Raw genomic sequence first — 266639 nt, 5'->3', positions numbered from 1 at the left:
CTCCCACTCCTGCCTGCCAGAGAACAACCCCCCTTTGACTGTAATTTTCTTTTACCTACCCAAATCCTATCAAACAGCCCCACCCTTATCTCCCTTCGATGACTCTCTTTTCAGACTCAGCCCGCCCGCACCCAGGTGATTGAAAAGCTTTATTGCTCACACAAAGCCTGTTAGGTGGTCTCTTCACACGGACGTGCGTGACACCCTTCCCCAATGAAGATCGTGAATTTCACCACATCTACAAAGTCCCTTTTACCATATAAGGAAAGAGATGCATCAGTTCTAGGGATTAGGGCATGGACATTTTTGGGGTGGCAGGATTTAGCTCATTACATCCCCCTTTTCAGCCTCATGCATGCCTTCAGGTAAAGGGCATTTGGGAATGAGCTGATGTTGGATGCTAGCAAGAGTTTGAGGTGTTCTCTGGCCTTTGTTCTGATAATTATGTAACATATATCGAGTGCTTACTATGCACCAGGCACATATTTATTATGAAGTTTAATATGCAACCTTTGCCATTTTCTGACTTATGCTCATCTTGAAGACCAGATATGTTAACAGGGCCAGAGACCAGGTTCAAAAAGGAGAGCAGGCCAGGTGCAGTGGCTCATGCCTGTAATATTGGCACTTTGGGAGGCCAAAGCAGGAGGATCACTTGAGCCCAGGAGTTTGAGACCAGCCTGGGCAACATAGGAATACCCTGTCTGTACAAAACATAACAATTAGCCAGGCATGGAGACATGTTGGCCTCTACTGTCTCTTGATATCTAGCCTCCTGGGTCAGTCCCAGTTACTTCAGAAGCTGAGGTGGGGAGGATCACTTGAGCCTGGGGGTGGGTAGGGGTGGAGGTGGGAGGCAGGGAGGTGGGTGTTGAGGCTGCAGAGAGCTGTGATCACCCCCACTGCACTCCAGCATGGGCAACAGAGAAAGACCCTTTCTAAAAAAAAAACAAAAAACAAAAAACAAAACCAGCAAGCAGCATAGCTTCTTCTACCAGCAGTTCTTCTGTTCTATTTTGTAAACACGCCCACCTCACCCCCAAAAATAAGAGTAATTAGATCTTTCAAATCATCATAGATAAAGCACTTAGGAGAGGGAATAAAGTAAGGGGTAACCACGGTCTAGAACTCAAGATGGAAATTAAGCCTCCAGAGTCTTCTCACTACCGTATCGGGAACCTGGAAAATCAATCAAATGAATGGAAATAGCAAAGGGATTCCAGAAATATTTTGGACATCGGTGCTCACTGTCTAATAAACAAGAAGCAATGCAATGTTGAGAAGAAGCTGTGATTGTAATCACTAATAAATGCTATTAGACAAATGAATTATTACAGTGTGGAAAATAAATAACAGATTTCTACCTCACACTGTGCACTGCAAAGCATTCCAGAAGGGTAAAAGAGCTAAGATTTTAAAGTAAAACAAACAAGAAAACGGGAATAGCAATCTGTCCTAGCTCTAGGAAGCTAGAGTAGACAGCTTTTCAGTGTATCTGCCCAACTTGCAATGATTCCTTCTTCTTTGGAAACTTTGGAAACTTCTTTGTCTACCCCTTAAGCCACAGAGGTGAGTCTTGAGGAGCCATATTTATCCTCTAAGGCCTGGTCCCCTAGGCATAGCTGATTGGATCCAGCTCAGGCACTCTATTCGTTTCCTAGGGCTCCCATCACAAAGTACCACAAAATAGATCGCTTAAAACAACAGATATTTATTGTTTCACAGTTTTGGAGGCTGGAAGTCTGAAATCGAGGTGTTGACCAGGCCATGTGCCCCTGAAGCCTCCAGGGGAGGATCCTTCCTTGTCCTTTCCAGCTTCTGGTAGCTGGGTATTCCTTGGCTTGTGGCAGCGTAAATGCAGACTCTGCCTCCCTCTTCATCTTCCCCCTGTGTCTGTGTCCCAATTTTCCTCTTCTCATAAGGATACCAGTCTTATTGGATCAAGGCCCACTGTACTCCAGTATCCTTATCTTTTTTTTTTTTTTTTTTTTTTTTTTTTGGGATGAAGTCTTGCTCTGTCGCCCAGGCTGGAGTGCAGTATCACGATCTTGGTTCACTGCAACCTCTGCCTCCTGGGTTCAAGCGATTCTCCTGCCTCAGTCTCCCTAGTAGCTGGGATTACAGGCACACACTACCATGCCCAGCTAATTTTTGCATTTTTAGTAGAGTCAGGTTTTCACCATGTTTGTCAGGATGGTCTTGAACTCCTGACCTCGGGTGATCTGCCCATCTCGGCCTCCCAAAATGCGGGGATTACAGGTGGGAGCCACCATGCACCTGGCCTCTGTATCGTCATCTTAATTAATTACTGCTGCAATGATCCTATCTCTAAATAAAATCCCAATCTGAGGTGCAGGAGTCTAGGGCTTCAACATATCTTTTTTGAGAACACACAGTTCAACCCACAACAGGCACCTAACCCAAACAGTAACAAACAGAGTTATTTCCCTGGGACTTGGGAATTGAGAATGAGGTTCTAGTCACAGCCTGGGTTGGTCTCATAAAGAAAGAAAGCGAAGGGAGGCTGAGGTGCCAGCCCTCTTAGGCTCCGGGGACTGATTATGAAGAAAGTCTAGACCCAGAAAGAAGAAAAGGAAGGAGTGGGGTGGGGTGAGGAGGAAGAAGAGGAGTCCTGGAAGCGCCTTTCCTCTATGATCCCAGAACCTTTCTGCAGCAACACTGCTTTCCCTGTCTGCTTACAGTAAAGCCTGTTTTGTTTGCTTAGGGAAGCTCAGCTGGTTTCTCTTGCTTGCAAGCAAAGCTAATAGAAAAGCTAGAATCAGAGTAAGATGCTGTATTAGTTCTCTTTTGCTGCTGTAACAACTTTCCACAAACTAAGAGCTCAAAACAACACAAATTTGGCTAGGCATGGTGGCTCATGCCTGTAATCCTCACACTTTGGGAGGCCAAGGTGGGCAGCTTACTTGAGGTCAGGACATCAAGACCAGCCTGGCTAACATGGCGAAACCCGGTGGCACATGCCTCTAATCCCAACTACTTGGGAGGCTGAGGCAGAATCGCTTGAATGTGGGAGGCAGAGTTTGCAGTGAGCCAAGATCATGCCACTGCACTCCAGCCTGGGTGACAGAGTGAGACTCCATCTCAAAAAAAAAAAAAAAAAAAAAAAAAAAAAAACCAAGGCAACACAAATAACACAAATTTCTTATCTTACGTGCTATTGGTCAGAAGTCTGCTATGAGTCTCACTGGGTTGAAACCAAAGCATTAGCAGAGTTGCATTCCTTGCTGGAGATTCCAGGGACAATACATTTCTTTGTCTTTTCCTGCTTCTTGAGGATACCTGCTTTCCTTGGTCGGTGGCCCCTTCCTCCATCTTCCAAGTCAGCAAAGGCAGGGCAGGTACTTCTCACACTACTGTCTGTCTGCAGCCAGGAAAGATTCTTCACTCCTGTAATTAGGTTGGGCCCATCTGCATAATCCAAGATACTTTCCCCATCTCAAGGGATGTAACCTTAATCACACCATTTGTAAAGTCCCTTTTGCCATATGAGGTAATGTATTCACAGGTTCTGGGGATTAGGATATCGATATCTTTAGGGCCTATTATTTTGCCAACCACAGATGCACAATAGAATATATTATGACCATTTGTAGTAAGATAGATGACCAAGCATTTCTTTGTACTGTTTCTTTCTCTTTCTTTCTTTCTTTTTTTTTTTGAGACAGAATCTCACTCTGTTACCAGGCTAGAGTGCAGTAGCGCAATCTCCGCTCACTGCAACCACTGCCTCCTGGGTTCAGGTGATTCTCCTGCCTCAGCCTCCCAAGTAGCTGGGACTACAGGAACATGCCACCGCGACCCACTAATCTTTGTATTTTTAGTAGAGATGGGATTTCACCATGTTGGCCAAGATGGTCTCAATCTCTTGACCTCATGATCTGCCTGCCTCGGCCTCCCAAAGTGCTGGGATTACAGGTGTGAGCCACTGGTACTGTTTCTTTTTCTTACAAAATTGCTGCATTTCAACAATACAGTCTGAAGCTCTTTTTGAGGAATATAGGGTCAATTCTGTGACATTCAAGGACCTCTATTTAGCTGCCTTCTCATAGCAGAAGTTTTAACTCTCCCAGAAAGACATAAAATGAGTACATATTCCCAAAGGCCTCATTGGAGCCAGGGAAGAATAAACAGAATTGGGTGAAATATGTATTTCTCACTAAAGAATTTCATTTATGGCTGGGCACGGTAGGTCATACCTATAATCCCAGCAATTTAGGAGGCTGAAGTTGGAGGATCACTTGAGCCTGAGAGTTCAAGACTAGCTTGGGCAACACAGGGAGACTCCATCTCTACAAGAAAAAATAAAAAATTTAGCCAGGCATGATAGTGTGTACCTGTGGTCCCAGCCAGATGGGAGGCTGAGGTGGAAGGATCACTTGAGCCCAGGAGGTCAAGGAGGCTGCAGTGAGCCATGTTTGTGTGCCACTGCACTCCAGCCTAGGTGTCAGAGAAAGACTGTCTCAAAAAAAAAAAAAAAAAAGCATTTATGAAAATGTAATTACCAGCAAAAGGCTATTTGAAAAAAATGTGGCCAGGCACAGTGGCTCACACCTATAATCCCAGCACTTTAGGGAGCAAAATGGGAGGATGACTTGAGCCCTGGAGTTTGAAACCAGCCTGGGCAATATAGGAAGACCCCCTCTCTGCAAAAAATTTTTTAAAATTAGGTGAGCCTGGTGGCAAGCACCTATAGTCCTAGCTACTAGCTACTGAAGAGGCTGAGGAGAGAGGATTCCTCGAGCCCAGGAGATTGAGGCTGTGGTGAGTCGTGATTGCACCACTGCACTCCAGCCTGTGTGGCAGAGGAAGACCCTATCAAAAAAAAAAAAAAAAAAAAAAAAAAAAAGGAAGGAAAGAGGGAAGGGGAAGGGAGAGGAGGGGAGGGAAAGGGAAGGAAGGGGAGGGAAGGGGAGGAAAAAGGGAAAGAAGAAAGAAAGAAATGTGAAATCTCTGAACTGAGAGTCTGGGGTGAATACCTTAATAAAAGTTATGTCTCTGGCAGGGAGCTGTAAGGTCTAATTTCTGTATAGATACAATAAATGAAATGGACACCTGTAGGAAGCCAGGTACACCCACACATTCACTCAACAAATGCAGTGTGCCAGGTGCCATTCTAGCACCAGAGAGAGAACATAACAAATGCTTGCCCTCCTAAGTTTACATTCTACTGGAGGAGACAGATGTATGCAAATATATGTTATAGCTTATCCATTATATATAATATAAAGTCAGATATAGGCTATGAAGATATAGACTATGAAGAAAAATAAAGCAAGTTGAGAGGAAGGAGAGTGATGGAGGGAGAGCTATTTTTGATGAGACATTTTTTGTTTTTTTGTTTTTTTTAGAGACATGGTCCTGGTCTTGCTGTGTTTCTCAGGCTGGCTTCAAACTCCTGGGCTCAAGCAATCCTCCTGCCTCAGCTTCATGAGGTGCTGGGAAAAAAGGCACTTCTTAAAAAAAACTTTAATTTTTTTTTTGTTGTTGTTAAATTATTACAGACTCACAGGAGGTTGCAAAGAAATGCACAGGGAAGTCCCATGCCCTTTTTCCCAACCTCCCCCAATGTTAACATCTTATACAATTACAGTACAATACATTATCAGAACCAAGGAATTGACACTGGTACAATGTATAGAACTTATTTGGATTTCAGAAATCATACATGCACTTATTTGCATATGTGTGCATGGCTCTATGTAATTTTATCACATGTAACTTTGTGTAATCACCACTACAATCAAGGTATACTCAACTGTGTATGTGAATTACATCTCCATGAAACTGTTACAAAAAAATACTCAACTGTGCCATCATCACAAGACACACTGGTGTTACCCCTTCATAGCCACACCCATTCCTCCCCACCATCACTAACCTCTGGCAACCACCCATCTGTTCTCCACCCCTATAATTATGTTATTTCATAAATGTTACAGAAATGGAATCATGCAGTAGTTATCCTTTTGAGACTGGCTTTTTTCACTCAGCATAATTTCTTTGAGCGCCATCCAAGTTGTTGCACGTATCAATAGTTTGTTCCTTTTTATTTCAGAGTATTATTCCATGGTATGGATAAACTACAGTTTGTTTAATCACTCACCCATTAAAGGACACTTGGTTGGTTTCCAGTTTTGAGCTATTACAAATAAAACTGCTATGACCATTTGTGTACAAGTTCCTGCGTGAAAATAAGCCTTCATTTCTCTTGGAGACATGCCCAGGAATGTGATTACTGGGTTGTATGGTATATATGTTTTTTCCAGAAACTGACAAATTGTTTTCCAGAGTGGCTCATTTTATGCTCCCCAGCACTGTACGAGTGACTCAGTTTCTCTGCAGCCTTGCCAGCATTTGGTGTTCATCACTACTTCTTTGGGTTTTTTTGTTTGTTTATTTGTTTTTAAGACAGAGTCTCACACTGTCGCCCAGGCTGGAGTGCAGTAGTGTGATCTTGGTTCACTGCAACCTTCACCTCCTGGGTTCAAGCGATTCTCCTGCCTCAGCCTCCCGAGTATCTGGGACTATAGGCGTGTGTCACCACGCCTGGCTAATTTTTTGTATTATCAGTAGAGATGGGGTTTCATCATGTTAGCCAGGATGGTCTTGATCAATCACCTGGCCTTGTGATCTGCCCGCCTTGGCCTCCCAAAGTGCTGGGATTACAGGCATGAGCCACCGCACCCAGCCCAGAATGTTTTATTTTACTCGTTTTGATCAGTGTGTGGTAATATCTCATTATGGTTTAATTTGCATTTCTCTAATGGCTAATGATGCTCAACACCTTTTCATGTGTCTATTTGCCACCTATATATTCTCTTTGGTAAAATGCCTGTGCATGTCTTTTTCCCATTTTCTAATTGGATTGTTTGTTTTTTTAAGTACTGTTTTTAAGTTCTTTGCATGTTCTAGATACAAGACTTTTGTTGGACATGCAATTTACAAATATCTTCTCCCAGTATTTAATTTGTCTTTTTATTCTTTTTTTTTTTTTTTTTTTTTTTTTTTTTTTTTTTGAGACGGAGTCTTGCTCTGTAGCCCGGGCTGGAGTGCAGTGGCCGGATCTCAGCTCACTGCAAGCTCCGCCTCCCGGGTTTAGGCCATTCTCCTGCCTCAGCCTCCGGAGTAGCTGGGACTACAGGCGCCCACCACCTCGCCCGGCTAGTTTTTTGTATTTTTAGTAGAGACGGGGTTTCACGGTGTTAGCCAGGATGGTCTCGATCTCCTGACCTCGTGATCCGCCCGTCTCGGCCTCCCAAAGTGCTGGGATTACAGGCTTGAGCCACCGCGCCCGGCTGTCTTTTTATTCTTTTAACAGTGCCTTTTGCAGAGCAAAAGTTTTAAATTCTGATGAGGTCCAATTTGTCGATTTTTCCTCTTCTGGTTTTGCTTTTTATTTTTTATTTTACTTTTATTTAACTTCTTTAGAGATGAGGTCTCACTATGTTGCCCAGGCTGGAGTGCAGTGGCTGTTCACAGCTGCAATCATCGAGCACTGCAGCCTCAAACTCCTGAGCTCAAGTAATCCTCCTGCTTCAGCATTCTGAGTAGCTGGGACTACAGGTGTGCATCACTGTGCCTGGCTCTGGGTTGTGCTTTTGGTATCAAGTCTAAGAACTCTTTGCCTGGGCCGGGCGCGGTGGCTCAAGCATGTAATCCCAGCACTTTGGGAGGCCGAGACGGGCGGATCACAAGGTCAGGAGATCGAGACCATCCTGGCTAACACGGTGAAACCCCGTCTCTACTAAAAAACACACACAAAAAAAAAACTAGCCGGGCGTGGTGGTGGGCGCCTGTAGTCCCAGCTACTCGGGAGGCTGAGGCCAGAGAATGGCGTAAACCTGGGAGGCAGAGCTTGCAGTGAGCTGAGATCCGGCCACTGCACTCCAGCCCGGGCTACAGAGCGAGACTCCGTCTCAAAAAAAAAAAAAAAAAAAAAAAAAAAAACTCTTTGCCTGGTATAAGTCCTGAAGATTTTCTGTGTGTTTTCTAGAAGTTTTATAGTTTTATATTTATGTTTAAGTGCATGATTTGTTTTGAGTTAATTTTTGTTTAAAGTGTGTGAGGTTTACATAGAGTTTTATTTATTAATTTATTTTGCATATGGATATGTAATTGCTCTAGCACCATTTATTGAAAAAGTTCTCCTTCACCATTGAACTGCTTTTGCTACTTTGTCAAAAACTAATTGGCCATATATGTGGGCATGTTTCTGGGTTCTCTATTCTGCTCTATTGATCTATGTGTCTATCCTTCTACCAGTACCACATTGTCTTGATTACTGTAACTATATAGTCAACCTTAGTATCAGCCAGTGATTCCTCCCACTTTAATCTTTTTCAAAAATTGAGTAAGGCCTTTCACTTTCCATATTAGTTTTGGAATAAGCTTGTCTATGTCTACAGAGAAACTTGCTTTCTTTCTTTCTAAAAACTTGAGATTTTGATAGGAATTTTGTTAAACTTAGAGCCTTAGGGAATCAACTTAGGGGAAAGTGACATCTTTGCTATGTTTGATCTTTTGATTCATGAACATAGTATGCCTCTCCAAGGATTTAGGTTGCCTTTGATTTCTTTCATTACCATTTTATAATTTTCATCATATAGATTCTTTATAAGTTTTGTTAGATTTATACTTAAGTATTTCATTTTTATTCTTTTTCATTTCTTTTCTTTTTCTTTTTTTTTTTTTTTTTTTTGAGACGAGTTTCACTCTTTCACCCAAGCTGGAGTGCAATGGCACAATCTCGCCTCACTGCAACCTCTGCCTCCTGGGTTCAAGTGATTCTCCTACCTCAGCCTCCCCAGTAGCTGGGATTACAGGCACCTGCCATCATGCCCAGCTAATTTTTGTATTTTTGTAGAGATGGGGTTTCACCACATTAGCCAGGCTTGTCTTGAACTCCTGACCTCAGGTTATCTACCCACCTCAGCCTCCCAAAGTGTTGAGATTACAGGCGTGAGCCACTGTGCCCAGTCAAGTATTTCATTTTCTTTGGAGCAGTTTGTTAGGAATGCCTTCTTGAGAAAGGATATTCAAACGAACCTAAATGAGAACATAAGAGTAAGCCTGAGTGCCAAGATCCTGAGGCAAGTGCTTGCTTGGTGCGTGTAAGGACACACAGCAAAAACTGTACCCATTAATCAGTAAAAAGGACAGCATGTTCAAGGTGGTGTGAGCTAGAAAAAGAGTGGCAGCAGATGAGATCCAGGCGGTTGCCAGGGGTTAGCGGGACCTTGGTGAAGTCCTGATGAGAAATTGAAATTTTACTCTAAGTGTGATGGAATGCCATCAAAGTGTTGAACACAAGAATGATATAATCAGACATATTTTAGAAGGATGACCCTGGCACTTGAATGCAGAATAGGTTGTAGGAGGGTAAGGGGAAACAGGAAAGCTATTAGCTCTAGGAGTGGCCCAGAGGACAAGTGACAGTAGCTCAGATGAGGGTGGCAGTGTGAAGGGGACAAGGAGTAGTTGGAGTCTAGATATATTTTGAAGGTGTAGCTGTCAGGATTGGCTGATGACTCAGTGTGAGTTGTTAGAGAAAGAGAAGAGGCGGCCGGGCGCGGTGGCTCAAGCCTGTAATCCCAGTACTTTGGGAGGCCGAGGCGGGTGGATCACGAAGTCAGGAGATCGAGACCATCCTGGCTAACATGGTGAAACCCCGTCTCTACTAAAAATACAAAAAACTAGCCGGGCGTGGTGGCGGGCGCCTGTAGTCCCAGCTACTCGGAGGCTGAGGCAGGAGAATGGCGTAAACCCGGGAGGCGGAGCTTGCAGTGAGCCGAGATCGGGCCACTGCACTCCAGCCTGGGTGACACAGCGAGACTCCGTCTCAAAAAAAAAAAAAAAAAAAAAAAAAAAAAAAAAGAAAGAGAAGAGGCATGTATGGCTCCAAGGATCTTGGCCCGTGCAGCTGGGTGAACAGTGGTGCCATTTACTAAGAAGAGAACTACATTCTTCAATATAAAAACAGAACTGTCAGCCAGCACAGTGACCTTGCTCCTATAGACCTAGCGATTTGGAAGGTTGAGGTGCTGAGGGGTTATCATTTGAGCCAAAGAGTTTGAGGCCAGCCTGGGCAATATACGACCCCATTTTAAAAAAAAAACAAAAAATAACAAAAAAAAAACAAAAAACTGTCACTACCCAGAAAAGATCTGAAACCTAATATCTCAGTGTGCAGTCACACACTGGCATAGGATAAGATTACCTTTCCCAAACCAGCCACATTTCTACAATGTTGGCAACTAGTTGGAATTCCAGAAACCACTGAGATGGTACCATAAGATGGATGTTGGAGATGAAAGAAAAGGTAAGGGAAACCAGTAGTTCTCAAGCACGTAAGAACCAAGCTTTTTCATGTTACTTCACACTAATCTTCATTAGACTCCTTATAGCTAAGTAAAAATACACTTGTTTTTCCCTTTTTTTCTTTCTTTTTTTGTATTTTTTTTGTATTTTTCTTTTTTTGCAAATTTTTGTATTTTTAGTAGAGATGGGGTTTGACCACATTGGCCAGGCTGGTCTCAAACTTCTGACCTCAGGTGATCCACCCGCCTTGGCCTCCCAAAGTGCTGGGATTACAGGCATGAGCCACTGTGCCCGGCTTCCGTATTTATTATTGTAACTATTTGTAAATTTACAATTCACTGGCATTAAATATATTCACAATGTTGCATAACCATCACCATCGATAACCAAAAGTCTTTCATCATCATCAACAAAAACTCTGTACCTGTTAAACAATAAACTCCCTTTTACCACTTTCCCCAGCCCCTGGAAACTTCTATTATTTTCTATTTCTATGAATTTGCCTGTTCTGGGCACCTGAAATCAGTGAAATCACACAATATTTATTCTTTTGTGTCTGGCTTATTTCACTAAACATATTGTTTTCAAGGTGCATCCATGTTATCCATATATCAAAATTTCATTCTTTTTATGGCTTAGTAATATTCTATTATTATGGATATACCACATTTTGTTTATCCATTCATCCACTGATAGACACTTGGGCTACTCCCACCCTTTAGCTATTGTAATACTGCTGTGAACATTGATGTACAAATATCTCTTCAAGTCTCTGCTTTCAATTCTTTCAGATTACATACACCTAGGGGTGGAATTGCTGGATAACATGTTAGTTCTATGTTTAGCCTTTTGATAAACCACCAAACTGTCCTCCACAGCAGATGCACCATTTTTCATTCCCACCAGTAATGCATGAGGGTTCCAGTTTATCCACATCTTCACCAAGACTTGGTATTTTCTCTGCTTCTTTAAATGTGTGTGGGTTTTTTGTTTTTTGTTTTTTGTTTTTGAGACGGAGTTTGGCTCTGTCACCCAGGCTGGAGTGCAGTGGTGCGATCTCGGCTCACTGCAACCTCCGCCTCCCTGGTTCAAGTGATTCTCCTGCCTCAGCCTCCCGAGTAGTTGGAATTACAGGCGCCCGCAACCACGCCCAGCTAATTTTTTGTATTTTTAGTAAAGACGGTGTTTCACCGTGTTAGCCAGGATGGTCTCGATCTCCCGACCTCGTGATCCACCCGCCTCGGCCTCCCAAGGTGCTGGGATCACAGGCGTGAGCCGCGACGCCCCGCCTGCTTGTTTTAATAATAATCATCCTGGCTGGGCGTGGTGGCTCACGCCTGTAATCTCAACACTTTCGAAGACCAAGGTGGGCGGATCACTTGAGGTCAGGAGTTCAAGAGCAGCCTGGCCAACATGGTGAAACCCCACCTCTAAAAAAAAAAAAAAAAAAAAAAAAAGCGAAAATTAGCCCAGCATGGTGGCACGCACCTGGAATCCCAGCTACTCAGGAGGCTGAGGTAAGAGAATTGCTTGAACCTGGGAGGCAGAGGGTGCAGTGAGCCAAGATCACGCCACTGCACTCCAACCTGGGGGCAGAGCGAGACTCCGTTTCAAAAAAAAAAAAAAAAATTTATAATCATTCTAATAAATGTGAAGTGGTATCTCACTGTGGTTTTGATTTGCATTTTCCTTATGGCCAATGATGTTGAGCATTTTTTCATGTGTTTATTAACTATTGGTGTATCTTCTTTGGAAAGATATCTACTCAAGTCTTTGCTCCCTTTTTAGTTGGGTTATTTCTCTTTTTATTGTTACTGAGTTTCAGGAGTTCTTTATATATTCTGGATATGATGCCTTATCAGACATATGTTTCATAAATATTTTCTCCCATTCTAAAGGTTGTCTTTTTGCCTTCTTGACAGTATCCTTTGATGCACAAAAGTTCTTAATTTTGGTGAAGTCCGATTTCTCTAGTTTTTCTTTTATATAGTCTCTCTCTTTTTTTTTTTTTTTTTTTTTTTTGAGATGGAGTCTCTGTTGCCCAAGCTGGAGTGCAGTGGCGCAATCTCAGCTCACTGTAACCTCTGCCTCCTCGGTTCAAGTAATTCTTCTGCCTCAGTCTCCCAAGTAGCTGGAACTACAGGTGTGTGCCACCATGCCTGGCTAATTTTTGTATTTCTAGTAGACACAGGATTTCACCATGTTGGCTAGGCTGCTATCGATCTCCTGACCTCAAGTGATTCACCCGCCCCGGCCTCCCAAAGTGCTGGGATTACAAGTGTGAGCCACTGCGCCCAGCTGCTCAATTTAACTAATTTTTTCTTTTATTGCCTGTGCTTTTGGTATCATATCCATAAAATCATTGTCAAATTCAATGTCGTGCAGATTTTCCCCAATGCTTTCTTTTAGGAGTTGCATAATTTCATTTTTAAATTTAGGCCTTTGATTAATTTTGAGTTAATTTTTGAATATCGTGTAAGGTAAGGGTCCAACTTCATTCTTTTGCATGTGTATATGCAGTTTCCCCAGTTCTACTTGTTGAAAAGACTGTCCTTTTTTCATTGGTCTTGGCACCCTTGTTGAAAGTCAATTGGCCACATATGTGAGGGTTTACTTCTAGGCTCTCTATTCTCTTCTATTGACTTGTATTTCTGCCTGTACGCAAGTGGTATAGGTGGCATAGTGTTGTTCTGTTTTGTTTTGAGACAGAGTCTCACTCTGTTGCCCAGGCTGGAGTGCAGTGGGGCAATCTCAGCTCACTGCAACCTCTGCCTCCCAGGTTCAAGCGATTCTCCTGACTCAACCTCCTGAGTAGCTAGGATTACAGACATGCAGCACAATGCCTGGCTTTTTTTTTTTTTTTTTTTTTTTTTTTGAGACGGAGTCTCGCTCAGTCGCTCAGGCTGGAGTGCAGTGGCGCGATTTCGGCTCACCACAAGCTCCACCCCCGGGTTCACATCATTCTCCTGCCTCAGCCTCCCAAGTAGCTGGGACTACAGGCGCCCGCCACCAAGCCCGGCTATTTTTTGCATTTTTAGTAGAGATGGGGTTTCACCCTGTTAGCCAGGATGGTCTCAATCTCCTGACCTCATGATCCACCCGCCTCGGCCTCCCAAAGTGCTGGGATTACAGGCGTGAGCCACCGTGCCCAGCTTTTTTTGTATTTTTTAGTAGAGACAAGTTGTCCATGTTGGCCAGGCTGGTCTCCAACTCCTGACCTCAAGTGATCCACCCGCCTCAGTCTCCAAAAGTGCTGGGATTACAGGCGTGAGCTACTGCATCTGGCCATGGTATTTTAATTACTGTAGCTTCACAGTATATTTTGAAGTTGGGAAAAAGTGTGAGTCCTTTTTTGAAGATTGTTTTGGCTATTCAGAGCTCCTTGCAATTTCATATAAACTTGAGGACTGGCTTTTCCATTTCTGAAAAAGAGGCTATTGGAATTTTGACAGGGATTGTGCTAAATCTGTAGATCAATTTGAATTATATTGACTAACACTATTAAATCTTCCTATCCTTGAATACAAAATGTCCTTTCACTTATTTAGGACTTCTTTAATTTCTTTAAGCAACATTTTGTACTTTCCAGTATCTGAGTCTTTCACCTCCTTGGTTAGATTTATTCACAAGTATTTAATTCTTTTTTTTTTTTCTCCTGAGATGGACTCTTGCTCTGTCGCCCAGGCTGGAGTGTAGTGTCACAATCTTGGCTCACTGCAACATCTGGCTCCTGGGTTCAAGCAATTCTCCTGCCTCAGCCTCCCAAGTAGCTGGGATTACAGGCACCCGCCACCACGCCCAGCTAATTTTATATTTTTAGTAGAGACAGGGTTTCACCATGTTGGCTAGGCTGGTCTCAAACTCCTGACCTTGTGATCCACCCATCTTGGCCTCCCAAAGTGCTGGGATTACAGGCGTGAGCCACCGTACCTGGCCGTATTTAATTGTTTTAGATGTTATTGTAAATGGTATTACTGTTTTACTTTCCGTTTCAGGTTGATCATCACTAGTATATAGAAACACAACTGATAATTTTCTCATTTTGGGGAAGGAAGACATTGAGGCTCAGAATAAGTTGCTCAACAGTGCATGGCTAGTAAGGCCCAACTCAGGGCTCCAATTCTGAATCTATTGTGCTGTCTCTCTGAAGAGGTTGCTTACTGGGCCCCTTTACCATTTTGCCCTTTCCCTTTGACTCAATGCTCTTAGTTGCAAAATAGGAAGCACTGGGAAAAGAAAGAACTGGAGCACAGCCGGGTGTGGTGGTTCACACCTGTAATCCCAGCACTTTGGGAGGCCGAGGTGGGCAGATCACCTGAGGTCGGGAGTTGGAGAGGAGCCTGGCCAACATGGTGAAACCCCGTCTCTACTGAAAATACAAAAATTAGCTGGGCATGGTGGCAGAAGCCTGTAATCCCAGCTATTCCAGAGGCTGAGGCAAGAGAATTGCTTGAACTCGGGAGGCAGAGGTTGCAGTGAGCTGAGATTGCACCACTGCACTCCAGCTTGGGCAACAGAGCGAGAATCCATCTAAAAAAAAAAAAAAAAAAAAAAAAAAAAAAAAAAAAACTGGAGCACTGCAACAGTTATGTTCTGAATTTCGCCAGTGTAACAACTGAACCATAGGAGGCAGCCACAGTCTCAGGGATACCTATGAATACGTTCACATCAACCCTCTTCGACTGGAGGGCCCACAGGCAAATAACAGTCAACATTGAATGTGTGATCTAAAAATGCCAAAATACTTGATGAGAATGACTCAGAAATCAAGAAGCTACTTGTAACAAATCAAGTACTGAAATGCATTGTCAACACCGGACAGCCTCTCATCCCTGACAAAAGGATTGTGTTAGGACATGTAGTTGGGGCTAAGACTCTTGAGGAACAGTGTGGCGCGTGGCTCAGGCTTGGGAGAGAAGCACTTTGCAGCCTGCCACCAGGCTGGAGACCTGAGTGTGCCAAGTCACGCTGAGGAGTCTAACAGACACTGGCAGTCTTGCTATGTCTACAGGAGGGGATGCATGGGCTTTCTCCAGGAACCTGAATACCATTCACGAACCACAGGGAAATTCCCTCTCCCAAGTACCCACTGAACACTTTCATTCTCTCAAATGACAGGATTCCTGAATCTCTTTCTACTTCCTTCTGTATCTAAGAGATAGCACATCACTGCAGCTGTCACTAATGGGAACCTGGCCTGGTAGCTGTGGACAGTACTAGAAGCATTTTGCAGTCTGCCTTCCTGCTACCCTTTGCTAGGCCAGCAGGATTCCCACAAAGGAATACTGAAGTCTGGTAAATAGTAGCACATGTGTGCATGAGTGTACACACACACACACATACACACACACATACACACAGAGAGAGAATTGAGAACTCAGCATATATTCTCCTCCCAAGAAGGGAAGAGCATTCTGGCTGGAAAATAGTGTCTTAGGATAGCCTCAGTTTGCCTCTGCTGTCTCCAATGTGAAGGTATTATATTCCCACAATGCAAATCTTCCTCATACTTCCTGAGAAACCTTATGCAATAAATGAGAGAGCCTATATCCTTGAAGAATTACCTACTGACATTTGGGGTAGAGAAGTAACGGCCTGCCTGAGCACATGTGTAAGTTCTTCCCTAATACATGAAATATTAAGAAAATCCCACAAGGCTTCAAGACTGCCACAATAGGGCCAGGTGCAGTGGCTCACGCCTGTAATATCAGCACTTTGGGAGGCCAAGGCAGGCAGATCACGAGGTCAGGAGATCAAGACCATCCTGGCTAACACGGTGAAACCCCGTCTGTACTAAAAACACACAAAAAAGAACTAGCCGGGCGTGGTGGCGGGCACCTGTAGTCCCAGCTACTCTGGAGGCTGAGGCAGGAGAATGGTGTGAACCCGGGAGGTGGAGCTTGCAGTAAGCCAAGATTGCGCCACTACACTCTAGCCTGGGTGACATAGCGAGACTCCGTCTCAAAAAAAAAAAAAAAAAAAAAAGACTGCCACAATAACAACCGGATATTTTACTCTTGCTCACTCAGGAAGGTAAAGAGAAAAGCAAAGACAAACAAAAAGAAAAAAAAAAACCACACAATCAAATAGAAAACGAGTGCAGATAGTTTACAAAGCAAAGCATCAAGTGTGCTATCAGGCTCCAAGGAGGCTTTCTCTATGGCTTGGACTTGGACATGTTATAACAGCCATTTTATTATATCATGGAAAGAAATAACTGAAGTAGGTCATAACATTTCAAATTATTTTTCCAGTAGGAATATTATGCCCTGATGACATGGTCTATTTTCACTTCTTCCATAAATCACCAGTGACTTCCCTTAAAATGGTCCCTTGTCTCCAACCTCTTGCACTTCATGCCATCCTCATGTTGCCTTATGTATTAGTCTGTTCTCACATTGCTGTAAAGAAATTTCTGAGACTGGTCAGGCGCAGTGGCTCACACCTGTAATCACAGCACTTTGGAAAGCTGAGGTGGGTGGATCACTTGAGGTCAGGAATTTGAGATCAGCTGGGGCAACATGATGAAACCTCGTCTCTACTAAAAATACAAAAATTAGCCTGGCGTGGTGTCGTGTGCCTGTAATCCCAGCTACTCAGGAGGCTGAGGCAGGAGAATCATTTGAACCTGGGAGGTGGAGGTTGTGGTGAGCCGAGATCACACCATTGTGCTCCAGCCTGGGTGACAGAGAGTGACTCTGTCTGAAAAAAAAAAAAAAAAAAAAAAAAGAAATACCTGAGACTGGGTAATTTGTATAGAAAAGAAATTTAATTGGGTCACAGTTCAGCAGGCTCTACAGGAATCATAGCGGCTTCTGCTTCTGGAGAGCCTCAGGAAACTTCTAATCATGGTGGAAGGCAAAGGGGGAGCGAGACATCTTTCATGGCAGGAGCAGGAGGAAGAAGGGGGGAGGTGCCATACCCTTTAAACAATCCTTGTGAGAACTCACTCACTATGGTGAGAACAGCACCAGGAGGATGGTGCTAAACCATTCATGAGAAACTGCCTCCGTGATCCAGTCACCTCCCACCAGGCCTCACCTCCAACACTGAGGATTACAGTTCAACATGAGAGTTGGTGGGGATGCAGATCCAAACCATATCACCTTATTAACGATTAAAGATTAGCATTATTCCCCTAGTCAAAACTTTGTTGTTTCCTTACTATCGAGAGAATTGACCCTTAATTCTGTGTGTTATTTGAGCCTTCTTACCAATCAGTTTCCCTACTTATCTATGTCCTGATTCTTTTTTTTTTTTTTTTTTTTTTTTGAGATGGAGTTTCGCTCTTGTTGCCCAGGCTGGAGTGCAATGGCGAGATCTCAGCTCATCGCAACCTCCACCTCCCAGGTTCAAACGATTCTCCTGCCTCAGCCTCCTGAGTAGCTGGGACTACAGGCGCCCGCCACAATGTCCGGATAATTTTTGTAGTTTTAGTAGAGACGGGGTTTCACCATATTGGCCAGGCTGGTCTTAAACTCCTAACCTCAGATGATCCACCCACCTTGGCCTCTCAAAGTGCTGGGATTACAGGTATGAGCCACAGTGCCCAGCCTCTATGTCCTGATTCTAACTCCTCCTACTCATACTTTAGTCCTGGATTCAAAACCCACCTCCTCTACTTCTATCCACGCTGACCTCTCTCCCCTATTACTATAGCATACTCATGGTACATCTCATTTTGGCAGCTTCTTTATCAAGTGATTAATGTGTATGCTCAAGTGAACTAGATGTTTTGTGAACACAGAGAATGAGATAAGATCCCTTGCCTGGAGGAGGAAACGTTGCTGTTTTGTCATGCTATGTTTCCTGAGAGCAAGCCATGTATCCACAGGAAAATGGAAGTCTTCAGGTTCTTCCCGGATGTCTCTGTGCTATGAACATGCTGGAATTTCAGAAAGCCTCGCTAAATTGAATTAAATTCTCTCTCTCTCTCGCTCGCTCACTTTCCAATCGATTTAGTTGAAGTGCAATAGCTAATATGCACTTAAACTGTCCAAAGTAACAGAACTAGTCCACTACCGCTAGGCCGTGAACGACTCTTCCAGGCGTAAGAAAGGAAAACGCACCCTGGTGTGCTGCCCGATTAGCAACAAGGAAAAAGTTGCTCAATGCAAGTCTACTCTCCTGGTGGGAGCCTTGTGGTTATGCTGGGTTATACTTGGTTGTGCAGGTGTAAACTGCTGCAGTGGGAAATTAAGTGTGGTGACCAAAGGCGTGATGCGCAAAGGAGTGAGGAAAGGCAAAATGAGCAGAGTGGGGAAGAGGAGTAGCAGAAACCTCCCAGAGCAGATGAGCGGCAGGGCCATCAAAGAAGGACTGGCTTCCTTCTCACATCACCAAGGCCAGTCCCTGGGAACCACAGTTCAGACTTCACATATTTGTAGCAGTAAAGGCTTGATGTTGGCAAGTTTATTTCCCAGACACCTGTTCCCGCAGGTAACAGCAGCCGGAGCAGCTGCTGTGAGTGACTCTGAGGTCATCTCTTTCAAAGGTACCGAGCTGGAAGGATTTGGAGAAGCACAAACCCCAAACCCAGGTTCTTCTCCATGGGGCCCCGGGATCAGTCGGAAAATCTAACCAAAGCAGGAAAAACTGGCGAGCCTGGAGAACGGGGCAGAGTTGGAATAGAAGTCCCCGTTGACTTCAGGCATCCCTGTCTCTCCCACCCTAAGCCAGGAGAAAAGTCCGCTTCCTGCAGACGACCTCAGACCAACCAAGGTGCCCGCCGAGTCTCTACTTGCAGGTCCGGCCCACGATTTCCACCCATCTCTTTCCCCCTGGCGCGGGGCGGCGGCAGGCGGGGTCACCAGATCCCCCTAGCCCGGGCCCCTCCGGGCGCCGGGGACGCTGACGCTTGCGCTCCTCCTCTCTCGCCTCCCCTCCCCATCTCTCCCCTCCTTCTTCGTCCAGTCCCTCCCCCAGCCTCGGCGCAGGGGGGCCGGGCTTGGCTCCGCGAGGCCCGTGCATTCCAGAGAGCCCAGCGAGCTAGAGCAACAAAGGAGCCGAGTTGTCGGCGAGGAGAGCTCGGGGGGCTGCGGCGCGCTGGGGTGAAGGTGGCTCCCGGGCCGCGGGCTGGCGCGGGGGCGGAGCCGGAGCTGCACTCGCACCCCTGGCCCGCGCCTGGCCTCCCTCGCAGGGCTGGGAGTTGGCTTTAATGGTGGGAGAGGGAATGGGGCTGGGGATTGGGGGCCCAGGGGGCTCCCAGGGCTGAAGACAACTTGGATTGCGAGGCAAGAGCTTTGGGAGTCGTGCATCCCGGTCCGGGCCTCCGCAGCCCAACATGGGCCCCAGGTTCCAAAGTTTGCGAAGTTGGGCGCCGAGGGGCCGGGGCGCGTGGAGCGTCCGGAGGGGCCCGGGCCCGGTTTCTCTGGGCGCACAGGTCGCATGAGCCGCCTCCGCGCCCGCAAGGGTCGTGCGTGTGGCCGGTGGGCTCCGAGGAGCGGGCGGGGGCGCCGGGGTTTTTGCTGAGTTGGCGGGGTTGGCCATGGCCGCTGCCCGCCCCGCGCGGGGGCCGGAGCTCCCGCTCCTGGGGCTGCTGCTGCTGCTGCTGGGGGGCCCGAGCCGGGGGGCGTCCTCGAGCGGGAACGCGACCGGGCCTGGGCCGCGGAGCGCGGGCGGGAGCGCTAGGAGGAGCGCGGCGGTGACCGGCCCTCCGCCGCCACTGAGCCACTGCGGCCGGGCTGCCCCCTGCGAGCCGCTGCGCTACAACGTGTGCCTGGGCTCCGTGCTGCCCTACGGGGCCACCTCCACACTGCTGGCCGGGGACTCGGACTCCCAGGAGGAAGCGCACGGCAAGCTCGTGCTCTGGTCGGGTAAGTACTCCGGAGCCGGGTTTGGGGGGCGGGAGGTGCTACGGTAAGACGGGGGCACCCTTGGAAAGAACAGGCTCAGGCCTGAGCCTCGGAGAGGGCGGGGACAGCACCCAGGAGAGTTGGAGGGACAGAGTCCGAAACTTTGGGGGCGGGTTACGTGCAGGATGGGACCCTCGGTCATGGGAAAGGGAGGGCAAGAAAGTTGACGAAGCGGGTCACAAAGGTCCCGAGCTGGTGGGTGAGCAAAGGATGGCGGGGATGAGGGGCCCGTGAGGAGGGGGCTCTAAGCCACGGGAAAAGACATTTTGTAAGAAGAGGAGATGCTCCACCTACTCTGGAAGCAGGGTGCCAGGGGATTCAAGGAGGTGTTCAAGACCCTGGGGAAATTGGAGTTGGAGAGGAAAAGGGGAGGGATGACGGTGGAAGAGGTTTAGGCATTTGGAGGGAAGGGTAGGGGGACATGATCAAGTGAAGTTTTGAAGGAAATGAAACCTCCTTAACGATGAGTTATTAGAAGGTGACCAGAAAGTCCTGGAAATCTTGATTTGGGAGACAGGAAAGAAGCCTGGAGAACTGTGATCTTGTCTGACTTTCACAGGAGATTTCATTCAGTTTGTGCATCTGAAAAACGGGCACTCTGACGCATGCAGGAGGTTATGAAGGAATAAGACCTTTCTAACGATTATTTGTGTGTTCTTTGGAAATTTGGTTACCCAGGCTGGTCAGGGCTGTGGAAGGACGCTTAAGTCTGGAGTGTTGAGAGCCTGTGGACACTTCCATGGTGGTTTGAAGTCCCAGAGCCCCCTCACTGGAGTGGCAGAGTCTGAAAAACTGCACACTGAACCCAAATGTCCTTCCTTAGCAGTGTAGAGTATACGCTCTCCCCACCTGTCACTTTTCTAGATGAGGCCTGGAGGGTGCTGGGGAAGGGAAGTGGCCTTATCAGCCCTCACTTCTAGCCAGTGTGATTCTAAAACCGTTCTTGAAAAAGAAAAGAAAACCAGGAGCCAGGAGCAGAACTGGGAGCCTCCCTCTTTTGACAGGGCTGGGGTACCCCATGTCTTAGCTCTGCCCAGGGGGCTGGTGAGGACCGTAATGTAGGGAGTGTATGTAGGCCGCCTGTCATTGACAAGTTCTCAGCCTTTGTCAGATGTTGGACAAGTCCATAAGGTTCCTGGCTTGGTTCAGATGCTGGAGGAGGAACTTGGAGGATGGTATCCATGGTACCCATAAGGTGGAGCTGCATCCTTTGTGGGGATCAGGTTCTAAAGTCAGCACAGCACGTTAGACAGAAACCATGTGTAATCAACAGTGGTTTTGAAAACTCTGCAGATTACTGTAGTGTAAGGTTGATGTCGTTTTGCATATACACTCCTTTTACGACGTTTGCATAAATGTGTTACATGTATACTCATACATAACAATGGGTATACATAGAAGATAATAATTGTAATTTTAAAGTTACGTTCATGCAAAAGACTGAAAGAATAATAGTAATAAAAAGAACACCAAAGTAAGATTAAGCAAGGTTGCTTTGAGCACCACTTGAGTTTAGGAGCGAGCTGAATGGAAAGTTCAAATCTCTCAGCACTAGAATCTTACCCAGTTCTGAGTTGCTCATGCTGTCAAAGGATAATCTTTCTGTCCCTCTCTTTATTGATTTTGCAGGGACCCATGGTTTAATTTTCCCAAGTTAAATGCATGTTTGATGTTGCCTCCTTGCAGTTACCATCAGATCAAGGAGGAAGGGTATGAACCTCTTTCCAGCCCATACTCTTGAGAGCAGCTGCTGAGCAGATAGAAGTAGTTTAAGCTGGAACATGTATGAGTTAGTACCATCTGCTGGTTGTGCAGGTTGAAATCTCACTGTCTGTGCCTTTTGGCAGGGTAGGGTCCTGCAGAGACGCCAGCACTGAGCCCAGCACCATTAGTTCCATTAGTTCACTATGAGTTCTCTGCCACCAACCACCATCACTCAGCTCATTCCTGTTTCCATGTGCGTTCTGATTGCGCTCTTTCTGCTTGGGTCTTGCAAGTGGAGCAGAAACAGGTGTTAGCTTGAGCTGGGTAATGAGTAGGTAGAGTGAACCCGAGCCTTGAGCCTGGTGTGAGAATCACAGCCAGGTCAGCTGGTAGCCTCTGGCAAGTTATTTATTGTGTCCTGAGTTAATCATCTTGATTTTGCATTAGACATGATCAGTGTTACCTGGCTCTTAGGGGTGTTTTTGTGGGTGAAGGATGAAGATGATCTAGGTTGTCTTCATCAGTAAACTCTTGAAGGTAGAGACTGGGTCTTCACTTTTTTCAAAGCCTTTGAGTACACATCCATGCTTCCATTCATGCGTTCAGTTATGTATTGAATGTTTGCCGTATGTCACATTCTGGGCATGTAAGGATGAAGAACATAGACATGATCCTCTGTCATCAAGAGGAAGACAGGTTGGGCATGGTGCTCACACCTGTAATCTCAGCACTTTGGGAGGCCGAGGTGGGAAGATTGCGCAATCCCAGGAATTTGAGACCAGTCTGAGATCTTGTCTCTAAAAAAAAGAGGAAGACAGACCATTCAACAAGCTTTAGAAATACCTGTGAAAGGGCCGGGCATGGTGGCTCATGCCTGTAATCCCAGCACTTTGGGAGGCCGAGGCGGGTGTATCATGAGGTCAGGAGATTGAGACCATTCTGGCTAACAAGGTGAAACCCCGTCTCTACTAAAAAATACAAAAAAAAAAATTAGCCAGGCATGGTGGTGGGCTCCTGTAGTCCCAACTACTTGAGAGGCTGAGCCAGGAGAATGGTGTGAACTCAGGAGGTGGAGATTGCAGTGAGCTGAGATAGCACCACTGCACTCCAGCCTGGATGACAGAGCGAGACTCCATCTCAAAAAAAAAAAAAGTAAAGTAAAAAAGAAATATTTGTGAAAGATACTGTAGCATTTTAGGGTGCTGAAAAAGCACAAAGGACCCAAAGAACATCCCCAGAAGAATTGACATTTAACCTATAACTTGACACATAAGCAGGAATTGCCTGGCTGAGGGAGAGTTGAGGTGTGAAAATCCAGATAGGAAGAGGAAATAGCATGTACAAAGATGTAGAGGTAGGAGGGCTTGGTGCTTTTAAAGAAAGTATAAGAGTTGCAGTAGAGGGCTGGGCGCGGTGGCTCAAGCCTGTAATCCCAGCACTTTGGGAGGCCGAGACGGGCGGATCACGAGGTCAGGAGATCGAGACCATCCTGGCTAACCCGGTGAAACCCCGTCTCTACTAAAAAATACAAAAAATTAGCCGGGCGAGGTGGTGGGCGCCTGTAGTCCCAGCTACTCGGGAGGCTGAGCCAGGAGAATGGCGTAAACCTGGGGGGCGGAGCTTGCAGTGAGCTGACATCCGGCCACTGCACTCCAGCCTGGGCAACAGAGCGAGACTCCGTCTCAAAAAAAAAAAAAAAAGTTGCAGTAGAACTGGATCAAAGCGTGTAAGGGGTGGAATTGTAAGAGATCAGACCTAAAGAATTAGAAAATAAAGAGATGTATACCTCATATTAAGTTTGGATGTTATCCAGGGGATGATAAGGAGCCATTGAAAGATTTTAAGGGAGAGAGATGTAATTGTCTTCGCATTTTAGCTGGATCTCTTTAGGTGTGGTGTGAAGAAGCCATAGGAGCAGGGAAAGCCTGGAGCCTGACTTCTTGACCAGGGGATGTCGAAGTAGCCCAAGTAAGAGACGATGGTGGTTGGGACTTGGTAACAGGACAGAGGGAGTAGGCAGATTCCACTAACTTTCAGAGGTAGTGCTCAGAGGGCACTGATGAGTTAGGTGTGGAGCCTCAATGAGCGGGAGGCCTCAGGTTTCAGGCTTGGATGGAAGGTGGTGCCATTCCCTTTCACTAAGATAGAGAATGCTAGAGGAGGAAGAAGTTTAGGCAGGAGGTGTGGCTTTGATTTTGGCCATGTGAATTAGAGATGCTCATTGGACATCTATGTGGAGATTCTTGGCAGATCTGGAAACAGGAATTGCTGGAGAGAGGTGGCTACTGTGTGCTTCCTTGGCCCTGACTACTGGGGCTTTGGAAGGATGCCATTGACTGAGGAAGTTTATAGCTCAGGTTGGTCCAATTTCTAGGTCTGTATAGACCTCAGGTCTTTCCTCTGTCTTTCATCTCTCTGGCCTCAGGCTTCTTCAGTCACTTAGCATCTCTCCCCTTTACAGCTGGAAATGCCTCCTCCCAGGCATTCCAAGCTGACCAGACAAACATAATGTCCAGGCCGTGGTCCACCTTAGGCCAAACCTGGTTTAGTAAGTGGGGCAAAAAAGCAGAGAGGCCTGCAGCTGGCAGTGATGATGGGTCCCTGAGAGCCAGCACGTAGCCTCCTTAACCACTGCTGTGCTCTGTGTGGTACGTAAGTGTGTGGCCCTGTCACCTTGCCCAGGTGCAGGTAAGTAGGAGAGAGACAAAGGCTAGGAGGAATTTCTTGTTTGCCTGTCACACGTTGAATTGAAGGGTGACAGGAAGAATGTTTTTGGTGATGATGGATTATTTTCAGGGACAGATCAGAAAGAATTTCCTTAGAGCTTGTCCCAAACTTGGATGATGATCAGAGTCAGTTAAAAAGATATATATGGCCAGGTGTGGTGGCTGATGCCTGTAATTCCAACACTTTGGGAGGCCGAGGCGGGTGGATCACAAGGTCAGGAGATTGAGACCATCCTGGCTAACACGGTGAAAAACCCCATCTCTACTAAAAATACAAAAAATTAGCCGGGCGTGGTGGTGGGCGCCTGTAGTCCCAGCTACTCGAGAGGCTGAGGCAGGAGAATGGCGTGAACCCGGGAGGCAGAGCTTGCACCACTGCACTCCAGCCTGGGTGACAGAGCAAGACTCCATCTCAAAAAAAAAAAAAAAAAAGGTGTGCATATATATATATGTATGTATGTATGTATGTATGTGTAGGCTGGATGCAGTGGCTCACACCTGTAATCTCAGCACTTTGGGAAATTGAGGCGGGAGATTGCTTGAAGCCAGGACTTCGAGACCAGCCTGAGCAACAAAGTGAGACCCGATCTCTAAAAAAAAAAAAAATTAGCCAGGCATGTTGGCACACACCTGTGGTTCCAGCTACACTGGAGGCTGAGGCAAAAGGATTGCCTGAACCCAGGAGGTTGAGGCTGCAGTGAGACATGATCACACCAGTGCACTCCAGACTGGGCAACAGAGCACGACCCTGTCTTAGAAATACATATGTTTATATGTATGTATGTATACACACACACACACACACGTATAGGGAAAGTATAAAATACAGAAAAACATACATGGGCCTAAGTGTTTTTAAAAAACTTTTTAAAAAATTAATTATTTGAGAAATGGGGTCTTGCTGTGTTGCCCAGGCTGGAGTGCAGTGGCTATTCAGAGGCTAACTGATTGTCTGCATGGTACTTATGGTGCCTGGAATAGCTGGGACTACAGGCATGTGTTCTGTGCCAGCCCAAGTCTTCAATTTTGCTTCAGATCTTTAACTTTTTAAGTGTGAAATATAACATGTATGTAGAAAATTGCATAAAACACAGAGGTACTAAATAACAAATAATTATAAAGTGGCATCTGGGTCAATAACTAGAACATGGTCAGACCCCAGAAGCTCCCTCTGTGTCTTGCTAGTCACATCCTCCTCCGCTTGCTCACATCCTCTCCACTTTTCAGTAATCACTTCTTTTTTTTCTCTATGGTTTTACCTCTTAGTTTTGGAATCCATAAGCAGTATATTTCAGCTTTGCATGTTTTTGAACTCTATTCAAATGGAATTTGTATAAAATAATATGCTGTGCATATTATTTCTTGCTTCTTTTACTCTACATTATTATGTAAGATTCATCCATGTTATTGCAGGTTATTTCTTTTTTGTTTGTTCATTTGTTTGTTTTTCTTTTTTTGAGACGGTCTCGCTCTGTCACCTAGGCTAGAGTGTGGTGGTGCGATCTCGGCTCACTACAACCTCCACCTCCTGGGTTCAAACGATTCTCCTGCCTCTGCCTCCCAAGTAGCTGAGACCATACGTGTGCACCACCATGCCTGGCTAATTTTTGTATTTTTTAGTAGATATGGGGTTTTGCCATGTTGGTCAGGCTGGCCTCAAACTCCTGACTTCAGGTGAGCCACCCCCCTCATACTGCAGCTTATTTCTTCATTGCTGAATAATATTCCATTATATGAGTATACCACCAATTGTTTACCTCTTTTATTGTCATCTCAAGTTTTTGCCCTCTGTGAATAACATTGCTGTGAGTAGTCTTTTATATATATCCTAGTACAACTGGCACAAGTTTCTCCAGGTATATGCTGAAGGAGAATTGCTAGCTAATAATGCACATGCACACTTTAGGCTTTTGCCAAACCATTTTTCAAAGTGGTTGTACCAACTTATACTCCCACTAGGTAGTAGAAAGTCAACATTGGTTCACATGATTCCCAACACTTGGTATTATCAGCCTTTTACATTTTTGCCAATCTACTGGCTATGTTGTGGCATATATTTGTGGTTTTAATTTGAACTTCCCTGATTACTAGTAAAGTTAAATGCCTTTTCAAATGCTTACTGGCCATTAGGAGTTCTGCTTTTGGGAAGTGTCTGTTCAAATCTTTGATGTATTTTGCTATAGGGACTATCTGTCATTTTTGTAAGATTTGTAGGAGTTCTTTATATATGCTAGATATGAGTATATAGGATTACAAAGAAAATAAATTATATTGACATAGTTATCAAATATAAAAATGCAAGTAGGTGGGCTTATTTATACAATAAATAAGATCTGGTGCAGGTGTAATAACCACTATAATATCAAAGTGATTATTGACATTATTTCGAGATATCTGCAACAAAATATCTGGTTTCCACTTGTGACAAAGCCACAGGTACTATTAACATTATGTGCTGTGGGCCAGGCGTGGTGGCTCATGCCTGTAACCCCAGCACTTTGGTGTGGGAAAAGAAAGAGAGATCAGACTGTTACTGTGTCTATGAAGAACGAAGTAGACATAAGAGACTCCATTTTGTTCTTCTGATGGCAGACTTTACCGTGACAGTGGAAGTGGTATTGTATGTCCAGGCACCGCCGGCCACTATCTTCATGCAGGAACCACAGTGCCCAAAAAAAAAAAAAAAAAAAAAAAAAAAAAAAAAAAAAATTACACACTGTGATGTGTTGCTTACATTCATAATTGGAGGAAGAGCCAAATTTTGGTTAGGTGTAATTTTTTTCCTATTGAAATTCATGGACCTCAATTTTTCCAAGAATCCTTTGTGAACCATAGGGTAAGAATGTTACTTACAGAATATCAGTATCTAGTAGAGAGTCTGAGCTATTCTTGATCGCATGTGTGTGTGTGTGTGCACACGTGTGTGTGTTTTAATAGAGACAGGGTCTGACCGTATTGTCCAGGCTGGTCTTGAACTCCTGGGCTCAAGCGATCCTCCTGCCTTGGCCTCCCAAAATGCTCCTTTGTGTTTTAATATACAAATACTTGGTGATTTTTTACTGGGATTGCATTGACTATATAGATTAACTTGGAAAAAAAAGAGACATCTTTACAATAGTGAGTCTTCCAAACATTGAACGTTTTTATATTTCTATCTATTTAGATCTTTCATTTTCTCAATATTCTGCACAGATTTAAATACTTATTATTTGTTAGACATTCCTAGGTACTTGATATTTTTGATGCTGTTGTAAATGATGCCTTTAACATTTATTTCACTTTGTTTGTTGCTGAAATATAGAAATAAAATTGATGCCTTTAACATTTATTTCACTTTGTTGCTGATATATAGAAATAAAATTGATTGTGAATTCAATAAACTTGCTAAATTTATTCTATACACATAGTCATATAATTTGTGAGTAATGAGTTTTGTTTCTTCTTTTCCAAGTCTTATATCTTTATTGCTTTACTCAAGGCTTCCAGTACGTTGTTAAATAGACACAACGTCTTAATTCTTGATTTTTCTGGATCCTAAAAAGAAAGCTTTTCTACCCTTCACCATTAAATTTGATGTTTGATATAGGTTTTTTATAGTTAATTACAGTTTATCAGATTAAGAAAGTTTTCTCCTATTTCTAATTTGCCAATTATTCTTTTGATCATAGATGGATGTTGAATTTTATCAACTTTTTTTTTTTGGAGATGGAGTGTCACTCTGTCACCCAGGCTGGAGTGCAGTGATGCAATCTCAGCTCACTGCAAGCTCTGCCTCCTGGGTTCAAGCAATTCTCCTGCCTCAGTCTCCCAAGTAGCTGGGACTACAGGCGTGTGCCACCACGCCCAGCTAATTTTTTGTATTTTTAGTAGAGATGGGATTTCACCATGTTAGCCAGGATGGTCTCAATCTCCTGACCTCGTGATCCACCCGCCTTGGCCTCCCAAAGTGCTGGGATTACAGGTGGGAGCCACCGCGCCTGGCCGAATTTTATCAACTTTTTTTTGCACCCATTGAGATGATAATAAGATTTTTTTTCTCCTTTAACCTGTTAATGTAGTAAATTGCATTGATTGAACTTTCTAATATTAAACCAGCCTTAGAACAGTGGTACTCAACTTGATTCATCATCAGAATCACACAAATAAAAAGTCTTTTTAAAAGTCTATATCAGCCGGGCATGGTAGCACCTGTATTCCTGTTTCTCTTTTTGTTTCATATTTTATTAAAAGAAATAAAATAATACAGATAAAGCTGATATCCCCTTTCTTTCTCTTTTCAGTTTCATATCCTTCTTTTCTCTTTGGAAAGCTTCCCCATCCTAGTAATTTGTGTATTTCTTTATTTTGTTTTTAAGCTCAAGTTTTGTTTGTTTTTTCCTTTGTTTGTTTTGTTTTGTTTTTGTAGAGATGGGGTGTGGCCATATTGCCCAGGTTGGTCTCGAACTCCTGAGCTTAAGTGATCCACCCACCTTGGGCCTCCCAAAAATGCTAGGATTATAGGCGTGAGCCACCATGTTCTGCCTTAAGCTTAATTACTTTTAAAAAATAGGTTATACATATACATGGCACAGAATTCAAAAGGAACAAGTTAAGTCCTATTTCTGCATCCAGCTACCCATTTTTCCTCTGCAGAAGAAACCACCAACACTGGTTTGTGTGTCCTTTTGGAAATATCTGACATCTGTCTAGATGTAGATGTGCTCTTAGTCTCTCCTCTACCGCCCAACCAGTACCATGCTCTACAGACTGTTCTCCACTCAACTGAGTCCATGTAACATTACAACATTGGACATCATTCCATTTCAATGCACATCCTGTCATGTACCCCATAAGGAGACTTTGGTTAACAATGAACCACATGTGATGGTGTTCCCTTAAGATTATAATACCACATTTTTACTGTAGCCTTTCAATGTTTAGATATGTTTAGATACAGGGATACTCACCGTTGTGTTACAGTTGCCTGCAGTATTCAGTATAGCAACATGCTGTACAGGTTTGCAGCCTGGGAGCCGTAGGTTATACCGTATCACCTAGGTGTGCAGTAGGCTCTACCATCCAGGTTTGTGTAAGTGCACTCTATGATGTTCACACAAAGATGACATTGCCTGGTGACACATTTCTTAGAAGATATCCTCATTGTTAAGCAACACGTGACTATAGTTCTACCCTGAAAAGTGTTCTATTATAATGGTGTACGTTATTTTACTTGGTTGGTCTCCTATTGATGGGTATGAATTCAAGCTGTTTCTACTCTTTTGCTATTACAAACAGTGCTGCAATGAATAATCTATATTATCTTTGGGAACATGTGAAGTAGAAGTACTAGTATAAAATTTTGGGACCGGGGGCGGTGGCTCACGCCTGTTATCCCAGCACTTTGGGAGGCCGAGGCAGGCGGATCACCTGAGGTCTGGAGCTCGAGACCAGCCTGACCAACATGGAGAAACCCCGTCTCTACTAAAAATACAAAAAAATTAGCCGGGCATGGTGGCGCATGCCTGTGATCTCAGCTACTCGGGAGGCTGAGGCAGGAGAATCACTTGAACCTGGGAGGCGGAGGTTGCAATGAGCCGAGATCATCGCGCCATTGCCCTCCAGCCTGGGCAACAAGAGTGAAACTCAGTATCAAAAAAAAAAAAAAAAAGGTAGATAATGCCAAAGTGATCTCCACAAGTGTTTACTAATTTTCATTCCTACCAGCAAATATAAAAGTGCCAGTTTCCCCTCATACTCTTTATAGTACAGTCTTTGCTTTGCTTTCTTTCTTTCTTTTTTCTTTTTTTTTTTTTAGATAGAGTCTTGTTCTGTCACCCAGGCTGGAGTGCAACGGCGATCTTGCCTCACTGCAACGTCCACCTCCTGGATTCAAGCAATTCTCCTGCCTCAGCCTCCCAAGTAGTTGGGATTGCAGGTGCCTGCCACCACACCTAGCTAGTGTCTATAATTTTTTAGTAGAGACAGGTTTTCACCATGTTAGCCAGACTTGTCTCGAACTCCTGACCTCAGGTGATCGACCCGTCTCGGCCTCCCAAACTGTTGGGATTATAGGCACGAGCCACCACGCCCAGCCCTCTTTATGTTTTTAAAGGCCATTAAATGGCCTTGAGCCCAGGAGTTCAAGACCATCCTCAGCAACATGGTGAAACCTTGTCTCTACAGAAAAATACAAAAATTCACCAGGTGTGGTGGTGTGAACTGGTAGTCTCTGCTACTCAGGAATTTGAGGTGGGAGGATTAACTGAGCCTGGGGAGCTCAAGGCTGCAGTGAGCTGTAATTATGCCACTGCACTCCAGCCTGGGCAACAATGTGAGACCCCGTCTCAAAAAAATAAAAAAATAAAAAATAAATAAAAACGTAAAGAGATGTTCGACCTCACTCTTTTTTTTTTTTTCTTTTTTTTTTTGAGACGGAGTCTCGCTGTGTTGCCCAGGCTGGAGTGCAGTGGCCAGATCTCAGCTCACTGCAAGCTCCGCCTCCTGGGTTTACGCCATTCTCCTGCCTCAGCCTCCCGAGTAGCTGGGACTACAGGCACCTGCCACCTCGCCCGGCTAGTTTTTTTGTATTTTTTAGGAGAGACGGGGTTTCACCATGTTAGCCAGGATGGTCTCGATCTCCTGACCTCGTGATCCGCCCGTCTCGGCCTCCCAAAGTGCCGAGATTACAGGCTTGAGCCACTGTGCCCGGCCGACCTCACTCTTAATAATACAAATGTGGAATAAACTACAATGAAATACACTTTTTTAAAACTTTTATACTTTTTATCACTTAGTGATAAAGATCAAAACATTTGCAAATGTGATCCGTTATTTGTCTTTTGCCTATGTTTCTATAGAATTATGCAATTTTTACTGATTTGGAGGAGCTCTGTGCATATAAGGAAATTAGCTCTTGTGATAAGCATTGAAAATATATTTTTTGAGTGTCTTTTCTTATGATTTTGTATTGATTTTTCTGAAGTCTTTTGTTTAAATCTTTTATCTCATGGTGTGTAGGTTTTGTGTCATTTCAGAAGGCCTTCTCCACTCCAAGGTTTAAAAAATCATTTCCATCTTTTCTTCTAAAACTTTAATTTTTAGAAAAACAATGTAGTTATTTTTTATCCATCTACACTTTTATGTAAGAAATGGGCTAAAGATCCACCTTATTTTTTCCCTAGATAATTTCTCAGTTGTCCTTAAAGATTTATTTAATAATTTCTCTTTTTCCTGGGGAGTTTTATTTTTAAGGTATGAAACCATATTCACGATGAGAGGGGAAAAAAAAACAATCAAATTACACATTTTTAAAACCTGATTGTTATCACAGATATAAAAAGATTGAGAAAAATTACAGTTTTTTGTTTTTTGTTTGTTTGTTATGAGATGGAGTTTTGTTCTGTTGCCCAGGCTGGAGTGCAGTGGTGCCATCTTGGCTCACTGCAACCTCTGCCTCCCGGGTTCAAGCGGTTCTCCTGCCTCAGCCTCCTGAGTAGCTGGGATTACAGGTGCCCTCCACTACACCCGGCTTATTTTTGTACTTTTAGTAGAGACGGAGTTTCACCATGTTGGCCAGACTGGTCTTGAACTCCTGACCTCATGATCCACCCACCTCGGCCTCCCAAAGTGCTGGGATTACAGACTTGAGCCACCACGCCCGCCGACACAACCTTTTTATTAACTGCCTTATGTTTCTCTAAAGCATTTTACTCCAGAGAGCTCCCCCCATTTTAAATATACTGTGCAATAAAAGTATCCAGTAAAATTCACTTTTTCTTTGTTGAACAGTTCTAAGTTTAGACAAATGCATAGACTTCTGTAACCAGCCACCACATTCAAGATAGAGAACAGTCCTTTCACCCCCATATATTCTCTCATGCTACTATTTTGTAGGCAAACCCTGCCCTCACCCCAATCCCTGGCACCTACTTCTCTGTTTTCTACAAGTACCCATGTGCTGAGAATTTCTGGTGACTGTTTTTAGGGTTTTGTTTTGTTTTGTTTTGTTTTTGAGGCAGAGTCTCATTCTGTTGGCCAGGCTGGAGTGCAGTGGCACCATCTCAGCCCACTGCAACCTCCGCCTCCTAGGTTCAAGTGATTCTCTTGCCCCAGCCTCCCGAGTAGCTGGGATTACAGGCATGTACCACCAGGACTGACTAATTTTTGGATTTTTAGTAGAGACGGGGTTTCACCATGTTGGCCAGGCTGGTGTTGAACTCCTGACCTCAGGTGATCTGCCCGCCTCGGCCTCCCAAAGTGCTGGGATTACAGGTGTGAGCCACCGCGCCTGGCCAACTGGTAACTGAATTGAGTCAAGTGGGAACTGTTGCCTGAGGACATTGCTGCCATTTTTTTTTTTTTTTTTTTTTTTTTTTTTTTTGCGACAGAGTCTCGCTCTGTTGCCCAGGCCGGAGTGCAGTGGCGTGATCTCGGCTCACTGCAAGCTCTGCCTCCCAGGTTCATGCCATTCTCTTGCCTCAGACTCCCAAGTAGCTGGGACTACAGGCATCCGCCACCACGCCCGGCTAATTTTTTGTATTTTTAGTAGAGACGGGGTTTCACTGTGTTAGCTAGGATGGTCTCAATCTCATGACCTCGTGATCCACCCACCTCGGCCTCCCAAAGTGCTGGGATTACAGGCATGAGCCACCACGCCCGGCCGGAGGAGGACATTGCTTCTTAACTGGCAGAAACTTGCTCTGCACCCTGGAATATATTCTGAAAGCTGGGAGCAGTCAGAGGCCTCAAACAAATAATCATAAGAGCTAACATCTCCTGAGCGCTTACTACATAACAGGTACTGCCAAGGGCATTTAAAGTGTTATCTCACTTTTCACAGCAGTTCCATAAGGTAAATCTATCATCCCCATTTTACAGATGAGGCCACTGAGGCTAAAGATAAAGTACTTTGCGCAAGATCATAGAGCCAGGAAAGAGTGGAGCCAAGATTTGGACCCAGGCTGGCCAATTGCTGTGCGCATGCTCCTTACCCCTCTACTATATTGCCTTCCCTCCAAAGGAGAGGTTACCTGTCTCTGCCACCCCCAGCCTGGAAATGCGACCAGCACCCACATTGGCTCTCACATCGTCATATTCTCTCCTAATGCAACTTCTTGTTTGGGAAATAGATATTGCTGAAGCCAGGATGATTCAGGAGGGGCTTCTGTGATGGGCAGGGTGGAGGACTATGCTGGGGAGGGGTGCTGGGAGATCGCCATCTGTTTCTGTCTTGCTGACAGCATTTTTCCCCTCTCCGCACTGGACAGAGCCTCCTCTGTTCCTCTCCATCTGACTTCCTGCTTCCTCCTCTGGCTTTGGAGTGCCTGGCTCCTCTGACTACCTCTTCTTAAGCCCCCATCTCTTCTCTCTCTCACTCCGCTTGGTAAGAGGAACAAGGGTTCTGGGGTCTGGGCAAAGGGAAACATCTCCTGGCTCTAGCAAATGGGCCCCGTGAGGGTTGGGTGCACCCCTGAAAAGGTAAATCCACCCCGGGGAGCTCTACCAGAGGCATTACCACTCCCTAGCAGGGCATCTGGAAGCGGCAGTTATTTTCTTAAAACTCAAATTATAGTAAGCATACAGAATAGCACCCAGATCATGAACTTGATTCCCACAGGGTGAATACACTCCTGTAACCAGTATCAGATCAGGAGATAGAATATTCCCAGCATCCCGTGTAACCAGTACCAGATTAAGAAATAAAACATTCCCAGCAACCCAGAGGTTCCTCTCCAGGCTCTCTTCTAGTCACCGTCCCTAGAGTAGAGGGCTGGGGTGTTTTTGTTTGTCATAATCACTGCTGGGTTCTACTGGCATTGAGTTGGCAGAGTCTAGGAATCCTAAGTGTCTGCAATGCATGGGACAGTCCTACCGTATAAAGAACTGTCCTGCCCAGATGCACTGTTGAGAAACACTGTACCTGCCAGGTCTGACCAGTGATGGGCTGCAGTGTGGCAAAGGCCTGGGGAACAGGGGTGCAGCTGTGTCTGTGGGTCAGAGTGAGGAAGGGCCTTCACTGCGATTCTGTTGCCACCCTCAGGCCTCCGGAATGCTCCCCGCTGCTGGGCAGTGATCCAGCCCCTGCTGTGTGCCGTATACATGCCCAAGTGTGAGAATGACCGGGTGGAGCTGCCCAGCCGTACCCTCTGCCAGGCCACCAGAGGCCCCTGTGCCATCGTGGAGAGGGAGCGGGGCTGGCCTGACTTCCTGCGCTGCACTCCTGACCGCTTCCCTGAAGGCTGCACGGTGAGTGCTCTGTGAGACAAGGTCCAGGCTCTCTGGGCTGGGCAGGACCGGGTATAGGGCAGGGTCCAGTGGGGAGCAGGGGAGCCCAGAGCTTTGTCTCCTGGAGACCCTGAGCCTACAGCCATGAGGTCAGCAAGCCACAAACTCAAACTGCAGTTCACTGGCTGGACCCATCTATTAGGGATTCTCTATTTATTTATCAGTGATCACATGTTCAGCAAAATGTTTTGAGCACTGGCTGTGTTGGGTATTGTGGTATTATGGGCATCACAGATGACGGGAGCCTATCAGGAAGTTTCTCATCTATGTTGGGAGTCAAGGCATGAGCATGTGAAACAGCTAGAGCCACCAAGACAGGGGACGTGAGCTAGTTCTGAGTGGTGCAGGAGAGATCTTCAATGAAAATAATAACAGTAATAATTATAGTAATAATACCAATTAGTCCTGTTTACTATATGCCAAATACCATTATAATAAGATCACGCCTGTAATCCCAGCACTTTGGGAGGCCGAGGCGGGCAGATCACCTGAAGTCAGGAGTTCCAGACCAGCCTGGCCAACATGGCGAAACCCCGTCTCTACTAAAAATACAAACATAAGTCTGATGTCGTGGCGCCTGTAGTCCCAGCTACTCGGGAGGCTGAGACACAAGAATCGCTTGAACCTGGGAGGTGGAAGTTGCAGTGAGCTGAGATCGTGCCACTGAACTCCAGCCTGGGCTGCAGAGTGAGACTCTGTCTCAAAACAAACAAACAAATAAACAAACTGGCCGGACACAGTGGCTCACACCTGTAATGCCATGACTTTGGAAGGCCGAGGCAGGTGGATCACTTGATGAGGTCAGAAGTTCAAGACCAGCCTGACCAACAGGGTGAAACTCCATCTCTACTAAAAATACAAAAAATTAGCCGGATGTGGTGGTGGGCACCTGTAATCCCAGCTACTTGGGAGGCTGAGGCAGGAGCATTACTTGAACCCGGGAGGCAGAGGTTGCAGTGAGCTGAGATTGTGCCATTGCACTCCAGCCTGGGCGACAGAGCCAGACTCTGTCTCTCTCTCTCTCTCTCTCTCTCAAAAATACATGTTTATTCTTTTAACCCTTAAACCATACCATGAGGTAAGTACTACCATCTTAGAAATGGGGAAACTGGCTGGGCGCCGTGGCTCACGCCTGTAATCCCAGCACTTTGGGAGGCCGAGGCGGGTGGATCATGAGGTCAGGAGTTCAAGACCAGCCTGGCCAACCTGGTGAAACCCCGTCTCTACTAAAAATACAAAAATTAGCCAGGTGTGGTGTGGGTGCCTGTAGTCCCAGCTACTCGGGAGGCTGAGGCAGGAGAATTGCTTGAACCCGGGAGGCAGAGGTTGCAGTGAGCCGAGATTACGCCACTGCCCTCCAGGCTGGGTGACAGAGCGAGACTGTCTCAAAAAAAACAAAAAAAAAAAGAGAAAGAAGTGGGGAAACTGAGGTACAGAGAGGCCAAATAATTTGCCAAGCCAGTCCTGGGATTCAGGTCCCAGAAGTGTATCTCCAGCCACCCTGCCATGCTACCTGGATACCTTTCCCTAAACGAGAGGCTCGCTCCTGAGCTGCCTTGACACCATCTTTTCCCATCCCTGGTGCCAGAATGAGGTGCAGAACATCAAGTTCAACAGTTCAGGCCAGTGCGAAGTGCCCTTGGTTCGGACAGACAACCCCAAGAGCTGGTACGAGGACGTGGAGGGCTGCGGCATCCAGTGCCAGAACCCGCTCTTCACCGAGGCTGAGCACCAGGACATGCACAGCTACATCGCGGCCTTTGGGGCCGTCACAGGCCTCTGCACGCTCTTCACCCTGGTCAGCCGCGGGAGGGCATGCCCGGGATGCACTCTGCCTGGAACACGGGAAGAGAGCCAGAGGGAAGGGGGGCAAAGAGGTCTTGGTGGGGGTCCCCAGGGAAGGGTCATGCTCAGAAGGGTCCGGGGCTCAGTTAAGGGTGTCTGTGTCAGCGGAATAACCCTAACCTTGCAGAATGGCCCACTTCTCTCTTCTAGGCCACATTCGTGGCTGACTGGCGGAACTCAAATCGCTACCCTGCTGTTATTCTCTTCTACGTCAATGCGTGCTTCTTTGTGGGCAGCATTGGCTGGCTGGCCCAGTTCATGGATGGTGCCCGCCAGGAGATCGTCTGCCGTGCAGATGGCACCATGAGGCTTGGGGAGCCCACGTAGGTGTCTTGGGGACCCAGGGGTGAAGGTGCAGGGAGGAAGGCTGAAGTGTGCGTTTACTCCAAAAGGGGCAGGTGCATGTAAACCCGAGATCCAGAGCAGGATCTGGCTCTGCCTTACTGCATACTGCATGCAAGGTGTCCAGTGTTAGGATCTTAGTTTCAGAACCAGGACCTTCGTGGTTTGCATCTGCTCAAAGGGGTGGCTCCTAGAGCCTCCTCAGATCTGATCTGGGTCCTGTCTGCAAGCCCTGACTTCTGGGAACCTCCAGACCTCAGCAGCTGAGGGTCTGGGCACAGGGTGGGGAGACCAGGTGGAGGGAGTACGGAGTGACCACCTCAAGTGACACCTCACCTCTCTGCACAGCTCCAATGAGACTCTGTCCTGCGTCATCATCTTTGTCATCGTGTACTATGCCCTGATGGCTGGCGTGGTTTGGTTTGTGGTTCTCACCTATGCCTGGCACACTTCCTTCAAAGCCCTAGGCACCACCTACCAGCCTCTCTCGGGCAAGACCTCCTACTTCCACCTGCTCACTTGGTCACTCCCCTTTGTCCTCACTGTGGCAATCCTTGCTGTGGCGCAGGTATAGTGACTGGTAGGGACGGGAGTTCTGGATAGGGTGAGTTTGAGGGAGGGGGCCAGTAACCCACCTTCCCTCCCACCCCTTCCTGCCGCAGGTGGATGGGGACTCTGTGAGTGGCATCTGTTTTGTGGGCTACAAGAACTACCGATACCGTGCGGGCTTCGTGCTGGCCCCAATCGGCCTGGTGCTCATCGTGGGAGGCTATTTCCTCATCCGAGGTGAGTGAAGACCAGACCAGGACCAGCTGGGTAACAAGATGTGCTGGGCACTTGCTGTGTGTGATCGGGAGCCAGGAGCTGCCAACACAGCTGCCCCCATGCTGAGACCCCAGCTAGTTGCTACAGGGCCTTTGCACAGAGTAGAAGGTGACCCTCTAGGCAGACGAAACACTGTGGGCACTTCTTGCGGGACACCTTTGTGCTGGCCAGAAAAATCCATCCCTCTCTCCAGGGCCTTGGCCCAGGGCTCACAGCTTGTTTTTTTTGTTGTTGTTGTTTATTTTTGTTTTTGAGATAGAGTCTGGCTCTGTTGCCCAGGCTGGAGTGCAGTGGCACAATCTTGGCTCACTGCAAACTTGCCTCCTGGGTTCAAGCTATTCTCCTGCCTCAGCCTCCCCCATAGCCGAAATTACAGGCATGCACCACCATATCTGGTTTTTGTATTTTTAGTAGAGACGGGGTTTCACCATGTTGGCCAAGCTGGTCTTGAACTCCTGACCTAAAGTGATCCACCCACCTCGGCCTCCCAAAGTGCCGGGATTATAGGCGTGAGTCACCGTGCCCAGCCTCACAGCTTGTTAGGTGGAGATGGGCCAGGATCCAGCCCCAGTCAGCTCCTGGCCAGTGCACTTGTGTGATGAACACCCTGAGTAATCTACTCTGCCCACTTGGCCCAACCTGGGTCCTTTGGTTATCCGTGTGCACATTATTAAATTAATGATATGTACTGTCAATCTTCTGGAGCTTGGTTTTCATCTTCTTTCTGCCCCCAGCACACACAGCTCTCAGCATGCATGGAATTAGTGGTCCCTGACTTTCCTGTCTCGGGCTGCCGTCCCACAGTAAGCCTCAGCATCTATTTAGCTCATTGTTGTTGGGTTTCCTTTGTGAACCTCAGTTTCCTCACCCTGAACTGCCAGCCTTCTGTTCAGTCTCCTCTTTCCCCTCTTTTTAGCATAGTGTCTGGGCCTCTGATTTGTGCTTCGTTATCATGCTGTCCTGGTGTGGTAATCACTAGCCACATGTGTTGAAACTAGTCCAGGCTGAGTGCGGCAGCTCACTCCTGTAATCCCAGTACTTTGGGAGGCTGAGACGGACGGATCACTTGAGCTCAGGAGTTCAAGACCAGCCTGAACAACATAGTGAGACCCCATTTCTACAAAAAATACAAAAGTTGCCTGGGCAGGGTGGCACAGGCCTGTGGTCCCAGCTATGTGAGAGGCTGAGGTGAGAGGCTTGCTTGAGCCCAGAAGGTGGAGGCTGCAGTAAGTCATGATCATGCCACTGCACTCTAGCCTGGGCAATAGAGTGAGACCCTGTCTCAAAGAAAACAAGACAACAACTAAAAGAAACGAGTCCAAATTGAGGTGTATTGTAAAATGTGAAATACACATTGTATTTTAAAAAAAACTTAGCAGGAAAAAAATGTAAAATATCTCATTAATAATGTGTTACATGGATTATGTGTTGAAATGATTTTTATTTTGAATATATTGGGTTTGTAAAATATATTGATACTAGTTTTGCTTGTTTCTTCTAACTTTTTTTAAGTGGCCACTAGAAAATTGTCATATGTATGTGGATCACATATTTCTATGGGAAGGCCGGCATGGTGGCTCACACCTGTAATCCCAGCACTTTGGGAGGCCGAGGTGGGCAGATCACCTGAGTTCAGGAGTTCAAGACCATCCTGGCCAACATGGTGAAACCCCACCTTTACAAAAATACAAAAATTAGCCAGCATGATGGCGGGTGCCTGTGATTCCAGGTGCTTGGGAGGCTGAGGCAGGAGAATTGCTTGAACCTGGGAGGCGGAGTTTGCAATGAGCTGAGATCGCACCATTGCACTCCAGCCTGGGAGACAGGGTTCCGTCTAAAAAAAAAACAACTACTATATTGGATAGCGCTGTTCTTGAGTTTGTTTTATGCCTTTTCCATCAGAACAGCTTTGATCTGCCCCCTTCCTCAGGGGCAGCTAGGCCACGACCGAGGTTTCCTCTTCTCGTGTCTGTCTAGGCTCTGCCCTTGTCTTCGCAGTCCCTGGTAGACCTGCCACCAACTTCTCACCATTTCTCCAGTGTCTCTAGCTCCCCAGGCTTTCAGTCAGCACAGGGGTAATCAGACTTGGGACTCCAGAGCCTTAGGACCCTCCTCCCACTCACCCATCCTTCCCAGCAGGGCAGCCTCACCCCTGCTAATGTCTGAGGTCCCCCTTCTGTTCAGGAGTCATGACTCTGTTCTCCATCAAGAGCAACCACCCGGGTCTGCTGAGTGAGAAGGCTGCCAGCAAGATCAATGAGACCATGCTGCGCCTAGGTGAGTGGCCCCAGGACTTCGGTCTGAGGTCCTGGCCAGTCCAACACTGCACCCTCCTGGGGCTATGTGACCAGCAGGGTGCAGTAAGTCAGTGGGACAAGTTAGCCATGGGGACAAGGACAAGGGGTGTGTGTAGGTAGTAGTGGTAGTGGCAGCTCAGAAGAAGGGGGCCTACTCGGGGGGAAGAATTCAAGTTCATGCCGGGACTGGTTCCTCCTGCCCACTACATCCCACGTGGGCCCTCCCACGGCTGCCTCAAGTGCCCTTCTTTATTTTAGAGGAAGCAGTTCTTGAACTGAGCCCAGGATGAGTTCACCCCAGCCCGAGCGAGCGGTCTTTGAGGCTTCAGTGGGGCAGACTCCCTCCTCCCCACTGCTGCTGCGGGACTGGGCTTGGTAACGTCCTGTCCTGCCCCTGTCCTCCACAGGCATTTTTGGCTTCCTGGCCTTTGGCTTTGTGCTCATTACCTTCAGCTGCCACTTCTACGACTTCTTCAACCAGGCTGAGTGGGAGCGCAGCTTCCGGGACTATGTGCTGTGAGTGAGGGGCATGGAGGCGGCAGTGTTGGGAGCCGGAGCCAAGGCCATAGGACACCCACTGGGCAGCAGGGATTTGCCAAGTCCCTGCTGCATCCAGCAGATTCAACTGATGGTGTCTGGGTGCATAAGGCATCAGTCTCTGCAGTTTCAAACATGGCAAACAACCTTTGCATCCTTTCTCACCCCTGCCCTTCCCTCTCCACCCCCTTGGTTGCCCCGCTGGTGCATGTGTGACTGTTAAGCAGCCAGTTCAGCTTTGTGACTGACACGAAGTTGCCCTCTAATTCTGCGTGCTCTCCCGCAGAGCCTGCTGTAGATCCCGGCACAGGACTAGTTACCTCTCTATGATCGGTTAATGACCTGTCAGTGTCGGCTAGTTTTGCCTGTGCTTTTTTGTCATAATGAGGATGGATTGGAGAGAGTAAGACATCTCTACTTCGGAGAGAAGCGCAGTGCCCACTGTTACAAGGACAGCCACTAAAATGGATGCTAGTCCAAGTCCTGACTGTGTCAGGCTCTTCCTTAAAGGTTCTGGCCTCCAGTCTGGGATACTTTAAACCACAATGATGCCTCAGTCTCTGCCCCAGAGATTTGATTTAATTGTCTGGGGCGGGACCCAGACGTCAGTAGCTATTAAAAGCTCCCCAGTTGATTCTAATGAGCACCCAGGGTTGAGATCAGCGCTGTGGGGCTTAGCCCTTTCTAAAGTTTTTGGGTTGATTGTCTGAGTCTACCCAGTAGACTCAGAAAACCCCACCTGTAGTTCCAGCTACTTGGGAGGCTGAAGCAGGAGATTGCCTGAGCCCAGGAATTGCAAGCTGCAGTGGGCTGTGATCGTGCCACCACACTCTAGCCTGGGTGACAGAGCAAGACCCTGTCTCAAAAAAAGAGAGAGAGAAAAAAGGAAAGCCTCACCTGTCTACATCCCCTCACTGTAGGTGTCAGGCCAATGTGACCATCGGACTGCCCACCAAGAAGCCCATCCCTGACTGTGAGATCAAGAATCGCCCGAGCCTTCTGGTGGAGAAGATCAACCTGTTTGCCATGTTTGGAACTGGCATCGCCATGAGCACCTGGGTCTGGACCAAGGCCACGCTGCTCATCTGGAGGCGCACCTGGTGCAGGTGGGCGCGGCAGCCAGCCCCTCCTGCCCTGCCCACCTCACCCTCAGCCTTGGGACCCCGTCTTTCGGTTTTGTCGGGTCCTGCTTCTAGCGCAGCCTTGGTCAGTGGTTCACCACTGCCCCCTGGTGGCACCTCCTGTCCTTGAGTGGCCCAATGCCTGGGCCTGGGCCAAGTGCAGAGCCAGCTGTCATCATCTCTTAAGAGTGGAGTGATGGGAGGGCTGGGCACACAGGAGCTCTGCATTCTGGCCGCACTTCTTTGCAGAGAAGGCCTCTACTCCTGAGTCTTTGAAGGACTTGAGGCCCTTGGGAGCCTCCTTCTCTGGAAAGAATGGCATCGCTGGCCCTTCCCAAGATTTGATGGGAAGCGGCTGTTTCTTCACGCTCCTTCCCTATCCCTTCTACTCTCAGGTTGACTGGGCAGAGTGACGATGAGCCCAAGCGGATCAAGAAGAGCAAGATGATTGCCAAGGCCTTCTCCAAGCGGCACGAGCTCCTGCAGAACCCAGGCCAGGAGCTGTCCTTCAGCATGCACACTGTGTCCCACGATGGGCCTGTGGGTGAGCCTCGCCCCTCCTCCACCGGAGCCTCCTGGCCCCGCGCTGCCCATGTGCTATTCTCTCCCAGCCTGCTGGGGGCACACAGATTACTTGGAAGACTGACTGTGTGGAGCAAGGCACTCTCTCTGTCACTCACACACCCATTCTTCCCCAGGCCCCTCCCACCCTCTGGGGGGCTTCCCGTCTCTGTTTCTGCCCCTGGGTCTGCTTGCCAGTGCTTGGGTTCCAAGAAGACTCCCCTTCTCCTAAATTCTGCAGTCGCTATCCCTGGGCAAGAGTAAGTCAGGGTTCCAAGAACTGGATTTCTGGCCTCCAGTTAGGCCCTTTGGGGACCTGAGGCCCTTCTCTTCAGATTCTGAAGGGTAGAGATCACCGTGGTTACAGGGTGAGCGTTCTCTGGTGAGCAGGAGGGACTGGCTGTGGGAAGATGAATGGCACTGAGTATGGGAGGCACTGCCAGGGACTGGGGAGTCACTATTCCTTCTCCTTTCCTTCCTTCTATTCCCACAGCGGGCTTGGCCTTTGATCTCAATGAGCCCTCAGCTGATGTCTCCTCTGCCTGGGCCCAGCATGTCACCAAGATGGTGGCTCGGAGAGGAGCCATACTGCCCCAGGATATTTCTGTCACCCCTGTGGCAACTCCAGGTATGAGGGTTCAGGCTGCTGGAGGAAGATGGAGGGGCACAGAGGCTGGGGGGTTCTGGGACTGGAGTATAGGGGCTGTCAAAGGAGGAGGAAGAGGAAGGAAAGGCGCCAGAGGATCTGAAAGGTGGGGCTGAGGCTCTAAGAGTCTAGAGGCCTGGGCCCCAGAACTAACAGGGTAAGGGCTCCCAGGAGAGTGGGGGTGGCATGGACAGAGCCAGGGCCCCAGGCTCATGTTTTCTCTCCTCCTGTCAGTGCCCCCAGAGGAACAAGCCAACCTGTGGCTGGTTGAGGCAGAGATCTCCCCAGAACTGCAGAAGCGCCTGGGCCGGAAGAAGAAGAGGAGGAAGAGGAAGAAGGAGGTGTGCCCGCTGGCGCCGCCCCCTGAGCTTCACCCCCCTGCCCCTGCGCCCAGTACCATTCCTCGACTGCCTCAGCTGCCCCGGCAGAAATGCCTGGTGGCTGCAGGTGCCTGGGGAGCTGGGGACTCTTGCCGACAGGGAGCGTGGACCCTGGTCTCCAACCCATTCTGCCCAGAGCCCAGTCCCCCTCAGGATCCATTTCTGCCTAGTGCACCAGCCCCCACGGCCTGGGCTCACGGCCGCCGACAGGGCCTGGGGCCCATTCACTCCCGCACCAACCTGATGGAGGCAGAACTCATGGATGCAGACTCGGACTTCTGAGCCTGCAGAGCAGGACCTAGGACAGGAGAGAGAGGAATCAATACCTTCAAGGCTCTTCTTCCTCACCGAGCGTGCTTCCCTAGGATCCCGTCTTCCAGAGAACCTGTGGGCTGACTGCCCTCCCAGGAGAGTTCTGGATGTCTGGCTCAAAGCAGCAGGACTGTGGTAAAGAGCCTAACATCTCCACGGGGAGGCCTCACCCCATGGACAGGGCCTGGAGCTCAGGGTCCTTGTTTCTGCCCCACCAGCTGCAGCCTGGTTGGCAGCATCTGCTCCATCGGGGCAGGGGGTATGCAGAGCTTGTGGTGGGGCAGGAATGGTGGAGGCAGAGGTGACAGTTCCCAGAGTGGGCTGTGGTGGCCAGGGAGGCAGCCTAGCCCACGTCTGGCCGATGAGGGCTGGCTGCCGTTTTCTGGGCTGATGGGTGCCCTTTCCTGGCAATCTCAGTCCAAAAGTGTTAATTTTTTCATTAGTCCTTTGTCTAAGTAGGGCCAGGGCTCCCTCTTCCTCTCGCAGGTGTTTGTGGGGCTGGAAGGACCTGCTCCCATAGGGGCCATGTCGCCTCTTAATAGTTGGCCCTACCCCAAACCCATCTTTTGTTCTCCTGTATCCTCCTTCCCTTGTTCCATTTCAGTTCAATTTCAGAGCTGCCAACCTCTTCGCATTTCTTTTTTTTTGATGAGGACCCAGAGCTGCTGCACACACTCACCTCCAACCCCCTCCCCTCACTGCTGGGCCCCATCGCCACGGGAGAGACTGGTTCAGCTCTAGGGCCTCAGCCTGGAGTGGGATAGGAGAGGAGAGTAATGGGGCCTCCGAAAGATGTGTCATCTCTTCCTCACACCCATTCAGTGGGGGATGGGTCCTCTAGACTTGAGGGGCTGCCCTGGGAAGCTGCTGTAGCTTCAGCCAGGCAAGAAAGCTTCCTTCAACCTGCATAGCCGGTGGGTGAGATTCCCACCTTCCATAGCCTCCAACCATGTTCCCAAGGCCCCACTTTCAAGAATCAGACAGCAGGAAGCCATAGATGCTGGCTGGGTTCCAGGTTATGGGGAGAAGAAATACAGTCAATAAAAGGTTTTTGTATAAACTCTTTGTGTGTTTTTTGTTTTGTTTGTTTTTTGTTTTTGAGACAGAGTCTTGCTCTGTCGCCCAGGCTGGAGTGCAGTGGTGCATCTCGGCTCACTGCAAGCTCCGTCTCCCGGGTTCACGCCATTCTCCTGCCTCAGCCTCCCAAGTAGCTGGGACTACAGGTGCCTGCCACTGGCTGATTTTTTGTATTTTTTTTTAGTAGAGACGGGGTTTCACCATGTTAGCCAGGATGGTCTTGATCTCCTGACCTCGTGATCTGCCCGCCTCAGTTTCCCAAAGTGCTGGGATTACAGGTGTGAGCCACCGCGCCCGGCCTTTTTTTTTTTTTGAGATAAAAGTCTTACTCTACCCCCAGGCTAGAGTACAGTGGTGTGATATTGGCTCGCTGCAACCTGTCTCCTGGGTTGAAGCAATTCTCCTGCCTCAGCCTCCTGAGTAGCTGGGATTACAGGTGCCTGCCACCACACCCAACTAATTTTCTTATTTTTAGTAGAGAAGGGGTTTCACCATGTTGGCCAGGCTGGTCTCGAACTCCTGACCTCAAGTGATCTGCCCTCCTCGGGCTCCAAAGGGCCGGAATTACAGGCGTGAGCCACCGCGCCCAGCTAGTGCGTTCTTTCTTCTGTGGCTCCCGGTCCTGGCCTCCTTACCTTGTCTTGGTCCTGATCTTTTGTGTCTTCCACATCTTCCCAAGGCTGTTCAGAAAGGCCAAGAGCTTGTTGCTAATGTGGCCACGGCTGATAGTCAGATGTCCGGCTGATGGCGGCCTCATGTGCTGGCTGCCCGCCTGAGCCAGTTGGCTGTGTATGAACAAAAGCTCTTCTGTGGTCACAGCTGCCTCGCTGAGCACTGATCACAAGATATTTGAGCACAGGCGTGCAGCTTCCCCTGGGGTGATGGTGTCTTGGAGTCGAAATGGGCAGGGCTCCTTGAGGCATTCCTGGACCCCATTTCTGGGGGCCTCTTTCTTCTGCTGGGGATGTCCATCAGGCCGGGCGCATTCTGATCCACAGCTTCCTCCCCTGGCCAGTCAGGGAAGCCTGTTAGCCCCATTTCCTCCAACAAGATAATGCGTAGAAGACTGGGATCTGGGGTGCAAGGGCTCAGGATTATGAGAAGAGATCTGTGGAGCAAAGGGGCTGGTGCCCACAGACTTGGCAGGTATTGTGGAGTACAGACCAGGCTTGTTTGGGGAGTACTCTTTTTTATTGTTGAAGTGGAGTCTCACTTTATCGCGCAGGTTGGAGTACAGTGGCACAATCTCAGCTCACTGTAATCTCCGCCTCCTGGGTTCAAGTGTTTCTCCTGTCTCAGCCTCCTGAGTAGCTGAGATTATAGATGTGCGCCACCATGCCCAGCTAATTTTTGTGGGTTTTGTGTGTTTTTTTATTTTATTATTTATTTATTTATTATTATTATTATTATTGAGAATGAGTCTTGCTCTGTCACCCAGGCTGGAGTGCAGTGGCGCGATCTTGGCTTGCTGAAACCTCTGCCTCCCTGGTTCAAGCAATTCTCCTGCTTCAGCCCCCCAGGTAGCTGGGATTACAGGCGTGCACCACCACACCCCGTTAGGTTTTGTATTTTTAGTAGATACAAGGTTTCTCCATGTTGGCCAGGCTGGTCTCGAACTCCTGACCTCAGGTGATATGCCTGCCTTGGCCTCCTAAAGTGCTGGGATTACAGGTGTGAGCCACTGCACCCAGCCTAATTTTTGTATTTTTAGTAGAGATGCGGTTTCACCATGTTGTCTAGACTGGTCTCGAACTCTTCACCTCACGTGATCCACCCACCTCGGTCTCTCAAAGTGCTGGGATTACAGGTGTGAGCCACTGCACCCAGCCAGGCGTACCCTTCGAATGCTGCTCATGTGATGAAGATACCGCATTTTGACCATGGCCAGATTCCAGGAGACGGGGAAAGGGAATACTAACTCATGGATTGTATTCTAGTCACTTTACACGTGTATTAATAATAGCTAACTCTTGGCTGGGCACAGTGGCTCACGCCTGAAATCCCAGCACTTTGGGAGGCCGAGACAGGAGGGCTGCTTGAGCCCAGAGTTTGAGACCAGCCTGGGCAACAAAGTGAGACCCCCATCTCTACAAAAAATTTAAAAATTAGTGGGGTGTGGTGGTGTGCCTGTAGTCCCAGCTCCTTGGGAGTCTGAGGTGGATCGCTTGAGCCCAGGAGCTGGAGGCTGCCGTGAGTTGTGATCGCATCACTCTACTCTAGCCTGGGCAACACAGCAAGACTGTGTCTCAGAAAAAAAAAAAAAAAAAAAAAAAAAAAAAGTCAACTCTTAGTAGATCCTTGCTGGGTACTTCTCTAAGCACTTTGTGTACATTAATTCATCAAATCTCACAGGTTCAGACCTGTGAGGCTCTGTTAACACCCCTCAAGATACGGAGGCACAGAGAGGTTTAGTAGCTTGCCCAAGACCACACAGTAAGTGGAAATGCTGGCATTTCGTTGGGCCCCCTGGCTCCAGTGGGCACTTAGCCATGGTGCTCCGCTATCTCTTGTTTAATTCAGAGAATAACAAACCAATCAAAGGAGCTCATTTTATGTGTTAGGTTGGTGCAAAAGTAACTGCAGTATTTTCTATTTTTATTTTATTTTAATTGAGACAGAGTTTTGCTCTTGTTGCCCAGGCTGGAGTGCAATGACGTGATCTCGGTTCACCGCAAGCTCCACCTCCAGGGTTCAAGTGATTCTCCTGCCTCAGCCTTTCGAGTAGCTGGGATTACAGGCATGTGCCACCACACTTGGCTAATTTTGTATTTTTAGTAGAGAGAGGAGTTCTCCATGTTGGTCAGGCTGGTCTCGAACTCCCGACCTCAGGTGATCCACCCACCTCGGCCTCCCAAAGTGCTGGGATTACAGGCGTGAGCCACCGCGCCTGGCCAGTTTTTGCCATTTTAATTGGAAAATATAAGCTCAGTGAAGCAAAATGACTTGCTTGCAACCTCACAGCTAGTGAGTGACAGACACTAGGTCCAGGCTCTTCCTGATTTCAGTGCCCAGAGTCTTTCCACTCTTAATCCTGCCTTTGATTTTTCTCTCTATCCAGGTTTCCCAGTTTGTGTTCCCTCTGGCCATGCCACATCCTCTTACACCTGCTCTTCTTGTTCATCCTGGCCGTTACTGCTTCCCTCAGCATTATTACAGCTATTTTTTAGCCTTTATCAACAACAGTATTTAAAATAATGAAAGTTATCAGTGCTGTTTAAGGATCTTTTCTGAAACAAGGGAGAGTGTTACAATATTCTTCTTTTCATCTCCAAAGACAGTTGACTACTAGTTTTCCTCCCTCCTTCTATCCTTTCTTTCTTTGGTGGGATTACTTGTGTAAAGGATGGGAGATGGGGTGAAAGGGGAGTTCAGTGTGGGCCTTAAAAGCTGAGAAATAGGCCAGGCACCGTGGTTCCCGTCTGTAATCCAGCATTTTGGGAGGCTGAGGCGAGAGAATCACTTGAGTCCAGGGGTTTGAGACCAGGCTGGCCAACATGGTGAAACTGTGTCTCTACAAAAAATAAATTAGCCAGACGTGGCGGTGCGTGCCTATAGTCCCAGCTACTCGGGAGGCTGAGGTAGGAGGACTGCTTGAGCCTGTGAGGGTCCAGGCTGGCCGAGAACATACCACTGCGCTCCAGCCTGGGTGCTGTACTACAGCACCACCCTATCTCCAAAGAAAAAAAAAAACTTGAGAAATGTGACCTTTGTGCAGAGACTCTGTGACCACTAGGGGGCAATGTGAGCCCACCTTTGTGAATGCAGATGTCCAGCACCATGGACACTCCCACAACCAAGAAATCTTCCAGTAGTATCCCTATGGGAGCACGAGATCTCAGGACTGACTGAACAACAGTAACCACCCTTCTACCAAAAGCTCCTGAATGAGATCCCCAAAGAAATCCCTCAGGATCCAAGGGGAGCCTGGTTTGGGGGACTCCCAGTTTGGGGGACTCCCAGTTTGGGGGACTCCCTGCTAAGCTGTCACCCTGAGAACAGAGCTCTCCATGCATGCCCCTCATCACAGGCTCTGCCCTTAGCTGCCTCACTGGGCCTCTTACCATTCTTTCAAATTCAGCTGGCTTTACCTCTGTTGGTTCCAGCTTCCTTAAAAGCAGTCTGTCCACTGCCCCTCTTTGTTCCTCTGTCTGCTTTTTTTTTTTTTTTTTTTTTTTTTTTTGAGACAGGGTCTCACTCTGTTGCCCAGGCTGGAGTGCAGTGATGCAAGATGCAATCTCGGCTCAACTTCCTGGGCTCAGGCAATGCTCCTGCCTCAGCGTCCCGAGGAGCTGGGACTACAGGTGCACATCACCATGCCAGGCTAGTTTTATTTTTTGTAGAGATGGGGTCTCACTATGTTGTCCAGGCTGGTCTCAAACTTGGTCTCTGCCCAAGCGATCCTCCTGCCTTGGCCTCCCAAGGTGCTGAAATTGCAGGCATCAGCCACCATGTTCAGCCTCTGCCTGCTTTTTTATTTTTATTTTTAGAGACAGATCTTGCTCTGCTGCCCAGGTTGGAGTGCAGTGGTGCAATCATAGCTCACTACAGCCTCAAACTCCTGGGCTCAAAGGATGCTCCAGCCTCAGCCTCCCAAGTAGCTACAACTACAGGCATGTACCATCATGCTAGACACATTTTATTAAAAACAAATTGTTTTTAGAGACAGGGTCTGGCCATGTTGCCTATGCTGGTCTTGAACTCCTGGCATCAAAGTCATCCTTTTGCCTTGGGCTCCCAAAGTGTGGAGATTGTAGGCATGAGCCACTGTGCCCAGCCTACTTTTGTTATAAGAAATTGAAACGATATAGAAAAGTACAAAGAACAATCTAATAAACACTCGTATTCCCACCACTCAGAATTATCAACTTTTTATCATTTTATCATATTTGCTTCAGATCTTTTTTTTTTTTTAAAGAAAAGTATAACAGATTTAGCTAAAGTACCCTTTGACCAATACCCCATCCCACTCTCCCCACTGCTCAAAAGGAAAACAAGTCTTGGTGCAGTGGCTAGCACCTGTAATCACAGCACTTTGGGAGGCCGAGGTGGGTGAATTGCTTGAGGTCAGGGGTTTGAGACCAACCTGGCCAACATGGTGAAACCCCATCTCTCCCCAAAATACAAAAATTCGCTGGATGTGGTGGCCCACACCTGTAATCCCAGCTACTCAGGAGAATTGCTTGAGCCCAGGAGGCGGAGGTTGCAGTGAGCCGAGATCCCGCCATTGCACTCCAGCCCGGGCAACAGTGTGAGACTCTGTCTCAAAATAAAATAAAATAAAATAAAATAAAATAAAATAAAATAAAATAAAATAAAATAAAATAAAACAAAACACGAAAAAACAGGCTGGGCACAGTGGCTCATGCCTGTAATCCTAGCACTTTGGGAGGCTGAGGCAGGCGGATGGCCTGAGCTCAGAAGTTTGAGACCAGCCTGGGCAACATGGTAAAACTCCATCTCTAGTAAAATACAAAAATAGCTGGGTATGGTGGCGGGTGCCTTTGGTCCCAGCTACTTGGGAGGCTGAGGTAGGAGAATTCCTTGAACCCAGGAGGCAGAGGTTGCAGTGAGCTGAGATTGTGCCACTACACTCCAGCCTGAGCAACAAAAGTGAAACTCCATCTCCAAAAAAAAAAAAAAAAAAAAACCAACCAGAAGTTCGAGACCAGCCTGGGCAACATAGCAAGAGTCCTTCTCTACCAAAAACAATTTTTTTAAAAGTAGCCAGGTGTGGTGGTGCAAGCCTGTAGTTCCAGTTACTTGGGAGGCTGAGGTGGGAAGATTGCTTGAGCCCAGGAGGCAGAGGTTGCAGTCAACTATGATTATGCCACTGCACTCTGGCCTGGGCAGCAAAAGTGAGACTCTGCCTTGAAACAAAAAAACCAAAGTTTTCTAAGTTTTCTTCATATGTCTGGTGACTTTGGTTGTCTGTTCATACTTAAGAGTGTGACACTAAATGGTTCACGGAAGCTCTGTGAACATTAGTATGGTCTTCAGGGCAGGTGATCTGGCTGGCTTATTTCCTTTGGAAACTCTCAATGTTAGTATCTTTGTTTTCTCTCTTGGATTGGTCAGATACCTTAGAGAAATTCTTCTTTATTGGTTGGGCGTGGTGGCTTAGGCTTGTAATCCCAGCAGTTTGGGAGGCCGAGGAGGGTGGATCACGAGGTCAGGAGATCGAGACCATCCTGGCTAACATGGTGAAACTCTGTCTCTACTAAAAATACGAAAATTAGCCGGGCATGGTGGCGGGCGCCTGTAGTCCTAGCTACTCGGGAGGCTGAGGCAGGAGAATTGCTTGAACCTGGGAGGCAGAGGTTGCAGGGAGCCGAGATCATGCCACTGCACTCTAGCCTGAGTGATGGAGCGAGACTCCATCTCAAAAAAAAAAAAAAAAAAAAAAAGGAAATTCTTCTTTATACCAGTGTCCTGCATGGAAGTTACGTTCCTGCTTGCCAGCGTTCTGGAAGCTGAATGAGTCGGATGAAAGAAGACCTATAGTCCAAATATTTCATTAACTAGTTCATAAACTGGAGCTTAAGTGCTCTGTTTCTAGTATGCAATTTGATATTCAACTGTACCTGGTGTCCCTCAGCTACAAGGATGGCAGAAGCAGCAGGTATGTAGGGATGGAGTTGAGAACAGGTTGAAGAGTGTGTCCTGATAGTTGGCCCCAATCAGTCGTGGTGACTGGAATAAAACAGGGTATCAGTTTCATTCCAGTGTTCTAACTCCTTATATTTTATAACCACATCACACTGAAGAATTAATTCATCCCCTCAGTAATCAATTCTAGTGGCAGGTAGGCAGCTGCTGTCTATGAGCTCCAACACATGCCAGGTGGCTGTACCGCAGCTCCCTTGAGCATTAGGGGGAAGAATGAAATCAGTTACAGAGCTGCTAATCTCTGCCCCGACAGCTGGAGGATGAAGCTCTGGGCTGGTTTCTTTTTAACAGGAAGGAAATTCTGAAAGCCAGAATGTGAAGAAAAAGCTTAAGAATCTCTTGTGTCTTGTGAGCTCTGTGGAAATGGCAGTGCTCAGACGCCTTCCAACACATAGTGTGAGGCACAAATTTGGAGATCAGGAAATGAGAGCCTCCATTCAAGGCAGGACAGCTTCACAGAGTGAACAGATTTCCAAAATAGTAGCACAGGAAAGAAGAAGATCGAGGCAGGTGATTTCTCCCTCCTCCTTCTTTTTTTTCTTTTTTTTTCTTTTTTTGAGACAGAGTCTCACTCTGTTCCCCAGGCTGGAGTATAGTGGTGTAATCTTGGCTTACTGCAACCTCCACCTCCTGGGTTCAAACGATTCTCCTGCCTCAGCCTCCTGAGTAGCTGGAACTACAGGCAGAAGCCACCATGCCGGGCTAATTTCTGTATTTTTATTAGAGATGGGGTTTCACCATGTTGGCCAGGTTGGTCTTGAACTCCTGACCTCAAGTCATCCACCCGCCTCGGCCTCCCAAAGTGTTGGGATTACAGGTGTGAGCCACCATGCCCGGCCTCCTTCCTTCTCCTTGTCAAGCAAAACATAGTGACACCAAAGACTAGATGTCTAAAGAGTAGCTGTCCAGTGGCTGCCTGGGTTGTTAGGGCTGTAAGTCTCTGAAACAGCTGTAAACTGTATGAACACCTTTGCTCCTGTTTCTCTGAGAATAGAGAAGAAACTCCCCTCCATAAGTTGTCGCGAGTCAACTGCATTTTCTTTTTATAAAGTTTTCTTTACATAAAATCTTATGGAACGTGTAATTTTGTCTCTTGCTTCTTAGCTTAATATTTTTGTCATAAACATTTATTCTGAAAGCCAGACTGCCTTGATCTTCTTTCCTGTGCTATTACGATTTTAGAAATCTTCACTTTGTGAAGTTGTCCTGCCTTGGAGTCTCTCATTTCCTGATCACCAAATTTGTGCCTCACACTATGTGTCGGAAGGCGTCTTAGCACGGCCATTTCTATAGAGTCACAAGTGTACCAGACACAAGAGCTTCTTAGCTTTCTCTTCACATTTTGGCTTTCAGAGTAAAGAATGATAAAGGGAAACCCTTATTATTAAAAATGTATTGGCAAACAATTTTCTTTCTTTCTTCCTTTTCTTTTTCTGGGACAGCGTCTTACTCTTGCCCAGGCTAGAGTGCCATGGCATGGTCTTGGCTCACTGCAGCCTTTGCCACCCAGGTTCAAGCGATTCTCCTGTCTCAGCCTGCCAAGCAGCTGGGATTTCAAGTGCCCGCCACCACGCCTGGCTAATTTCTGTGTTTTTAGTAGAGACGGGGTTTCACCATGTTGGCCAGGCTGGTCTTGAACTCCTGACCTCAAGTGATCTGCCGGCCTTGGCCTCCCAAAGTGCTGGGATTACAGACGTCAACCACTATGCCCAGCCGGCAAACAATTTTCAAAGGCTGTAACAATTTCTCTATTTGTTGGACATTAGTTTAAGATAGCTTTTTGTTATTAAAAAGGACGCCGCCGTGCATGTCTTTGTGCTTACATCCTCTAAATGTAAAATTTAAAAATAATACATCAAAGTACAAAGTAAAAATCACCTTAAATCCCATCACTTAGGAAATTAACTATTCATATTCCTCTATGCTGATATATGTATCTGAATTTCAGATCATTGCCCTAGTAGAATTATAGGTCAAACGATTTGGCCTCGTTTAAGGCAACGTGTAATACCTCAGCCTTGAATTTTGATCTAGTGATACCTAACTTCTTTGGGGAATGATCTTAGCTTCTAAACCCAGAATGTGCCAGAAAGCGCCACAGCAAGCAAGGTCCTACTTTATGCCTTCTAAAAACAAAGCCACTAAAGTTTGGAAGGGTGTTGGATTCTCTATTTCACAAAGAAAAATCAAGCCACTTCCATCCTGGAGCCGCCACTTCTCCTTTAAATGCCCACCCACGTGATCGCAGACGTGCACACGCGGAGGAACTTCACGCTGTCAGGGCAACGAGCCATTCCTCTCCCACTTCGCCTCCCCTAAGGCTTCTTGGCATTCCCTCCCCGGAAGTCACAACTCCTCTGGAGACTTTCTCTTCCTCATCCCCTCCGTCGAGTCACCTATCCTCACTCCTTTCTGTTAGTTGCCGGCCCTAGCGCTCCCGCTCCTCGCCCGAATCCCACTTTCCAGAGAAAAGGCTGAAAGGGACTACAACTCCCAGGGGGCGCTGCGGGCCCCCCCCCCCCCCCCCCGGGGCGCGCACTGTAGGTCGGGGCCTGAGGTCCCACGGTCTTCTCGCCGCGTGCAGCCGGGAGCAAACGCACTACAGGTTCCGTGGCGCCTCGCGCGAGGCCAGACTGGGCCGGGGTGGGGCGGGGCGGGGCTGGAGGGGCCGGGGCTGGCGGGCGGAGGAAGGGGGTGGGAGCGGAGGCGATGGAGGGGAGGAGTGGGGGTATGGGGGAGGGAAGAGGAAGGGAGGCGGGAGGCGGGGCCGACCAAGAGCTGGGGCTGGAGTCTGAGCCGGCGGTTGCAGCGGAGGCGGTGATGTCGGTGCAGGTGGTGTCTGCGGCTGCCGCCAAGGTGCCTGAGGTGGAGCTGAAGGACCTGAGCCCCTCCGAGGCGGAGTCGCAACTAGGACTGAGCACGGCCGCCGTGGGCGCCATGACCCCCCCGGCGGGCGGTGGAGACCCTGAGGCTCCAGCTCCCGCCGCGGAGCGGCCCCCGGCCCCTGGCCCGGGCTCTGGGCCCGCCGCCGCTCTCAGCCCCGCCGCCGGGAAGGTGCCTCAGGCGTCGGCCATGAAGCGGAGCGACCCACATCACCAGCACCAGCGGCACCGCGACGGCGGCGAGGCCCTGGTCAGCCCCGACGGCACCGTCACCGAGGCGCCGCGCACAGTCAAGAAGGTACTGGGGCCGGGCTACCTCTCTAGGAGAGGAAGGGAGGGGAGGGGAACTGCAGATCCTCTTGGCACGGCGGCACCACCCTCCACACCCTCCTTTCTGATCGCAGGACCAGAGATACCCCTTGTCCCCTCAAACCCACTCTCTCAGAGATGCCCCCCAGCCGGCCCGTAGTGCTGGGAGCGGAGACTCCAGGAGGCACGGCCGTACTTCGCTCTGAATAACATGGAGGTAGCGCTCTCCCCTACTACTTGGAATAGGCAGCGGGAGGAGAGACGTCTAATAGTACGTCCCGCGCCCCCAACACGCTCCCGGGTGTGATTTTCCAACCTGTCGTGGAGGAGACCTCGATAGTATAGAAAAACCTTACGGCTCACGGGAGTTCACCCAGCAATAAGGATGAAAAGATAATACTTGGAGAACGAGTAAGGTGTAGTCACCTTGCATAGAAATCGTCAGAGTTGTCTGGTTTCCGTACAATTGATGACTTTCCGCCTTTCTGTGGCCAACCGTGTCCATACAGCAACACGACGCTGTGCGCTTCATTTCCAGCGACTGCAATATTCTCTCTTCCCTGAATATGTAAAAGCGTAATGAAGAGATTCTCCTCACTCTTTCATCTTAAGAGCTTTGTCCTCCCTGCTCAGTATAGTTGGTCACCAGGATTATTAGGCTGTGTATGAAGAGAATGAATGTCTTATTGGTTCCTTTATTATAATCTGAAAATGATAGGAAGAAATGCTGCTACTTTTGGGAAAGACGATCTTTGTGGGGTTTTCGGTCTTAGGCGTCAGCAGCTTCTTTCAGACAGTTTTGAGAAGGTCTCAGAATACCAAGAAGTAACTGCCTAGATGGATGATAGCCCGGTATTACCGTACATTGTCTATCCATACTTGTCATTCTCTCTCAAAGCTTCTCTCTCTTTCTCTCTTAAAGCTAAATCAGCACAGAAAAACAGGGCAAGTATTGGAAAAGACAGAAGTGTGGATCGTATAAAAAGGACTTACAGCTCCAATTTCCTAGACACAGTATGGACACAGGGATTAATTTTTTTTTTAATTGTTGTGAGTCGTTTTTAATTGCTTTATCAGAACAGCAACAAAGAGACGGGAAGTGTGCATTGGGTTTTACTGTGTGGGACTCAGCTGAATTGGAATCTCGGATCCACCATAACTTTTTCTTGTCATAGTCTCATGATTAAGGTATAGCAGATAATCCTTTCATCCTAACTATAGAAATTTAGATGATAAGTCAGAGGCAAGACTGAAGGAATTTCTATAATGCTTTAGACAATGTCTTTGTCGTTTGCAGTATGAAACTCCTCTGGGAAGAGTTACAGTAGAAAGAGGCAGCATCCTGCAGAAATGAGTTTAAAGAAAAAAAGTAAAGTAAAAAAGAGAGGCAGCAGCAGCACCAGTGCTAGGAGTACCTAGATATGAGTCTGGAAATCCAAAACATACTTCTGACTTGTTGTGATACTTTGTAACTTTGGTCAAGTCATTTTCTTGTGATTAAGACTGTTTATGTTTAAAATTTGTAATTTGGTTAGATCTCTTTAGGCTAAAAGTGTTTAACAAATTGCTTTTAGAGCATGAGGTTTACAGTCAGGCAGACCTGGATTTGAAGCCGAGTACCCCCATTACTACCTTTTAGGTAATTTTCAAATTACACAAATCGGTTTCCTCTTCTATAAAATGAAAGTACTAAGTATGATTGAGGATTAGAAATATTTGTAAAAGGTTTAGCATTGAGCTTGGCACATAGTCTTAAATGATATTATTAGTGCTTTTATTATGAATAATTGATTTTATTTTATTTCTCCCATCATGGCTTAAGTGCAAGCCACCAGGACCGCCTCTGAAAGGTTCACACAGTTCAATATATTCTATATAAAGAAGTTAAAAAATCATGGCTCACATCTGTAATCCCAGCACTTTGGGAGACCAAGGCTGGCGGATTGCTTGAGCCCAGGAGTTGGAGACCAGGCAACATGGTGAAAACTTATCCCTCCAAACAGAAAAAAAAAAACCCAAAAAATACAGAGCTGGGCGTGGTGGTGTGTGCCTATAGTCCCAGCTATTCAGGGGGCTGGGGTGGCAAAAACAAAAAATAAAAAACAAAACAAAAACGGTTCGAGACCAGCCTGGCCAACATGGTGAAACCCCGTCTCTACTAAAAATACAAAACTAAGCCAGGCATGGTGGCAGGCACCTGTAATCCCAGTTACTCGGGAGGCTGAGGCAGGAGAATTGCTTGAGCCCAGGAGGTGGAGGTTGCAGTGAACTGAGATCACGCCACTGTACTCCAGCCTCACCGACAGAGTGAGACTCTGTCTCAAAAACAAAAAATAAAAAACAAAAAAAAAACAGGAGGCTGGGTTGGGAGGATCACCTGAGCCCAGGAAGTTGAGGCTGCAATAAGCACTCTAGCCTGGGTGCTGGAGTGAGACCTTGTCTCAGAAAAAAAAAAAAGAAAAGTTAAAAAATCAAAGACCAGCATACTGGAGTCTGTTTTTCTTAATTCTAGATGTGCTTCTTGACAATTTTCCTTGTCGTTGAACCATCTTCCTGTTTTTTCAGCATCAAATCTATGTTCCATGATTCTAGATTTTACTCAGCAGCCTCAAGGCTATTGGAAGGCAGGGCTGAGCTTGCCTTACAATGTTAATTGCACCAAAAAAACAACTTCTCTGCTGAAAGTTAAGCAGGTGAAGCTCTGGGCAAGGATACAGCTGGGTGATGAAATTTAGGGCATTGCTGAGCTGCTTTTCAGGTGCCCAATCTTTAACCTTGTTATTGAATTGGCTAAATCAAAATAAGTGCCCAAGACTGCCCTTCTTTCCCTACGTTGAAAGTCATCTCACGAAGGGACTGCAGTGTGACATTTTGATTTGTTGGGTCTTTGTTGATTCTTAGATTGTCTATGTAAATAACCACTCTGACCTTGACTCCTCGCTGTTTTTCTTACAGCATACGAAGGGACTGAGGATACTAGTACTGAAATAGCTGCCTTTGGCTGTGGAGCTGGTGACTGTTGCATTTGTTTTGTAACTGTCATGTACAAACATTTATTTTAAGTCACATTTCCGTAGATGATTTCCCTTACTTCATTCGCGTATCATCAGTTTTCTTAGTTTTGTTACTCTGCTCAGCCACACAAGGGAAATAAACTTTTTACAAGAGCCAGAATTCCCAAGTGAAGTAGTTAATAAGAAGGAACATATGGTGTGCAGTTTACTCAGTCACATCTTATCTCTGGCACCTGCCTCCATCCTGTAACTTGTGGTACTCTGGGGGCCAGATCATGTCATTTGGCTATGATATATTTAAATATAATGTCCTTTTTCATAAACTGACATCAAGTAAACCCAGCAAGCCAAAAATCTCTGTAAGAAGTAATTTGGGAAATGGGAAGATAAGTTTCACGGGAATGAGGTAGTAGTAGTTGAAAGGGATTTCTTCCTTGTGTTTTTGAAAATGAGTGATAGGAGTGTTGGAGCACAGCAGGGAAAACAAGGCAGGAGAGGATTTATTTCAGAAATATTAAAACTTTCTGACAATAAGGCTGCAAGTCCAAGAACCTCAACTAGATTGTGCTTACATCAGTATCAGTAATGACCATGTTCAAACAGACTCTTTATTGCTTTTGGCAAACGTATCCACCTTCCACTGGCTTTGTTGCTGTCAGGAGAGAATGAGTTGAGCCATGTTAGCACTTCTTGTCCTGAATTGTTTAAGCTCTTGATTTGGTTAATTATAGAGTACAAAAATGGAATGTTTTGGATAAAGACATGGGTATCTGGGAACGTGGGAGCAGTATGACTCCTTTTGCCTGTTACAAAAGTACTGCTTTGAAAAGTGTTCAGTAAGGCAATTGACAGTTGGGCTGTAATAACAGTTACCAATAATTAGCCTTTTTTTTTTTTTTTTTTTTTTTTTTTTTTTTGAGACAGAGTTTCACTCTTGGTGCCCAGGCTGGAGTGCAATGGCGTGATCTCAGCTCACCGCAACCTCCGCCTCCCAGGTTCAAGCGATTCTCCCACCTCAGCCTCCCAAGTAGCTAGGATTACAGGCATGTACCACCATGCCTGGCTGATTTTCTGTTTTCAGTAGAGATGAAGTTTCTCCATGTTGGTCAGGCTGCTTTCAAACTCCCGACCTCAGGTGACCTGCCCGCCTTGGCTTCCCAAAGTGCTGGGATTACAGATGTGAGCCTTTAGCCTTTTATGTGCCTGGAGTTGTCATAGGGGTTCTGTAATCCTCACAACAATACTATGAGATATGGGTGGCATTATCTCCATTTTACAGATGCAGAAATGAGATCCTGGGAGGTTAAGTGCCTGGCCCAAGGTTATATATCTAGAAACCCAGGGCTGTCCGTTTCCAAAGCCCATGTCCTTTTCTTTATGCCACACTGATTCTGACTTCTTATATGCTGAGTTCTTGCTTTCTTCCAGAGGTCTTTTAGAATACTAAGTGAACTCTAAGGCGTGTCTGTCTGGCTAAGGCTTAGGTCATCCCAAGACCAGAGTAGGGCAGGTCTGAGTCAGAGCTTTAGGAAGAGGATGGTACAAATGTAGAACTTGTACATTTTTGTACAAATGTAGAACCTGAAAGAATTGTAAATTTAGAAGAGGAGAATAAAAACATCTTATACAGAAAAGCATTTCAAGATCAGTAATGCAGCTTTACACTAGTAATTTACTGATAATCTGAGAAATTTATCCATATTTTTAAAGTTATAAATAAATCTGGAGTACCTGCAGAGTATACCCTTTCTTCCTGTTCAGCTAACACTTCTTCCCTATTCTTTAAGCCTCACCATCTCTCTGAGTCAATCTTTGATGAGAGCTTTTGAAAATTACAAAGGGAAGAATATTCCTACTGTATACCAGGCATTGTACTTAGATCTTTACATATGCTGTTTTATGTAATTCTTTTAAGAGGTCTTGAAGATAGCTAGTGTTCTTCTTGTTTTATTGAAGAAACTGAGGGTTGAAGAGATTAAGGAATTTGTCTCAAGGTTACACAGTAATGTGATGGAGCTAACAGAGCCCTAAACTGTTGTTTTCCAATTCAAATAGTACTCTGTTCGAAACTCAGGATGAACCTTCTAAGTCCTTTTTTTTTTTTTTTTTTTTTTTTTGAGATGGAGTCTTGCTTTGTCACCCAGGCTGGAGTGCAGTGGTACAGTCTTGGCTCACTGCAAATTCTGCCTCCCGGGTTCAAGTAATTCTTCTGCCTCAGTCTCCCAAGTAGCTGGGACTACAGGTGCACGCTACCACACCTGGCTAATTTTTGTATTTTTAGTAGAGACAAGGTTTCACCATATTGTCCAGGCTGGTCGCAAACTTCTGACCTCGTGATCCGCCCGCCTCGGCCTCCCAAAGTGCTGGGATAACAGGTGTGAGTCACTGCACCTGGCCCTAAATCTTAATCTGTATTTTTTGGGTAGATTTTTTTTTGGTATTTACAGCTTCTTTTTATTTATTGCGTGGTTGAAGGTCTTACCATATGTTTTTGTGAGCATTTATTAATTTTCTGAGAAAGCAGCCTGAGGCAGGCAGATCATGAGGTCAAGAGATCAAGACCATCCTGGCCAGTGTCTCTACTAAAAATACAAAAAATTAGCTGGGCAGGTGCGCTCCTGTAGTCCCAGCTACTCAGGAGGCTGAGGCAGGAGAATCTCTTGAATGTGGAAAGTGGATGTTGCAGTGAGCCGAGATCATGCATCTGCACTCCAGCCTGGCGACAGAATGAGACTCTGTCTCAAAAAAAAAAAAAAAAAAACTGCTTTAGAAGCTGAAGTTGCAGTTGTGTGTTTGACGTCTTGAGGAAGACGATTACTACTACCACTACTACTACTTACATTCTCAGTGTTCAGTTACTTGAAGAAATGGATGGTTCATTAAAAAGGGAGAGTGAGTTTATTATATCATTTCCTTGAAAATGATTCCCTCCCCCACAATGAGGAAAAAGTTTATTGTAATCTTTATTCAGACCCTTTGTCAAGTTTATAAAGAATATGCAGTTTCTTTCATGGTGGTTTTTGTTTAAATAATTCAGAGAGGTACAACTGAGGCAGATGGGAAGAGAACAATCTTGGCAGTTGCCCTGATCTACTGCCCTGCTGTCATGTTCAGGTGGTAGACACAATTAGAGGAGCTAAAATTCTATTCACCCAACAAGAGGTTTAGTAAGCATGATCAGGTTTCTGTGGAATTTGTGGGAGCTTTTTATAGTCTGAATGACCTATGGCCTGCGATTTGGTGAGAGCCTAGCAGAAAGCAGCAGTGAATTGACGTTTCTTCCATAACAGTTCCCAAGTCTAAAATTACTTTGATTAAATTAGATGATTATTTGTGTGGGTGTCAGTCTCCCTTTTCCCCAGCTATATCGTGCAACAGTTCAGTTAGCTATTTCCCTCTTGGACACTTGCACTAATAGCTGGTGATTTTCTTTTCTTTCTTTTCAAGGGTCTATCAGTAGAAATCTATTGGTTTGTGGCACCTAGTTCTTAGCTTAGAACCTATATAAAGGAAAGGTATTTGGCCCAGGCGCGGTGGCTCATCCCTGTAATCCCAGCACTTTGGGAGGCCAAGGTGGGCGGATCACAAGGTCAGGAGATTGAGACCATCCTGGCTAACATGGTGAAACCCCGTCTCTACTAAAAAAATACAAAAAAAAAAAAAAAAAAATTAGCCCAGCTTGATGGTGGGCGCCTATAGTCCCAGCTACTCAGGAGGCTGAGGCAGGAGAATGGCGTGAACCCAGGAGGCGGAGCTTGCAGTGAGCTGAGATCGCACCACTGCACTCCAGCCTGGGTGACAGAGCAAGACTCTGTCTCAAAAAAAAAAAAAAAAAAAAAAAAAAAAAAAAAAAAAAATTAAATAAATAAAAGGAAGGGTATTTGAACTGCTGATTGAGTTTCTCTGAGTATGGGGCTTTAGCCTTTCCTAATGTTGCAAACCTGAGGCTAAAACTGGCTTCGTCTTCCCTACACACACTTACCTTCTACAGTGCTCCAAGGTGAAACTTTATCTATTGGCTGCCTTTTCTTGGAAACTCTTCTTTTGGCTTCAATGGCACTTGTAATCGCTACCATTTACTGAATACTCTGTGTCAGGAATCTCTCTCTTCGCATTTAATCCTCATGACAACTTTATCAGATGAGTAGTACTATCTTTATATTATAGATAAGAGAATATAGGCTCAAAGAGAGTAATTAATTTGCCCAAGGCTTTGTCGATGAAATGCTGGCCATAGCAATATTGGGCAGCTTTACCTCCATGCCAACACCCCTGCTGCTCTGACCAAACTCCCACTGAAGTCTGCTTAAGCTGCTGCTAAGACCACTTTGGATCTCACGATCTACCCTCTTTCGAGGGGAGGCCTAAACAGCATGCCTCACATCCCTGTTTGTTTAGTCATTACCTGCCATTCGCCATCCTTTATCTTCCTAATACTAATTCCTTTACCATTCTTTTCATCCTCTCAGCTAATTCAATCCCTCAGGCTGTTCCACCATGTTCTTTACAATATCCCCCTCCTTTATCAGCAAATTCACATTTAGTATCAGTCTCTAGCAGCAAGATCAAGTTACAAGGGCAACAGTGACAAGTGTTAGCACTTAGTATCCAGAACTGTAATGGTACAAACCAAGCTGCAGCATCTCCTGCTTGGCATTAGTAATCACATCTTTGCCAACCTAGTTCTGTAATTTTGAGTAGTGTTTTAGCTGTGTAGCGCTGAAGTTCTTCACTGAAAATTTACAGACCTCCTTTCTGTAAATTCTTTTTCTGTTTAATTCAGCCAGAGTTGACTTCTGCTGCTTGTAGAACTCGGAGTGATGTACAGATTGAACCTAACCATCTACCTTCTTAGTTGTTGGTACTCATGGAGCTGAGAGTTGCTAGAGAAAATCAGCAAATCAGACAGATCAGTATCACTAAAAATTTATAATCATCTGTTTCATATGCATAATCAGCATTACCTAGCAATGTTATACATTTCTCTAGTTCACTTTCCAGCTCACTGCAAATTATTTCTTCATATTGTCTCTCTTTCTTTCTTCTTTTTTACTGAGACAGGGTCTCCCTCTCTCACTCAGGCTGGAGTGCAGTGGTACAGTTATAGCTCACTGTAGCCTCAAATTCCCTGGTTCAAGCAATCCTCCTGTCTCAGCCTCTTGAGTAGCCGGAACTACAGGTGTGCTACCACGCCTGGCTAATTTTTAATTTTTTTGTAGAGACGATATCTTGCCATGTTGCTGGTCTCCAATTCCCAGGCTCAAGTGATCCTCTTGTCTCACCCTTCCAAAGTGCTGGGATAATAGGCATTAGCCGCTGCGCCTGGCCTACTGTCTCTATTTCTTTTTCTTTTTTTTTGAGATGGAATCTTGCTCTGTCCCCAGGCTGGAATGCAGTGGCGCGATCTCCGCTCACTGCAACCTCTGCTCCCAGGTTCAAGCAATTCTCCTGCCTCAGCCTCCTGAGTAGCTGGGACTACAGGCACTACCACGCCCAGCTAATTTTTGTATTTTTAGTAGAGACGAGGTTTCACCGTGTTCGCCAGGATGGTCTCAATCTTCTGACCTCGTGATCCGGCCGCGTCAGCCTCCCAGAGTGCTGAGATTACAGGCGTGAGCCACCGTGCCTGGCTCTTATTTCTAATCTCTCATATTTTCTTCTTTTTTAACCAGTCACAGGCTTTATGCTTCATTATAAAAACTGAAGCCACTGAATGGGAATTCCTTCATCCTTGTACTTCCCAAGTCTACAAACCTACCTGCATCTGGGACTCATCTTTTTCTCCTTCATTCTGTCAAGACCAGTCCCTTCACAGGTGCTGTAATCATTCCCTTTTCCCCCTCCCCCTCTTCCTCCTCCGTTCTTTTTCTTTTTTTCTTTCTTCTTTCTCTCTCTCTCTCTTTGTTTTCTTTCTTTTTTCTTCAAGAGATGAAGTCTGACTGTGTAACCCAGGCAGGAGTGCAGTGGTGTGGTCATAGCTCATTGCAGCCTCAATCTCCTGAGCTCAATAGGTCCTCCCTTCTCAGCCCCCTGAGTAGCTGGGACTACAGGTATGTGCCACCATACCTGGCTAATTTTTTAAAAGCTTTCTTGTAGTGATGAGGGTCTCTCTTTTTTTTTGCTTTCCCCAAGGCGGAGTCTTACTCTGTCACCCAGGCTGGACTGCAATGGCACTATCTCGGCTCACTGCAACCTCCGCCTCCCTGGGTTCAAGCAATTCTGCTGCCTCGGCCTCTCGAGTAGCTGGGATTACAGGCGTCTGCCACTGCGCGTGGCTAATTTTTATATTTTTAGTAGAGATGGGGTTTCACCATGTTGGCCAGGCTGGTCTGGAACTCCTGACCTTGTGATCCGCCCGCCTTGGCCTCCCAAAGTGCTGGGATTACAGGCATGAGCCCGCACCTGGCCAAGATGAGGTCTCTTGTTATGTTGCCTAGGCTGGTCTTGAACTCCCAGCCTCAAGTGATACTTCCTTGAAAGTACTGGGATTATAAGCGTGAGCCGCTGAACCCAGCCACATTTAAAAAACTTTTTGTAGAGATGGTGTCTCACTTTGTTGCTCAGGCTGGTCTGGAATTCTTGGCTTCAAGCCGTCCTTCTGCCTCACCCTCCCAAAGTGCTGGGATTGCAGGTGTGAGCCACTGTGCCTGGCCTCTCCTGTCTTAAAGAATTTCTTCGTTTGGTTTATTTCATCTTTCTACTAGGTCTTTTCCTTCAGAATTCACACTTGCCCTACTGTCTCCCATTTTGAAAACGCTGTCCTTTGACCTGCATATTTTCTATTGCTGTCATGTTTTTCTATTCTCTTTCACAGACCTGCTTCTTAAAGGAGTTTTCTGTACACACTATATATGCTTTTTCCCTCTCATGAACTCCTTAACCCACTCCTGCTATAGTAATCTGTTTAACCAAAACAGAACCCTCTTGCTAAAGTTGTTAATATCCATTAGATTGGGAAACATGGGGGTCTTTTTTTTCAGTCCTCATCTTCTTGGACCTCTTAGCAGCATTTGATATCGACTCTTTATGAAACACTCTTTTCCCTTGGCTTCTGTGACACTGCTCTTTACTAGCTTCCATCTTATTTCTCTAGCTGCTGCTTCTCATTCTTATTCTTTTTCTGTTTTTTTTTTGAGACGGGTCTCACTGTGTTGCTCAGGCTAGAGTGCAATAGTACGATCACTGTAAAGTTGAACTCCTGGGCTCAAGAGAGCCTGCCACCTCTGACCCTGAAGGGCTAGGATTACAGACATGTGCCACCTCATCCAGCCTACTTCTCATTCTTCTTCTTCTTCTTCTTCTTTTTGAGACGGGGTGTCACTCTGTCACCCAGGCTGGAGTGCAATGGTACCATCATGGCTCACTGCAGCCTCAACTTCCCAGGCTCAAGCAGTCCTCCCACCTCACCCTCTGGAGGAGCTGGGACTACAAGCACATGCCACCATGCCCAACTGATTTTTGTATTTTTTGTAGAGATGGGGTTTCGCCATATTGCCCAGGTGGGTCATGAACTCCTGGGCTCAAGTGATCTGTTCACCTCAGCCTTCCAAAGTGAGTTTTATAATAACTTGTACATGAATAAAAGTATACTGTCTATACATTGTTTTGCAGGTTCCTTTTTTACTCAATAGCATGTCTTAGAGCTCTTTCTGTACCAATACCTATAGATCTATCTCATATTTTTTAACTGTTCAATTAATTTCCTAAGTCTATATTGTTACTTCTTAAACCATTCTTCCATTGATGCACATTTACCTTAACTTGTTTTTTCTTTCTTTATACATGGTGCTGCAGTAACTATCCGTATGTATTTTTGTGTGTGTACATGTAGAAGTGTTTCTCTAGGATAGATATCTAAAATTTTAATTTTGGGATCAAAGATAGCCTTTTTTTGTTTGTTTTTTGAGACTCTGTCATGTAAGCTGGAGTGCAGTGGCACGATCTTAGCTCACTGCAACCTCTACTTCCTGGGCTCAAGCAATACTCCCATCTCAGCCTCCTGAGTTAGCTGGGACTACAGGCACACACCACCACGCCCAGCTAATTTTTTTTTTAATTTAAATTTTTATTATTTATTTATTTATTTATTTTTTTGAGACAGGCTCTTGTTCTGTCGCCCAGGCTGGAGTGCAGAGGCCTGATCTTGGCTAACTGCAACCTCTGTCTCCCAGGTTCAAGCAATTCTCCTTCCTCAGCCTCCCAAGTAGCTGGGATTACAGGCGTGCACCACCATGCCTGGCTAATTTTTGTATTTTTAGTAGAGACGGGGTTTCATCATGTTGGTCAGGCTGGTCTTGAACTCCTGACCTTGTGATCCACCCACCTCGACCTCCCAAAGTGCTGGGATTACAGGCGTGAGCCACCGCACCTGGCTAAATTTTTATTTTTTTTGAGACAGTCTTGCTCTGTTGCCCAGGCTGGAGTGCAGTGGTGCGCTCTCAGCTCACTGCAACCTCTGTCTTTCAGGTTCAAGCGATTCTCTTGCCTCAGCCTCCCGAGTAGCTGGGATTACAGGTGTGTGCTAATTTTTTTTTTTTTTTTTTTTTTTTTTGAGACGGAGTCTCGCTCTGTCGCCCAGGCTGGAGTGCAGTGGCCGGATCTCAGCTCACTGCAAGCTCCACCTCCCGGGTTTACGCCATTCTCCTGCTTCAGCCTCCCGAGTAGCTGGGACTACAGGCGCCCGTCACCTCGCCCGGCTAAGTTTTCGTATTTTTTAGTAGAGATGGGGTTTCACCGTGTCAGCCAGGATGGTCTCGATCTCCTGACCTCGTGATCCGCCCGTCTCGGCCTCCCAAAGTGCTGGGATTACAGGCTTGAGCCACCGTGCCCGGCCACTAATTTTTATATTTTTCATAGAAACGAGGTTTCACGGTGTTGCCCAGGATGGTCTTGAACTTCTGACCTCAAGTGATCCGCCTGCCTTGGCCTCCCAAAGTGCTGGGATTACAGGTGTGAGCCATTGTACCTGGGCTGGCTAAATTTTGTGTTTTTTGTAGAGATGGGGTTTTACCATGTTGCCCATGTGGGTCTCAAACTCCTAGGCTCAAGCAATCTGCCCGCCTCAGCCTCCCAAAGAGGCAGGAGCCACAGTGCTTGGCCATATTTTAAACTAAATGCAAAATGCCATGTTGTCTTTAAAAACGTAGTACCATTTTACATATCAGCTAACTATACACGAAACAGTCTTTCACCATACATTTACCAATACTGGTAAATTTTTTTTTTTTTTTTTTTTTACATCTTTGGGGGAAAGTCTTTTACTGGTCTTTTTATAATATCTGCATTCTTCTGACAGAATGAGGCTGAGAGTATTTTCATGCATATATTGGCAATTTATGTTCTTTTTCTTGTAATTCCCTGTTCATATTCATTAACAAATTATTTATTGATTGACTACTGTGTGCCAAGTGCTGGGGATACAGCAGTGAGCAAAACAGATAAAAATCTCTACCTTCATATTGCATTTTTTTTTCATGTTTGTTTTAGGAATTCTTTATATATTCTGGACATTAATTCTTTGTGTATATGTTGCAAGTATTTTTTCCTACTCCATTTCTTGTTTCTTGTAACATCGTTTATGATTTTCAAAGTTTGTATAAACTTGGACTTACTATTCTTTTTCCTTTTTGGCTTAAATATTTTGTGTCTTAGAATTGCCTTTCCAACCCCAAATTTATAAACATCTATATTTTCTTCATCTGTTTATATGGTTGTATTTATTATATTTTAGTCTTCATCTGGAATTTATTTTTGTTTGTAATGTAAAATAGGGACTATTTGTAATATAAGATAGCTCTATTTGTTTCCAAATAAAATATATTTTACCTTTTTCTGGTTTGTTCTCTGATTGTTTCTTTCTCTTTAACTTGTCCTTCTTAACTATTTTTTTTCTTAACTCTTAGTTTACATGTAGAAGAAACTTGTGATTGAAGACTGTGCCTATTTATTAACTCAAATATGACCCTAAAAATTAGTGTCCTGGTACTGCTGATTTAGTGTTTATGGTGAATTATTCATAGAAATACTTGCTATTTTAGCGAATTTTTCTTTTGTTTAGTTGATACAGATTAGTTTATGTTTTGACAGAAATTGGAGCCCCAATAATATCTCAGATACATATCCTATGCAGTGGTAGCTTACAGAGAAACTCATCTTCTGCGTTATACTAAATTAGAAAAATGTGTGGTCCTTTTCCAAAATGACACTTTATTATTATTATTATTATTATTATTATTTTGAGACAGAGTGTTGCTCTGTTGCCCAGGCTAGAGTGCAGTGGCACCAATGGGTCACTGCAACCTCCATCTCCCAGATTCAAGTGACCCCAATCTCCCAAATGACTGGGATTACAGGTGCCTGCCACCGTGCCCAGCTAATTTTTTTCGTAGTTTTTAGTAGAGACAGGGTTTCACCATCTTGACCAGGCTGGTCTCGAACTCCTGACCTCGTGATCCACCTGCCTCAGCCTCCCAAAGTGCTGGGATTACAGATGTGAGCCACTGCACCTGGCCAATTATTATTTTTTTAAGGCCTTGTCAGGAATTGAGTATGTGTGATGAGGCTGTAGGATGAAAAATTTTTGCCCTGGTTGGGTAGGTGTGGTCATCTATCTTTCCAAGTTGACATAAAGTGCGTTAGCTTAAAGAGGAAATTATTTTCCTAGAAGGCAAATAAAGATTCTTCTTCAACAAAACTTTATTTGATAACAGCTCGACTGAGTCTAGTCTTGGGTCACTGAGCTCAGGGAGTTAGAAATGGAATAGGAATTGTACTACATTAATTCATGTCTTTCATTTCTGTAAGGGAGAAAAGATGATTGGCCTAATGCTATTTTTTTTATGACCGATGCTGGACTGTATTAGAGAAGTAACTTGACTGCTTCTGGATATTTGCCTAATAATCTCCCTAATACATTGTGAGCTGCTTTTGTGAAAAAACCATTTAATTGTTGGGTGTCAAACACTGCTAAGTGCTAGAGTTATAAGTTAGCAAGATACCATTCTTGCCCTCCAGGAGAGGGTAGGGAATGTAGATACAGAAATAACTAAATACGCCGGGCGCGGTGGCTCAAGCCTGTAATCCCAGCACTTTGGGAGGCCGAGACGGGCGGATCACAAGGTCAGGAGATCGAGACCATCCTGGCTAACACGGTGAAACCCCGTCTCTACTAAAAAATACAAAAAACTAGCCGGGCGAGGTGGCGGGCGCCTGTGGTCCCAGCTACTCCGGAGGCTGAGGCAGGAGAATGGCGTAAACCCGGGAGGCGGAGCTTGCAGTGAGCTGAGATCCGGCCACTGCACTCCAGCCTGGGCGACAGAGCCAGACTCAGTCTCAAAAAAAAAAAAAAAAAAAAAAAAAAAAAAAAAAAGAAATAACTAAATACGGTGTAGTCTGATATAAGCAATATTGGAAACAAAAATTGTAGTTTGAAGAGGTCAGCACTGAAATTGAAACCCAAGCGGTTTCACCATGTATCAGAACTTTGTGGCTGGGTGTGGTGGCTCACGTTTGTAATCCCAGCACTTTGGGAGGCCGAAGCAGGCGATCCCTTGAGCTCAGGAGTTTGAAACTAGCTTGACCAACACAGTGAAACCCTGTTCCTACTACAAATACAGAAGTTAGTCAGGCGTGGTGGGGCGGGTGCCTGTAATCCCAGCTGCTTGGGAGACTAAGGCAGGAGAATCACTTGAACCCGGTGGGTGGAGGTGGCAGTGAGCTGAGATCACACCATTGCACTCCAGTCTGGGCAACAGAGCAAAACTCCATCTCAAAAAAAAGAATCTTTGTGAGGTTTCCTTGTTCCAGCTTTACAAGTCTAGAAATTCACATTTTTGTACAATCAGAGGTCATTTACCTGTTAGGACTGGCTCAAACTAACCAAGATCATGGGAGACTCATATTTAAAATAAAATGATAACTCCTAATTTACAGTCATGTATAACACTCAAAGCTAATCTGATAAACATGTAAATCAGAGGATACTCTGGAAAATCTATATGGGAGGTCTAATTATAATTAGAGACAGTTTATTAAGTTTGGAATCATTTAGATCCTTGCTACTCAAACCAGAAGCATTGGTTATCACCTGGGTGCTTGTGAGATATGAACAATATCAGGTAACTCTGGCTCTGTACTAGCATATACCTGTCAGAACCTCAATTTTGTATTCGTTGTCGAGTAGATGTTGGCTTAGCAATTAGTCTCATTTCATGTTTCTCATTTTTATTAATTTTTTTCTTTTTCTTTTTTTTTTTTTTTAGAGATGGGGGTCTTGCTTTGATACCCAGGCTGGAGTGCAGTGGGGCTGGAGTGCAATGGTGTGATCATAGTTCACTGCAGCCTCAAAATCCTGGGCTCAAGCAGTTGTCCCGCCTCAGCCTCCTGAGTAGCCTGGGATTACAGGCACAAGCCACTGTGCCCAGCTTCATGTTTCTCTTTTATGAAACCTTAGAGTAGAGAAGCAAGAAAATAATTTTAGGGTTTTATAAAAAGGTGGAAACTTACAATAAAATCTGTTATAATAATTCATAACCAAATATTCAGTAGACACAAAGATACAGAAAAATAAACAGGCCCAGATATATAGAGACAGACACGCCAAGACCCAGAGAGAGAGATACACACAGACTCCCTACACATAGAGACACTTCCCCCATATACACATAACAGAACCCCTGCCCCACCATGCCCAAGCCTCTACCTAGTCCCTTCCCACGCACAGAGACCCCACACCCACAGAACCCCACGGCCAACTCCACAGAGAGTCTTGTCCGTGTTCTCACAGAGACGCCCCACACAGACCATACACACCCTGAGACCCACCCACACACAAAAACACGGGCTCCCACAGAGAGAAATACATACACAGACACACACACACTGACATCCAACAGGTAATGCTTAAAACTAAGGTTTTCATGGAGCTTGAATAGTGTTCTCCACAGTTACTTTGAGGAGAAGGAGCAAGTGTTCTTTCAAAGGTACTTTGAGCCAGAAAATGAAGCAAAAACAGACAGGCTGCCATTGGGTCTGCAAGAACAGCGAACGATACAAAGCCAGTTTGATTTGGATTCCTGTTTCTGGAACTGCTTGTTCCTGGGCATTGTTTTCAGTTTGATGTACTCAGCATGCTTGGGTGGAAAGTCATTCTCTTTTTTTCTCTCAGGAGCTTGCATCCTAGATTGCTGGTTAAGCAGAGTTTTATGCTCAGTCTCCTTTGATACTAATTAACACACTCCCTTGGTGCTCCCTGAGTCATATAAGTCTGCCCAGGATTGGAAGATCCAGAAACACTGCGCCCATGTGGAGGAACTCATACTGAGTCCTCTGTGGGCGCGTGGGACTGAGGAATGTAGGGGGAAGATTATGTTAGAAATAGAAAGAGATGTAATTTTCATTTTTTTTTTTTTTAACCTGTAGGTCATCCATGGTATAGGTTTGCATAGAGAGCTTGATGGAACTTAACGAATGACTCAGGAATTATTTAGTTGTAAATTAAATGATTTTTAAGCTACATTGATATGGGCAAGGGGTGGCACATTGGATTATTTTGGTTGAGAGATGTCACTGAAACTATGTAGCCAGATTTCTTAGGGACTCGGGCAGCATCTTCCGAGAAGTATCTTGTTGGGAAAAAGGAGACTTGACACATACAGCATGTTTGTGTGTGTAAATACTTGAAAGTTTCTATCACACCAAGGGAGCCAGACACCAGAGACATCAGAATAGTTTTATAAACATTAAGTTCCAAAAAGAACTATTTTCTCTTGTTGCCTGGTACGTGTATATGTATTCCTTTGACTAAACCTGTTTAAAAAGTTTAATTTCAAACAGGCTAGGCGCGGTGGCTCACGCCTGTCATCCCAGCACTTTGGGAGGCTGAGGTGGGCGGATCACCTGAGGTCAGGAGTTCGAGACCAGCCTGGCCAACGTGGTGAAACCTCATCTCTACAAAAAATATAAAAATTAGCCAGGTGTGGTGGTTGGCACCTGTAGTCCCAGCTACTCGGGAGGCTGAAGCAGGAGAATCACTTGAACTCAGGAGGCAGAGGTTGCAGTGAGCTGAGATTGGCCAATGTACTTCCAGCCTGGGTGACAGAGTGAGACTCCATCTCAAAAAAAAAAAAAAAAAAAAAAAGGTTTCATTTCAAACAGAGGGAAGAGTACTGAGAAAAGTGTACTCATTATCCAGTTTAGCAAATGTTTTCATTTTGCAAAATTTATTTATTTTTTAAAGATACAAAACACTGGATAAAATTGAAGACCCAGCTGGGCACAGTGGCTCATGCCTGTAATCCCTTTGAGAGGCCAAGGTGGGAGAATCAGTTGAGGCCAGAAGTTCAAGACCAGTTCAAGACCAGCTTGGGCAACATCGTGAGACCCTATCTCTGTTTTTTTTTAAAAAAGGGAGACAAAAAAAAAAAAAGAACCCTGTGTATTCTTTCTTGATTCATTCTCTTTTATCCCTTCTCTCCTTCCCATGAGGCCCAAACAATAACTGTGTTTGTAACTCCCCTTCATGTTTTAGTACTTTTGCTATATATTCTTTGTCAATATCAATTGTATGTCAGTAGATAATATATAGCATTGTTTTGTTTATAAACTTTACATAAATGATATTTATGTATTCTGCAGCCCCCTTTTTTGCTTAACTTTAGAGTTTTAGCCAGTTTAATACATGTAGATTTTCTAATTGATTTATCTTAACTACTTTGTGGTATTTCACATGTATGAATATACTACAGTCTACACATTCATCTCACTGTGTTGCCTATGCTGGTCTCAAACTCCTCCTGGACTCAAGCAATCCCTCCTGCTTTGGCTTCCCAAAGTGTTGGGATTCCAGGCAGGAGCCACCAAGCCCAGGTTGTTTTTTTTTTTTTTTTTTTTAACTGAAATGAACAACCTTACTCATGTTTCCTTATGCACATGTGTGAGAGTTTCTCTAGGATGTATCTCTAGAAGCAAAATTGCTTATGGTGGCCGAGTACAGTGGCTCACGCCTGTAATCCCAGCACTTTTGGAGGCCGAGGGGCATGGATCACGAGGTCAGAAGTTTCAGACCAGTCTGGCCAACATAGTGAAACCCCATCTCTACTAAAAATGCAAAAAATTAGCCGGGTGTGGTGGCGTGCGCCTGTAATCCCAGCTACTTGGGAGGCTGAGGCAGGAGAATCATGTGAACCCAGGAGGCGGAGATTGCAGTGAGCTGAGATCATGCCATTGCAGTCCAGCCTGGGTGACAGTGCGAGACTCTGTCTCAAAAAAAAAAAAAAAATTGCCTATGGTGTGTTAACTTATATCAGCTTGATGAGATATTTCCATATTGCTTTCCGAAGTGGCTTTATTAATTCCTGTTTTCAAATCCTTACTAATATGTGGTATTGTCAGACATTAAACTTATGCCAGATAGTATCTCTGTTGTTTTAATTTGCATTTCCTTGGATATTAGTGAGGTTGAGTTTCTTCTAGTATGTTTGTAGTTCATTTGGATTTCCTTTTTTCATTTCCTTTCCCATTTTTCTGTTGAGATCCCAGTGGTGTTTTCTTATCGACTGTATTGTTTCTAATTCCTTATCAGATATGTGTGTGTGTTGAAAATATCTTTTGGTCGGTGGCTTGTGGCTTTACTTATGACTTTTATTAAAAAGTTAAAAATTGTAATATAAAATTGATTGTTTAAAATCATTTGTCCTTTTTCAGGTGTGTTTTAGAAACTTGTACCTATCTTGGGGTCATATTTTCAATATAGTCTTCTAAAATGTTTAGTTTTGTGTTTTCACAGTTATGTCTTTTTTTTTTTTTTGAGATGGAATCTTGCTCTGTTGCCCAGGCTAGAGTGCAGTGGCACCATCTTGGCTCACTGCAAGCTCCACCTCCCGGGTTCATGCCATTCTCCTGCCTCAGCCTCCCCAGTAGCTGGGACTACAGGCGTCTGCCACCACGCCGGGCTAATTTTTTTATTTTTAGTAGAGATGGGGTTTCCCTGTGTTAGCCAGGATGATCTCGATATCCTGACCTCATGATCCGCCTGCCTCGGCCTCCCAAAGTGCTGGAATTACATGCATGAGCCACTGTGCCTGGCCTTCACAGTTTTGTCTTTAATCCATGTGAAATTAATATTTTATATGGTGTGAGATAGTGATCTAATTTTATTTTATTTTATTTATTTATTTTTCTTTTTGTGTGCTTTCTTTTGATGGCAGGAGGACAGTATCTCGCTGTGTTGCCCAGGCTGGAGTGCAGTGATGCAGTCATGGTTCACTGCAGCCTTGAATTCCTGGACTCAAGTCATTCTTCAGCCTCAGCCTTCCCTGTAGCTGGGACTACAGGTGTGTGGGCCACCATGCCTGACTCATTTTTTTTTTTGTAGAGACAGGGTCTTGCTATGTTGTCCAGGCTGGTCATGAACTCTTGGACTCGAGCAATCCTTCAACCTTGGTCTCTCAAAATGCTGGAATTACAGGCATGAGCCACTGCACCTGGCCTTATTCTATTTTTCCACATGGATAACCAATTGTCCTAGCCTTATTTGTCAACTGAGTATATCTTTTCTCTGTTGTATGTGTCATAGTCCACTTAGGTTGCTGTAACAAAAATACCATAGATAGGGAGGCTTATAAACAACAAAACTTACTTTCTCATGGTTCTGGAGTCTGGGAGTCTGAGATCAAGCACCAGATTCAATGTCTGGTGAGGCCTAGCTTCCTGGTTCATAGATGACAGTCTTTTTGCTGTGTCCTCACTTGAGGGAAGAGGGAAGGGAATTCTCTGGGACCCTCTTTTATGAGGGTACTAATCTCATTTATGAGGGCTCCACGGTCATGACCTAATCATCTCCCAAAGGCCTCACCACCAAATACCATCACACTGGGGATTAGATTTCAACATACGAATCTTTTGGGGGGACACAAACATTCAGTCTAGGGCGATATATAATGCTGCTTTCTGATATTCAGATCCTTTCTGTTTCTGGATTCTCCCTTTTGTTTCACTGGTGTCTTTGTTGATGTCTTTACCAATTGCATACTTTTTAAATTGTTAGAACTTTATAACAACTCTTGATATTTTTGTTGAGCAGGTTCTTCCTAATGTATTCCTTATTTTAAACAGCAAGAGGTAAAATTTACATAGTATAAAATCCACCCATTATAAATTAAATTCAGTGATATATATTTGTAGAATATTATTATTATTATTATTTTAGACGGAGTCTTGCTGTGTTGTCCAGGCTGGAGTGCAGTGGCGCAATCTTGGCTCACTGCAGTCTCCGCCTCCTGGGCTCAAGTGATTCTCTTACCTCAGCCTCTTGAGTAGCTGGGATTATAGACGTGTACCACCATGCCCAGCTAATTTTTGTATTTTTAGTAGAGATGGGGTTTCACCATGTTGGTCAGGCTGGTCTCAAACTCCTGACCTCAGGTAATCCGCCTGCCTCAGCCTCCCAAAGTGCTGGGATTACAGGCATAAGCCACTGCACCCGGCCAGAATATTCTTATTATGGTAAAATATATATAACATACAATTTATCATTTTATACGTTTTTAAGTGCATAGTTCATTGGCATTAAGTACATTCACACTGTTGTGCAACCATCACTACTACTCGTCTCTTGAAGTTTTTTCATCTTCCCAAACCAAAACTCTATACCCGTTAAACAGTAACTCTCCATTCCTTCCTCCGCCGGCCCCTGGAAATCACCATTCTACTTTGTCTTTTATGAATTCGACTTCTCTAGGTACCTTATATAAGTAGACTCATACAGGATTTTTCCTTATGTCTGGCTTATTTCACTTAGCATAATATCTTCAAGGTTCATCCATGTTGTATCACATGCCAGAATTTCATTCATTTTTAAGGGTGAATAATATTCCATTTTACATATATACCACATTTTGTTTATTCATTTGTTGATGAACAGTTGGGTTGTTTCTACCTTTTGGCTGTTGTGAATAATGCTTCTATGAACATTGGCATACAAATATCTGTTGAAGTCAATACTTCAGTATTGTTCTGTTGGTCGTATACCCAGAAATGGAGTTCTGTTGGTTGTATACCCAGAAATGGAATTGCTGGCATATGTGGTCATTTTATTTCTGATGTTTTGTGAAACTGTCACATCGTTTTCCATAGCAACTGCACCATTTTACATTTCTACCATCAGTGTACAAGGATTCTAATTTTTGTACGTCAACAACTTATTTTGTTTTCGAGGGTTCTAATTTTTATACATCAACAACTTACTTTGTTTTTTGATAATAGCCATCCTAATAGGTGTGAAGTGTGTAGAATTTTTTTTTTTTTTTTTTTTTTTTTTTTTTGAGATGGAGTTTCACTCTTGTTGCCCAGGCTGAGTGCAGTGACGCAATCTTGGCCAACTGCAACCTCTGCCTCCCAGGTTCAAGCGATTCTCCTGCCTCAGCCTCCTGAGTGGCTGGGATTATAGGCATGCACCACCATGCCCAGCTAATTTTGTGTTTTTAGTAGAGACAGGGTGTCTCCATGTTGGTCAGGCTGGTCTCGAACTCCCGACCTCAGGTGATCCACCCGCGTTGGCCTCCCAAAGTGCTGGGCTTACAGGTGTGAGCTACCGCTCCCTGCCAAGTATGTAGAATTTTAAAATCACCTCCACAATCCAGTTTTAGAACATTTTCATTTCCCCCAAAAGTCCCTTTTGCCCATTTTTGATCAGTCCCTGGTCCCACCCTCTGCCCCAGGTAATCACTGATCAGCTTTCTTTCTGTTTATTTTTATTTTTTTTGAGACAGGATCTCGCTCTGTCACTCTGGCTGCAGTGCCGTGCTGCGAACTCGGCTCACTGTGGTCTTGATCTCCTGCACTCACTCAGTCGATCCTCTCATCTCACCTCCCAAGTAACTGGGGCTATGGGTGTGTGCCACCATGGCTGGCTAATTTTTGTATTTTTTGTAGAGATGGGATCTCATCATGTTGCCCAGGCAAGTCTCAAACTCCTGGGCTCAAGTGACCCACCTGCCTCAGCTTCCTAAAGTGCTGGGACTACAGGCGTGAGCCACCATGCCCAGCCTGCTTTCTTTCTCTTTAGAGTTGCCTTTTCTGGAAATTTCATATAAATTGAATTATACAATATAGGGTCTTTTGTGTGTGGCTTTTCCACTTGATGTAATGTTTTTGAGGTTCATTCATGTAGTAAGTTCATTCAGTAGTTCCTTTTTATTGCTGAGTAATATTTCATTGTATGGCTATACCACATTTTATCAGTTTAGTAGTTGATGGACATTTAGATTATATCCACCTTTTGGCTCTTTTGAATAATGCAGTTATGATCAATTATGGATAAATCTTTTGGCAGACATATATTTTCATTTCTCTTGGGTAGATATCTAGGAGTGGAATTGCTGGGTTGTGGGTTACATTTATGTGTAATTATTTCATATAAATGTAACTGGCAAACTGTTTTCCAAAGTGATTGTATGATGTTAGATTCCCACCAGCAATGCATGAAGGTTTCATTTTCTCTACATCCTTGCCAATACTTGGCATTGTCAGTCTTTTTGATGATAACCATTGAAGCATTTGTATAGTGCTATGTCATTATGGTTTTAATTTGTGTTTCCTCATGACTAATGATATTGAGCATGTGCTTATTAGCTATTTGTCTATCTTTTTTGGTAAAATGACTATTTAAATCATTTTCCCATTTTTAATTGGGTTGTTTTATTACTGAGTTGTAAGAATTCGTTATACAGCATGTTCTGAATACAAAAGATTTTTCAGATACGTGATTTGCAAATACTTTCTCCTAGTCTGTATTTGTATTTTCTTTCTCCTAGTCTGTATTGCTTGTCTTTTTATTTTCCTGATGATGTATTTTAAAGAGCTAATCTTCTTAATTTTGAAAAAGTCCAATTTACTACTTTTTAAATAGATTGTACTTTTCTTCCCCCCAAAGACAAGGTCTCACTCTGTTGCCCAGTTTGGAGTGCAGTAGCGTGATCATGGCTCACTGTAGCCTTGACTTCCCTAGGCTCAGATGATTCTCCTCACTCAGTCTCCTGAGTAGCTGGGAGTACAGGTGTGTGCCACCATGCCCTGCTAATTTTTCTACTTTTTGTAGAGAAGGGGTTTTGCCATGTTGCCCAGGCTGGTTTTGAATTCCTGGGTTCAATCAATCTGCCAGCTTCTGCCTCCCAAAGTGCTGGGACTACAAGCATGAGCCACTGCACCTAGCCTTAGATTCTACTTTTGGTGGAATAACTTAGAAATCTTTGTGTAACTCAAGGTCACAAATTTTTTCTCCTTTGTTTTCTTCTAATGGTTTTATAGTTTAGGTTTTGCATTTAGATTTTTGGGCTTGAGGTGAAATAAAGTCCCCATTTTTTCCCCTCATATGGATATCCAGTTATCGCAGCACCATTAGTTGAAAGGACTGTCCTTTCCTCGTTGAATTGCTCTGATACTTTTGTTGAAAATCAGCTGTCTACAGTTGTGGAGGTATGTTTCTAGACTTTCTTCTGTTCCATTGATCAGCCTGTCTATCTTGATGTCAATACAACACTCCCCTGATTTTGATAGCTTTATTGTAAGTACAGTCATCCCTTGGTTTCCTTGGGGAATTAGTTCCAGGACCCTCATGGATACAGAAATCCTGGGATGCTCGAGTCCCTTATATAAAATGGCATAGTATTTGCATATAACCTGTGCATATCTTCCTGTCTACTTAAACCATTTCTAGATTACTTACACCTAATATAATGTAAATGCTATGTAAACAGTTGTTATACTGTATTTTTTATTTGTATTACTTTTTATTGTTGTTACTATTTTTTCTTTTTCTTCTTTCTTTTTGAATATTTTTGATCTGAGGTTGGTTGAACCTGTGGATGCAGAACCCATGGATATAAGTGCTGACTATTGGAACTGGGTGATATAAATCCTGGGTACTATTTTTTTGTTGTTTCAAAATTATTTTGGGTATCCTAAGTCCTTTGAATTTCCATATAGATTTTAGGATAAGCTTGTCATTGTCTACAGAAAAAGCTTGCTGGGATTTTGATAGGGATTTCATTGAATCTATAGGTCAATTCGGGAGAATTCCCATCTTAATGATACTGAAGCTTCTCATACATGAATGTGGAACTTCTCTCCATTTATTTAGATCTTCTCTAGTTGCTCTTTAGCTGTATTTTGTACTTATACTGTATAGGCTATTGTAAATGAAATTGTTTTCTTGATTTTACTTTCAGATTGTTTATTGCTAGCATAAACAATTGTAGAAATACAATGTTTTTAAATTGTGGTAAAGTTTACATAACAATAAACCTTTTTTTTTTTTTATTTGGAGACATGGTCTCACTTCCTCACCCAGGCTGGAGTCCAGTGGCGCGATCTTGGCTCACTGCAGCCTCAACCTCCTGGGCTCAGGTGATCCTCCTACCTCAACCTCCCGAATAGCTGGGACTACAGGCAGGCACCACTGTGTCTGGCTAATTTTCGTATTTTTTGTAGAGACAGGATCTTGCCACGTGGTCCAGGCTGGTCTTGAACTCCTAGACTCAAGCAACCCTCCTGTCCTGGCCTCCCAAAGTGCTGGGATTACAAGCATGAGCTGCTGCACCCAGCCCATTTTAACCATTTTAAAGTGTGCAGTTCATTGGCATTAAGTACGTTCACAATATTCCATGACCATTACCACTATCTATACCCAAAACTTTTTCATTGTCTCTAACAAAAACTATGTATTAAACGTTAACTTCTTTTCCCCGCTCCCCCAGCCCTTGGAAACCTCTATTCTATTTTCTGTCTCTATGAATTTGCCTATTCTGGGTAACTTCTCTTTTTCCTTTGGTGTCTGGCTTATTTTACTTAGTATAATGTTTTCAAGGTCCCTTCATATTGTAGCATGTATTAGAATTTCATTCTTTTTAAGGCTGAGTAATATCTATTGTTTATCCATTCATCTCTTGATGGATATTTGGGTTGTCTTCATATTCTTTTGGCTATTGTGAATAATGCTGTTATGATTATTGGTGTACAAGGCTGGATGCAGTGGCCCACACCTGTAATCCCAACTTCTGGGAGGCCAATGTGGGAGTATTGCTTGAGGCCAGAGGTTGAGACCAGCCTGGGCAACTTAGCGAGAATCCATCCCTTCCAAAAAAAAAAAAAAAGTTAGTTGTGCATGGTGGTGTGCAACTGTAGTCCTACTTACCGAGGAGACTGAGTTCGAGACTACAGTCAGCTATTATTGCACCACTGCACTCCAGCTGGGATGACAGAGTGAGACCCTGTCTCAAAAACAAACAGACCAAAAAATTGGTGTGCAATTATCTGTTTGAGTTCCTGCTTTCAATTATTTTGGATATATACCTAGGAGTGGAATTGCTTGATTACAGATGATTATTGTGTTGATCTTGTATTCTGCAATTTTAATAAACTTGTTTATTCGTTTTTTGAAGATTCTTTAGGATTTTCTTTGTACAGCATCATGTTATCTACAAATTATCATTTTACTTCTTCTTGTCCAATGTATGTGCCTTTAATTTCTTTTCTTTTCATATTGCACTGTCTAGAACCTCCAGTACAATGTTGAATAGAAGTGGCAACAGTGGACATATTTGCCTTGTTTCTGATTTTAGAGGAAAAGTATTCAGTCTTTCATTATTAAGTGTAATGTTCACTGATAGTTGGTAGGGCAAATTTCTCCTAATATATCCTTTATAATGTCTTAGTTTTGACTGACTAAGGGACTGAATAAATTGGCATGTGTTAGTGAATATCACCTCTTGACATTTATATGTCTTTTAGCTATAAGATTAAAAATCCCTTTCTGTCTTGTAGAATGGAGCAACCCTTATGACACCCTGTAAGTTTCTACTTTGAGTCCTTCAGTTTTTGAATTAGTGAAATTACTTATCTAAATTAGCAGTTCATAGTCTGCCTGTCCATATTAAAGTCTAGGGTGTCTAGATTGTGACCAGAACCAGTGAAGCCTTTGTGTTCTCTGATGCTGTTTTAAAGTTTATTATAATTTTCCCTTCTATGGGGAAAGATTCTGTGCTGTTTTCTCTTAAAGTAAAATATATGTGGTTGTGTTTTTAAATAGTTGTAGTTTATTTTACAGTCCAAACCTGTTGTTTCATCTATTCCCATAAGATCCACAGGCAGCATCCTTCTCCATTTGGATGGGGACAGTTTATATACCTTGATTGGTAAGCCTGTGTCTGTGCCTTATCCTTAAATTGTAAACTCCACAAGGACTTAGACCATGTCTTTCTTGTTCACTGTATTGTTAACAGCTGGCAGATAGTAAGTTTTTTTTTTTTTTTTTTAAATGAAAGAGTGATTAAATCAGTCTGTTTTGTGATGCTTGTGTGAAGAGGAGTGATTAGTGTAAACTGGCTTTGCTTTAGGGTTTTCATTCTCTAAATTCTCGAAGCATTCTAGAGTAGGGATTATTGTCTATTTAAACAGGACTTTTTTCCAGTTCCTTCTTAGTAATTAAGCTATTACCAAGTTTATTATTCTCTTACATACGTGCATTTTAAAAATTTGAAGCACATCTCACCTCCTTTACAGTTTGGTAAAGGCTGCCTTGGCCTCCCAAAGTGATGAGATTACAGGTGTGCGCCAGTGTGCCTGACCAGCTGAAGTTTTTGATTCCCAGCCTTATTCTCTGTCTTTGCACCTCAGTGATGCTCCAATAAGCATCATCTGTTTTTCTCAAACTGCTTGGTATAATGGTAACTCATATAGTTTGATAATGAGGATATCTAAAAATGATTATTTCCAGTTCGAATACATCCATTAATCTGCACACTTAATCCTCAATTTTTTCTTGTCACACTGCCTTCTGAGTTATTATAGTGACTTATACATTTTGTGGTTTCTAGAGTCTTTTTGAGTGAGAATCATCGAGAATATTTGTGTTTTTAATCTCTTCTGTTTATCAAGCTGATCTGCTTTTTGTTAATTACTTGGCTGGATTTCAGTGGATCTTGCACAATTTAATGCTGGCACATAATAAGTTCGTAATAAATGTTTTTGATTATCGAACTGAGCCCCAGTCATGAACCATTGGTTTCTAACATATTCTTTCCCTTTAGCAACCCAGTTACCTCTGCCCTTAAATGAACATAATTGATGCCGTGACATACATGGAGACTTTAGTATTAATTTTTCAGTTCTTATACGTAACACTCTTAGGTAGAGTCTCTGTCAGATGGCACTGATAATTCATCCTTTGGAAAGATCCCAAGGACTTTCAGGCTCTCTGGCTAGATGTTAACAACAGGAACAGTGAGTAGTATATAGCAACATGATAATACTTGACAGTTTTAAAGCAACACTGGTTTTATTTAAGATCATCAGGTTAAACCAACTAATACTCCTTTGGCTTAAAACCTACTTTGTAGTTTTTGCTGTTTAGTATACTCTTTTTCTCCAGAATTGTTCTTTATATATGTAGCAGAGGCTGCACGTGATGGCTAACCCCTGTAATCCCAGCACTTTGGGAGGGTGATGCAGGAGGATTGCTTGAGCACAGGAGTTTGAGACCAGCCTAAGCGACACAGTGAGACCCTACTTTTCCAAAAAATTAAAATATTGTCTGGGCGTGGTGGCACGTGCCTGTAGTCCCAGCCACTTGGGAAGTTTAAGTGGGAGCATCACTTGAGCAAAGGGGTTTGAGGCTGCAGTGACTGCACTCCAGCACGGGTGACAGAGCGGGACCTTGTCTCTGATTGATAAGTAGGTAGGTAGGTACGTAGATAGATGATTGATTGATAAATAGATAGCAGAGATCATAACAAGTCTGTATCCCACTTGAAGATTAGGAGACTCAGCAGGAGGGCTCTTGGCTTAAAAAGAAGGCAAAGGTGGCCAGGCGCGGTGGATCATGCCTGTAATCCCAGCGCTTTGGGAGGCCGAGGTGGGTGGATCACGAGGTCAGGATTCAAGACCAGCCTGGCCAAGATGGTGAAACCCCGTCTCTACTAAAAATACAAAAAATTAGCCGGGCGTGGTGGCGGGCACCTGTAATCCAAGCTATTGGGAGGCTGAGACAGAGAATTGCTTGAACCCAGGAGGCAGAGGTTGCAGTGAGCCAAGATCGCACCATTGCACTCTAGCCTGGGCGACAGGGCAAGACTCTGTCTCAAAAAAAAAGAAGGCAAAGGTGATAGGTATTTTGGGACTCACAGTCAGACTCATGAAGCCGTTGTCCCAATCTTGAGAAGGAGAAGGGACCCTTAGGAAGATTGGGACCTTGCCAAGATGAAGCATGTAGCAGAGTATCAAAGAATACTCTTTTTAGAGCACTTACAAATATGAATTAATTCTTTTTTTTTTTTTTTTTTTTTGAGACGGAGTCTCGCTCTGTCGCCCAGGCTGGAGTGCAGTGGCACCATCTCGGCTCACTGCAAGCTCCACCTCCTGGGTTCACACCATTCTCCTGCCTCAGCCTCCTGAGTAGCTGGGACTACAGGCGCCCACCCCCTCGCCTGGCTAGTTTTTTGTATTTTTTAGTAGAGACGGGGTTTCACCGTGTTAGCCAGGATGGTCTCGATCTCCTGACCTCGTGATCCGCCTGTCTCGGCCTCCCAAAGTGCTGGGATTACAGGCTTAAGCCACCGCGCCCGGCCATGAATTAATTCTTATGGTAGCACTGTGACAGGCAATTATAGTTTACTAATGGCGAGACCAAATAAAGTGAAATTCAATTAATGTTTGTTAAATGACATTAAGCATACTTAGTGCTTGTCCAAGGCTTCAGAGCTATAAATGCAAATGGTAAACATTGTATTTTGCTAAGACAGCACCTCAGTTTCTCTATCTGTAAATATAATCCCAGAGTTACAAGGTTGTAATTAAGAAATTTTTTTTTTATTTTTATTTTATTTATTTATTTATTTTTTTTTTTGAGACGGAGTCTCGCTCTGTCGCCCAGACTGGAGTGCAGTGGCGCGATCTCGGCTCACTGCAAGCTCCGCCTCCCGGGTTCACGCCATTCTCCTGCCTCAGCCTCCGGAGTAGCTGGGACTACAGGCGCCCGCCACCACGCCCGGCTAATTTCTTTTTGTATTTTTAGTAGAGACGGGGTTTCACCGTGTTAGCCAGGATGGTCTCGATCTCCTGACCTCGTGATCCGCCCGCCTCGGCCTCCCAAAGTGCTGGGATTACAGGCTTGAGCCACCGCGCCCGGCTATTTTTTTTATTTTTGAGACAGGATCTCACTCTGTTGCCTTGGTTGGGGTGCAGTGGTTCAGATACAGCTCACTACAGCCTTGACCTTCTGGGACCGAGTGATTCTTCTGCCTCAGCCTTCCAAAGTGCTGGGATTACAGGCATAAGCTGCTCTACCTGGTCAAAAAATATTCTTCTTGAATATTTAGAGATTAGAATGCAAATGTTTCAAAATATACTTGTTTAGGTTTTCATGTTTCATGCATTTTCAAAGGAGTAAAGAGAATTACAGAAAAAAGAAACAAATGTAGTTTATAGTTGTATCTTTTCTGCTTAAGTATTATGATTTAGTTAATCAAACACAAGGTAAAAAGCTGAACTTGAATTCTTGTTCTGTAGTACTTTAACCAAGTGTTTATTTCACAAAATCAAAATATGACCACTTGGTTTAAGAATTACAGAATAAGAATTCAAGTTCAGTTTTTTACCTGTCTTTGAAATGTTAGTGTAACATCAAAATGAAGATATCTTGCAGATAGTTAGAACTGGATTCATAGTGGAAGTTGGGAAGAAAGGATCAATAAAAGCTTTGGAAGGTATCAGAAAGGTCCCAATCATAATGGTAGCTACACTTTGATTGGTATGGAAGACAAAGATGGCTAATGAGAGTACCTTAGGCGCAAAGCACCATTAATGGACAGAAAGAAGAAAAAGTATTAGCAAAATTACATTGTTATCCTACAACAACATAATTTTACCTTTGTGTAACTCCTTATACCTTTCAAACCAGTAAAATCCATTATCTTACTTGATACTGAAATAGTTTGAAATAAAGCAGGTGACTTAGTGCAACATGTTAATTTTAGAGAAATTAGCTAGTACTGTTTTTTCTAGAGACTCTGATTATATTATAAAGACAAAACCTGGATACTTTACATTGAATTATTTTGTACTTGATTGGCACATTGTTAATATTTTTCTAAGAAACAGCAATTTCGTTGAACTAGAGCCATGTCTCAATTTTCTGTCTAGCTTTCTTTGTAGCACCATACTCCTGTAAAACCATCAATGTTCATTTAACTGTGGATCACTTTGGCTTTTCTTAACTGGCTAAAGCAGTGTTATCCACAAGTTTTTATTTCAGAGAAGATAGAACGTTGTAAATAACCTGAAGGTGCCTTTATAGCTACCCTTTTATTGTCTCTGAGGGTAGGTCACAGGCTGTGATGGGGAAGAAGAAAAGGGTTCCAAGGTTTGAGAAAAAGGGGTGAAAATTTGAATAATTTTTTGTGGATAGTGAGCAACTGAATTAATCAGAAATGCAGTAGGATTTCTGGATTAATTAGAAAGTAAAGAATTACATTTTCTACTAGTGGCTACATTAAAAGTAAAAAGGGCCAGGCACGGTGTCTCCCAGCACTTTGGGAGGCCAAGGCGGGCGGATCATGAGGTCAGGAGTTCGAGACCAGCCTGACCAACATGGTGAAACCCCGTCTCTACTAAAAATACAAAAATTAGCTGGGCGTGATGGAACGTGCTTATAATCCCAGCTACTTGGGAGGTTGAGGCAGGAGAATCACTTGAACCTGGAAGGTGGAGGTTGCAGTGAGCCGAGATTGCGCCATTGCACTCCAGCCTGGGGTGACAGAGCAAGAGTCTGTCTCAAAAAAAAAAAGTAAAAAGAAACAAGTGAAATTGATTTTAATATCTTCTACTTAACCCAATAAATTAAAAGGTTATTATTTTAACATATCAATATAAAAATTTTAACATATCAATATAAAAATTAAGATATCTTGCTTTTTAATTTTGTACTTGAGTCTTTGAAATCTGGTGTATATTGTGTGTCTGAATTTGACTAGCTACATTTCAAATGTTCAACGGCCATATGTAGTTAGTAACTATTGGACAGTGTAGGTTGAAAGTAATTAAAAATAAATTTTGAACTGCATAGACACTGTCATCTCTTACATGAGTGTGTGTGTGTGCGCGCGCGTGCGTGTTTAGCAATTCTTAGGGTTAAGACAATTCATCTGATAGACCTGGGTTGATGAACTCAACGGAAGTTGATGTGAATAAAAATGAAAATGAGGGCTTGGTGTGGTGGTCCACACCTGTAATCCCAGCACTTTGGGAGGCCAAGGCAGGCAGATCACCCGAGTTTGGGAGTTCAAGACCAGCCTGGCCAACATGGTGAAACCCTGTCTCTACTAAAAAAAAAAAATTAGCTGGGCCCGGTGGGAGGCACCTGTAATCCCAGCTACTTGGGAGGCTGAGGCAGGAGAATTGCTTGGGCCTGGGAGCCGAGATTGCACCACTACACTCCAGCCTGGGTAACAAAGCAAGACTCTGTCTCAAAAAAAAAAAAAAAAAGAAAGTGAGATCGAGTTCAAAGTGAAGTAATTGCAAGAAGGCAGTGCCAGTACTAAACGAAATACCTCCGTCCTGTATAGACACATCCACTTTGTTGAATGGAAAGCTGGCTTCTTACTACCCTTCAACTACTTTATTTTTTCTATTGACTTGTAATAAATACTGTCTACCTGGAAGTCAACATGTTACAATTAGAATGTGAGGATTAGAAGAAACGAATATAGGTAGGACTAGGAAAAAATAATAGATTACAGTGATAAAGTACGAATTTTAAGAATACATGCAATAGTATGAAAATCAAAAGATATAAAAAGATTGTATATCAAATATAAAGCTCTTATCCTCTACCATCTGATTCCCTTCCTTGGGAGTAACCAAAATAGTTTCTTATGTCTTACGTATCTTTTAGGAGTAGCCTATGCATTTACAAGTGTATACATTCTTTTTTGTTTTTCCTTCAATAAACCAATAAAATATTTATATCCTTTTGAAAATATACAAAAGGTAGCATACAGCACACACCATTTTACATCTTGCTTCCCCCCTTGCCCCGCCTTAATCTGTCTTGGATCTGCTTTGTTGTTTTTAAAGTCTATATAATATTTCACTGTATGAATGTACCATAATTTATGTAACCAGTTTGTTATTGATGGTTATTTAAATTGTTTTCAATATTTTACCCTTGCAATCAATACTGTAATGAATATCTTTGTGTGTATGTATTGAACACATATGTGAGTTACGTGGAATAAATTCTTATAAGTAGAATTTCTTGTTCATAAGTTTTTTTTTTAATTGTATAAATATATCCAAATGCAATAGAGGTTTTACCAGTTAACACTTCCAACTAGTACTGTGTGAATAAACTTTTTCTTAAATAAAACTGATTCTACAAACTGAGTCTTAGGAGAAAACAAAATTTATAAATAATAAAATTTTTATTGTGCTGTTGAAGAGGCATAGATAACCCCCTTTTGTCTTGACATGATCATTTTGAGCAACCTCAGAGGAGCCCCTAGAGTTGCAGAGGCATAGACTGAAAACATCGATAACCAGCTCCCTTTATTTTATGTATGAAGAAGAGAGCTCTACAGAGATGAAGCTGTTCCTCCAAGGCCACCCAAAAAACAGAAAAACATGAACTATAGAACCCTCAGATAGGAACAGGAATGGCTTGGAAATTTATTCAGAAGTGTTTTGTGTAACAGTTAACCCCCAATTAATTACTTTTTGAGAATGAAACCTTTTTAAAATAATATTTGCTGTTTGATTTTGTTTTAGTAAGCTTCATGGTTAGTGGAGCCTTGGCAGCCTAAGGGATTCTTGGAGTAGAAGAGGGAACTTGGTGGTCAGAGACAAGTAAGGGAAAAAGTCCTGCCTTCATGTTTCTGACATAGTGACGACTGATATGAAGAGCAAAAGGGGCAAAGACTAGCAGAAGAGAATGAGGAGGTGGGGGGCAAAAGGATCTCAAGTACCTACCCAGTGCCTGGTGCATGGTGACTGCTCAGTAATGCCAGTTCCTTACTGGTGGAAGTATGGACTGGTCTAACCATTTTGAAGGATGGTACTAAATCGTATTATGCATTATGTATACCCTGTAACCCAGCAACTTTTTTCCTGTATATATATATATGAAAGAAGTTCTCACACAGGTTTATAAGGGGTCATTCATTTCAGTGTATTTGTTCTTGTGGAAAGTAATTTGTTGTCCATACCCTTTCCACAGTGATGGGTAAAATGTGATGATAGATTTATACCTCAGTTTGAAGTAATGGTCTAGATATGCACCTGGCAGTCTAAGGATCTTAAAGACATAGTGCTGAGTAATAACAGAAAGAAAAGGAATGAGATATGTACAATAGCATTTATATACATTTAAAAATGTATGTAAGTAAACCATATTACATACTTTACAAGAAAACATGTTAACACGTTAAACACATTATAGTGATTGCCTGTGTTGGGATGATAGGAGTGGAATAAAAGAGAATAAGCAAATAAGAGTAAAAATACACAAATGTGAAACTTCATTTCTGTATTGAGGTGATCTTTAAAGCATCTGTTGGATAATTAGGAGGACACCTACAGATCAGAACCCCTGTTGTCTCCCGTTCTCCCATTGTGGTTACCTTTGGGAGTAAAATTTCTGATAATGAATTACCACTGGAATATTTTTTGTTGTTAATTTAACTGAAAGTAAATCAGATTCACGGTTCTGAATTTTTATTTTTATTTTTTGCCTTTAAAAGGCCAAAAAAAAGAATCCCCCATCCTTCACTTTTTCTGTCACTGTGTGTTCTGTTTGATTGTTGCTTAAATACAAAATATACTAACCTTATGCCTAATTTAGGTACTATGTGTATACCAGCACTACATGATACCATTCTTAGAAGATAATACTTAGTGACATTAATAATTCATTGGGAGACTTCTCCATGTTCTTTTAGATAATTGCCTTTTCTGATTAAAGCTTGGAATATCAATAGTTGGAATAAAGCTGTCACTTCTTTGATCTGTTACCCATTATAAAATTTATGTCATTTATCTTGCTTTTTTACAAGAATCTCTGCTTATGGCAGATAAAAGTACTGACAGACTCCCAGAGAGTTCCCTGAGATACCAGGTAAGATCTTGGGTAGAATGGAGTGTAGGAAACAAACAGTTCCTATCGTAAGCAATTTTTGTTGCTAGAACAGTGTCCTTTTGTAGGTCATGAACTTTTGAGTAGCCTGAGTTTTGAGTTAGCCTCAATTAAGGTTTTTGGTTGTTTTACCACCCAGGCTCCAGATTAGCAACTGGAGACAGGAGCTGTGATGGAATTAAAGTAACTGTGGCAACCATTATAATGTAAATGAGTCTTCTTGGGAAGGAAGTTGAGAGCGTGGGCACTTGTTAGAGCATTACTTTATTACATCTACAACTAGGACTGAGTAGCATTTTGCTATTTTAAAATCCTGCTCCTTGGACACCATCAAGTCCTGTGTTATTCCAACCTTCTTTTAGTTTTCTGAGAAACTAACACCAAACTAATATGTATATAAAATAGAAAATGAATCTCTGGTGTGCTTATCCTCTTTCATTCACATTAAGACCTCTTCTTTCTTTAATAACATTACCTTTTTCCCACTGCTTCTGGCAATAACACTCAGCACCAAGTCTCTGATAAATAAAGAAGGCCACTTAGGTTTCTGAGAGATGTGGTGTGTACCTAGTATACTCTGATGGCCAAGATTTGGCTTATGGTGGGACAAGTGGTGCCAGGGCCACTTCTCAAGCAGCACAAGAGCCACAAATCTTTGGTCTCAAATCTTAATTTTTTTATATTAGTCTTAAAAATTTTTAATTATTTTAAAATTTTTTTCAATAAGTCTTTTGTACTCCTAACCTTTGAGTTTCAAATCATAAAATTGTCTGTAAGTTTTAGAGTATTAATGTAGGCTTACTCTTTGTGGATTTAGAGATTAGATGACTGGAAGAGAATAATAAAAGTGAAACTGAAGTAATTACCAAACTGAGGTTGAGTTCTAAGTACTGTACTTGTTTACTACCCCACAATGAGTCCAGTGATTTTAACAACAGGCTTGTAAGCAAGAAGCTTAAGGTTCCTATTGTTATGATGTTGGTGCTAGGCAAATAGCTTCCCTCAACGTCAGTTTTTCTCTTTGTAAAGGAAGAGTAAAAACAACGACTCACTCTGTTGTGGGGAAATATTTACAAAAAGAAATAAAATTTAACTGGTAGTATGGTCAAGAATGTCAGCTGAGGTCGACCAGGTGAGATAGCTCACATCTGTAATCCCAGTGCTTTGGAAGGTCAAGGCGGGCAGATCATCTGAGGTCAGGACTTCGAGACCAGGCTGGCCAACATGGTGAAACCCCATCTTTGCTAAAAATGCAAAACTAGCTGGGCGTGGTGGCACGTGCCTGTAATCCCAGCTACTTGGGAGGCTGAGGCAGGAGAATCGCTTGCACCCGGGAGGCGGATGTTGCAGTGAGCTGAGATCACGCCTTTGCCCTCCAGCCTGGGCAACATGAGGGAAACTCCGTCTCAGAAAAAAAGTCAGCTGATATAAGACAAATTCTGAATTTTAATGTAATGTGCCTTAGTTATGCCTGGTTAGCCTGTGCCAGTTAAGGCTTTTTACTTTGATTTTAAGTTTCCTTCCTCCTACTTCATCCTTTTGTTGAGTTGTCATTCAGATCACAACAGATACTCCTGTGTAACTGTCTTTGTTGGCTTAGTCTTCAGAAGGTGGGTTGATCTTGAATGTCAAATATTTGAGTATTTATTATATGCAAAGCTTGGAACTGAGTGCATAGGGAATAAATATAAAATGTATAAAAGTGTGATTCCTGCCCTTCAATATACAATCATTCAAATACGTGTAGACAGCTTTGCTCTTACTTTTCCTATCCCAGATAGTCTCTTCTCCATGGAAATCATTCCTGCTTCTCTTTGTCGTTCTTCATATGATGTAGTCGGCCAGGCCATTACTACCATCCTGGCTATCAGCATCATTTGTAAGAGGTCATATTTCAAATTATAATTCTCAGGGAGTTGCTTGACCTGCTTCAGTTTTCTTCCTTGTTCAGGTCACTGTACTGTTACTTTATTACCTATGAATTTGTATTAACTTTTAAGCTGTCAATTCAGGACAAAGGCCCACCTTAAGCTTATAGTCAACTGAACTCTCATCAACACATGCTAAAATTGATTTCAATTTTTTTTTTTTTGAGACGGAGTCTTGCCCTGTCACCCAGGTTGGAGTGCAGTGGTGTGATCTCGGCTTACCACAACCTTCACCTCCTGGGTTCAGGCAATTCTCCTGCCTCAGCCTCCCCAGTAGCTGGGATTACAGGCATGCGCCACCACCCCTGGCTAATTTTTTGTATCTTTAGTAGAGACAGTGTTTCACCATGTTGTCCAGGCTGGTCTCGAACTCCTGACCTTAAGTGATCTGCCCACCTCAGCCTTCCAAAGTGCTGGGATTACAGGCATGAGCCACAGTACCTGGCCTGAAATGGATTTCTTATTCGCTGTGTACTTCTAGAAAATAAGTGCATGTATATTTACCCTTGATAAATTTTATTTTGTATTTTCAGCACATTGTTTCTATATGTTCAGATATTTGATCTTTTATAATTTTTAATGATATCTTTTATATCTTTAATGATATTATTTAATTTTTATAGATAAGTTTAGATCACCAGAAAATTTATAAGCTGCCATTTAAAGCTTCACAGTATTGATAAACATCTACTAAGATAAGGCCAAATAGAGAGTTCTGTGGCAACTATTAGTTACTTCTGTCCAGATTTATGTTAACCATTGGTTAATAATCTGAGAATGGTTGTTCAACCAGTTATAAATCTATCACTTAACTAGAATAAGAAAGTTAATCTTGATTTCAGCGATATGTTTTGGACCTACTTTATGTTATTTCTCTGATCTTTTAGTCTAATAATTTTGTCAAAAGTAAAATGAGGTTAGCATGATTGTTTTTCTTCTTGGTGAACCCCATTCTGACTTACCGTGTTCTCTGTACCCCTTCCCTACCCCACCATAGGCTAACATAGGAAATCTTTGTTAAACCTTTAATCTATGATTTCAAGAATCTAGTCTCTTTTTTTCCTTTGAAATTGAGAAAATTAAAATTGAACTTTATTGTCTCTAGTCTTCTGGCTTCTCTTCCATTTTTCATGAGAGATCATGGAGATCTTAGGCTGTAATTTAACTGGTCCTAGATATTTGCATTTACTAAAAGCTACTGGGTGCTCTTTTATTATCTTTTCTCCTATTTCAGGTTTCAGTTTCCTCTTAACCATTTGCATTCTCTTTTCAGTATGGAAAATTACTCTGGATAAAGAAAATGCAAGCAAAATAAGAGTTGAATAGATTCGATTTTCTGTATTACTTTTTAACATGGTAGAAGGGCCTGTCTCATGTTTTTGCATATAACATCACTGAAAAAAGACTATATGTTTGCACTTTTTGTAAGCTTATATTGATATTCTGTTATGTGCCAGGCACTGCATTAGATTCTTGGGCTCCAAATATAAATAAGATATGGTCTCTGTTCTCGAGGAGGTCACAATATAATTGGAGAGATACGTATTTATGTAAATATTTACCATATAGCAAGAGCTGCTGGCCAGGATCAGAAAATACACTTTGAGGGTTAGAAAAATAAGACAGGGATTTATGCTGAATGAGGTGGCGAAATGTACATATTCAATATGCTATAGGAGGAGTCATGAATATTTATGAAAGGAGAAACATGTACATGCACAGTTGAGCTTCTTACCCCTTTATGAGTTGCATGTACAGAGAAAAGGCAGCATTAGCATCATTCAATGGTGGAGTTTTTGAGCCTCTGGCCTCAAAAGGTGAAGCAGAGGACATGAAAAGCCTCACTGCGCATCCTCTGTAGACTGGCCAGAACCACTCCGTGGTTGGTGGTCTCCTGTTAGGAAGGAATGCTGGTTGGTGGTTGTGAGGAAACCACAAAAGGGAGGGGCAGTGTCAGGAGGCTGGTTTATATTAGCAGTTGAGCAAGTAAAAAGGCTGGTTTCTGTTTAACCCTTAGGAAAGAAGCCTAATGGTGGGCAGCGAGGGATGGGTATAATGAGGCATGTCTGACCTTTCACCTGGTCATGACTGGGAACTCAGATTTCAGGGTTTCTCTGGGGTCTCCTTGGCCAAGAGATGGTCACTTCAGTCAGTTGAGGGGCTTAGAATTTTATTTCTCAGGAGGAACAACATTCCTTTTCTTGAAGAATAGCATGTAATAAGTTGACATGAAAATGGAGGGTAAAGGCTGTCCTGATGTGTTTAGAAATCTTAAAATAATCCAGGATGGTTGGAATATGGAATAGGAGTCCCAAGAAATGAGGTTGGAAGTGGGACCATATCAGAAAGGGCCTTATATTCTTTGCTAGAATTTGGACTCCAGGAGGCACAGGAGTGTCACTGAAGGGTTTTAAGCTGGGGATGTGATCAAAACCAAGCCTGTCTAGTCCTTCCTTGTGACATACTATATAATTAAGTTTAGTCTAAGTTATGTTGTGGTAACAAACAGTCCCCATATTTCAGTGGCTTATAATAACAAGGATATATTTTTTGCTCATACTACATGTCCATTGTGTAGCTTTGTTCCAAGACTTAGGCTAAATGCTCCTATCTGAGACATTGTCTCTTGTAGTAGAGAGAAATGGGCATTGGAAGAACCACTTGCTCTGAAAGTTTCTGTTCAGAAGTGGGATATGCCATTTCCTCTTACTTCCTAACATCATTGGCTAAAGCAAGTAATGTGGCCAAACTTGATATCAACTGGACAGGTTGTCTAATTCTCCACCAGGAAGGAGCAGTGATTTTTGAATAATAATGGCATCTATGTACGTGTATCAAATTTTATTTCTTTGCTTTCTGGGATTACCTGGGAGCATCTGGTGGCTGTGTTCCCAGTGATTTGAAGTAGCTTGAGGGAATAAAGCTAGTTGTAGGCAGAGAAATGAGATACCAGAAAATATCGTGGCAGCTTTAGTTTGTTTCTCTTCTCCCTGGGGCTGTCCTGGTTCCTGAAACTTTCCTTTGTGTCTGTGAACTAATAGGAGAGTGCCATGATCAGATGTGCATTTTAGCAAGATTATGTCGGATGCAATATGGAGAATAGGGAGAATGCATTAGAGTAAAAGCAGGAATAACAGTTAGTGCCTTGTGTAGAAAGAATGATTAATAATCTGTTTCAGATACAGAAGGACAAACTAAGGGCCTGGCAATGGAAATGGAAAAATGTAGGATTCTTTTAGAGTTACCTGAGAGCCTGGCTATTGTGGGGAGAAATAGAAGGAAGAGAGTTATGTCCAGGGAGGGCATTTGAGTGGATGGTGGTGCCTTCACCAACATAAGGGGTAAAACAGGTCAGAGGAGAAGATATTTTAGACGTTGAGTTTGAGGTGTCTTAGGAACATCTAAGTGGAGATGATTAGTAGGCAAATTGGATAAACTGGTATCGAGCTCACAGGATGTAAAGAGTGTTATTAAAATGATGGTTCATGGAATGTAAGGGTAAGAAATCATGGGTAAGAAGGAAGGGAAAAAAGGAGATGACCGAGAGACTGAAAGTAAAAGAATTAGTAAGCTAAGTCTGTGAAATTATATTAGAGAAAATTAAACAAGCAAGCTAAAAAGCCAGAGAACAGGATACCTAAATTAGCCATTATGGAGGTGGAACAGTTTCTAGTGGTGATAAGGTCTGGAGAAACCTTGGTTGTGCTTAGCTGAGTTAGAATGGAGCAGAACGTCATTGGAGATGACATTAAGGAACTCAAAGGCTAAGGTCTTTTTGGGACACCCATGTGGATTGTTGCTTGTTCAGTGTGACAGAGACTCCTAATTGTCTACTCAATATCCAGTTTCTACTTCTTCCTTATTAGCAGAACACTAAGCAGTATGCATTGGAAAAACTATACATAGAATTAAATTCAACTGCATATAACAGTAACCCCCAATAACAATGCCTTATATTGTATATGGGTTTATTTTTGTTAAAAAATCAGCTTAGTTGCACATCTTTTACAGAATTTATGGTATTTATTAGATTCTAACTTGAGTAAATTATATACATGATTTATTAAATCTGGTCAGTTATAACCCAGAATATATGTATTGTGTTTTATTTATAAAGAAATATATAGATAAACGTTTACAAGATTGTTATGATGGCTCCTCCACAGGAATTAGAGACCGAGACTCCTGTCATTTTTCTCTCCATTGTTCTTAGTATGTTGCTTCTATCATTAGGGATGCTTTCATGGCTTAAGATGACTGCTGGAGCTCAGGGCATTATTTCAACATTATATGAAGCAAGGAGGAAGGGGGAAAAGGCAAAAAGGGCATCCCAGAAGCCCCACCCAACAACTTCTGCTTACATTTCATCTGATAAACTGAGGTTGATGGTGGAATTTAGGATGACTAGAATCTGAGAGAGGAATCTGATAGATGGCAGTAACTAGGGAAAGAGATGAGAGAGTTGAATGGCATGACCTTGAAGGAGCTGCTTTTTTATAAGAGAGTGAAGAAGTAGTATTCTGGCAGAGTGTGGCAGGTGCAGAGGTTCTGAGGGGTGTGTGTGGGTGAGGGAAGTTTATCAGACATTTTTCAGGAATTAACAAGGAGGCAGGTGTGGCTGGAATAGAGTAAGGATGGGGGAGGGTTGTGGAGATAAGGCTGGCAGGTAACGAGCCAGTGTCATATATGGTGTTAAAGGTCATATTCAGGATTATGCTTTAGCTTTTGCTTTAAATGAGATAGAAAACCATTGGAAGGTTTTGAGCAAAGAATGACAGGATCATATTTAAGTTTTGAAAAGATCGCTCTGGCTGTAGGGTTGAGAATAGAATGAAGGGGTCAGGAGACCAGTTAGGAGGTTACTGCAATAACTAGCGAAGAGATGATAGTAGTTTGGAGCAGATAATAGCAGTGAAGATGAGAGAAGTGGCCAGATTCTGCATATATCTTAGTAGAGCAAAAAAGATATGCTAATGTATTTGATGAGCGTTTGAAAGAGAAAAGTTTTAGATGACTTCGAAGTCTTTGTCCAGAACAGTTGTAAGCATAAAAGCAATAGGGAGAAACTGTCCAAAATGAGGACAATTGCATTGGTACAGTGACCTTCTGTAGGTGTAGTCAGTGCCTTCCTGTTTTAGTATATTCTTGTTTCTTGTCTCTTTTTCTTTTTTCTCAGTGCACATTTAACTAGTTTTCAATACATTCGCTATTTTGCTCAGTCAGCAAATGACTGTTAACAATTACAAAGTTGATTCAGCCTTTATTGGTTAGGCTTCTTTGGTTGCAAAACAAACCAAAATTGACTTTGTTCAATTGACTTAAGCAAAAAAGGTGGTAGATGGATGAGAAGGAAGGAGGGGAAAGGATAATGGAGGTAAGTCACAGAGTAAGGAAATGCTAAAGAATTACACGTTGGGGCTGGGTGTGGTGGCTCACGCCTGTAATCCCAGTTACTCTGGAGGCTGAGTCAGGAGAATGACTTGAACCCGGGAGGCAGAGGTTGCAGTGAGCCGAGATCTCGCAATTGCACTCCAGCCTGGGCAACAAGAGTGAAACTCCATCTCCCGCCAAAAAAAAAAAAAAGAAAAAAAAATTACACCTTGGGAGAACCCTGAACTAAAGTATCTCACTGAGATCTAAGTAGCATAATGGACATAATGGTTTTTACCAGGGTAACGTCATCTGGACAAATCACTCATATCATTGAGTATCTAATTTAATAATGGTACTGAGCTAGATACTGGGGGCAGGGAGTAGGAGGGGGGCAGTCCAAAGCTGAATAAAATATAGTACATACCTTTGGAGGGTTGTAATAGAGTAGAATTCATAAATCATGGCTATCACTTATTCAAATTAGAATGTAATAAATACCATAAATGCTACAAAAGATATTAAAGACGATTAGATGATTTTGTATGACTAACCATAGCAATATTTAACATTTTAGACATAAATAGATTTTAAAGGAAAGATAAATGTAAGAAAATGTCAGATAAATTATTTTTTGCCCACTAAAACAATGCAAAATATTTACGTTGTGGAGACATAGTAAATTATGGTACATTCATAGAGCATAATACTAAGCAGCCATCAGAAATGATGTTGCACAGATATGCCTAATGAGAAGGGGAAATGATCATTTTCTTTTAAATTAAAAACAAAAAACAGATTATGAAATCTCACAAATAGAAAATCTGAAATTGAACATGAGTGGGGTGTGTGTGTATGTATGAGAGAGAGTAGTACACCCTCCAATTTATTGAGTTCACTCAAGGAGTGTTTTTTTTTTGTGTGTGTGTGTGTGTGTGTGTATGTGTATACACCCTCCAATTTATTGAGTTCACTCAAGCCTTATTAGATATTTTTTTTTGAGACAGAGTTTCACTCTTGTTGCCCAGGCTGGAGTGCAGTGGCACCATCTCGGCTCACTGCAAACCCCACCTCCCAGGTTCAAGCGATTCTCCTGCCTCAGCGTCCCTAGTAGCTGGGATTACAGGTGCCTGCCACCATGCCTGGCTAATTTTTGTATTTTAGTAGAGACAGGGTTTCTCCATGTTGTCCAAGCTGGTCTCGAACTCCTGATCTCAGGTAATCCGTCCACTTTGGCCTCTCAGGGTGCTGAGATTACAAGCATGAGCCACCGTGCCTGGCCCCAAGCCTTATTAGATTTGAATGTTAGTGTGAATAGTATATTTGAGGTGGAGGTGAGGCTAGTATGGAAGGTGAAGAGAATAGTCAGGCTATTGTAATTATCTAAGTAAGAGAGGATAAGGGCCTGACCCTAAGATAGGAAGTAGAAAAGAGGGAATCTTATGGGAGAGATGTTAAGATGATGGAATTGATAGAATTTGGTGACTGACTTCTGTATGTGTGTGTGGGAGTGGATGCTCTGTGTGATAACAGAGAAAGATGAGTTTCTAGTCTTATATGATTGGATAAATGGTCATACTCCCTCCTATTTATTTAACAGTACCTATAACATGGGAGTAGAAAGCTCTGAAAATGTCATATGATCTGTTTTAAGAAAAAAGAGGATGAGGGGAAATACTGAGAGAGAGGAAAGTGAGGAATTTCTTTTGAAGACTTTTTGGACAAACTTGCTATTTCAATTCATTCCCCTTTTACTCCTAGTTGTACTAGGAGTAAACATAGTAGTTTAAACTAGTAATTAGTAATTTACTAAATTTAAACTAATAGTTTCCAAGTCTGAATTTTAACAGTCTCGACTGATTTTTAAGCCTCTATGTTATTTTGAGGATCTTGTTTTTATCAGCTATACCTTAAAGAAGCTCAGCTTTGAAAGAGCTTTGTGACATAACCAGGTTTTGGAAAGATCAAGGTATGAAAATACTATAACTTTGAAGGCAGCATTAGGGAGTTTGCTTGTGCTTTCTTTTTGTGTTTTTGGTTTTGGTTTTTTTTTTTTTTTTTTTTTTTTTTTTTTTTTTTTTTTTGAGACGGAGTCTCGCTCTGTCGCCCAGGCTGGAGTGCAGTGGCATGATCTCGGCTCACCACAACCTCTGCCTCCCAGGTTCAAGTGATTCTCCTGCCTCAGCCTCGTGAGTAGCTGGGACTACAGGCATGTGCCACCATACCCGGCTAATTTTTGTATTTTTTTTAGTAGAGATGAGGTTTCACTATGTTGGCCAGGCCGGTCTTGAACTCCTGACCTTAGGATCCACCCACTTCGGCTTCCCAAAGTGTTGGGATTACAGGCATGAGCCACTGCACCCAGCCACTTGTGCTTTCTTGGAAACAACATTAATGCTGTGGTTGAATCCTTCCTTTGTTTAAACAAACCAAAAGTAAGATTTGAAGGCTGCTTGGTGGGCTGAATTTCTCTTTTGGTAGAATGTTTTAGCTTTTTGAAAATAAATAGACCTCTTTACTTTTTAAAAATAGCTTTATTGAGATATAATTTCATACTACAAAGTTCACTCATTTAAAGCATACAATTCAGTGAGTGATTTTTTTTCATATTTACAGAGTGTATAACCATTACTGTAATTTAATTTTGGAACATTTTCATCATCCCAGAAAGAAACCTTGTGCTAATCATTCCCTAGGCAACCACGAATCTATTTTCTCTCTCTGGACATTTCATATAATTTGCCTATTCTGGACATTTCATATAAATGGGATCATAACCATATGTGTAGACCTTTTGGCTTTCAAAGTTTCTTTTTTTTTTCTTTTTTTCCTAAATGATTCCTGTGTTTATTTTTTTTACTTACTCTGTTGCCCAGTCTGAAGTGTGGTGGCACGATGATTGCCCAGTGTAGCCTCAACCTCCCTGGCTCAAGCCATCCTCCCACATCAGCCTACTGTGTCCTACTGGGACCACCATGCTGTGCACCACCATGCCTAATTTTTTTTTTTTTTTTTTGAGACAGAGTCTTCTCTATTGGCCAGACTGGAGCGTAGTGGCGCAATTTCAGCTCACTGCAACCTCTGCCTCCTGGGTTCAAGTGATTCTCCTGCCTCAGCCTCCCAGGTAGCTGGGATTACAGGCATGCATCACCATGCCTGGCTAATTTTTTTTTTTTTTTTATTTTGAGTAGGGACAGGGTTTCACCATGCTGACCAGGCTGGTCTTGAACTCCTGACCTCGTGATCCACCCACCTTGACCTCCCAAAGTGTTGAGATTATAAGTGTGAGCCACCGTGCCTGGCTTTTTTTTTTTTTTTTTTTTTTTTTTTGAATAGAGATGGGGGTCTCACTATGTTGCCAAGGCTTGTCTTGAACTCCTAGACTCAGGCGGCCCTCTTGCCTCAGCCTCTTAAAGTGTAGCCACCACGTCCAGCCCTAAATGAGTTCTTTTTGTGTTCCATAATTTTTAGAGTTCACCCTAAATTTTACAGTGTCTATAGCTTGATAAATTTGCTTGATACTTAAGTCATGCTTATATCCTTCTTATTAAATGCATAATATATGTCACATAAATAATTTGTAATGCATTTTTATAGACATTAAAAGATATTCCTTATTGATATTGTTCCAATGTCTTTCATTTATAATTTCTTATTACCATTTTTGCTTCTATCTACTACTCACTTTCTAGCTAAAGTGTTTATACTTACAGTGATGGAAAGTTTTTGACTCAGACCTTCCTTATTGCTGCACATTATTTAATTTTACAGTGTTTGGTAGAAGCAAGGTCAAGAGTTTACTGAAAAGAAAATGAAGCCCATTAGGAGACTATTAGGTATATCTTAATATTTCCTTTCTCAGTTCCTTTAGACCCTTCCTCATTGTATTATCTGGGTCACACTGGTTGAGGGATTCTACCTTCCTAGTGTAATGTCAGTTGTGTTTAGAACTGCCTTGACATACATACCTGCTTTGTTGGTGTCCTCTTCCATTAGTCACCAGAGTACAGAGATATTCAGTTCCAATGGTAAAAATAGTATACATTCCTTTAGTTAGAATCTTCTTAGTGCAAATAACCTTTGACCTATGAGTCCTGTCCATGCTAAAAGGCAGAACATTTTTCACTTTTTTCTTTGAGTTTCTCTTCCTGTGACCTCCCCCTCCTTGTTATATGTTTACATTTGACAAAAGGGGAAAGAACACTCAAGATTCCTAGTCACATGCCAGATAAATATATAATAGACATTATTTTAAATCTATAGCTGAGCTTGTGAAAAAGTAAGGAAAACCCTTAGGGGAAAAAAATGATGAGGGCATTGAAAATCAGTGTTAACTACATAAGCTAAAGCTACGGCTGCTCTGGGTGGCTAAGAGACTTTAGTTTTAACAAATGGTAATAAGAGACTTTTTTACTCCTCTGCAGAAAGCTAAGTTCCTCAAAGGGCTACCACATTATTGAAAAGATGATCTAGAAAAAACATTTGCCCTGTGGTATAGAGAGATGTCAAGGAAGTTCGTCCACTCTGTGTGGGCTTTAGGTGAGAAAGGTTTCCCTGAGAATTTGTTACCTGGGCTTGTCTTCACATAGGTTTGGTTTAGGATGTTCCTCTTTCTGTGCGGTCCAGGAAACCCAAAGCCTAGAAATTAACATATAAAGTAGTCTTGAATCTGCAACAGTTCTATGGCATCAGGCTGAAGCAAATGCAAAACTTCTCTATAGGGATATCCTCAATCTAGGCCACACCAAATCTCACAGCTAAAGGTGCTCTTTTTTTTTTTTTTTTAATTTATTTATTATTATTATACTTTAAGTTGTAGGGTACATGTGCATAATGTGCAGGTTTGTTACATATGTATACTTGTGCCATGTTGCTGTGCTGCACCCATCAACTCGTCATTTACATCAGGTATAACTCCCAATGCAATCCCTCCCCCCTCCCCCTAAAGGTGCTCTTAAAAAAAATTTTTTTTTTTAAATAGACCTTCAAAAAATATAGTCACTGAAACTTAAAATTTGGTGGACAACATCAATGGTAGAATGGATACATTATGGTATATTCATACAACAGAATACTATTAAGCAATGGAAATGAATAAACTGCTGCTATGCACAAGATCATGGCTGAATAACGATAATGTTGAAGGAAGGAAGCCAGATGTAAAATAATATGTACTATGTAATTTTATTTATGTAAAGCTAAAAACCCAACATATGATGTTAGGGGTCAGTATAGTAATTTTTGAGGAAGAGGGAAGGGATAGTGATTAGGAGGTGGGATGAGGGAAGTTTCTAGGGTGCTGGTAACCTTGGATTTTTGTCCTGGGTGATAGTTACATGGCTGTTTCACTCTGTTATAATTCATTGAATTTATCATTTGTATACTTCCTCCATTTAATAGAAAGCAGATAAGGAAAATGTAATAAATATCATAGAAAAGATAGGATAAATAGAACACATAATAAAAGATGGTAGAGATAAATCCAAATGCATCAGTAATCATACTGAATGTAAATGAATTACACTTACTGAAACAAAGACAGATTGTCTGTTGTAGCATGTTTTCAAGATGGCTGATGTTAGTTCCTTCCCTCCACATGTGCACCACCCCCATCTAGTGGTGGAGTTTATTCCTCTGCTCATACCAAATCTAGGCTGGCCTTAGTAACTTGTTTGACTGGTGAAATGTGGCAGAGATAACATTCTGGGACTTTCAAGGCCAGTTCATGAAAAGTTTTGCAGCTTCCATCTAGGCCTCTTTGAACATTCTCTTTTGGATTGCTGTACTATGGAACATTCAGTCTGGGAACCTAGCTGCCATGCTGTGAGAAGTCCAAGCCAGATGGAGAGGCTCAGCTGAGCTCCTAGCCAACAGCCAACATCACCTTTCAGCTGTGTGAGTGAATAAAGGAATCATCTTGGACATTCCAGTTCCAATAGGCATCATATGGAGAAAAGCCCAGGCCCTAGGCATATGGCTCCCAGTCTAGTCATCCTAAATCAATGGAGCCACCGTATCTGAGGCCCCAGATGTTGTAGAGCGGACACAGGCTGTTCCTGCTATACCCTGTCTGAATCAGAATTGTGAGTATAATAAAATGGTTGTAGTTTTATGCCACTAAGCTTTAGGGTAGTTTGTAGTGGTAGATAACTGAAACCAAATTTGGTACCTTGAAATGAGGTGCCGCCAAAACCTACAATTTGCATTGGCTTTGGAATTTGGTGAGGGTTGAAGATAGAGGGACCTTGAGAAGACAGTGAGGGCTTGAAACACAGTGAGAAAAGTGTTATTGGAGGCTGGGAAAAGAGTGAACCTTTGTTATATAGTGATACAAGGTTTATTGGTACTGCCACGTGTGGTTACATAGACCACAGAAAATATATCTAATGACTTCAATATATCTAAGGAGATTTCTAGGCAGAATGTTGAAAAAATGTTACCTAGTTTTTTCTAAGTATGATAAGGTACAAATAGATAAATGAACTAAAAAGTGAACAACTAAGTTTTAAAACAGAACTTAGAGGAAATATTTCTAACCCAGGAATGGTTGTGTTACTATAGAAAATAAAACTTTCTCATCTCTAGTTGCTTCAAATGGCCAATAACTTTTATTATTATTATTATTATTATTATTTTGAGACAGAGGTTTTCTTTATTGCTCAGGCTGGAGTGCAATGGTGTGATCTCGGCTCACTGCAACCTCTGTCTCCCGGTTTCAAGCGATTCTCCTGCCTCAGCCTCCCTAGTAGCTGGGATTACAGGCATGCACCACCACGCCTGGCTAATTTTGTATTTTTAGTAGAGATGAGGTTTCTCCATGAAGAACTCCCGACCTTAGGTAATCCGCCCACGTCAGCCTCCCAAAGTGCTGGGATTACAGGCATGAGCCACTGTGCCTGCCTGACTTCAGAAAGATTTAAGACAGTGCCTCATAAAACCTTTCAATTAGATAAAGGGATATCTAGAAGTCTTAAGGGAATACTTCTTAGGCTCACCTGTTAAACAGTAGGGCTTCTAGGGATCTTAAGAGTGTTTTCTTACAGTAGCCTCACGTAAGACTTGAGATAGAAAGGGTGGATGTGGCTTTTGTCTGCTGGAGTGAATCCCAATAAGATTCATAGGAAACCCACAAGATTTTAAAGAAATCGTAATAATAAAAGAGCATTCAGCTTGGATTAAAAGGAACAGAGACAGTAGAAAGTGAAAATAGGCCTTTAGATTTCCAATCATCTATAGGCAGGAAACAAGCTAATAAGGCCACTCCATTGCAAAAATTAACCCATCTCTTAGGTAAAAAGAAGGATAACTCAGAAACTGGGAGGGTAGAGCCAAGGGTTGTAGAGAGTCATTCTCAAGGTGTAGGACTTGGCTGTAATAGAGGAACTGGTGATGTGTGTCTGATTAGATTTCAGAATTGTTATGGGCCAGTAACTGTTATGTGTCTCCTGTTCCTTCTCCCTTTTTCCTCACATTTTGAATGAGAGTGTCTATTGTGGTTATCCTAAGTCAGTCTCACTATTGTATGTTTGTATGTTGGGTGTGTGGGAGCAGATAATTTGTTTCTTTAATTCAGATCAGGAGGAACTATACTGCAGTAGCTGTACCTGAGGAACTGCATCTGAGGAGCCTCAACCACATCTGGACCTGATTTAGATATCGAGATTCTGGACATCAAGCTGATGCCATAATGAAATGAGACTTTTGAAGGTCTTAGAAGAGGGTGAGTGTATTTTGCATGTGGGAGGGACTTGTTGGGGCCAGAGGGTGGTCTGTGGTAGCTTGTCTCCAAAGTGGCCATCACCAATTTCTTCCCTTCTTGCCATTCAGAAGTGGAGTCTATTTCCCTTGTCCCCTTGAATCTGGGCTGGCTTTAGCAACTTGCTTAACCCATAGAATGTAACTTTCTGGGACTGCAGAGGCTAGGTCATAAAAAGCCTTGTATCTTCTGCCTATATTCCTTGGAATCCTCTCTCTTGGACTGCTTGCGCACGGAACCCAGCCACCATGCTGTGAAAATCCCAAGCCAGATGGAGAGGACACATGTAAGCACTGGTTGATAGCCACATTGAGCTACCAGCAAACAGCCAGTATCAACTGTCAGCCTTATGAGTGAGTGAAGGAACCATGTTTAATAATCCAGCCCTAGCAGACACCACCTGGAGAAGAGCCAAGGTTTCAGACTTATGGCCCATGTTGACATCTCAGCCATCTTCATCCTTTCAGGGCACCCCACCTGAGTTCCCAGACATTGTCATTCAGAGACAAGCTGTCTCTGCTGTGCCCTGCCAGAATTTCTGGCCCACAGAATCATGAGAATAATAAAATGATTATTGTTTAACACTACTAAGATTTAGAATAGTTTTTAAATTTAGCCATAGATAACTGGAACATGGCCAGGTGCAGTGGCTCACACCTCTAATTTCAGAACTTTGGGAGGCTGAGACAGGCGGATCACCTGAGGTTAGGAGTTCGAGACCAGCCTGGCCAACATGGTGAAACCCCGTCTCTACTAAAAATACAAAAATTAGTCAGGTATGGTGGTGCACGCTTGTAATGGTGGCAGGCACCTATAATCCCAGCTGCTTGGGAGGCTGAGGCAGGAGAATCTCATGAACCTGGGAGGTAGAGGTTGCAGTGAGCTAAGATTGTGCCACTGCACTCCAGCCTGGGCGACAGAGCAAGACCTTGTCTCCAAAAAAAAAAAAGATAACTGGAACATTGCCAAACTGAATAGAAAATAATCCAAGTCTATGCAGTTTATAAGAAATACATCCAAGACATCAAGAATGAGAGAGATTGGAAATAAAGATATGAAAAAAACCTATTCCAGAAGAAAGCTGGTATAGCAGGTTAATAGTAGACAAAACTGATTTGAAGGCAAAAATAATTATTTGTATTAAAAATTATCAGAAAAAAATTGTAAAAGGAAGAATTAAGCTTCTTTCCAAATCAGTATGCATCCTATAGCGTGGCCTTAAAATATATAGATAGAATACAAAATATGTAGATAGAATATAGGAAGAAAATACATAGATACAAATATGAATAAATTTATAAATCTATAAAATGGGGAAATTTAACATGTCTTTTTGAGTAATTGATGGTCAGACAAAAAAACTTGAGAAAATAACAAGATTTGAACAAACAACCAACAGGCTTCATTTGTTGGATATGTACCAAGCCCCACACCTAATAGATAAGAATATACATTCTTTTTAGGGAGTTTTTAAAAAATTGAACACACACTGAATTCATAAATCCAGTCGCAACAAAACCAATGAATGGATATTATGCAGACTATTCTCATACTCAATTCAGTTAAGATTGAAATTGAGCAAAAAGATAACCAAAATAATTTCATATATTTGGAAATTTAAAAGCATACTTCTAAGTAGCTAATAGAGCAAAGAAAAAATAATAATGGAAATTATAAGTAAAGCTGAATGATAATATAAATACTGTGCATCAGAATTATGGGTTACAACTAAAGCAGCATTTAGAGGGAAATTTATATCATCACAAAGAAGATGAGGGTAAGAAAAACTAATTAAGAACTTTAAAAAAGCCAGAGGGAAATTTACAGCCTTACATGCTTATATTAGAAAACAACAGAGCTCTTTATTTATCAGTCTTAGTATTTGACTGAAAAGTTATTTTTAAAAAGAAATGAATAAAAACCAAGGAAAGTAGAAGGGAAGAATAATAAAAATAACGGCAGAACCGAATGAAATTGAAAACAGCCTGGGCACTGCGGCTCATGCCTATAATCCCAGCAGTTTGGGAGGCTGAGGCAGGAGGATCACTTGAGGTTAGGAGTTCAAGACCAGCCTGGGCAACATAGTGAAATCCCGTCTCTACTAGAAGTGTAAAAATTAGCTGTGCATGGTGGTGGGCACCTGTAATCCCAGCTACTCGGGAGGCTGAGGCATGAGAATTGCTTGAACCTGGAAGGCAGAAGTTGCAATAAGCTGATATGCCACTGCACTCCAGCCTGGGCAACAGAGCAAGACTCTGTCTCAAAAAAAAAAATAAAGAAAAAACCCATAAAGATATAAAAGAATTAACAGAACAAAAGTTGGTTTTCTAAAAAAATGATTAAAATAAGACTAAGCCCTGCAAAGATTAATCAGCAAGACAGAGTGAAGATACAGATACTGCTAAGATTGAACAAGAAGACATATCTACAAATACAGCATAGATTATGAAATAACAAATGTATTATTAACAAATCTATGGTGCTAAATTGTACAACTTAGATAAAAGGAACAACGTTGTGAAAAATATATATAATTTACCAAAATTGACTCAAGGAGGAATACAAACCTGAAGAGACCTATAATCATTAAATATTTTGAATTAATAAGTAAAATACTACCTAATTGAAAAGAGGCACAGATGCAATTTTTACAGTAGTTTTATAAAGGGGTATAATTGACATACAAAAAACTGCAGATATTTAAATGTTACAATTTGGAAAGTTTTGACACATGTCTAAAACCATGAAACTATTGTTACAATGAAGATAAAGAACATATTTATTACCTCTAAAGTCTCTCTCTTTTTTTTTTTTTTTGAGATAGAGTCTCTCTCTGTTGCCCAGGCTAGATGCAGTGGTGCGATCTTGGCTCACTGCAACCTCCACCTCCTGGGTTCAAGCAATTCTCCTGCCTCAGCCTTCTGAGTAGCTGGAATTACAGGCGTGCACCACCACACCCAGTTAATTTTTTTGTATTTTTAGTAGAGACAGGGTTTTGCCACATCGCCCAAGCTAGTCTCGAACTCCTGGGTTCAGGCAATCTGCCCGCCTCGGCCTCCCAAAGTGCTAGGATTACAGGCGTGAGCCACCGCGCCTGGCCTCTCCTGTCTCTATCACCCAGTTTCATCCCTAGGCAATCACTGATCTGCTTCATGTTGTAATAGAGTCTGTATTTTCTAGGCTTTTAAGTGGAATCACACAGTATGTACTCTTTGGGGAGAGGGGAGCGGGGTAGTTCTGGCTTCTTCCACTTAGCATCATTATTTTGAGATTTATTTATGGTGTTGATTGATCAAAGGTCCATCTTTTTCATTGCTTAGTAGTACGATCATATGGTTAGACCACATTTGATTTATTCGTTCACCTGTTGACAGACACTTGGATTATTTCCAGTTTGAGGCTATTATAAATAATGCTTCTGTGAACATTTATAGAGATATGTTTTTGTTCATCATTGTTAAATATCTGGAAGTGTAATGGTTGGATTATATAAGTATATGGTTTAATTCTTAAGAAACTGCCAAACTGTTTTCCAAAGAGGTTTTGCCATTTTACATTCCCACCAGGTTTGAATTCCTCCACATCCTCATCAACATTTGGTATGGTCAGTCAGTATTTTTAGCCATACATTTGGTGTGGTCAGTCTTTATTTTTAGCCATTCTGATTAGCATAAAATAGTATTATTTCACTGTGTCTTTAATGTACTTAAATGACTAATGCTGAGAATCTTTTCATGTACTTTTTGTCATTTGTATGTCTCTTGTGGTAAAATACCTATTTAAATCTTTTGACCATTTTTATTTTATTTTTTATTTTTTTAGAGATGGGGTCTCCCTGTGTTGCCCAGGCTGGTCTCGAACTCCTGGGTTCAAGTGATCCTCCTACATCAGTCTCCCAGTGTGTTGGGATTACAGGCATGAGTCACCACATCCAGCCTCTTTTTACCATTTTTAATTAATTGGGTTATTTTCCAGTTATTGAGTTTTGAGAGTTCTTTATATATTCTAGATATAAGTCCTTTATCAGATAGATGATTTGCAAATATTTCCTCCCAGTCTGTGGCTTATTTTTTTTATTCTCTTTACAATGCCTTTCGAAGAGCACAATCTTTGTATTTTCATGAAGCCCAATTTATCAATTTGCTCTTTTATGGCTTGTAGTTTTGGTGTCATATCTAAGAAATCTTTGTCCAATCCAAGATTAGAAGAATTTTCTCTTATGTTTTCTTCTAGAAGCTTTATAATTCTGGTTTAACATTTTGTGCCAATGGCCCATTTTGAGTAATTTTTGTATATGGTACAAAGTTTGTATTGAAGCTTTTTTTTTTTTTTTTTTTGCGTATGAATATCTAATTGTTGCAGCATCATTTGTTGGTAAGACTGTCTTTTCTCCACTGAATTGCTCTTGCACCTTTGTTGAAAATCAGTTGTCTGTAGATGTGTGGGTATATTTTTGGACTTTCTTCTGTTCCATTGATCTGTTTGTCTAACGACAGAACTACCACATTATATAGCTATAGTTTTTATAAGTCTTAAAAACTGATAGAGGTAGTCCTCCAACTTTGTTTTTCTTTTTCAAAGTTGTTTTGACTCTTCTGTGTCCTTTACATTTCCATATGAATTTTAGAATGTTTGTCAGATTCTACAACAAAGCATCTGGGATTTTTATTGGAATTGTATTGAATCTGCATTTGGGGAGAATTGATAGCTTAACAATTGAATCTTTTGGCTGTGAATGGCATATCTATACCATCTTGTGGACATCTTTTATTTCTCTCAGAAGTGTTTGATAGTTTTTTTTTTTCCTGCCTCAGCCTCCCGAGTAGCTGAGATTACAGACGCACACCACCAGACCTGGCTAATTTTTGTATTTTTAGTAGAGATGAGGTTCACCAGGTTGGCCAGGCTAGTCTTTCACTCCCAACCTCAGGTGATCCTCCCGCCCTGGCCTCCCAGCCAGTGTTTAATAGTTTTCAATAGGTCTTGCACATCTTTTGTCCAGTGTATCGATGTTTCATGTTCCATGTTTCATGTTTTTGTTATTACCCTGGAAAGGGGTCCTGATCTAGACCCCAAGAGAGGATGCTTGGATCTCATGCAAGAAAGAATTTGTGGTGAGTCCACAGAGTAACGTGAATGCAAGTTTAAGAAAGTAAAGGAATAAAAGAATGGCTACTTCATAAGCAGAGCAGCCTGAGTGCAGCTGGTTGGCTATTTTTGTACTTATTTCTTGATGCTCAACAAGGGGTAGATTATTCATTCATGAGTTTTGCAGGAAAAGGGGAGGCATTTCCCACAACTAAGGGGTCCCCTTCCTTTTAAGGTAACTTCTGATGTTGCCATGGTGTTTGTAAACTGTCTTGGCACTGGTGGGAGTGTCTTTTAGCATACTAATGCACTGTCGTTAGCATATAACAGTGAGGACAACCAGAGGCACCTCTTGGTTTTGGTTGGCTTCTTTACCGCATCCTGTTTTATCAGCGGTGTCTTTGTTACCTGTGTTTTGTGCCAACCTCCTATCTCATCCTGTGACTAAGAATGCCTAGCTTCCTGGGAATGCAGCCCAGCAGGTCTCATTTTACCCAGCCTCTATTTAAGATGGAGTCGCTTTGGTTCTAATGCATCTGACAGTATGGTTGCTCTTTGCTAATATACAGAAATATCAATTGACTTTTATAAATTGATCTTATAGTCTTTAAGTTTGCTACATTCTTTTTATTTATTTATTTTTTTGAGACAGAGTCTCGCTCTGTTGCCCAGGCTAGAGTGCAGTAGCACGATCTCAGCTCACTGCAACCTCTGCCTCCTTTGTTCAAGCAGTTCTGCCTCAGCTTCCCTAGTAGCTGGGATTGCAGGTGCCCACCACCATGCCCAGCTGATTTTTGTATTTTAGTAGAGATGAGGTTTCACCACGTTGGCCAGGCTTATCTGGAACTCCTGACCTGAAGTAATCCACCCGCCTCGGCCTCCCAAAATGTTGGGATTACAGGCGTGAGCTACCATGCTCGGCCCTAAATTTGCTAAATTCTTGTTTTAGTTCTAGTAGCTTTTTTGTAGATTCCATCAGATTTTCAACTGAGGCAGTTTTTTGTCAACTGTGAGTAAAGACAGTACGACTTGCTTTCTAGTCTAGATATTTTTTAAGTTCTTATTTTATTGTACTTTCAGATCATCCCATGCAATGTCGAATGGAAGTGGTGAGAGTAGACACCAATAAGTAGGATATTAGCTGTATTTTTTTTTTCTAGATCCCTTTTATCATGTTGACAAAGTTTCCTTGTATTCCTAGTTTTCTGACAGTTTTTATCAGGAATGTCTGGTAGATTTTGTCTAATGCATTTTCTGTATCTACTGAAATGAATGATTACATGCTCTTTTTAATTTTGTTAACATGGTGAGTTACATTGATTTTTTTTTTTTGAGACAGAGTCTCTCTGTGTTGCCCAGGCTAGAGTGCAGTGGTGCCATCTCGGCTCACTGCAACCTCTGCCTCCTGGGTCTAAGTGATTCTCCTACCTAGCCTCCCGAGTAGCTGGGACTACAGGTGCATGCCACCACGCCTGGCTAATTTTTTGTATTTTTAGTAGAGATGAGGTTTCACGGTGTTAGCCAGGATGGTCTTGATCTCCTGACCCCATGATCCGCCCACCTTGGCCTCCCAAAGTGCTGGAATTACAGGCGTGAGCCACCACACCCAGCCCATTGATTCATTTTTAAATGTTAAACTCACCTTGTATTCTTAGGATACATTTCACTTGATTGTGATGTATTCTTTCTATATGTTGCTGGGCTTTGTTTGCTGAAATTTTAAAAATATTTTTTCATCTATGTTCATGAGAGTTATTAGTATGCAATTTTCTTTAGGTCTTTGCAAGGCTTTGGTATTAGGAGAATGCTGACATCATAAAATGGGGTAGGAAATATTTCTTCTTTTCAGTGTTCTAGAAGAGTTGTTATAGATTTCCTTCTGATCTTTATTTTCTTTCTTCTGATTGTTTTGTGTTTTATTAGTTCTTCTGTTTCTAGATTTTTTTTTTTTTAGACAGGGTCTCCCTCTGTCACCCAGGCTAGAGTGCAATGACGTGATCTCGGCTCACTGCAAACTCCGCATCCTGGGCTCAAACGATCTTTCTGCCTCAGTCTCTCAAATAGCTGGGACTACATGCCTGGCATCACCATCCCTGGCTAATTTTTGTATTTTTTCTAGAGATGGGGTTTTGCCATGTTGCCCAGGCTGGTCTCGAACTCCTGTACTCGAGTGATCCACCTGTCTCGGCCTCCCAAAGTGCTGGGATTACAGTCGTGAGCCACTGTGCCTGATCATGTTTCTTGATTCTTGAAATGGAAGCTGGAGTTTTTTATTTGAGACCTTCTTTTATTAATAGGAGTGTTTAGTGTTATACATTTCCTTTAGTGCTGCTATAGCATCATTCCACAAATTTTGATATATTTTCATTTTCATTCAGTTCAAAACACTTTCTAATTTCCCTTTTGATTTATTCTTTGACCCACCAGTTACTTAGGTGTGTATTACTTTACTTCCTAATATTTGGGAGTTTTGCAGATATTTTCCTTTGTTGATTCCTAATGTAATTCCATTATGGTTGGAGAACATAACTTTGTATGACTCTAATTCTTTTATATTTATTGAGGATTGATTTATGGCCTCAAATATGGCTTATCTTGGTAAATTTTTTATATGCACTAGAAAAAAATATTTTTCTTTTATTGGTGCATTTTTCTTGTGTTTTTTGTTCTTATGATTCATTTAGCATCTTAGATCAATGAGTTTGTTGTCAATATCAAATTTGAAAGAATTTGGCCACTATTTCTTTAAATATCCCTATCTTTCCTCTCTTTCCTTCTGGGAACTCTAGTTACATGTATGTTAAACTGCTTCAAGTGTTTCCAGAATTCACTCATGGTATTTTTATTCTTTTTCCACTCTGGTTTATTTTGGATAGTTTTTATTATGTGTCTTCTAGTTCACTCATCTCTTATGTTTTGTCTGATCTGCCGTCAGTCTTATCCAATGCATTTTTCATATTAGACATTATTCTTTTTATCTGTAGAAGTTGAATTTAGGCCTTGTTTTCTTTCTCCCATGTTTCTACTTAGCTTTTTGAATATGGGATAACTTTTTAAATTCCCTTGTCTGCTAATTCTAACATATATGTCAATTCTGTTAGCTTCAGTTGATTGATTTTTTTTCTTCTTCATGGGTCATATTTTCTTCTTTCCACGTTTGATAGATTTTTGTGGATTCTAAACATTGTGAATTTTACCTTTTTTAGGTACTGGATTTTTAAAAATTTGTTCTGTGTCACAGTTAATTTATTAGTACAGTTGAATCCTTAAGATTTGTTTTAAAAACAGAGAAGAAGAGGGGGAGGAAAAAAAAAAAAGATTTGTTAGGTGGGGCCAGAGCAGTTTTCCATCTAGGATAGTTATTCCTCAAGACCCTGCCTCGTGCCCTGTTAATTATGGAGTTTTCCAGTTTGCCTGGTGGGAACAGGCATTGTTCTTGTTCTGTTTGAGTGCCAGTTAGTGTTCCCTCTAGTTTCTGAGTAGTTCCTACATGCACTCACTGGTCAGTACCCCACTGAGTACTTAAGAGGAGCCCACTGCAGAGCTCCAGGTGCTCCCAACGTGCAGCCCCTTTTCTAGCACTCCATCCTGCACACTCTCTCTGCCTTGGCCTTCCCAGACTCTCAGCTCCATCTCTTCAACTAAGGTAGCCCCTGAGCTCTACTTGGGTTCCTTCTTCATTAAACAGCACCTTGGAAATATTCTCAAGGCAGTGAGTGGAAGCATTCACAGAACTTACTTCACTTGTTTTCTGTCTCTCAGGGATCGCTGTTCTTCATTGCCTAATGTGCAGTGTCTTTGAAACCATCATTTCATGTATTTTCTCTGCTTTTTTTGTTTGTTTCAGGCAGGTAGGTAAATCTTATACTTGTTATTCCATATTGACTAGAAATGGAAATCCATTATTTTAAATACTTCTTAGGTGCTTGAAATGTTTCAGGATAAACATATACACTAAATAGATATGTTTGCCAAAGATGAGGTACTGATAGAAATTTTCTGGACTTTAAAATTAAGTTTCACCTTCTTCTCTTCCATCATTTTGAGAGACTAAAGTTTTATATTTTAGGTGTTTTTTGGTAATTGCTTGTGTTTTGCTTTTTATCTATTAAAAAAAAAGAAGTTTAATATGTTCTATGATTGTGTGAATAAAACAGTATAGTACTTTTTGTACCGCAGGCCCTGAAGTCTGAACTCAGCATCACTGTCTCTTTTCATATTAGCTTCCAAATAGCATCAGGTGGTCATTTTTAAAATTTAAAACCAGTCTACCTATCTTGTTTGATTTGATCTGTGACCTTAGGGAAGAAACCCATCCAGGAATAGAATAAAGAAACTTTTTATATCCTAAGGCTTTAAAAAACAAAATCAAAATCCAGCTATTTAAAAAATTTTAATATCTTTAAATCTTTCTACAATGGAGTCATTTTTTAAAAAGAAAGCACTGTCCTTTTGCCTGGTTAATGAATAATGTGAGTACTCTTTTATTATAAATAATTGATTTCCAGGACTTCCTGGGGTAGGAGGAATGTATCCTAGCTGAATTCTGTTAGTGGAAGTAATAAAGGAAAGAAAGGTATGAGGCTGGGGTTGATTGTGAGCAGAGAGTAATTCTGTAGTTAAGATGAAGGGATTTGCTTGTCTTCTCAGAGAGGAAGGACAAGCGTGAGGAATAGGGAAATTTCACCTGTAGGTGGGATGGAAAAAGCTTGGAATAGTTGGCCAGGCATGGTGGCTCACGCCTGTAATCCCAGCACTTTGGAAGGCTGAGGTGGGCGGATCACCTAAGGTCAGGAGTTCAAGACCAGCCTGGCCAACATGGTGAAACCCCCTTCTCTACTAAAAATAAAAAAATTAGCCGGGCATGGTGGCGTGTGCCTATAATCCCAGCTACTTGGGAGGCTGAGGCAGGAGAATTGCTGGAACCCAGGAGGCAGAGGTTGCAGTGAGCCAAGATTGTACTGCTGCACTCCAACCTGGATGACAGAGTTGAGACTCTGTCTCAAAAAAAAAAAAAAAAAAAAAAAAAAAAAAAAAAAGCTTGGAATAGTTTTTTGGGGGCCGTCCTGAGACAATGTGATTCTCACATATGGGAGTATGAAGATGAGGAATCCCTTGGAGAATTCTAGCTTGTGACTTTCACTCCTGCTTTCTCTTTATTCTCTATGTTCAGTATGCAATTGTTGATTAATTAAAAAGGAGTGGAAATGAAAAAAATTTTAAATTTTTTTTCAAACTAGAAAAATGTATTAAGAAATTGAAAATGAAATATTAGTTTCTAGAGCTTTATTTTTGGCACACTAGAATAATCCAGGTTTTATTGTACTAATTTATAGAATTATAGCCCTAGAAAGGTAAGCGAATTTCTGTTTTCTGCTACAATATTTTTGTAAAGGTGAAATCTAGTTAAAATATCTTGGAGTATAAAAAATTAGAAGACATGGTACAGAAGAGCCCAGTGCTGCTCAGGAGTTAATAACGCTGGGACAGCAAGCTCTAGCTGTTAGCATATGTAGGTATTACATATGCTAAAGGCTGTGGGCTACAGCCTTTGCTTTCTCTCCCATCTGTGGCCTCCCTCGTGTATTTATGTATGTAGCCTCTCTGATGTGTGGATGTATGGATGTATTTACAGCTAGCATCAGCTATGGTTAGGGCTGCATTCTTTTCTTTCTCTCCCATCTGAGGCCTCCTGGAGTCATTCTTGCAAGAGTTCACACAAGTTTGTTGAATTGAATTAAACTTCAAGTTTTTGTTAGAAGAATTAGGCAGGGATCAGAGTGTAGAGATTCCCGATGGAGAATCCATCAGGCAAGGAAATGAACAGCTCTTTGTGTCCTGAGATGACCAGCTTCTCCTACCCAGACCAGGAATGATTGTTTTGCCAGTCTTCCCATGGTGTCAGGGAACCAGGATTGAGGAGTCTAAATTTCAGTTTTGGCAAGTTGGAAAAGAAAAAAAGATACAAAAAAAGGAACTTAGGTTGAACTTACTGCCAGTCTTCCCCCGGAGGGAAATGTTCTTACTGACCTTGTTAAAGTTCTTCATGTCCTTTTTAGAGTTATGAGCAGTAATCCTCTCTTTTCTCGTCTCTTCTCTTCTCTTCTCTTCTCTTCTCTTCTTTCTTTCTTTCTTTTCTTTCTTTCTTTCTCTTTCTTTCTTTCTCTTTCTTTCTTTCTTTCTTTTTCTTTCTTTTTTCTTTCTTTCTTTTTTCTTTCTCTCCTCCCTCCCTCCCTCCCTCCCTCCCTCCCTCCCTCCCTCCCTCCCTCCCTCCCTCCCTCCCTCCCTTCCTTCCTTCCTTCCTTCCTTCCTTCCTTCCTTCCTTCCTTCCTTCCTTCCTTCCTTCCTTCCTTCCTTCCTTCCTTCCTTCCTTCCTTCCTTCCTTCCTTCCTGTCCTTTCCTGTCCTTTCCTGTCCTTTCCTAGGGTCTGGCTCTGTCACTCAGGCTGGAGTGCAGTGGCATGATCTCAACCTCCACCTTGCTAACTGCAACCTTCACCTCCCAGGCTCAAGCGATCCTACCCGCTTAGTCTCTTGTGTAGCTGGGACTACAGGCCTGTGCCACCCCACCCAGCTGATTTTTGTGTTTTATATAGAGACAGGGGTCTCTCTTTGTTGCCCAAGCTGGTCTCAAACTCCTAAGCTCAATTAATCTGCCCACCTTGGCCTCCCAAGTGCTGGGATTAGGGGCATGAACCACTACACCTGGCCTAAATCCTGTATTTAAACCAGGACCACCTCCCTATCCCCAACCTCCACCAAAAAGAAATTTTAGTTATATCAAACCAACTAGTTTTAGGTCACAATGTCTCTCTTTGGAGGGTGAAAATCAAAGAATTGAGGCCACACAATATAAAATGAAATGGTAATGTGAGCATTAATTAGAATTATAGGTATTTTAGAGCGGTAGTTCTCAAGCTTTTTGGTCTGAGGGCCCTTTACACTCTTTATTTTTTTATTTTTTAATTTTTGTGTGTGAGATATGGAGTCTTGCTCTGTTGCCCAGGCTGGAATACAGTGGCGCAGTCTTGGCTCACTGCAACCTCTGCCTCCCGGGTTCAAACTTCTCCCCATGAGACTTGCCCTGGCCTTTTCCTTTTTTCCCTTTACCTGGCTTTCAAAGACAAATATAAATATGAGAGGAGGAAAGGTAGTTGGTTTTTGTTTTTTTTTTTTGAGACAGGGTTTCACTCTCATCACCCAGGCTGGAGTGCGGTGGCATACTCTCAGCTCACTACAACCTCCACCTCCTGGGCTCAAGTGATCCTCCTGCCTCAGTCTCCCGAGTAGCTGGGACCACAGGCACACACCACGTGCCCAGTTAATTGTTTGTATTTTTTAGTAGAAATGGGTTTCACCATGTTGGCCAGACTGGTCTTGGACTCCTGACCTCAAGTGATCCACCTGCCTTGACCTCCCAGAGTGCTGGGATTACAGGGGTGAGCCACCACTTCTGGCTCCTTCACACTCTTAAAAATTAAGGATCCCAAAGAGTTTTTGTCTCTGTGGGTTATATCTATATCAATACTTACAATGTTATGAATTAAACCTGATAATTTAAAAATATTGAATGGCTGATTGATTTAAAATAACTGTAAACCCACCATGTGTTATTTATTTAAAATTGAGACATTTAAAAATATTTAAATATTAATAAATTGAAAATAATCCCACTATATGTTAACATAAATAATATTTTCATGAAAAATAATGATATTTTCTAAAACAAAACATTTAATGGGAAGAAAAGCATTGTTTTATATTCCTGCAAATCTCTTTGATGGCCAAATTCGTAAAAAACTGTTGGATTCTCGTATCTGCTTTTGCCATATCTGGTATGTTGCCACACGTCTTGTATCCTCTGGAAAACTCCACTGTACACTTATAAAATAATAAGAGTGAAAAGAACAAATATAATCTTACTGTTATCATGAAAATACTTTTAACCTCAAGCACCCCCTCCAGGGATACCTCCAGTATTTTCTGGACCATATTTTGAGACCACTGTTCCCAAACTTTATATGTGAGAAAAGGGAAACACAAGAGTTATCACCATTAGGTCTACAGCAGATTTTTCCATGTGTTTAATCAGTACTGGCTGTTTAAGCTAATTAAGCAGTATAACATCCAGACTCCAGAATTGAAGTGGGTGGTATAGCTGAAAACTCCAAGCACTGTACTGGGAGTAAGTCCCAGTTTAATGTGCTTTTTAAAAGTTCAGTGTTTTTGTAGGCTATTGCTAACCAGTGGGAGAGGAAAGTTAAGGCAGCTCTCTGGGAAAGAAAAACCAAAGAGTTTTAGAGATTAAAAATGACCTTTAAAGATAATCTAGTCATCGAATTTTAGACTATTGGATTTGTAAGTCAGATGCTGAGAGGTCATCTAATCCAACCCTTAAGCTTTTTAGTGATTATAATTAGTACTTGTGATATACAGGCTAAGTTCTTTATGTAGAGCTCCTTTTCTCCACCCCACGTCATTTTGATGTTTACTGTTTCTTTTGAGTGTTTTTTATAATAAAAAATGTCGATCATGTACTCCGTTACTCACCTTCAACAATTGTGAATTCATGGCCACTTATTTCACGTATAGCCCTATCCACACCATCCACTCCCCGGATTATTGGATGCAAATTGAAGAATTTTATAACTTCATCTGTAAACGTATCACTATATCTCTAAAGATAAAGACTTTAAATAACTTCAATTCCATTATCATGCTAAAAAATTAACAGTAATTCTTTAATAGCATAAAAACCCAGTGTTCACATTACCCTCATTGTGTTATTCATAAATGTATATTTTTTCAGTATGTTTGAATCAGGATGCAAATGAATATCATATAGTGCAGTTTGTTGATTTGTCTCTTAACATTAGTCCTCTCTTTTCCCGTGTTTTTTGTTTTGCAGTTTTTTGTTATAGAAATCAAGTCATTTGTGTTGCAGAATTTCCCTGAGTCTGAATTTTGCCAATTACATCTCTGTAGTGTCTTTTAACATGTTCCTTTGTCTTCTGAAACTCCTGTAAATTGGTATTTATATTTATATTTAATTTAATTTAATTTTTATTTTATTTTATTTTATTGAGACAGAGTCTCGCTATTGCTCAGGCTGGAGTGCAGTGGTGTGATCTCGGCTCACTGCAACCTCCACCTTCCAGGTTCAAGCGATTCTCCTCAGCCTCCTGAATAGCTGGGATTACAGGGGCCCACCACCACACCTGGCTAATTCTTATATTTGTAGTAGAGACAGGGTTTCATCATATTGGCCAGGCTGGTCTCGAACTCCTGACCTCAAGTGATCTGCCTGCCCCAGTCTCCCAAAGTACTGGGATTACAGGCGTGAGCCACTGCGCCGGCAGTACTTATATTTAGAAGAGTGCTCAGACTTCTTCATGAGTGGTGTTAAGTACTTCCATCAGAAGGTACATAAATGTCTGCTTGTCTTTTTTGTTTTAAAATTTTATTTATTTGTTATTATTATTATTAAGACAAGGCCTTGTTCTGTCACCCAGGCTGGAGGTGCAGTAGCATGATCACAGCTCACTGCAGCTTCAACCTCCTGGGCTCAATTGATCTTCCCACCTCAGCTTCCTGAGTAGCTGCGACTGCAGGCATGCACCACCATGCCTGGCTAATTTTCGTTTGTTTGTTTGTTTTGTAGAGAGAGTTTCGCCGTGTTGCCCAGGCTGGCCCTGAACTCCTGGGCTCATGCCATTTGCTGGCCTTGGCCTTCCAAAGTGCTGGGATTACAGGTATAAGCCACCACACTTGGCCTATTTTTATTTTTATTTTACTTTTTTGAGTCTGGGTCTTGCTCTGTTGCCCACGCTGGAGTGCAGTGGCACAATACAGCTCACTGCAGCCTCAAACTCTTGGGCTCAAGTGATTCCCCTGCATCAGCCTGCCTAGTAGCTAGGAGCACAGGTGTGTGCCACCATGCCTAGCTAATTTTTACAGTTTTTTTGGTAGAGATAGGGGTCTCACTATGTTGCCTAGGCTCGTCTTGAACTCCTGGATTCAAGCAGTCTTCTTGCCTTGGCCTCTCAAAGTGTTGAGATTGAGGGCGTGAGCCACCTCGCCCAACCTGTCTCTTTTTGTGTGATGTTAGTAACTATTGATTTTTACCTAGATCCATTAAATCATTAAGAGGCTTACAATGATGATATTCCAATTCTATTATTCTTTTTTTTTTTTCTATTATTCTTTAATTTATTAGCTGGAATACTTCTATAAAGAGAAACCTCCCCTTTTCTAATCTTTGATTTACCCAGTGGTATAATACTTATAGGAAGGTCAGGATGAATATTTTGTTCTTTCCCCTTATTTACCAATTTTCAGAGTACTGTATTGGTTCACTAGCATTCTCCAATTAGGCATTGGTTTTGGTAGGTTTTTTTTTTTGGTATCACAAACTCTTGGGTTTAAACATTTTTTAATATGTTTCAATTCATTGCATTTTATTCCTTTTCTAGTGATTTTACTTATATATTTCTTTCTTTTTTTGTTTTTTGAGACAGAGTTTCAAAAAACTCCTGTTGCCCAGGCTGGAGTGCAGTGGCGCCATCTCAGCTCACTGCAACCTCCGCCTCTCAGGTTCAAGCGATTCTCCTGCCTCAGCCTCCTGAGTAGCTGGGATTACAGGCATATACCACCACACCCAGCTAATTTTGTATTTTTAGTAGAGATGGGGTTTCTCCATGTTGGTCAGGCTGCTCTCGAACTCCTGGCCTCAGGTGATCCTCCCGCATCGGCCTCCCAAAGTGCTGAGATTACAGGCACCGTGCTCAGTCACATATATATTTCTTCTAATAAACTCAGCTTGATGATGAGGATGTGTCATAGACACCTTTCTGTCCCTCGTGCCTAGTGCATGACTTTCAATAAATGTCAAATGAATCAGTTGATATTCTGAGCAGCATTTAAAAATATGAGTTACTTTCGGAGGCATGACAGAGGAGCAAAGTCCAGTATGACTTTCCTGTGTCATCTGAAGAAAGGGCAATATAACAGTGAAAAATAATACGGTTGTAGGTGAAAGAAAAACATGTTTTTTAAAAAGTGAATGTGGCTGGTGTGGTGGCTCACGCCTATAATCCCAGCACTGTGGGAGTTTGAGGCAGGTCTATCATGAGGTCAGGAGGTCGAGACCAGCCTGGCCAAGATGGTGAAACCCCGTCTCTACTAAAAAATACAAAAATTAATTGGGCGCAGTGGTGGGCGCCTGTAATCCCAGCTACTGAGAGGCTGAGGCGGGAGAATCACTTGAACCTGGGAGGTGGAGTTTGCAATGAGCCGAGATCACGCCACTGCACTCTAACCTGGGAGACAGAACAAGACTGTGTCTCAAAAAAAAAAAAAAAAAAAAGGTTAATGTTATTTAATTGCCATTTGTTAACAGACGTGGCATTGTTTACACCATTGTTTCCAGTGGATCTTTTAATTATATTTTTGTCCAAAGGAGTAAGTCAGAGTCCTTGTCTTTACTTCTCTTGCTGTAAGATAAGTAACATTTAAAAGCCTCCTTTCCTCCCCTCAGGTTCTTTTCTCTTTTAATATGAATGGCAAAGAACATACATGTTTATGACAGACATGTTCCCCATAAGTTTATTCATTTATTCTACAAACCCCCCCAAAATTTTACAGGGAAGTAAAACAAAACTAGTTTAAGTACCCACAATATGTGAGGCACTGTTCTGAACATTTTTGCATGGATTGTACATGGAATATATTTATTCTTACCACAACCCTGTAAAGTTGGTAGGATTATTATCATTGTCTCCTTTTTATAGATTAAGTAATTGAAGCACAGACATTAAGTAACTTACTGAGGTTGTACAACTAGTGAATATTCGCACTAGGATTCAAATCATGCATTCTTTTACCAGAGCCTCTGCTGTAATGACTTTACCTGAGACCTTTTTTTTTTTTTTTTTTTTTGCAGGATGGGGTACTATTCCTAAAAGGATTTTATAGTCATGTGAATAATAAAAGTCTTTTTTTTTTTTTTTTTTTTTTTTGAGACGGAGTCTCGCACTGTCAGCCAGGCTGGAGTTCAGTGGCGTGTCTCAGCTCACTGCAAGCTCCGCCTCCTGGGTTCACGCCATTCTCCTGCCTCAGCCTTCTGAGTAGCTGGGGCGACAGGTGCCCACCACTACGCCTGGAAAATTTTTTTTTTGTATTTTTAGTAGAGACAGGGTTTCACCGTGTTAGCCAGGATGGTCTTGATCTTCTGACCTCATGATCCGCCCGCCTCAGCCTCCCAAAGTGCTGGGATTACAGGCGTGAGCCACTGCGCCTGGCCTGAAGTCTGTCATTTTATAATGACAAATATGGCTAAGTTTTTTTTTAATGGAACTTTATTCCTCAAAAAATGACTTTTAATTTTTCCCAGGCCATCATTTCATGGGTGGTATTAAGACAATTATGAAGTATTGAATAATTAAGTTCCTGTTATTACTGTATTACCTATTAAAAAGGTAAAAAATTAGAATTAATAGAATTTGCAAATCTTGAACATTTTTAGTAGGACTACTGCTTGTAACATAATTTGCTTACTATCACTTTCCCTTTGATTAGATAATTATAACTTGTTTTGTGTGGTTATAAACAGGTTCATAACATTCTCATACATGAGTCCTAAAGAGGCAGCCATCCTAGTTTCTTCATCTGTCTTTGCTTCATTATCATGAATTTATGCATGGATAAAGATAAAATAAGTCACAAGTACTATAATAATCAGCAGTTGTCACAGCTGTGAGTATAGCATATGTAATAGAGCCCACTAGTTGTCTAAAATTCCTTGCTGACTAGGGCTATATATCATTCTTTTCTCTCCCACTCAGTAAAGTTAAATGTGACACAAGAATGAAAATGGTGTTAAGGCTGGGCACGGTGGCTCATGCCTGTAATCCTAGCACTCTGAGAGTCTGAGACAGGCAGATCACCTGAGGTCAGGAGTTCAAGACCAGCCAGGCCAACATGGTGAAACCCCATCTCTACTAAAAATACAAAAATTACCTGGGCATGGTGGCATACACCTGTAATCCCAGCTACGTGGGAGGCTGAGGCAGGAGAATTGCTGGAACCCAGGAGGCAGAGGTTGCAATGAGCTGAGATCATGCCACTGTACTCCAGCCTGGGTGACAGAGTGAGACTCTGTCTCAAAGAAAGTTATGTTAATAGGGAAAACTTTGAATTTACTTTAACTTATTCATTAGAAAGGAACTTAAATATTATTAGGAATAAATTATTTGGGACACAGTTTTACAGCTTCTAGACTGAGAAACATTACTCTTAAAAGCATATTGCTTTGGGAATGATAGTAAGAGGAGTAAAAAATAAAAGTGTATTGCTTATCCTCTTTTAAAATTATTTATTTATTTATTAGAGATGGGGTCTCACTGTGTTGCCCAGGCTGGTCTCAAACTACCAGGCCCAAGCACTACTCCCACCTCTGCCTCCTGAGTAGCTGTGATTATAGGCGCTTGCCTCTGTGCCTGGCTTTCTCAAGTTGATCAGCGAATACAGAGTTTTTGGGGTTTTTTTGGTATCTTTCGAAGTATGGCATTGGGAAACTCATTTGTAAGGTTGCAGAAAAGGAATTTTTAAAAAAGGAAACTAAGAAATAATAAATGCTAAACTTACTGTAATAAGTTATAGTTTGCTGGTTTTCCAAGACTAAGAGGTTAAAAATACTCTTAAAGCACATAAAAGTTATATGCAAACATATGTATACCCCTTCAACTAATAACCAGAGTCTGGCCTTGAAAATGTTCTAGTAGAAGCCGTAGATTGATTGTAACGGAATAAAACTGGCTGGACATGGGAGGCCAAGACCAGTGGATCACTTGAGCCCAAGAGTTTGAGACCAGCCTGGGCAACATGGCAAAACCCCATCTCTACAAAAAATACAAAAAAATTAGCTGGGCATGGTGGCACATGCCTATAGTCCCAGTTACTAGCGGGGTGGGAGGCTGCTTGAATCTAGCCTGGGCAACAGAGTGAGCCCTTGCCTCAAAAAAATTCTCCCCCCTCCCCAAAAAAATACCCCAAAAACTGATTTGAGGAAACCCAGTACACACATAACATTTTTTCAAACAAAAATGATAAAAATAGCAACAGTGAATTTAAGTTCTTAGAGGTCAGGGATCTAACATGTTCAAACTTTTCAAATATTCATAGCAGTAATCTCTTAACTGTCTTTTGGAATATAGTATAATTCCAGGAGAGAGATGGCTTAGTATGAATTTGTATATAGTATTGAGATTAAGACTTGGATGTGATTTGTTCCAAACTAATTTAGAGATTGTTAATTCACTTTTAGGAACTAATTTCACAGTTAACGTGATTTTTTACTTATTGGTTGTGAAAGTGCTTTATCTTATTTGGCTTGTTTGGTAGTAATGGAGAAAGATTATTTAGATCAATGTTTATATTATTTCACTTTGGATCTAACCAGTTATTTTGTAGGAAAAGAAATATTCTTCTCTTCTTTTTTGGGAGACTGAATGGTGTATTCTAGCTGGCATTTAAATATATGTTTAGTTGGTAGAACAATTACTTTGTGTACCTATGATGAATGTTATTTATTTGGACACATTTGCCTTTTCCTATTTTTTTCTTAATTGATTTGACTGCATCTCTAAAAGCTGTCTTTAAACTGATGCCAAAAAATCCCACATGTCTGAGGGAAGTGCCAGGAAAGTGTTAATGCTTCAATGTCGCTGATTCTTATCCCTTAATTTTTAGGGGTCATTGAAATCAGAAGGGTTAGACTCTCTAGAGGCTGTTGGTCTGTTCAAGGACTATTCTAGGGAAGGAAATTAACACTTACATGCCTGTTAGTATTAGGAACATGGTGTGTTAACTCATTTAATTCTTAGAATTCTGTGAGGTAGATGGTATATCAATTTTTCTGATACAGCAATTGAAGCCAGTTATCAATTTACCATAAGTCACACACCTTAAGTGGCAAGAGTGTAATCTGAATCCATCTCGGTCTCTAAATATCCCTCTTTCTACTACACCATGTTAATTTTTATCTACCACAACACTATAGCTGTTCATCTGAACAGGAAATCTTCTATTAGCAAATATTTTAATAAGATGGGGCAGATATTGAGATTAGTAGATATACTAAGGAATATTGCAAAGATACGTGATGTATAGAAAATCCTGGGACTATAACTTCATAAATTAGAATTTTAGATCCACTATTAACATGTGTACCCTGGACAAGTCATACATTGCCTTTGTTGTAGTTTTCCAGTCTCTAAAAATGAAGATATTAATAATATCTATTCTGCCTTCCCAATGGGATGTGTTGAATGTGTTTGCTGGCTTTGAAAATGATAAAACTTTACCAATGTAAAGTATTAAGTAATGTAGTTATGGGGAGTCCTGTGGCTTGATGGATTGGTACCATTCTTTTAACCAAGAAACAATTAGTTGATCTTGGCAGTAGGCCATTGGAACTCAAAGGAATAGCATCTGTCAATCACAGTCATTTCTTGGAAGGAAGAATTGAAAAATGGCATAGCAGTTATTCTCCTTGACCTCTTTCTCTGAAAGGGAATTTGATTAGGCAAGCTGGTTTCATAATAGAGTAGAACTTCTCTCTTCTCTCTGGGGAATTGAAGCTGAGCAGCCAGACTGGTTCTGTGAAGCCAGAGCAATCTGGTTTTAAAGGATTTAACTAAATTCTCTATGATTAAGGTTTTATGTTCAGCATTGCTGAACAGCAGCTTTAAAAATGTTACATATGAGTCAGTCTGTGTCCCTAGACTGAGAACAGAGTAGTGGAACTGGTTTAAGTTCAGGGAATAGTCTTGAACAAGTTTATAGCATCTTAAAGAGAAGCCTAGACTCCGAAAGCTGAAAAAATACGCAGTAGGAGACCATTGTATAGACTATAGAACTGAGACCCCATGTAGTAATTATTTGGTATTTCTCCAGACCTTTGTTAGTGAGCTGACTCAAGTACTTTATAATATTAAAAAAAAGGCCGGGCACGGTGGCTCAAGCCTGTAATCCCAGCACTTTGGGAGGCTGAGGTGGCTGGATCACGAGGTCAGGAGATCAAGACCATCCTGGCTAACATGGTGAAACCCCGTCTCTACTAAAAATACAAAAAACTAGCCAGGCGTGGTGGTGGGCGCCTGTAGTTCCCAGCTACTCCGGAGGCTGAGGCAGGAGAATGGCGTGAACTCGGGAGGCGGAGCTTGCAGTGAGCCGAGATCGCGCTACTGCACTCCTGCCTGGGCGACAGAGCGAGACTCCGTCTCAAAAAAAAAAAAAAAAAATTTTATATATATATATATATATATATGAAACTAAAGGTCAACAATCAACATATAGTAGGTGTGCAGTAAGGATATGAATATGTAATAAAAATGATTGTAAAATTAGGCCTAATTATTGCCTTATGGTGAAGGCCATGAATGGGCAGAGAAACTACTTAAAACATTTGAGTTTCTGTAACTACAGGCATCCTCAGAGGGTTACTGCATGCTGTAGTGGAACTCAAATGTCTCTAATTAGGAAGATCTTAATCCTTTACTCTTCCAACAGTTGCTGGCTTTGCTGGGGGGTTGTTCGTATATATGCAGAATTAAAACCACTGGTTTAAGTAATTTGGCCAAAGTCAGCATAAAAATAGATTAATTTCTCCAAAGGCTCTCTGCATTTATACTGTTAACCTTTATTTGCTAAATAGATTTTGGATAAATGTATAGCTGCTTTTAGATCTTGGAATCTTAGTACTTTGGACAGCCACTTGGCTTCGCTGCTTCAATCCCCATTCCAGTATGTGTTATTCCAACTCACTGGAGACTTTAGAAATGTGATTAGATGAGTCTCATTTTGGAGGAATCATGTAGGATTACCCCATGATAGTTACTTAAAATTCTTATCACTATGTTTAGGAGAAAACACATTTAGTTGGAAGTAAAAAATCAAGGAAATAATAGGAAGAGTAGAAGAGAGGTTGCATAAAGGGAGCCAGTGAGTAACCTCTGTACACCTTAATATACCATCAGCCATAGACTTTTCTTCCAATTAAGTACTTTCCCAAATAATCACAAACATCAAGGGAAGACAAAATGATTTTCTGGTGTTATGTTGGTTTTCATTGGATTTAAATATTTTGGGGCCAGGTACGGTGGCTCACGCCTATAATCACAGCACCTTGGGAGGCTAAGGTGGGAGGATCACTCAAGCTAAGGGGTTCAAGACCAGCCTGGGCAACATACTGAGACCCCATCTCTACTGAAAAAATTAAAAAATTAGTTGGGCATGGTAACATACGCCTGTAGTCCCAGCTACTTGGGAGGCTGAGGTAGGAGGATCCCTTCAGCCCAGGAGTTCAAGGCTACAGTGAGCTATGATCATGTCACTGCACTCTAATCCTGGGTGACAGAGTGAGACCCTGTCTCTAAAAAATAATAAAAAAAAAATTTTGGCTTCCTAGAATGGTCCATGCAGTTGATAGAGAGTAAATGCCTGGGGTTTATTAAAATATAAAGGTTAGTATGCTTATACCTATTTTTCACATAATCTGGAAGGTAAAATAAGTAAAAATTTCAGGACATTCTGATACTAGGTAGTTTAAAACAGTACTCAAATGGTTTCTGAAAATAGCCTTATAAAGGAGAATTAAACTAAATTGGCTAAGTTAGAGTCCTTACCCTTGCTTGGCGAGTTAGAGTCTTTAGAAGCTTAAAGTTTATATTCTTTTTGAGATTTAATATATGTCAGCCTTTCTGAAGTGGGTAGTCAATTTGTGAAGACTATGTATACACATACCCACTGACCTATTGCCTCTGTGCCTGGCTTTCTCAAGTTGATCAGCGAAGACAGAGTTTTTGGGGTTTTTTTTTGGTATCTTTCGAAGTATGGCATTGGGAAACTATTGTAGCCTTGGCATATTGTGTGACTTTAAGTAGGGTGATTTGGGGATGTGAAAGGTAAAAGGATCGTAGAGAGGTGGCTGCTCCAAAGAGGAGGAATTTCTGAAAACATCACTGTTTATTCCGATTACAAATTTTTTGTAGTGCTATGTCCCCTGGTTAGTGATGGTGTCAGTGGTTACCTGTGAGTCCTTTGCACTCTAGCATGCTTTGCTTTGAAGTAAACTTCATCTTAGGACTGGGCTGAGTTGTGCATACTGCTGAAATTAAAGGTACTGAAAAAGCATAGGGTAGACAGGACCCAAGCGAGAAGCGCCGGTTGGGAGCTTTGGAAAGCTAGCAAACAGCTCCAGAGCACTGGTGCTTGGGGAGCAGAAGTATCACATGTTGAGACAGGAAATTTAGAATGCCTTTGCTTGAGGCCCAGTTGGTCTCCTTCCTCCTACAGACCGCTAGAAATTGCCAGGTAGCTCTGGACTACGGGTCCCGAAGTTGGAACCACCATTCTATTCCTGTCATTTGTAGAATGGAAAAGTAACTTTTTTCTTGTTTATAAAATGAGAAAAAAATTTGGAAAGTTTTTTTTTTTTTTTAAATGAGTGAAAGTCGATGGTGTTTGATAAGGTAATTTAGAGCTATAATCAGAATCATTACCTGGCCAGATGCAATGGCTCATGCTTGTAATCCCAGCACTTTGGGAGGCCAAGGCATGGGAAGATCCTTTGAACCCAGGAGTTTGAGACCAGCCTAGACAACATAAGGAGAACCAGTCTCTAAAAAAACTAAAAAATTAGCCTGATGTGGTGGTGGACTAATCCAGTAATAGTCTCAGCTACTCAGGAGTCTTAGGTAGGAGGATTGCTTGAGCTGGGGAGGTTGAGGCTGCAGTGAGCCATGATCCTGCCCCTGCACTCCAGCTTGGGTGACAGCAAGATCCTGTCTCCAAATAAACAAATCATTACCTGCTGAAATAGTCATTTCCAGGTTAGATAATAAGATAGCTAGAGGGTCACCATAGACAAGAAGGCCTGTGGTTTAATTTGATAGGAAAGATGCTAACCTCATTGAGAGAAAATGATGAGAAAATATTCCTTTTCTAATGGCAAGAGAGGAAAAACTTGATTTATTTAAACATATAAATTAGGCTTATATTACCTAGGGAATGGGGTATTCACCAGCCATTCCTTAGTGAAATCTGATTTAGGAAGTACAAGGCAGCCTGGTTTTATTGTTGAACTAGGGAAGGAAAAAATCACTTTGTCCTATCTAGTTAACTAAATATTTCAAGGTAAGGATATGAAGGTAGTTTAAATTTCCATTACAACTGGTATCAAATTTTGCTTCTCTGCTTTGATTAGAAACTGTCTCCACCTACTGGCGGCAATTCACCTGACATTTCATGAGGACACCTGGTTTTTTGTTTTGTTTTCTTGAAACATATAACAGCTATGGAAAGTACTTAGGCAGGGTTGTAGTGACTAAAATACCTCTATGTAGCTTTTCCTAAAATTCCCAGAATGATTTTGGAATTTTTTTTTCCTAGACTTTGCTTGGGGGATAATGGAAGAGAAGCAATGTAAGGCCTTACAAGAGCCAAACCAAAACAGCACATTTGCAGTGTTTACTTGATATTTGTCATTCTACCAAGTGAATTGTCTATTTTATGTATTATATTAAACTGTTTAAGCTTTGTTATTTATAATTAAGGTCATTATTTTCCAAATTGCTGTTGGTATCACCTCTTTTGCCTATTTGGAAATAATTATCACAGTCATTACTGAATTATACAATAAAATAAAACTTTTCTTGGTCCAAAGATAAGCAAGCTTTTTCTGTAAAGTGTTAGATAGTAGTAAGTATCTTAGGCTTTGCAGGCGGTATGTTTTTTGTTGTAACTACTCAAACCTCTTATTGTAGCAAAAAAAGTAGTCATAGGCAATACATAAATGAACTCCAAAAAAACTTAATGGAAACCAAAAATTTGAATTTGATACAATTTCCATGTGCCGTGATATATTGTTCTTTTTAAAAATTTTTGACCTTTTTTGGGGGGAGATTCAGGGACAGACTGGAAATTTTTCAACTGCTTAAAAATGTAGAAACTGTCAGGCATGGTAGCTCATGTCTGTAATCTTAGCGACTCGAGAGGCTTAGGTGGGAAGATCACTTGAGGCCAAGAGTTTGAGAGCAGCCCGGACACTGTAGCAAGTCCCCTTCTCTACAAACAACAACAACAACAACAACAACAACAACAAATTATCCGGGCATAGTGGGTCACCTGTAGTTCCAACTATTCAGGGGGCTGAGATGGGAGATTCCAACTTTTAGGAGTGCTTCCATAACAAGGAAAGCTTGTCAGAAGGGTGTTGTACCTGTTCCGTCTCATCACCAACCACATGGTATAGAAGTACAGAACTTTGTATATGTGGAAGATGATTCTTTACCCACACATGTAGGATCTGACCTGTTGTGGTTTGATTATATATCCATGGTTTAGATAATTTAAATTCAAAACACCTAAATAATTTTTTAAAGGAGATGATTCTTTACCCACACATGTAGGATCTGACCTGTTGTGGTTTGATTATATATCCATGGTTTAGATAATTTAAATTCAAAACACCTAAATAATTTTTTAAAAGAGTCTCTTTAAAATTTTTGAGACCAGCCTGGAAATTTTATACATACAGGAGAAAACTTTTTAAGATTTTTTATTTATTAAAAATTTTTAATTTTTATGGGTACATAGTAGGTGCATATATTTATGGGGTTTATGGAATATTTTGATACAGGCATACAATGTGCAATAATTACATCAAGGTAAATGAGGGTATCTATCACCTCAAACATATATTGTATTACAATCTTATTATACTCTTTTAGTTATTTTAAAATGTACAATTAAATTATTATTCACTGTAGTTACCCTGTTGTGCTATCAGATACCAGATCTTATTCATTCTTTCTGTTTTTTTTTGTACCCATTAGCCATCCCCACTTCCCCGCCAACCTCCTCACTACCCTTCCCAACCTTTGGTAACCATCATTCTACTCTCTATCTCCATGAGTTCAATTCTTTTAATTTTTATCTCCCAGAAATAGGTGAGAACATGCAAAATTTGTCTTTCTTTGCCTGGCTTGTTTCACTTAACATAAAGATATCTACTTTGATTCATGTTGTTGCAAATGACAGGATCTCATTCTTTTTTATGGCTGAATAGTACTCCATTGTTTATATGTACCACATTTAAAAATTTTTTCGTCTGTTGATGGATGCTTAGGTTGCTTCCAAATCTTGGCTATTGTGAACAGTGCTACAACAAACATGGGAGTGCAGATATCTCTTCAATGTACTGACTTCCTTTCTTTTGAATATATACCCAACAGTGGGATTGCTGGATTATATGGTGGTTCTATTTTTAATTTTTTGAGGAATCTCTAAATTGTTCTTGATAGTGTATGAGGGTTTCCTTTTCTCCGTATCCTCACCAGCATTTGTTATTGCCTGTCTTTTGGATATATACCATTTCAACTGTGGCAAGATATCTCATTGTAGTTTTTCTATGTGTTTTTGAGATGGAGTCTCACTCTGTCACCCAGGGTAGAGTGCAGTGGCACAGTCTCAGCTCACTGCAACCTCCACCTCCTGGGTAAGGGATTCTCCTGCCTCGGCCTGCCAAGTAGTTGGGATTACAGGCCCGCGCCACCACACCTGATTAATTTTTGTATTTTTAGTAGAGATGGAGTTTAACCATGTTGGCCAGGCTGGTCTTGAACTCCTGACCTCAAATGATCTGCCCACCTCAGCCTCCCTAAGTGCTGGGATTATAGGCGTGAGCCACTGCACCCGGCCTTGAGCACCTTTTCATACACCTGTTTGCCATTTGTATGTCTTCTTTTGAGAAACGTCTATTCAGATCTTTTGCCCATTTTTTAATTGGATTATTAGATTTTGTTTCCATAGGGTTGTTTGAGCTCCTTATATATTATGGTTATTAATCCTGTGTCAGATGGATAGTTTGCAAATACTTTCTCCCATTCTGTGGGTAGTGTCTTCACTTTGTTGGTTGTTTCCTTTGCTGTGCAGAAGCTTTTTAACTTGATATGATCTGATTTGTCCATTTTTGCTTTGGTTCCTACACTCGTGAGGTATTTACTCAAGAAATCTTTGCCCACTCCGATGTCCTGGAGAGTTTCCCCAATGTTTTCTTTTGGTAGCTTCATAGTTTGAAGTCTTAGATTTAAATCTTTAATCTATTTTTATTTGACTTTTGTATATGTGAGAGATAGAGGTCTAGTTTTATTCTTCTGCATATGGATATCCAGTTTTCCCAGCACCATTTATCGAAGAGACTGTTCTTTCCCCAATGTATATTTTTGGCGTGTTTGTCGAAAATGAGTTCACTGTAGATGTAGGGATTTGTTTCTGGGTTCTCTATTCTGTTCCATTGGTCTATGTGTCTGTTTTTATGCCAGTACCATGCTGTTTTGGTTACTATAGCTCCGCAGTATAATTTGAAGTCAGGTCATGTCATTCCTCCAGTTTTGTTCTTTTTGCCTAGGATAGCTTTGACTATTCTGTCACTTTTGTAGTTCTATATAAATTTTAGGATTTGTTTTTTCTATTTCTGTGAAGAATGTTATTGGTATTTGGAATCTATAGATTTAGTACAATCCCTACTACTACACAGATTCTGCTTTAGGTAGGATGGACATTTTTACAATATTGATTGTTCCAATCCATGGACATGGACTTTTTTTTTTTTTTTTTTTTTGGTATTCTTTTCAGTTTCTTGCATCAGTGTTTTATAGTTTTCATTGTAGATATATTTCACTTATTTGGTTAAATTAATTCCTAGGTATTTAATTTTATCTGTAGTTATTATAAATGGGGTTACTTCCTTGATTTCTTTTTCAGATTGCTTCCTGTTGGTATGTAGAAATGCTAGTGACTTTTGTAAGTTGATTTTACTGAATTTGCTTATCAGTTCTAATAGTTTTTTGGTTGAGTCTTTAGGTTTTTCCAAATACAAGATCATATAATCTACAAACAAGGATAATTTGACTCCTTCCTTTCCGGTTTGAGTGCCCTTTATTTCTTTCTCTTGACTCATTGCTCTAACTAGGACTTCTAGTACTATATTGGATAACAGTAGTGAACGTGGGCATTGTTGTCATGTTCTAAATCTTAGAAGAAGGGCTTTCAGTTTTTCCCCATTCAGTATGATACTAGCTGTGGGTTGTTGTATATATTTTATTATGTTGAGGTATGTTTCTTCTATACTCAGTTATTTTTAGGGTTTTTATCATGAAGGGATGTTGAATTTTATCAAATGCCTTTTCAGCATCAGTGGAAATGATCATATGGTTCTTGTCCTTCATTCTGATGATAGGCTGTATCACGTTGATTGGTGTATGTTGAACCATTCTTGTATCCTTGGGATACATCCCACTTGATCGTGATGAATGATCTTTTTAATGTGTTGTTGAATTTGATTTGTTAGTATTTTGTTGAGGATTTTTGCATAAATGTTCATCAGAGCCTGTAGTTTTTTGTTTTGTTTTGTTTTGTTTTGTTTTAATGTGCCTTTCTCTGGTTTTGGTATCAGGGTAATACTGGTCTCATAGAATGAGTTCGGAAGTATTCCTTTCACCTCCATTTTTTGGAATTGTTTGCGTAAGATTGGTGTTAGTTCTTTAAATGTTTGGTAAAATTCAGCAGTGGAGCCTTGGGTCCCAGGCTTTTCTTTGCTGCTGGGATACTTTTTTTGTTTTGAGATGGAGTTTCACTCTTGTTGCCCAGGCTGGAGGGCAATGGCATGATCTTGGCTCACTGCAACCTCCGCCTCCTGGGTTCAAGTGATTCTCCTGCTTCAGCCTCCCAAGTAGCTGGGATTATAGGCATGCGCCACCACACCCGGCTAATTTTGTAGTTTTAGTAGAGACGGGTTTCTCCATGTTGGTCAGGCTGGTCTCAAACTCCTGACCTCAGGTGATCCGCCCACCTTGGCCTCCCAAAGTGCTGGGATTACAGGCGTAAGCCACCATGCCCTGCCGACTGAGAGACTTTTCACTTTGACTTTGACCTTGCTACTTGTTATTGGTCTGTTTAGGTTTTGGATTTCTTCATGATTCAATCTTGGGAGGTTGTATGTGTCAAAAAACGTATCCACTTTTTCTAGGTTTTCCAATTTATTGGCATATAATTGCTCAGAGTAGCCTCAAATGGTCCTTTGAGTTTCTGCAGTATCAGACATAATGTCTCCTTTTTCATCTCTGATTTTATTTATTTTGGTCTTCTCTCTTTTTTTCTTAGTCTGGCTAAAGGTTTGTCAATTTTGTTTATTTTTTCAAAGAAACAATTTTTTATTTTGTTGATCTTTTCTTTTTCAAAGAAACAATTGAATTATTTTCTTCATTTCAATTTCATTTATATCTGCTCTGATCTTTATTTCTTTTCTACTAACTTGGGGTTTGGTTTGGTCTTGCTTTTCTATTTATTTAAGATGTATTGTTAGGCTATTTATTTGATGCTTTTCTACTTTTTTGATATAGGAACTTATAGCTATAAACTTCCCTCTTTGGGCGCAGTGGCTCACACCTGTAATCCTAGCACTTTGGGAGGCTGAGGCGGGCAAATTGCCTGAGTTCAGGAATTCCAGACCAACCTGGGCAACATGGTGAAACCCTGTCTCTACTAAACATACAAAAAATTAGTTGGGCATTGGTGGTGCACGCCTGTAATTCCAGCTACTCGGGAGGCTAAGGCACAAGACTCACTTGAAGCCGGGAGGCGGAGGTTGCATTGAGCTGAGATTGCACCACTGCACTCCAGCCTGGGCAACAGAGCAAGACTCTGTCTCAAAATCAATCAATCAATCAATCAATAAACAAACTAATTTCCCTCTTAGTACTGCTTTAGCTGTATCCTATAGGTTTGGGTATGTTATGTTTCCATTATCATTTGTTTCAAGAAATTCCTTCATGTTTGTACTATTTCCAAAATTCTTGTTATTGATTTCTAGTTTTATTCCACTGTGGTCAGAAAATGCTTGATATTACTTCAATCCTTTGAGTGTTTTAAGACTTGTCTTGTGACCTAACGTATAATCTGTCCTTGAGAATGATCCATGTACTGAGGAGAAGAATGTGTATTCCACAGCCATTGGATGAAATGTTCTGTAAATATCTATTAGATCCATTTGGTTTGTAGTGCAGATTAAGTCCAGTGTTTCTTTGTTGATTTTTCTGTCTGGATGATTTGTCCAATGCTGAAAATGGGGTATTGAAGTCTCTAACTATTATTGTTTTGGAGTCTTATCTATTTAGCTCTAATAATACTTCCATTATATATCTGGGTGCTCCAGTGTTGGGTGCATATATATTTAAAATGCCTTCATCCTCTTGCTAAATTAACCCCTTTATCATTATATAATGACATTACTTTGTCTCTTTTTGTAGTTTTTGTCTTGAAATCTATTTTGTCTTATACAAATATAGTTAGTCTTGTTCTTTTTTCGTTTCCATTGATATAGAATATCTTTTTTCATCCTTTCATTTTCATTCTATATGTTTCTTTAAAGGAGAAGTGTGTTTCTTGTAGGCAACAGATCATTTAATCTTTCTTGCTTTTTTATCCATTTAGCCACTCTGTGTCTTTTGATTGGAGAATTTAGTCCATTTACATTCAGTGTTATTATTAATAAATAAGGACTTACTCCTGCCATTTTGTTATTTGTTTTCTGGTTATTTTTTGGTCTTCTCTTTCTTCTTTTCTTCTTTCCTATTTTCCTTTTAGTGGAGGTGATTTTCTCTGGTGGTATGTTTTAATTTCTCCCTTTTTATTTTTTGTGTATCCACTGTATGTTTTTAGATTTGTGGTTACCATGAAGTTTGCAAATAATATAGCACATTATTTTAAACTGATGACAACACCGATTGTATAAACAAACAAGCAAAAAAAACTAATAAAAGCTTTATACTTAGGCTGGGCACAGTGGCTCATGCCTATAATCCCAGCACTTTGGGAGGCCGAGGTGGGCGGATCATGAGGTCAAGAGATTGAGACCATCTTGGTCAACAAGGTGAAACCCCGTCTCTACTAAAAATACAAAAATTGGCCAGGCGTGGTGGCGTGTGCCTGTAGTCCCACTACTCAAGAGGCTGAGGCAGGAAAATTGCTTGAACCCGGGAGGTGGAGGTTGCAGTGAGCCGAGATCACGCCACTACACTCCAGTCTGGGTGACAGCGATACTCCGTCTCAAAAACAAACAAACAAAAAAAACTTTATACTTTAACTTCTTACCACCCACTTTCTAATTTTTTGTTGTTTCTATGTATATCTTATTGTACTGTATCTTGAAAAGTTGTAGTTTTATTTTTGATCAGTTCATCTTTCTGCTTGAAATACGAGTTTACACACTACAATTACTTGAATCTGTGTTTTTCTGTGTACTTACTATTACCAGTGAGTTTTATACCTTCAGATGATTTCTTATTGATCATTAGCATCCTCTTCTTTCTGATTGAAGAACTCACTTTATTGTTTCTTATAAGACAGGTCTGGTGTTGATGAAATCCTTTAGCTTTTGTATGTCTGGGAAAGTCTTTATTTCTCTTTCATGTTTGAAGGATATTTTCACCGGATATAGTGTTCTAGGGTAAAAGATTTTTCCTTTAACACTTTAAATATGTCATGCCACCCTCTCTCGGCCTGTAAGGTTTCCACTGAGAGGTCTGCTGGCAGATGTATTTGGAGCTCCATTGTATGTTGTTTCTTGCTGCTTTTAGGATCCTTTCTCTATCCTTGACCTTTGGGAGTTCGGATATTAAATGCTTTGAGGTAGTCGTCTTTGGGTTAAATCTTCTTGGTGTTCTATAACCTTCTTGTACTTGAATACTGATGTCTTTCTCTAGGCTTGGGAAGTTCTCTATTGTTATCCCTTTGAATAACCTTTCTATGTCTGTCTCTAGCTTCTCTTTAAGGCCAATAACTCTTATATTTGCCCTTTTGAGGCTATGTTCTAGATCTTGTAGGTGTGCTTTATTCTTTTGTATTCTTTTTTCTTTTGTCTCCTCTGGGTATGTGTTTTCAAATAGCCTGTCTTCAGACTCACAGTTCTTTCTTCTGCTTTAGCAATTCTGCTATTAGGAGACTCTGGTGCATTCTTCAGTGTGTCAATTGCATTTTTCCACTACAGAATATCTGCTTTATTCTTTTTTTAATTATTTCAATTTCATTGTTAAGTTTATCGATAAAATTCTGAATTCTTTCTTATGTTATCTCGAATTTCTTTGAGTTTCCTCAAAACAGCTATTTCGAATTCTGTCTGAAAGGTCACATATCTCTGTCTCTCTGAGATTGGCCTCTGATGCCTTACTTAGTTTGGTCAGATCATGTTTTCCTCCTGGTCTTGATGCTTGTGGATGTTTGTCAGTGTCTGGGCGTTGAAGAGTTGGGTATTTGTTGACTTCTTAGCAATCTGGGCTTATTTGTACCTGTCCTTCTTGGGAAGGCTTTCCAGATATTCGAAGGGACTTGGGTGTTGAGATCTAAGTTTTTGGTCACTGCAGCCATATCTGCATTAGGTAGCACCCCACACTCAGTAATGCTGTAGTTCTTACAGACTTGTAGAGGTATCACCCTTATGGTCTTGGGTAAGATCCAGATGAATTATCTGGACTGTGAGGCAGAGACTCTTGTTCTCTTCCCTTACTTTCTTCCAAACAAACGGAGTCTCTCTCTGTCTCTGTGCTGAACTGCCTGGACCTAGAGGTGAGGTGACACAAGCAACCCTGTGGCCACCAACACTGGGACTCACTGGGTCAGTCCTGAAGCCAGTACAGCATTGAGTCTTGTCCAAGGGGTGCTGTGACCACAACCTGGCTACTGCGTATGTTCTCTCAAGACTCTAGGGCTCTACAGTCAGCAGGTAGTGAAGCCAGCTAGTCTTGTGCCCTTCCCTTCAGGGTGGCAAGTTCCCCTGGACCCTGGGCAAGTCCAGAGATGCTGTTCAGGAGCCAGGGCTTGGAGTTGGAAACCTTAGAGAGAAATCTATCTGGTGCCCTATTCCATTGCAGCTATGCTGGCAGTGAAACCACAAGACAAATCCTTCCTACTCTTTCGTCCTCCCCTTCCCGCAGGCAGAGGAGTCTCTTCCCATGTCCACCACCACCACGGGCCCACGAGTACCAGGGCACCACTGATGTTCACTTAAGGCCCAAGGGCTCTTAAGTCAGCTTGTGGTGAATGCTGCCAGGCCTAGAACTCACCCTTCAGGGCAGTGGGCTCCCCTCTGGCTCACGGTAGGTCTAGAAATGCCATGCAAGAGCCAAGGTCTGGAATCAGGGACCCCAAGAGCCTGTTTGGTACTGTTCCCCATTTTGACTGAGCTGGTACCTAAGCTGCAAGACAAAGTCTCCTTTATTCTTCCCTCTCCATTTCTCAAGCAGAAGGATTCTCTCCTCATAGCCAACACAGTTGGGAATTTGCTGGGACACACCTGAAGTCAGCATGTCTCAGAGTCTTACCTAAGATCCATGGCATGTACTAGCTGGTTACTGCTGCTGATTATTTAGAGTCCAAGGGCTGTTTAGTCAGCAGGTGATGAATCCTGCCAGGACTGGTTCCCTTCTGGCCCAAGATATGTCTAGAAATGTCCGGGAGCTAGGGCCTGGAATGGGGCCTTATGATCCTGCCTGGTGCTCTTTCCTACTGTGGCTGAGCTAGTATCTAAGCTGCAAAACAACATCCTCTTTACTCTTCCCTCAAGCGGAAGAAAGGGGTCTCTTTTGAAGCTGGGAGCTTCAAGCTGCACTGCCTTGGGTTGGAGGAGGGGTGGCGTAAGCACTCCCTTAGCCAGCCTGGCTGACGTCTCACTAGGTCATGTGCCCCTCAAGTCCCTTGGCTCCAAGCCCAGCACATCACTAGGACTTGCCCAGGAGTTGTAGTCTTTGTGGCCTAGACAGCCTTTCAAGTTTATTTAGAACCCCAGAGCACTTTAGCCCATGGTGGCAGGGCTTACCGAAATTACAGATATGAACGCTGGGTTGGGTGATTCCTCTCTGGCTAGGGCTCTTCTGAATGCTCCCTCTGTGGGTACCTGCTGAATCCTGTCTGGTGTTACCAGCACTGAGTTCCAATGCAAAGTTCCACAATCACTGAGCTCTGCCTGCCCCAAGCATACAGATTGCCCATGTGGCTGCTGCCAGGGGATGAGAGAGGGGTGTTGTATTTCAAGACTGTTTTTCCTGCCTTCTTCAGTGCCTCTTTCAGTGATATATAGTTAAAACCAGGTACTGTGATTGCTCACATGGTTTTCATTCTTATTGAAGGTGCTTTTTTGTGTGTAGATAGTTGTTAAATTTGGTGTTCCTGCAGGAAGGATGATCAGTGGAGGCTTCTATTCGGCTTATTCCCTGTCCTCCCAGGAGAAGATTCTTTATGTTCATTTAAAAAACAGAAACATTCAGATAGTAGAAATATTCTAAGACAGTTTCAAAAAAGAAACTATCATTACAACTGAAGAATAATTTGCTATAGTGAGGAGCATGTGGGGTTGGTATTGGGTGCCGTGGGCCACATGATCTGGGCAGCATGCTGTAGATCATTCATTACAATTTCAGTGTGATGTCACTGTGGTCATGTAGTGGTTCTTAGTCTATTTTGGAAGATAACTATTTTAAAACATTGAATTAAAAATATTTATGGTTATGGGCTGGGCATAGTGGCTGATGCCTGTAATCCCAGCACTTTGGGAGGCTGAGACCAGGTGGATCACCTGAAGTCAGGAGTTCGAGACCAGCCTGGCCAACATGGTGAAACCACGTCTCTACTAAAAATACAAAAATTAGCCGGGCGTGGTGGCGGGCACCTGTAATCCCAGCTGCTTGGGAGGCTGAGGCAGGAGAATCGCTTGAACCCAGGAGGTGGAGGTTGCAGTGAGCTGAGATCATGCCACTGTACTCTAGCCTGGGCGACAGAGCAAGACTTTGTCTCAGAACAAAAAAAAAATTATGGTTATGGTCAGGTGCAGTGGCTCACACCTGTAATCCCAGCACTTTGGGAGGCCGAGATGGGAGGATCACTTGAGGCTAAGAATTTGAGATCAGTCTAGAAAACATAGTGAGATCCCATCTCTACAAAAAGTTTAAAAATTAGCTGGGTGTGGTGGTACATGCCTGTAGTCCCAGCTACGTGGGAGGCTGAGGTGAGAGGATCACTTGAGCCTAGGAGTTTGAGGCTACAGTGAGCTGTGATCACACCACTGCACTCCAGCCTGGGCAACAGAGCAAGACCTTGTCTCAAATAAATGAAAGAAAAGAAAATTTATGGTTATAAATGGTTCATCATTTTCATTTGTCACATATAAATATCTTCTGTTCGCTTGGTTCTTGTCCGCTGCCAGCTCCCACATTCCTGGATCAATCCTACAGTCTGCCTTCTCTGTTTCTGCCTATGCCTTAAAAACCGAGTGCTGTAAAGTTATGGAATTGCTGCCTCTCTAAGCTCAAGTCTCTAAACTCCAATCTTATTTGAGTTCTCTTTACCAGTCACCTTTTTTTTTTTTTAATTTTACATTGGTTAGTTGCCTTTGCCTTTTTCTTCAGCAGCTGTTACAGACTTCTACTCATCTCAGACCCCTTCCTAATCTCTGTCTCATTGTCATCCAACCCACCTTGGATCTGGGACACCAAAAAGTTTAGGCTTTCTCTTGTGAACTGTTTCAACTTCCTTCTGACTTTCTCATTACATGTCTCTGTTTGACCTCATTTTTACTTTTTTCCTTTCTGTCCCAGAGGAAGAGGTTTAGCTCTTCCCATTTTAGATAGTTGTGACATCTGTCTAAATATATGATTCTTGATACCATCTCATCCACCTCCTCGGTGACTTAACAACATCATTTATATCCTTGATCTTCAGTCTTTCCATCTCCATTAACTTCATTCCCTTAAAAAAAAAAATGACAAAATAGATCCCGTAAATCTCTAATCCTATCTATACATGCTCTTTTAGATTTATCATTTCATTTTCTGTTTGATAATAGAGCATTTATCCTCACCTTTTCTCTGAAACCATGCTTGCTAAGATCACCAAGGATCTCCTGTCAAATCATTCATTCTTTCAGTGGAATCACCAGGGAGTTTATATGAAGTGATGGAGACAAGACTGAGAATGGACCCCAATGGACATCAACAGTTAAGGGAATTGCTGAAGGAAAAGATAATGAAGGAAATTAGAAGCCAGGGTTGAAGGAGAAAGCCAGGAGAGTGTGGTGTTCCAAAAAGAAGAGAGTTTTTAAGAAGGAGGGGAGTTAGGTGTTAAATGCTATACAGATGTAAAATAAAATCAGTTTTGAAAATAATTCACTGACTTTAGCAGCAAAGCAGTTTTTTAAGTGTTAGGGTAGATGGTAAGGTTAAATTGGACTGGTTAGAGACATTATTTGTAGGGAAGCAAAACAAGCTGGGGTAGAAAACGGTTTTGAAAATATTGACTGTGAAGAATAAGGGAGTTAGAGTTGCCGGAGAGGATTGCAAGCTCTAGGGAAAATGTTTTTTCAAACAATATATAACAGACTTGATGGGCCAGGCGCGGTGGCTCATGCTTGTAATTCTAGCACTTTGGGAGGCTGAGGTGGGCATATCACTTTGAGCTCAGGAGTTTGAGTCCAGCCTGGGCAACATGGTGAAACCCTGTTTCTACAAAAAATACAAAAATTAGCCAGGTATGGTGGCTTACACCTGTAGTCCCAGCTACTCAGGAGGCTGAGGCTAGAGAATTGTTTGAGCCCAGGAAGCGGAGGTTGTAGCGAGCCAAGATCATACCACTGCACTCCAGCTTGGGCAAGAGTGAGACCCTGTCTCCAAAAAAAAAAAAAAAAAAGTATGACAGACTTGAATATGTTTAGGTGCCTATGGAAAAGAGTTTGGAGAGGAAGAAAGCAAGATTGGAAAAAGGGAATAAAAATGGACTGAAGTCCTTGAAAAGAAAGGAAGGAATATGATTCAAAGCATGAATAGGAAGATTGGCCTTATTTACATAGAAACGGGATATTTTACACAGTAAGAGACCTATTAATATGGGATGCCCTGGGGCCAGTCCTTGAATAAGCTCATCTCTTTTCTGTCATGGTGATTGTACCTATTCCCATGGTTTTAAATACCATCTAATCTAAATGCTGACAAGTCCCAAACTCTCCTGAATTCCAGACTTGCATCTCTAACTGCCATCTTTATATCTTCTCTCAGGTGTCGATTCTATAGACATTTCAAAACTTAGCATGTCAAAACTGAATTCCTCTGAAACTTATTTCTTCTGCAGTCTTGCCTTACCTCCCAGCAACTTGGGCAGAAAGTCTTGTTGTCATTGTTGACTCCTCTCTCTAATACTAATTATCAGCAAATCCTTTTGGCTCTACTTTCAATATATTCATAGTCTAACCACTTCTCACTACTTTAGTCTAAGCCACATTGTCACATCTTACGTGGATTATTGCATAGCCTTCCAAATGGTCTCTGCTTCTGTTGTTGCTGTTTCCATCATCTGTTTTCAGTTTATAGCCAGAGGGAACTTGTTAAAACCTATGTCAGATCATGTCACTCTTAGGTTCCGGCTCTTGCAGTGGCTTCTCATGTCACGGGGTAATGAAAGCCGAAGTCCTTAAAATTGACTACAATTATATTAAACTATGAATTCTTATTTGTATTTCTCCTTGTTCATTCTGCTACATTCTTTTGTCTTGTTTTAGAGACAAGGTTTCGCTCTTGTCATTGCCCCAGGCTGGAGTGCAGTGGTGTAATCACAGCTCACTGTAGCCTCAACCTCTTGGGCTCAGGCAATCCTCCCACCTCAGCCTCCTGAGTAGCTGGGACCAGGCTGGAGTGCAGTGGCGTAATCACGGCTCACTGTAGTCTCTACCTGTTGGGCTCAAGTGATTCTCTCACCTCAACTTCCTGAGTAGCTGGGACCACAAGCGTGCACCACCATGCTTGGCTAATTCTGAAATTTTTTGTAGAGACAGGGTCTCCCTGTGTTGCCTAGGCTAGTCTTCAACCACTGGGTTCAAGTGATCCTCCTGCTTCAGCCTCCCAAAGTGCTGGGATTACAGGCATGAGCCATTGCACCCAGCCTCCTCCTTTTTCTTTTCTTTGTTTCTTTTTCTTTTTCTTTTCCTTTTTGTTATTTTTTAGAGATGGAGTTTTGCTCTGTTGCTCAGGCTGGAGTGCACTGGTGCCATCATAGCTCACTGCAGCCTTGAATTTCTGGGCTCAGGCCATCCTCCTGCCTTAGGCTCCCAAGTAGCTGTGATTACCGATGTGAGCCACTGTGCCCAGCTCTGCTACACTCCTTCAGATCTCTAGTTCTTAATCATTTTTAGTCAGAAGGTCAATATACAGGATTACCTTTTTGCTATAGTTACCTATAACTATGTAGTCTTTTTTTTTTTTTAAATTGAGGTGTAAAATACACAAAGTCTACAGCACATACAACACCATCCACATCGAGATATTGAACGTTCTCATCTCTGTAGAACATTCTCTTATACTCTTTCCCTGTTGGAAGCTCCCTGCCTCTCACCCCTGCCCCTATGTAACCACTATTCAGACTTATATCACCCCATAAATTAGCTTGTCTGTTTCTGAACTTGAGCTCTACTTATTTAATACTGTTAGCTGTAATACTGTAGCCTGACCCTCCACACCAACACCAGCTTCTGCACTTTGTTTTTTACCCTGTAGTACTTTTTCTTTCTTCTGTCTCTCTTACCACTTTCTAACATATAATTTATTATGTTTGATATTTATTGTCTCTCTCCTGGAATCTAAGCTGTACAAGGGCAGGGATTTTTGTTCTGTAACCACCCAAAACAGTCCCTAATACACAGTAAGTGTTTGATAAATATTAGTGAAATGAATGAATGAGAGGACTGATGAATGGATGTAAATTTGTAGGCAATCCAGATGGGAGGATTCAGAAATTGAAGAAAATCCTATGTTGTATTTTTATGTTTTTAGAGAATAAGGGATAAAGTTGTCTTTTGGGAGTGCAGAGGAGGTGATGGGATTGGGGTTTTGAAGACAGTGAAGAAAGTTTGAAATGTTAGGAGCATGGGAGATTGAGGATTTGGGCAACATAGATTTATTGCTTATTGTTGGATCCTCAGTGTTCTGGCTGTGTATAATACCAGCCAATGTGGTTGAATGAGTTACTTCAGCAGAACTTAGCTCAGGTGTAGAAACAGAGAAAGCTGACAGTGTTTTTTGCTGTGTAGGTTCAGTGGAAGGCCAGAGAGATAAAGGAGTTAGCCAGATACTGACTGAAGTGATAAGACTTTGAGTTTTGGCTAGCCTGAGAAGGAAGTGATAGGCAAGAAAAACAGATTGGGATAGTATAAAAGGATCGTTTCCAGAGGTGTGGTTGAGTTCAAGCTATTTCCAAATAGACATAATGAAAAAAATAGAATGAGATATTGATAAAAGGATTAGCAGTTGTCATAAAAGTTAAGATACCATAGTTGATTGGTTTTAAGGAATACTTTCTTTTCCGTTTTAACGTTTCTAAAGTTGAGATGCCAGTTTAATTGGTAACACTTTCTTCTTACTATTATGTGAAATGATGGCAAGTCTTCCAATTAGTGGCAGATTTGATGAAATACAGTATGTGAATGTTAGATTCCAGAAGTGTAGCAGTTATAAGTACTGACAACATTACCAGGGTATGGCCACTAGAGAATGTAACTAAAAAGGAGTCGAGATCAAGTATCTGATTAGATCAATTATGCCCATGGACTTCAAAGACGCAGAGTCATGAGCTAGTTGTAAGAGTTTTCAGCAAATGACATGGAGTGACTAGAGGTAGCAGATGACAGCATAGAAATAGGTAGATAGGAAAATTCACCTTCAAGTCATCCCTTCAAATCTCATGTGTCACTTTCTCAGAGATCTTCCCATAAATCTCCTCTCCTCAAGTCTAACTATGGTTTTCTTCTATACTGTCTCATAATATCTTATACTTTTTCTTGTATAATTCTTTAATCATTTCTAATTGCATATTTTGTTATGTAATTATATTATGTTTCTCTTTCACCAGATTGTAAACTCATTGACTGTAGTAATTGTTTTTATACAGTGCCTAGCACATTGTCTTAGCCCATTCAGGCTGTTACACAAACTACCATAGACTGGGTGACTTAAAAACAACAGTTTTTTTTTTTTTTTTTTTTTTTGAGACAGAGTCTTGCTCTGTCGCCCAAGCTAGAGTGCAGTGGCACCATCTCGGCTCACTGCAAGCTCCGCCTCCAGGGTTCACACCATTCTCCTGCCTCAGACTCCCGAGTAGCTGGGACTACAGGCGCACACCACCATGCCCGGCTAACTTTTTGTATTTTAAATAGAGACGGGGTTTCATCGTGTTTGCCAGGATGGTCTTGATCTCCTCGTGATCCGCCCGCCTCGGCCTCCCAAAGTGCGGGAATTACAGGCGTGAGCCACCGCGCCTGGCCAAAAACAACAGTTTATCTCTCATAGTTCTGGAGGCCAGGAAGTTCAAGAACAAGGCACCAACAGATTCGGTTTCTGGTTAGGGCCCACTTCCTGGTTCATAGAGAGCCATCTTCTTGCTATGTCCTCGCATAGTAGAAGGGATGAGAGAGCTCTCAGCTCTCTTTTATAAGGGCACTGATCCCATTCAGTCCTCATGACCTAATCGTTTCCCAAAGGCCTCACTTCCAAATACTAGCACATTGGAGATTAGGTTTCAACATATGAATTTGGGCCAGGGGTGGGGTGGGGACACATAGGACACATTCTAGGCACTGAATAAATGAATTGAAGTAGAGATTGTGAGCTGTCTGTAACTAGATTAAAGATATATTACTCTGGAATAAGGTTCTAGAAGCCACAGTGACAGTACAGAGGACATTTTACTAAATTTGATTGTTTCAGTGGTTGGCTTATTTGCTGCATTTTTTAGCTTTATCTGTTTTCTCTGAGCCTCAGTTTCCTCCTGTTAGATTAAGATACTAATGCCTGTCTGACAGGGTTATGGTAACCATTAAATGAGTTTAGTATGGAAAGCACGTCATACAGCACCTACCATGTAGTTGGTGCTCTGTAAGTGATCGGCTGAATGGCCATCTTCATTTTTTTTCCTTCTGAAAAAAACCCTGTCTCACCTGGATCATTGCAGCTGACACCTGACTGATAGTCTTGCTTTTGTCCCTCCTCCCTTTCTTTTCTTCTCTACACTTATGCTGAATGATTCTTCTCAAACCCGGATCATGTCATCTTCCTTTTTTATATTTCTTTAACCTCTGCTCATTGTTACATGATCAAGTTCAGACCCCTTAGCTTGGAATTCAAAGCAGTTCAGGGTCCAGTGCCTTGGTTCTTTCCTAATCCCCTACTGTCCTGTGCTGCCATTTCTCTCCTGCCTTTCCTGTTACACTCCAGCAACATCATGTCATTTGTTTCCCATGCATCCCACATGTTCAGCACTCTTTACCTTTGCTCTGGAATTTCTCTCTGACTGAAATGTCCTTCTCCTTCTAGGTCTGATGGAGTCCTATTCGTTGTTAAAGTTACCACCTTTCCCAACCTTTATATATTTTCCTATAATTGCATGATTACACTGTTATAAATATAAATTTACATGTCTTTCTTTAAACAAGACTGAATTGCTTGAGGACAAAAGCTATGTATTTACCTTTATCCACAACACCTGTATCTAGTGGGTGATTAGTAAAAGTTGATTGAACCAAAGGGACTGTGGAGAATTTACAACCTGTTTGTTTTACCTAAAACATTTACTAGAAGGAGATAGCTTTTGAGTATAGGTTTAACAAGGGAAAAATCTTAGGTGGGAATCCAATAGAGAGGGGAGAAAATGGTCAGTTATGAAAATTAGCAGTCAGCCATTTTAGTACTAATGTCAGGCCAAAATATGAACAATATTCATTTATCTAGGAAATTAACAATAGGACACAATTCTACTCTTGTTTCAGAGGCTGAAGAGGAGATACAAGAGATCTGACAGAAAAAACAAAATGAAACCCCAGAGGGCCAGAGAGACTTGACAGAAATGGCAGATAACAAACTTGGTTTGGGCCTGAAATGTGATCTGGCAGTCAAAGGAAAGCCAGTGCTATTCTGGGCAGCTAACAAAGAAGGGTTGTGCCACAGCATAGGGAGTTGGCAAGAGCCCACTGGGAGTATTACATTTAGCACAGTGTCAGCATGATAGAAACAGAAGGTGGTGAGCTCTGAGAGCAACTGTAGTGCTGAGGGGGATAAATACCTGAATTTATGAAGATCAGTTAACAAATTCAAGCATGCAGAGTTGACTGAATTCCAACTACAAGATCCAGGAGAGACACTCCCAAATATTTGAAGGGTGTTAACATTGGAAGAATAGTGGAATTATTTAGCCTGGACTACTGAACTTTGTAAGAAGGTGAAACCAAGGGCAGGGCAAATGTATACCTCTCTAAAAGAAATACCCTGATGTAGTTTTTGGGTGAGTCGGGTGCCTTCATCCCCCAGGACTTTTTGTAGTATGAAGCTGTAAGACCAAAATGAAAGATTTGAGAGTTCTTTCTCTGGAGAAATGGTTGAGGAATATTTTGATCTTGTGAATAAAGAGTTTTTGTCCCAGAGACAGATTATGAAGGGTTGATTTAATATTTATTAGCCATGCACAGTATATTAAGCACTGTATACAACACAGTACATAGTTCTTGAGGTTCTAAAATAAAACTACTGGCCATTATACGCTTTATGCATTCTCGGTGTGTTTCAATAGTTTAGAAACTTTGGCAAATTTCCTAAGACTTTCCCTTTGGAATAGAATGATGGAGGAAATAGGCCAAATGTAAATGTAAAACAAGAAGAGATGAAATCCTATTGAAACGAATGTTTCCTTTCACAAGCTGGCAAAACATATATCCTTGAGTCGAGAGTTTCCTCGGTGATGGGGATGAAGAAGCCTTGAGCTGATACATGATAGCATGTTTGTTCTTCAGGATATTTTAAATACCAGATAGAGGTGCTATATTGCCTTCATTACTGGCCAGGTCTCTTATTTCTCAGTTCAAGATAGGTCAAGGGAAAATTCGTTGATTCACTTAGAGACAGTTCTGTTTCCTGAGGCAGATGTACTTGAATTTTCAAGTGAAATGGTCAAAAAGCCCAGAGTATACTTAGATTTTTTAAAAAAAACTTATATCTCTTCTTTTACATCTGGGCTTCATGACTTCCATCTGCTTGTCTACAGAAGCCATCATGCAATTTTAAAGATAATGTTAGGGATGAAGAATGTGGAGTCAGGTTCTATTTAAATAGGCAATGGAGTCTTTCATCAATTAACTAAATTATCTTATGCTCCCTGTGTCAGTGTAGATCCTCCAAGATAGTCTTAAAGGCATAAGATTTATTGAACCACAAACAATCAGTTGGGAGGGAGCCGGGAGTAGTCAGGGAGAGCTTTTCAAATATAATGCAAGGCTAATACCTGTGAAGGAAGACTAGGAAGAAAAAGGTTGGGTAGAAAATCTTGCAGACCACAGCATAGTTGAGAAAATCCCAGCCATGCAAATGTAGAGTCCCCACGCAAAAGTTGCCTGTAAGCAGAATCCCATATGGGGCAGGTGGGCAGGCACTACTACCCCTGCCTTGCTCAGTCACTGACTGGGAGCAGCTTAGGCAAAGAGTGCTTTCAGTGTTCATGGGGCTGGTGGCTAGAGGCTAAACTGTGGTCCATACAATAGGTTCTCTTGAAGCAGATCTGAGCAACACATCTTGGCCACCACACTTCCCTAGCAAGCTTATTTATTTCATGACAAAGTTCACAAAGTTTTAAGGTGTCTTGCCATATAACATTTACAATAGCATAATAAATACTAGGGAAGATAGAAATAAAAGTAGAGGGCTGGGCGCAGTGGCTCACACCTGTAATCCCAGCACTTTGGGAGGCCAAGGCAGGCAGATCACAAGGTCAAGAGATCGAGACCATCCTGGCTAACACGATGAAACCCTGTCTCTATTAAAAATACAAAAAGTTAGCCGGGCGTGGTGGTGTGCGCCTGTAGTCCCAGCTACTCGGGAGGCTGAGGCAGGAGTAGGGTGTGACCCGGGAGGTGGAACTTGCAGTGAGCTGAGATCGCGCCACTGCACTCCAGCCTGGGCAACAGAGCAAGACTCCGTTTCAAAAAAAAAAAAAAAAAGAAAAAGAAAAGTAGAAACTCAAAGAACTTACTTTAATGTTCCTCTGGATAAACAAAAGTTTTCTGGGATATTTTTCAAGGAAGATTCACACTGAAAACTGAGGGATAATGACTTCATTGTCTACAATACTCGTGCAATAAATATATTCAGTTTTATTTTCTAATGTCTCTTTTATGTAGTGCATTTTGAGAAAACCCAAGGGTTTCACATTATAACACAACTCATTGATGATAAGTATGTGGAAGCTAAGATTATATAGAAGAGTCAGATAGCTGACAATGTGTATGGTTGGAATAGAGAATAGAACTCTGAATTTTCAGAGAAGGAAATGGACTGAACAGCATTTAAATAATCTTGCATAAATATGACTTCTGTCAAACAAATTTTGTGTTATTCTTTTTTTAAGAGACAGGTCTTGCTCTTTTGCCATGGCTAGACTTAAACTTCTGGGCTCAAGTGATCCTTCCGCCTCAGGCTCTTGAGTAGCTAGGACTACAGGCATGTGCCACTGTGCCCATATTATAAAACAAACTTTTGGTTAAAAGTTTGAAACAATAGACTATTCAAAAGTATATTCCTTAAAATAGAAAGTCTATTAACAGACCCAAAAGATATGTAATATAAGATAAAGGTGGCATTTTAAATCAATGGTGGCGGGTAGGACTGTGGAAGAGAATGGATTATTTAGTAAATGGTGTAGAGAAAGTTGGGTAGCCAATATGGAAAATAAACTTGTATTCATACCTCACATTTTATATCAGGATAAATTCCAAATGGATCAAATATTAAATGTAAGAAATGGAACTATGGTACTAAAAGAAACTATGGGAGAATTAAAAAACATAATTTTGTGTAGTATATACTGTGTGATAAAATATTGCAGAAGCCATGAAAGAATAGACTGTAATTTTTTTTTTTTTTAATTTCAGTGAGTTTTGGGGGAACAGGTGGTGTTTGGTTACATGGGTAAGTTCTTTAGTGGTGATTTCTGAGATTTTGGTACACCCATCACCTGAGCCAGACTATAAATTTGACTACATATATATATATTTTTTAATTTGAGGGTAGGGGAGGATGGCATGGCAAAAACTACTATAAGCAAAGTTAAAAGACGAGTGAGAAGCTGGGGAAAATATTGGCAACTCACAAAGGGCTGATTTCCCTAATATATAAAGAACTCTAAAAATCTGTGAGAAAAAGAAGAATAATCCAATAGAAATAATGGGCAAAGAATATGAACAGATAGTTCAGAAGAAGTGAAATACAATGTCACTTAAACTTATGAAAATAAACACAGGCCGGACACAGTGGCTCACACCTGTAATCCCAGCACTTTGGGAGGCCAAGGCAGGCGGATCACTTGAGGTCAGGAGTTCAAGACCAGCCTGGGCAACATGGTGAAACCTGTCTCTACTAAAAGTATAAAAATTAGCCAGACCTGGTGGTGCCCACCTGTAATCCTAACTACTTAGGAGGCTGAGGCAATCGCTTGAACCCAGGAGGCAGAGGTTGCAGTGAGCCAAGATCACACCACTGCACTCCAGCCTGGGCAATAGAGTGAGACTCCGTCTCAAAAAAAAAAAAAAAAAAAAAGAATCACAGTCTCACTCTTGATTAGGGGAATGCAAATAAAAACTACTCAGAGATACTGTTTTGATGTCTCAGATTGGCAAGTACCTGGAAATTTGGTAATAAACTCTATTAGAGAATATGTGGGGAAGCAGACGCACATTGGCAATTACTATCTGCTGTCTTATCACATTAGATTTGTTTGCATTTTCTAGAATCTTAAACATATAATATGAACTCTTACCTGGCTTCTTTCACTCAGCAAAATTATTTTGAGATTCATTCACGTTACAGCATGTATAAATAGTTCGTTCCTTTATAATTGAATAGATACACTACAATTTGTTATCAGATTTACTATTGATGGACATTTGGGTGGTTTTCAATATGGGGCTATTACACATAAAGCTGTTGTAAACATCCGTGAACAAGTCTTTGTCTGTACATATGCTTTCATTTTTTTAGGTAAATACAAAGGAGTGTAATAGCTAGGTCTTATGGCAGATTTATGCTTAGCTTTTATTAAAAACTGCAAACTGGTTTTTAAATTGGTTGTATTGTTTTACATTCATGCCAATAGTATGTGAGAATTCCCGTTTCTCCACATTTTAGTCGTTCTAATGGGTGTGTAGTGGTCTTTGTGTTTAATTTGCAATTCCATAATGTCTGATGATAAATCCATGTGCTTTTATTTTTCTTTATCTTTGTAAAAATGTGGGTGTCTTTTTGCCTCATTTTTAATTGGGTTGTTTGTCTTTTTGTTGTAAGTGTTCTTTATATGTTCTAAATATAAATACATTGCCACATAATCTATTTTGTAAATATTTTCTACCAGTCTGTTTGGCACAGTGTCTTTTTATCATCGTTTGTTTGTTTGTTTATTTGAGATAGAGTCTCCTTCTGTTGCCTAGGCTGGAGTGCAATGGCACGGTCTCAGTTTACTGCAACCTCTGCCTTCCAGGTTCAAGCGATTCTCCTGCATCAGCCTCCTAAGTAGCTGGGATTACAAAGGTGCATGTCACCATGCATGACTAATTTTTGTATTTTTAGTAGAGATGTGGTTTCACCATGTTAGCCAGGTTGGTCTCGAACTCCTGACCTCAAGTGATCCACCGCCCATCCCAAAGTCCTGGGATTACAGTCATGAGCCACCACATCTGACCTTATCACAGTTTTTAAAATTTTGAGATATAAATAATATGCCATAAAATCTTCCTTTTTGAAGTTCAGTGGTTTGTAGTGTATTCACAAGGTTGTACAACTATCAGCATCACTGATTCCAGAACATTTTTACCATCCCCTAAATAAATTCCCCTACCTATTAGTGGTGGTATTTTCCTCTCCCCAACCTCTGGCAACCACTAACCTACTTTCTGTGTCTCGATTTGCTGATTCTGGGCATTCATATAAATGGAATCATACAACGTATGATCTTTTGTGTCTGGCTTCTTTGACTTAGCACATATCATTACTTCATTCCTTTTTATTGCCAAGTAATGTTACATTGTATGGATACGCATTTTGTTTATCCAGTTATCAATTGATGCACATTTGTAAAATACAATGAATGTCTGTATCTTAACCTTGAATCCTACAACCAAGCTAGACTCATATTAGCTCTAGTACAGTTTTTTTGTAAATTCCATAGGTTTTCTGCATAGGTAATTGTTTCACCTGTAAATAAAGACAGTTTTACTTTTTTCTTTCCAATTTGATTCCTTTTATTTCCTTTTTTATTGTGCTGATTAGAACTTGCCATACAGTGTTGAATAGAAATACACAGAAGATTCTTGTTCTCACTGTTAAGAAGAAAACATTCAGTTTTTCATCCTTAAGTATAATGTTAACTGTAATTTTTGCGGATGTTCTTTATCAAGTAAAGGCGTTCTGTTCTAGTCTTAGTTTTCCAACAATTTTTATTAGGAATAGATCGTGGATTTTGGAAATACTTTTTCTGCACCCATTGAGATGACCTTACGGTTTTTCTTTTTTGGTTTGTTGATATAGTAAGTCATACTGATTGATTTTCATATGCCAAACCAGTCTTGCATTATGAGATAAACCCCACTTGGTTGTGATATTATTCTTTTCATATATTGCTGAAATAGATTTTCTAAAAATTTGTTAAGAACTTTTACATCTGTGTTAGTGAGAAACACTAGTCTGTGGTTTTCTTCTCTTACTGTGTCTTTCTAGGGTTTTGGTATCTGGGTAATGCAAACCTTGTAGGATGGGTTAGAAAGTATTTCTCCTTCAGTTTTCTGGGAGGGTTTGTATGGAATTTCTATTCTTTCTTTGTTTTTTTGTTTGTTTGTTTTGTTTTTGAGATAGAGTCTTACTCTGTTGCCCAGGCTGGAGGGCAGTGGCATGATCTCGTGATCTCGGCTCACCTTAACGTCCACCTCCCAGGTTCAAGCGATCCTCCTGCCTCAGCCCTGCTAGTAGCTGGGATTACAAGCATGCGCCACCATGCCCACCTAATTTTTGTATTTTTAGTAGAGATGGGGTTTCTCCTTGGCCAAGCTGGTCTTGAACTCCTGACCTCAGGTGATCCGCCCGCTTTGGCCCCCCAGAGTGCTGGGATTACAGGCTATTTCTTCTTTAAACATTTGGAATTTACCAAGTAAGCCATCTGGGCTATGTTTTTGTTTTTTTTTTTTTTTTTTTTTTTTGTGTGTGTGTGTGTGTGTGTGTGTGTGTAGGAAGGTAAGGTGTTTTTTTTTTTTTTTTTTTAGATGGAATCTTACCCTGTTACCCAGGCTGGTGTCCAGTGGCATGATGTTGGCTCACTGCAACCTCTTCCTCCTGCGTTCAAGCGATTCTCCTGTCTCAGCCTCCCAAGTAGCTGGGATTACAGGCACCCGCCACCACATCTGGCTAATTTTTGTATTTTTAGTGGAGACGTGGTTTTGCCATGTTGGCCAGGCTGGTCTCGAACTCCTGACCTCAGGTGATCTTCCCGCCTCGGCCTCCCAAAGTGCTGGGATTACAGGCGTGAGCCACTGCGCCCAGCCAAGTAAGGTTTTATAAACCACAAATTTAATATCTTTAGTAAATATAGAGCTATTTAGATTTACTCTTGAATGACCTTTGTGCCTTTCAAAGTATTTGTTGAATGTCTTAGCAAAAAGCTGTTCATAATTTTTCTTTTTTCTTTTTTTTGTTTGAGACAGGGTCTCACTCTGTTGCCCAGGCTGGCATGCAGTGGCATGATCTCTGCTTACTGCAGCCTCTGCCTCCTGGGCTCAAGCCATCCTCCCACTTCACCCTCCCAAGTAGCTGGGGCTATAGGCATGCATCACCATGCCTGGCTAATTTTTGTATTTTTTTAGGGGTGGGGTTTTGCCAGGTTGCTCAGGCTGATCTCAAACTTCTGAGCTTGAGCTCAAGTGATCCACCTGCTTCAGCCTCCCAAAGTGCTGGGATTACAGGTGTGAGCTACCATGCCTGGCCTATTTTCTTATTTTTATTTTAAAATTGTAGAATTCTAGTGAGGTCACCTCTGTCATTCTTGATATTATTCATTTGGATCTTCTCTCTTTTTCTCCTGATCAGTCTGGCTAAATGTTTATGTATTTCATTGATCTCAAAGAACACCGTTTGGTTCCATTGATTTTCTCTATTGCTTTTCTCTTTTTTATTTTAAAATTTCTGCTGTGGAAAAAAATCTTCTGTTTGCTTGTGGTTTGTTGATTCTTTTTCCAGTTTCTTAAGGTGGAAACTGAGGTTTTTTATCTGAGACTTTTCTTCTTTTCTTTTTCTTTCTTTCTTTTTTTTTGAGATGGAGTCTCGCTCTGTCCCCCAGGCTGGAGTGCAGTGGCGCGATCTTGGCTCACTGCAAGCTCCGCCGCCTCCCGGGTTCACGCCATTCTCCTGCCTCAGCCTCCTGAGAAGCTGGGACTACAGGCGCCCGCCACCACGCCCAGCAAATTTTTTTGTATTTTTAGTAGAGACGGGGTTTCACCGTGTTCGCCAGGATGGTCTCGATCTCCTGGCCTCGTGATCCGCCCACCTCAGCCTCCCAAAGTGCTGGGATTACAGGCGTGAGCCACAGTGCCCGTCTTCTTTTTTAATAGAGGTATTTTGTACTATAAATTTCCCTCTAAGTGCTCCTTTAGGTGCATTCCACAGATTGTGATTTGCTGTGTTTTTAGTCTGTTCAAAATACTTTAAAATTCTCTTGTTTGTTCCTTTTACTCCTGGGTAATATAGAAGTGTTATATATAATTTCAAAATATTTGAGGCATTTTCCAGACATGTTTCTGTTTTCTAATTTAATTTCATTGTGTTCAGAGAACATACTTTGTATGACTTGAATTCTTTTAAATTTATTTAGATTCATTTTATGCCCCAGAATATATTTTATATTGTTAAATGTTCTGTATACCCTCAAAAAGAATATGTTTTCTGCTCTTGTTGGGTTGAGTGTTCTATAAATGTCAATTAGGTCAAGTTGGTTGTTAGTATTGTTAAAGTCTTCTGTATCTTTCCTGCTTTTTCTATTTGTCCTATCAATTAATAAGAGAAAGGTGTTGAAATTTGTAGCTAGAATTGTGGGTTTGTCTATTTCTCTTGGCAGTTTTGTCAGTGTTTGCTTCATGTGTTTGAAACTTAGTTACCAGATACAACACATTTAGGATTATGCCCTTTTGATGAATTGACTTCTTCATGATTATGAAAGGATATCCTTTAGTCCTGGTAATATTCTTTGTTCTGAAATATACTTTACTTGATATTAATATAGCCCTTTTAGCTGGTTTTTTTTTTTTTTTTTTTTTTTTTTTTTGACAGAGTCTAGCTCTTTCACCTAGGTTGGAGTGCAATGGCGCGATCTCAGCCCACTGCAACCTCTGCCTCCCAGGTTCAATGATTCTCCTGCCTCAGAGTCTCAAGTAGCTGGCATTACAGGCACCTGCCATTATGCCTGGCTAATTTTTGTATTTTGTAGAGTCGGGGTTTCACCATGTTGGCCGGGCTGGTCTTGAACTCCCAACTTTAGATGATCCGCCCGCCTTGGCCTCCCGAAGTGCTGGGATTACAGGCATGAGCCACCGTGCCCGGCCCAGCTTTCTTTTGATTAGTATTAGCATAGTATATCTTTTTCCATTCTTTTTCTTTCAGAATGATTTTATCTTTATATTTAAAGTACATTTCTTATAGGCAGCATATAGGTAGGTCTTGCTTTTATCCAGTCTGACAATCTCTACCTTTTAATTGGGATGTTTAGACCATTTACATTTGATGTGATTATTCATATGGATGAGTGTAAATCTACCATCTTGCTGTTTGTTTTCTATTTGTCCCACCTCTTCTTTGTTCTCCTTTTCTTCTTCTGTTTCTTTTGGATTAAGCATATTGTAATCATTCAGTTTTACCTCCATATTGGCTTATTACTTTTTTTTTTTTTTTTTTGAGATGGAATTTTGCTCTGTCACCCAGGCTGGAGTGCAGTGGTACAATCTCGGCTCACTGCAAGCTCTGCCTCCCAGGTTCACACCATTCTCCTGTATCAGCCTCCTGAGTCGCTGGGACTACAGGCACCTGCCACCATGCCCGGCTAATTTTTTGTATTTTCAGTAGAGAAGGGGTTTCACCATGTTAGCCAGGATGGTCTCGATCTCCTGACCTCATGATCCACCTGCCTTGGCCTCCCAAAGTGCTGGGATTACAGGTATGAGCCACTGCGCCCGGCCTGGCTTATTACTTCTGTTTCCTTTTTTGTAGTTGTTTTAGGGTTTATGGTGTAAATGGTGTACATCTTTAACTTATCAGACACTCCCTTCATGTGATATTACGGCACTTCACATATAGTATGTCAATCTTATAATAGTATATTTCCATTTCTCCCCACTCAGCCTTCACATTATTATTGTCATACATTTTAGTTCTGCATATAACTCTGCAGTACCTTTTTATTTATTTTTCTATACAAACTTTCAAGGATATCTAAATAATTGTAAAAAATGTTTGTATTTACCATTTTTGGTACTTTTCATTCTTTTGTGTAGATCTCTTTCCATGTAGTATAATTTTCCTTGTGCCTGAGGGACTTCCTTTAACATTTCTTATACTGCACGCCTGGTAGTGATGCTTTTTTTTAGCTTTTATACATCTGGAAAAGTCTGTATTTTGCCTTTGTTTTTGAAGGATATTTTTACTGGATATACAATATTAGGTTTACAGGGATTTTTGTTTCAGTTTTTAAAGATGTTTCATTGCTGTATTGTCACTTGCATGGTTTCCTATGAGAAGTCTCTTGTTAACCATACTCTTTTTCATTTGCACATAATGTGGGGTTTTTTCCCTCCCAATGCTTTTAAGTTTTCTTCTTTATCATTAGTTTTGAGCAATTTGATTGTGATGTTCCTTGGTGTAATTTTGTTTGTACCTTTTGTGCTTGGGGTTTGTTGAGCCTTTTGGATTAATGTATAGTTTTCATGAAATTTAGAAAACTTCAGCCGTTATTCTATTTTCTATACCCCTTTTCTTTCCTTTCCTTTGGAGATTCCATTTATATGTAATTAGACCAGTTGAAGTTGCCCTCCAGCTCATGAATGTTCTGGGTTTGTTTTGTTTTGTTTTGTTTTGTTTATTTTTTTTGAGACTGAGTCTCGCTCTCTTCCCCAGGCTGGAGTGTAGTTAGTGGCTTAATCTCAGCTCACTGCAGCCTCCACCTCCTGGGTTCAAGCGATTCTCCTGCCTCAGCCTCCCAAGTAGCTGGGACTACAGGCACGTGCCACCATGCCTGGCTAATTTTGTATTTTTAGTAGAGGTGGGATTTCACCATATTGGCCAGGCTGGCCTCAAACTCTTGTCTTCAAGTGATCTGCCCATCTTGGCCTCACAAAGTGCTGGGATTACAGGCGTGAGCCACCTTGCTTGGCTTAAATTTTTTTAATGTGATTTTTAAATGACTCTATAATGTGTTCCACTTGGCTGAATGTCTAAGATTTTCTTCCTTTTTTCCATTAATCAAAATAATAGTGTGATGAACATTTGTATACAAAAATATTTGTATACATCTGTGATCATTTTCTTAGAATAAATTTCTCCTTAAGACTTTTAATATATGTTGCAAAATGCTGTCCATGTATTTTTGTATCACATAAAAAACAAAACAAAAAACTCCTGGCTGGGATTACTGATACCTGTAATCCCAGCACTTTGGGAGGCTGAGGTGGGTGGATCACCTGAGGTCAGGAGTTCGAGACCAGCGTGGCCAACATAGTAAAACCCCATCTCTGCTAAAAATAAAAAAATTAGCCAGGCATGGTGGTGGGCACCTGTAATCCCAGCTACTTGGGAGACTGAGGCAGAAGAATTGCTTGAACCAGGGGCGGATGTTGCAGTGAGCTGAGATCATGCCACTACACTCCAACCTGGGTGAAAGAGCGAGACTCCAACTCAAAAAAAAAAAACAAACAAAAACAAACAAACAAAAAAACACACACAAAAAAACAAAAAAACCTCCTATGAAAACTGCTAGTTTTAATGGCAGGGGAACATTCAACTACTTGAACTCCTATTCTTTAGGAAGGGCCAGGATTGCTTGCTTGACACCAATATGTCAGAATTTTAAAGTGAAACTTTAAGACTAAGAAGAAACTAACCATATGAAGAATAGGGGAAAAAGAATTACAAGTAGAATGAACTTCAGTGCAAAGCCTCAAGATCCAAGGGATATTAGAAGAATGGAGAGAAACCAAGGGTAGCTAAAGTATAGTGAGAAAGAGAGTCTTTTCTAAAAGGAGATTGCAGAGAGGCGAGGACTGGATCATGTAGGACCCAGAGGGCCAAGGCAGCTGTGCTTTGGACTTTATTCTAAGTGCTGTGATAAGCTGTTGAAAGGCTGTAAGCTGGAGAATTTATGGTGTTGTGTAGAGGAAGATGGTTTAGAGAGTGGCAAGAGTGGAAGCAGGATGACCAGCTAGAAGATATGATTCTTCACTATTTCTTGATCACTTTATCATATATCTTAACATATGTTACTGCTATGGACTGAATGTCTGTGTTCCTCCCAAATTCGTATGTTGAAGCCCTAATGCCCAGTGTTATGGTATTAGGAGGTGGGGCCTTTGGGAGGTAGTTAGGTTTAAATGAGGTCATAAGTGTGAAGTCTCCATGATGGGATTGGTACCCTTATAAGAAGAGGAAGAAACACCAGAGCTTCCCTTCTCCACCATATGAGGATACAGCAAAACAGTGGCTAGTTGTCTGCAAGCCAAGAAGCAGGATCTTGCTGAGAACTAGATTTGTCGCACGTTGATCTTGGCCTTCCTAGCCTCTAGAACTGTGAGGAATAAATGTCTGTTGGTTAATCCACCTAGTCTGTGGTATTTTGTTGTAGCAGGTCAAGCAGACTAAAACATCAAGGAAGTGATAAATAAGAAAATATAATTTGAGACCGAGTCCTGCTCTGTCGCCCAGGCTGGAGTGCAGTGGCGCGATCTTGGCTCACTGCATCCTCTGCCTCCTAGGTTCAAGCAGTTCTCTGCCTCAGCCTCCTGAGTAGCTGGGATTACAGGTGCCCACCACCACACCTGGCTAATGTTTGTATTTTTAGTAGAGACGGGGTTTTACCATCTTGACCAGGCTGGTCTTGCACTCCTGACCTTGTGATCCACCCACCTCGGCCTCCCAAAGTGCTGGAATTACAGGCATGAGCCACCACGCCCGGCCAAGAAGAAAGATATTTTCATATTTTAGTTTATTATTTTTATTATTATTTCAGACAGAGTCTTACTCTGTCACCCAGGCTGTAGTGCAGTGATGTGATCATGACTCACTGCAGCCTCAAACTCCCAGGCTCAAGTGATCCTCCTGACTCAGCCTTCCCAGTAGCTGGTACTACGGGTGTGCACCACCACGCCTGGCTAATTTTTTAATTTTTCTTTTGTAGAGATGAGGTCTCACTATGTGGATTAGCCTGGTTTTGAACTCTTGGTCTCAAGTAATCTTCCTATGTCTGCCTCCCAAAGGGCTGCATTGCAGGCATGAGCCACCATGCTCAGCTGAGAAAACTATTTTAAAAGTAGTGGAAAGCAGGCCGGGCGCGGTGGCTCAAGCCTGTAATCCCAGCACTTTGGGAGGCCGAGACGGGCGGATCACGAGGTCAGAAGATCGAGACCATCCTGGCTAACACGGTGAAAACCCGTGTCTACTAAAAATACAAAAAAAATAAGCCGGGCGAGGTGGCGGGCGCCTGTAGTCCCAGCTGCTCGGGAGGCTGAGGCAGGAGAATTGCGCGAACCCGGGAGGCGGAGCTTGCAGTGAGCAGAGATCTGGCCACTGCACTCCAGCCTGGGCGACAGAGCGAGACTCCGTCTCAAAAAAAAAAAAAAAAAAAAAGTAGTGGGAAACTATCACATTATTCCCTTTGGCTAGTTATGCTGCATTTCCTGATTTGGCTTTTTTGTTTTGTTTTGTTTTGTTTTTGAGACAGAGTCTCACTCTGTTGTCCAGGCTGGAAGGCAGTGGCACAATCTTGGCTTATTGCAACCTCTGCCTCTTGGGTTCAAGTGATTCTCCTGTCTCAGCCTCGCAAGTAGCTGGGATTACAGGCACTGGCCACCACGCCTGGCTAATTTTTGTCTTTTTGTATTTTGTTTTGTTTTGTTTTTTTGTTTTGAGACGGAGTCTCGCTCTGTCATCCAGGCTGGAGTGCAGTGGCGCGATCTCAGCTCACTGCAACCTCCGCCTCCCGGGTTCAAGTGATTCTCCTGCCTCAGACTCCCGAGTAGCTGGGATTACAGGTGCATGCTGCCACGCCTGGCTAATTGTATTTTTAGTAGAGATGGGGTTTCGCCATATTGGTCAGGCTGATCTCGAACTTCTGACTTCGTGATCTGCCCGCCTCTGCCTCCCAAAGTCCTGGGATTACAGGCATGAGCCACTGCGCCCGGCCCTGGCTAATTTTTGTACTTTTAGTAGAGATGGGGTTTCGCCATGCTGACCAGACTGGTCTTGAACTCCTGACCTCATGATCCGCCCGTCTCGGCCTCCCAAAGCACTGGGATTACAGGTTTGAGCCACTGTGCTCAGCCTTTTTTATTTTTATTTTTTGAGACAGGGTCTCACTTTGTCACCCAGACTGGAGTGCAGTGGCACAATCTCAGCTCACCGCAACCTCTGCCTCCCAGGCTCAAGTGATTCTTCTGCCTCAGCCTCCCGAGTAGCTGGTATTACAGGCGCGTGCCACTACCACTCAACTAATTTTTGTATTTTTAGTAGAGATGGGGTTTCACCATGTTGGCCAGGCTGCTCTTGAACTCCTGACCTCAAATGATCCACCCGCCTCGGCCTCCCAAAGTTCTGGGATTATAGGCATGAGCCACCATGCCCGGCCTGATTTGACTTTCTAATGCTATTGCTGCATACCTAACATTTTTCTTCTATTTTATGACATCCCTAATCAGTATTTAAGCTTTGAATGTTTATTCTCCTATTTTGCCTAATTTGTTTTTCTCCTTTATTTTTTTAAATACATAGAGTCTTTTATTATGCTTCTAATATAGTGTTCTCAAACTGATTTGAGTGTGGATTTTAAATTTTTTAAAATGAAATATCTGCCTGGGACACCCTTTGAAAAGCTAGGCCAGAGGATTGGGTGCCAGTGATTACCAAAAGCTTATGGTCAACCCAGTGAGAGAATGCAGTAAAAGAATTACAACGAAATACAACCAAAGCAATGAGAGAATACCTTGCAGGAGCTGGTCCTGGACCTGCTATTAATGTTTTTTATTTTGTTTTGTTTGAGATAGGGTCTCACTCTGTTGCTTGGGCTGGAGTACAGTGGCGTGATCACAGCTCACTGTAGCTTCCACCTCCTGGGCTGAAGTGATCTTCCCACCTCAGCCTCTCAAGTAGCTAGGACTGCAGGGCAAGTACCACCACGCCTGGCTAATTTTTTTTGTTTTTTGCACAAATAAGGTCTGCCTGTGTTGCCCAGACTGGTCTCAAACTCCTGAGCTCAGGCAGTCCTCTACCTTGGCCTCCCAAAATGCTGGGATTACAGGCATGAATCATGAGCCACCATGCCTGGTCTATTAATGTCTGTAGATTGATTTCTTAGATAATGATGTAGAGATTATGTTAATCATGAATATGGATGTGATATTACACCAGGGCAGGAATGAAGGCAATTTTGTGAGAGGGGAATGGGGCTTTGGAATCTGTGAATCAGGTTAAAATCTTAGTTTTAGCCTTTGCTAGGCTGAGTAGCCTTTGCTAGGCTGAGTAGCCTTTGGCAAGTTGCCTAATTTCTTTGTCTTCAGTGTCTTCATTTGTAAAATGAATAGGATGACACCTACCTTGTGTGGTTTTTGTGAAGAGCAGATAAGATGTGTAAGGTATAAATTTCTTTATCCAGTTTTATTGTTCTGTACCATCGTGGAAGATGGGGATAGAATCTGTTATAATGTTAATAAATTGGAGAAGGGGCAAAGCAAACAAGGAAATTTAGTGAGAATAGTTCTGAATAAATATGAATATAGCATGTAGGATCAACAAGGTATAAGGGTTTTTTACTTGGATGTTTGGAATCTTGGGAATAGAAAACCTTTTTAAAAATTTTAATTTTTTAAAAGACAGATGGGATCTCACTCTGTTTCCCAGGCTGGAGTACAGAGGCACAATCATAGGTGAGCTTGAGCTCACCTCCTGGGCTGAAGGAATTTGCCTACCTTAGCCTCCTGAGTAGCTGGGACAACAGGAATGCACCAGCATGCCTGGCTAATTTATTTTCTTTGTACAAGTGGGTTTTCACTATGTTGCCTGGGCTGGTTTCAAATTCCTGGCCTCAAGTGATCCTCTCACCTTGGCCTCCGAAAGTGCTGGGATTATAGATGTGAGCCACCGCACCCTGCTCAAAAGCTATTCTTAAACAAGACTCCAAACATCAAGTAAAAAACATTTATACAAAAAAGAATACCATAAACAATGTTGAAAATTAAGCTATATACTGGGAGGAAATGTTTGTAATGTATATGTCTACAAATCAATAAGAAATAGACACATGAACCAATAGAAATATGGGAAAAGATACAAACTAGAATTACAAAGATGAGATACTACAAATGAATATGTCCACCTTCACTAGTAATTAAAAATACAAATTAAAGTGAGATACCATTTCTGTACATTATATTAGAAAAATTTTAAAAGTTAATATTGGGTATTGACAAGGGTATAAAAATGAGTACATTCATACATGGTTGATAGAAGAATGAGTTTCTACATCCTTTTGGAAGACTGTTTGGCAGTAGTTATCAAAATAAAAAGTGCTCATGTTCTTTGACTCTCCAATTCCATTTTGTAGTACTTACCCTGAAGAAATATTCACACAATCCATAAAGGCACTGGTACAAGAACATTTTTACTGCAGCAGTGTTTGTAATAGTGAAAAATGGAAACAATAAAGTAACAAAAGAATGATTAAATGAACCATATGTAGTACACTCATGCAATGAAATATTTTCCAGTCTTTCAAAAGAATGATACAGATCTATATATTTGGACATGGAATGGTTTCCAGGATACTTTGGTACATTTTTTAAAAAAGGAAATTAATAAACCACTTTTGTAGTAGGATGGTGTATGACCATATTTGTATTTAAAAAATTATGAACATGTCTATGAATTCATAGATAAAGGTCTGGAAGGGTGAACTTCAAATTGTTAGTCAGCATAAACAACTTCTGTACTTTAGGCTTCTATAAATAAAAATGAGACTGAAAAGGTACTGTAAGAAGCCATCAGAGATTGTTTTCTAAATATGACATAAAACCCATGATTCACAAGAGCAATACATTTAATGACATAAAAATTAACCTCCACATATGGCAAACTTCCAGCATTTCTGAAGTGATGGGGTTTTCTATTAGAATCCTATAGTTTTTCATTCTAAAACATAGATTATTCAAAGATTTGCATATTTTTAATGTAGAAAACTCTATGTGGATGAAGGGGTGAGGAAATGAACATTTTTATACACCCTAATAGAAATATAAATCGGTGCTTTTCTGGCGGGTACTTTGGCAATAGAGAACATGTTATCTCTTTTGACGTAGAGTTCTACTTACAGGAATTTATTTAACGAAAAACAATCACAGACATAAATGTTTAGATTTAGCATTTATTGCATTGTTATTTATAATATTATAAATTTAGAAACAATATCTGACAATAAAAGATTTTTAATGAAGTAGGCTACATTTATTCAGTAGAATACTAGCCACATAATATATTGTAGAAGTGTAAAATTGATGCAGTGTATGTTGTTGAGTGCTTACTACATACCAGATTTGTTCTAAGTACATTATTAATATTATTTAATCCTGGCTGGGCACAGTGGCTCCACGCCTATAATCCCAGCGCTTTGGGAGGCCAAGGCGGGCAGATCACGAGCTGAGGAGTTCAAGACCAGCCTGGCCAAAATAGTGAAACCCCGTCTCTACTAAAACTACAAAAATTAGCCAGGTGAGGTAGCATGCACCTGTAGTCCCAGCTAGTCGGGAGGCTGAGGCAGGAGAACCTCTCGAACCCGGGAGGTGGAGGTTGCAGTGAGCCGAGACTGCACCATTGCACTCCAGCCTGGGCAGCAGAGTGAGACTCCATCTCAAAAAAATAATTTAGTTTAAAAATATGTATATAAAATTTAATCCTTAGAATTAGTAAGTGAGATAATCATTTCTTATTTCCATTTTACATATGAAGTAACTTGGGCACTGAGAGAAGTTAAATAACTTGTCTAAAATCACATAGTGGGAAAGCTGGGACTCAACTTTTATCTGTCTGACTTTAAAATTCATACTGTCAATTACTATATTTAATGATTTTATAGATATAAAAATATGGCATGATGCATAAAAAAGGTTATAAGATGATATCATTTTTTTGAAGAAGGATTTATTCTAAAATGTCAGCAATGGTAATAGTTGAGTATTGGGAAAATGGTTGATTTTTGTCTCTTCTTTTATTATTGTTTTCCACAGTGAATATGAATGACTTTCATAACTACAGTTTTTAAGAGATACTGATTTCATAGCAGAAGGGTGGAGTGTATTAAAAAAATAATTATTCCTTCTTCCCCTCTGTTTCTGGATGTATTTCTGAGATATATTTCTGAGTCTGGGTGTGTTCACTCCTGATATTGCCTGTAATTGCCTCTTGGCACTAGTTTATAAAAACTAGAAAGTTGAAACAGTGATGTTATTCTGAGATCTGAAGATATAGGCAGATGAAATATGTTTATATAATGACATTTTAACCATTATTCAGTTCCCTAGATCTGGGACCAGGGCCACTGGTAACAGGATTCAGAAGCACAGTACCACACAGTGAGCAGTTCCCCAGACTTGTCTCTTTGAGGTTTTGACTAGAAAATCCTTCTTCACCTCTCCTTTCTCCTAATTCCTTTTTAATTAGAGTCTTTTAACCTGGAGGAACATAATTTGAGCCGATCATAAACAAATAGCTCTCTTTTGTGCTTGACTTTATGCATTTCTGTTGCCATGTAAACCAAATAAAGCTAGTTGTGAGCAAACCAGCTGCTGCCTGCAGCCTCCTTCCCTAGAGGAAGGGGGAAAGGGTGGTGAAGGTATTTGGGAAGGACTATAAGAAGGGTAGAAATTGAGGGAAGAGAGTATTCTGTTTACATTTCTGGTCCTGATTCTCACTCTGTTTATTCAGCTATTTAGAATATGATGACTATAGTTAACTTAGTCATTCTTCCCAGCAACTGAGAGATCTAGGTGACTAATAATTTTTTCTCCATTTGTTTGCATGTTGGAAATGGTTACTATTGAGGGGTGGAATTAATAGAGTCTAAGCTATCTTTCAGGACTGGAAAACTTGGAAAATGAATGGTTGTAGGGAATAGCATGGGGTCTAGGATTTTTTGTTTCAAAGAGTTATACTTTGGGTACTGGCATTAAAAAGTAGTTCCAGGGACCAGGCATGGTGGCTCATGCCTGTAATCTCAGCACCTTAAGAGGCTGAGTCCAGAGGATTGCTTGAGGCCAGGAGTTCAAGATCAGCCCTGGCAACTTAGCGAGATCTCATCTCTACCAAAAAAAGTTCCAGAGTGTCTAATTGAATGCGCCCTAGAAGCACTGTGCAAAGACTACATATAGCTAGTTAGTGACTGTCAGGCATTTACACTCAATTGAAAGGACATGACAGCTGAGGCCTAAAACACATGACATAGCAACTAGGTAAGTACTTGGAATCATTAATGAAAAGACAGTAAGGTGTTTGCTTAAATTATAAATATTGATTGGGGCAGTAGAGGTAATACATTATTGTGAGAAGAGAAGAGTGTGGCAGTTACTCATTTAGTTCAGATATAGGGGAAAAAAGTCATCTCTTCTCTGAGCTCAGGAAACTTTAGAAGTCAATTAGCATCAGATACACCAATCCTCAGACGCTATAGTGCCATCCAAAGCTAAATATTGTCATTCAGATGATCCAGTTCATCCTTAAGCTAGGAAAGAGCAAAAATTAAATAAGAAGAAACACTGTAATAATCTTAAGTTTCTCACTGGGCCATAAGGTTGATAGTGAACTTATGTATAAATATCCAAAAACATTTTTTTCATGGCCCAGTCCTCGTTTCTTATTATTTAAAATACAAATATGAATAATGCATTTATTTATTCCTATCCCCTTTCTCTTACACAATAGCGTAGTATCATATGAACCTTGCTTTTTTCCCCATATGAGTACAAAGAAAGTTTCTTCTTTTAAAGCTGTATAATATTTTGTTGTTGGATGTACCTCAGTTTATGCAATCAGAACCCTGTTGATGGATAGTTGAGTTGTTTCGAATCATTTTAAGCTGCAATTTTACTGACTTTAAGTCTCTTTTATTAGCATTCCCACTTTGAGGCCAGGCTACAGAAGTTAGTATATAGAAAACAAATGAATATAAATAAAAACCTACAAATCCAACTTTAGTTCTAATCTGGGCTGTGGGAAGATGGCTGCCTAGCTTCAAAGTTATGCTACCTTCATGCAGTCTCTCTCTATTTTGTTTTTCTTTGCTGCCATCTATGTATCTGGTGATGTTTGGTTTGTTTTTGGTCTTCTAATTTTTCTTTCATGGTTAATTCCTGATCCTATATAATACACCAGTCTTCCTATGTCCTAGTTAGAGCTTTGTTGGAAAATTGTTAGACATGCAGATCTTTGCATTTTACTGTCGACAAAGGATAGCAGTTTTCAGTCTAGATGATGATGGGATTCCTCCTGTCTACCTTGCTGGAAGCTCTGTGAAAATCTTAATACTTGGATAATGCACTTCTACTATCACTGTTTCCCTGCTAACAAAGTACACTTGGTAACAAATTTGTATTCTATTAGTGATACTTAACTGCCCCAGGAGGCTGGTACCTGCTACTGCTGGTGGGATGTCAAAATTTCTTCCTGCTCAGTAGGTGTAGAGACAAGCAGAATTGAGAAATGCTATTTAAATCTGTGAATTTTAAGTCTGGGTTCTTTGGAGGATAAAGGGGTGATTGATTAATATCATTTTGGCTGCTCTTCTGCCATAAGGAATAAGAGTAGAAGAAAGAAAGAAAGAAGTAGATACAAAGAACTTCAGATTAGAGAAGAAACACTACATTGAGAATCAAGAAGCATGGATTTTGATTTGTATTCTATTACTAATTTGGTCTGTGATTTCACTTCTCTGGTCCTAAGTTTGTGACCTATGAAATTAGTGGTTTGGAATTTTAAAAAAATTGTCTGAAATTCTAAGGCAGAAAAGAGAAGTAAAGCAGCAGGCCGGGCATGGTGGCTCATGCCTGTAATCCCAGCACTTTGGGAGGCCATGGTGGAGGATTGTTTGAGCCCACGAGTTCAAGCCTAGCCTGGGCAACATGGTGAGACTCTGTCTCTACAAAAAATAAAAATAAAAAAATTAGCCTGGCCTGGTGGCACATGCCTGTAGTCCCAGCTACTGGGGAGGCTGAGGCAGGAAACTCTCTTGAGCTCAGGAGTTCGAGACCACAATGAGCTATATGATCACACACCTGCACTTTGGCCTGGGTAACAGAGTGAGACCCTGTCTAAAAAAAAAAAAAATTCCATATTGTTATTAAATAATATAAAGGGGAGAGCTTGTCTATTAAAGTAAAATACCTGTTACAGTTAATGTTGTTGCATAGCACATTATTCCCAGGATTTAGGGGCTTAAAGTAAGCGTTTTCCTTTGCTTCTGATTTTGTGGGTCAGGATTGTGGGAATGGCTCAGCTGGGTAATTCTCATTTGGGGTTTCTCATGAGGCTGATGTCAGATGGGGCTACAGTCATCTGAAAGCTCAGTTGGGCTAGATGTCCAAGGTGGCTCATTCACATGGCTGGCAGTTGATTTTGGCCATCAGTCAGTGTCTGCATGTAGCCTTTCCAGCATGATGGTCTCAAGATTGTCAGGTTTTTTACATGGTGGCTGTCTTCTACCAGAGGGTCCCAAAGAAGACCAGATAGAAGCTGTGTGACTTTTCTGACCTTGTCTTGAAAGTCACATAGCATTACTTCCCCTGTACTATGTTGGTTGAAGCAGATACAAGCATGCCCAGATTCAAGAGGACAGGTCCTAAATCCCACCTCCGTGAGAAGAATGTCAGAGAATTTGGGGGCCAAGTGTTTAAAACTGCCACACTTTCTCTTCATAGAGTAGACAGCTTCTATTGAGAATAGCACATAAATACTGAAGTTTATTCTTTCTTTTTTTTTTTTTTTGAGATGAAGTCTCACTCTGTCACCCAGGCTGGAGTGCAGTGGCACGATCTTGGCTCACTGCAACCTCTACTCCCAGGTTCAAACAGTTCTCCTGCCTCAGCCTCCCAAGTAACTAGGATTACAGGCACCTGCCACCATGCCCGGCTAATTTTTGTATTTTTGGTAGAGACAGGGTTTCGCCATGTTGGCCAGGCTGGTCTCAAACTCTTGACCTCGAGTGATCCGCCTGCTTTGGCCTCCCAAAGTGCTGGGATTATAGGCTTGAGCCACCCACCCAGCCTGAAGTTTATTCTTTCTTTTTGCTTAGTTGAAGCACAACCAAGCAAAAGAAATGTGTTTAAAATTATGATCACAGAATAAGTGTTACAGATTTCTCAGTGGTAGCTTAATCCAGATAGTAATAACCTGAACATTAATTTCTTGCCTTTCTCTTGTATGGAGATTATGCACAGGAGTTTGGACATTATTCTGTAGACAGTTGGGAATCACTTGAGGCAGGAAGTATAGAAGTTGATTAGAAATAGGTAAGACTGGAGGCAAAAAGAATAGCACCAAATCTTTTCTTCCCCAAGCAGTGCAGGTGAGCAGTGAGATCCAGAACTGGGGCAGTGGCAGTTGGAATAGAGAGGAGATGTTTAATTCAAGACATAGTAAAATATTAATAAAACGTAATTTTTTTTTTTTTTTGAGACAGGGTCTCACTGTCGCCCAGGCTGGAGTGCAGTGGCACAATCACAGCTCATTGTAGTCTCAATCCCCTGAGCTCAAGCAGTCCTCCCACCTCAGCCTCCTGAGTAGCTGGGACTGTAAGCGCAAGCCACCATGCCTGGCTAATTTTTAATTTTTTGTAAAGACGGTATCTCATTGTGTTGCCTAGGCTAGTGTCGAGCTCCTGGACTCAAGTGATCCTTCTGCCTTGGCCTCCCAAAATGTTGGGATTACAAGTGTGAACCACTACATGTGGCCTAACGTATTTGTAGAGAAATTTTTCGAATAGGTGGTAAACAAATGTACAAAATTCAAAATGTACAAAAGGATAGATAATAAAAATAACTTTTTTACCATCTCTTCTCTCCTATTTGCCTGGTTTTCCCCTAAGGCTATCACTATTACTATTTTTTTATGTGTATTTCCAGAATTTCTATGCATATACAAACTTACTTTATCGTACTGTATTCACTATTCTGTACCTTGCTTTTTTCACTTAAAATATATCTTGGAGATAGTTTATATCAAAACATATATAGCTGCCTTGTTGTCTTAACTGTAGAGGATTCCATTGTATAAATAGGCCGTAATTTATTTATTTATTTTTATTTTTTACTTTTTTGGAGACGGAGTCTTGCTCTGTCTCCCAGGCTGGAGTACAGTGACGCGATCTCGACTCAGTACAACCTCCACCTCCCGGGTTAAAACAATCTCCTGGTTCAGGCTCCTGAGTAGTTAGGATTACAGGTGCACACCACCACGCCCGGCTAATTTTTGTATTTTAGCAGAGACAGAGTTTCACCATGTTGGCCAGGCTGCTCTTGAAAACCTCAGGTGATCCACCTGCCTCAACCTCCCAAAGTGCTGGGTTTACAGGTGTGAGCCACTGCGCCCAGCCATGCCATAATTTAAGTCAGTCTCCTGTAAAGATTTAAATTGTTTTCAGTCTTTCTTTTTTTTTTTTTGAGACGGAGTTTCGCTCTTGTTGCCCAGGCTGGAGTGCAATGGTGCGATCTCGGCTCACCGCAACCTCTGCCTCCCGGGTTCGAGTGATTCCTGTGCCTCAGCCTCCCGAGTAGCTGGAATTACAGGCATGTACTGCCATGTCTGGCTAATTTTGTATTTTTAGTAGAGATAGGGTTTCTCCATGTTGGTCAGGCTGGCCTCGAACTCCCGACCTCAGGTGATCCGCCCGCCTCGGCCTCCCAAAGTGCTGAGATTACAGGTGTGAGCCACTGCCCCTGGCCAGTCTTTCTTTACAAGAAAAAATGCTTTAATGAATATCTTCATTATTATTATTATTATTTTTTTTTTTTTTTGAGACGGAGTCTCGCTCTGTTGCCCAGGCTGGAGTGCAGTGGCGCGATCTCAGCTTACTGCAAGCTCTGCCTCCTGGGTTTACGCCATTCTCCTGCCTCAGCCTCCCGAGTAGCTGGGACTACAGGCGCCCGCCACCTCGCCCGGCTAGTTTTTTGTATTTTTTAGTAGAGACGGGGTTTCACCGTGTTAGCCAGGATGGTCTCGATCTTCTGACCTCGTGATCCGCCCGTCTCGGCCTCCCAAAGTGCTGGGATTACAGGCTTGAGCCACCGCGCCCGGCCTATCTTCATTATTTCATACATGGGGAAGTATATCTGTGGGACAGATTGCTAGAGGTGGAATTGCTGATTCCAAGGATGTATGCATTGTACTTTTTTTTTTTTTTTTAAGAGTCAGGGTCTTGCTCTGTCACTCAGGCTGGAGTTCAGCTTACTATAACCTAGAACTCCTAGGCTCAAGCAATCCTCCTGCCTCAGCCTTCTGAGTAGCTAGGACTAAAGCATGTACCACCATGCCTGGCTAATTTGTAGATTTTTTTTTTTTCTGTAGAGACTAGAGGTCTTGCTGTTTCCCAGGCATGTCTCAAACTCCTGGCCTCAAGTGATCCTCCTGCCTTGGCTTCCCAGAGAGCTAGGATTACAGGAGTGAACTGCTGTGCCTGGCCTACATTATAAATTTTGATAGATATTACTAAATGGCTTTTTATGGAGAATAGAAACCAGCAGTGTATGTGAGTAGCTGTTTCCTGCAACTTCATTAGCACTATGTTACCAGACTTTCGGATCTTTCCTATTCTGATGGATGAAAGGTGGTATGTCATTGAAGTTTCAATTTACATTTCTCTTTAAGGCCATTTGTATTTATTTCCCTTTCTATGTAAACTGGTGATATGCTCTGCGTACTTGCCTGTTGGATTGTTGGTCTTTTTAAAAATCAATTTGTTGGAGCTTTTTGTATATTGAAGAAAAAGGTCCTTTGTAATATGAATTGCGAATATTTCCCCCAATTTGTCATTTGTCTTTTGATTTTAATGTAGTTTAATACAGCTTAATTTCTTAATAGTGTCTAATGTAGTTTGTGTCACATTAGACACAAAGTTTCCACTTTATGATTATTTTAAGTGATGGGTCTATTTCAAATCTTCTGCACATCCTTTGTGTTCAGATCTCACTTCCTACTTTAATGGGAAAATAGAAGCTATTAAGACTTTCAACTTGCTCCTTTCCTTTTATTTGGAAAGGCATCCTGTTTCCTAAGTTGATGTTGATTTGTTATCTAATTCTCATTGCCCTTATTATATTTCAGGGATGTTGCCACATTGGTTCTTTAACTTCTTCCTTGGTTCTAACTTCACATTAGCCATTTAGGTTCTTGTATCTTATATTTGCTTATTTGTTTGTTTTAAAGAACCAGTTCTAGGTGTAAACAGACACTCATACATTCATGGTGGAAGTGCAGTCTTGGTGCGGTCAATTTGGAGGGTAGTTTGAAAGTTAATATCTCTCAAACCTAAAAATGTATGTAGTCTTTGACCAAATTATTTCACTTTTTAGAAATGTACCCTATTGATATACCTAACATATATGAAAAGTATATACAAAGATATAAGTTACTGCAGTATTTGTGAGCCGAGATCGTACCATTGCACTCCAGCCTGGGCAACAAGAGCGAAACTCCGTCTCAAAAAAAAGAAAGACTGAAAACAATTTAAATCTTTATAGGAGACTGACTTAAATTATGGCATGGCTGGGCGCAGTGGCTCACACCTGTAATCCCAGCACTTTGGGAGGTTGAGGCAGGTGGATCACCTGAGGTTTTCAAGAGCAGCCTGGCCAACATGGTGATACTCTGTCTCTGCTAAAATACAAAAATTAGCCGGGCGTGGTGGTGTGCACCCGTAATCCTAGCTACTCAGGAGCCTGAACCAGGAGATTGTTTTAACCCGGGAGGTGGAGGTTGTACTGAGCCGAGATCATGTCACTGTGATAGAAGAAGACTGGTAACTATCTTTGTTGTATTTTTCAGTAGTTATGTATCCATCTATGTTTCCATGCCTTTAATGCAGCCACTAAAATTCACACCATTCTGGAGACTATTTTTTGCCATTTTTCTTTTCATTTTTAGAGGCAAGATCTCCCACTGTTGCCCACGCTGGCTTGCTGCAGCCTGCAACTACTGGGCTCAAGCAGTCCTCCCACTTCAGCCTCCCTGGCAGCTAGGACTACAGGTGCATGCTGCCATGCCTTGCTAATTATTTATTTTTTTTAGAGACAAGATTTTGCTATGTTGGCCAGGTTGGTCTTAAAATCCTGGCTTCAAGTGATCCTTCCACCTCAGCCTACAGGCGTGAGCCATCTTGCCTGGCCACTAATTACTTTTCTTTTAGAATTTTGAAGCAGTACACTGTTATCCAGTGTTGCTCTTTTCCCTTTTCCTCTGTTCTTTTCTTTTTCTTTTTTTTTGAGGCAGAGTCTCTGTCACCCAGGTTGGAGTGCAGTGGCGCAATCTTGGCTCACACAAGCTCCACCTCTTGGGTTCACGCCATTCTGCCTCAGCCTCCCCAGCAGCTGGGACTGCAGGCGTCTGCTGCCACGCCCAGCTAATTTTTTGTATTTTTTTTTTTTTTTTAGTAGAGGCGGGTTTTCACCGTGTTAGCCAGGATGGTCTCGATCTCCTGACCTTGTCATCCGCCCGCCTTGGCCTCCCAAAGTGCTGGGATTACAGGCATGAGCCACCGTGCCTGGCCCCTTTTCCTCTGTTCTTTTTGACTTTCTGTCCCGATCTGCCAGTTTAAAAAATATTTTTTCTCCTCTTTGTTGTTTTATCTACTGTTTGTGAAGTTGTTTTAACTTCCTCTTCCAATTCTTCGCTTGAATTTTAAAATTCCTATTATTATTTTTAATTTCTAAGAACTGCTTTTACCCATTTGTTAAGAATTTTTAAAAATTTATGAATTGTTGAATTTTATCAAAAGCTTTTCCTGTATCTATTGAGATCATATGATATTTTCTCCATTAATCCATTATGGTGGTAATTCTACAAAGTAGTTTTTTAAGTGTTTAATCACTCTTGAATACTTTGGATAAGCTTACGTGATCATGCTTTTTTTACATTGCTGTGTTAGTTTGCTATTTTGTTCATGAGCTCATATTTTGTGTATGTCTATGTCTATGATTAAAATCAGTATGTAATTTTCCTTTGTTGTACTGCCCTTGTCTGGTTTTGGAATCAAGGTTATGCTGGTTTCATCAAAAGTTGGCTGGGGCTGCAAATTATACTGACAAAAGACAAATTAACAAGAGAAAAACAAACTTATTAATATATGCGTGGCACATACATAAGGAGAGCTCAGCGATGAGTAACTCAAAGAGGTAATTAGAACTTGGGGTTACATAGCATCTTAGCGAAGAATAGTAATTTTTTAGAGAAGTGACAAGACAAAGGAAAAGGACATTGAGCTTCTAGGGGTAGCAAGTGTGGGAACACAAATATATGGGAAAACTAGGTAGATAAAGGCTAGTTAGCAACGTTTGTTTGTGTTGACTCTCAGTGCCATGCTTTCTCCAGTGATGAGGCTTTTTATCTCCTTGTAAGGGAAGTGTGGTTGGGGGACACTTTTCACAAAGGTAGAGGAAAGCTGGATGTGGGGAGGGAGGCAGAGAACTTCTCTTGTGTCTGCTTTTTCTCAGTTGGCTTCAGTGCAAAATAATTCTTATGCCAGGGTAGCATACTCTGAACCCCTTCGTTAGAATTAACTGAGAGCATAGCATATAATTATTTGGTACCACTTACCAGAGAAAGAAAGGGAAAGTATAGGAATGAAGAGATCTGGCGGCAGCAGTGGCTGGCAGGGTGGTGATGGAGGTGGGAGGCAGATGAAGATGGGAATGGAGGACTGAGTATGTGTAAGTCATTGATAGCAGTAAAAGTGACTATTGTCCCCAAAACTTTGTTGTCGAATGCCTGTGAATTTCAAGGGTGGGAATAACACACTCATGGTTATCATATGAAACCTATTTGGGGCAAGATAGTAGAAATGAAACGAACTGTGTAATCTGTCCATAATCTTGAGAACTTACCAACACTTGGGAAGAATTAGCAAGGGCTTATAGAGAAGAGTATCAGTGTAAAGGAGCATGGACTACAAGTCTGTTAAGTGGTACAGGCAGTAATTATAACCATTAAACCACTCAGAGAATGGTTTATCTCCAGGGATATAAAGGTAAAGCTTTATGTGGGAATCAGCATGTACTTTGACATTAAAAGAAGAGAAGGGAAGGAGAAGAAAGTAAATAGAAAGAGTTTAATAAGAAGGGGACCGAGCAGGCATTTTAAATTGAGGAAATTATATGCAAAAGTCCAGGGGTGGAGCTGGGAAGGGACACCAGTGTTGAAGTATTCCTGTTACTCGTTGGTATCATCATTCACCTATCAGCTGGTAGGAGAGCACCAGAAACCCAAGTCTTCTTAGACTCCTCCTCCCCATTACTCAAAGGTAATATTCGGAAGAAACAAAGGACATTTTTGGAAAGAGTAAGAGTCATGACTCAGTTTTGAACCTAAGTGACCAGAATAATAGATTTTAAAATTATATAGGTAGGGAAGTAGTTTGAAGGAGACCCCTTCCTTTAAAATAGGAATAAAGAGGCAAAAGGTAGGTGAATATACCAAGAACTTCCAGTTAAAAGATGAGGGAACTTATAGTCATCTCCTTTCTGTGTGTTAGAGAATGCGGCTATGTAGCTTTGTACCTTGAGGGACTTAACAAGGGTTAATTATAATCAACCTTTGGAACACACTGTTCTAAACACAGTATTATTCACTTGCCACCTATTTTGGGAGTTCATGTGTAAGCATATAAAATTACCATTAGACTGTTTCAAAGTGGTAGACCTACATTTTAAAGTAAGAGCATTTATTTTACATGTTTAAAATAAGGGATATGTGAATCTTCCCTTTCTCCCAACTCACCCCTGCTCCGCACAGGCAGTCATTGTTGACATCATCTTGTGCTTCATTCTAGAAAAATTTGGTGTATATGTATATAATATTACACATTATGTGTTATATACAAGTATATATTAACATATATATCTTGATAATGTATTTATACTATGTATCTTGAAACAATTTTATTTACATCTTTTAATTATGTAAAATCTTTTCTCTTTTCCTTTGGCCTCTGGCCCCATTTCCTTTATATAGGGAAGTATACTATGGGGATATAAATTCCAAATACCTGTTTTGTTTGTCTATCCAATTTTCTGTTTCATTGCATTCACGTTGGATTAAAGTTGCTTAGAAAAGCAAAACGTTTTCCTTTTGTATTTAAAAATGTTTGTCTTAAAAAGCATGAGGAGAATGCATGGAGATATTAGTCACATTTCTTGGTATTCGATATCCCTGTAAGTAGTGTGTATTAGCTCATCTTTCTTGCTTGGCATATCATTACCGTTTCCTCCCACTAGAGGGCACTAGGATATTGTTGTTTTTAGTGGTCTGTTCATGATGAACTTAGCATTAATTTTCATATGTTTTCTTATTTGTCCTGCATTATAATAGGAATTAAATCTTCATGCTGATGTCACTTTGTTAGAGATATATGAACAATTAAGCCACCTTCCCTGCTATCAGTTATGACTTTGAAGACTATTCTGTGCTTAATACTTAAGAAGAAAAGGGGAAGGGGAGCTTAGAGCAATGGGAAATTGCAGAAATAGACCTCTACCTATAAAATGAACTGGATTTTGAAAACCCAAGATAATTATGTGGGGAAAAATTTTTCTTTTCAACAAATGGTGCTGGAACAATTAGATATCTGTTTGGGGGGAAAGTGAACTTCGTTTCTGATCTCATTCCAAGTATAGAAATTAACTCAAAATGGATCATAGACTATAGAAGAAAACAAAGGAGAAAATCTTCATGACCTTGGGGTAGGCAAAACTTTCTTTGCACACAAAAAAATACTCTAAAAGAAAATGTTTTGATAGAGTTCTCCAAAATTAGAAACTTCTATTCAAAAGACACAGGTAAGTAAATAAAAAGGCAAGCCACAGGCTGGGAGAAAATATTCACAATACATATACAGAAAAATGGTATTTAGAATTCATATAAAGAAATCTTACAACTCAGTAATAGGACAATCTAGTTTTTTAAATGGACAAATGATTTGAACAGACATAGCACAGTAGATACTATATGAATGCCAATAAGCACATAAGATACTCAACACCATGAGAGAAGTGCAAAGTAAAACCACAGTGAGAATGGCTAAAATTAAAAAGAATGACAATAGCTACTACTGATGAGGATGTGGGACAATTGTAATGATCATGCATTGCTGGTGGGAAACAGTCTATTATAAATTTAATATGCTCTTACCAGGTGACCCAGCAATTTCACCCTCATGTATGCATTTACCCAAGAAAATGAAGCCCATTGTTCACTTGAAGACCTGTACACAAGTGTCCATGGCAGTTTGATTCATAGTGGCCCCAAAGTGGAAACACCACCATATGTCCAATAAGTGAATGGATAAATAAAGTATGGTACACCCATGTAATATGCTACTCAGCAATAAAAAAGAATGAACTACACATGTAACAGTGTGGATGAATCTCAAAAACGTTAAACGAAAGAAGCTAGATATAAAAGATTATTTTGTGATTCCATGTGATTTGTATGACATTCCATAAAAGGCAAATCTATCTATAGTAACAGAACAGATCAGTGGTTGTCTTCGGTTGTGATAGTAGTGAGATGAGTCAGCAACAAAAGAGAAAACAAACTGAAGTAACCAAAAATTGTAAGTGTTATGAAGGAAACAAAGCAGGTGGCAGTATGTATAAAGGCCCTAAGCTGGAAAAGAAGACTGTTGATGGAGTATAGTGAGCAGAGGAATGAGTGGTGGGAGATGGGGTTGGAGAGATAAGTAAGGGACCAGGTCATGTGGAAAGAGTCCTTAAGAGGGGCAGGAAGCAGGGAGGAAAAAAAGTTCTTAAGAACTTGACAGGGAGGCCGGGCGCGGTGGCTCAAGCCTGTAATCCCAGCACTTTGGGAGGCCGAGACGGGCGGATCACGAGGTCAGGAGATCGAGACCATCCTGGCTAACACGGTGAAACCCCGTCTCTACTAAAAAATACAAAAAACTAGCCGGGCGAAGTGGCAGGTGCCTGTAGTCCCAGCTACTCGGGAGGCTGAGGCAGGAGAATGGCGTGAACCCGAAAGGAGGAGCTTGCAGTGAGCTGAGATCCGGCCACTGCACTCCAGCCTGGGTGACAGAGCAAGACTCCATCTCAAAAAAAAAAAAAGAACTTGACAGGGAACAGACTAGAGCACAGATAGAAGTCCTTCCTTAATCCGGGCATGGTGGCTCACACCTGTAATCCCAGCACTTTGGGAGGCCGAGGCAGGTGGATCACCTGAGGTCAGGAGTTTGAGACCAACCTGGCCAACATGGTGAAACCCCATCTCTACTAAAAATACAAAAATTAGCCAGCATGGTGACAGGTGCCTGTAATCCCAACTACTCGGGAGGCTGAGGCAGGAGAATCACTTGAACCCAGGAGGCAGAGGTTGCAGTGAGCCTAGATCATGCCACTGCGCTCCAGCCTGGGCCACAGAGCAAGACTCCATCTCAAAAAAAATAAAAAGAAAAAAGAGAAAAATTCTTCTTCAGTGAGAGAGGGTAAGAAGGAAGCTGTGCAAATGAAGTTTGAGGTTTGCCTGGTGATTGGAAAGGGAGAGCGTTTACATCAGACATTTTTCTGTTTTCTTACATTTATTTATTTATTTATTTATTTATTTATTTTTATTTTTTATTTTTATTTTTTTTTTGAGACAGAGTCTCACTCTGTCGCCCAGGCTGGAGTGCAGTGGCTGCATCTCAGCTCACTGCAAGCTCTGCCTCCCAGGGTTCACACCATTCTCCTGCCTCAGCCTCCCGAGTAGCTGGGACTACAGGCGCCTGCCACCTCGCCCGGCTAGTTTTTTGTATTTTTTAGTAGAGACGGGGTTTCACCGTGTTAGCCAGGATGGTCTCGATCTTCTGACCTCATGATCCACGCGTCTCGGCCTCCCAAAGTGCTGGGATTACAGGCTTCAGCCACCGCGCCCGGCCTATTTATTTATTTATTATATATAAAGTAAGTCTGCCACCTGAAAGCAAAGGTGAAGAAGTTGAGGGGACAAACATACAATATTCTTTTTGGGAGAGGATAGGGGAGTATATGCCTACTAAAGAAACTTTGTAAGATAACTGAAGAACTATTGATGCTCATTAGATGTTTGGGAAGGTGATTTTAATATGAAACCTGTCAGCTTAGTCACACATGGTTTTTCTCTTGCAACATGTAGCTGCTTGGGCCCAAACATGGAATTAATAGATTGGTATGTGTCATCAGAATTTAGGTTTTGCCTGGCAAAAATAATGAAGGGAGTGAAGGTGGTGGTGGTGTTGGCTTGCTTTTGTCTAGACCATTGATCACTGAGTGAAAGTGTTTCTAGGAGTCATTATCAAGATGGACAGGAAGTCTAGGCTAGAAAAGGAGGAATATGAAACTAGGAAAGGGTTCATAAATAGGAAGAAAATGATAGGATCATTGGATGGAGAGCACAGAATTATATATTGGGGCCATTTCTGCAAATGAAATGGTAGGATAGGAGGAAGTAATCTCAGGGTGACTTCCAGGTTTCCAAAATAGAGGCTCACTTATTGACATAGGTAATCCTAGAGGAGGAAGAGCAGGTTTAGGGGGTAAGATGATGAGTTCAGTTTTGGACAGGCTGTATTTGAGGAACCTGTGGGATGTTTAAGTGGAGATGTCCAGTGGGCAATTAAGTATATAGATCTGAGAGATCTGGGCTCTAAGTAGAGATTTAGCGTTATCAGCATATAGATAACTGAAACATGGTAACAGAAAAGATTATCAGAGAGGATTTGTGGGATAAGAGAAAGTGAGGGTGTGCAGTTTCCTTTTTCCACAACCAGAGTGGTTGTGGTGGTGGTTGGTACTTGGTTTTGTTTCTTTTCCCTCAGTATTATGTCTCCTTTTTCAAATAAATCCTAGGAAATACAACATGGAATGATAGTAAGAACAGAGTTAAAGTCCTATCTTTGCTATTTCCTACTGTGTGCCTTGAGTAGTTAAACTTCTCAGAGTCTCAATTTTCTCAACTGTTACAAACAGTGGTATCAAAAGAATGAGAAGATAAACCACAGACGGAGAGAAAATACTTGCACAAGACCTATGTGATAAAGGACTGTTATCCAAACTATGAAAAGAACTCTTAATAAGAACACAAACAACCTGATTAAAAAGTGGGCAAAAGACATGAATAGACAACTCACCAAAAAAGATATATAGATGTCAAATAACCATTTAAAAAGATGCTCAACATCATATGTCATTAGGAAAGTGCAAATTAAAACCATTTGAGATACCATTACTCATCTATTAAAATGCCAAAATTCAGAACACTGATATCACCAAATGCTAATGAGAATGTGGAGCAAAGGAAACTGATTCATTTTGGTAGGAATGCAATATTGTACAGCTACTTAGAAGACAGTTTGGTAGTTTCTTAGAAAACTAAACATATTCTTACCATACAATCCAGCAATTCCACTCCTTGGTATTTACCTAAAGGAATTGAAAACTTACATCCACACAAAAACCTGCACACAGGTGTTTACAGCAGCTTTATTTATAATTGCCGAAATTTGGAAGCAATTTTAAAAATGTTCTTCAGTAGGTGAGTGGGTAAATAAACTGTGGTACATCCAGACAATGGAATATTATTCAGTGCTAAAAAGAAATTAGTGATCAAGCCATGAAAACGTGTGATAGAAGCTGAAATGCATATTACTAAGTGAAATAAGCCAACCTGAAAAGGCTACGTACTGTATGATTCCAAATATATGACCTTCTGGTAGAGGAAAAATATGGAGACAGTGAAACGATCAGTGGTTGCCAGGGGCTGGGAGAAGGGAGGGATAAATAGGCAAACCACAGAAGATTTTTAGGGCCGTGAAATCATCCTGTATGATGCTACAATGATGGATACGTATCATTATACATTTGTCTAAACTCATAGAATGTGTAACACCAAGAGGGAACCCAAATGTAAACTATGGACTTTGGGTGGCAAAGATGTGTCAGTGTAGGCTTACTGATTGACTATAACAGATGTACCACTCTGGTGAAGGTTGTCGATAGTGGGGGAAGCTGTGTCTGTGAGGGGGCAGAGGGTATATGGGAACTCTCTGACTTTCTACTGAATTTTGCTGTGAACCTAAAACTGCTCTTTAAAAGTCTACTTTTAAAAACAACAGCTTTGATAAGAAACTGCATGGAGACAGGTCAAATAACTAAGGACTACTGGTCTAAATTCAAAATCACCCTCAGCTGTATAGGTATTGATGCATTCACTTGTGGCTTAGCTTACTGCTGCTTAACGGGAAAGTTTTGCTTCCCTTCCTCACCTCTGTGTTTTTTTTTTTTTTTTTTTTTTTGGACAGTGATAGTGAACAATTACAGTCCTTGGAAAGATTGAATTATAGCCTAATGAATGTACAGATACAAATGTCTAGATTTTTTTATATTGCCAGGGGTAGAAATGACGAGGGAAAACACGCAACCCCCACAATTAAAAGACATTTATTTCACTATTCTAAGGAATATTTGACTCTCCTTTCATTGTTTACTTTACCTATCCTTGTTTACTTTACACCCAAGTAGCATTTCATACTTGAAAGCTTTTCAAATAGGTATTACAGTATCAATCTACTTTGGGTACCAGGACCTCCTTCCCTTGTGGATTCCAAAACAATTTCTGAAAATATGGGAGAAGGATCTTCAGTTACCACGTATACAAAAAAGCGTATGTCTGGATGAAAGATACGTCTAGAAATTCATCCTACAGATATTCTCACACACGTAGAATATTCACTACAGCATTATACATTCATATGTAGAATGCATTACATTCACATGTAGAAGGATATTCACTACAGCATTATATCATGGTGATAAACAAATAGAACAAGGTAGGAGCAATCTAAATGTCCATTGGCAGGAACTGGTTAAATAAATATTGGTATATCTATAAAACAGAACAATGTGCAGAAGTTAAGAAGAGTAAGGCAACTCTGTATACTGATAGTGAAAGTCTTCAAGATAATGTTGAGGGGGAAAACTGGATGCAGAACTATATGTATGATGTGCTGCCATCTGTGTAGAAAAAGAAACAATACCCCCCCCAACACACACACACATACATGCTTTTATGAAAAGAATGTCTGTAGAAGAATGTACAAGTAAGATTTCTCTCTAGAGAGGATATTCAGGTGCTGAAGGAAAAGGGTAGAGACTTTTCACCATATACTTTTTTTTTTTTTTGAGACAGAGTCTTGCTCTGTTGCCCAGGCTGGAGTGCAGTGGATGGATCTCGGCTCACTGCAAGCTCCACCTCCCGGATTCACGCCATGCTCCTGCCTCAGCCTCCCGAGTAGCTGGGACTACAGGCGCCCGCCACTTCGCCCGGCTAGTTTTTTTTTTATATATTTTTTAGTAGAGACGGGGTTTCACCGTGTTAGCCAGGATGGTCTCAATCTCCTGACCTCGTGATCCGCCCGTCTGGGCCTCCCAAAGTGCTAGGATTACAGGCTTGAGCCACCGCGCCCGGCCCACCATATACTTTTTATATCTCTTGAACTTTGTGCCATAGTTAAAAACAAATGAAGAAATAAAATTCAGATTTTAATAACCTATCTTATAGGATTGTCACGAGGATTAAATGAGTCATGTATATGATCTAATGCATTGCCTGGCATCTAGTTAAGTATATAATACTTACTAAATATGATACTTATTAGCCTTTGTTTCTGTCCCTGCCCCTCCAGTTCCATAATTGCTGTTTGGAGGGTTTGCAGGATTTATTTTCTTCACCTAGGCCAAGGATTGTTAACCTGAATGGATCAATGAACCTTTGAAATTGTATACCAAATTTTGTGTAAGCATATGCTTATTCCAGACTTTCTAGATTCTAGAGAAGAGGGTCTGTAACTTTAATCAGATTTTCTAAGGAAGGGAAGGTCTCATGGCCCTAAAAAGTTAAAACATACTAACCTAAACTGTTTTGCTATTTTATGTTTCTTTCCACCTGAAAATACTCTGCTGTCAGATCTTTTTCTCTTTATAGCTAGGAAGAGCCTCTGGCTGACTTTTTTTCCTCATAACTTTTATCTTTTCTAAATATATCATGTCTGGGCAAGTAATTTAAACTTTCTAGGTCTCAACTTCTTAACTGTAAAAAGAAGTGATTGATCTGGACAAATTCAAAGGCTCCCTTCATCTTGAAAATGTTTTGATTCTATCTAGGTTTACTATGTATGGGCTTTAAAAATTAGAAATACTGTCATAAACCAAGAAAAACCCTTATGCTAAGAATAATCTTTAGGTAGAGACCTAAATCTTGACTAAGAGATAAAATTGGAGGTTTGTATATACAAATATGAGAGCATATGCCAGGCCGGGCACGGTGGCTCACGCCTGTAATTCCAGCACTTTGGTAGGCTGAGGTGAGAAAATCACCTGAGGTCAGGAGTGCAAGACTAGCCTGGCCATTATGGTGAAACCCCATCTCTACCAAAAAAAAAAAAACAAACCACAAAAATTAGCCAGGCGTGGTGGCACATGCCTGTAATCCCAGCTACTCAGGAGGCTGAGTAAGGCAGGAGAATCGCTTGAATCCGGGAAGTGGAGGTTGTAGTGAGCTGAGATGGCACCGTTGCATTCCATCCTGGGTAACAATGCAAGACTGTGTTTCAAAAAAAAAAAAAAAAAAAAAAAAAAGCATATGCCAACCTGATTCCATATGGAACAGCCATAGTTTATTTTCATACTAGCAATAAAGCTACCTTACTAATGAGATAGAGCTATGTAAGATGCCCTAGTGGCCCTGTTGACATCTCTATAAAACCTCTTCCATCTCAAGGTCTTTTCTCTGCTTTGTTTTAGGAAAAGGGGAGAACAGTAGAACCAGTGAGTTGTAGTTCTACACTAATAAAAAAATGCCTCTATCAATATTGATCATTATCTGTTACTTGATTAAAGTCCAGATCATAGTTCTTATTTATGAAAAATCAATCTGCATACTTTAACTCAGATATACATTTGGTTATTCATATTATTGCACAACTCAATTACTCAGAAACATTTGTTCCAAATTTATACTGTGGTCATTTTTGACTCTTGCTTCAAAAGGTTTTATAGAAGATGGGATTCTTGACCTACAAGGCAGTTCAGGGTTAATATATTCAACAAGCATATGAAGATAAGGGCATTTCAGATAAAGCATACAGAGGTACCTGGATTCAGGTCTTAGCTGTGTCTTATGAGCTCTGATCTTGGGTCAATCACTTATCCTGTCCATACTTATTTCCTCAGTTGTGAAATGGTGATAATAAAAGCACCTACTGTATAGCATTATTATAAGGATTAAATGAGATAATACATGCCAAAACAAGGTAGTATTCGGAATGTAGAAAGCATTCAATAAATGTAGCCTTTTTTTTTAAGATGGAGTCTCACTTTTGTCACTGAGGCTGGAATGCAATGGCGTGGTCTCGGCTCACTGCAACCTCTGCCTCCTGGGTTCAAGGGATTCTCTCACCTCAGCCTCTCGAGTAGCTGGGACTACAGGTGCGTGCCACCACACCTGACTAATTTTTGTATTTTTAGTAGAGACAAGGTTTCACTATGTTGGCCAGGCTGGTCTCGAACTCCTGACCTTGTGATCCTCCTGCCTCAACTTCCCAAAGTGCTAGGATTACAGGTGTGAGCCATTGCACCCAGGCTCCTCCATTTTTTTTCCGTTATCTTTTAGAGATGGAGTTTTGCTCTGTTACTCAGGCTCTCAGCTCACTGCAACCTTTGTCTCCCAGGTTCAAGTGATTCTCCTGCCTCAGCCTCCCAAGTAGCTGGGATTACAGGCTCCCGCCACATGCCTGGCTAATTTTTGTATATTTAGTAGAGACGGGGTTTCACCATGTTGACCAGGTGGTCTTGAATTTCTGACCTCAGGTAATCCACCCTCCTGGGCCTCCCAAAGTGCTGGGATTACAGGCATGAGCCACTGCACCCGGCCCTGGCCTAATTTCTTTTTTAAAAGCAAACAATTCATCTTTAAGTATTAGAAATAGCATAACTTTTATTTTATTCTAGAATATTATTAAATTCTAAAATAGCAGTTTTAAATAACAATTTTAAATTTATGAAAGTTGAAAAAAGTTTTGAATTTTATTTTAAAACAAGTCAAAAATATATACTTATTTTTGGTGTTTCCACATAGGCATAAGGAACACTTTTGGATTTAAAAAATAACAATTTATTGGATGATAGTGAAGTTACAGAGATTATAGTAGGTATAGCTGGGGATACCAGCAGGAACATAGTAGAAATAATAAGCCAAAAACACTTTTATTTATACTGTAACCAATCTCCTTGGAAAACTTTAGAAAACACAAAAATATACAAGCACACGTTCCATTTATTCAGCCTGATGACATCATCACACATATAGCCCCTGGAAAACCCCACTCTACACTCATGAGAGAATGAAAAGTGAAAAAGACAAATGACATTTTAGTAGTATTATGAAAATGCTTTTGACCTCAAAAGCCCCTGAGTCAAAGGGGAAGGTGAAAGGAAATCCCCATTGGCAATGGTAGAGGCTATGGAAGATTGGGTATTGCAAACTTTATCAGAAGACGTTTCTGAAGAGAAGACATTCTGAGGCACCCCTTTGCAGGTAAAAAAACATTCATGTCCTCTTTCTCCACAAAGCTTTTGTTAATCACCAGACTTCGCAGTGGTCTCCCAGCACCTGTTAAAGCAGTGGTTCTCCAAATGTGGTCCATGGACTCCCAGGAGTCCCTGATATTCTTTTTCAGGGTCTGTGAGGTCAGAGCTGTTTTCATAATAATACTAAGGTGTTTGCCTTTTCTATTGTGTTGACATTTTGCACTAATGTTACATAAGCAATGATAGGTAAGTAATTAATAACCATTAGTTATCATTGTATTTGTCATTGGTGTGCACTTGCAGATAACATCTTTTTTCCAGTTTCGCTTAGAATGTTTTTGATGAAGCCATTAAAATGATTAGTTTTATTGAATATCAATCCCGGAGTATAATTGTTTTTAATGAAATGGGAAGTACACATAAAGTACTTTGGCCGCATGCTGAAATATAATGTTTGTCTTGAGGGAAAACATTCCTGATTGTTTGAGTTACAAAGTGCGCTAGCCTCCTTTTTTTAATCATATATTGCTTTTACTTGACAGAGAGACCATGGTTATTCAGGTTTGGGCATCTGGCAGATATTTTCTTGAAAATGAACGAAGTGAGCCTGTCTCAAGGAAATTGACAGTATTTGTTGTCAGTGATAAAATTCAAGCTTTCAAGTGAAAATTAGAATTTTGGAAAACCCAAACCCACCACCGTGAGCTTGACAGCTTCCAGTCAAGCTGTCCCCAATGCAGACCTCGTATTTGAGCTCCAGACTCTCACGTCTACCTATCTATATAGATACTGTGTCCACATAAATGTTTCATATTCTAAATTTAACACGTCTACAATGGAATTTTTTATTTCTCCCACAAAACTTTCTCTCTTTAACCCTGCCCCAATTTTTCTCATCTTAGTAAATCACCTCCAACCCAGTTGTTCAGACTAGAATTGAAGTCATTATTTCTTTTTCCTCACCTCCTACTTCCAATCCGTTAGCAAGTCTTGTGAGTTCTGCTGTCAAGATTACCTCAGCTCTGCCTGCTTTTCTCCACCTTTGCTATCAGCCTATTCCAGGTTACCATCATCTTGCATTGATCTACTGCATCAGGTTTCTGATTGGTCTTCCCTTCTTGCCTGTCTCTAATCCATTTTCCACACAGCAGCAGATGTAAATAGAAATTGTTTCATGTCACTCCATTGCTTAAAATCCTTTAATAATACCCGTTATACATAGAATAAAATTCAAATTCCTTAGCTTATAAGGCCTTTCATGTTTAGGCCTTTACCTCCTCATTCTTTTTTTTTTTTTTTTTTTTTTTTTGAGACGGAGTTTCTCTCTTGTTGCCCAGGCTGGGGTGCAATGATGTGATCTCGGCTCACTGCAACCTCTGCCTCCCGAGTTCAAGCGATTCTCCTGCCTCAGCCTCCTGGGTAGCTGGGATTACAGGTGCCTGCCACCACACCTGGCTAATTTTTGTATATTTTTAGTAGAGACGGGGTTTCACTGTGTTGGCCAGGCTGGTCTCGAACTCCTCACCTTATGTGATCCGCCTGCCTCGGCCTCCCAAAGTGCTAGGATTACAGGGGTGAGCCACCATGCCCGGCCATTCTTTACATTCTTTACAACCTCATTCTCCCTTTCATTCACTAAATTCCAGCCACACAAGTCATCTTTCTATTCCTTAAACATGCCAAGTTCTTTCTTACATCAGGGGTTTTGCAATTACTATTTTCTTTCTTTCATATAGCAAGCTTTCTCTCATCCCTTTGGTCCTAGTTCAAATGTTATCACCTTAAAACTGCCTTTCTTGATTATTCTGTCTAAGGTAGTTTCTTCCTTTTATACCTTATTTAGCCTCTTGGTCATTTCCTGTATAACACTTAACATAAATTTAATTATTTCATCTATTTACTTAATTTTTTAATCTGTCTCGCTTATTAGATAAAAATCAGCAAATAACTTTAGATGTGTTAAGATGGAGGTGCCTATAGGAATATTATAGAGTGATGCCATCGAGTAGGCCACGGTCTAGAACTTAAGCTCAGAGGGAGATGTTATTAATAGATACAGAGTTTTAGAAATTACCTATACATTAATAGTAAATGAAGCCATGGATACAGGTAAGAGGAAGATTTGATGGAAGAGGACACAGAGACTAAAATAGAATCTTCAAGAATTCCCACATTTGAGGGACCAAAAAAAGAAGCCCAGAGGAAACTGAGAATGAAGATATCTTGGAGATCAAAGGAAATATGAGTATAATATCAGAAAAGCCAAAGGAAGAGAGTCTTTCAAGGAAGAAATATTAATAACTATGTCAGAATCCTGAAAAGTATCCAATAGGTATAGCAACGAGGACACAGTAACCATGGCATGAATAATTTCTGTGGATTGGCAAGACAAGACAGACCATAATAGATTGAGGACTGAATGGAAGGTGAAGAGTTGTGGATATACTGTAGTAAGTTTAGAAAGCCAAGGAGTTTGGCATTGAAGGCAGTCCCCAAGAAGGTGAAAAAAGAATTTGATCCAGAGCACTGGTGTAAGGATAGATTTTGATGAGAAGAGAGAATCTTCCATTAAAACAGGAGGGAGATAGGAGAAGATGGATGTGGGGAAGTTTATAGGTTTGAGTATCATCAAGAAGTTAGAAAATAAATTGTTTCCATTTAATGATTTTAGTTTTTTCTGTAAAATAAGAGTAGAAGTAATATACTGCGAGTAAGGGATGTTATAGCTGGACATTTAAGAAAAGTATAGAACATTATGACAGCTGGTATGAAGACAAGAAGAAAGGGCTGAGTAAGGAAATGTAACAGGATTACTAGGTTGTATTGACCTGTCTGTGTATCTGGGTTGTTTTCAGCAGCAGAACAGTCCAGGCATAGGCATGACCATTTGGTAATGGTAGTCTGCCTATTTATGGTCCCTTGCAGGTCTTCACTGTGGATGACATTGAGTAAGACTTGCTCTTGCAACCGAACATAGACTCTGGTTAACACTACAGTGTCAGCATTGCATTAAGAAGATAGATTGAATTCCCTTCCACTTTCTCTGTCACTGCTAGACTTGGCAGAAGATTTTGACTAGAGAATCTTTACCTTGCAGAGAACTGCACTTAGAAGCAAAGTTGAAGTGATTTATGGACCTCACAGAAGGGATTTGTAGCTCCTGTAGGAAAGAATTGGCTCATGACCTTTAATATTAGAGGAAATTTGCCTTGGAATCATCCAGAGTGAGTGAACACAGCAGCACAGTCAATCCTCATTATTTTCAGATTCCATATTTGCAAATTTGCCTAGTCAGTAAAATTTATTTGTAACCCCAAATGAATACCCCTGATCCTTTTGGGGTCATAGACATGCACAGAATGGTGAAAAATTTGTGTCACCTGACATGCATTAAGAAGCAAAAATTGTCCTGGAATACAAACCTTCAAGAAGACCTACAGAGCTGAGGTCAAACATGACAATGGTCTGCCTTCCTGTTTCACCCCTCATACTGTAAACAAGTCTCCTGTTCGTAATCTGTTTAGTGCCATATATTTTTGAATTTTTGTACTTTGTTTTATTGATTGCACTGGGTAAAATGGTCCCCAGGTGTCATGGTAAAGTGTTGTCTAGTGTTCTCAAGCCCAAAAAGGCTGTGATGTGTCTTACTGAGAAAATGTGTGTTAGATCAGCTTAGTTCAGACATGAGTTATAGTGCTGTTGGCTCTGGGTTCAATGATAAGGTATCAAAAATATATTAAATAAGATGTCTTTAAACAGAAATACACATAAAACAGGATCATCTATTGACACAAATGCTGAGAATCGCATGCACCTAACCCTATATTTTTCCTAGGAGCAATGGTTCAGTGTTGGCAAATTTAGTGTTCACGGCAACTTTATAGAATGTAACTACCTCAAATAATAAGAATCAATGTATTTTATATATTTATTTCGGAGGACCTTAAAGTATTTCACAGATATTAGCTCATTAATCAACACAACTTCCAGAAATTGGCTGCTAGAGAATTAGTTGTTATTTGGAGGACAGGTCTCCCTTAAGGTTTGTATTCTAGGACAATTTTTGCCTCTTAAGTAGACAGTATTTTACCCTTGGATGTAAAAAGATCTGCTTGCTAATTATGGTTAAGTTTGATTGATTTGCTTTGGAACTAATTGGAATATTCCCTATTTGACTTCAATGGGGAAAGGTTAAAAGGTAAAGTATTTTGGAAAGCAGTCAGAACTTTCTGGCAGAAAAGTACCAGGTAGAGAGAAATAATCATAGTGGTTTTTATAACAAATGTAAAAAAGGTAATGATATACATTGCTGGATACATGAAATTTGAATGTGTTATGTTGAAAGTGGCTACTCACATATATATTATAGGAACTTTCCTCTCCTTCAACTCGGCATTCAAACCTTTGTCTAGATCCTGCTAATTCTTCCTTTATATGATTTCTCAAGTTTGTTCCCTCTTTTTCATTCATATAGTGATAATCTGAAAATCCAGACTTTAACCATTTTCAAGGTTAAAGTTGAGAAAACCCAGACCAACAATTTAGGAACTGTGTAGGCCCTGTTGATCTCCCAATGGAAACAGAGATCCTTAGTTCATGTTGATTAAGAAGGGAGGGTCTCTGAATACTTAAGGCCTTTAAGATACTCCAAAAGTTTGTCAAAAGTCACGGAGAAGAAGAGTATCACCTTCCACATAAAATCCACGGAAAAAAAGAGTACTGTAAGACTCTTGGCAAGGTATTTCATTTCTCTAGGTCTTGGCTTCTTTATCCTTGAAATGAGAAATTGAATTAGCTGATTTTAAAAATTGTTGTCTTTTAATATATAAAGGCTGGTACCTATACTCTACTAAAAATCGAAAGAGATGAATAGATAACAAACATAGGTTTGCTAGTTTTTTAAATCAATGCATAGTGTTATTTCGGGATTCAGTCATTTGTATTTTCACAGTCATGAAAGACAAGGAAAGACTGAGAAGCTATCACAGATTGGAGGATACCAAGGAGGACAGCCAAAAGCAATGTGGGATCCTGGATGGGATATTGGAACTGAAAAGGGATTTTAGTGGAAAAACTGGTGAAATCCAACTAAAGCCTTCAGTTTAGTTAATAGTTAACAGTATTATTAGGTAATAGTATTGCACCAATGTGAATGTCTTAGTTTTGATAATTGCTGTGATTTTACAAGAAGTTAACCTTAGAGGAGGCTAGGTGAAGTACATATGGAAACTCTCTGTACTATTTTTACAAGGTGTTTCTAAGTCTAAAATTATTTCAAAAGAAAATGTTTTTTATTAATAAGAGTGGGAAAGCAAGCCACAAAGGGAGAGAAGTTGTTTGCAAGATTTATAACTGCAAAGAACTAAAATCAGAATATATAAATAACTCATACAAATCAGTAAAGGTAAGACTGACAACCCAATAGAAAAACAGGCAAAAGACTTAAAAGACTCTTCACATAAGAGGATGTCCAAATAGCCAATAAGCATATAAAAATGTGCTTGGTGGGCCAGGCGCAATGGCTCACGCCTGTAATCCCAGCACTTTGGGAGGCCGAGGCAGGTGGATCACGAGGTCAGGAGATCAAGACCATCCTGGCTAACATGGTGAAACCCCGTCTCTACTAAAAATACAAAAAATTAGCTGAGCATTGTGGCGGGCGCCTGTAGTCCCAGCTACTTGGGAGGCTGAGGCAGGAGAATGGCATGAACCTGGGAGGCTGAGCTTGAGGTGAGCCGAGATCGTGCCACAGCACTCCAGCCTGGGGCGACAGAGCAAGACTCTGTCTCAAAAAAAAAAAAGAAAAGAAAAGAAAAAAAAAGAATTGAAAGCGGGGCCTCAAATAGATATTTGCACATCACTGTTGATACCAGCACTGTTCACAATAGCCAAAAGCTGGAAACGACACAAATGTCCATCAACAGATGAATGGATAAACAAAATGTGGTATAGACATAAAATGGAATATTATTCAGCTTTAAAAAGGAATGAAATTCTGACATATGCTACGACATGGAGGATCCTTGAGAACATTATGCTAAGTGAAATGTCAGTCACAAAAGGACAGATAGATTGTATGGTTCCACCTATAAGAGTTAGAAAAATTGACCAAGTATGTGAACAGCTCAGAAGAAGCTTAACTCCAAAAACAGCTCAAAATCCTCTGTGCCAGTTGTATTCCCACAAGTGATGACTCGATAGTATCATCATCAATGAGGGCATGAGGGCATACGGCCTGCCGGATGATCTGAAGTCAGTGAGTGTGTGCTTAGGGCCAAAGAGGAAGGGACAAAAAGTTAATCTTTTCAGAGCTCAAAGCTAAAACACAACCAGGCAGTAAAGATGTTACTACAATGGCAGAACAGTTTTAATCAAAAGGTGATGAATCTGCAACCTAGAGATAAGGCATAGGGCAAGGAATGCAAGAATGTGACCCTGTCTTCTTTTCCTGGCTTTGTTTTATTGGACTTTGGCAAATCACCTAATTACCCTTCTTCAGTCTCCTTATCATAAAAGGAGAGGAGGTAAGGAAGAGTGAACTATGGATGGTTAGAACTGGTTCCTTCCAGTTCTGACATTGAATATTTCCAATCCATTTGGTTTCTCTGAGACCAAAACAAAACAAAAAAACCAATAACTATTCCTTAGTCACTTAAGTTTCAGTTTATCATGGAGGCTAAAGTTCCTAACCACCTGAGTTCAAAGCTCAATGTGGTCAAGTATGAGACTGACTGGAATTGCTGGACCTTAAATCTCCCTTACTCCTTCAAACTCAAAATGCCAGTGCTACCACAGACACTGGCATTGTTGAGCCCTTCTCCCTATCTCACAACCTAAATGATGTTAGGTATCTTACTTCTCAGTTCCTCAGTAATCTAAAATTCATACCTCACAGGTATTTTTTTGACTCAGCATGGAAGCATCATCATTACAGGTAAAGACTATAGGCTTCTAAAGTTGAATAGACTTGGGTTTGAAGGCCAGTTTCATCACTTACTAGCTGTGTATCCTCAGGCTACACAACCTTTTTGAACCTTTGTTTCTTTGTCTGTAAATCAGAATAATAGTATCTTCTACACATTGTTTTTATAAAGATTAAATAACTAATACATATAAAACACTAAGCACCAGGAAGCTATTTTGTCCAAAACTAGATACAGCAGAGCAGTACTCAACTGCCTGGTTTGAATCTCACTTCTTACAATAACATAACCTTAGGCAAATTACTTATCCTTTTTGTGCTTCAGTTTTCTCATCTGTAAAATAGGGATATTGAGTATCTATCCTATAGGATTACTGGGATAATCAAATAAATTAATATGGATAAAGCACTTACTACCTGGAACTTATTAGTGCTATGTAAAATTTACTATTATTCAGTCTGAGCAACATAGCAAAACCCCATCTCTTAAAAAAAAAAAATTAGCCCGACATAGTAGTGTGCGCCTGTAGTCCTGGCTACCGGGGAGGCTGAGATGGGAGGATTGAGCCCAGGAGTTTGAAGTTATAGTGATCTATGATCATGCCACTGCACTCTGTCTGAGAGATAGAAGAAGACTGGGTGTCCAAAAATAAATAAATAAACACACACACATATATAAAATAACTACTATTGTTAACAATTACAGCATGTACATCCTTCTCTCCAACATACCCAAATCCATTTTCTCCTCTTATACGTGATGAATTCATTTATTTAAATCCATTTTTTATTCTTATACATGATGAATTTATTCATTTAATCAAATCACAAATATTTATTGGGTGCCTACCATGTGCCAAGTACCACAGAAATATGACCTTTGTCTTTGTGGTGCTTACGGTACAAGGAAAGAGGCAATTAAATAAGTACATAAAAGTGTGAGAAATGATAATATAAGCACATGGGATTATATGGCAAGGGCACCAATTATGTGTATTGGGGCTGTGGCATCATAGAAGCTCCATTTAAGGAGAAAGGTAAAGGATAAGCAGGAGTTACCTGGTATGTGTTGGAGGGGAATTGAGAAGAGTATTCCAAATAGAGGGAAGAACATGTACTCCGTAGTATCTCTTGCAATCTGTCGTATCTTCTTCAGACCAGCTGTATAAAGCCTGACCATCATCATCATCTGTCTAAATCAGTGCTTTTCAAATTTGAATGTGCATATAAATCATGTGAAGATCTTGTTAAAATGCCCATTCTGATTTAGAAAGTCTGGAGTAGGTCCCAAAATTCTACATTTTGAACAGCTCTCAGATGATGACAGTACGGCTGGGACACCACTTTGAGAAGTAAAAGTCTACCTAGATAATTCCATTTATACATGCGATATCACTTCCTTGTTTATATCACCCCAGTTACTCCTTACTGTCCTCAAAATAAAATCCAAACTCCTTAGCATGATGATGTACAAGACCTTTCATGACTTGGCCTCTGCATATCTCTGGAGCCTTGGCTCTCTACATTCCCTTACCTTCCCACTCTAAACGAAAGCACACATAGGCATATGCATGCACACACAGACACACACACACACGTCTTTCAAAATTTATAGATTAGCTGTAATTTCCTTCAATAGACATTTCTAGTTCCTGGTCTAGGTTAAGAATCAATTACACGAATTACTGAATAATCTCCAGACTGATCTCTATCACAGTACATGTCAGCATTGATACTATAATTGATCATTTGTCTCTTTCCACACTAGTACTGCAGGCAATCTAAGGACAGAAGTTATATGTCTTATTTTTGTATTCCAAGTCCCTAACACAGTAAACAACCCATGAATATGTGCTAGATGAATATATGATTTAAAGAATAGTGACTGGGCGTGGTGGCTCTTGCCTATAATCCCAGCACTTTGGGAAGCTGAGGTGGGCAGATCACCTGAGGTCGGGAGTTCAAGACCAGCCTGACCAAAATAGAGAAACTCCGTCTCTACTAAAAATATAAAATTAGCCAAGCATGGTGGTACATGCCTGTAATCCCAGCTACTCAGGAAGGCTGAGGCAGGAGAATCACTTGAACCCAGGAGGCAGAGGTTGCGGTGAGCCAAGATCATGCTATTGCACTCCAACCTGGGCAACAAGAGCAAAACTCCTTCTCAAAAAAAAAAAAAAAGAATAGCTAGCTAGCTCAGGGCAAAGCCTAAAATGAATTAAATATAGAACAGTTTACTCTTCTTTACCTGAAGAGTAAAAGGAAGGAAAAGATAACAGGGTATGAGTAAAAATTAACAAAACTATAAATAGAAACATCACTATAACAAAATTATGCTTAGTATAAACTAAATGTACCTCCTTGCCACTGACTAATCCAGTGTTTCTCAAATAAACAATTAAGTAATTCAAAGATTACAGTATTCTAAAGCAGTCACCAAGCTACCTTCTCTACTCCCTGTTAAGACCTATAGAATCCAGGAGTGGAGTATGGACTTAAATTCTCAATTTCCCTGTCCCAGCTAATTAGAGCTCCACTTAGGTCAAGGTTCAGTTTGCTGCATAGTTAGCACCTCTAGCTAAAGCTGTTGTCAAAGAGAAGTCAAACTTAAAGTTGAAAACTTGTTTTTAAACTTCAAAACAACAAGAATAAGAGTGGGAAGGAATTTGCATTCCGGGCCCTCAGTTTTATCATTGACCTGGAGGTGGGGGTTAAATAATGAAACATAACGCCATTAAATGAATGTAGAATGTGTACTCTCGCTATATTCTTTTTTAAAATAAACTTTTTATTGAAGCATAACTTAGTTACAAAAGTACACAAATAAAAAAGTTACAGCTTGATAAAATTTCAAAAGTTAACAAACCTATGCAACCACTACACAGACAAGAAACTAGAACATTCCCAGTACCCTAGAGCCTTCTCATAGGTGGCCTATCAGTTGTTACCCTCACTCCTCCCCAAAGGTAATCTCTGTCCTGACTCTTATCACCACTGATCAGTTCTGCCTATTTTTGAAACCAGTATAATCATAAAATATTTATTCTTAAGTGTCTTTTTTTTCTACTTAATGTATTTTTAAGAATTGTCCAAGTTTGTTGCACTTACTAGAAGTTTTATTTGTATTGTGGGAAAGTATCCCATTGCATGAACGGCCACAATTTATTGAATCCATTTTTTCTGTTTATGGACTTTTTGGTTGTTTTCAGCTTGGGGACTATAAAAATTAACGTTGCTATGATCATTCTTGTATGTCTTTCGGTACCCATATGAAAATATTTCTCCTGGATATATATCTAGGTGTGGAACTGCTAGGTTATGGGGTATGCATATGTTCAGCTAGATAATGTCAAACAATTTTCCAAAATACTTGTTCTAGTTTATATTCCTACCAGCAAGATATCAGTATTCCAGTTGCTTCACATCCTTCGGTCTCTGTCATTTTAGCCTTTCTAGATAATGGTGTCACATTGTGGTTTTCATCTATATCTTACCACCACCACTACCATTACCAATACAACCACTTAAAAAAAATTGTGGTAAATGTACATAAGATTTACCACTTTAACCATTTTTAAGTAAATAGTTCAGTGGCATTAAGTGCATTCACATTGTTGTGCAACCATCACCACCATCCATCTCCAAAACTTTTTCATTATCTCAAACTGCGACTCTATACCCATTAAACAACAATTCCTGATTCTCCCTTCCCTCCAGCCCCTGGTAACCACTGCTCTACCTTCTGTCTCTATGAATTTGACTACAACAGAGAGCTGCAGGAGCTGATACAGTTTGCATAACTTTTCTTTTGAAGTTGCCAATTCCTCACCTACATGTTAAGGGTAATATAATCATATGCAGTGGTCTCACTCCTGCTCTGGCTATAGGTGTGTCTTCTAAGGCACATTATGGTAAAGTGGAATTATATTGGAAACAAATTTATAACTAGTACTTATACCTATTCCTTATGCCTTACACAGTCCTTGTCAGTTAATAGGCCTTCAGTTCTCAAATGTAATAGCTACTATTTTATTTCCATTTCAGAATTGTTGCAGAAAGATGTAGTGAGGTTGCAGTGTTCAAATAGTCTATTTTAGTTAAAACCTACAGTAAGGAAACAAAAAAAGTCATAACTAAAAACAACACTTAGTTTAGCCTGCCAAAGTGATATATTTTACTTGTGTTTATTCTTTTATTTATTTATTGGAGATGGAGTCTTTGCTGTGTTGCCCAGGCTGGAGAGCAGTGGCACAATGTCCACTCACCGCAACCTCTGCCTCCCGGGTTCAAGCAATTCTCCCTGCCTCAGCCTCCTGAGTAGCTGGGATTAGAGACACCCGCCACCACGCCCAGCTAATTTTTGTATTTTTAGTAGAGACAGGTTTCACCGTGTTGGCCAGGCTGTTCTCAAACTCCTGGCCTTAGGTGATCCACCCACCTCGGCCTCCGAGGCTGGGATTACAGGCATGAGCTGCCATGCCTGGCCTATTCTTTTATTTTTAATCTTGTTTCTCTAAAAGTCATTTTCTTCTATGGTTTAACACTACCATGAAGGTCGTCATCTTCTATTTATTTAATAAATCATTACATAGAGAAAATAGGCTGGGCACGGTAGCTCATTTCTGTAATCCCAGCACTTTGGGAGGCCAAGGCGGGAGGATCACTTGAGATGAACTCCTGGGAGTTCAAGACAAGCCTGGGAAACATAGTGAGACCCCTATCTCTACTAAAAATTTAAAAATTTGCCAGGTGTGGTGTTGCACACCTGTAGTCTCAGCTACTCGGGAGATTGAGGTGGCAGGATCACTTGAGCCTAGGAAGTCAAGCAATGATCATATCACTGCACCTCAGCCTGGGTGACACAGTGAGACCCTGTTATGTTAGAATAGAATAGAATAGAATATTAATTTTTTTCTCTTTTTAAAAATTAATAGAAAAATTAATAGAATATTAATTTAAAAAAAATTTTTTTTTAACTTTAAAAAATTGTTTTATTTTTGAGATGGAGTCTCACTCTGTCACCCAGGCTGGAGTGCAGTGGCACGATCTCGGCTCACTGTAACCTCTTCCTCCCAAGTTCAAGTGATTCTCCTGCCTCAGCCTCCTGAGTGACTGGGATTTTAGGCACGGGACACTGTACCTGGCTAATTTTTGTGTTTTTAGTAGAGACGGGGTTTCACCACGTTGACCAGGCTGGTCTCGATCTCCTGACTTTAGGCGATCTGCCCGCCTCGGCCTCCCAAAGTGCTGGGATTACAGGCGTGAGCCACTGTGCCCAGCTTCTTTTACCTTTACTTTTTAAATTATTGTTATTATTACCACACTAACCTACACTATCAATATGATCTAGTAATTTTCTTATCACTGAAATATTCTAAGGGTTGGGCTTCACTCTAGCCATAAAATAGACCTTTGGCCTTAATTTGTTCCAAAACTTTCATTATAATGCAGATCAAAATGGATTACAATGGGTGCAGATCAAGCAATGGAAAGTGGATTATATGTTCCTGAAGAGATAGTATAATTAAGGACTAAAACCCTACTAAGGACTTATCGTCAAGTAAGTCATATAGCTATAGTCAGTAGTATAACTAAGCCCCTATAAATATAAAACAGTGTTCCTTCTTCTATAAAATGGACATAAACATATTGAATAGAGTATGCAAGTTGCCCCCAAAGTATAATAAAGTATATGTACAGCATACAGAAATTTTAAATTTGGTGATTTGCTAAGCACCTACTATATCCCAGGTATTGTAGGCAAATCAAAGTAGGCTAAGCCGCTGAAGAGCATGGAGACTAACAAGGGGTAACACACATACATAGGAACTATAATTTGAAGAATGGTGAGAATAGTGATATAGCCAAAGAACAATATTAGATGAAGGGGAGATTCCTTTTTTAAGGTCAGGTTTCATGGTAGAAGTATCATTCCTTTAAACATTTGAAAAAGTGAAGATGATGGAAGTGAAGGCAGAAACGAATGCATTTCGATTTGAGAAAATGACACGAGCAAAGGTATTGAGGTGGGAAAGAACACAGCATAATAACAACATAATTAAGAGCTACCATTAACGCCTTAGAGTATGTACCCTTTTAAAATCCTTTCATCAGTCCTGTTAGGTAGGTGACTGTTATTATTTCCACCATACAAATTGGAAATTGGAGTTATATAGAGAGGTCAAATAAGTGGCAGAGGCAGGATTCTAACCTAACTCTGATTCCAAAACCACTGTTCATGGTCACCATACTGTAGTGTTTACATTCAAGAAGTAGCAGATAATACAGTCTACCTAGAGGATAGAATAAAAATAACACATTATATACATACACACACATATATACACATATATATGTGTGTATATATATATGAAGTGGATAGTCTTCTGCGAAAGGATTTATAGAGGGTTAAGAGGAGTGAAAATGAACAGAAAGGGATAGATGAAAGGTTTGGTGGAGGAGGGCGCAGAAATAATATCCAACTGATTGTTCTGGGGACTAAGGAAAAGGGGAAAATCAAAGGTGCCTGAGGTTTCATATATGGTTGCCTGAGGACAGTGGCATCACAAACACAAATAGAAAAGTGAGGAGAAGTGTTGTTTGGAGGGGAGTGAGAAAGATGGAGCAGTAATTTTGATTGTAGACGTGTTGCGTTTAAAGCACAGATGGGGCCGGGCGCAGTGGCTCAAGCCTGTAATCCCAGCACTTTGGGAGGCCGAGATGGGCGGATCACGAGGTCAGGAGATCGAGACCATCCTGGCTAACACGGTGAAACCCCGTCTCTACTAAAAAATACAAAAAAACTAGCCCGGCGAGGTGGTGGGCGCCTGTAGTCCCAGCTACGGGAGGCTGAGGCAGGAGAATGGTGTAAACCCAGGAGGCAGAGCTTGCAGTGAGCTGAGATCTGGCCACTGCACTCCAGCCTGGGCGACAGAGCGAGACTCCGTCTCAAAAAAAAAAAGCACAGATGAAATACACCATTGGCAATTTAGGCAACAGATGTGACTTCTCATTTTAAGAAGTTCTCTGGGTTAAAAAGAAGACCAGAGGACAATAACTAGAGGTTGCTAGGAGCTAAGACTTTATCAGAGTTGACACTCTGACTTCAGTGGGCCTTATCTTCCCTGCATCTCATCACCCTCTGTCCTGACATCGCTCAAATTGCCTCACTCCATAGCTCCTCTAAGACCACAGCTTCCTTTACGTCTACCCCTGCTGTTCTTATTTCGCCTGCTCTCCACCCTCCCTGTGATCCCTTGATACCTCTGAATGCACCCTGGTTCAACAGTCCCGGTTTTCACCTGCCTTTCTCTCCAGTCAAACCTCTGGCCATTCATTTGAATTCCGCCCTCTCTGGCATCTTACAGTACCTCTTCTGTAGATATTACCTTCCTCCCCTCCATTCCAAATCCAAAGGACCATCCTCTTAACTAGTGAGGACCCTACAGGGAAATGAACTGTGAACTCCGAACATCTGAGACAGGTCTCGGTTAATTTAGAAAGCTTATTTTGCCAAGGTTAGAGGATATGCACTCAAGACACAGCTTCAGGAGGTCCCAATGACATGTGCCCAAGGTGGTCAGAGCACAGTTTGGTTTTATACATTTTAGGGGGACAGGAGACATCAATCAACATATGTATGATGAACACTGGTTCAGTCTGGAAAGGCAAGACATCTGGAAGCAGGGAGGGGGCTTCCAGGTCATGGGCAGATAAGAGACAAATGGTTGCATTCTTTTGAGTTTCTGATTAGCCTCTTCAAAGGAGGCAATCAGATGTGCATTTATCTCAGTGAGCAGAGGGGCGATTTTGAATAGAATCGGAGGCAGGTTTGCCCTAAGCAGTTCCAGCTTGACTTTTCCCTTTGGCTTAGTGATTTTGGGGGCCCAAGATGTTTTCCTTTCACAGAACCTATAATCATAATTATAATATTGTCACTGTTAGCTGTGGAGAAACTATCCTCTTCAATGGGAATTAACACTGTAAAGAGTCCTGGTCCTCCGAGACGGGCGGATCACGAGGCCAGGAGATCGAGACCATCCTGGCTAACACAGTGAAACCCCGTCTCTACTAAAAAAATACAAAAAACTAGCCGGGCGAGGTGGCGGGCGCCTGTAGTCCCAGCTACTCGGGAGGCTGAGGCAGGAGAATGACGTAAACCCGGGAGGCGGAGCTTGCAGTAAGCTGAGATCCGGCCACTGTACTCCAGCCCGGGCGACAGAGTGAGACTCCGTCTCAAAAAAAAAAAAAGAGTCCTGGTCCTTAAAGGGACCAAAGCAGGCATATCTTGTTAGACTTCCTTCATGCCTGAAACCTGTGGTACTCTTACTGGATAATATACTCTAGGAATGAACTAAGCAGGTGAGATAGGCTAGCTTACCTTTTTTCTAGTTATGTCTTATTTCCAAACTTCTGAAGTGTGCAGCAAGGAGGCAGTTGGTATGGAGACATAAAGCAGAAACAACTTCGGAGGTCCTTTAAGGTGATAGTGTACAGGGCTACTGCACTGGCATCCTGTTTCTTCCTGAAACCAGACCTGTGTGTAAAATCCAGCGTTGGTTAGGGACTTTGAGGCAGCACTAGTCTTGGTTGGAAACCCTGGCTGTCCTCTAAACCTACACTGTGGGGGCTCCTGACTAGCCTCAGTGAAGCCACTTTGCAATCAGCACCTGTGTCTCTGTAGCTGAGAGCCCTGAGGCCTTCGTGTATGTAGCACAGGGAGCCAGCAGAGGGAGCTGTCGTCCCAGAACTTTCTTAGAGCTTCTAAGAAGTTCTGATTTTGAAAAAGATCTTCCTAGGCTCCATCCGAACTTCCCATGCAATAAGACACTAACTTGAGATATGTGACATTTTGCGGCCAGACCCCTGGTGTGAGCAGATGGGGAGCTTCTGCATAGCTGTTTAAACTTGAAAGCCCTAGGAGCTCTTGATTTCAAGGAAACGCCTGTTTACTGATACCAAATCAAGCAACTCTTGAGAAATGGGAGTGCCTTCCTTACCTCAGTCTTTATTGATCTTGGTATCCGCACCTCCAGTGACGTGTCCTGAAGGGTGGGAGAGAATTCCTAAGTGCCTCACACACAGGGAAAGAAGGAAGTCCAACTAATGCTGCAGAAAGTCCCCACTGGGGAGGTGCGGGTAGTGTTTGGGTAGTATTAAACAGTGAGTGCCCTGTGAGAAGAGAGGCACAGTGCCTGGGTGCAGCACTTTGCATCAGCCCTGATTCTGAAATCAGAAACAGAGGCTTTGAAGCCGGCCAGTAAGGGGTTGTCAGGCAGTTGACTAATGCTCTTGATTTGAATCGGGGGCTGCTGTGAAAAGGGATGCAGCTTCTCTAGCCACTGTGAACTGAATCTCACTAGGGTTGGGTCTGCTTTGGGGCACTCAGATAACCCCGGTATTTCCAAACCAGCTTTCCCTTTTGCTTCAGGACGTATCTTACCCAAGCCTGCACTATGGAGAAGTGGGACGGTAATGAGGGCACCTCAGCTTTTCACATGCCTGAGTGGATGGTGAGTTATCTGGTTGTTTTGTTTCTCCTTCTGTTTCTTGATAATGAGAGGCAACTATTTTTGCCGGGTGACAAGGATCACCTGTAAGAAGCTCCTACCAAGATCCGTGGTTGGAAAAAGTTATTACTGTAAGTTCTGATTAGTTCCTAGGTACTAGGTCACCGCTGTTTCTTAATTATCTGCGAAGCTGGGAAAGGTATGAGAGTTGCGTGGCCCCAGCTTGTTGCCTGGTTGTCTCTGGTGGGCGGGGGCTTTCCTCCGGCTGCTGGTATGATGTATGGGTTGTGTTTCCTGTGACTGTTTTGCACTTCTGTTTTCAACCTGATGCTTCATTTGTTTCTCTGGGGGTAAAGAAAAAGAACAATGATGAGAAAAAAACAAAAACAGAACTTACAGAAATGGTGCTCTCTCAAGTCTGAGAAGATTTCAAACATTTCTCCCCTCCCTGCCTGTATTTTTCCCTTCAGTCACAACATTTTCCTATTTTCCCCCCAGCTATCCTTTATATATATATTTCTCTAAGGCAGGAACTGTAGCCCTCTTGGTACAGTTCTTCAGACTACCATATTTGCCTGATCAGTAGTTTTACTATAATGATAATAAGGACTTATTTGTTCATAAGAACTAGCATATAAACCTATTATATTGGATTGAATTTCAACTTTTAATTTAAAAACAATAACCATCCTTATGTTTCTAAATAGTTTCTTCTAGATTTAGCCTGATTTCTTACAACCTATACAGGTTTATGTTTACAGGTTTGTGTTTCCCCACTATGGAAAACTAGTTAGACTCTCTAAAACATATTTCAGGTTCTTTTTAGTGTTTACAGAATTATGGATTTGAAGAAATAACTATTGATAATGAGATAGAATATATAGTAGGCCTAACAAAGGCCCCGCTGAGGAAATTACATTTCAACTCATTGTTACAACTATTGTTTATTGTTTTGGGGGAGGTTATTGCTGTTCTTAATGTTGTTTCAGAACATTATGTTCAGGTTTTTTTTTTTTTTTTTTTTTGAGATGGAGTCTGGCTTTGTTGTCCAGGCTGGAGTACAGTGGCAGGATCTCAGCTCACTGCAGCCTCCGCTTCCTGGGTTCAAGTGATTCTCTTGCCTCAGCCTCATGAGTAGCAGGGATTACAGGTGTACACCACCACACAGGATAATTTTTGTATTTTTGGTGGAGACGGGGTTTCACCATGTTGGCCAGGCTGGTCTTGAACTCCTGACCTTAGGTGATCCACTCAACTTGGCCTCCCAAAGTGCTGGGATTACAGGTGTGAGCCACCATGCCCAGCCTTGTGTTCAATTTTAAAACATTTTGTGGAAAGAAAACCTATCCATCTACAAGCTTATTCCAAGTAATGTAGTGTTTTAGAATTAATGGAAGGATTTATTTAATACTTCTGATTAGGTTGAGTTTTTTTGAATTTCTTGCTACTCACTAATAACAAGAAGGGGGGAAAAAGAAATTTGGTTTTCTTAGGGGAAGGGCCACGTTAAGGTATCAAACTTTAGTATTTCTATAAAGGAATATTACAGAAGAATTCTACTGAACATTAGTGTGCCAACTCAGAATCAATCAAAGTTTTACAGTAATTCTTATTTCTCTGTCATAGTCCTCACCGTCTTACAAGCTTAGCACATCCCCTTAAAGTTCAGTAGCAGCTCCTACTGAACTTTCACCCTATTTACCTTCTTTCTACTTATGTGAAAGGGAAAACTGCCCTAAAGGAGTTGGTGTGACCACTGCATAAGGGATATGATCTAAGGCTTCCCAACTTTTAGAAAACACTCTTTAAGAAAACACAGCTCTGTAGTGCTGTGTCTTGGTTGGTAATAAATAAATAAATAAATAAATAAATAAATAAATAAATAAATAAATACATTTGTGGCCGGGCGCAGTGGCTTACGCCTGTAATCTGAGGCGGACAGATCACAAGGGCAGTAGATTGAGACCATCCTGGTGAACACGGTGAAACCCTGTCTCTACTAAAAATACAAAAAATTAGTGGGGCATGGTGGCGAGTGCCTGTAGTCCCAGCTACTCGGGAGGCTGAGGCAGGAGAATGGCGTGAACCCGGGAGGCGGAGCTTGCAGTGAGCCGAAATCCTATCATCTCACTCCAGCCTGGGCGACAGAGCCAGACTCCGTCTCAAAACAAACAAACACACAAAATAATAATTTAGAAAAGCACAGCTCTGCTCTGTTTTAATAAAGTATTACTCTCAGGAATTTCTTGGCCACTCCGTCTCTTAAATAGCAGGAAAATACCTTTGCTCAGTATTTTGAACAGCAATAAAAAGGAATAGGGAGGGGCTAGTCTTCAATAACACAATTGTCTCATTTGCTAGCTTTTCCTTAGTAAAGACTTTTGAGGCTTTCTTTCAGATACCACGTAAGTCATTGACTCCTGACTTGGTCTGAAAGTACTTCATTTAGGCTGCTACTGATAGCCACTTAGCCAAGAAAGCTAACCTCTGAGCACCCTCCAGTGTATTGCCTATAGATTTCCAAACCTTGCTTGTGAAATGTTAAAGTGTCTTTTAATCCCTAAGAAAAAAACCCTTGCTCCAGCTCCCATGTTGGGCCAAAGTTTCAAGTTAAGGTTTTAACAAGTGTCTTACTCATGTTCCCATTTACATATTAGTGTAATGAAATTTCCACTGAAACTATCCCTGCCACCAAAAGAAATATGAGAAGCCTCTCAAATCTTCTTTCAGGAGAAAAATTTAGCAGAGAAGGTATATTACAACATCTCCCTTTTATTAAAAATCACCAGCAAAAAGGGACTTCATATCCCTCAGAGAATAGGACTCACACTACATATAACAGCTGACAGTACTCACATCTCTGATTCCCAGCAGGGAAATAAGCCAAGATGAAGCCTGAAGAACCCCAATCTCAAGAACTGACAAGGTAGACTTTCAAGGTTACGTTCCACCAATCACTGGAAAAATTCTCCTGGCGCCTCTGCTCCTCAGCTGTTTTCATGTGAAAGATTTTCTTAGCCTTGTTCAGACAGCTTTACTGCTGAAAGGTTGGGGAACACATCCTTTTAAAGATTGTCTTTATTAATGTGTTTTACTTCCCCTAAGAGATCTTTAGTCCCTTCTGGTACTAACCTCGACTAACATGCATGGAGATCAGCAATAACTTTTTCTATGTTTCTACATTTTAATATTTCCTCCTCCTCCCACTCCAGCTCTCTGTACTTTTCCATAGGAAATCTGGTTGATTGACTTTCTTGAGTACCCAGCCAGCTTGCTGCCCGATATTCTTGTGGCTAGAAGTAATCCTTTTCATAGGTAAAGAGTTAGTTCAAGCCACTGATTTGGCTTGGAAGAGAGAGGTGTTTTGAGGAATATCTGAACCATATCTACTTGGAAGTAGAGACAAAAACCTCCAAAGTATCTGATAAATGGTGGTAGAGGTAGCTTGACTATAACTCTAGGTCAGGATTGGTGCCTAAAACAGAAAGCCATTTGAAAAACTGATGAAAACTATGGGCTCTCTCCCCAGGATATTAAAAATACAAAATTTTGCATACTGTTGTAGGAGGTTCTAGACATCCATGTAATATAGGTTAAGAACATTTAATTTGAAAGAATAGAAATATTAATATTTTAGACTCGTATATCAATATGTAGTTTTCAAAACCCTCTCACATTATCTTATTATCTCAGCATACATTTTAGATAAGCAAAGTAGAAATGATTATCCCCATTTTAGAAATGATGACAGACCTTAGGAAGTAGAGACACAGATACATCCTTTGTAGTATTTATGTACTTGAAAAGGAATTGATTGGTTTCTCTTGGCCTGAACCTCTTTAGGATAAATAGATCTTCTATCCTCTCCATGAGTCCTGTTTTTCTTAATATGTTACCTATCTCTTCTTAAGAGCCTTAGGTTATGGAAATCAGAATTAGACCCACTTATCTTTAGACCCTGTTTTGGGTGTGAAGAAAGATCACCTCGGCTGGGCACAGTGGCTCATGCCTGTAATTGAAGCACTTTGGAGGGCCGAGGTGGACGGATCACCTGAGGTCAGGAGTTTGAGACCAGCCTGGCCAATATGGTGAAACCCCATCTCTACTAAAAAGTACAAAAAAAATTAACCGGGCGTGGTGGTATGCTTCTGTAATCCCAGCTACTCAGGAGGCTGAGGCAGGAGAATCACTTGAACCCCTATAGGTGGAGGTTGCAGTGAGCCGAGATGGCACCATTGCACTCCAGCCTGGGAGACAAGAGGGATACTTCCATCTCAAAAAAAAAAAAGAAAGAAAAGAAAGGATCACTTCATTGTATTCTCTGACCTTTCAAATAACCTTTACTTTTCTGCCTGTGAACGTGCCTCCATTGTTATAGCCATGATAGGATAGAATGGCTGATTAAGAAGAGTCAAGAGAATCAGGGCTGCTTTACTCACACTTGGAGAAAGTGTTAGAGCAGTGGTTCTCAAAGTGTGGTCTTCAGACCAGTAGCATCAGCATCTCCAGGGGAGTTACTCAAAACACAAAATCTTCAACCAGAGAATTGGAAGCTGAAAAAAAAATTTTTTTTTTTTTAATTACAAAATACAAAATCTTGGGCCCTCTCCAGACCTTATAATTCTAAAACTCTGGTGGTTAAGATCCAGCAATGTGCTTTAATAAGCTCTCCAGGTGATTTTGATACAGCTAAAATTTTAGAATTACTGTATTCTATAAAAACTTGTTGACTGGGCACAGTGGCTCACGCATGTAATCCCAGCAAACCAAGGTGTGTGGATCACGAGGTCAGGAGATCGAGACCAGCCTGGCTAACAAGGTGAAACCCTGTCTCTACTAAAAAAAAAAAAATACAAAAAATTAGCCGGGCATGGTGGCACGCACCTGTAGTCCCAGCTACTGGGGAGTCTGAGGCAGGAGAATCACTTGAACCTGGGAGATGGAGGTTGCAGTGAGCTGAGATTATGCCACTGCACTCCAGCCTGGGTGACAGAGCGAGACTCAGTCTCAAAAAAAACCAAAACAAACAAACAAAACTTGTTAAGTGGTAAGGCTTTTCCTGTCAATCTCCTAAAATGTCTTCTGGTTATATTTGGTATAGAAATGCCAGTCCTTCTGGCTCAAGTTATCTGACTTCAGTCATTGGACGAAGGAGTTCCTTTTTACCTGAGTGAGGGAAAGGGGAACCAGCTTAGTACAAGTGGACTGAGGTGAACATTCTTGTTAGGAGGAGCAGAAGTTTAGAGATTCATCAAGCAAGCAAGTGATCTGTCTCACTTTGTGAAATTATGAGTAAGAGATCAGAATTGCTGTGGGTGATGGTGAACATTCGTATTTGAGTTCAATTAATTTCTGTTTCCATTTCTGGTAGTGGCATTGGGCAAAGTTGCCACTTAAAGAGCTGTTAGAGTTCTAATTCTTACATAATTAGGTGTTTTAAGTTGTGACTTGATCAGGGCCCCAAGATTATCCAGGATGATGTCATTTCTAAGATGTAATCTGATACGAAAATGAATTTAAAGAGTAATTTTAAATTAAGTAAATTTAAAGATAAAAGGAATGATTTGGGACTAGTACACCTGGGACTAGGACCTTTGGTCTTCTGACTTATATTATAAGGCATGGTATAGTAGATAGAGCTTTGGCTTTAGCATAAACACAGGCTCAGATTCCAGTCCCATCACTTACTTGCTGTGAGACCTTGGACAAATCATTTGTTCTCTCAGAGTTACACTTTCCCACTTTGTCAAGTGAGAATAATACTGCCTACTTCGTAAGGTTCTTGTACAAATTAATAGAAGTAACATATACATAGAACTGTGAATATAGGCACTTACCGAACTTTTCTCTTCCAGAGATGTCAGTAAGCAGTATGCAATATGACCTCGCTCTAAATAAAGATTATCCTTAAAAAAGAATCTGCTGGCTGGGTGTGGTGGCTCACGCCTGTAATCCCAGCACTTTGGGAGGCCGAGGCAGGTGGATCACCTGAGGTCTGGAGTTCAAGACCAGCTGACTAAAATGGTGAAACCCCATCTCTACTAAAAATACAAAAATGTAGCCAGCGTGGTGGCACATGCCTGTAATCCGAGCTACTTGGGAGGCTGAGGTAGGAGAATCACTTGGACCCGGAAGGTGGAGGTTACAGTGAGCCGAGATCGCGTCATTGCACTCCAGCCTGGGCAAAAAGAGCAAAACTCCGTTTCAAAAAAAAAAAAAAAAATAGAATCTGCCATTTTATGTCCTTTCTTATGCTCAACAAGCAGTCTTTTTTTTTTTTTTTTAAGGAAGAATTCACATCACTTTCCCCCAATCTATGTAGCAGACAGTTGAGTGTAGCTTTCTTCTTCACTATGTCTCTTTCAGAAATCAGCAAATAAAGAATGTGATTCTTTGTCCTTTTGCTTGAATATTTGGCATGTAATAAGATTGTTGTGATTCTGGGGACTGAGGAGATAAGAAACTTCCCTTTGTAGTCTTACCTTCCATGAACACACATTTTGTGAAAAGAGCAAACTCGGTCACCCTATGCCAAATCAGCAACAATCTTGAGCTGGGCCTAGAAACCAAATGTCAAACCTGTATAAAAGATGCACAATTCAGAGGAAAGCAGTGAACTGGAAAAATTGATTTCCTTGGTGACAGAGCTGAAATCAGTGTCCCCAGTCTGGCTAATCCAAGGACATAGAGTATAGGGTAGGGCCTGCCTGAGTACTTGGCACCATTAATTTTTTTTTCTTACTCTTTTAATAAAGTCTCTCATTGTTTTAGTGGCTCCGTGGTTAATTTTTTTCTAATGAGACTAGGTTAACTAAAATCATCTGACATGGAAAAGGAGGAGGTAAGGTTGAAAAGGAACCTAATTAGCAAGTTAATTATAGCAAGCAAAAAAGTGCAGTGGTTATATAAATAAGCTATTGTTATGCGCATGCAAGTTGGGCCTTGTCAGGGGACTTGCCAAGGTTTAGAGGTCAGAGGATCCATGTAATTAGGTGTTTAGGAAAAAAATAAATAAAAGCAAAACAGCCACCAGAAGTAGGAATGGCTGATGAGCCACTAACAGAAATGCCTTATTAAACTGGGGCTGTACTGCTGAAGGGGTTATTGGAGCTGCTTCAGGGATTCCAAGGAAGAGTAGTCCCCCACTCCCCAGCCCCAAAAGCTGGCTGGAACCAGAGCCAACAGAATTGCTGATGAGGAAAGTTTAAAGGCCTGATCACAAGGGTCCCTGGACCACAGAGGTGGCAGTGGGGCTGGTAATGTCACTATGCTGGGCAGCAAGAAGAAATACATTGTTAATGGCAACTCTGGGATTAAGGCCCAGGTGAGGCTAAGCTCTTATTTACCAGTCTTGCCGCTGCTATAGCCATTATTGTAAAAAGCCAGCTGCTTATACTCTTTTTCCCCTCCTTTCCTGCTTTCATCCGTCCCTCTGGCATAAGGTGAACTACCCCTCTTTTAACAGTCTCTTTTCCTCCTTTGCCTTAATGCCTGTTGGAATTAGGCAGTTCTCTCTCATATGGAAAAGGAGGATTTCTTTAAAAGATCCTGATTCCAGACAAGGTAGGAAAGTTAGGGTTATAATCTACTAAGGTACCACAATTGGGGTGGGCAGATTACAAAACCAATCCATTACAAAGTGGACTGTTGAGTGAAGAATATATTGGTGTTTAATTATTGAGAGGAGGTAGACACCAGGGAGCCACTTAATTCATGTTCTAGTTGTCAGAGAAAGATACTTGTTTCCCGGGGAAAATTGTATAACTTATATTTAAGTGGTTAATCTTGCTCTAATATTTTTCTGTCTTAAAGAAACTTGACTTCAGTGTCTAACCAATAAGCAAGGTTTTAGAACCCTATGTTCTAAGTGGATAAAGCCTTGCACAACCTAGTCTTCTTTAGTCCTAAAAGATAGCATGAACTTGTCCCAGGAAGGAGGGATTACTGTAAATAGAAAACACTATAGAGAAGACAGCTCAGCTCAGAGAAACTGGTTTGAGATGATAATGCAGCTAGATAGCTACGTGGTTTATTCACCCTGATCCTACAATCTAGGGAATAAGAGTGACTGGCCCCCTCTAGTGGTGTGTGTACATGGTGTGTGTGCATATGCACCCACATGTGCATGTACGCAGGTGTGAGGTTGTGTTGAGCATCTGAAACAGGGTTTATTCTTCTTTAAAGGGGACACTGGAAAAGTTAGTGACTCAGGGTGACCTTTGAAAAGTTCCATTATTATTCCTTTTCCTAGATGGGCTTCTAAAAAAGAATAAAGACATGTGACTGTTTTTGCAGCCTGACTGCTATCCACCTCCCAGCTTTCCACCTTTCCTCTTCTTCTTAGCTCTTTTTGCCCTTAAAAATCATTTTAACTTTAGACTTTGTTTATGTTTACCATATTTACTGAATATTCAACCAAGTATAGAAGTGAAGATAGAATAGGCTACTTCAGATATATTGATTCAGCACTTGATTGAGTGCCTAGGATTTGTGCCTGAGGATATAAGGGTGAACGAGAATCACAGCTTCTCCCTTTATGAGCCTATAGTTTATAGGGAATACAGGTAAGTAGACAGATAGTTACATTTAGTGTGGTAAGTGCTGTGCTAGGAGAAATGCAATACATGAAAGTTCATGTACGTCCCATGGGAGTACATGGAAAGGCACTTTATCTTTTTGGAATAAGTTGTTAGTTGAGCAAAATAATCATCTTTGTCATTTTTTTTGTTTGTATATGAAGAGCTTCTTATCTGATGAGTTTTCCTATTGCTGAAAACAATTTGCAAGCCCTAAAGCACTTTGCAGGCTTTATTTGTTGTTATGGCTATGAAAAGACTATGAATCCCCCTAAAAGGCAATGTGAAGCTAATTCAATTTGGCATTGGTCCCCTTGTCACAATACTCAAGTGACTCATTAGTTACCTCTAACTGTGGGAAGTGGAGCCATCAGTTCCTCCTTTCATTCTGGTGTACTATATGTTCTGCCCATCAAGGAACCATCTTTTTGTCATTAAAGGTAGAGTCACTTGTCAGATCTTTGATCATTTTCATTAGACCTTCCTCTGTGCCACCTTGGATTCAGAATAGGCAATTATACAAACAGAGAAAACGAAAAAGTTATTAATTGAATAAATTATATGAGCTTTTTTTCCCCCAAACAAGTATAGTTTATAAATGACCTTTGATTTGTAGAGTATTATAAAGTATCAGCTGGAACCTCCAACAATAGGAGAAAGATAAAATTGTAAGAAAATCATTATCAAATAATCATCAAAAATGCAACCTCCAGAGTGTGATATGAGGTTTATACATATACAGTCAAGTAATCTGCTCCTTCTACATCTATTATAGTTAATGATCAATCTTACTGCTTTTAGGTATTTTATAACATCAAGTATTAAAAAATAAATATTTACTTACTAGCCAGGCGCGGTGGCTCACGCCTGTAATCCCAGCACTTTGGGAGGCCGAGGCGGGCAGATCACAAGGTCAAGAGATTGAGACCATCCTGGCTAACGTGGTGAAACCCCGTCTCTACTAAAAATACACAAATTAGCTGGGCGTGGTGGCACACACCTGTAATCCCAGCTACTCGGGAGGCTGAGGCAGGAGAATCGCTTGAACCCGGGAGGCGGAAGTTGCAGTGAGCCAAGATCACGCCACTGTACTCCAGCCTGACTACAGAGTGAGACTCCATCTAAAAAAAAAACAATTTACTTACTAGTACTGGAAAGCTAACTAGTATATTTTAGAAAAGCTTTAACGAATTAGTGTGGCTACCTGCAGGAGTTACGAGAGCATTGAACTGTGGGGGTCGGGTAGGGAGTGGATTTATTGAATTTTCTGCTATGTTTCAATTTACATGCATTGTCTCATTGAACCCTCTCTAAAACCTGTGAGGTAAGTACTTTTATCTCTGTTGTATTTATGGAAAAATGAGACTCACTAAAGCATCTTGAGCAACATCACACAGTTAATGAGTGGCATAGCCAGAATTTAAATGCAATTTCAGAATGTTCATTCTTAATGAAAAGCCTTTTTAAAAATTATTAAATCATACCATTTCCTGATATTCTTGAAACCTGAATGCAAGTCATTTTGCCTTCCTGTACCTTGCAATTTTCTCATTTAGATATATGGAGCTTACAAATATAATAATCTCAAATATTCTTTCCTGTACCTTGCAATTTTCTCATCTAGATATATGCAGCTTACAAATACGATAATCTCAAATATTCTTTCCAGTTTTACTTTTCAGTGAAACTGTAGAAAATATTTCTGAATATGACTCAACTTTCTAAAAATTTAAGCAGAATATCCCATTCTCTATTTGTGGGGAGTGGGGTGTCACAATTTTATTGTAAAAAGCATATAGTCCAAGAGTGGGCCAGGCACACTGGCTCATGCCTATAATCCCAGCACTTTGGGAGGCCGAGGTGGGTGGATCACTTGAGGTCAGGAGTTCGAGACCAGCCTGGCCAACATGGTGAAACCCCGTCTCTACTAAAAATACAAAAATTAGCAGGGCATGGTGGTGTGTGCCTGTAATCCTAACTACCAAGAGGCTGAGGCATGAGAATCACTTGAACCCGGGAGGTGGAGGTTGCAGTGAGCCAAGATTGTGCCACCGCACTGCAGCCTGGGTGACAGAGTAAAAGTCCATCTCAAAAAAAAAAGAGCGTATCAAAGATTTAAATTTGATTAGAAACATAGTAGGAAAAGAATGAGACATCGCCAGACACAGTGACACATGCTTGTAGTCCCTGCTATGTGAGAGGATGAGGTGAGAGGATTGCTTGAACCCAGGAGTTCAAGGCCAGCCTGGGCAATATGGAAAAACCCCATCTCGGCCAGGCGCGGTGGCTCATGCCTGTAATCCCAGCACTTTGGGAGGCAGAGGCGAGCGGATCACTTGAGGTCAGGAATTCGAGACCAGCCTGGCCAACATGGTGAAACCCCATCTCTTCTAAAAATACAAAAATTAGCCGGGCGTGGTGGCGGGCACCTGTAGTCCCAGCTACTCGGGAGGCTGAGGCAAGAGAATCGCTTGAACCTGGGAAGTGGAGCTTGCAGTGAGCCGAGATCGTGCCACTGCACTCCAGCTTGGGCGACAGAGCGAGACTCCATCTCAAAAAAAATAAAAATAAAAAATAATAAAAAAATAATAAAAGAATTAAAAAGTATTCTTCTCTTCAAAGAGTCTTAACATTCCAAACGTAGGTTGATACAATCAGATCAACTGTTAGGTGAAAGCCTATAATACAAGCCTTGAATTGCTGTCTCAAAATGGAGGTTCTTTTTCTCCATATAACTAGGTTTCTTTTTCTTAGCAGATCCAGTTTGCTGACCAGAAGCAAGAATTCAACAAACGTCCCACCAAAATTGGACGTCGCTCTCTGTCTCGTTCCATTTCTCAGTCATCTACTGACAGCTACAGCTCAGGTGAGTACTGAGCTGCTGTGGACCCAGCTGTTGAGGCTAATAAGTATGATCTCAATGGGCCCTCCTGTCTATCCAAGGCTAATTAAGCATGACCAAGACTGTGCTTTGAATAAAAAATACTCTGAGTTAAAATTTAGACTAAAATTCTGGGTGGAATCTTTGGATTCCTCTTGGCAGTTCAGATTGGAGCTTAATAGAGGCCTCCGCTTCCAATAGAGGCAGAAGAGGGTGATTAAGGAAATTGAATTCTTTAATCTACTCAGAAGGGTGGGAATATGTCATTGATGACCTTTCCTGAACAGTGTGTGTATATATTTGTGGGGTTTTTTTTTTTTTTTAATCCTTCGAAAATAAAAAAGTTCTTCATCCCTCCATCTGGTACTTGCAAATTAACAGGGAAACCTCAATTGCCCCAAGAAATAAGGAAGACACTGCAGCTAGTTCAAGCAAGTGAGCCCTTTGCCTTCTCCCCTAAGCCGTGACATTGGACTTCTTGTTACTCCTCCCATCCTTTGCACTGGCATTAATTCAAATACATGTGCCCTGGGACTGAGTTATCATTTAATGCCAGGTAAGCTGTTACTGTGTAGGACCCCTTCAAGGCATTGGCCATTTGTGCTAAATGCTGCCTAGTATGAGTCTGATTCAATAAGGAGTTAGTTTATTTTGCTCTTGTGTTGGGATGTGGTAGGGAACTGAGTGCTTGCCCTAGTTACCTCTTCACATTATAAATAGTAATATTCATTAGAAAATTTTTATCATGACCTGAAATTTTATTTATTCTTCATACAAATAGGAAAGTAATATTTGTTATATAAAGTTGAAGAACAGTTGTTTGGGAAGCTAGCTTTTAGGCGGGGTAGATTATATACTTTTTACATTTCTCTTTTTACTTTCTCCCCACAGTAACAGTGAATGATGTAAAGCATATGACATCACTTCCTATGGATTTTTATCTAAAGATACAGAATCTTGTACTACCTTTTTTCGGGGGTAGCACAGGATTTGAGACAGGGTCTCACTCTGTCACCCAGGCTGGAGTGCAAGTGGCATGGTCATAGCTCACTGCAGCCTTGACCTCATGGACTGAAGTCTACTGAGTATCTGAGACCACAGGCGCCCACCACCATGCCTGCCTAAATTTAAAATTTAAAATTATTTGTAGAAATGGAATCTTGCCATGTTGCCCGGGCTGGTCTCGAACTTCTGGACTCAAATGATTCTCCTCAGCCTCCCCAAATTCTGGGATTACAGGTGTGAGCCACTGCGCCTAGCCGGGAAACCTATCTTATTCTACTGAAATAAGCAGTGTTGAAAATTCACGAACTGTTTAATGTAACTCTGGAAACCATAATAATTGTGAAAAATGTGAATTGTAAAATAGTTTGTAACATTTTAAGCTGTGGGTTTCTGCATGTAATCTAAAGATTGATACTAAGTAATAATAATAATGTCAAATTTTAACTCCAGCTTAGTCTCTCCCCTACACACTAGATATACATATCCAACTATATTCCTGCAGAGGAAACCAATACCTGCCTTCCCACCCAACCCCCATAGTCAGGAAGTGTACTTTAAAAAATATCTATTTACCTGGAAGAGAGTAATGATGCCCTTGGTTTCTAAGTGAGCACATAGTGACTTGGCATAGCTCGTTGGTAAATGATATGGACTGGTATCGTCCTGGTAAACTTGGACCTTTTAGATTAAACTATATGAAATTACCATTTTTTTAAGTCAAAAATTGCCAACCTAATGTATCTATTTAATGATATTAAGTTCAGGTGCAGGAAGTCAAAACATCCTGGAGAAGAAAAAGAACTTAAAGATCTCATTCGGCTTCCCACTAATTGCTGACCTCTTTGGGAGCATTTTAAATCATAGGATGCTACTTACTATACATAGTTATTTATCTCCTGATAAGTTCTTATATAATCCCTGGAATTTAAAGATTTTATTTAAAATTTGCTGGTTTTGTTTGCCTGATTTGGGGGTATCCCACTGTCCTGGTTACCCTCATCTGGACATATTTCAGATTAGGTATCATTTTAAAAATATTATGCCTATCAACATAATATTCTCAATGGTCTGAACTAATCTACAGGAAGTGTTCCGTAAACTCAGTGCTTTTAAAATGAAACCCAGGCCAGGTGCGGTGGCTCACGCCTGTAATCCCAGCACTTTGGGAGGCCGAGGCGGGTGGATCACGAGGTCAAGGGATCGAGACCATCCTGGCTAACACGGTGAAACTCCGTCTCTACTAAAAATACAAAAAATTAGCTGGGCGTGGTGGTGGGTGCCTGTAGTCCCTGCTGCTCTGGAGGCTGAGGCAGGAGAATGGCGTGAACCCGGGAGGTGGAGCTGGCAGTGAGCCAAGATCGCACCACTGCCCTCTAACCTGGACCTGGAGGACAGAGCGAGACTCCGTCTCAAATAAATAAATAAATAAATAAAATGAAACCCAGACTGTTTGTTTCTTTAGCAGCTGCATCACATGCACTGTTGCTTTGTTTTGTTTTTTGTTTTTTTCTTTTTCTTTTCCCCTTTGAGTGAATGGTTGTCAAGCCCTTTTAAACAAACTCTGACTAGAAATGCCTACCACCTTGATTATTGGACTAGGAGTTAGGAGAGACATAGTTTCTAATCTTTGATCCATGTTTCATTTGTTGTGTGATGCTGGAAAACTTGCACCTGGCATCTTCATAACTCAGACAATGGAAAGTTATATACAATGATAGAAAAAAAGCTTCATGTGCATCGAATGAAAGCCAAGAGTAATGGAACTGACTCACAGCTTTCTAAATAATGACAAGACATATATGCAAATGTGTGTCAATAAGAACTTGGGACCCATTTTCAGCATACAGTATAATGGGTATACATTATTTAAATTATGTATAAAATTAAAAGTCATTTCTATGTATAAAAATTAAAAGTTATTTAAATTCAGCATACATTTAAATGACTAGGCTGGGCACAGTGGCTCATGCCTGTAATTCCAGCACTTTGGAAGGCCGAGACAGGCAGATCACCTGAGGTCAGGTGTTCAAGACCAGCCTTGCCAACATGGTGAAACCTTGTCTCCACAAAAAATATAAAAATTAGCTAGGCGTGGTGGCACACGCCTGTAATCCCAGCTACTCCGGAGTCTGAGGCATGAGAATCGCTTGAACCCAGGAGACAGAGGTTGCAGTGAGCTGAGATTGTGCCACTGCACTCCAGCCTGGGCAACAGAGTGAGACTCCATCTAAAAAAAAAATTTTTTTTTTTTTAAATAATAATTTAGGCTGGGCGCGGTGGCTTATGCCTGTAATTCCAGCACTTCGGGAGGCCGAGGCGGGTGAATCACCTGAGGCCAGGAGTTCGAGACCAGCCTGACCAACATGGAGAAACCCCGTCCCTACTAAACATACAAAAATTCGCCGGGCATGGTGGCACTTGCCTGTAATCCCAGCTGCTCAGGAGGCTGAGGCAGGAGAATTGCTTGAACCCGGGAGACAGAGATTGCGGTGAGCTGAGACTGTGCCATTGCACTCCAGCCTGGGCAACAAGAGTGAAACTCCGTCACAAAAAAAATTAATAATAATTTAAATGACTATAGAAATTAAACTGGAAAGCCCCAAAGACTGCCTCTTCCCTTCTCAGTTTATAGTTTCTCCCTAGATGAACTCATTTATCTCATAGGTTTAAATACCGTGTATTGGTGTTTGATTCTCAAATTTTATCCCAGCTTAAATCTCTCTCCTGTATATTAGATTCATGTATACAACTGCCTGCTAAGTCCTTTCACTTGAATGTTTTATAGGTATCTCTTTTTATTTTATTCTTTTTTTTTTTTTTTTAAGAGACAGTGTCTTGCTTTGTTGTCCAGACTGGAGTATAGTGGCACAGTCATGGCTCACTATAGCCTCAAACTCTTGGGCTCAGCCAATCCTCCCACCTCAGCCTCCCTGGTAACTAGGACAACAGATGTGTACCACCACATCCAGCTAATTTTTGAAAATTTTTTTGTAGAGATGGGGGGGTCTCACTTTGTTGCCTAGGCTGGTTTCAAACTCCTGGCCTCAAGCAATCCTCCTGCCAAAGTGCTGGGATTACAGGCATGAGCCATGGCACCCAGCCCATAGACATCTCAAACCTCCCATGTATTAAAAACTGAGCTCCTCAGTTCCAACCTTACCCATCTTCAGTCTATTCTCAACACTACAGCCAAATGTATTCTTTTAAAATAAGTCATGCCATATCATTTCACTGCCTAAAACCTTCCAGTGGCTTCCCAATCTCACTCTTAGGTAAAGCCTAAAGTTCTTACAATGGCCTACATTTCTGTTCACCTCTCTACTTCCCTAAACCTCCCCACTCCCCGAGATGTTCATTTCACTCTGGCCTTGCTAGCCTCCTGCTGTTATTTTGAAACATGCCAAGCACTCTCCTGCTTCAAGACCTTTGTACCTGTTCCCTCTGCCTGGAATGCTCTTTTTCCAGATACATGCATGGCTGGCTACCTTACCACCTCCAGTTCTTCACCAAAAATCATCAACTTCTCACTGAATCCTATCCTGGCTACTCTTTTAAATTGTACCCAACATGGTGACTATAGTTAATAACAATGTGTTGTATTCTAGAAAATTGCTAGGACAACAGATTTTAAGTGTTCTCACCACAAAGAAATGATAGGGATATGAGGTAATGCATATGTTAATTATCTCTGTTGAGCCATTCCACAATGTGTACATATCTCGAAACGTCATGTTATACACATAAATATGTACAATTTTGTCAATTAAAAATTCATTAGAAATAAATACTATACAGAACTCCACCCAACATTCTCTATCAAATTTTCCTCTATTTTTCTTCATGGCACTTATCATATAACATATATATGTTACTAATATGTTTTGGTCTTTTCCCTTCTACTTAAATGCAGGATCCATGAGAACAGAGATTTTTTTTTTCTTTTTTTTTTCTGTTTTACATTGCTGTATTCCCAGCACTTAGAACTGTTTGACACATAAGAGGTACTCAATAAATACATATTGGTGAAAGGTGTTCAGAGACATTATACTTTTATACCCTTGTTGAGGTCTCTAATATACTCAGTGTGTGTGAACAACAAAAGCAGGTTTATGAGATTTCAAAAAAAGATACTTTCCTGTCCAAAGTGCTTGTTTTGCTGAAGATACTCAGAGGCTTACATAGGCTGTAGCCTCCTCTCCCTTCCTAGGGATCCTAGTACTAAGTTTTGCCATGCTTTCATTTAGAATCCTCTACCAGCTTTTCTCAACCAGGGATCCTCATCTGAATCACAGAACACAGAAAATGATTTTATAGACTTTCTTAATTTTCCAAAAGATGATACATGACTAGTACCTTTCCAGATGTGTGGAAGAGAAGTTAATTCATTATGTACAATGAATGCTTCAAGGCATTAGGACTTAATTCTAGCAGAACTCAGGTTGAACAACGCTGCATTAATCCCTGGAACTATTTTATAAGAAGCAAACTTCTAAAAAGCTCTTCCCCTAAGGAAAAAAACCTCATAAAAACAAATGAACAGAAGAGACTTTTTTTTTAATCAGACCATTCTCAGTGATATATTTCTGAATAAGCTGTCTTTGCAGTGAGTTACTTGGTTAAGAATGAAGAGAGAAGACAGGAGTCCCTTCTTCACAATTGGTTCTTTTTTCCCCCAAACTCTACAATTCTTATAAAGTTTGAGATATTTTCAGATTTTTCTGAACAACAAAGTTTTGTTTGTTTGTATTTGAGATGCTAACATAGCTTTTTACATTCATCAGTGAAGTCTGCTATAACCAGACACACAGGTCCCTACTGTTACTTCCATTACCAAATGAATAGGTTAGTAGGTCCCTACTGTTACTTCCATTACCAAATGAATAGGTTAGGCCCAAGAGGAGTTGCCTGACATAAAATAGTCTAATAGGACTAATTCAGTCAGGGTTCTGACTGCTGCTTCTCCTAGCAGTAGCCCACAGTATCCCAGCTGCTGAGAGGTAAAGCTTGAGCCTTAAAACGTGTATACATGTTCTGTGAGATAGATTGTGGATTCTTGATTCATCATGTTGTATTCTGATTTTGGAAAATAATGAAACAAGATAACATCCCATAGTACAGTTATACTGTACTTCGTACTCCTTTTCTACATAGAAACGGAACCCTTCTGGTTATCATCTCATTGATTCATAAGACTTTTCTGGTGGTAGTTGGGGGAAAGAGCATGAGGAAAGAGGGAATCTGTTACAGTTTACAGTTAGATAAATTGAAAATTGGTCACTTAACCACTTAGGGTTGAAGCTAGAGCTAGGATTTCAGGACTATTTTAGTAGGTTATTGGTTGTTCTCGCTTATTTAAACTATGACTCTGGGCTTTAGAGTATGCTGGCAATTACAAATATTTTAGAAACTCTGTTCAAGTGTGTTTGTGCGTATGTGCTGGGTTTCTCTAAATTTTCCTAGGAACAATCCTTAATGCTATCTCAACTGTCATCATGAGTTTGTTACTCTGTGGCAGAAATGAGTATGGATTCAAAGAATAAATGAGTAAATGTCACTAATTCAGCAATAACCTTTCCACTGTGTTTGCAGAACTAGTAATACATTCTCTTGGTCTGGATCTGTCAGCCATGTCGTATCTGCATAGTAGGACAATCTAGACAACTGATATTTTTGGTTCTTACCTGATAGCAGGTCCGTATAAGGAGTTCTTTGAGGCCGGGCATGGTGGCTCAAGCCTCTAATCCTAGCACTTTGGGAGGTCAAAGTGGGTGGATCACCTGAGGTCAGGAGTTCAAGACCAGCCTGCCAGCATGGCGAAACCCGTCTCTACTAAAAATGCAAAAATTAGCCGGGCACAGTGGCAGGCGCCTGTAATCCCGGCTACTAGGGAGGCTGAGGCAGGAGAATTGTTTGAACCCAGGAGGCGGAGGTTGCAGTGAGCCGAGATCGTGCCACTGTGCTCCAGCCTGAGTGACAGAGTAAGACCTTCTGTCTTCAAAAAAAAAAAAAGGCTCTTGGAAAATAAATACATTCTGGCTCAAAGAAAAACATTGGTTGAATTAACTGTAACTACTTGACTACTGTTAAGAAAGTAAAATACTTTTTTTTCCAGCTTTTAGAATAGGGAAGTGGTATAAAGATTTTTTTTTTTTCTTTGAGTCGGGGGGAAAAATGGTGAAGCCGGAAATTGGAATGCTTCCCTTAAGGGGAAGTTTTCAAATTTTGTTTTGCTTTTTTGTTTTCTTCTGACTCATTCTTAGAAACTAAAGAGGCATAGGGAGGGGGATCTCTTCTGGGTAGAGTTAGGACTCCAGTCTCAACCTCTCAAATCACTGCCAGCCAACCACCTGCTGCTTGGGTAGATTAGTAGGAGATGATGGAGGTATAAAAAAAGAGAAACTGCTAAATGATAATGTATGTATGTCATTCTTTTCCCATTCAAAATCCTAAAGCTGAGTAAGAACCCTTAAAGATGTTATATCTGGAACTGAATTTAAAATATGTGCAGAAGTGGGTAATATCAGGTATCATTTATTGAGTGCTTAATTACTGTATGCCAAGCATTGCACTAAGCACTTTACATATATTATCTTACTTAATCTGCTCAACCACTTGACTCTGACAAGTCATGTTCTCCTATTATATAGTCTTATGACATCCTGATTTCTGCTTTACAGCACACATTACAACTGTTTTTTTTTTTTAAGCTCTAAATAACTAATTTTGTAACTAGTTATTTCTTCTTTGACTCACTGACTTGACTGAAAACTCCATGAAGGTAAGGACCATCTATATCTGTCCTATATTTCCAGCACCTAGACTATGTCTAGCACACAATAGATGCATAATTAAAATTTGAATAAACAACCGAGTGTGTGAATGACTGAATACGTGAGTAAATTAACAACTCTTTCAAATGGATCAGCTCCGCTTTATACACCCAGAAACAGAGACTGAGACTCAAATCAAAGACTGACTCCAGAACACATGACCAATATATTTGAATGGCCATTGGGAAGCATAAAAGTCATCATGACTCTGAAAAAGGATTTGAGATTTCAGGATATTCTGAATATGAACACTTTCTTCAAAAGTAATTTTCCCATAAATCTGGATCAGGGTTAGGGATGGCTATTTTTTTCTCTCTCAGGTGGTAGAAGCATGGTTCCCCTAAGCCTCTAGTTTATTAGGTATTTCTGAATATTGATTAGTAAAACAGATGACTTCCCGGAAAGCTGTTTCTGGGTTCTGTTGCCAAAAGTACTTTGAGCTTTCACTCACCCTAGGAGAGAGAACACAAACTTTTTGTACAGATTAGCTCCTTTCAAGAACAAAAGTCTCTTTGGGGATTTACTAATTCCCTCACCTCCCCTGGTGCCCATGTTCATTCCTGTTGCCTCGTGTTAGGACTTTGCTCCAGCTCCATGAGAGATTCTCAAGCCCCTCCTGCCCAAATGGTTTGTAGTGCCATGCCTGATTAACTGGGCAAGGTCAGACTTGCCTTTTACAGCCCTCCCAGAGATAGACCGTTTGCTAAGAAATCTCAGAAATGCCTTAATTCTCTGGATATAAGTAGATCAGAGTATCATAGACTGTAGGCACTCTGAGCTTTCACAGTTTTCTACCCTTAAAAGTGATGGCAGTACTTTACTCCATTGAGAGATACAAACCTTTTTCTAGAGAGTGTTTCTTAACCCCCCAAAAAACTTGGAGGTTAAGAACTATCTTCAGAAATTCAAATGCAAATCAGGGAAGGACGCTGCTTCAAATAATCTAGCAAGTGGTTAGTAACTACAGAATCCTGTGAAGACTAAAAAGACCCCAGCTAAGCATGTGAATAGCAGTAGCAAGCAGCTGCCTGTTAGCCACGATAAAAAGTTTTGGACCTTTCACACTCTAGTGTATGTTGCTAAATGGATTAGTTATCAGAGCATTTTAGTGTACCAAAGAGGATTTATTCACTTCTTTGGGAGTCTAAAATGCCTAACGCGGGACCCACTGAGGCCAGCAAGAAGGGAGAGCACATTGAATACTTCATTGTTAATGTCTAATTAGGTCTGCAGGCACAATTCAGCCTCATCAGAGTCCGTCTTAAAAAAGAAAGCTCTGTTATGTCAGACAAATACTTTTTGTGTGGTTCTTAATTACTTTCCCATGGATTCCTTATTTTCTAGGTCTTATCTGTTCAGTAATTGTACTAAAACACAAATTATATCTAATATTTAAGCAGCACACAGAGCAGAGTAGCTAGAATCCCAAAAATCCACAGGTTAATGACCATGATCTTGCATTAGGAACTTTCACCTAATGCTACCGTGGTGTAACCTTCCCTTTTTGCATATTCAAGGACCTCTGTGTGTTCTGAAGATGAAGTTAACCCTAATTTCAAGTTAAGGCTATCCAGGAAGAATGTCTTTGGCAATCTCTTTCAGCTTCCCTCTTCTGGTCTGTGTATAGCATGTAGTTGCTTACCAGAGGTAAAAAATTTATATGGCGTTAGGTGGCTAGAGAAGCCTCAGTTCGCTCTGTGGTTTGGAATTTTAGAGGAAGCATTTTTTTATTCCCTGAGCGTTTTTTATTCTGTCATTCCAGCGGCTTCATATACAGATAGCTCTGATGATGAGACATCCCCCAGGGACAAGCAGCAAAAGAACTCTAAGGGAAGCAGTGACTTCTGTGTTAAGAACATCAAACAGGCAGAGTTTGGACGAAGAGAAATTGAAATTGCTGAACAAGGTAAAGAAAACAAGCACCTTTTCCTTCTTAACCTGCCTGTGTCTTTTTGTCTGTATTAATCCCTTTTTATGTCTGGGGTCTGGTGAAATTTCTATGTGATAAGAATACTTATAACAAAAGAAATATGAGTTCAGAAAACACTGGGGAAATCTGGCAAGTCTAGAAGGAACCCTATATTTGGAAAAAAAAAAAAAAAAGGGAGAGAGACTGGATAAGGACAGGAATATAGAGAATCAGAACCCTGGAACCTCTGAAAGCCCTTTATAAAGGAAAATTCAGGTTTAATGTCTTGATCCCTGGAGAAACCTAATCTAACCTGATCAGGGGAAGGATCTTAACTTAAGAAAATAAGTTTTTCTGTTTGTTCTTTTATCTTTTATTCCCTCTTCTTTAATATTGCTGTATTTATTGGGGCTTTTCAGAAATGCCTGCATTGATGGCTTTGAGGAAGAGAGCTCAAGGAGAAAAGCCTTTGGCTGGAGCCAAAATCGTGGGTTGCACACACATCACTGCTCAGACTGCTGTGAGTTCTTTTCTTTTCTCCTTTTAATAACAATAGTTAATAATAGCCACGAGCTACCGAAAGCTTACAAGATGCCAAGCACCGAGTTAAGAGCTTAACAAGTATTAGCTCATTAATCCTTATAATGGCCATATAAAGGAGGTATTCTTGTTTCCATTTTATAAACGAAGAAGCTGAGGCTCAGAGGGCCTAAAATATTTGTTTACGGTTATACAGCTAGAAATCACAGAGTCAAGATTTTAACTTCAATATATAGTAGTCCTCCTGCTTTGTCTGTGGGGGATAAGTTTCAAGACCCCTAGTGGACACCTGAAACTTCAGGCAGTACTGAACCCTATATATATTATGTTTTTTCCTGTACATATATACCTATGATCAAATTAAATTTATGCAATTGGCCCTCCATATCCACCAGTTCTGCTTCCTGAGGATTTGACCAACTGCAGATCAAAAATATTCAGAAAATAAAATAATACAGCAATAAAAAATAACAGATAAGAAATATAACAACTATTTACATAGCATTTACACTGTATTAGGTATTATAAATAACCTAGCGATGCTTTAAAATATACAGAAGGATGTGCACAGATTATATGCAAACATTACATCATTTTATTTTATTTTATTTTTATTTTTTTTTGAGACGGAGTCTCGCTCTGTCACCCAGGCTGGAGTGCAGTGGCCGGATCTCGGCTCACTGCAAGCTCCGCCTCCCGCGTTCACACCATTCTCCTGCCTCAGCCTCCTGAGTAGCTGGGACTACAGGCGCCCGCCACCTCGCCCAGATAGTTTTTTTTTTTTTGTATTTTTTAGTAGAAACGGGGTTTCACCGTGTTAGCCAGGACGGTCTCGATCTCCTGACCTCGTGATCCGCCCGTCTCGGCCTCCCAAAGTGCTGGGATTACAGGCTTAAGCCACCGCGCCCAGCCCATTACATCATTTTATATAAGGGACTTGAGCATCCTCAGATTTTGGTATCCATGGGAGTCCTGGAATCAATTCCCTGAGGATACTGAGAGACAGCTATAAATTCAACGCAGTAAGAAATGAACAACAATAACTCAAAATAAAAGAGAGCAATTGTAACAATAGACTGTAATAAAAGTTATGTCACATAAAGGAATTTATCACAGTACATAGCAGAAAGTCCAAAGGGAAGGCAGACTTCAGATGCAGGATCTCAGGGTTCCAGCTTCACCTCTCTGATTCTCTTGGAGCTGCCTCCTCAGTATGCTTACTTCACCCTCAAGCTGATAGCAAGATGCTTACAGCTATTCTAGTCATCACAAACTGACATGAAAAAGAAGAGGGACCATTTCTTCCTCGCTCAAGAGAAGTCCCTGCAGGATACTCCATCATGTCTCATTGGGCAGAACTGGATCACGTGCCTGTGCTCCATCAGTCCTAGCAAGGGGCTTGGAATTACCATGATTTGCTTACACCAGTGATTCCTACCTTACTCTCATCAGTTTTAATGTCCCCTTTTTATTAAAAAACTTTTTTTTTTGCAGTGTCCCTGAATTATCCTGAAGTGAAATTCAGATATAACATGTCTAGGTACATATAATCTTTAAAAAAAATCAATATAAAATCTTAACTGAAATATGAAGGAGGAAAAAAAGAAAGTATAATACTTAAAATAATGTGTATTTCAATATGTAAATACTCGAGGACAACTATAGTAGAACAATCAGATATTTGTACTATTTCACAGTATTATTTGAAATAGTATTATTTGAAGACAGAAAGAAATGTGTTATTGATTCCAGAGCATCAGAGCAGCATTGCCATGATTTTCTGAAATAGTAAACAACTTTTTGTAAACTTCTGAACAACAAGAACAACAAAAAGTATGAGTTTTCTCTTCATTTATATAGCTGTTACATTCCTGGAAAAACTATTGTTTTGTATTAAAACTACAAAACTACTTTTTGCTAATTTGTAAAGTGGAATTAGATTTGAGTACTCAGATAATTGTAGATAGGTTTTTCACCCATGTGAACTTTCGTTTTGACATTTGAAAATTGTACCAGCTACAGACACAGTTTTTTGTTGAGACACTTTCAGAATATAGAGATTCCTGGTCCTGTCCACTGAATGCCAATAGCACTCTCCTTCCAATTATTGTGGCAACCAAAAATGCCCCCACAATTTTCTAGATCTCCTCTTTTATCACCAGAGATGCAGTGTATATGGAGTTGCTAACCATAATGAGACCACTATAGGGAAATTGGAATATTGAGCAATGGTCTGGAATCTTTTATGGGGATCCATAAGATCTGGGTCATCTGTGTGGCTAGATCAGCTTTCCAAAGATCATGTCTCCCAAAGCACAACACTTATATGGTCACATTCCTGATTCAGAACATTAGAGATTCCTCAAGGTACAGACAGCTACTATTAGCATCTTCACTATGAGACTTTTCTGGGTTATATGTTCTCCGAGGAAAAGAGTACCTTGACTGCCCAAAATTAATATAATAAATTGAAAAGCTATCTATTTTGGAGCTACAGACTAATGAATCAAGACAGAAACACTCTTGAATCTTTTTTGGCCTGCTCAGTCAGCGACATGAGACTTCAGTGTGGTAGCTTAAAATAGTAAGTGCTTCTCTACTGTCTCATGTTGCTGAATTACATCTAGTTTGTTTTTTACCCTTAGGCCCACTGAGCATTACCACCCTTCATGGTTCCTTTTCTATTTTTTTCCTGAATGGATTAATCACAATTAGCTTACCAATTTTAATATTAATTTATTGTTTCCACCCCACATTTTTTTCCTTTAAAAAATAACTACAAAGAAATTTTGCTTTGTTTGCCAACCTAATACTCTTTCACCCTTATCTTAGTTCATTTGGGCTGCTATAACAAAATACCTTAGACTGGGTAATTAATAAACAATAGATATTTATTGTTCACAGTTCTGGAGGCTGGGAAGTCCAAGATCAAGGCATCAGCAGATTCAGTGTCTGGTGAGGGCCTGTTCCTCATAGATGGCGCTTTCTATGTGCCCTCACATGGCCAAAGGGGAAAGCAGGCTTCCTCAGGCCTGTTTTATAAGTACACTAATCACATTTGTGAGGGTAGAACTCTCATGTCTAATCACCTCCCAATCACTTCCATAATCACTTTTTAATACCATCGTCACCTAGGGGGTTAGTTTTTAACATATGACTCTGTGGGGGGAGGACATACATTCAGACCATAGCATTCCCCAAATACCTTAGTGTATATTTTCTACAAACAAGGACATTTTCCTGTACAACCAGTATAACCATCAGAAGTAGAAAATTAACATTGATTCATTATTACCATCTAATCCTTAGATCCCACTGGAGTTTCACTTGTTGTTCTGATAATATTTTTGTAACAAAAGAATCCAGTCCATGGTTATATGTCACATTTAATTGTCATGTCTTTTTAATCTTCATTAGTACAGAATACTTTCTCAATCTTTCTTTGATTTTCATGACCTTGACACTTTTGAAGATTACAGATGAATTGTTTTGTAGAATTTCCTCAATTTGGATTTTTCTGATGCTTCCTCATTATGAGATTCAGGCTATGCATCTATGATGGGAATACAGGGAAGTGATACATCCTGTCAGGTGGCACATGATTTCAGTTTGTCCCAGAACTGATGATGTTCACTTTAATCCCTTGATTGAGATATTGTCTGCCAGGATTTTCCTCTGTAAAAGTTATTTTTCCCAGTTTATAATTAATATGTTTTTTAGACTGGGTGCGATGGCTCACGCCTGTAATCCCAGCACTTTGGGAGGTCAAGGCTGGCAGAGATCACTTGAGTCCAGAAGTTCAAGACTAGCCTAGGCAACATGGCAAAACACCATTTCTACAAAAAAATACAAAAGTTAGCCAGGTGTGGTGGCATGTGCCTGTAGTTCCAGCTATGGGAGGCTGAGGTGGGAGGATTGATTGAGCCCGGAAGGTAGAGATTACAGTGAGCAGTGAGCTGAGATTGCACTGCACTCCAGCCTGGGTGACAGAGTGAGACCCTGTCTCAAAAATAAATAAAAATAGAATTAATATGTTTATGTGAGGTAATACTATGAAACTGTAAATATCTCATTCTTTATCTTTGATTTATTCATTATTTTTATTTGTATGGAATCACTGTTTCCTATTTTATTTAATAAGTTATAATCCATTACTATCATTACTTACTTACATGATCATCTTGTTACCAATTTGACCAGGGAGAGCCTCTTCAGTGTGGCTTCTGTGACTTGTCTTTTGACATGTCGCTTTCATTCTTTGAACACTTCCTTGCTTTTGGTACAAGATCACCTCCGCTTATCTTGAACATTCCATGTCCTACTCTTGGAATCAGCCATTTCTCCCAGAATGCCTGGCTCCTTTTAGTGGATCTGGGCACTAATATGCTGTTTGGTTTTGAAATGTCATTGTTCCCAGATCCTCTTTTTTTCCTCTCCATACATGTAATTGGAGTTCCAGAAGGCAAAAAGGGAAAGAATCCATAGATTCCCATAGATCCCATAGATTTTAAGCACTCTGTTCTGATTTTTTTCTGCCAGTCTTTTTCTTTTTGTATTTCAGTTCAGTAATTTCTTTTTTTGTTGTTGTTTTGTTTTGTTGAGTAGTGTCTCACTGTGTCACCCAGGCTGCAGTGCAATGGTACAGTCATTGCAGGCTCATTGCAGCCTCAAACTCCTGGGCTCAAGCGTTCCTCCTGCCCCAGTCTCCCAAGTAACTGGGACTACAGGCATGTACCATCATGCCTGGCTAATTTTTTTAATTTTATGTAGAAATGAGATCTTGCTGTGATGCCCAGGCTGGTGTCAAACTCCTGGCCTCAAGCGATCTCCTGCCTCAGCCTTTCAAAGTGCTAGGGTTACAGGCATGAGCCACTGTGCCTGGCTCAGTTCAGTAAATTTTATTGGTCTATCTTCAGGTTCACTGATTCTGTCCCTGGATGTGCCCAGTCTGATGATAAACCTGTTGAAGGAACTTTTAATTTGACATTTTTTTTTCTGGCATTTGTATTTGCCTTTTTTTTTAAGACAGAATTTTGCTCCTGTTGCCCAGGCTGGAGTGCAATGGCGCAATCTTGTCTCACCACAACCTCCACCTCCTGGGTTCAAGTGATTCTCCTGCCTCAGCCTCCCGAATAACTGGGATTACAGGCATGTGCCACCAAGCGGCTAATTTTGTATTTTTAGTAGAGATGGGGTTTCTCCATGTTGGTCAGGCTGGTCTCAAACTCCCGACCCCAGGTGATCCACCCACCTCAGCCTCCCAAGGTGCTAGCCTTTACAGGCCTGAGCCACCGCACCGGCCTGTATTTGACTTTTTATAGTTTCCATCTCAGCTGAAATTTTCTGTCTATTCATAGATGTTGTCTGTCTTTCTCAACTAGATCCTTTAACATACACATATTACTCCAGCCTGGGCAACATAGCAAGACCCTAAAAAAGTAAAAATAAATAACATAAACATATTAATCATAGTTATTTTAAAGCTCCTGTGTGATCAAACATTTGGCTCATTTGAGAGCCTGCCTCTATTGTTTACTCATTTCCTGACAGTGTTTTTTTTGTTTTGTTTTGTTTTGTTTTTACTTTTTATATGTCCTGACATTTTTAATTGAGTGGTAGTATATTAGTTTTCATTATAGTCATGAATTGGGCTGGATTTAGAGTTTGTTGTATACCAATAAAGGCTTCAAATTCCTCCAGCAGTGGACTGCTATAACCTTGTAATTTGAGGTTACCAAAGGACATTCCTCAGTATTTCTGCTTTACCCTCAGTTTTCAGCTACTTCTGCACACGTGTGCCACAGAAGTGTCCTCTTTTCAAGTACCTGTCCCATCTGCCATACTAGACTGCTGCTCCTTGTTTCCTGGGGCTAAGCACACGGTGAGGGCAAGTGGGGTTTTTGGATCTCTGGTGCGGTCTCAGTCTTAGGCAGACGTCTGTGAGGGCAGGGTTTTCTCAATATTCCTGCCTCTCCTATCTGTAGCAGCCAAACTTTGCCTTGCATCTGTGGTGGGTCTTGGGCAAGACATATTTTCCTGCCCTCCCTGGAGAGCTAGAGAGGTAGCAGATCCTTACTTTGTATCAGTGAACTGTCCTGGGCCCAAAAGTTTTTCCTGTGCCTCTCCCAGAGGCAGAGAGTTTTTGCTTCTGCCTTCCTCCAGAAACAGTGGATCTTTGCCTGGTCCCTAATAGCAGGCCCACTTCCTGCTCTTCCTATAGCTTGAGGCTTTTGCTTCCTATGAGAGAAGAGTATAGGGAAGTGCCCAGGTTTCATGTCTGTTTCTGAGCACAGCCAATCAGTTCCCTGCCCCAGTCTTTCTTTTGAGCACTGGGTGGAAACCTCTGGAAGACAGCCTGCATGTGAATGGGAAATCTACTTGTGCCTGGAGCTTCAACAAATTCCACATTGACACACTTTCCCACACCCAGCCTTTCCTAATTGTTCAAAAGTTTAGCTGACATTTTCTTATCCTCATCTGCGGCAGCCATTTCTTCCTCACATGCGCTGCCAAAGGTAAAACAGTCTTCCCTCTCTCTTTAAAAGGATGTGTCACTCTTTGGAGGGCAGTTCACTTCGGTGCTTTACGGCCTCAGCTGTGCTTTACGGCCTCAGCTCTTTGATGGGCTCAAGAAGAGTTTGGCTTTGTAGATTACCCAGTTTTGGGGGTTTGTGTGTGTGTGTTTGTTCGTTTTGGTTTTTGTTTTGTTTTGTTTTGAGACGGAGTCTTGCTGTGTCACGCAGGCTAGAGTGCAATAGTGCAATCTCGGCTCACTGCAAGCTCCGCCTCCCAGGTTCACACCATTCTCCTGGCTCAGCCTCCCGAGTAGCTGAGACTACAGGCACCCGCCACCGCGCCTGGCTAATTTTTTTGTGTGTTTTTAGTAGAGACGGGGTTTCACCATGTTAGCCAGGATAGTCTCGATCTCCTGATCTCATGATCTGCCCGCCTCAGCCTCCCAAAGTGTTGGGATTATAGGCGTGAGCCACTGCGCTCGGCCATTTGAGACAGAGCTTTGCTCTTGTTGTCCAGGCTGGAGTGCAGTGGTACAATCTTAGCTCACTGCAACCTCTGTCTCACCGTTTCAAGCCATTGTCCTGCCTCAGCCTCCCAAGTAGCTGGGACTACAGGCGTGCGCCACCATGCCCGGCTAATTTTTCTGTATTTTTAGTAGAGATAGGGTTCACCATGTTGGCCAGGCTGGTCTCGAACTCCTGACCTCAGGTAATGACCCACCTCAGCCTCCCAAAGTGGGATTACAGGCATGAGCCACCATGCCTGGCCATGTGTTTGGTTTTTTGGAGACAGGGTCTCACTCTATTGTCCAGGCTGGAGTTCAGTGGCACAGTCACGACTCACTACAGCCTCCATCTCCCATGCTCAAAGCAGTCCTCCCACCTCAGCCTTCCTAGTAGCTACCCAGCTTTTTCATGTCATTAAGGTGGGAGCTTCTCTTGTAGCTTTGTGTATTCTAAACAGAAGCAGAACTGTAAATCTGTGTTTTTTAAGAAAAGTTTTGGCTCTGAAGTCCTTGATTTATTAAATCTTATGGGGAGGCTTAATTTAAATTGGTAAAAACATAGAGTCAGCTGGAGCCTCCCTCTTCCCATGGCTTCCCCCAATACTTGCCTTCTTCTTAGAATACTGAAGAAGTTCTGTAGAGCCCAATTTGAAAATCACTGGCCTAAGTCATTCCTGTTGTATTTTCTGATTGTAAAATATATAAACTTTATCTCCTTGACTAGTTGTTTGGCCCAGGCTTGCTCATCCCCTGCTTTGTCTTTAATACAGGTACTTATGGAAACTCTAGGTGCTCTGGGGGCCCAGTGCCGATGGGCTGCCTGCAACATCTATTCCACTCTCAATGAAGTGGCTGCTGCTCTAGCAGAAAGTGGTAAGAGCTTGTTCTCTGTGCCTTTGGCTAAAGTAAGTCTCCAAAAAGTTCTGTTGTTTCAGCATAAATCTTTAAAGAAGGTTGACAATAAAAGAACTATCTTGGAAGAAATAGATCTCAATTCTTGATGAATTTACTTTTTCTGGCCTTCGCTTGTCAAATATGATCTAGTTAACTTTGCCATTTTACAGTTGACAAATATCTACCTTTGTCTAATATTCCATTATTAGGTAATGCTTTGTTTTGACTCACTGATTTACTAATAGCAGAGCACTAGTGAACACTACTCATTGAGGTAACATGGATTACAGGAGAAAATGCTTCACCCTTAGTTTTGTGACCCTATTGGTTTTCCAGCAAGTAATTTGCCCTGATTTAATGTTTGGTGTTTCTGCTTCAGGAGTAAAGAGGACTTGACCTGGCAGATTAATATTTGATCACAGCATCCACTAGTAGTTGATGGACAAAAGAAATAGAGAAATTTGGACTTTGCCAGCCTCTTGCCTTTACTCTTTGGCAGTACAGCTCAGCGTTTCATTTGTTCTTTCATTTTAATTTACTTATTTATAAGATTTTATGGCTGTATATATGATAGAAAAATATTTAATACTTTATTAATACAAATAGTAAATGTGTACCCCAGTGAATACGCATTCATTTCTTTTCCTTTTTTTTTTTTTTTTTTTTTTTTTTTTTGAGATGGAGTCTTGCTCTGTCGCCCAGGCTGGAGTGCAGTGGCCGGATCTCAGCTCACTGCAAGCTCTGCCTCCTGGGTTCAGGCCATTCTCCTGTCTCAGCCTCCCGAGTAGCTGGGACTACAGGCACCCGCCACCTCGCCCGGCTAATTTTTTTGTATTTTTTAGTAGAGACGGGGTTTCACCTTGTTAGCCAGGATGGTCTCGATCTCCTGACCTCGTGATCCGCCCATCTCGGCCTCCCAAAGTGCTGGGATTACAGGCTTGAGCCACCGCGCCCGGCCGTTTTCCTTTTTTTTTAAGTAGAGACAGAGTCTTGCTCTGTCACCCAGGCTGGAGTGCAGTAGTACAATAGTGTTTCCCTGCATCCTTCAATTCCTGGGAACAGGTGATCCTCCCACCTCAGTCTTCTGAGTAGCTGGGACTTTAGGCACATGCCACCATGCCCAGCTAACTTAAAAAATTTTTTTGAAGACACAAGGTCTTGCTCTGTTGCTCAGGCTACTCTCAAACAGCCGGCCTCAAGTGATCCTCTCGCCTCATCCTCCCAAAGTGCTGGGATTAGAGGTGTGAGCCACCATGCCCAGCCCAATTTTTTTTATTTCTTAATTTAATTTCTATTTTTAATTTTTATTATTTTATTATTTTTATTTTATTTATTTATTTATTTGAGACAGAGTCTCACTCCGTCGCACAGGCTGGAGTGCAATGGTGTGATCTCAGCTCACTGCAACCTCCGCCTCCCGGGTTCAAGCAACTCCCCTGCCTCAGCCTCCTGAGTAGCTGAGATTACAGGTGCCCTCCACTACACCTGGCTAATTTTTGTATTTTTAGTAGAGACGGGGTTTCACCATGTTAGTCAGGCTGGTCTCGAACTCCTGACCTCAGGTGACCCGCCTGCCTTGGCCTCCCAAAGTGCTGGGGTTACAGGCGTGAGCCACTGTGCCCAGCAACCCCATTTCTTTTTTTTAAACAAATGCTTACTGACCTACTCTAAGAGCTGTAAGGGCAAATGAGGCAATGTCTTTACCCTCAGAATCTTATATTTTGGTGAGGAAATAATACACATATATAAATAATGATACAAGGACATATATGATAAATGCCATGACAGATTATAAATCCATATTCACTACACAAACAAGAGGCTTAGAAAAGTTCAGATTCCCACTTTGGGAGGCCGAGACAGGTGGATCACCTGAGGTCAGGAGTTCAAGAGCAGTATGGCCAACATGGTGAAACTCCGTCTCTACTAAAAGTACAAAAATTAGCCGGGGGTAGTGGAGGGCACCTGTAATCCCAGCTACTCAGAAGGCTGAGGCAGGAGAATCGCTTGAACCCAGGAGGCAGAGGCTGCAGTGAGCCGAGATTGCACCACTGCACTCTAGCCTGGGGGACAGAGCCAGACTCCATCTCAAAAAAAAAAAAAAAAAAAAAGGCCGGGCGCAGTGGCTCACACCTGTAATCCCAGCACTTTAGGAGCCTGAGGCGGGCAGATCATGAGGTCAGGAGTTCGAGACCAGCCTGGCCAATATGGTGAAACCCCGTCTCTACTAAAAATACAAAAATTAGCTGGGCGTGGTGCCACGCACCTGTAGTCCCAGCTACTCAAGAGGCTGAGGCAGGAGAATCACCTGAACCCAGGAGGTGGAGGTTGCAGTGAGCCGAAATGGTGCCATTGCACTCCAGCCTGGGTGTCAGAGCGAGACTCCATCTCAAAAAGAAAAAGAAAAGTTCAGATTCCTTGAGCGCTCATTTCCAGCTGGGTTAATCAGGCTTCGTTAGGAACATGACACTTAACTGGGCTATGAATTATAGTAACGTTTTAGCAAGTGGAAAAACACTTTTTTTTTTTTCTTAATAATAGGGTGGGATGATTAAAGTATAGAAGCAAAAAAAATTAAAGTGTAATTGGGAAATGGTGAGAATGCCAGTTTGAGTGGATCAAGAAGTAACTGTTTCTGGTTTTTCTTTTCCCTCTAGTCACTTTTTTTTTTTTTTTTTTTTTGGAGACAGAGTCTCGCCCTGTCCCCTAGGCTGGAGTGCAATAGCAACGATCTTGGCTCACTGCAACCTCCGACTCCCAGGTTCAAGCCATTCTTCTGCCTCAGCCTCCCCAGTAGCTGAGACGACAGGCGTGCACCACCACACCCAGCTAATTTTTGTATTTTTAGTAGAGACAGGTTTCATCATGTTGGCCAGGCTGGCCTTGAACTCCTGATCTCAGGTGATCCACCCACCTCAGCCTCCCAAAGTGCTGGGATTACAGGAGTGAGCCACTGTGCCTGGCCCCCTCTCGTTACATTTTAAACAGCTGTCATACTTTTGTCCATTCTACTTGTCCTCATTGGGCTAATAAGAGCAGAATGACCATCAAAGACAAAGGAATGGATAAAGGGGCTGAAGGCAATGCCAATCAGTGAAGAATGTCAATCCAAGGATTATAGCAGAATGAGAGAGTTGGAAATTAGGAACCAGAATCTTCTCACTAAAATTTGGCGATCAGCCTCTTTTGGTCTTTAATGGTTTCTCTTTGTTCCTTTTTTTCTCAGGATTTCCTGTTTTTGCCTGGAAGGGAGAGTCAGAAGATGACTTTTGGTGGTGCATTGATAGATGTGTGAATGTGGAGGGCTGGCAGCCAAACATGGTGGGTCAGATTTCTGCTAATACAATTCTGTAGGGGTCAGGAATGGGGATGGGAGGAGGTTATGGCCTGGGAGAGGGTTTCCCAACAAGAAGAAAGGAAAATGGCTTCATTTCTATCTGACGTACCTGGATTTCCAGCAGAACTAGATTCTTATGCTATGGGTACCCCAAGAGTATTGAAGCTCTTATAACCTCAAAGTGCTTTAATTATTGGTTCTAATGTTGGAAGCATTTATATTCATTAGAAACATTAAAGTGCTGCCCAGGATTCACACGTGGCTGGTTAAAAAGCAAGAGTAATGAGTTTCCATTCCCTGCTACTGCCTACTCCCCCACCTTACAACAACCAAAAAACCCAAACAAACCACCCCAGAGCTCTCGAGATGCTTAGCCTTCTCTCTAGAATCCATATACTTGTCATGTGAGTCAGGACTAGAAAAATAAAATAAAAATAATAGAGTTCGTATAATGCATTTATAGTAAACCTGAAGAGCTTCCAAGTTCAAGTTTCTTCTCTTTATATTCGTTCCCCACATTTAAAAAGACAACAAGGCAAAGTTTTGGGGTTGTAATTTTTGCTTCATTTTTATTTTTGTGTTATTCTTTAGATCAAGTCTTGAAGCCTGATAGCACATTAGATTTGCAAAGAGGCAAAAAGCTACACAAAGGGCTGGGTGTGGTGGCGTGTAATGCCAGCACTTTGGGAGCCCAAGGCAGGTAGATTCCTTCAGCCCAGGAGTTCGACACCAGCCTGGGCAACATAGGGAGACACTGTCTCTACAAAAAAATACAAAAATTAGCAGGATGTGTTGGCATGCACCTGTAGTAGTAGTCCCAGCTACTTAGGAGGCTGAGGTGGAAGGATCACTTGAGCCCAGGAGGTAGAGGCTGCAGTGAGCCGAGATAACACCAGTGCAATCCAGCCTGGGTGAGAGAGTGAAACTGTGCCCCCACCCCAAACCCCTCCCCAAAAAGCTACACAAACTATGAGGTGCTCCTATTTTGCAAATAATTCTGCCCCCTTCCCTTGGGGGAGGGGGCAGAAATTAGGGAATGTGCTGACAAAAGAATCCCTGAAGCTCTAATCCAACCATTGCTTGCTGCTGAAGGCTGCAGAGCAGGCCTCACTTGGTGCGTGGCAGAGAAGTAGCTTCTTTCTGAATTCTGTGATCCAGGTCACACTGCACCAGGCTTGTTTGAGGAAGCTGGGTTAGAGCCTTCATATCCTAAAGGGGTGGGGGAGCAGAGTTGACAGTGGCTGTAAGATGAGTCAGCTCATTCCAACAGTTTTAATAGTGACACGAGGGAGTGTGACTGACAGATGCTAAAGCAGATATGCCAGGGAGTTTCTCCTGGGAATAAAACATTGATTTTTAAAGTCAGGAACCCAGGGAGGACATTAGGATTTTACCTGGAGAACATTACAAACTGTAGAACCAGCACAAACTGCTAGGAAGGTTAATAAAGAGAGTAAGACAAGGACAAAAACAGTTGTCAGCCCAGAAAACAAGACCCATACCTCTTTAGATTCTGTCAAGATTTAGTACTTTTCCTTACTTCCCACCCTTGGGAAGATTTCCTGATGACAAGAATTTCCTGCAGTAGATTTACATGGTGAGAATTATGGGCAGAGTTCATTAAGTAAATCTTAGAGGCAGCAACTACCTGTCTGTGTCATATCTTCCTTAAAAGGGAAAAGTGGATGAGAATAGTGAGACTTACAACATAGAGTTTCCAGTTGTTCAATCTCTCTTGTCTCTTATCTTTTCTGTAGAAGGGAAAACTTCATGAGGGATTCCATACATGGAGAATGGGAGAGAGAAACTCAGAAGAGCCTTTTGCTTTCTTGGGGCATCTGTTCTGGGGGTTTCTACTTGTAGTATGGAGCAAGTACAAAAGCTTTGATGAGAGTCCTAACTTGAATTCTGGTTCTCAAGCAATGTTTGAGTGAGGGAGAGAAAATAGGTCAACAGCAAGAGCAAAAGAGAAAAAGAGATCAGGTGGTAGACATGAGGTTGGGGATTTTGTGTACTCTGGGGTCCAGAATAGCAGTTTTGGCACTTACAGCAGAGTTGATAATTGATGAGACTGCAAGATGGGTGCATGTCAGCAGAAGGCAACCCAGTTCTGTGGGACTTTCCAGGAGGATGGGTATAACAATTTGCAGAGTCCTGCTAAACACTTCTGACAGCCTAGCGAAGGACTGAAGTATCATAGCCTCGTGCCTGATAGTGTTCTAAGCTGGTTTTTCTTTATCTTTATAATTCAAAAGCTTTTCTCTGCTGATGAAAGCTCCAGTGGGCACAGCACTGTGTTTATCTTTAATCCCAACCTGAAATAGTGATAGATGAGCTGTTCAGAAGCATGCTTGCACACCTACATGCTGCACGGTTCCCTGGTTATTTTTAATTTGGTTTCTACAGAGTGTGAGGTTGTGCTAGGCAAAACCCTACAGTGCTGCCTGATATTTTGGGTGGGAGAGTGCCTATACTTTGGGAGAAGAAGGTTAATGGAATACAGTTTTATAAGCTATTGTTCTGAGAGGGAGACTTAATTATCTGACCATTTATTGATTGATTTTTCTTTTTTTCTTAAGAGGCTGTGTAAACTGAGGCCTCTTATTTAAACTAAGTCTTGACTGAATATATTTAAAGTCCATTTAGGCTTTCTGAATACCTATAGTAGATTCAAGATCTAGTGGCCTAGATAACCACAAGTTATCAATCCATAAGAAAATCCTCAGTTAGTTGCTGTATATTTTGATGCAGTAGATATATCATAGGGAGGGTTGTTTGGCTGTGCGAATTAAAATTGGCCTTTCTTCTCTCATTGTCTTTTACTTCAATATAATGACTATTTGGCAGATTATTGCATTTACTCTGGCTTTAAGTTACTTTGCATAACCATATGGGAAATTTTAAATATCTGTAAATTGCTAATTAGATTGGGATGCAAGACCCAGAGAAGCACTGAAGCCTTGAGGCTTCAGCAAAGTGAATGATGTTATTGATGCTTACTATTGCAGATCTTGGATGATGGAGGGGATCTTACCCACTGGATTTATAAAAAGTATCCCAACATGTTTAAGAAAATCAAGGGCATAGTAGAGGAGAGTGTTACTGGAGTTCATAGGTAAGATTTGACATGGGCATACCTGGTTTTATGCAGTCTAGACATAAAGTCTTATAAACACATACCTATAAAACACGTGTTAAAAATTGGAGCCTGCTATGAGGTAACAACATTTCAACTTGCTGTGAGGTGATCAGATCTCAGCTTGCTTTGAGGTGACCAGATCTCTCTTGTTTTTTTTTTTTTAATTAACAACACAAATAATGAACCTAAAATAGTGAGAAGGGGGCAGGTGGGAGAACAAGTGAAGTCCTCACGTTTTCTAGTGATTGTAAACAATTACTTCTTGTCCTTTTTGGACACATTTATTCATTCATTCAACAAATATTTATTGAACTTCTACAATGAACGAGGAACTGCTCTAGGTGCTAGGAATCTAGCAGTAGACAAAACAGACAAAAAAACTCTGCCATCTTAGAGCTTACATTCTTACATGGAAAGCAAGGACATATAGGGTTCTGCTTCTCAAATGAGCAATAATTCTCTGAGTAAAATTGGAATTATTTCAGTTCAATTTCTGTGATCATTTCTATGATTTATTTCACCCATAAAGAACTAAAAGGATGAAAAAAAAGTTTTAGGGAAGTAAATTCTGAACCAGCCACCGTCACTGCTTCAATACATTATCATCTTTTTGAATGTACAAAACAGGTCAGGAATTCAAGACTAGCCTGGCCAACATGGTGAAACCCCGTCTCTATTAAATACAAAAATTACCCAAGTGTGGTGGCGCGCACCTGTAGTCCCAGCTACTCAGGAGGCTGTGGCACAAAAATCGCTTGAACCCGGGAGGCAGAGGTTGCAGTGAGCTGAGATCACGCCGCTGCACTCCAGCCAGGGTGACAGAGTGAGGCTCCGTCTCAAAAAAAAAAACAAAAAACAAATTGTGAGTGTATTTGAAAGTTAAAATTGTTACAGTAGATTAGTGGGATTAAGCATGGTTTTTAAAGTAGTACTTAAAGTTACTCCTTTTATAATTAAAAAGATGAGTGAAATTAATACACAGTTTAAGCTGGGCATAGTGGTTCATGCCTGTAACCCAGCACTTTGGGAGGCCAAGATGGGAGGATCACTTGAGTCTAGGAGTTCGAGACCAGCCTGGGCAACACAGTGAGACCCTGTCTCTATTTAAAAAAAGAAAAAATGCTGGAAGGCTGGGTGCAGTGACTCACCCCTGTCAGCGCTTTGGGAGGCTGAGGCAGGCGGATCACCTGAGGTCGGGAGTTTGAGACCAGCCTGACCAACATGGAGAAACCCCATCTCTACTAAAAATACAAAATTAGCTGGGCATGGTGGCAGATGCCTGTAATCCCAGCTACTCAGGAGGCTGAGGCAAGAGAATCGCTTGAACCCAGGAGGCGGAGGTTGCAGTGAACCGAGATCACACCATTGCTCTCCAGCAGGGGCAACAAGAGTGAAACTCCATCTCAAAACAAACAAAACACAAACAGCCAGGTGTAGTCTCATGTACTTGTAGTTCCGGCAGGCAGTGAGACCAGTGCAGATTTAGTGAACATTGTACCCAGTAGGTAATTTTGCAACCTTCAACCCGCTCCCACTCACCCACTTTTTATAGTCTCCAGTGAAGGCCTTAAAATTTAGAGATGGGTCAAGGATTTTCCCCACATGGCTTTTGAATAAAATCTTTATTGTGAAGCTGTATATGCAGGCTCTAGAAAGATATTCTTTGTTTCTCAGTGGCCACCTAATAGGATGAAACTAGTCATGTCTCACGCTCTCATGCCTACCCAATCATCGTGTTTCTGGGGCCTGCTATGAAAGCAATGGTAGATTGTAACGTTCCGATGTTTTTTGTTCTTGGCTTCCCTCATCCTCAGGCTGTACCAACTGTCCAAAGCTGGGAAGCTGTGTGTTCCAGCCATGAATGTCAATGACTCAGTCACCAAACAGAAATTTGACAACCTCTACTGTTGCCGTGAATCAATTCTTGATGGGTATTGTTTATTATCTTTGAGATGAACTTGTGTTGTCAAGTTGAGATTCTAAGTTTTTTGGCTTTGGTTATTTCTGGAAAGGATTCATGTAGCACCTCTGGATAATGTCTCCATTAAGCCAGAGCTTTGTCACCTCGTAAATTAAAATTACATTATTTTTATTTTCTCCTTTGTATCTTTTCTATTTCTAAATATTATATTTTCAAAACATTATCTAATAAATGTATGTTGCTTTTATGTTTAAAAATTACTATGTTATCTACATCTTCTTCCTTTTCTGCACCACTTGCAAGAAAGGGGGAAAAAAAGGAAAAAAACCCTTACATATAGGATTGGTTGGATGGCAGGGAGTGAGAAAATATGTATTTTATTCAACTTTTCTTTCTGGTCATTAGTTTCTCTAGGATAGAAATCAGACTTTCAGTGTTACAGCTCTTTTAGAATTTGTCTAGCAAATTTTCTGGTAAAGACCAGAAAACCCCTTTAAAAAAAAAAAAGAAACCAGACTTTCTTTCAAAATGAAAAACAAACCAACCAAAAAACCCCATGAAAACAAAGAGATTCAATCTAACCTCAAGGCAGAAACGAGAAGATTTTTCTGATTTAATGTGTTTTTTTCCCCTAGACTTAAAAGGACAACAGACATGATGTTTGGTGGAAAGCAAGTGGTAGTCTGTGGCTATGGAGAGGTGACGTTTAACCTTTCATTTATTAGGTGTTTTAAATGGATTTTGTTGAAATATTCTGGAATTTTTTATTTGTATGGACATATGAGTACACTCGTTACCACTTTAGATGAGAAAAAGAACTTCAGAGGCCCTCTGGTTAAAGTAGTCTTTCTTTTTCCCTTTGCATTGCCGCCATTTTTCCTTAAGTTGATTTTCTGACTTGCTCCAGTACCACCGTTTGTGATGTTCTTTTTAGCTTGTGTTTTGATTATGAATCGTGAGTGTGGGTGTTCTTGTGCACATGAATGCGATAAGCAGGAGCCAGGGGTTTGTTTATGAGCTGTATTCAATTATTTGTTCTTCTTGTTTTCCCCAAGTATGAATCTATTCAGTGAAATTCCTCCCAGGGGTGGAAAGAGGGGGTGCACTTTCCCAGAAGCTTTGAGAAATGGTTTTCTCGGTGACTTTCCTTAATATGTGTGCTCTCTCCCCTCTTCAGGTGGGGAAAGGGTGCTGTGCTGCCCTGAAAGCCATGGGCTCCATTGTGTATGTAACTGAAATTGACCCCATCTGTGCCCTGCAAGCCTGGTAAGCCTCTACACTACCATCTCACTTGCAATCTTGGAGCTGTCTCCAAAGAATGGCCTGGTTGATGCCACACTTTATTTTAGAGGAGCCCAGATCCTCAGAGAGGCTGCCACTAACTCTAAGCATCTGCCTTTCAAAAAGGTCAAGGAGCTCTGCTTGGAGAGAGCAGAGACTATCAGAAGTGAAAATTTGGAAATCCTGTGGAGATAGTAACAGGGATTCTGTCAGCCAGAGAACAAGTAGCCCCTTACTTTCTCCATGTGTAATACTTGGCTTTCAAATAATGATCAGAAAAGAAATTGGCAGGCATCAGATGCCTTCTGATGTGTTACACTGAAAATAGTCCTTCTGTGGTATTCCTCCCAAAAATGTATAACCTGAATCTAATTGTGAGGAAACATTAGACCAATCCCAATTAAGGGTAAAATCTACTAACTCTGAGTGAAGGGTATATGAGAATTATTGACACTAGTATTATAATTCTTAAGTTTGAAATGATTCTAAAATTGAAAGTTAAAAAGAAGAATAGTTCTTTTCTTATTATAAAATGTGGGTAATCATACCTACCTCATAGGATTGTGAGAGTTCAGTAAAATAATCATTAACATAGGCTGGGTGTGATGGGTTCATGCCGGTAATCCCAGCACTTTGGGAGGCTGAGGCAGGAGGATTGCCTGCACCCAGGAGTTCGAGACCAGCCTTGGCAACATAGGGAGACCCCATCTCTACAAATAATTTTTTAAAATTAGCTGGGTGTGGTGGTGCATGTCTGTGGTCCCAGCTACTTGGGAGGCTGAAGTAGGAGGATCACCTAAGCCTGGGAGGTTGAGGCTGCAGTGAGTTGTGATTATGCCACTACCCTCCAGCCTGGGTGACCCAGCAAGACCCTGTCTCAAAATAATAATCATTCTATATTATACATTATATAACAAATACATAATTATATAAGGTACAGAGCTGCTGCCACATAATATATGCTCACTAAATGATAGCTGTTATTAAAATTGTCTCTTGCCATCCTCAGCAGGGTGGGAAATACCACTGTTCTTAAAAACTATTGCAGAGTCCAAGTGTCTGTGGCCTAGGGGAACCATCATCCTTCTAATACACTAAGGGTTTATTATAGGAACCTGAACATGTTTTAATACAAATTGTGATACTGTTCAGATTATCCTATAGACCTGAATTGATCACTTACTATACATTAGATACTGTGCTACGTGCTGAGAATGAATAAGATGAATGTATAAATGAGATAAGGTCCGGCTGTTAGAAGCACACAGACAAATAACCACTGTGCAGTGAAGTAAGTGCTGTCATGGAGTTAAACGGCACATGCTTCTGTAGGAGCATAAAGGAGAAATTGCTTACTAAGAAGCAAGGGAGCAGGGTAGAAAGAGATGTCAGCAGAGCAGAGTCTTGACATTTGTTTAGGTGTTTTCTTAGTTTGGAAGTATATTCCAGGTACAGGGAACATGTGTGTTGTCTCCAAGGAAGGAGATAGCATGGCAGATTTAAGAAGCTGGAAATATTTTAATGTAGTTGGCAGATGGGATACATTTGGGGGAGTGGTGCTATCTAAGGTAGCAGTCATGGGAGTCATATGTCAATATAATCACATATTACTGCAAGTATTTGGGTCTTATTCTAATCCTGCCTTATCCTTAAGAATAGGCAGTCTCACTGAAGTATTTTAAGCAAGGAAATGACATGATCCAAATTGCATTTAGGAAAATCACTCTGCAAAATGATTTAGAAAGATGTAAACCTAGAGGCAATGAGATTGTGCCAGGGGTTACTATAGTAATTTAGGCAAGAAGGAGTAAGACCTAAACTTAAGCAAGGCCAGTATGTATTAGAGAAGAGAAGACAGATGAAAGAGACTTTTAAGGAATTAAAGAAAAAGACTCAGCCTGATTTGGTGACAACTTCAATTAGGGAGAGGCAGCAAGGACATTCTTGTTTATATGGCTCATTCAGATGGATGAACAGTGATGCTGTTGATCAAGATAGAAAATATAGAAGAAGAAATAAATGAAGTTGTGAGTGCAGAGAAAATAATAAGTTTATTTTCAAACACAGTAAGTTTGAGATCCTTCTGGGACATTCATGAGGTGCTATCCAGTGGCTAATTTGATCCTTGGCTATGAAGCTTCAGAGAGATCTAAGCTGAAGATACAAATGTAAAAATCAGCCATCTATAAGCAGTCATTTGCAGTCAAGGGAAGAATATGGTTCTCTATACTGAAAGAATAGAGAACAGAATAAAGGCATAACCCTGCAGAGCACCAATATCCAAAGGTTGGCTGAAGTTGAGGAGAGACAATTAAGAGAAGTAAGAGGAAAACCAGGAGAGATGTATCATGGAGTCCAAGGGGTATAGAGTTTTAAGAAGGCAAATAATGTTTAAGGTAGTAGAAGAAATCAAATAATGTAAGAATCTAAGAAGTTGGGCATGGTGGTGTATGCCAACAGTCCTGGCTACTCAAGAGGCTGAGGCAGGAGGATTGCTTGAGGCCAAGAGTTAGAGGCTGTAGTGCACTATGATTTGCCTGTGACTAGCTACTGCACTCCAGCCTGGTCATCATGGTGAGATCCCATTTCTAAAAACAAACAAACAAACAAACAAACAGTTAAGAGTCTAAGAAATCTTGGGTTTGGCCTTCGGGAAATCACTGATGATCTTGGAGAGAGCACTTTCAAGGGGGTAGTTGGTTAAATAGCTAAGTGGCACTTTCTACAGTTTCTGGAAATTCGGTCAGGGAATCTCATGGTAGCCCCTGGCTCCCTATTATCAGGAAGAAATAAGTCTCATGATGCAGAGGAACCTTTTATTTCTGTCTTGTATGAACTAAGGAAATTGTTTGGATTTTTCACTTCTAAGAATAGTTCAGCTATCTCAAGAAATGACAGCAACTTGATATTAGCTTTTGAAGTCCTGTGTTAAAAGGCTCCCCAGCTGCCTGTTTAGGTTAATTGGTCATGCTTTATTTCAACAGTATGGATGGATTTCGACTGGTGAAATTAAATGAGGTCATCCGACAAGTGGACATTGTTATTACCTGTACAGGTATGATAATGACATTTTAAATGGGGTGGCACTTGGGAATGCTTTTATGGAGCAAGTGCAAGATGATTGGAAATATTCTGAAAAACCAAACTCTAAAAGCTAGAGAGAGATAGTAGCCCACAATGCCAATCAGTCTTTCATATTCTTCCTAATTCTTTAGAGCTCTGACCAGAGGTATACAATTAGGTCATTCCTATGTAAAAACGTTTTTCTTCACACTTTAAGACAACTGTTATATCTCCATTCATCCTAGGAGATAGCTAGAGATGAGATTCAGTTATAAAGTTTTATTTGAGAAGCCAGATCTTAAATGTACACTTGATTTTTTATTTTACCTCCAAAAGTGATGTACGTTTCTCTCTAGTATGTAATTAAGGCAAGGCTAGAGAGAAATTCTTTCATAGTTAGAGAAAGTAGAAGAGGTTATTCTGTTAATTCCCAAAGAGGTAGATTTTGAGTTTTAAAGAATATGCAGAAATGGCTGGTTTCCTCTAGGATAAGATACTTATTTTTATGTAGAACCATAAACTACAGGAACACTGGTTTTCTTTTATAATTCTATTTTAGAGGGGGAAATCGAACAGAATAAAAAAAAAATTTGTAGTTGTAGCCTCAGGGAGAAATAGGGGCAGAGAAGAGGGACCATAAGAAGCTGTTCTTGGTTCTTATCAATCCCCTGATCTCTTTTGTTGTTTTAAATAGAGATGAGGTCTCACTCTCCAGGCTGGTCTCAAACTCCTGGCCTCAGGTGATTCTCCCACCTCTGCTCCCCAAAGTGATGGGATTATAGGCATGGGCCACCCTGCCCAGCCTGGACCTTTTTTTTTTTATTGCTTTTTTGTGAGCTGTAATTGATTTACTACACGTTTCACACATTTAAAGTGTTCACTGTTTTTTAGTAATTCACAGAGTTTGTACAACTATCACCACAATCTGATGTTTTTACTGAGTTGTAATTCACATTGTAATGTTCACCCTTTTAAAGTGTACAGTTCAGCGCCGGGCGCGGTGGCTCAAGCCTGTAATCCCAGCACTTTGGGAGGCCGAGGCGGGCAGATCATGAGGTCAGGAGATCGAGACCATCCTGGCTAACATGGTGAAACCCCGTCTCTACTAAAAATACAAAAAACTAGCCGGGCGTGGTGGTGGGCGCCTGTAGTCCCAGCTACTCGGAGGCTGAGGCAGGAGAATGGCGTAAACCCGGGAGGCGGAGCTTGCAGTGAGCCGAGATCGCGCCACTGCACTCCAGCCTGGGTGACACAGCAAGACTCCGTCTCAAAAAAAAAAAATTAAAAAAAATAATAAAGTGTACAGTTCAATGGCTTTTAGTAAAGTTGTGGAACATCCCAATTATCAAATTTTTATCACCCCAAAAAGAAACCCCATATCATTAGCAGTCACTCCTTATTCCATTCTCCATCATACCCCAGCCCTAGGCAACCACCATTTCCCTATTCTGGACATTTCATGTAAATGGAATTATAGCAACACCTGCAAAAAGAAGGGGAAAAAATAATAATTTTTTTAAAAAAGGAATCATTCATGGCTGGGCACGGTGGCTCACACCTGTAATCCCAGCACTTTGGGAGGCCAAGGCAGGTGGATCACCTGAGGTCAGGAGTTCGAGACCAGCCTGGCCAACATGGTGAAACCCCATCTCTACTAAAAATACAAAAAATTAGCCAGATGTGATGGCAGGCGCCTGTAGTCTCAGCTACAGGAGTGTGAGGCAGGAGAACTGCTTGAACCCAGAAGGCGGAGGTTGCAGTGAGCTGAGATTATGCCATTGTACTCCAGCCTGGGCAACAAGAGTGAAACTCCTTCTCAAAAAAAAAGGAATCATTCAATATGTGGTCTTTTATGACCAGCCTCATAGCAAGATGTTTTCAGGGCCTCCCCATGTGATGGTATATATCAGTACCTTATTCCTTTTCTTGCTGAGTAATGTGTTATTGTATGGTTATACCATATTTTATTTATCTGTTCATTAACTGGTAGACATTTGGGTTGTTTTCCCTTTTTGGCTATTAGGAATAATGCTGCTATGAACATTGAATACAAGTTTTTATGTGGACATATATTTTCAGTTCCCTTGGGTATATACTAAGAGTAGAATTGCTAGATCATATAGTAACTCTGTTTTTAACATTTTCAGGCTGGGTGTGGTGGCTCACACCTGTAATCCCAGCACTTTGGAAGGCCTAAGTAGGCAGATCACTTGAGACCAGGAGTTCAGACCATCCTGGGCAACATGGCAAAACTCTGTCTCTACCAAAAAAAATATAAAAATTAGCCAGGTGTGTGGTCCCAAGTAACTGGGACTACAAGCACACACCACCACACCCGGCTAATTTTTTGTATTTTAGTAGAGACAGGGTTTCACCGTGTTGTCCAGGCTGGTCTCGAACTCCTGAGCTCAGGCAATCCACCCCTCAGCCTCCCAGTGTTAGGATTATAGGCATGAGCCACCACGCCTGGCTGGAATTGGCAAATTTTTTGAAAGTGACTGCACCATTTTACAATCCCACCAACAATACATGTGCCTTCTAATTTCTCCATATCTTCACCAACACTTGTTATTACCATTCTTTTTGATATTGCCATCCTAGTGAACGTAAAGTGGCATCTCATTGTGGTTTTGATTTCCATTTCCCTAATAACTAATGATGTTGAGCATCTTTTCATGTATTTATTGGCCATTTGTACATCTTCTCTGAAGAAATGTCGATTCAGAGCCTTTTCTTTTTTTTTCTTTTGGAGACAGGGTCTCACTCTGTCACCCAGGCTACAGTGTAGTGGTGCAATCACAGCTCACTGCAGCCTTGACCTATGGGGCTCAATCGATCCTCCCACCTTAGCCTCCCTAGTAGATGGGACTACAGGCACATGCCACCACACCCAGCTTATTTTTGTATTTTTTTGTAGAAATAGGGCTTTGCCATGTTGCCCAGGCTGGTCTCAAACTCCAGGGCTCAAGTTATTGATTCTGCCACCTCAGCCTCCCAAAGTGCTGGGATAACAGGCATGAGTGAGCATGGCTGGCCTGCTTTTTTTTGAGACAGAGTCTTGCTCTGTCGCCCAGGCTGGAGTGCGGTGGCACGATCTCGGCTCACCGCAAGCTCCACCTCCCAGGTTCAAGCCATTCTCCTGCCTCAGCCTCCTGAATAGCTGGGACTAAAGGCACCCGCCACCATGCCCAGCTAAATTTTTGTATATTTAGTAGAGATGGGGTTTCACCATGTTAGCCAGGATGGTCTCAATCTCCTGACCTCGTGACCCGCCCACCTCGGCCTCCCAAAGTGCTGGGATTACAGGTGTGAGCCACCGCGCCCGGCCTGGCCTGCTTATTTTTAAATTGTCTTCTTCTTATTGGGTTGTAAGAATTCCTTATAACAAGTCCCTTATCAGTTATATGATTTGCACATTTATTTTCTCATTCTGTGGATTATCTTTCTCTGCTGCCGCCAAAAGACAGTGAGCACTCAAACCTCTCTTCTGTTTTTAAGGTAACAAGAATGTGGTAACCAGAGAGCACTTGGACCGTATGAAGAATAGCTGCATCGTTTGTAACATGGGACATTCCAACACAGAGATTGACGTGGTAAGATCAAGTGGCTCATTATTGGGGGCTTTTTTCTCTCCTTCACAAGAAACAAACTGGAAAATGAGAGAGCAGTGTCACAAGCCATCCTAAACATGACTGTCCTGGCAGAGTTGTCCACATCTTTTCATTTACTAGCCCTATAGCCTGTATTTGTGGAGACTATAAAGTTTCTTCATCTCAATTTAATAATTTTAAATGATTGTCATCTTCTATTCAAGCTCAATGCCTGTTTACACTGTAAGCCTTATCTCTATGTTTAGGATTGAGAGCAAGATAAACTCAAAACTACAATGAATGATACAAACTCAAAGCTAAGTGATACAATGAATGTGAATCAGTATGGTAGTCAGTATTTTGGGGATGTTTGGTTTTACCATAAAGATGAGATAAGTAGGTTGGTCCAAGGAAATAAAGGAGAGAAATCTATGGGCTGGGATGATTCTGTTGCTTAGGATTGACTGTGTGTATCAAATACTGTGGTTTCTTCTTTTATCCCTCTCTTTTACTGGGTGAGGTCACCCCTCACATGTTTTTCAAACTGTAGTAATTGTGTCTGCAGGTGTCATAATCAATCCAGTGCCGTTGTGTAGTAGCATGTATTCTTCAAACCTGGAAAATATATCACTTTGTTTCTCTAATTTGGTTATATTTACCCTATAATTTTCCAATCCAAAATAGCACTTGGTACTAATAAGTTGCCCAAGTAATAGTTAATAGAAGTGTTTTTTCTTTTTTTTTTCTTTTTGAGACGGAGTCTCGCTCTGTCGTCCAGGCTGGAGTGCAGTGGCACGGTCTTGGCTCACTGCAGCCTCTGCCTCCTGGGTTCAAGTGATTCTCCTTTCTCAGCCACCAGCATAGCTGGGACTATAGGCGCCCGCTACCACACCTGGCTAATTTTTATGTTTTTAGTAGAGGCAGCATTTCACCATATTGGATAGGCTGGTCTCAAACTCCTGACCTTGTGATCTGCTGACCTCAGCCTCCCAAAGTGCTGGGATTACAGGTGTGAGCCACCTCACCCAGCCAAGTGTTGTTTATTTTCAGATTTACCAAAGTATCTCTCAGTGTGACTTTTACTCTGGTTTTAAATTTTTCTGGCATTTTTGTGGCACACCTGTATTTCTCTCTGGGTAACTGGCTCAAGCAAAGCGTGCTTTCATCTCCACTGAGGGCTGCTCTGATTGAGCTTCAGCATTACCAGGTAAGGACCAGCTGATGGACTGAGAGCTTATTGGATAAAATTTATTATATATGGTTTCCCTTTTAAATTCTGTGCTCTGTTCTTCCATTATTAAAAATAGCTGGCAGGGCCGGGCGCGGTGGCTCAAGCCTGTAATCCCAGCACTTTGGGAGGCTGAGACGGGCGGATCACAAGGTCAGGAGATCGAGACCATCCTGGCTAACACGTTGAAACCCCGTCTCCACTAAAAAAAAATACAAAAACACTAGCAGGGCGAGGTGGCGGGAGCCTGTAGTCCCAGCTACTCAGGAGGCTGAGGCAGGAGAATGGCGTGAACCCGGGAGGCAGAGCTTGCAATGAGCTGAGATCCAGCCACTGCACTCCAGCCTGGGCGACAGAGCGAGATTCCGTCTTAAAAAAAAAAAAAATAGCTGGCAGAACAACCTACCAAAGCCTCTGTCTACCCTGGGGTGTCTGAGTGGTATGGCCTTATTACTTTCTCTTACCATGATATTTTGCTTACAATGAACAATTTAGCTGGTAGTTGGTTCTTTATTTTTCTTTTGCTTAAGTTTCATTTATGTGCCATACTGCCTGTTTGCTGCCATACTGCCTCTTTGCTGAGCGATCAAGGATATTAGTATTTCTAAAACTATCCAGCAAATGATTCTCATTTCCTGGATGACTTTGCTTCTAGAGCCCCCAAAGGGGAAAGGCCTAAAGGGAAGTATTGATGTCATGCCCTGGGCCCTAATGGGAAATCTTCAGAGGAAGGGAAGGGGAAGGAATTTTCCTTTCTAAACCCTCAAGAAGCTCTGAAATAAAAATAACTCCAAATGCAGACATGTACCTTTTGTATTTTTACTTCATCTCATTTCATCTTTTTGACCACTCCATGAGGCATTATTCTTATTCTTAATTTTCAGTTGGGAAACTAAGAAGTTAACTACCTTGTCAGGCATTAATTGACTCAAAATGAAACCGGTGCACAGGCCGGGCACGATGGTTTACACCTGTAATCCCAGCACTTTGGGAGGCTGAGGCAGATTGATCACCTGAGGTCAGGAGTTCAAAACTCCATCTCAAAAAAAGAAAAAAAAGAAAAAGAAAAAGAATGTGATGTTTGAAACCATGTGTGGTGGCTCACACCTGTAATCCCAGCACTTTGGGAGGCTGAGGCAGATTGATCACCTGAGGTCAGGAGTTCAAAACTCCATCTCAAAAAAAGAAAAAGAAAAAGAATGTGATGTTTGAAACCATGTGTGGTGGCTCACACCTGTAATCCCAGCACTTTGGGAGGCCAAGGTGGGATGATTACTTGAGCCCAGAAGTTCGAGACCAGTCTAGGCAACATAGTGAGACTTCATCTTTACAAAAAATTTAAAAAAAAAACAAAATTAGTTGGGTGTGGTGGCTTACACCTGTAGTACCAGCCTGGCCAACGTGATGAAACCCCGTCTCTACTAAAAATACTGAGATTAGTTGGGCTTGGCAGTATGCAACTGTAATCCCAGCTACTCCGGAGGCTGAGGCAGGAGAATTGCTGGAACCCAGGAGGCTGAGGTTACAGTGAGCCGAGATCGCGCCGTTGCACTCCAGGCTAGGCAACAAGAGTGAAACTCCATCTCTAAAAGGAAAAAAAGAAAGAAAGAAAGAAAAAATAAACCATTGCACAAAATCCAGGGTTTTTTTTACGCCTAGTCTAGTTTTCTTTGTTTTGTTTTCCTGTGTGTTATATTTATTATCTCCTCATGACTTGTGGATTAACTTCAAATCATGATGGTAATCTCTCCTTCAGAGGCAGCCCAGACATAAGTAACCTCCCAGGATAAAGACCAGAAGACTCTTCACCTTCAATTACAAATATTTTTTGTATGATTGCTGTATGCCAGGTGTTCTTGTAAATGCTTGGAGTCACTGAACAAAACAAGCAAATATTTCTGCCCTCATGGAGCTTATGTCTTAGTGATAAGAAAAACAATAAACATAATAAACATGTAAAATTTATAGTATGTTAGAAGGCAAAAGCACCACAGAAAAAAGAAAAAGTAGAGCATGGTGAGAGAATTGAGCACTGGATTATAATTTGAAATAGATCAAGCTGTGACCGTTATTAAGAATATGATGGGCCGAGCGCAGTGGCTCACACCTGTAATCCCAGCACTTTGGGAGGCCATGATGGGTGGATCACCTGAGGTCAGGACTTCAAGATAAGCCTGGCCAACATGGTGAAACCCTGTCTCTACTAAAAATACAAAAAAATTAGCCGGGCATGGTGGCGGGTGCCTGTAATCCCAGCTACTCAGGAGGCTGAGGAAGGAAAATTACTTGAACCTGAGAGGCAGAGGTTGCAGTGAGCCGAGATAGCACCATTGCACTCCAGCCTGGGTGACGAGTGAAACTCCATCTCAAAAAAAAAAAAAAAAGAAAATTAATATGATGTTTGAGACCATATGTGGTGGCTCACACCCTAATCCCAGCACTTTGGGAGGCCAAGGCAGGATGATTACTTGAGCCCAGGAGTTCAAGACCAGCCTAGGCAACATAGTGAGACCTCATCGCTACAAAAAATAAAAAAAAAAAAATTAGTTGGGTGTGGTGGCTTGCACCTGTAGTACCAGCTATTTGGGAGGCTGAGGCAGAATCACTGGAGCCTGGGAGGCAGAGGTTGCAGTGAGCCAAAATTGTGCCAGTGCACTCCAGCCTAGGTGACAGAGTAAGACCCTGACACTGGCAAAAAAATTTTTTTAAGAAAGATGATGTTTGAGGCAGACTTGAAGGAATTTGCCATGTGGATTTTTAGGTAAACGGCATTTGAAGAAGAGAGAAAGGCCAGTACACATGTCCTCAGGCAGGAGTGTGCCTAGTGTGTTTGAGGAACAACAAGGAGGCCAGTGTGCTTGGAAGAGAATGAGCATAGGACAAGGAACAGTGGAAGATGAGGTCAGAGGGGTAACAGGCCAGATCTTAGAGGGCCTCATAGCCCATTGTGAGAACTCCTGATTATATCCTGAGAGACTAGGGAGCTGTTGAGGGTTTATAATCTGACTTACATTTTTAAAGGATGGCTTTTATTTTAAAAGGATTGCCCTGGTTGCTGTGTTGAGACTAGACCAAGTTTTGCAGGTATTACCAGGTGGCTCCCATATCTGCCAGTCACATGAGCTAAGGGCCATCTCTCACTTCTCTTTGTGTTCTTCTTGGTGGAAGATACATAGCTAAGGTAAATGGTCCAGAAAAGGAGATGCTCAGAGAAACTTTTGAAAAGTTAAATTATTCAGCCTTTGGTGATAGTGTCACAGGGCATGTAAAATGAAATTCAAGGAAATACCAAACTCAACTAGTAATTGAAACCAGAATTTTTATTCAGTGTTTAGCAAATTTATATTGAATACCTGCTCTGCTCTGTGCCAGATACCAATTTACTAAACAAATGACAGTGAACAATATCCCGTCTCTCAGGGAGCATATATTCTAGTGTGGGAGACAAATAATAAAGAAATAGATCGTTATTGTTAGTACTTAGTATTGAAGAAAAATAACAAGGTAAGGATATTGGGGATTCCATTTTAGTTAGGTAGTCAAGGAAGTCTTTGAGGAGATAACACTTTTAAAAACCTGAATAAAATAAAGGAGCAAGCCATCCGAGCATTCTGTTCAGAGAGAATGGCAGGTAAAAGACCCTGAGGGAGACACCTGCTTGATGTGTTTGAGGAAAAGAAAAGAAGCCACTGTGTCAGGAACATTGGTCAAGGGGGTAAGGAGAAGAGTTAACTCAAGTAGGTATATGCTATGTAGAGCTTCACAGGTCATGTTAAGGACTTTAGATTTTATTCTGAAAGAAGCCATTGGGAGGTTTTGAATAGATGAGTGACAAAATCTGATTTAGGTTTTTATTTATTTGTTTGTTTGTTTGTTTGAGACAGAGTCTCGCTCTGTTGCCCAGGCTGGAGTGCAGTGGTGCAATCTCGGCTCACTGCAACCTCTGCCTCCCAGGTTTAAGCAATTCTCTTGCCTCAGCCTCCTGAGTAGCTGGGACGACAGGTGCCCACCACCATGCCTGGCTAATTTTTTGTGTTTTTAATAGAGTCAGGGTTGGCCAGGCACAGCGGCTCACGCCTGTAATCCCAGCACTTTGGGAGGCCAAGGCGGGCGGATCACAAGGTCAGGAAATCGAGACCATCCTGTGAATGGTGAAACCCCATCTCTACTAAAAATACAAAAATTTAGCCGGGCGAGGTGGCGGGCGCCTGTAGTCCCAGCTACTCAGGAGGCTGAGGCAGGAGAATGGCGTGAACCCAGGAGGCGGAGCTTACAGTGAGCCAAGACCGCGCCACTGCACTCCAGCCTGAGTGACGGAGCGAGACTCCGTCTCAAAAACAACAAAAAAAATAGAATCGGGGTTTCACCATGTTGGCCAGGCTGGTCTCGATCTCCTGACCTCATGATCCGCCAGCCTCGGCCTCCCAAAGTGCTGGGATTACAGGCATGAGCCGCTGCGTCAAGCTGACTTAGGTTTTTATCTTTTTTTTGTTTGTTTGTTTTTTGTTTTTTGTTTTTTTGTTGTTGTTGTTGAGACAGAGTCTCCCTGTGTCGCCCAGACTGGAGTGCAGTGGCCGGATCTCAGCTCACTGCAAGCTCCGCCTCCCGGGTTCACGCCATTCTCCTGCCTCAGCCTCCCGAGTAGCTGGGACTACAGGCGTCCGCCACCTCGCCCGGCTAGTTTTTGTATTTTTTAGTAGAGACGGGGTTTCACCGTGTTAGCCAGGATGGTCTCGATCTCCTGACCTCGTGATCCGCCCGTCTCGGCCTCCCAAAGTGCTGGGATTACAGGCTTGAGCCACCGCGCCCGGCCTGACTTAGGTTTTTAAAAATTACTCTGGAAGCCAGGTGTGGTGGCTCAGCCTGTAGTCCCCGGCTATTGAGGAGGCTGAGGTGGGAGGATTGCTTGAGCCTGGAAGTTAGAAGTCAGCCTGGGCAACATGGTAACATCCTGTCTCTAAAAAGAAAATTACTCTGGCTTTTGTATGAAGAAAACATCCTGGAGCTTGACTAATGATAGGGATAACAGCAGGTTCTTTCAGTATTTCTGACTGTAGAAAGTGGTGGCTTGGATTACATGGGCAAGTGGTAGAGGTGATAAGAAGTGATAGGTTGTGACCAATGGAATTTGCTAAATGGATTGGATGCACAGTGTGAGAAAAAGAGGGAAATCATTACCAGTCAATTCAGTGAAACTGTAGGAGAATGATTTTGGTAAGTATCCAGATATTTTTAGTAATCAAAATTTTTAAAGAGTGTTTTTTTCCTTTTTTGGTAGGAATTCATAGTTTTACCTAACCTTCAGATGTTGCCTGCTGCATATTTAGGAAGGAGCAGCTCATCAGAAGAGGTGATCATTTAGAAAGCTGCATTTTTTCTGAGAAATAGGAATGCTGTGAATATTGAAGGACCTGGGATAGGGATTGTGCTCTTCACTGCCTTTTGGCCATATCTTTCTTTTGTATGTTTGCTTTCTCTTAAAAGCAGACCTGCAGCCAGGTGTGGTGGCTCATGCCTAGAATCCCACACTTTGGGAGGCCCAGGCAGGTGGATCATGAGGTCAGGAGTTTGAGACCAGCCTAACCAACATAGTGAAATGCCATCTCTACTAAAAATACAAAAATTAGCCAGGCGTAGTGCCGTGTACCTGTAGTCCCAGCTACTCAGGAGGCTGAGGCAGGAGAATCACTTGAACCCAGGAGGCGGAGGTTGCAGTGAGCCGAGATAGCGCCACTGCACTCCAGCCTGGGTGACAGAGTGAGACTCCATCTCAAAAAAAAGCAGACCTGCTTACCCATGTGCATCACATAGAAGGCCTGTGAAGAAAGCTTCACAATTCAGGTGGTCAAACCATTAAGTACATAGGCTTTAAACATTTTTTCCAGCCAAAGAATGATTTAACCTGAGATTTTGTGCTTTACAGGACTAGAACCACAGTTGTTCTCCCTGAAAAAACAAAACAAAACAAAACAAACAGATGTGCACTGTTCAGAATTATGTAAGACCAATTTGTGCAAGCATAATGAGTGGCCAGTTTATGGTGGGATGTACACCTGGTTTGGGGAGGTAGTCTGCACAGGAATCCCTTTTCCTGGTAGGTTGTTTAGTGATTATAGGCCCACAGCAAAGACAACTGGATGTTTTTGAGAGATTCTGTCAAGCTGTGCCAGCCGTAAGGTAGGAAACCCTTCTGCTCTTGAGGAATGTGACTGCTGACTAGGCCTTAATAGGCAGGTTATTGGAGCTTCCTGGACAGTGATAGAGATAAGTTAACCAAGTTTCTCTTCAAACCTCTTTTTAAACTTATTGTCAGACTTTCACCTACAGCATAGCCATACCAGTGCTCTAGTAAACTGCCTCTACTAAGCATTGGTTATTTTCTTATGTTCATAAGAAGTGTCCTTTCCTTGATTCTGCCATATCTTTCTTCCCAAGGAATACTTCCTAAGATGGGTTTTAGCTCTTCACTCCTAATCACCAGGATTGCTTGGCCTCTGGGAGATTAGGGGTGTGAAATACTAACCTAAATACTAACCTGAAATACTTTATACTCCTGTATAAAGTATTTACTGAATAAATACTAACCTGAAATACTTTAAACTCCTGTCATCTCAGTAAAAACTGCCATTGTCACCAAGAGTATCTCTTGACTCTTTGTGGTTATTACCCTCCATGGTACTAAGCTCTAAAGGCTAATGGATTCTACTTCGTATATCCTTGACTTCTCAAAATGGTCTCTTTGCTTAAATTCTTTTTTTTTTTTTTTTGAGACAGGGTCTCACTCTGTTACCACCCAGACTGGAATACAGTGGCACAATCTCAGCTCACTGCAGACTCAACTTCCCAGGCTCAAGCATTCCTCCCACCTCAGCCTCCCGATTAGTTGACATTGCAGGCACACGCCAACATGCCCAGCTAATTCTGTTTGTTTGTTTGTTTGTTTGTTTGTTTTTTGTAGAGACAAGGTCTCACTATGTTGCCCAAGCTGGTGTTGAACTCCTGGGCTCAAGGGATCTTCCCACCTTGGCCTCCAAAATGTTGGGATTATAGGCGTGAACCACTGTGCCTTTCCCTTAAGTTCTTTTTAACCCTTATATTTACAGTATTTATTTATAACATTTATTTTTTAAAATTCCAATTTTAAAGTAATACTTGCTTAGTTTAAAAATGCAAACACCAGAAATATGCTTAAAATAAGCAAAAACTTCCATAATTGATATTACACTATATTGTTCTGCAACTTGATTTTTTTCACTTAATAGTGAGTGGGCTGGGCACAGTGGCTCACGCCTGTAATGCTAGCCCTTTGGGAGGCTGAGGCAGGCAGATCACTTGAAGTCAGGGGTTTGAGACCAGACTGGCCAACATGGCGAAACCCCGTCTCTACTAAAAAATACAAAAATTAGCCAGACATGATGGCGTGTGCCTATAATCCCAGCTATTTGGGAGGCTGAGGCAGGAGAATAGCTTGAACCCGGGAGGCAGAGGTTGCAGTGAGCCAAGATCATGCCATTGCACTCCAGCCTGGGTGACAGAGTGAGACTCCATCTAAAAAAAAAAAAAAAGAATAGTGAATGGTTTTCATGTTAGCACATATATGTCTGTCTTTTTTTTTGGAGCTTCCTACTGTAGTACCTTTTTAAAAAAGAGTTGTATAATATTCCACTATATGGAACTACCCTGATTTACTTAACCATTACCTTGTTTGTTTACATTTTTCACTATTATAAATAAGGCTGGTTTGAACATTCTTGGGCACTTGTATTTCTGAACTTGAGAAAGTATTTTTATAGGATCGTGACCTAAAAAAGTGAAACTGATTGGTCAAAGATTAGGTACATATAAAATTTTGCTAGCTGCTGCCAAATTGCCCTCTAGAAAGGTTGAACCAATTTATGAAACTTGACATTTCAAGAAATTATATGTGTTTCCCATCTACCTAATAAAGAAACGGTCCACACCATTAATATAGTTCTGAATGCACTGAAATATAATTGTATATGTCTTTTCCACTAGATTGGTACTTCCTCGTGGATAGGAACCATGAATTTCTAAACTTTAGCTTAGCATCCCATTGTTTGCTTAAATAGACCTTGAAATACAAAAATGGAAAGAAGATACTGTCTTTGTCCATAAATGGTTCACAGCCCAGTAAAGGAATCCACAGTCTTACCTATATTCATGCTCTTTACTACAATGCCTAGAATATGGTATGTACCCTGTAAATCATTATTGTATAACTAAAAGCGTTTCTCTTTATTTGTCTGAAAACTATTTGGCAGGACTCCTTAATTTCATCAAATGAGCCAATGGGTAGTTTTGGAATATGAACTCACTTTCTATTTTAGGCATTGCCTATTGGAAGAAAGAAGGTGTTGTCTTAAGTCTATACCCCGTGGCTGTTATTTGATTGCTGCTGTTAAAAAAAATAACATTTTTTTCTCATTTTCTCTGAATGTACAATATACAGAAATGGAAGGAGGGTGAGCCATTGGGAGCTTTACTCTACCATTAAGCATTTCTTTAAAGGCTACCTCACATTTGCACTTAGGTCACAAAGCTTCTGTAACTAGGGTGGACCACCATCATTGAAAAGGTGGAACCTGGGACCTTGGGATATGAGGGCAGAACCTTGGGCCCCAGCATGCTATGTTTAGGACATTTGGCCTCTTACTAAACCCACTCAGCTGTGTTCCTCCTTTTTTTTCTGTGTTTCTTCAGCACTTATATATTCAGTTTGCACTGTATTAATTTGCACTTGTTTGCATGTTGCTTTGTAAGTATTTTAAGGGCATTTTTTTCCTCTCACATATGTATTGTTTTGTGTCCCCATCTAAAGTAGAAGCTTTTTGAAGGCAGAAACCATGTCTTTGGTTTCTTTTGTATTTCCCATAGCACCTTTTACTGTGAGAGTGGGCACACAGTATATGTTGTGGAATGACATCCTGAGTGATCCCTCCCTGGCTGGGCCTCAGATTAAATTCCCTGAAATGGAACAGTCCTAACCAACACAGGACAGGTATTCTCCATCTGGCATGTTGGTTGCTCCTTTCAACCTGCTATTTGAAATGGCTCCCTTCAACATCTTTCTGTCCCCACAGTGGGGCTTGCTATGGCTAATGCTGTACTTGCTGTATGTATTCCAGGCGAGTCTGCGGACACCAGAGCTGACCTGGGAGCGAGTGAGATCTCAAGTTGACCATGTGATATGGCCTGATGGCAAGAGGATAGTACTGCTGGCAGAGGTAAGGCTGAGACTGGCAAAAAATACTCCCCCACAACAGGAGAGACTGCAGTACCCAGGTCCCCTCCTCCTCATGTTCTCGCATACTTTCAACTCCTCTGTGAAGCACAAGTTTGACTACTTTCCCAATGGATTTTACTTCTAATTGTGAAAGATCTTTTCATTCTGCAATTAAGAAACTATTTTGGTTCCCCACTTTTCACCAATTATCCCGTCTCTCCATGTCAATCCACAGGTTGAGTCAGATAATGATTATTACTGTAGAAGGAATTCACAAATAGAACCAGTGCCACTTTAAGTGATGTGTGCAAAGAGATAATGTCATTTGTGGGATGCTTTAATCATTAAGCACAAAGTAGATATTCCCTACTGTAACCAGGACTATCAGGCAAGCTCTGGGAATGTATGTTTTTACTGATAGATTCCCTGTTTTTGAATGTCCATTGCCTTGAATTGAGCCAGATGTGTAGTAGGTACCTACCTAGATATCAATTGCTCAATTGATATTTCCTTATCCTAGCTCCTAACTCACATTGACACTATTGACTTTCATTTTACTTGGCTTCCATGTCAATGTTTGACCCCTTTTCCTTTCTTAAAAGCTCCTCCTCCCTAGTCCTGGATTCCTGAGAGCTATAATGATGCCTTCTATTCTTACCTTGAAGCTTTCTCTTCATCAGAGAAAGATACCAAAATAACAAGGAGGATAATAATACTTTTCTCAATTTTGATTTTCAGTCTTTTTTCTTTCTTTTTTTATATTAAAGAACCTGAATATGAAAATGTAAAAGATACATGGTCTTTATCTAGAGGCCCATAAGTTAGGGGTTTTTAGTGTCCTTACTGTTCTCTTCACGTTTTCCTCAATTTATCTCATCTTCTCAGATACTTTAGGGCATTAGTAAAAGGACTGAACTATTTCTTCACAAGGAAGAAGTGTATATGAGGAGGAGATGGGCAGATTGCTAAATATGCATTAATAGCTTTGATGTCAGTCTGCTGACTGATGACTTATTTCTAGCTGTCCTAGGAGGTCCCACCTGGTAATTTTGGTGACAAAAGCAAGTACCATGGGTGTTTTGTGCTACATGGTTGAGCAAAAAGGTAGTCAGGCTTCATAGGAAATAAAATAGGAAAGGGTGGCATTGGGGGCAGTTTCTAGTTCTTCTGCTATCTGAATCACCAACTCAAAATGCAAGGCTGACAAGGCTGTCTTTGAATTCAGGAGAACCAAACTGAAGGAGAAGTATAAAAATCATCACCGCTATGGTGAAACCCCGTCTCTACTAAAAAAAATAAATAAATAAAAAATACAAAAGTTAGCTGGGTATGGTGGCACACGCCTGTGATCCGGCTACTCTGGAGGCTGAGGCAGGAGAACCCAGGAGGCAGAGGTTACAGTAAGTCAAGATCATGCCACTGAACTCCAGCCTGGGCAACAGAGGGAGACTCCATCTAATCAATCAGTCAATCATCACGACTTCCTAAGTCCAGAGATATCTGCCCTCACAACCTGGAGAGATTGTCCCTGGATTTGACTGATCATTGTTTATTTCAAGACTGTCTGTCAAAGGAATGCCGATCCTCAGAAGGAGGATGTTTTGCTGTAGAGAGTGGAAAATTAAAGAGAAATACACTGATATTTGGCATAAGCCTCAGTGTCATATGACCATCTGTATTCCTTTTCAAATAATTCCAGAAATCTTTTAGCTATTAGTTTCATCAGATTTTCCAGAATTTTAGTGGTTTCATTTAAATGTCAGTCAGTTAGTTCTTATATATTAAACAGCTGCTTTTTTTCCAGCAGTGTTAATCGGGAAGTGTTTGGAAAATGGCGGTCATGCTTCTCTTCCCTCACTTCTCAAAGGCCAGCAACTTTGTCCTAATCCATTTGTGTCTTCATCTTTGATCACTAGGGCCGCCTGCTGAACCTAAGCTGCTCCACAGTGCCTACATTTGTGCTCTCAATCACTGCTACTACTCAGGTAAGGCTTCCAGAGTGGGACAGCAGTAGTCTGGAGAGGGTTCTCAGACCCACCAGGTTTCACTTGCTTGGGTAGATTGCCATGAATGGCACATCAGCATCCATCTCTCTGCTTTTCTAGGCTCTTGCCTTGATAGAGCTTTACAATGCTCCTGAGGGTCGCTATAAGCAGGATGTCTACCTGTTGCCCAAGAAAATGGGTAAGTATTTACTCTTCCATCTCCATCCTTACCAAAGTAGTTCAGAGTCTGAGGCTAAAGGAAGTTTGGAGGCATTAGCTTACTTAAGTATGGGGGCGGGGAAGGTACCTTCATTTTGTAAAGTAGGAGTTAGGATTTCTAGGTCCCATTCCCAGTTGATTTATCCCATTTTCGACATGTGTTGCCCTAGCAAAGTGGTGACATTTTGCTGTGATTTATTTTACCTGCCTGTGAATTTTAAGGATTTTTTTTCTCTTAAAGTATCTTTATGTAGGAATCTCAAAGGAAAAAAAAAAAAAATCTTCCCTTAAAAGAGAAGAATTATCTCCTACCTTGTGACATCTGACTTATTCCAATTCTAGGCTGCCAAATAGCCCCTACCAGCCTTTTCTCAGATGACACAAGACTTTCTTACTATGCTTTCCAACACCAATCCCAATGCTTCAGGCCAAAGGAGAGATGTGAAATAGGAGCTATTCAGTTATGTGGGTGTTTTGTATAAGAGAAACATTAACCTGTCTTAAATTTTTAAAGAGCCTGCCTCAAGCACCTGAACTGATACAGTGTGTTTATAAACTCCTCAGGCAAAGATCAGGTAATAAATCAGCTTCTGGTTTTGTTTTGCCTTAGCATTAGGTATATAACAACTGTTAAAAGTTGATATATTTTCCCTTTAGTAGACACTGTAGAAGAATATAAAAGCAACAGCACAGTCCATATTCTGATGGAATGTGTAATGAAGTTGGGAGACCAAACAAATACACAGGAAATGACATAAGATTATGAATAAGTACTGTGTAGTCAGATAATAGAATGTGAACAGAAACCCGTAAGAATTAAAGAGTACTAAAAGCAAAGCAAACAGTTCATTTATGCCATTTATCCTGTGAGAGTATCCTTCTTAGTTTTTCCATTCAAGTTTCCCCAGGCATTAATTGTTTTAAATGACCCAACGTATGGGGTCCAAGGCAAAACTAAAGTTGGAGCTTCCCATTATTTAGTTCCCATATTACCCTGTTCCTTCTTTTAAATCTTGATGCCTGTTGTTTCTTTCATCTCTCCCGCACTTTTCTGGAAGGCAGGGTTCAAAGCTGAAAGAGTTAGTAAGGATAAATTGTTAAGGCTTTGGAAAGCACTAGGCTTGAAGCTGAAGGCAGCTGTTCCTTAGAATTGAGGACCAGTGAGCAAAGGTTGAACATTTTTCATTCAGCTCCAGGAATTAGAAGGTGTCTTTGAACTTTTTAAGGCCTAGCTTGGGGACAACAGCCATCAGGTAAAAGGCATGCATGCTTATACCAGGGCTTCTGTGGTCTGTTCCAGATGAGTATGTGGCCAGCCTACACCTGCCTACCTTTGATGCCCACTTGACAGAGCTGACAGATGAACAGGCCAAGTATCTGGGACTCAACAAGAATGGGCCCTTCAAGCCTAATTACTACAGGTGCCTTGGGCTCCCCAGAAATCAGGGACACCTGGGCAGTGATGAGCTTCCTGCACTGGAATTGGTCTTTGCATCCCCAACCACATACGCTTACATGAACTCAGAAAAATGAACCCACTTCCCCTCACTGCCACCCTCAAAAGACTCTTCAAGGCCTTAAATAGTGTTCCCCTTCCTGAATTTGCCTTTTGGAGACAGAGAGGTGGAGTTTGGGTAAGTGGCTATTTGCCTCATTAAATAAAGTTCCCCTTCCTTAATTCCTTTCCCCATTTCATCTTGTTGCCATGATTTTTATCTCTCTGTGGAGAAATACTGGCCTTTTTCAATGATGTGAAAAGGAGACACAGTTATCTCCTGTCACTGCACACTCCAGGAAAGTCTCTGCCTCCTGTTACACCTTTAGGCAGGCTCTTCATGTCCCAGCATCCCCATTAGCTGATAACATCACAGTCTCATCTTTCTTTTCCCTCCAGGTATTAAGTTCCTGTAACTCAAACCAGAAGTTTTAAGGAATAGAACTCCAAGCCTTTTCTCCACTACTATACAAGAAAGAATTCAGCAAGCTGCTTCTCCAATCAAAGCTGCCTGCCGTGCTCACCCTGTGTGTTAGGTTATTTATTTATTAAAATCAAGAATCCTATGCCTGTAGCATTGGCCCAGAGTGTGGTTACTGCCCTGAGGGCCATGAGAGCCACAGAGGACAGGCTGAGGAAGGAAAGAAATGGAGTCACTGCTCCCAGTGCATCATTTGCATCATTCCCCATTGACTGAATCCTCAGCAGTGGCCATTTTTTCCTCTTGTCCAGGCTCACGAGTTAGTCCAGAGATTCCATATTCCCCATTCCCTGGAGTTTTCTGGAATAAATTTTCAGCACCTGCTTTTCTCAGCTTTGGCCCTTCCCCAGGTGAGGCCGTTGGGAATTAACATGGCCAGTGTTTCAGGCAAGATTGGATTCCCAATCTTGACCATCACTATCACTGCCTTCTTTATATAAAGGCTAATAAGGAAGGAGTGTTATTTATGGCTTTGCCAAGCTACATCAAGAACTCAGCTGTGCTGTGCCTACCAGGGGTCTCCTTTCTTACCCAGGACTCCTTTCTTCTCCTTAAATATTTATGTCCATTTTAACACTTGCTGGTTGCAAGAGGGATGTGCCTCCATTATTTCCTCCACAGTTTTGGTATTTGTCAGACATTTGTTTTGCTGTCTTTCTAATCCAGCCAACCTCTGCTCAGGAAGTGGGGCCAGCTCCACTGGGACCCATAGTTTTACTTCCTTGTCATTTAATTGGATATTTTCCAAGGAAGCCCCTCCAGATTAGCACTATCTCAGAAAAGGAGAGCTTGTTGTGAAGCACTGCTTCCTGAAACTTCCTGCTATTGCCTAAAGCTACGTCTGAAACAGTAGGGAAAGGCATACTTTTCCAGGGACTTGGGGGTATAGGCTTTGGAAATGGGACCGGTCTTTCAGACTCAGAGCTTGATACCCTAACGAAGCAGAATATATTTATTTGTTTCCCAGGGAGGTCATTGCAGCTTGACTGGCTGAGGGATACAGAGATGAAATTGTAAACTGTACCCAGATCATCAAAGCTAATTTGACTAGTTTGAACCTTGTCAGACATTCATTCCTTTGACAATTGCCATGGATGAAACTTGAGATCTGCAATCTGATCTGTGGTCTTCTCTGCTGGCATATCTTTTATAACTCTTCCATTTGAGGATTCTGTATTTCAGAGGCAGTTTCTTGAGTAACTCCAGTGCTACAAAAAGAATTAGTAATGTGTTGTGGGCAGCGTAACATTTTATGTCCCACCCAAAAATTGGATTCCTTTTGGAGACTGATCTGTTGGTCTCAAGGGTTTCATTGGGACCAGATTGGTTCTAAGAGTTAGTCTGGAGTGGCCCTAGGAAACTTGAATTAAATAAGCCTCTTCCCCTTATTGATCCTATTTAACACTCTCAGGTTTGTTTGTTTCCCACTTTTTTCCTATGCTGATCTGCCTCAAAGTCTCAAGACCAAGGTGGCTCAAGGAAACACCAGACCACTCATGACCACTATAACCTTCCCATCCTGATTCTCTTCTTCTACCTCCACCCTCTCCAACTTCTCTTGGTCTTCACATACACTCTCAGAGCTAGTCTGAAAGTGACCTTACTTTTGGAAGTAGGAAGTGGAACTTTGGTAAATGACTATTTGCCTCATTAAATAGTATACAGGTTCAGCCCATAGACTACAGTTCTTCAGAGGCCATATGTCTCAGCAAGTACTGGTTATATTCTTTTTTATAAGGAAGATCATAAATGCTAAAAATCCCACTAAGACATTCAGTTCTTCCTTTTGCCTACCTAGTCCTGATTTTTGTATTAATTGGGTCCCTTTAGCAAGAGATTCAGATCTTTGTACCTTATCTTATATCCAGAGCAGATTCCATTTGGCAGATATATGGTCTCTAGCCTATTGTATTCTTAGACCAAAAATCATAACCTGCTGTTTCTCAGCAAAGCCTTGCTCTCTGGAGCTTACTATGTGCTGGTACTTAAGAAGTACATTCTGCCTTGCTATAGTGAAGAGACCCACTCCAAATAAAAAAGGAGCCACACTGGGCTTCAAGTTAGGTTGCCAGTGTTGCTGCCCATGATGAGTTATTTGCCTCTGAGTTTCAGATGACCTCTCTTCTTTGTAGGGACATTGTGCCATCAACATTAAGAAGAAAGAACCACAAGCCTCCCAAGTATTTGGGTTCTATCTTAGGGTTGAAATCGGTCATTATTCCCTCTACCCTTGGAATCAGAGCAATGTATCTTCTTTCCTCCAACCTCTTACCTTAGATGCATCCTAGTTATCTGGAAGCATGGGAAAGAAGGCTAATTATCTCTTTGTATGTGGCTCCAGTCTGTGAAGATACATACCATTTTCTCTACAATGAATCTGTGCTAATATTTTGCCGCCTTCTTTTCTTTTCCCCCTTAGAGACAGGGTTTCACTATGTTGCCCAGGCTAGTCTCAAAATCCTGGGCTTAAGCAATCCTCCTGCCTCAGCTTCCTGAGTAGCTGGAACCACAGGTGTGTGCTGCCGTGCCTGGCACTTTTTTGCCTTCTTAATGGAGATATTCAGTTTTCTTTTTTTCATTTAAACAAAGAAAAAAAAAATGTATGTACTCTACCTTCCCTCTGCTCTCCTCCCTCCCAATCCTACTTGCCCATATGAGCACGGCTCCCCATGGCCACATACTCTTGCAAAGCTTTTTTGCTGCTTCGCTTTTCTCTGAACAGATCTGATATTGCCGCTCCTGTGGTTTTCTCAAGATTAACTTTGCCATGGTTTTTTAAAAAAGGAATCAAAATGCATTGTTGCATTAAGCTTTTTCAATAAAGGAAAATTACAGAAGGAAAATAGGCAACACCAGCAAATTATATGTGGACAGGTTCTAAACTATATATATATACATATATATATCTCTATATATATACGTAATCATCTAGTTCTGTCATCTTACTGAAAGGAATAAAACTTCTAAGGATCATCATTTCTGAGAAGTTCTTGGAAATCTTTATGTCTAAGTGATTGTATTAGATCAGCAATAATGACTATGTAATCTCAAAAAACAAATAAAATATTCTTAACATGGACTCTTAAGGGTATTTCTTGTTTCTGTGAACTAGGAATTCAGAGATGAGAGAGATCTCTGGGCAACAAACTAGAGATCCTGCTGTAGGGCAAGGATGTGAAAATATTACCAATGGGCATGTTTGAATGACCTTAGCTTTGTTAATAAATATCCTGTTCCCCTCCTACCTGCCAGCACACACGTGCATCCTGGCTGTGTGTATAAAGAACCTGCCTTCTCAGAACCACCACCCTGGGGGTTGAGGACTGTAGGCTTAAGGCAGAGAAACTAAACCATAGTTCTAGGTCCCTGACTCCCTTTTAGTTGAAAAGCGCAGGAAATCAGCATCCCCCAGTTTGGGACCAAAGGACCCTAATAACTAGGGCCTGATTATATCCAGCCAAAGGGAAGAAAGAAGTGCATCAGGCAGAGATTTGTCTCTAAATCAAGTTGCCTGACATAATCAACCAAAGGATGAATCCAATTGCCTATTCTTTCTCAACTGCCAGTAGAGTAACCATCTTTGGGTAGCTTTCTGATAGCCACCTTCTTTAGTTGACAACCTAAACTAGTTCTGCATCCTGTATGCAAGATGTTTTCTTTCCATAGCAGAATCTTCTGCCACTTTGGCTTCTGATTATTTAGATTAAGGGCCACAGGACTAGAATAGTCTGGGCAGTCGGTAATCCTCAAAATTAGTGCCATTCCAGTTAGGAGGAGAATGCAGCAGCTAGCAGTGAAGCCAGTGAGGCAGCTGAAAGGATTCGCTCCCCTGCGACAGGGCTTGACTCCTCATTTGTGAAGGATGGAACCTTGGGTGCCTGGGTCTTCATTTCAGAATCACAGGGTAAGCCCAAGCTGTCCACTGCTGCACAAGTTTCTCCACCTCACAGTATTGTGGAAAATAACTTGAACTTTGAAACAGGCTAGCTTGGGTTTGAATCCCAGCTCTGCCATTTACAAGTTACGTAACTTAGCCAAATTACATAACCACTCACAGCCTTGATTTTCTTGCCTGTGAAATGGATACTGCTTATCTCCTAGGGTAAGGATTTAATGAACTGATGTATAAAAAGTGCTGCTTATTTACAGAGCCTGGCGTGCACTGCTGACTGCATAGACATAATTCCTTGTCTCAGTCTAGAACCCTACAACCTCTGTTGCATCATTACACCCACAGGTGCCCTTTATGGAGAGAGGAGGGTGTTCTATCCTTTTTTTACTAAATTATCATAACTGCCTGGTAGCCTCAAAAAGCAGGTACTTTAAAACTTCCTGCATCTTATTAAGCTTTCTCAGTGCCAGCTACTATCCATTTAGTAAAGTATCTGACCTCTGTGGATTAAAGTGGAGTGCTTATATGGGGAAAAGGGTATATGTGATTATTGTAACTATACCTATTTATACCTCCAACCCTCTGCTGGCAGCCTTGAGTTTTGGGACAAGGGAAATTGGTAATGTAGGTTTTTTAATAAAGTCAAATATAAAAATAACAGCATTAGAGTCATCTCTGCAAGGTGGAAAGACCTGACCAGCCTCGACTAGCTCCCAGGTATGGGTGCCTCTGTGGTGAATGGTATTGATGGCTAACATGCCTTTGTTGACAAATAAGCTAAAATAAATTGAATGTGTGCCAATTCCATGGCCTATAGTTTCAAAGTTTTCAGTTACTCTGTGATTTCTTGTTGCATCTTCCAGTCGTTTCCAGATATCTTCCTCCTTATTAGAAATTTTGAATGTCTGGGCCTATAATGAGCACATAGGTGTCTGATCTTAGTAAAGGTCTTCTATTCCATTGAGATGTGGAAAAGATCATGGATTGAGGTCTCGTGTTGACTCTACGCAGTCTTCATAGCACCAGTTTTACACATTACTTCTCTGAAATTAAAGCCAGATGGAGCTCTAGGCTTAGTAAGTGGCTTTAGATAGCCACCAGAGGGGACTTGCAAGCTGTCCTCTATCCTACTCCCAAGATCAGTCTGCCCTTCCCCCTAGGAGTAGGCAGGAAAAGGAATAAAGCATTAAAACTGGCCGCTCCTGTCTGCTACCACGGTTGATATTCTGCTGATTGACTAGGCTCACAAAAGAATATGAAGTTCTGGGCCTGTTAACCTTAGGGCTCTGACTACTTAGGAGGAGAAGTAGTACTGGGAAGAAAAGAGATAGAATAATGAATTCTTTTTATTAAGAAACCCCAATGGGCTGTGCTATGGCAAGTTTACCACAC

The 266639-nt window shown here is 41.6% G+C and overlaps 2 protein-coding genes and 1 non-coding gene across 10 annotated transcripts; all 3 read left to right on the top strand.

Annotated features, from left to right (window-relative positions):
• Nucleotides 1-19306: 19306 nt before the first annotated feature.
• SMO (smoothened, frizzled class receptor) lies at nucleotides 19307-44811 on the top strand. 2 transcript variants are annotated; one of them, XM_050782521.1, is made up of 12 exons: nucleotides 19307-20153; nucleotides 34641-34846; nucleotides 36474-36683; nucleotides 36881-37053; nucleotides 37421-37640; nucleotides 37735-37858; nucleotides 40082-40174; nucleotides 40602-40710; nucleotides 41652-41837; nucleotides 42248-42396; nucleotides 42907-43041; nucleotides 43294-44811. In XM_050782521.1, exons 1-12 carry the CDS (start codon nucleotides 19826-19828, stop codon nucleotides 43719-43721), a joined length of 2361 nt encoding a protein of 786 aa, XP_050638478.1. In that variant the 5' UTR covers nucleotides 19307-19825; the 3' UTR covers nucleotides 43722-44811. The 2 variants fall into 2 exon arrangements, with proteins under 2 accessions (XP_050638478.1, XP_050638480.1); XM_050782523.1 differs by lacking the exon at nucleotides 19307-20153 and adding an exon at nucleotides 32973-33983.
• An 8980-nt stretch (nucleotides 44812-53791) lies between these two features.
• On the top strand, nucleotides 53792-264434 carry AHCYL2 (adenosylhomocysteinase like 2). 7 transcript variants are annotated; one of them, XM_050782526.1, is made up of 18 exons: nucleotides 53792-54099; nucleotides 54327-54674; nucleotides 212047-212158; nucleotides 221771-221914; nucleotides 222337-222437; nucleotides 230249-230351; nucleotides 233599-233693; nucleotides 236718-236824; nucleotides 238663-238779; nucleotides 239405-239468; nucleotides 239947-240035; nucleotides 243035-243105; nucleotides 246612-246706; nucleotides 257078-257176; nucleotides 259092-259160; nucleotides 259281-259359; nucleotides 260680-260800; nucleotides 261274-264434. In XM_050782526.1, exons 2-18 carry the CDS (start codon nucleotides 54432-54434, stop codon nucleotides 261278-261280), a joined length of 1716 nt encoding a protein of 571 aa, XP_050638483.1. In that variant the 5' UTR covers nucleotides 53792-54099; nucleotides 54327-54431; the 3' UTR covers nucleotides 261281-264434. The 7 variants fall into 7 exon arrangements, with proteins under 7 accessions (XP_050638483.1, XP_050638482.1, XP_050638481.1 ...); XM_050782528.1 differs by lacking the exons at nucleotides 53792-54099; nucleotides 54327-54674 and adding exons at nucleotides 103804-103894; nucleotides 200638-200719; XM_050782525.1 differs by lacking the exon at nucleotides 53792-54099 and having other exon boundaries at nucleotides 54251-54674; nucleotides 212050-212158.
• Nucleotides 239201-239262, top strand: LOC126951805 (U7 small nuclear RNA). Its single transcript, XR_007724660.1, has one exon. It is a non-coding gene; the product is annotated as a U7 small nuclear RNA (small nuclear RNA).
• Nucleotides 264435-266639: the final 2205 nt, after the last annotated feature.

Source organism: Macaca thibetana, chromosome 3, assembly GCF_024542745.1.
Source record: "Macaca thibetana thibetana isolate TM-01 chromosome 3, ASM2454274v1, whole genome shotgun sequence".
Taxonomy (NCBI): domain Eukaryota; kingdom Metazoa; phylum Chordata; class Mammalia; order Primates; family Cercopithecidae; genus Macaca; species Macaca thibetana.
The sequence above is the reverse complement of the archived record's forward strand: the minus strand, read 5'-3'. Positions and strand labels throughout refer to the sequence as shown.

Coding starts and splice junctions, on each gene's coding strand:
- SMO (XM_050782521.1), top strand. CDS start 19,826: ATGGCCGCTGCCCGCCCCGCGCGGGGGCCGGAGCTCCCGCTCCTGGGG. Junction 20,154..34,640: donor CAAGCTCGTGCTCTGGTCGG/GTAAGTACTCCG, acceptor TGCCACCCTCAG/GCCTCCGGAATGCTCCCCGC. Junction 42,397..42,906: donor GTCCCACGATGGGCCTGTGG/GTGAGCCTCGCC, acceptor CTATTCCCACAG/CGGGCTTGGCCTTTGATCTC.
- AHCYL2 (XM_050782524.1), top strand. CDS start 54,315: ATGTCGGTGCAGGTGGTGTCTGCGGCTGCCGCCAAGGTGCCTGAGGTG. Junction 239,469..239,946: donor TAGTCTGTGGCTATGGAGAG/GTGACGTTTAAC, acceptor TCCCCTCTTCAG/GTGGGGAAAGGGTGCTGTGC. Junction 259,360..260,679: donor CCTGTTGCCCAAGAAAATGG/GTAAGTATTTAC, acceptor GGTCTGTTCCAG/ATGAGTATGTGGCCAGCCTA.